This window comes from Gymnoscopelus braueri (genome assembly GCF_963280865.1).
Source record: "Gymnoscopelus braueri genome assembly, chromosome: 6".
NCBI lineage: Eukaryota > Metazoa > Chordata > Actinopteri > Myctophiformes > Myctophidae > Gymnoscopelus > Gymnoscopelus braueri.
Window position 1 is genome coordinate 34,693,487 of NC_137607.1, and position 264,145 is coordinate 34,957,631.

The 264,145-nt window shown below is 41.3% G+C and overlaps 17 protein-coding genes across 25 annotated transcripts; 8 read left to right on the plus strand and 9 right to left on the minus strand.

Annotated features, from left to right (window-relative positions):
• Positions 1-25,956: 25,956 nt before the first annotated feature.
• On the plus strand, positions 25,957-30,563 carry LOC308086598 (uncharacterized protein). Its single transcript, XM_080430210.1, has 6 exons — positions 25,957-26,091; positions 26,600-26,704; positions 27,589-27,717; positions 28,177-28,259; positions 28,798-28,998; positions 30,122-30,563. The coding sequence occupies exons 2-5, from the start codon at positions 26,665-26,667 to the stop codon at positions 28,978-28,980; spliced, it is 435 nt and encodes a 144-aa protein (XP_080286336.1). The 5' UTR covers positions 25,957-26,091; positions 26,600-26,664; the 3' UTR covers positions 28,981-28,998; positions 30,122-30,563.
• Positions 30,564-58,176: 27,613 nt separating this feature from the next.
• On the minus strand, positions 58,177-74,388 carry ttc39c (tetratricopeptide repeat domain 39C). The gene is made up of 14 exons (XM_080431137.1): positions 74,208-74,388; positions 72,222-72,270; positions 68,382-68,510; positions 67,062-67,176; positions 66,206-66,566; positions 64,306-64,474; positions 63,880-63,973; positions 62,550-62,657; positions 62,306-62,415; positions 61,168-61,291; positions 60,252-60,349; positions 60,047-60,151; positions 59,646-59,684; positions 58,177-59,235 (listed from the first exon to the last, which is right to left on the minus strand). The coding sequence occupies exons 1-14, from the start codon at positions 74,351-74,353 to the stop codon at positions 59,146-59,148; spliced, it is 1,737 nt and encodes a 578-aa protein (XP_080287263.1). The 5' UTR covers positions 74,354-74,388; the 3' UTR covers positions 58,177-59,145.
• Positions 74,389-77,768: 3,380 nt separating this feature from the next.
• Positions 77,769-104,614, minus strand: lama3 (laminin, alpha 3; the record flags this gene model as incomplete). The annotated part of the gene is made up of 33 exons (XM_080430538.1): positions 77,769-77,964; positions 78,368-78,490; positions 78,590-78,683; positions 78,791-78,918; positions 79,524-79,689; positions 79,854-80,003; positions 80,546-80,726; positions 81,176-81,303; positions 81,658-81,796; positions 82,100-82,225; positions 82,376-82,506; positions 82,740-82,880; positions 83,145-83,262; positions 83,375-83,520; positions 84,203-84,307; positions 84,700-84,850; positions 85,368-85,495; positions 86,084-86,246; positions 86,826-86,977; positions 87,375-87,581; positions 87,674-87,825; positions 89,607-89,694; positions 91,007-91,169; positions 91,414-91,568; positions 92,297-92,413; positions 92,736-92,932; positions 93,595-93,765; positions 94,784-94,895; positions 95,751-95,861; positions 98,587-98,738; positions 100,754-100,837; positions 101,589-101,701; positions 104,445-104,614. The coding sequence occupies 33 exons, from the start codon at positions 104,612-104,614 to the stop codon at positions 77,822-77,824; spliced, it is 4,605 nt and encodes a 1,534-aa protein (XP_080286664.1). The 3' UTR covers positions 77,769-77,821.
• A 448-nt stretch (positions 104,615-105,062) lies between these two features.
• On the minus strand, positions 105,063-114,240 carry cts12 (cathepsin 12). The gene is made up of 8 exons (XM_080430283.1): positions 114,109-114,240; positions 110,982-111,157; positions 110,313-110,435; positions 109,706-109,876; positions 109,011-109,232; positions 108,747-108,915; positions 107,641-107,746; positions 105,063-107,460 (listed from the first exon to the last, which is right to left on the minus strand). Exons 1-8 carry the CDS (start codon positions 114,185-114,187, stop codon positions 107,361-107,363), a joined length of 1,146 nt encoding a protein of 381 aa, XP_080286409.1. The 5' UTR covers positions 114,188-114,240; the 3' UTR covers positions 105,063-107,360.
• A 2,374-nt stretch (positions 114,241-116,614) lies between these two features.
• ankrd29 (ankyrin repeat domain 29) lies at positions 116,615-123,059 on the plus strand (the record flags this gene model as incomplete). The annotated part of the gene is made up of 9 exons (XM_080430539.1): positions 116,615-116,758; positions 117,768-117,866; positions 118,240-118,338; positions 118,820-118,918; positions 119,404-119,502; positions 121,009-121,107; positions 121,605-121,700; positions 122,043-122,141; positions 122,973-123,059. 9 exons carry the CDS (start codon positions 116,615-116,617, stop codon positions 123,057-123,059), a joined length of 921 nt encoding a protein of 306 aa, XP_080286665.1.
• Positions 123,060-124,089: 1,030 nt separating this feature from the next.
• On the minus strand, positions 124,090-129,797 carry plekhb2 (pleckstrin homology domain containing, family B (evectins) member 2). 3 transcript variants are annotated; one of them, XM_080430297.1, is made up of 8 exons: positions 129,655-129,797; positions 128,317-128,367; positions 127,874-128,026; positions 127,258-127,360; positions 127,058-127,097; positions 126,610-126,693; positions 126,324-126,426; positions 124,090-125,666 (listed from the first exon to the last, which is right to left on the minus strand). In XM_080430297.1, the coding sequence occupies exons 2-8, from the start codon at positions 128,351-128,353 to the stop codon at positions 125,530-125,532; spliced, it is 657 nt and encodes a 218-aa protein (XP_080286423.1). In that variant the 5' UTR covers positions 128,354-128,367; positions 129,655-129,797; the 3' UTR covers positions 124,090-125,529. The 3 variants fall into 3 exon arrangements, with proteins under 3 accessions (XP_080286423.1, XP_080286421.1, XP_080286422.1); XM_080430295.1 differs by having other exon boundaries at positions 126,324-126,438; XM_080430296.1 differs by lacking the exon at positions 129,655-129,797 and adding an exon at positions 128,614-128,705 and having other exon boundaries at positions 126,324-126,438.
• Positions 129,798-131,152: 1,355 nt separating this feature from the next.
• On the plus strand, positions 131,153-137,995 carry LOC308087814 (inhibitor of growth protein 5-like). The gene is made up of 8 exons (XM_080431997.1): positions 131,153-131,286; positions 133,885-133,956; positions 134,145-134,311; positions 134,620-134,731; positions 134,831-134,930; positions 135,906-136,044; positions 136,678-136,739; positions 136,839-137,995. The coding sequence occupies exons 1-8, from the start codon at positions 131,250-131,252 to the stop codon at positions 136,876-136,878; spliced, it is 729 nt and encodes a 242-aa protein (XP_080288123.1). The 5' UTR covers positions 131,153-131,249; the 3' UTR covers positions 136,879-137,995.
• Positions 137,996-138,147: 152 nt separating this feature from the next.
• On the minus strand, positions 138,148-140,027 carry cep19 (centrosomal protein 19). The gene is made up of 2 exons (XM_080431999.1): positions 139,712-140,027; positions 138,148-138,992 (listed from the first exon to the last, which is right to left on the minus strand). Exons 1-2 carry the CDS (start codon positions 139,839-139,841, stop codon positions 138,646-138,648), a joined length of 477 nt encoding a protein of 158 aa, XP_080288125.1. The 5' UTR covers positions 139,842-140,027; the 3' UTR covers positions 138,148-138,645.
• Positions 140,028-141,023: 996 nt separating this feature from the next.
• Positions 141,024-143,947, plus strand: pigx (phosphatidylinositol glycan anchor biosynthesis, class X). The gene is made up of 6 exons (XM_080429692.1): positions 141,024-141,159; positions 141,767-141,845; positions 142,156-142,291; positions 142,404-142,617; positions 143,459-143,559; positions 143,670-143,947. Exons 1-6 carry the CDS (start codon positions 141,102-141,104, stop codon positions 143,805-143,807), a joined length of 726 nt encoding a protein of 241 aa, XP_080285818.1. The 5' UTR covers positions 141,024-141,101; the 3' UTR covers positions 143,808-143,947.
• A 1,625-nt stretch (positions 143,948-145,572) lies between these two features.
• pak2b (p21 protein (Cdc42/Rac)-activated kinase 2b) lies at positions 145,573-158,605 on the plus strand. Of its 2 annotated transcripts, none has more exons than XM_080429808.1 (15): positions 145,573-145,852; positions 147,061-147,371; positions 147,631-147,737; positions 148,382-148,532; positions 149,114-149,145; positions 149,418-149,534; positions 150,310-150,445; positions 150,553-150,616; positions 151,483-151,531; positions 153,200-153,312; positions 153,711-153,828; positions 154,348-154,447; positions 154,558-154,754; positions 156,660-156,797; positions 157,611-158,605. In XM_080429808.1, the coding sequence occupies exons 2-15, from the start codon at positions 147,182-147,184 to the stop codon at positions 157,695-157,697; spliced, it is 1,599 nt and encodes a 532-aa protein (XP_080285934.1). In that variant the 5' UTR covers positions 145,573-145,852; positions 147,061-147,181; the 3' UTR covers positions 157,698-158,605. The 2 variants fall into 2 exon arrangements, with proteins under 2 accessions (XP_080285934.1, XP_080285933.1); XM_080429807.1 differs by having other exon boundaries at positions 145,574-145,852; positions 147,158-147,371.
• Positions 158,606-159,340: 735 nt separating this feature from the next.
• On the minus strand, positions 159,341-175,944 carry jade3 (jade family PHD finger 3). Of its 4 annotated transcripts, none has more exons than XM_080430796.1 (13): positions 175,769-175,944; positions 172,228-172,296; positions 171,598-171,657; positions 171,406-171,485; positions 170,149-170,306; positions 168,605-168,795; positions 167,184-167,395; positions 165,850-166,017; positions 165,499-165,615; positions 165,156-165,350; positions 164,677-164,943; positions 163,992-164,109; positions 159,341-163,389 (listed from the first exon to the last, which is right to left on the minus strand). In XM_080430796.1, the coding sequence occupies exons 3-13, from the start codon at positions 171,644-171,646 to the stop codon at positions 162,521-162,523; spliced, it is 2,424 nt and encodes an 807-aa protein (XP_080286922.1). In that variant the 5' UTR covers positions 171,647-171,657; positions 172,228-172,296; positions 175,769-175,944; the 3' UTR covers positions 159,341-162,520. The 4 variants fall into 4 exon arrangements, with proteins under 4 accessions (XP_080286922.1, XP_080286919.1, XP_080286921.1 ...); XM_080430793.1 differs by having other exon boundaries at positions 164,677-164,955; XM_080430795.1 differs by lacking the exon at positions 175,769-175,944 and adding an exon at positions 173,992-174,058 and having other exon boundaries at positions 164,677-164,955.
• Positions 175,945-177,695: 1,751 nt separating this feature from the next.
• Positions 177,696-186,566, minus strand: rp2 (RP2 activator of ARL3 GTPase). The gene is made up of 5 exons (XM_080429741.1): positions 186,258-186,566; positions 184,031-184,699; positions 179,329-179,443; positions 179,130-179,215; positions 177,696-179,030 (listed from the first exon to the last, which is right to left on the minus strand). The coding sequence occupies exons 1-5, from the start codon at positions 186,426-186,428 to the stop codon at positions 178,947-178,949; spliced, it is 1,125 nt and encodes a 374-aa protein (XP_080285867.1). The 5' UTR covers positions 186,429-186,566; the 3' UTR covers positions 177,696-178,946.
• A 2,972-nt stretch (positions 186,567-189,538) lies between these two features.
• slc9a7 (solute carrier family 9 member 7) lies at positions 189,539-228,869 on the plus strand. The gene is given in 18 exon segments (XM_080431724.1): positions 189,539-189,924; positions 193,030-193,232; positions 193,940-194,017; positions 199,322-199,398; positions 199,931-200,043; positions 201,026-201,131; positions 202,209-202,356; positions 202,358-202,360; positions 203,016-203,112; positions 204,619-204,707; positions 208,785-208,898; positions 209,356-209,467; positions 211,129-211,282; positions 215,725-215,790; positions 219,474-219,537; positions 221,312-221,394; positions 222,821-222,926; positions 226,414-228,869. Coding segments are annotated over 18 exon segments (2,163 nt in total). The 5' UTR covers positions 189,539-189,629; the 3' UTR covers positions 226,669-228,869.
• A 139-nt stretch (positions 228,870-229,008) lies between these two features.
• On the minus strand, positions 229,009-238,301 carry chst7 (carbohydrate (N-acetylglucosamine 6-O) sulfotransferase 7). 2 transcript variants are annotated; one of them, XR_013933360.1, is made up of 4 exons: positions 237,233-238,301; positions 236,535-236,875; positions 234,840-235,028; positions 229,009-234,519 (listed from the first exon to the last, which is right to left on the minus strand). XR_013933360.1 is itself a non-coding variant. In XM_080431723.1 (3 exons), exons 1-2 carry the CDS (start codon positions 238,181-238,183, stop codon positions 236,567-236,569), a joined length of 1,260 nt encoding a protein of 419 aa, XP_080287849.1. In that variant the 5' UTR covers positions 238,184-238,301; the 3' UTR covers positions 229,009-234,519; positions 236,535-236,566. The 2 variants fall into 2 exon arrangements, 1 of the variants encoding a protein (XP_080287849.1); XM_080431723.1 differs by lacking the exon at positions 234,840-235,028.
• A 1,168-nt stretch (positions 238,302-239,469) lies between these two features.
• tubgcp5 (tubulin gamma complex component 5) lies at positions 239,470-257,712 on the plus strand. Of its 2 annotated transcripts, none has more exons than XM_080431289.1 (23): positions 239,470-239,991; positions 240,933-240,986; positions 241,622-241,730; positions 242,129-242,225; positions 242,884-242,963; positions 243,914-244,049; positions 244,586-244,703; positions 245,330-245,419; positions 245,852-245,945; positions 247,210-247,456; positions 248,138-248,340; positions 248,813-248,928; positions 249,263-249,546; positions 251,340-251,538; positions 252,086-252,274; positions 252,392-252,574; positions 252,832-252,916; positions 253,364-253,484; positions 254,070-254,221; positions 254,710-254,835; positions 255,783-255,866; positions 256,731-256,831; positions 256,984-257,712. In XM_080431289.1, the coding sequence occupies exons 1-23, from the start codon at positions 239,858-239,860 to the stop codon at positions 257,018-257,020; spliced, it is 3,039 nt and encodes a 1,012-aa protein (XP_080287415.1). In that variant the 5' UTR covers positions 239,470-239,857; the 3' UTR covers positions 257,021-257,712. The 2 variants fall into 2 exon arrangements, with proteins under 2 accessions (XP_080287415.1, XP_080287414.1); XM_080431288.1 differs by having other exon boundaries at positions 239,473-239,991; positions 255,778-255,866.
• Positions 257,713-259,377: 1,665 nt separating this feature from the next.
• LOC308086898 (solute carrier family 25 member 32-like) lies at positions 259,378-260,334 on the minus strand (the record flags this gene model as incomplete). Its single annotated transcript, XM_080430540.1, has 1 exon — positions 259,378-260,334. One exon carries the CDS (start codon positions 260,332-260,334, stop codon positions 259,378-259,380), a length of 957 nt encoding a protein of 318 aa, XP_080286666.1.
• Positions 260,335-261,300: 966 nt separating this feature from the next.
• On the plus strand, positions 261,301-261,561 carry LOC308086479 (signal recognition particle 9 kDa protein-like; the record flags this gene model as incomplete). The annotated part of the gene is made up of 1 exon (XM_080430014.1): positions 261,301-261,561. The coding sequence occupies one exon, from the start codon at positions 261,301-261,303 to the stop codon at positions 261,559-261,561; it is 261 nt and encodes an 86-aa protein (XP_080286140.1).
• Between the last annotated feature and the right edge of the window lie 2,584 nt (positions 261,562-264,145).

Below are 264,145 nucleotides of genomic sequence, written 5' to 3' on the forward strand. Positions count from 1 at the left end.
GTAAAGTTGCTTGTAAATATTGGTACAGTAGTTGTGGATTTTGTTTTCTTTGGCTTGTTTCTAAAATGTATTTGCTTCCTAAATGTTGTTTAAACCAGTGGTTCTGTCAAGGACCCCAAATTAATATGTAATTGTCCGTGTATCCACATCTGAAAACATTCTGTGCCAGGGACCCCCATACCAGATTTGTGTTGTTTAAAAATGTTTAAAATTTATTTCAAATGTTTCACTTTTTTGGAAAATAGCAGATCTACAAGCTCACAAGCTTGTAGATCGGCTATTTTCAAATATCCGATGCATATTAGGTTTAAAGTGCTCATTTGTTAGTCGTTTTTCATAGACCTGGTTGCTTATTTCTCACTTCACTTCTATCACCGAAAATAGTCTGTCTACAAGTTTACAACACGTTGCAGCTTGTAGACAGCCTATTTGTGCTTATTAGTAATTTTAAGATAAAGAGTATATGAAGAGGTCAAACTAGCGATAGAATACATGTCCAATCTTCCAGAAAACCTTAATGATCTCGTATATTTCATAAAAACAAAGGTCAAAGCCTCAATCTGCAATTTCCTCATTTGGCTGGCTCTATGGCTACCAACAAATTATGATTATTTTACATATTTTGCTTGTTTATGAAAAACACAGTGCTAGTTTGAGGGGGGGGCTCCTTTCACGCTTTTTCACAAATCATCACAGATTAGAACGTGGCCAAACAACATGTTTCAGTCGTGAGATCTAATTTAGCTTTGATCCATGACCACATTGAGAGGGGATGTTAGCTGTGAGGACCTTCTATGATAAAAAAATATATATATATTTTTTGGGTCTTTTTTAAAGAAAAAAAATCTTAGGGGGGCCCACAGTGAATCTTTGTCCCCAGGGCCCAGAATTTGGTGCTACGCCCCTGGTTGCCATGTCGGCTTATTATGTGGATAACTCAGAGCAGTGGTTCTCAACCAGTGGTCCTTGAGGGGGTTCCAGAATCCAGGTGGTCCCCAGCTAAATGATGGAGAGTTGGTAACCAAATGGACCCTCATTAGGTAGATCTTTAACTCTTGAGGGCCTTATGGGGGTCCATTTGGTTTCATTTTACGCTCTCAAGAGTTCAATTATGGTTAAACATCTGCATTACTTAATCAACAATAAGTCTACACAATTGTAGGATGTAGAAGAATTGTTATTTTGATCAACGTTTGCCTGTCATCTCTCCTATGGTACCACATCAATACAGGAATTGTGGACAAAATCTTATTCTTATTCAACGAAATATGCTAAATTTTGGGTCTGAGAGGCTAAATCTCATCAAATGGTGGTCGGTGGCTCAAATACCGACTAAATAATGGACCTTGATATGAAAAGGGTTGAAAACCACTGAAATAGAGGAATGTGCAGTGTCAGCTCATGCACCAAATGGGGATGTAGCAGCTATTTTCAGGTATGACCACTGTTTGCTGCTACGGAGCATTGCCCTCTGCTGGTCATAGGGTTTAGTGCACCACATGGACTTAAAGGGGTAGTTCACCCAAAAAATTACTTATTTTATATCAATTACACACCCCATGACATGAAGCCTTGAATTCATGGATTTGTTTTTGTTTTTGTTGCATTCCTAAGCCAATAATTTGATTACCGGCGGAAAGATGCCAATGTATCCGGTAGGAGACACAAAGTACACTCTTTGTGTCTCCTAGCAGAAATACAGCGGTCGTCACATTATTGGCTTACAAAAACAAAAACTAATCCATGAATTCAAGGCTTCATGGGGTGTGTAATTGATAGAAAATAAGTATTTTTGGGGGTGAACTAATCCTTTAACTAAATTTGACCAAGAACACATGCTTATATATTCATAATTGAATTGTCTAAAAGTAACACAATATGAAATATTTACAGTATATGAATCATGATTTATATGTATGTATGTATGTATGTATGTATGTATGTATGTATGTATGTATGTATGTATGTATATATATACGCACGCACGCTCACACACACACACACACACACACACACACAACACACACACACACACACACACACACACACACACACACACACACACACACACACACACACACACACACACACACAATAATAATATTCCAAATATTTCTTTTTTTAAAATAGCAGATCAACAAGCTCACAACTTGTCACATTGTGATGGATTGTGAAGTTGTATATCTGTTATTTTCAATTAGCCGTGTGTGTAGGGTTAAAGTGGTGAAACTGATAACACTACCGTTCAAGACGAAGGCCTTGAACTTCACCAGTGGTGAGATCTGACGTTCATAGTGACAGAACACTGTCCCCCCCCCAATGGTTGCATAGTGTTCTGTCACTATGAACGTCAGATCTCACAAAAAAAAAAGAAAAAAAAAACTATTAAAATATGTGATGATATCCTAAGGCCTATCCGCGCACCTTTTAAGCTGTGGCGGCTCAGGGGTGGAGTTATGAAATTTTTCTACTGTACCATTCATCCTAAGATATCATAACGTCATAGAAAAGGTAAAAAAAATTTAGTCCAAAATTCTCCTTTAAGTAAAAGTATCAATACTGAAATGTAGAAAAACTAAAAGTCCGGAATAAAACATTTACTTGAGTAAAAGTAGGCCTACAAAAGTATTGACATCAAAATTGACATCAAGTACCAAAAGTAGAAAGTAGGCTACTCATCATGCAGAATGTCCCATTTTTCAAATGTATAAAAATCTTTATAAAATAGCCGATCTACAAGCTCAGTGAGCTTGTAGATCGGCTATTTTCAAATGGCCGAAATGTATATAGGGCAGAAGTTTTGTAATAATAATCAAAATCTACAGAGTAACTAGTAACTAAAGTTTTCAAATAATTGTAGTGGAGTAAAAAGTACGATATTTGCCTCTGAGATGAGGTGGAGTAAAAGTAAAAGTACTGAAAATTGGAAATACTTCAGTAAAGTAAAACAAAAATACCTCAAAATTGTACTTATAAGTACAGTACTTGAGTAAATGTACTTAGTTACTTAACACAACTGAACTTCAAACACAACTTCCCCATGCTGACTATAAACCTTTCTCGTCATGTGATCTAAATCGATAGATTATAACTCTATGATCTAAACCAATACACAACATCCCCATTAATTAAGTAGCTTGACAGCAGATCAGAACGGTTGCTTAATGGCTGTCTTGAATGTGCTCTGACACGTGATGTCACGTAAACTGTCAGTGGAGTAAAGTAACTAAGTACTTTACTCAAGTACGTACTTAAGTACAATTTTGAGGTATTTTTTACTTTACTGGAGTATTTCCAATTGTCAGTACTTTTACTTCTACTCCACTACATCTCAGAGGCAAATATTGTACTTTTTACTCCACTACATACAATTTTTTGAAAACTTGGTTTGTTACTTTGTAGATTTTGATTATTATTACAAAACATACACTAACCACTCTTCAGCCCTATATAAATTTTGGTCATTTGAAAATAGCAGATCTACAAGCACACAAGCTTGTAGATCAGCTATTTTCAAAAGATTTGTATACATTTTAGACATTTGAAAACATTCTGCATAATGAGTACTTTCTACTTTTGGTACTTTTACTCAAGTACATTTGTTATTCCGGGCTTTTACTTGTAACAGAGTATTTCTACATTGCCGTATTGATACTTTTACTTAGGTATGAAATGCGAGTACTTTTTCCATCACTGCACACAGGTGATGGAAATACGTGATATGTTGTTTTAGTTCAATGATTAATATTTTCTCCTCTAAACGTATATGTGTCACATAATGACCAGAAAGAGTCTTTTCTTTTCTTATTCGAAATCAAAACAAAAATAATAAAAAATAAACACACGTACGTAACCGATTTGTTACGTTACGCGATGATGTCATCATCACGACTACGCTAGCGTTTGAAGTTGTTTATCGACAGCTGACCAATCAGCGACGAGCGAGAGGCGGGCTCATGAGGGATGAAATCGTTAAGCAAGACGAGCAGCGTCAGATGTGTCTGAGATTTTCATAGTTTCAGTCGCATTTACCCAGAGCTTAACAGCCACTTAACCTGCTTTAACAGCCACTAACGGACGGAACCACCAACCAGAGGAACTTCTACAGATTGTTTTATCGACTTTTTTTCCAGCTTTTTCCTCTACAACTGGTGTTAGAAAGGCTCCCACCATATATAAGTTGATTATTATGTTCCACCTTAAGAGTAATGTGCGCCTGCCCACCTTAAGGACTCAGCTTAATGCACTGCAATGCATTCTGGGGCGTTTTCATTCATTCAGCAGCACCCAGCAGAGCGGTGAAATCCACGTTCACCTAACTACAAACTTTCTACAGTTGTGCAGCACTGCAGTGCTAATATGCGTCATTGATTACTGTAAGTTCATTATCTAGTTCAATGATGTCTGCAGTTGTCATCTACCATGATTATTGGAGTGACTGACGTTTTTGTCTGTTTATTTGGGCTTCTGTTCTGGTTTGAGTGACAGCTATTGATTGTATCATTCCTTTCATGTTGGTTCCCACATTGTGTGCTGTAAACTTTCCTTACGTTTATATAACATGTAATGTAAGAGAGTGTATTGGGTCTGGCGTGCACGTTTATATGTTTAAGCACTTTATAGCACGTCAGGTCTGGGAAATGTTTGGTCATGTCGATCTGACGAGCGCAGTCATTAGCGCAACGTCCCGCAGCTGCAGTTGGCCCAATTAAGCCTCTTTAGCCAAGCCACTTTAGCGCAGTCCAGGGCTGCGGTGATTATCACCATAATTGGTTGTTGATGTTAGCAGCTCATGGAAGGTGTATTGTTAGAGGTGTATGGTGAAGTTAATTCACTATTGTAGAGCAGTGACATTATGCATATCTGACCACATCTCATAACTATGCACTGTAAATGCATACTATATACTATTTTAGGATAGTATCATATATGATATGACTATGTGATATATTGGAGGCTTATGTATGGGTTTTGTATTCATTATTGTTATTTGTGTGTTTATTGCAGAACCATATTCAAATAAGTCGCACTCAGTGCTTGTACCATCCTTCATTCTGCAAACCCATGCCTGTATCACCTTGTGCCTACAACAACAGTAAAGCTGTCATAACTACCCATCAAATCTCCTTGTCCATATGTCCTGACCGACGCCCCGGGGGCGAATGAAACTTACTCTACAGACTCATTTCATATTATACAGTCCTTTATAAATCCTCTCAACATTTGTGGTCCTTTTCGAGCCGGAAGTTCCATTTACCCCCTGACAACATGGAGTCTGATAACCGCGGAGCACGGCCCAAGCGCCAGACACGCCCACCAACCCGCTTTGATGACTACCAGCTCAATTACGTTGGGCACAGGCAACAAGACAGGCATGGGTACGAGGAGGAGTGGCCTTCTCACGAGGAGGGAGCGGCCATGATGAACCCCCTCTACTCCACTCCCTACAACGATCACCACAGGCGGAATGCTGCCCTATACGAGGCGGACCTGTACTACCCAGAGCGGCAAAGGTACAGTCCGGAGGCCCAGCTAGCCCACCTGCGGTGTCCGGAGAGAGAGCCCAGGAAGGAGACTCAAGCCCCACTCCCTCATGCACTCCAGGAACGCACCCTGAGAGACGAGCTCAGGGAGATACAGAACGAGAGCGTCACGCTACAGCAGTCGCAGCAGGCCATGCAGGCCGATGTGGCTGGACTCCATGCAGTTCAGGCTGACATTAGAAGGCTGACCAACACAGTGATCAGCCTCCAGCAAGCTACAACACACTCCGACAGCCACAGTGAACCCCGTCCTGTCCACATCGAGGACGAAGAGGACTGGCCTGACCCTCCACCAGACACAGCGGACCTCGAAGAGCCGTCAGCTCAACCGATCATGGACCGATTAGATCAGCTGATGGGGGAGCTACAGCTGATAAAGAGCCAGACCATCGCAGCCAGCCGCCGCAAAGCTCCACCAGCCGGTCCTTCAGCAAAGGTCGGTGGTCAACCTCCGTACCCCCAACCCTGGCAGTTAAGCAAAGAGCCGTATCTCCCCTACATGGCTTCCACCTCCACCACTTCCTGGTGCCATCAAGAGGATCCTACCTCACAGCCTGCCTACACGGCACGCTATCTACCTCAGCAGCCTTCACACCACTTCCAGCCTGAGGTGCAGCCTCTACCCCTGAGGCATGCGTACTACGCCGCAGCGTCAAGGCCGCAGCAGCCTACATACCAGTACCAGCCAACGGCCCAGCCTCCACTCACCAGGGCTACACCCTACGCCGCTGCTTATGCAGCGCAGCAGCCCCTAAACTACCACCAGCCTGCATACGCACAATCTCTACCTCCCAGAGCCCTGTCCTATGCACCTCGCCAGCCTGGGCACTTTCCAGCCTCCATGCAACAAGCCCCATCGATGCAGAGACAGGGCCAGCAGAACCCTGTTCCACCGTACCATTACCCAGCAGCCATAGCCGAACAGACCTACAGGGGCCCACGCCCGACCATACCCAACTTCAGCCACCGCGACCCATGTGAATTTGCACGTTTGAAGATAGCTCTGGAGAACCTCTTACCTGTAGAGGGGACCGAACTGTTCAAGTACCAGATTCTGGTAGACCACCTGAAGTTTGAAGAGGCAAATTTGATTGCAGATTCCTACCTCAACTCCCCCACACCTTATACTGACACCATGTCAGCCCTCAATGAAAAATTCGGCCAGCCACACCAGATAGCCCTCAGGAAAATAGCCAGTGTCCTGGACTCACCAGATGTTCGCCGGGGAGACACCGCAGCCTTCGGGCGGTTCGCCCTCCATGTTCAGTCACTGGTTGGCCTGTTGGGGACCTTGGGCACTGATGGTGACGTGGAGCTTCGCTGTGGATCTCACGTGGTGAGACTGCTAAGCAAACTACCTCCGGAGCAACGAGCAGACTTCCGTCGATGCACCTTCAAGGAGCCAGGGGCTGTTCCCACTCTGCGCGATCTGGCACAGTGGCTACAGTACGAATCCTGGTGTCAGGACTTCGACGGCCAGACGTCATCGGGAGGGGTGAAAGAGAACCAAGTGTTCAGGTCAGAGGGTCGCCAGGGACGGCGCCCTGTTACTGTCCTCCATGGATCAAAGGACCCTGGGGGGGCCGATGCTCCTACAGGAGGCTCAGAAGAGAAGAAGGGGAGAGCCAAGCCCTACTGCCCTTTCTGCGAAAATGACGAACACTATCTCAGCCAGTGTGCTGAAGTCACAAAGCTGACCAAAGAGAGGCTCACAGAGTGGATAAAAGCCAACAAGAGGTGCTGGCGCTGTGCTAGGCCTCATCAAGCAGCCCAATGTGACCTCAAGAAGCCCTGCGGCCTGTGCCAAGGGAAACATCTACAGGTCCTTCATGATGTCAACGATCGACCATCAAGACCGACGGGCAAGGAGGAGAGCTGCCTGGTGAGCTCTGCCACTGAGGTGCTCTACGTCGACCGTCCACCAGAGCACAACAGGGTCTTACTGAAGGTCGTTCGAGTGCTTCTCTATCACGGCAATCGCACTATAACCACCTACGCCATCCTGGATGATGGGTCCGAAAGGACTATGCTCCTGTCGACAGCTTCCCGAGAGCTCGGCCTACAAGGCACACGTGAGGACCTGCCCCTGCGGACCATCAGACAGGACGTCCAGACCCTCCGTGGCTCGGCAGTATCCTTTCATATTTCTCCTGCTGATGAACCAAAGACCCGATTCCTAGTCTCCAAGGCCTTCACCTCAACCCGCCTTGGTCTCGCAGACCAGTCCTACCCGATGGACCGACTCCAGAAGAGGTACGCCCACCTGGTTGGTTTACCAATTAAGCCCTTTCAGAGTGTCAGACCCCTGGTGCTTATCGGCTCCGACCACCCATACCTGATCACCGCCATCGAGCCGATCAGATTGGGTCTCCCAGACGGGCCCGCCGCTGTCCGTACCAGACTTGGCTGGACCCTTCAGGGCCCGGCGAGGCTCGTCCAGCAGCCCCTACGGCCACAGCAGTGTCTGGTGACATCAGTTTCCCCACAAGCCTCAGAACTATTCAAGCATGTTAAAAAGCTTTGGCAGCTCGACACCCTTCCATACAGGAGTGAGAAGGTCGTAACCAGGTCGAGGCAAGACCACGCAGCGGTGGCCCTGCTGGAAGAGAAGACCCTCCGCGTGGAGGTAGCAGGGGTCCTTCGCTATGCCACACCCCTTCTGCGCAAGGCAGACATGCCCCTCCTTCGTGCCCCCAAAGAAGCCGTCATGTCAAGTCTGCGGAGCACAGAACGACGACTGGCTAAAGATCCTGAGCGTGCCAAAGCTTACAGCACAGAGATCCAGAAGCTTTTGGATGCAGGCTCTGTCACCAAGCTAAGCCCTGAAGAAGTCAGCCAAGTGGGAGAAGAGTGGTACATTCCTCACCACATGGTGAGTCATAACAACAAGAACCGAATCGTCTTCAATTGCTCCTACCAGTACAGAGGCCAGAGCCTGAACGATTCACTGCTGCCTGGACCCACCCTTGGAGCATCACTCCTGGGAGTGCTACTGCGCTTCCGGGAACACGCTGTTGCCCTAAGTGCAGACATTAAGGGGATGTTCCACCAAGTCCGCCTCCTCCCTGAAGACCGCCCCCTCTTGCGGTTCGTGTGGCGAGACTTTACTAGAGACGAACCTCCAGCAGTGTTCGAGTGGCAGGTTCTACCGTTCGGCACCACCTGCAGTCCCTGCTGCGCCACGTTCGCACTGCAGCGCCATGTAGCCGACCATAGCCAGCCCGGAGACGACGTGGGCTTCTCCATTGAGAGGTGTTTTTATGTAGACAACCTCCTGCAGAGCCTGCCTACAGCCGAAGATGCCAGACATCTGGTAGACGGACTTCGGGAGCTCCTGGCATCCGGAGGGTTTGACCTACGCCAGTGGGCCAGCAACGTGCCAGGCGTCGTCGAACACCTACCTAAGGAGGCCAGGTCTGACGGCCTTGAGCTCTGGCTCGCAGAAGATAGAGCAGACTCTCCCGAATCCACCTTAGGACTCAGCTGGTGCTGTCAAACCGACACCATAGGCTACAAGCACCGACCCATAGAGTATGGCGTCCCAACGATGCGGAACATCTACAGAGTCTTAGCCAGTCAGTATGACCCCTTGGGGTTCATCATACCCTACACCACGCGAGCCAAGATGCTGGTCAGACGCCTCTGGGAGAAACACAGGGATTGGGATGACCCTCTCCTGCCCCAAGACCTCCTACAAGCCTGGAAGGACTGGGAGGAAGAACTACAGTTCCTGCCTCAAGTCACCTTGCCACGAGCATACGTACCAGCCGAAGCGGACAAGTCAAGCATCACCCATGAAGTCCATGTGTTTTGTGACGCTTCTGAGCAAGCTTATGGCTCTGTGGCGTACTTGAGAACTGTCGACAGTCAAGGCCAAGTCCATCTATCCTTCCTCCTGGCCCGGTCCAGAGTTGCACCCAAGCGACTCCTCTCCATACCCAGACTTGAACTGTGTGGAGCGGTCACTGGAGCTCAACTGGTCAAGCTTCTGGAGAAAGAGCTCACGATGAAAATCGATCAGACCACCCTGTGGACGGACTCCACAACGGTGCTGACGTGGCTGCAGTCAGAGTCCTGCCGCTTCAAGGTCTTCGTCGGCACCAGAGTGGCAGAAATACAGGAACTCACCAGCCCCCATGCCTGGCGATACGTAGATTCAGCGAGGAACCCCGCCGACGATATCACCAGGGGCAAGACCCTACAAGACCTTGTTAAGCCCAACAGGTGGAGCCAAGGGCCTCCATTCCTCCTTCTAACCCCCGATGAGTGGCCTGTCAAGCCTAACGTCAAACCTGATGACGACGTCTCTGAGCTGCATAAGTCTACCTTCTGTGGTGTCACCTCGACCACGCCCAGTGCAGTAGACACAGAAGCTAAGCAGTATGACACCTGGAAGGAGCTGCTAGAAGCTACAGCGCAGGAGCTGCATGGGGCGGCAGACCCGAACAGCGGTTGTACTGCTGACGACTATCGCAATGCAGAGCTCCTCATAATCCAGCGAGCCCAGCGCGAGAGCTTCCCAGACGAGCTGCGGATCCTGAAGGCAGGCAAGCCTGTCTCATCCAGCAGCAGACTGCTTACCTTGTCACCTGAGATGGATGAAGAGGAGGTTCTCATTCGTGTTGGCGGCAGACTCCGTCGGGCTGAAGACATCGAGCAGACAGCAGTCCATCCTATCGTGCTGGACCCTGGCCACCCCTCTACCAGACTCCTCATTCAAGACTTCGACAGTCGTCTGCACCATCCTGGGCCAGAGAGGGTGTTTGCGGAGATGCGCCGCTCGTTCTGGATCCTGCGGGGTCGCGAAGCAATACGTCGCTACCAACACACCTGCACAGAGTGCCAGCGCTGGAAGGCCAGACCTGCTGTTCCCAAAATGGCAGACCTGCCGCCCGCACGCCTGCGCCTTTTCAAGCCGGCCTTCTTCTCTACGGGGATGGACTGCTTCGGGCCATTTCAAGTTAAAGTGGGAAGGCGCACAGAGAAGAGGTGGGGGATCATTTTTAAGTGTCTCACCACCAGAGGTGTACACTTAGATCTCCTGCACACCATCGACACCGACTCGTTCTTGATGGCCCTCAGGCGATTCATCGCCCGCCGAGGGACACCAGCCGAACTGTACTCAGACCAGGGAACAAACTTCCGGGGAGGAGAAAGGGAACTGCGAGAGGCGTTCGCTGCACTGTCACCAGAGCTGCAACAGCAGCTTGCCAAGCAAAAGATTAGCTTCCACTTCAACCCCCCTGCAGCACCCCACTTTGGAGGAGTGTGGGAAAGGGAAATCCGCTCAGTGAAGGCGGCCTTGTACACCACAGTGGGAGCCCAGCCGATCCCAGAGGAAGTACTACGGACCGTGCTGATTGAAGTGGAAGGAATACTCAATTCCAAGCCATTGGGGTACGTCTCGTCCAGCCTCACCGACCTCGATCCTGTGACACCCAATGTATTGCTGATGGGGCGGCCAGATGGATCCTTACCCCAGGTCGTGTACCCAGAGACCGAACTACTGAGCCGTCGTCGCTGGAGGCACTCCCAAGTTCTGGCAGATCGTTTCTGGTCCAGTTTCCTGCGGAACTATCTGCCCAGCCTGCAGACTCGCCAGAAGTGGCACTCTACACCAGCTGACCTCACAGAGGGCGCTGTCGTGATGCTGGTGGACCCCCAGCTTCCACGGGCTCTGTGGCCCATCGGTCACGTCACCAAGGTCCACCCCAGCGCCGATGGCCACGTTCGATCAGCAGATATGAGGATCGGAGATCGTGACTACACCAGGCCAGTAGCCAGACTGGTCGTCCTGCCAGCAGTCCCGACTGGCGAGGGGGACAGTACTACCGTCACCGCCACCCCCCCGTAAGACACTAGAGACTTTGTCACCTTTCTTTGGAGCGAATGTACACTGTACATTCGGGGGCGGCTGTTAGAAAGGCTCCCACCATATATAAGTTGATTATTATGTTCCACCTTAAGAGTAATGTGCGCCTGCCCACCTTAAGGACTCAGCTTAATGCACTGCAATGCATTCTGGGGCGTTTTCATTCATTCAGCAGCACCCAGCAGAGCGGTGAAATCCACGTTCACCTAACTACAAACTTTCTACAGTTGTGCAGCACTGCAGTGCTAATATGCGTCATTGATTACTGTAAGTTCATTATCTAGTTCAATGATGTCTGCAGTTGTCATCTACCATGATTATTGGAGTGACTGACGTTTTTGTCTGTTTATTTGGGCTTCTGTTCTGGTTTGAGTGACAGCTATTGATTGTATCATTCCTTTCATGTTGGTTCCCACATTGTGTGCTGTAAACTTTCCTTACGTTTATATAACATGTAATGTAAGAGAGTGTATTGGGTCTGGCGTGCACGTTTATATGTTTAAGCACTTTATAGCACGTCAGGTCTGGGAAATGTTTGGTCATGTCGATCTGACGAGCGCAGTCATTAGCGCAACGTCCCGCAGCTGCAGTTGGCCCAATTAAGCCTCTTTAGCCAAGCCACTTTAGTGCAGTCCAGGGCTGCGGTGATTATCACCATAATTGGTTGTTGATGTTAGCAGCTCATGGAAGGTGTATTGTTAGAGGTGTATGGTGAAGTTAATTCACTATTGTAGAGCAGTGACATTATGCATATCTGACCACATCTCATAACTATGCACTGTAAATGCATACTATATACTATTTTAGGATAGTATCATATATGATATGACTATGTGATATATTGGAGGCTTATGTATGGGTTTTGTATTCATTATTGTTATTTGTGTGTTTATTGCAGAACCATATTCAAATAAGTCGCACTCAGTGCTTGTACCATCCTTCATTCTGCAAACCCATGCCTGTATCACCTTGTGCCTACAACAACAGTAAAGCTGTCATAACTACCCATCAAATCTCCTTGTCCATATGTCCTGACCGACGCCCCGGGGGCGAATGAAACTTACTCTACAGACTCATTTCATATTATACAGTCCTTTATAAATCCTCTCCAACAACTGGTGAGTTTCATTTTTTTCATAATGCTCAGGCCGGGGGGTTAGGGGGAAACTGTCATTTTAATGCTATTTTATTGATTATGTTTGATTGTAGCATGATCTGTCAAAAGTTTAGAGGCTGTTAGTGGATGACTTTTCGGTTACTGCCGGTAACCGAAATAGTTAACTTGACAGCAACGGCTGTTGAAATAGCAGTTAACGCAACGCCAGATGAATTGTGATGCGTTGTGAGCTTGTAGATCTGCTTACTGTTTACCGTTAACGATCGTGCTTTCGTTGAAATGGCAGATCTACAAGCTCACAACACGTCGCGTCAATGGCCGTTGCTGTCATGATGTTAACTTATACGACGCCAGATACATCGCGATGCATTGTGAGCTTGTAGATCTGCTATTTCAACGGTCGATGCTGTCACGTCAACTAACGCGACGCCAGATGCATCGTGATGCGTTGTGAGCTTGTAGATCTGCTTACTGTTTACCGTTAACGGTCGTGCTGTCGTCGTTGCACGATCGTTTTCGAAATAACAGCTAGCTTGTTTAGCTGTGTAACGTACGTCTGTCTCTTATGTTGTGTTGTTGATTTTCAAAACGTTTCGAAACGCTCTTGGGATTAAGGTGGAAATGTCATTTTAATTGGTTGTACTGGGTGGAAATGAGTTGCATACATTCAAAACGTCTCATTGTAGCTTGTTTACATTTGATTCAAACAAGGGATTGGCGCTGTCGTTCAAAAGACGTTAAGCTAACAACCTGAATGGATTTGTGGGGCCGTTGTAGCTCTGGTCTATATCATTAGAAGGTTAAGGAGAACTCCTTCTAACGCTATGGACGGGATTGATTGATTGAATACTTTATTAACGGTTTGAAAAAAAAAAGGTACAGATTCATACAAAAGGATGCTAAAAGGATAAAGCCAATGGCTTGTTTCCATTGGGGTCCTGTGTACAGTGGTGTAAAGTACTCTTACTCAAGTACTGTACTTAAGTACAGTTTTGAGGTATTTTTTACTTTACTGGAGTATTTCCAATGTTCTGTACTTTTATTTCTACTCCACTACACCTCAGAGGCAAATATTGTATTTTTTACTCCACTACAGTTATTTGAAAACTGTAGTTACTTTGTAGATGTGTTGTTACAAAACGTACAGTAACCACTTCAGCCCTATTGAAAATAGCCGATCTACAAGCTCACAATGCGGTTTTTTAAAAACATTCTTTAGAACGAGTACTTTTACTTTTGGTACTTTAAGTACAATTTGATGCCAATACTGTTGTACTTTTACTCGTACATTTTGAATTCCGGACTTTTACTTGTAACAGATTATTTCTAGATTGCAGTATTGATACTTTTACTTAAGTAATTCACAGGAGGAGAGCAGTTATAGGCTCCCTCCACACAATGATATTTAATTCAATGGTGGTAGAAGCAAGCCTACTCGGATTATTTTATTTACTCAAGTAAAAGTAGTAATCTCAAAATGCAGAAGTATTCTGTTGCAAGTAAAATTACTTGAAGTAGCATACCAAAGTAACAGTACTCATTATGAAAGGGCATTTCACAATTGTTGGGGATATGTCAAAAATAGCAGATCTACAAGCTCACAATGTGTCGCATTGCAAGCTTGTAGATTTGTATTTTTGAATAGATGCAGTAACAAATAGGGCTTAATTGGTTAATGTATGTTTTGTAATGATCTAAATCTACACTGTAACTAATGTTTGTAATGAGATGTATACAATATTGAAAAATGGGAATACTCTATGTACAGTATTTCCATTTTTACTTCCATATTACTATAGTAGCCAACCTCAAATTTGTATGTGTAAATGTTTAGTTACTTTCCACCACTAACATAACAAACTGACATATCTTTCTGTTTCTCTCTCCCTTTCACAGCTGTCTCAGCTCTCTCTTTCTCAGCTCTCAACTCTCTCTTTCTCAACTCTCTCCCTCTCAGTGCTCAGCCTCTCTCTCGCTCGCTCGCTCCCTCTCTCTATTTCTCTCTCTCCCCCCCTCTCTCTCTCCACAGAGCAGGATGGAGCTGTATCGCATCCAGTTGATCAACAAGTCGGTTGCAGAGCGTGGCAGAAGGGCGGACAGGTTGATCAACGTTCACGTGGACAACCTTAGGAACCGCCCCCTGTCCGATGACGACATGGAGGTCATCACTGCGTGCATCCCTGAGCTGTACACTCGCATCGACCAGACGAGGGCCCTCTCCTCGCTCACACTGGTCGACAAGGAGCTGCTCAGGCCTCCAAAGGACTTCACAGTGGCGGTGCCGCTTCGTAAGCCAGAGCCCCTGTGGTATGGTAAGGTAAGTACATGGTATTACTGTCGTTTCAGCCACACCTGGAAGCAGCCCACCGTGAAGCCACCGGGGGTGATGCCCACTGCAGATACGGCTCTCTACCAGGTCTTCTCCGGGTCCCTGGTGACTCCGCCCCACCCCACCACCCTAACATCACCCTTCAATGGGTGGAGGCACGCCCGCAACCAGTACGACCTCGTGGAGGTCTCTGGTCAGCAGCTGCCCAGAGTCATCTCCTGTGTGGAGACGACATGGGAGAAGGGGGGACGGGTGCTCCATCGCCAGTTTAGGGTGACCGTGTATAGGACAGACGGACAGATGATGCTGTCTGTGTTCTGTAGCTTCCCCGGCGATAAGGTACGGAGGCGTTTTGTCTTCAGCGACGGGGCGCCTTCCCCTTCTACGCAGGGGAAGAGGGAGGCTGATGTCGATGAGACCATCGTCAGAAGCCCCCCTCGAAGCAAGCCACGTCTAAGACTGTAACGCAGACAGACGTGGGCTTGTTGAAACACCCATTCAAAGCTGGAGGGAAAACCACTTAGAAGTGGAGGCGCATGGGGCACCTGGAACCCCTGAAAGGGGCTGCTGGCACCACCTGAATGAGCGGAGGGGCAGGAGGAGCCGGGACTGGAGTAGATGCTGGTAGAGAACAGTATCCTCAGTGGACATCACCGCGCTGGGACTGGAGTAGATGCTGGTGGAAACCCTGTCGGGGAGGCACCACTTGAAGGAAAGGCGCAGTTTGTGAGTAGGTGAGTCTGCCTGTCACAATTATTACATGATCGCCTAATCGCAATTATTTGAGATAATCGCAGTTCTTTTTTGCATAATCATCATAATCGTAATAATCATTTCCATGTTAAAAATGTTCATATGTTTTTAAAAAAATGACAAAAATTGTGGACATTGCAGATCTACAAGCTCAAAACGCATCGCATCGTGACGCGTTTTGAGCTTGTACATCAGCTATTTCCATTATTAATGTTTTATTTTACCTAAGGAAATGCACCCCCCCCCCCCCAAAAAAAAAATGTCTGTCTATGTGATCTATGTAGCCTTGGCGTCTTGCGGGGTCAGGCTTTAGGTAGCGTCTTGCACCTGAGCCTTTAGCGTCTGTCTGTCTGTGTGTCTGTCTGTCTATCTATGGGGCGCCTGGGTGTGGTAGAGGTAAACGCACTCTCCCACCACCGCAGCAGAAAGCTGGGTTCAACACCCAGCAGTAACGGCGGTGCCTCCACCTTGGCCGGGCGCTCCATCAAACACAATTGGCCGTGTTTACGGGTGGGAACTTAATCTGGCTATGGATCAAGTGACCGTCCTTTTTGCTGCACGGCAGAAGTTACTGGCAAGTGTGTATGGGAGGATGCACACAGTAGCTTATACCTCTCTCCAGCTGTGGAGGTGGTTGTGGCGCCAGCAACAGGGACTTAAGGACACTTGGGGACAATTGGGAATTGACGATGACTAAATTGGGATCTCCTCTCATGGATTGACACCTTGACGTTGGTGGAGGAGCTTGCGTTATCCCAGTGACCCAGAGAGCTAAGCTCCTGGCAGGTGCCACCATGCTGGGCAGCTCAAAGGGTAAGGGATCAGACTAAGGACAATCCATAGCTAAAAAAAACATGTTACAGAAACCAAAGCATTCCAGGCAGGAGATACCAGCCACGACAACACCTGTGCAAGGTAGACGCCCCTCCTGGGAAGGTTTGGGCATGAAATGGAATCTCTTGGACCCAAAAGAAACCATCAGAGATGGAGCCTGGTATGTAAGAACTATTATATAAACTGTTGCATGACTCATTATGCCAATATTCCTTAGTATTGTTTAGGATGTGTTCAGAACAGAGCTCTGCTGTGAAGGAAACTGGGGTAACACTTTACTTAAAGGCTGGGTCTATAATGCATTCTTAATGCACTTCTAAGGCTTCATAACACACGTTATAAATATTTATAACTATGCATAAAAACTTATAACATTCATTTCAAGGACCCCCAAATTGATATATTTGGCAACAGACCCCCATCTGAAAATCTATTGTGCCAAGGACCCCCATACAAGATTTATGTTTAAAAAATCTGATCGGGCAGAGAGCTTGTAGATCGGTTATTTTCAAATGGCCAATGTTTGTGATGCTATATTAACTAATTTAGCTGGGGACCCCCCCGGAACTCCTTCAAGGATCCCTGGGGGTCCCCGGACCACAATTTGAGAACCACTGGCTTAGGGAACCCCAGACAGAGTCTTTGCTTGAATTGTCATGGTTTAGTTTCTGCACACCTTAACAGGAAGTAGATAAAATAATTAAATCAGAGGGGTGGTGTAAAGTAACTAAGTACATTTACTCAAGTACTGTACTACAATTTTGAAGTATTTTACTTTACTGGAATATTTCCAATTTTCAGTACTTTTACTTCTACTCCACTACATCTCAGAGGCAAATATTGTACTTTTTACTCCACTATTATTTGAAACCTTTGGTTACTTTGTAGATTTAGATTATTATTACAAAACATACATTAACCGCACTTAATAAAACGCTTAATACAAGCTCACATGATCGGCTATTTTCTAAAGATTTTTATACCTTTTTGAAAACTTAAACATAATTGCATTCTGAGTACTTTTTACTTTTAATACTTTAAGTACATTTTTATGCCAATACTTTTGTACTTTTACTCAAGTAACTTATGAGTACTTTTTCCACCACTGGTGGTGGGAGGGACATTAGGACTTGCATTGTAAACTGAGTGAGTAAATGTCCTGGTTTTCTGTTCACACTGCAGGCTAAAGGAGACAAAAAAGTAAGCAGTGTCTGCTCTGAGCTGACCTGCACCCAGGAGAAGCTGTAGCCTACAGCACCGCTGACCAGGTGAGGAGTGGTGCAGCCGCCCGTCGCTTTTAATACCGTAGATTTAACTGACGGGGTCGCAGAGGAGACAGGGGCAGTCAACCAGTGTAAAATTATCCTTAAGATTAGTAGGAGTTGCAGTATGTTATGAACACTACAGCAATTCTCTCTCTGTCCTCTGGGCCTAAAACGCTTGGTCTTGGAATGGAACAGCAGGCCTTTTACAGCTCATTTCTTTCTACAAACATGGAGTTGTCCCTTGATGACGACCATCGATTATAGCAGTGGTTCCTAAACTGTGCATTTGCATTTCTAAAGTGATAATTTAGGGACTTTTGAGACCTTTTTTAATACCAAATTGTCAAATATTATGTAAGAAAGAGGCAAACATTGTGAAAATAGCCGATTTGCTATTTTCACTATTTATCTGCGGAACAGAGTCAAACTAACTGCCTACAATTCCTAGTGCTTCAAGGTGGGGGTCCCCTGTTCAAATATGATTATTTTGGGGGGTTGCGGCCTGAAAAGTTTGGGAACCCTTGGATTATAGAATGGTTAATTTCACCTTTTTTACTTGGTTTATAGTTAGACAGACAATGGTTTAACCAATTTAGACCTGTCCTGGGGCCTTCTAAAACGCCTTCTAACTAACGTTTTCTGATTTGGAAAAAAAAAGTGATTATACTGTGTGTATATATGGCAACAACGAATGTGACACAGATGCTATTCCGGATTGAAAGGTATAAATGTATAGGTTTAACAGGTCTATTGCTTGGCTCAGTCTAAAAACTACAAAGATCTGGCCATTAAACCATCTCATGGTTTTGTGATCTCATTACATTTTCTAGCATGTAGAAAAGGCATGCTGGAAAACGTACCATCCTCCATGTGATGGTTTGTTCACGTATAGCCTGCCCTACACACATTTATTTTTGTGTAGGGCAATTTTCTTTACTACTGCGACATGTTGTGTTGCTATAAGCATTGAGACAAAAGTTAAAGCGTGCAGTTATGTTTCTGACTATGGGCCTTGACACAGCAGCAACGAGAAAGATAATCCCAGTCTGACTTTACCAGGAGCAACACTTTTCTCTAATCAGACCGTACAGGAGCGGGTGTGCAATCAATCTCTTTAAAAGTAGATTTATTAGAAATCACTCACTGTAGTAATTATTCTGCTGTAAATGATGCATCCTGCCCTGTGAGGAAGCTGAACTAAATTAGTCACATCACCCCAGTCCTCCACTCCACCACCTTAATGTGATGTTGTGTGTTTGTCCCCTCCAGCTGCTGAATACAGCCCATGTCAGTACCAGTGATGTGTCAGGACTCTACGCTAAGCTGGACAGGAAGAAAGGGGTGATACTCAATTTCTTTTTTTTCCAGATGGATTTCTTCATATTTTTGTTACTGTGGATTGAACAGAGTGCATTCTAGCTGATTTTATTTAGGTTGCAGTAAGACAATCCAGTAATCCATTTTCTTTTTTTTTTTTTAACTCCAGGTGGATCACCAGAATAGTCGGGTCCATCAGTGTCCATTCCTCAGTCATCTCCTCAGTCATCTCAAAACTTGACTACTGCAACTCCCTCCTTACTGACCTCCCGGCATGCATCACATAAGCCCCTCCAAATGATCCAGAATGCAGCAGCACGTCCGGTCTTCAACCAGCCAGTCTTCAACCAACCTGCTCCCAGCTGCTGCCCACACAGATGACAAAACACTGATGTTGGCCTACAAGGAAATATGGCACCCTCTACCTTCAAAGCCTGATCCAACCCTACAACCCCTCCTGCTCACTCAGATCAGCCAAGGCATGAAAGGTGAACATTCCCTAGCACACCTCGGGACAACGCTCCACACGACGACCTCACCCCCTAGCACTTCACTCTCCCTGTACCCCTTCCTGCCACCTTCTGCCTCCAAGATTTTGGTCATTCGTTCTCATGTTTTTGTTAGTTGTATTAGGCTTGTTTTTCTAGACCACAATATTAAGAATGTAATTTAGATTAGCAGTTTATTTAAACAGATGCTAGGTTCGTTTTTTTTTACCTGGTATCCTATAGTTTCAGTATACAGATTAATATTTTTGATATTGTTTAAGCTGATGCTAGGTTCTTGAGGCACTACTACACTGTCTCTCTACTACAATGCCTAAATTGTAATATTGAAGTGATTTATTATCTGCTCATGCACTTTTAAAGAGAAATCATTCCAATCCGTACAACTCAGACCACCAGAAGTGGGCTTGAGTCCTGTGGGGTGTACCTGAGTGAGGTATGTTGAAAAAACAAGACGGGTGCTTGGACCCCTAATAATTCAGGTCAATTCGGCCTAGAGTTAAATGAAGAAATGGAATGTCGTCATTGTGCAACTGATTGTGCCAGATTATATTTGAAGTTGAAATATTTTCTTATTTAAAATAAGTGTTAAATACTCTGTATTTTGTTATAGATGTCTGTTCAATAACAGGGGTCTCCCCCCATATCTCCAGTTCTTTAGAAAATTTAAAATACATTTTGAAGGATACCAATTGTTTTCCAATCAGGAGAGAGCATATGATGACACTGTTGGGCCAAAGTTCCAGTTGTCCAGAATATATCTCTAAATTCAAATGTGTGGAATGCAGGATGAACCCTACTGATTATAGTGACCCCATGGCCTTTCCTCTAGCAGTGGTTCTCAAACTTAAAAATGTCAAGGACCCCATAACTCTGAGAGTGTACAAATGGAACCTTTATTATTTAGTTCCATTTGTACACTCTGAGTTACAGTCCTGTAAGGGTCCGTTTGGACCCCCTCAAGGAACCCTGAGGCTTTTAGAACCACTGCTCTAGCACCTCCTTTGAATACACAATGTAAGCCCCCTTGTAGTGTGACTGTATACCAATCCTGTGAGGAAATACTGGTTTTAAATATATATATATATATATTCCATTTGGAACAAAGACTGAGGGTCTTCTAGCTGTAGATGTTACTATATTATGATAATTAATTTCTGAATTGCAAATGTTTTCAAATGCGGGTATATTTCTGAAGGGGGGAAAAAAAGGAGATTTCAGGGGCATTTCATGTATGTTTTGAAATGTGAAAGATGGCTACATGAAAGATTCAATTGGAGAAATTGTTTGGGAGGAGTGTGAAAAAGCATGTTATCCATAAGAAATAAACTCAGCCTTGTGGAAAATCTACTGTGATGGACTTGGAAAGTGGTGGACTTGACGTTTACAAAGCATGACATAATGCATAGTGGATAGAACTCTTCATTCCCTATAGTGTTAAAGCATCATAACATTATAGCGGCTGTGGGAGATTTCCATGGTAGGAGTCACAAGGTAGGAGTCACAAAGACTGCCTATACATTTTCTACAATGTTTCATGCTGCTATATATTTATAGAAACTGTCAAATGTTTGTATGCTACCAATAGTGTAGGCTAAGCTAATATACAGCAATGTTGATGTTGGGCAGATTAGAGGTCTCCTGTCAGAATTGACAATGAAAGGCTTTTATTCCTGAGGTGGGAAAACATGTTTTCTTGGAAGTTTTAAGAGGTAATATTATTTAAAACAAATGACATAATTGCATCCATCTCATGAAATGACATTATTAAATAGTTAAGTATTCTTCAACTCCAGTTCAGTGGCTTGGGAATCAATGCAATTTGCATTGTCACCAAACTTATTCCTAAGGCGTAGTGTGTACGACACCGCCACCTCCTGTCCATAATATTGAACTACAATAATAACTACTTCACTCTTGTACACGAATTTCCAACATTAAAACAGTAGCTGTTTGCCTATCTTATTACTTTAATTAGATTGGTGCAGCCTGAATTAAATCACGACACTAGGCTTCTGCGTTTTACACACTTAATTATTAGGGTTTTATTATTGAATTCTATTGCTAGAGTGATCTGGGTGCAGCTGTGCTCAGTTATATTATGGGGTGCTCCTCGGGGAACGTGCCAAAATATCGCGAGACTGTCCACCATTGCCAGTCTGACAACCAAATATCGCGATACTACATAGCCTGAAACAATACCTGCCCCCGTTTAGATGCCTCAATAAAATGATGTACTATGCACATCGAAAAACCAGTGATCACGAAACTACCTGTGACATGTCTTATTTTATATTCCTGAACCGATTGTATGACAAAGGTCGCAATCGTTCCGAAATAGTGTTTGTTCATAAGCTGGTCAAGCTGGCTCTCATTCACTGCCAGGTATTTAATCGAACTTCCGGTGCGAGTTTGCCATCAATGGGCAGCGTTGCCATGTCCGCTTTTTATAAGCGACTTTGGGCTTGTTTTTCTCTAAAGTTGATTATAAATATTGGTACAGTAGTTGCGGTTTGTGTTTTTTGGGGGGCTTGCTTCTAACTGTATAAGCAAGCCCCTAACTTTATAAGCAATATTCCATAATATTCCAAATATTCCACATTTTATTGCAAGTTTTTTTTAAATCCTCAAGATCTTCAAGCTCACGTTGTGAGATAGTAGATCGGCTATTTTCAATTAGCCGATGTTTAAAGTAGGCCTACTCATGAGTCATGTGGCTTCTTTTGGGCTTGTTTTCCTAGACCGGTTGCTTATTTCTCTCACAAGATGTGGCAACACTGATCCAAGTTCCTTGTCTATAATAGGAAAGGAGACACACACCCACACACACCCCCACACACACCCCCCCCCCCCCACACACACACACACACACACACACACACACACACACACACACACACACACACACACACACACACACACACACACACACACACACACACACACACACACACACACACACACACAATAATAATATTCCAAATATATATATTTTTTTAAATAGCAGATCAACAAGCTCACAACTTGTCACATTGTGATGGATTGTGAAGTTGTATATCTGTTATTTTCAATTAGCCGTGTGTGTAGGGTTAAAGTGGTGAAACTGATAACACATTTTGCCGTTCAAGACAGAAGGCATTGAACTTCACCAGTGGTGGAAAAATTAGCCTACTCACATTTTTTACTTAAGTAAAAGTATCAATACTGAAATGTAGAAAAACTAAAAGTCCGGAATAAAACATTTACTTGAGTAAAAGTAGGCCTACAAAAGTATTGACATCAAAATTGCCATCAAGTAGCCTACCAAAAGTAGAAAGTACTCATCATGCAGAATGTCCCATTTTTCAAATGTATAAAAATCTTTATAAAATAGCCGATCTACAAGCTCAGTGAGCTTGTAGATCGGCAACTAGTAACTAAAGTTTTAACTAGTAACTAGTAACTAAAGTTTTCAAATAATTGTAGTGGAGTAAAAAGTACGATATTTGCCTCTGAGATGAGGTGGAGTAAAAGTAAAAGTACTGAAAATTGGAAATACTGCAGTAAAGTAAAACAAAAATACCTCAAAATTGTACTTATAAGTACAGTACTTGAGTAAATGTACTTAGTTACTTAACACAACTGAACTTCACACACAACTTCCCCATGCTGACTGTAAACCTTTCTCGTCATGTGATCTAAATCGATAGATTATAACTCTATGATCTAAACCAATACACAACATCCCCATTAATTAAGTAGCTTGACAGCAGATCAGAACGGTTGCTTAATGGCTGTCTTGAATGTGCTCTGACACGTGATGTCACGTAAACTGTCAGTGGAGTAAAGTAACGAAGTACTTTATTCAAGTACGTACTTAAGTACAATTTTTTACTTTACTGGAGTATTTCCAATTGTCAGTACTGTTACTTATACTCCACTACATCTCAGAGGCAAATATTGTACTTTTTACTCCACTACAATTACTTGAAAACTTGTTTATTTGTTACTTTGTAGATTTTGATTATTATTACAAAACATACACTAACCACTTCAGCCCTATATACATTTTGGTCATTTGAAAATAGCAGATCTACAAGCTCACAAGCTTGTAGATCAGCTATTTTCAAAATATTTTTATACATTTTAGACATTTTAAAACATTCTGCATAATGAGTACTTTCTACTTTTGGTACTTTTACTCAAGTACATTTGTTATTCCGGACTTTTACTTGTAACAGACAAACAGAGTATTTTTACATTGCAGTATTTATACTTTTACTTAGGTATGAAATGCGAGTACTTTTTCCATCACCGCACACAGGTGATGGAAATACGTGATATGTTGTTTTAGTTCAATGATTAATATTTTCTCCTCTAAACGTATATGTGTCACATAATGACCAGAAAGAGTCTTTTCTTTTCTTATTCGAAATCAAAACAAAAATAATAAAAAATAAACACACGTACGTAACCGATTTGTTACGTTACGCGATGATGTCATCATCACGACTACGCTAGTGTTTGAAGTTGTTTATCGACAGCTGACCAATCAGCGACGAGCGAGACCCTGCTGAAAAAACCAGCACAAACCAGCTTATGGTGGTTGCTGGTTTTAGCTGGTTTTAGCTGGTATTAGCTGGTCTTAGCTGGTCTTAAGCTGGTTTAGATGGCATACCAGGCTGGACAAGCTGGTCAGGCTGGTCAGGCTGGTTTGCCAGTGTAGTTGGTTAGCTGGTCACTAAGCTGGATTCTGCTGGTCTTTGCTGGTCAGCCAGCTGGCTGGCTGGACTGACCAGCAAAGCCAAGCTGGTAGCTGGTCTTTGCTGGTCAAATGGGTGGACTGCCCAGCAAAGACCAGCTTACCAGCTAGACTTAGCTGGTCAGATGGCTGGACACTGGACAGACCAGCAAAGACCAGCTTAGCAGCTGGTCAAGTTTGGTTAGATCAGTGGTTCTCAACATGTGGATCGGGACTCCCAGGGGGGTCCCCACGTGATTTGGGGGTGGTCCCCAGATGACAGTGAAGTGATAATTTAAGGACCTTTAAGACCTTTTTAGTACCTAAAAAAACCACCATTACTGCATCAAAAGTAATCAACAAACTATACTATAAAAAATGTCAAACATTGGCCAAATTGTCTAACAATAATAATAATATAAGAAAACATTTTGAAAATAGCAGATCTACAAGCTCACAACACCTTCCTTGCGAGGCGTTGTGAGCTTGAAGATCTGCTATTTTCACAATAGAGTCAAACTAAACGTAATGCATCAACTCCTACATTCCAAGTGCTTTAAGGGTGGGGGGTCCCCAGTTCAAATATGATTATTTTGGGACGTCGCGGCCTGAAAGGGTTGAGGACCACTGGGTTAGATCACGTGTGTGTTTCCCAAAACAGTGGGTCGGGGCCCATTTGTGGGTCATGTACACATCACGAGGAAAGATCTTTTTTTTTTGTTTCCTACAAAAATATATTACTATATTATTTCAAAACATTTCCCACCCAAAAATCTAAAATCTTCATCAATAAAAAAACAAATAAATACAAAATCTAAGAAATTCCATCAATTAATAAAAAAAAGCATGCAGTGAAAATAGCAGATCTACAAGCGTTGTGAGCTTGCAGATCTGCTATTTTAACTAGTTTGGATCCCGGGGAGACATCATACCTGCCATTAGACTGTGAAGATTTTCTTCTGTTACAATTGCCCCCCCCCCCCCCCCCCAGTATATACAGTGTATTGTATTGTATTGTATTGTATTGTATTGTATTGTATTGCATTGTATTTTACTTTACATTTCTTGTCCTTTGCTTGTGATGTGACATAAATATTATATTTAATAATAATAATAATAATAATAATAATAATAATAATAATGTATTATTATTATCATGACAACATTCATCCAAACTTATTTACTTAATTTCGCAATTGGCAAATAATATGCTAGTTTGATTCTAAATAACACTTTTTTTTGCTATGGTTACCAAAATGAACAGATCTACAGATCTACATCTTGTCGCAATTTGACGTGTTGTGAGCTTGTACATCTGTTTTTACAGAGAAGTGGGCCCTTTATGGGCCCTGAGCAGTGTTGCCATATCTGCTTATTATAAGTGACTTTGGTCTTGTTTTTCTGTAAAGTTGCTTGTAAATATTAGTGAAATATTTCACTTATTATTTTTGAAAATAGCAGATCTACAAGCTCACAATGTGTTGCAAATGCGACGCACTGTGAGCTTGTAGATCGGCTATTTTCAAATAGGTTTAAAGTGCAAATGTCGCTTCTTTTGGGCTTAATTTTTTTCACAGACCTGGCTGCTTATTTCTCTCACAAAATCTGGCAACTGTCTCAGCAGGCTCGCGACCCTTGAACTCTATGCCCGCGACCGCTCGAGATGCGCGGGGAGAACGAATGCTGTCTGAGTCGAGCTGCCTCCCTGCAGGCTGGAGCTCTCACTTCAATAGAAAGTTAGATAAATTGCGTTGCTTTGGATTCATCAAAAATTATTATAAACCGGCTTCAGAGAAGATAAAAGAAAGAAGAAGAAGAAGCGGCGGACATTTTAGGTGAGTGTTGACACACAGAAATACTATTTATGTAGGCGTTTTAGGCTACTATTACTGTATTGAAGTGCGTAGGCTGCTGTGTTCGAAGTCAATCACAAGTGACTCATGTCATGACCCAACTCTACACATTTAGTTATTTAATTTGTCTTGATAAAGGGATTATGACAATAATTACAATAAATTATTGTGGGAATATACAATATAATTTATACTATAGGCCACTACTGCTTGCCTGTGTGCCGCTCAAAACTAAATTCAGAATATGACGTCTGTGTGTGTGTGTGTGTGTGTGTGTGTGTGTGTGTGGACACATGCTTTCAGTGATGAAGCTACAGAGTGTTTTAATATCCCGTGAACTCTGAACATTAATGATTCCCCTGTCTGTCTGTCTGTCTGTCTGTCTGTCTGTCTGTCTGTCTGTCTGTCTGTCTGTCTGTCTGTCTGTCTGTCTGTCTGTCTGTGTGTGTGTGTGTGTGTGTGTTATTATTACACATTTCTTTGGCTGCAGTGGCCAAAATGAATGGTTTGCAGCCCTACTAAAAGAGAAAAAGGAAGAGAGAACCATTATGTGTTATGCCCCCCCCTCCCACAAAGAGAAGAAAACAGTTTGAAGGTAAAGTGATATTGTTTTGTTAAATGTTAAAGTAATCATTGCTTGTTCAGTAACAGGGGTCTCCCAGACTCTCCACCTCTTTAGTAAGCCGAAAATGCATTTCCAGGAATACCAAATTTAACCAATCAGAACTCGTACAGGATACAGGATAAATAAGTTACAATTGGAAGTGATGATACAAAGAAGTGGGCATACAAAATTTGAACCCATTTAGACCAGGAACGCATCTGTGTAATTGTTTTGATTTCTTTGGCTAGACCTTTGGCTTCAAAAATAGCAGATCTACAAGCTCATAGCGCGACACCGAGTGGCGCGCTATGAGCATGTAGATCTGCTATTTTTGAAAATCTTTGAATATATATGTTTTAAAGTGAACATTTGTACCTCAAATCTTTTTCCTTTTATGTTCAAAAAACTTTTAGGATTTAGAGAGCATTTTTAGAATCGGCCCCAGGTCTTAATGGGTTAAAGCTGCACTATGTAACTTTCCTCTTCTACCCCGGATTTGAACCCGGTTTCCTGAGCAAGTGCTGTAACCTTTTACCATTGAGCTAATAGAGCCTGCCTGCTTGCTCAGGTGATACATTGAATCTTGACCATCAGATCAAAATTCATGTCAGATCCTGTGTCTAGGTGAGACATGACCTTTGACACTATCTAAATGTCTCAATAGAAGAGCAGGGAGACTAAATACAACCACCCCAATTATATAAGTTATATTGTATTATTTGTATTAACATACTCTAACATACAGATTGTATAAGTTATATTGTATTAATATACTCTACGATACAGGTTGCATAAAATTACATTTTATTCCACTTTAACTTTCTAACAAAAAACATCTTGTTTTATCCAAAATATATTACTTGCACTACCTTTAGACTCTGACTCGTCTGAATACGGTGGAGATGCTGTTGTTCCCCAAGCTATCCACGACGAAATGTCAAGTACAGTCATACCCAGAAGAAGGCCAAAGAGTTGGAGCTGGACCTACAGCATCTTAAAACTAAGTAAGCAATGACTAATGTTAACGAAACAGTTGCATGAGTTTGCTCTTCTCTTTTTGTATATATCGATATGTTGGTTATTTGTTCTCATGTTCTTTTTTTACTTAGATCTTGACCACAAATGTTAAAAAACATTATATAGAAAGCATGTTAAATGGAGTGGACAGATGCTAGGCTCATTATTAAACTGGTATCCTACTAAGGCATACATCAATTCAGTTTTTATTTTTTATTTTTCCGTACCCTGTTCATGCTTTAAGATTGCAAAACAGAAACTGGAGGAAGGGCCCCAATATAGCTCTGCAGCAAAGCCTGACATCCCTGCTGCAGATAAGCAAACCAGTGACAGCATAGGTGTGTTTAGACAGTGATACTGTTATACGGAAAATGGTGACAATGTGTACAATATAAGTACTGTGATACTGCCAAAAGGAGCTTAAATATGATTCTCTACATTTTCAGTTGCAACTTCCTCCGTTTCCTCTTCCCCCGAGTCAGACGATTTGGCATCGACACCTGGGATGTTTGACGGCAACGGTGACAAGGTATTGAAGAAACATACTGTGTAGGACAGTGGTTCTTAAAAGTGGGGTTCCACAGTGTCCCCAGCTAAATAAGAAACAGTTATCATTTCAAAAATAGGCAACGTGTCATGATGCATCGTGAGCTTGTAGATCAGCTATGTTTTGCTATTTTTGAACTATTTTTGAACAGTTTTGCCTATGGCATGAACAAAATAGGGATGCCGGGTGGAAAAGGTTAATTTCACTACTATTTTACCAGCTAGAATGTAATCCAATGACAATGTACTGTATAAGAATTACTTCAACTCTCCCCACCTACAGTATAGACAGTTGTAGAATTCTGTACTAAATGTAATCCAACAATTAACATCTTCTCTATTGGAGGTCCATGGCACCAACTCTTTTCTAAATGGGTCCACATTTGGGGGTCCTTGAAAATGTAATTTCTTTACAGTAAATTCTGTTTGAAGTGGGCCTGCTTTTGTCAAAAATGAGTCTGAAATGTCATGGTAAAATGTTTTTTAATTTCTAAAACATGTGTTGTTTTCTTCTGTTTCAGGTCCACATTGGCTCTGGTGTGTGGCTCGAAAAGGAGATCTGGAAGATGGTGGCAGCAAACACCAAGGACTCCCTGTTCATGAAGGAGCTTGCTGTTGCCATTTGGGGGACAACAACCCTGAAGACCATGCAGGAGCCTTACAAAGAATGCCCCACTAGCAAGGGGGAGGCCAAACCCCCCTGACCGCAGGACTCAGAAGAGGTATGTTGACTGAGGGGTGGGGGGGTTCATTATGACTTGATCTCATAATTCAATCTGCTCTGTGCATGACTGTAGTTCTCTTTTCCAGAAGGTGGAATTCCCGTTAGCGTTACCTGTTCAGTTTTTCATACCTTCATTTGGTTGTCTCAGCAGCATACTGTTTCAACCAGAAACACATATGGAGATGTTGGTTGTAGCCAATCAAATGAAGCTATGAAAAACTGATCGGGAAACGGGAATGTCACCTTCTGGAAAAGAGATTATATTAAGCTTATTAATCAATCATAAAAGAAAATACTCTATTGTAATAAAATCGATTTTATGGCTGAAAGAAATGCCGATCTACAAGCTTGCAACTCGTTGGACGTGTTGTGAGCTTGTAGATCAAAAAAGTAATCAATAGAATAATCGCAAGTAGAATAATTGGTAGTGGCAGCCCTACATGCATGTTTGGCAGGGGTAGCTTTTTCCCCCAAATTGTTGTTGTCCATTGTAGCCATCTGACTTATTGCCTGCCCACTGTCCACCCACCTTTTTCATTCAAATGCATGTTTTCTAACTGAACTGAAACACGGGGTTAAAAAAACACTTCACCCCATTTTCAACTCATCTTCATATAATTGGTCCTCACTAATACACATTTTAAGATGGCACCATTTATGTCTACTCACTCTGTGTTTCGTTGATAGGTCGTGGACAGTTTAGAAACCTGCCTACCTTTGACATCATCGGTAGGCAGGTTTGGTCATTTAGAACAACTTTATTTGTTCATTATTAATGCAAGAACAATGGCTTCTACTTCTGCATGCAAACTTTCCAGGTAGAGACACACTGTAGTTTCTATTAGCTTGGAATCTCCATTGGTGATGTCACTGGTAGGCAGGTTTCTGAACTGTCCACATTCCACCAATGAGTGGCAGAACGAGTAGACAGAAATGGTGCCATTGTATAATGAACATTAGCGAGGATCAGTTAGTTATATGAAGATAAGGTTGAAAATGGGTGAAGTTTAAGTTACTTTAAGTTTTTCTCAAAACATCACAATTCATTTAACTCACCCCATGCAGTATATTGCTAATTATATTTGTTTTATTGTTGGGGGTTCTTGTTTGTTTTCTTTCAGACTGTTTCCATTGGTGGCTGCAGGGGCAGAACATTCTCACAAAGAGGAAGGCCATGGACCATGGCCAGGACATCAATAGAAAGGACAAGAAATTGTGTGTCTGTGTAGGGGGGGGTTGATATGGGGGTAATGCTTTATAGCGCCACCAGCAGGCCGATTTTTGCAAGACACATTTTTGGCTGCAACTTTACAGATGTTTTCCAAACATCACACACATCGGTATACAGTATCTCCATAGTCATGTAATCAAGACGGATCTGTCCGATTTTTCATATTCTCTCACTCTTTTCCAGTCATTTGAACACTGTGTGTGTGTTAGTGTGTTCCTCAGGTTGAAGTTCATGTATTTATGTGTTTATTTATACATTTATTTGTTATTTAAATGTTGTTTTTGAGGGTTTTTTATAAGTGTTTAATAAATTATTGTTATGTATGAAATTGATACATGATTATTTATGACTTTGTGGATTTTGCTCACTTTTATATAGGCTACTGTAGGCTACTGTTTTTTAAATATACCACGTGCTGTGGGCACCTGGCTGAAATTCACCATGATCATGCATCCTCTCCAGCAAAGTTGGTCACTGCATATCCAGAATACACCTGAATACACATAAATACCAGATAGCAGCTTAAACCAGCTTAAACCAGCTACCAGCTAAACCATCATAAATACCAGCTACCAGCTTAAACCAGCTAAACCATCATAAATACCAGCTACCAGCTTAAACCAGCTAAACCATCACAAATACCAGCTACCAGCTTAAACCAGCTAAACCATCAAAAATACCAGCTACCAGCTTAAACCAGCTAAACCATCATAAATACCAGCTACCAGCTTAAACCAGCTAAACCATCAAAAATACCAGCTACCAGCTTAAACCAGCTACCAGTTTAAACCAGCAAAACCTACCACCTTAAGCTGGTCAACCACCAAGACCAGCTTAAGGTGTGTTTTGGACGTCCAAAACACACCTTAAGGTGGTCAACCACCAAGACCAGCTAAAACCAGCTGGTCCAGCTTAGGCTGGTCTAAGCTGGTTTTTTCAGCAGGGGAGGCGGGCTCATGAGGGATGAAATCGTTAAGCAAGACGAGCAGCGTCAGATGTGTCTGAGATTTTCATAGTTTCAGTCGCATTTACCCAGAGCTTAACAGCCACTTAACCTGCTTTAACAGCCACTAACGGACGGAACCACCAACCAGAGGAACTTCTACAGATTGTTTTATCGACTTTTTTCCAGCTTTTTCCTCTACAACTGGTGAGTTTCATTTTTTTCATAATGCTCAGGCCGGGGGGTTAGGGGGAAACTGTCATTTTAATGCTATTTTTTTGATTATGTTTGATTGTAGCATGATCTGTCAAAAGTTTAGAGGCTGTTAGTGGATGACTTTTCGGTTACTGCCGGTAACCGAAATAGTTAACTTGACAGCAACGGCTGTTGAAATAGCAGTTAACTAACGTAGCCCTAGAATGTCTGTGATCTTACATACATTTCAAGTATTCCAAATACACAGTCATAGATCTCTCTCGGTCCGCCACTGTGTAGTGCCCATCTGCGCGGCCATAAAAGTGCTCTAAACTCCGTCTGTACTCACCCAATAATTAATTCCTAAGACGTGGAGTCATATTTTGTCCTCTAGTTTCATATCCATGTGAAAGTTCTGCCAGAAAACGTGTGTTTAGTCAAATATCTCCACTTATTCACGAGCTGCACACGGACGAGTTCTGTGCGACGCGAGGGGCCAGGAATGATTGCAGCACTGAATATACGTAACTTCCATAAGGACGCACAAATGTTTGGGACACACAATTGGCAGGTGATGATTCATTACCCCGCACCAATCACAAGCACCTGTCAATTGTGTGTCCCAAACATTTGTGCGTCCTTATGGAAGTTACGTATATTCAGTGCTGCAATCATTCCTGGCCCCTCGCGTCGCACAGAACTCGTCCGTGTGCAGCTCGTGAATAAGTGGAGATATTTGACTAAACACACGTTTTCTGGCAGAACTTTCACATGGATATGAAACTAGAGGACAAAATATGACTCCACGTCTTAGGAATTAATTATTGGGTGAGTACAGACGGAGTTTAGAGCACTTTTATGGCCGCGCAGATGGGCACTACACAGTGGCGGACCGAGAGAGATCTATGACTGTGTATTTGGAATACTTGAAATGTATGTAAGATCACAGACATTCTAGGGCTATTAACTAACGCAACGCCAGATGAATTGTGATGCGTTGTGAGCTTGTAGATCTGCTTACTGTTTACCGTTAACGATCGTGCTGTCGTTGAAATGGCAGATCTACAAGCTCACAACACGTCGCGCGACACGTCAATGGCCGTTGCTGTCATGATGTTAACTTATACGACGCCAGATACATCGCGATGCATTGTGAGCTTGTAGATCTGCTATTTCAACGGTCGATGCTGTCACGTCAACTAACGCGACGTCAGATGCATCGTGATGCGTTGTGAGCTTGTAGATCTGCTTACTGTTTACCGTTAACGGTCGTGCTGTCGTCGTTGCACGATCGTTTTCGAAATAACAGCTAGCTTGTTTAGCTGTGTAACGTACGTCTGTCTCTTATGTTGTGTTGTTGATTTTCAAAACGTTTCGAAACGCTCTTGGGATTAAGGTGGAAATGTCATTTTAATTGGTTGTACTGGGTGGAAATGAGTTGCATACATTCAAAACGTCTCATTGTAGCTTGTTTACATTTGATTCAAACAAGGGATTGGCGCTGTCGTTCAAAAGACGTTAAGCTAACAACCTGAATGGATTTGTGGGGCCGTTGTAGCTCTGGTCTATATCATTAGAAGGTTAAGGAGAACTCCTTCTAACGCTATGGACGGGATTGATTGATTGAATACTTTATTAACGGTTTGAAAAAAAAAAAGGTACAGATTCATACAAAAGGATGCTAAAAGGATAAAGCCAATGGCTTGTTTCCATTGGGGTCCTGTGTACAGTGGTGTAAAGTACTCTTACTCAAGTACTGTACTTAAGTACAGTTTTGAGGTATTTTTTACTTTACTGGAGTATTTCCAATGTTCTGTACTTTTATTTCTACTCCACTACACCTCAGAGGCAAATATTGTATTTTTTACTCCACTACAGTTATTTGAAAACTGTAGTTACTTTGTAGATGTGTTGTTACAAAACGTACAGTAACCACTTCAGCCCTATTGAAAATAGCCGATCTACAAGCTCACAATGCGTTTTTTTAAAAACATTCTTTATAACGAGTACTTTTACTTTTGGTACTTTAAGTACAATTTGATGCCAATACTGTTGTACTTTTACTCGTACATTTTGAATTCCGGACTTTTACTTGTAACAGATTATTTCTAGATTGCAGTATTGATACTTTTACTTAAGTAATTCACAGGAGGAGAGCAGTTATAGGCTCCCTCCACACAATGATATTTAATTCAATGGTGGTAGAAGCAAGCCTTCTCGGATTATTTTATTTACTCAAGTAAAAGTAGTAATCTCAAAATGCAGAAGTATTCTGTTGCAAGTAAAATTACTTGAAGTAGCATACCAAAGTAACAGTACTCATTATGAAAGGGCATTTCACAATTGTTGGGGATATGTCAAAAATAGCAGATCTACAAGCTCACAATGTGTCGCATTGCAAGCTTGTAGATTTGTATTTTTGAATAGATGCAGTAACAAATAGGGCTTAATTGGTTAATGTATGTTTTGTAATGATCTAAATCTACACTGTAACTAATGTTTGTAATGAGATGTATACAATATTGAAAAATGGGAATACTCTATGTACAGTATTTCCATTTTTACTTCCATATTACTATAGTAGCCAACCTCAAATTTGTATGTGTAAATGTTTAGTTACTTTCCACCACTAACATAACAAACTGACATATCTTTCTGTTTCTCTCTCCCTTTCACAGCTGTCTCAGCTCTCTCTTTCTCAGCTCTCAACTCTCTCTTTCTCAACTCTCTCCCTCTCAGTGCTCAGCCTCTCTCTCGCTCGCTCCCTCTCTCTATTTCTCTCTCTCCCCCCCTCTCTCTCTCCACAGAGCAGGATGGAGCTGTATCGCATCCAGTTGATCAACAAGTCGGTTGCAGAGCGTGGCAGAAGGGCGGACAGGTTGATCAACGTTCACGTGGACAACCTTAGGAACCGCCCCCTGTCCGATGACGACATGGAGGTCATCACTGCGTGCATCCCTGAGCTGTACACTCGCATCGACCAGACGAGGGCCCTCTCCTCGCTCACACTGGTCGACAAGGAGCTGCTCAGGCCTCCAAAGGACTTCACAGTGGCGGTGCCGCTTCGTAAGCCAGAGCCCCTGTGGTATGGTAAGGTAAGTACATGGTATTACTGTCGTTTCAGCCACACCTGGAAGCAGCCCACCGTGAAGCCACCGGGGGTGATGCCCACTGCAGATACGGCTCTCTACCAGGTCTTCTCCGGGTCCCTGGTGACTCCGCCCCACCCCACCACCCTAACATCACCCTTCAATGGGTGGAGGCACGCCCGCAACCAGTACGACCTCGTGGAGGTCTCTGGTCAGCAGCTGCCCAGAGTCATCTCCTGTGTGGAGACGACATGGGAGAAGGGGGGACGGGTGCTCCATCGCCAGTTTAGGGTGACCGTGTATAGGACAGACGGACAGATGATGCTGTCTGTGTTCTGTAGCTTCCCCGGCGATAAGGTACGGAGGCGTTTTGTCTTCAGCGACGGGGCGCCTTCCCCTTCTACGCAGGGGAAGAGGGAGGCTGATGTCGATGAGACCATCGTCAGAAGCCCCCCTCGAAGCAAGCCACGTCTAAGACTGTAACGCAGACAGACGTGGGCTTGTTGAAACACCCATTCAAAGCTGGAGGGAAAACCACTTAGAAGTGGAGGCGCATGGGGCACCTGGAACCCCTGAAAGGGGCTGCTGGCACCACCTGAATGAGCGGAGGGGCAGGAGGAGCCGGGACTGGAGTAGATGCTGGTAGAGAACAGTATCCTCAGTGGACATCACCGCGCTGGGACTGGAGTAGATGCTGGTGGAAACCCTGTCGGGGAGGCACCACTTGAAGGAAAGGCGCAGTTTGTGAGTAGGTGAGTCTGCCTGTCACAATTATTACATGATCGCCTAATCGCAATTATTTGAGATAATCGCAGTTCTTTTTTGCATAATCATCATAATCGTAATAATCATTTCCATGTTAAAAATGTTCATATGTTTTTAAAAAAATGACAAAAATTGTGGACATTGCAGATCTACAAGCTCAAAACGCATCGCATCGTGACGCGTTTTGAGCTTGTACATCAGCTATTTCCATTATTAATGTTTTATTTTATGTGTTATGTTTGTCATATCTGCCCTGTGCAACTTTTGTTTACGGAGGCTAAAAGCCAACCAGAAATATAATTGTTATTCATAGTGTTCCAACAATGATGTCAGTGTGTCGTGATAGGATCAGGTTGGCTGATGCCAGGGTGTGTCCTTGCCTCTGGGGCACACTGTTGCTCCGATTGTATGTTGTTTGTTATAATGTTGTGATATTGATAGGTCGTTTAATGTTAAGTTGAGGTTAAATTAAGGGGTGGTTGACGACTTGATAGGGTTCTGACTTTTAATATCGGGTAGTAATAGTCGTATTAGAAATTCTGTTGGCTGACGACTTGATAAGGTTCTAACTTTCAATATCAAGTGGTAATAGTCGTATTAGAAATGCGTGTTGTTGTTCAGGAAATCCACCCCCCCCACCCCCCAAAAAAAACAAAAAACAAAAAAAAACATTTGTCTGTCTATCCATGTGATGTTCTCTAGCCCTGGCGTCTTGTGGGGTCAGGCTTTAGGTAGCGTCTTGCACCTGAGCTTTTCTGTTGACTAACAACTTTCTAGGGTTTTGACTCTTAACATCAAGTAGTAATTGTCGTATTAGAAATACGTGTTGTTGTTAAGGAAATGCACCCCCCCCCCCCCCAAAAAAAAATGTCTGTCTATGTGATCTATGTAGCCTTGGCGTCTTGCGGGGTCAGGCTTTAGGTAGCGTCTTGCACCTGAGCCTTTAGCGTCTGTCTGTCTGTGTGTCTGTCTGTCTATCTATGGGGCGCCTGGGTGTGGTAGAGGTAAACGCACTCTCCCACCACCGCAGCAGAAAGCTGGGTTCAACACCCAGCAGTAACGGCGGTGCCTCCACCTTGGCCGGGCGCTCCATCAAACACAATTGGCCGTGTTTACGGGTGGGAACTTAATCTGGCTATGGATCAAGTGACCGTCCTTTTTGCTGCACGGCAGAAGTTACTGGCAAGTGTGTATGGGAGGATGCACACAGTAGCTTATACCTCTCTCCAGCTGTGGAGGTGGTTGTGGCGCCAGCAACAGGGACTTAAGGACACTTGGGGACAATTGGGAATTGACGATGACTAAATTGGGATCTCCTCTCATGGATTGACACCTTGACGTTGGTGGAGGAGCTTGCGTTATCCCAGTGACCCAGAGAGCTAAGCTCCTGGCAGGTGCCACCATGCCGGGCAGCTCAAAGGGTAAGGGATCAGACTAAGGACAATCCATAGCTAAAAAAAACATGTTACAGAAACCAAAGCATTCCAGGCAGGAGATACCAGCCACGACAACACCTGTGCAAGGTAGACGCCCCTCCTGGGAAGGTTTGGGCATGAAATGGAATCTCTTGGACCCAAAAGAAACCATCAGAGATGGAGCCTGGTATGTAAGAACTATTATATAAACTGTTGCATGACTCATTATGCCAATATTCCTTAGTATTGTTTAGGATGTGTTCAGAACAGAGCTCTGCTGTGAAGGAAACTGGGGTAACACTTTACTTAAAGGCTGGGTCTATAATGCATTCTTAATGCACTTCTAAGGCTTCATAACACACGTTATAAATATTTATAACTATGCATAAAAACTTATAACATTCATTTCAAGGACCCCCAAATTGATATATTTGGCAACAGACCCCCATCTGAAAATCTATTGTGCCAAGGACCCCCATACAAGATTTATGTTTAAAAAATCTGATCGGGCAGAGAGCTTGTAGATCGGTTATTTTCAAATGGCCAATGTTTGTGATGCTATATTAACTAATTTAGCTGGGGACCCCCCCGGAACTCCTTCAAGGATCCCTGGGGGTCCCCGGACCACAATTTGAGAACCACTGGCTTAGGGAACCCCAGACAGAGTCTTTGCTTGAATTGTCATGGTTTAGTTTCTGCACACCTTAACAGGAAGTAGATAAAATAATTAAATCAGAGGGGTGGTGTAAAGTAACTAAGTACATTTACTCAAGTACTGTACTACAATTTTGAAGTATTTTACTTTACTGGAATATTTCCAATTTTCAGTACTTTTACTTCTACTCCACTACATCTCAGAGGCAAATATTGTACTTTTTACTCCACTATTATTTGAAACCTTTGGTTACTTTGTAGATTTAGATTATTATTACAAAACATACATTAACCACACTTAATAAAACGCTTAATACAAGCTCACATGATCGGCTATTTTCTAAAGATTTTTATACCTTTTTGAAAACTTAAACATAATTGCATTCTGAGTACTTTTTACTTTTAATACTTTAAGTACATTTTTATGCCAATACTTTTGTACTTTTACTCAAGTAACTTATGAGTACTTTTTCCACCACTGGTGGTGGGAGGGACATTAGGACTTGCATTGTAAACTGAGTGAGTAAATGTCCTGGTTTTCTGTTCACACTGCAGGCTAAAGGAGACAAAAAAGAAAGCAGTGTCTGCTCTGAGCTGACCTGCACCCAGGAGAAGCTGTAGCCTACAGCACCGCTGACCAGGTGAGGAGTGGTGCAGCCGCCCGTCGCTTTTAATACCGTAGATTTAACTGACGGGGTCGCAGAGGAGACAGGGGCAGTCAACCAGTGTAAAATTATCCTTAAGATTAGTAGGAGTTGCAGTATGTTATGAACACTACAGCAATTCTCTCTCTGTCCTCTGGGCCTAAAACGCTTGGTCTTGGAATGGAACAGCAGGCCTTTTACAGCTCATTTCTTTCTACAAACATGGAGTTGTCCCTTGATGACGACCATCGATTATAGCAGTGGTTCCTAAACTGTGCATTTGCATTTCTAAAGTGATAATTTAGGGACTTTTGAGACCTTTTTTAATACCAAATTGTCAAATATTATGTAAGAAAGAGGCAAACATTGTGAAAATAGCCGATTTGCTATTTTCACTATTTATCTGCGGAACAGAGTCAAACTAACTGCCTACAATTCCTAGTGCTTCAAGGTGGGGGTCCCCTGTTCAAATATGATTATTTTGGGGGGTTGCGGCCTGAAAAGTTTGGGAACCCTTGGATTATAGAATGGTTAATTTCACCTTTTTTACTTGGTTTATAGTTAGACAGACAATGGTTTAACCAATTTAGACCTGTCCTGGGGCCTTCTAAAACGCCTTCTAACTAACGTTTTCTGATTTGGAAAAAAAAAGTGATTATACTGTGTGTATATATGGCAACAACGAATGTGACACAGATGCTATTCCGGATTGAAAGGTATAAATGTATAGGTTTAACAGGTCTATTGCTTGGCTCAGTCTAAAAACTACAAAGATCTGGCCATTAAACCATCTCATGGTTTTGTGATCTCATTACATTTTCTAGCATGTAGAAAAGGCATGCTGGAAAACGTACCATCCTCCATGTGATGGTTTGTTCACGTATAGCCTGCCCTACACACATTTATTTTTGTGTAGGGCAATTTTCTTTACTACTGCGACATGTTGTGTTGCTATAAGCATTGAGACAAAAGTTAAAGCGTGCAGTTATGTTTCTGACTATGGGCCTTGACACAGCAGCAACGAGAAAGATAATCCCAGTCTGACTTTACCAGGAGCAACACTTTTCTCTAATCAGACCGTACAGGAGCGGGTGTGCAATCAATCTCTTTAAAAGTAGATTTATTAGAAATCACTCACTGTAGTAATTATTCTGCTGTAAATGATGCATCCTGCCCTGTGAGGAAGCTGAACTAAATTAGTCACATCACCCCAGTCCTCCACTCCACCACCTTAATGTGATGTTGTGTGTTTGTCCCCTCCAGCTGCTGAATACAGCCCATGTCAGTACCAGTGATGTGTCAGGACTCTACGCTAAGCTGGACAGGAAGAAAGGGGTGATACTCAATTTCTTTTTTTTCCAGATGGATTTCTTCACATTTTTGTTACTGTGGATTGAACAGAGTGCATTCTAGCTGATTTTATTTAGGTTGCAGTAAGACAATCCAGTAATCCATTTTTTTTTTTTTTTTTAACTCCAGGTGGATCACCAGAATAGTCGGGTCCATCAGTGTCCATTCCTCAGTCATCTCCTCAGTCATCTCAAAACTTGACTACTGCAACTCCCTCCTTACTGACCTCCCGGCATGCATCACATAAGCCCCTCCAAATGATCCAGAATGCAGCAGCACGTCCGGTCTTCAACCAGCCAGTCTTCAACCAACCTGCTCCCAGCTGCTGCCCACACAGATGACAAAACACTGATGTTGGCCTACAAGGAAATATGGCACCCTCTACCTTCAAAGCCTGATCCAACCCTACAACCCCTCCTGCTCACTCAGATCAGCCAAGGCATGAAAGGTGAACATTCCCTAGCACACCTCGGGACAACGCTCCACACGACGACCTCACCCCCTAGCACTTCACTCTCCCTGTACCCCTTCCTGCCACCTTCTGCCTCCAAGATTTTGGTCATTCGTTCTCATGTTTTTGTTAGTTGTATTAGGCTTGTTTTTCTAGACCACAATATTAAGAATGTAATTTAGATTAGCAGTTTATTTAAACAGATGCTAGGTTCGGTTTTTTTTACCTGGTATCCTATAGTTTCAGTATACAGATTAATATTTTTGATATTGTTTAAGCTGATGCTAGGTTCTTGAGGCACTACTACACTGTCTCTCTACTACAATGCCTAAATTGTAATATTGAAGTGATTTATTATCTGCTCATGCACTTTTAAAGAGAAATCATTCCAATCCGTACAACTCAGACCACCAGAAGTGGGCTTGAGTCCTGTGGGGTGTACCTGAGTGAGGTATGTTGAAAAAACAAGACGGGTGCTTGGACCCCTAATAATTCAGGTCAATTCGGCCTAGAGTTAAATGAAGAAATGGAATGTCGTCATTGTGCAACTGATTGTGCCAGATTATATTTGAAGTTGAAATATTTTCTTATTTAAAATAAGTGTTAAATACTCTGTATTTTGTTATAGATGTCTGTTCAATAACAGGGGTCTCCCCCCATATCTCCAGTTCTTTAGAAAATTTAAAATACATTTTGAAGGATACCAATTGTTTTCCAATCAGGAGAGAGCATATGATGACACTGTTGGGCCAAAGTTCCAGTTGTCCAGAATATATCTCTAAATTCAAATGTGTGGAATGCAGGATGAACCCTACTGATTATAGTGACCCCATGGCCTTTCCTCTAGCAGTGGTTCTCAAACTTAAAAATGTCAAGGACCCCATAACTCTGAGAGTGTACAAATGGAACCTTTATTATTTAGTTCCATTTGTACACTCTGAGTTACAGTCCTGTAAGGGTCCGTTTGGACCCCCTCAAGGAACCCTGAGGCTTTTAGAACCACTGCTCTAGCACCTCCTTTGAATACACAATGTAAGCCCCCTTGTAGTGTGACTGTATACCAATCCTGTGAGGAAATACTGGTTTTAAATATATATATATATATTCCATTTGGAACAAAGACTGAGGGTCTTCTAGCTGTAGATGTTACTATATTATGATAATTAATTTCTGAATTGCAAATGTTTTCAAATGCGGGTATATTTCTGAAGGGGGGAAAAAAAGGAGATTTCAGGGGCATTTCATGTATGTTTTGAAATGTGAAAGATGGCTACATGAAAGATTCAATTGGAGAAATTGTTTGGGAGGAGTGTGAAAAAGCATGTTATCCATAAGAAATAAACTCAGCCTTGTGGAAAATCTACTGTGATGGACTTGGAAAGTGGTGGACTTGACGTTTACAAAGCATGACATAATGCATAGTGGATAGAACTCTTCATTCCCTATAGTGTTAAAGCATCATAACATTATAGCGGCTGTGGGAGATTTCCATGGTAGGAGTCACAAGGTAGGAGTCACAAAGACTGCCTATACATTTTCTACAATGTTTCATGCTGCTATATATTTATAGAAACTGTCAAATGTTTGTATGCTACCAATAGTGTAGGCTAAGCTAATATACAGCAATGTTGATGTTGGGCAGATTAGATGTCTCCTGTCAGAATTGACAATGAAAGGCTTTTATTCCTGAGGTGGGAAAACATGTTTTCTTGGAAGTTTTAAGAGGTAATATTATTTAAAACAAATGACATAATTGCATCCATCTCATGAAATGACATTATTAAATAGTTAAGTATTCTTCAACTCCAGTTCAGTGGCTTGGGAATCAATGCAATTTGCATTGTCACCAAACTTATTCCTAAGGCGTAGTGTGTACGACACCGCCACCTCCTGTCCATAATATTGAACTACAATAATAACTACTTCACTCTTGTACACGAATTTCCAACATTAAAACAGTAGCTGTTTGCCTATCTTATTACTTTAATTAGATTGGTGCAGCCTGAATTAAATCACGACACTAGGCTTCTGCGTTTTACACACTTAATTATTAGGGTTTTATTATTGAATTCTATTGCTAGAGTGATCTGGGTGCAGCTGTGCTCAGTTATATTATGGGGTGCTCCTCGGGGAACGTGCCAAAATATCGCGAGACTGTCCACCATTGCCAGTCTGACAACCAAATATCGCGATACTACATAGCCTGAAACAATACCTGCCCCCGTTTAGATGCCTCAATAAAATGATGTACTATGCACATCGAAAAACCAGTGATCACGAAACTACCTGTGACATGTCTTATTTTATATTCCTGAACCGATTGTATGACAAAGGTCGCAATCGTTCCGAAATAGTGTTTGTTCATAAGCTGGTCAAGCTGGCTCTCATTGGGTGCAGCCACACATGATGGGATACCGTCCGTAACACGGGCGGAAGTCCCATACACACCCATGTTAAGTTTAAAACCGGAAGAACGGTCGCGATAACATGGGTGTGTATGGGACTTCCGCCCGTCTATCCCATCCCATCCCATCATGTGTGGATGCACCCATTCACTGCCAGGTATTTAATCGAACTTCCGGTGCGAGTTTGCCATCAATGGGCAGCGTTGCCATGTCCGCTTTTTATAAGCGACTTTGGGCTTGTTTTTCTCTAAAGTTGATTATAAATATTGGTACAGTAGTTGCGGTTTGTGTTTTTTGGGGGGCTTGCTTCTAACTGTATAAGCAAGCCCCTAACTTTATAAGCAAGCCCCCCCCCCAAACACAACCTGCAACCACCCTTAAGAATCTAAGTATAGTGTCTATAGTGACCCGAATTGAAACAAGCCTATGGCTTTCTTAGGTGTTTTATCCTATTAGCTGACCTTGTTTTGAACTGTACTTTTCATGTGCTTTGTTGTTCTGCAAACTTCTAATAAAGTATTCAATCAATCAATCAAAGTGTATTTGGGCTTGCTTCAGTTTAACCACTTTAACCCATATACATCAGATATTTGAAAACAGATGATCTACAACCTCACAACACGCCTAGGGGCGGCCTTGATACCGGAAGGTCCCAAGTTCGATTCCCCAATTCATCACATCAATCATGAATCACCGCTGAATAGCCCTTGAGCAAGGCTTCCATGCAGGGCCTGGCTGTAAATAAGTGTTAACTTAGTCCAACACCCTGGGTAAACAACAAACTTTGCTTACTTTGCTTTGCTTTGCTTTGCCTGCGTTGTGAGCTTGTAGATCTGCTATTTTCAAAAACAAAAGTAAAACATCTGGAACATCTTGTATAGGGGTCCCTGGCTCAAAATAGTTTCAGATGGGTGGTCTGTGGCCAAATATATGTTAATTTTAGGGTCCTTGACATGAAAATGTTTGAGAACCAGACTGAACCACTGATCTAAAACAACATTAGACATTTGACTTATTTTGGCCTTGTTTTCATAGACCGGGTTGCTTGTTTCTCTCGTAAAGTCTGGCAACACTGCCCATGAGCGTCATGGCGCATGCGCGGCATCCAGCGCGTCCCTTCCTTCTTATCTAAGTCAGTGTTGCCATGTCGGCTTATTATAAGCGACTTTGGGCTTATTTTTCTGTAAAGTTTCTTGTAAAAATTGTTAGTTGCGGGTTGCGTTTTTTTTGGGCTGGTTTCTAAAGTGTACTTGTTTATTTAGGCTTGCTTCAAAACAAATTAATTATTTAAACCCGTGGTTCTCAAATATTTTCATGAAAATGTTTTGTGTCACAGCATTAATTTGTGTTGTTAAAATGTTTTGAAAATATTCCAAATATTCCACATTTTATTGCAAGTTTTTTTTAAATCCTCAAGATCTTCAAGCTCACGTTGTGAGATAGTAGATCGGCTATTTTCAATTAGCCGATGTTTAAAGTAGGCCTACTCATGAGTCATGTGGCTTCTTTTGGGCTTGTTTTCCTAGACCGGTTGCTTATTTCTCTCACAAGATGTGGCAACACTGATCCAAGTTCCTTGTCTATAATAGGAAAGGAGACACACACCCACACACACCCCCCCACACACATCCCCCCCACACACACACACACACACACACACACACACACACACACACACACACACACACACACACACACACACACACACACACACACACACACACACACACACACACAATAATAATATTCCAAATATATATATTTTTTTAAATAGCAGATCAACAAGCTCACAACTTGTCACATTGTGATGGATTGTGAAGTTGTATATCTGTTATTTTCAATTAGCCGTGTGTGTAGGGTTAAAGTGGTGAAACTGATAACACATTTTGCCGTTCAAGACAGAAGGCATTGAACTTCACCAGTGGTGGAAAAATTAGCCTACTCACATTTTTTACTTAAGTAAAAGTATCAATACTGAAATGTAGAAAAACTAAAAGTCCGGAATAAAACATTTACTTGAGTAAAAGTAGGCCTACAAAAGTATTGACATCAAAATTGCCATCAAGTAGCCTACCAAAAGTAGAAAGTACTCATCATGCAGAATGTCCCATTTTTCAAATGTATAAAAATCTTTATAAAATAGCCGATCTACAAGCTCAGTGAGCTTGTAGATCGGCAACTAGTAACTAAAGTTTTAACTAGTAACTAGTAACTAAAGTTTTCAAATAATTGTAGTGGAGTAAAAAGTACGATATTTGCCTCTGAGATGAGGTGGAGTAAAAGTAAAAGTACTGAAAATTGGAAATACTGCAGTAAAGTAAAACAAAAATACCTCAAAATTGTACTTATAAGTACAGTACTTGAGTAAATGTACTTAGTTACTTAACACAACTGAACTTCACACACAACTTCCCCATGCTGACTGTAAACCTTTCTCGTCATGTGATCTAAATCGATAGATTATAACTCTATGATCTAAACCAATACACAACATCCCCATTAATTAAGTAGCTTGACAGCAGATCAGAACGGTTGCTTAATGGCTGTCTTGAATGTGCTCTGACACGTGATGTCACGTAAACTGTCAGTGGAGTAAAGTAACGAAGTACTTTATTCAAGTACGTACTTAAGTACAATTTTTTACTTTACTGGAGTATTTCCAATTGTCAGTACTGTTACTTATACTCCACTACATCTCAGAGGCAAATATTGTACTTTTTACTCCACTACAATTACTTGAAAACTTGTTTATTTGTTACTTTGTAGATTTTGATTATTATTACAAAACATACACTAACCACTTCAGCCCTATATACATTTTGGTCATTTGAAAATAGCAGATCTACAAGCTCACAAGCTTGTAGATCAGCTATTTTCAAAATATTTTTATACATTTTAGACATTTTAAAACATTCTGCATAATGAGTACTTTCTACTTTTGGTACTTTTACTCAAGTACATTTGTTATTCCGGACTTTTACTTGTAACAGACAAACAGAGTATTTTTACATTGCAGTATTTATACTTTTACTTAGGTATGAAATGCGAGTACTTTTTCCATCACCGCACACAGGTGATGGAAATACGTGATATGTTGTTTTAGTTCAATGATTAATATTTTCTCCTCTAAACGTATATGTGTCACATAATGACCAGAAAGAGTCTTTTCTTTTCTTATTCGAAATCAAAACAAAAATAATAAAAAATAAACACACGTACGTAACCGATTTGTTACGTTACGCGATGATGTCATCATCACGACTACGCTAGTGTTTGAAGTTGTTTATCGACAGCTGACCAATCAGCGACGAGCGAGAGGCGGGCTCATGAGGGATGAAATCGTTAAGCAAGACGAGCAGCGTCAGATGTGTCTGAGATTTTCATAGTTTCAGTCGCATTTACCCAGAGCTTAACAGCCACTTAACCTGCTTTAACAGCCACTAACGGACGGAACCACCAACCAGAGGAACTTCTACAGATTGTTTTATCGACTTTTTTCCAGCTTTTTCCTCTACAACTGGTGAGTTTCATTTTTTTCATAATGCTCAGGCCGGGGGGTTAGGGGGAAACTGTCATTTTAATGCTATTTTTTTGATTATGTTTGATTGTAGCATGATCTGTCAAAAGTTTAGAGGCTGTTAGTGGATGACTTTTCGGTTACTGCCGGTAACCGAAATAGTTAACTTGACAGCAACGGCTGTTGAAATAGCAGTTAACTAACGCAACGCCAGATGAATTGTGATGCGTTGTGAGCTTGTAGATCTGCTTACTGTTTACCGTTAACGATCGTGCTGTCGTTGAAATGGCAGATCTACAAGCTCACAACACGTCGCGCGACACGTCAATGGCCGTTGCTGTCATGATGTTAACTTATACGACGCCAGATACATCGCGATGCATTGTGAGCTTGTAGATCTGCTATTTCAACGGTCGATGCTGTCACGTCAACTAACGCGACGTCAGATGCATCGTGATGCGTTGTGAGCTTGTAGATCTGCTTACTATTTACCGTTAACGGTCGTGCTGTCGTCGTTGCACGATCGTTTTCGAAATAACAGCTAGCTTGTTTAGCTGTGTAACGTACGTCTGTCTCTTATGTTGTGTTGTTGATTTTCAAAACGTTTCGAAACGCTCTTGGGATTAAGGTGGAAATGTCATTTTAATTGGTTGTACTGGGTGGAAATGAGTTGCATACATTCAAAACGTCTCATTGTAGCTTGTTTACATTTGATTCAAACAAGGGATTGGCGCTGTCGTTCAAAAGACGTTAAGCTAACAACCTGAATGGATTTGTGGGGCCGTTGTAGCTCTGGTCTATATCATTAGAAGGTTAAGGAGAACTCCTTCTAACGCTATGGACGGGATTGATTGATTGAATACTTTATTAACGGTTTGAAAAAAAAAAAGGTACAGATTCATACAAAAGGATGCTAAAAGGATAAAGCCAATGGCTTGTTTCCATTGGGGTCCTGTGTACAGTGGTGTAAAGTACTCTTACTCAAGTACTGTACTTAAGTACAGTTTTGAGGTATTTTTTACTTTACTGGAGTATTTCCAATGTTCTGTACTTTTATTTCTACTCCACTACACCTCAGAGGCAAATATTGTATTTTTTACTCCACTACAGTTATTTGAAAACTGTAGTTACTTTGTAGATGTGTTGTTACAAAACGTACAGTAACCACTTCAGCCCTATTGAAAATAGCCGATCTACAAGCTCACAATGCGTTTTTTTAAAAACATTCTTTATAACGAGTACTTTTACTTTTGGTACTTTAAGTACAATTTGATGCCAATACTGTTGTACTTTTACTCGTACATTTTGAATTCCGGACTTTTACTTGTAACAGATTATTTCTAGATTGCAGTATTGATACTTTTACTTAAGTAATTCACAGGAGGAGAGCAGTTATAGGCTCCCTCCACACAATGATATTTAATTCAATGGTGGTAGAAGCAAGCCTTCTCGGATTATTTTATTTACTCAAGTAAAAGTAGTAATCTCAAAATGCAGAAGTATTCTGTTGCAAGTAAAATTACTTGAAGTAGCATACCAAAGTAACAGTACTCATTATGAAAGGGCATTTCACAATTGTTGGGGATATGTCAAAAATAGCAGATCTACAAGCTCACAATGTGTCGCATTGCAAGCTTGTAGATTTGTATTTTTGAATAGATGCAGTAACAAATAGGGCTTAATTGGTTAATGTATGTTTTGTAATGATCTAAATCTACACTGTAACTAATGTTTGTAATGAGATGTATACAATATTGAAAAATGGGAATACTCTATGTACAGTATTTCCATTTTTACTTCCATATTACTATAGTAGCCAACCTCAAATTTGTATGTGTAAATGTTTAGTTACTTTCCACCACTAACATAACAAACTGACATATCTTTCTGTTTCTCTCTCCCTTTCACAGCTGTCTCAGCTCTCTCTTTCTCAGCTCTCAACTCTCTCTTTCTCAACTCTCTCCCTCTCAGTGCTCAGCCTCTCTCTCGCTCGCTCCCTCTCTCTATTTCTCTCTCTCCCCCCCTCTCTCTCTCCACAGAGCAGGATGGAGCTGTATCGCATCCAGTTGATCAACAAGTCGGTTGCAGAGCGTGGCAGAAGGGCGGACAGGTTGATCAACGTTCACGTGGACAACCTTAGGAACCGCCCCCTGTCCGATGACGACATGGAGGTCATCACTGCGTGCATCCCTGAGCTGTACACTCGCATCGACCAGACGAGGGCCCTCTCCTCGCTCACACTGGTCGACAAGGAGCTGCTCAGGCCTCCAAAGGACTTCACAGTGGCGGTGCCGCTTCGTAAGCCAGAGCCCCTGTGGTATGGTAAGGTAAGTACATGGTATTACTGTCGTTTCAGCCACACCTGGAAGCAGCCCACCGTGAAGCCACCGGGGGTGATGCCCACTGCAGATACGGCTCTCTACCAGGTCTTCTCCGGGTCCCTGGTGACTCCGCCCCACCCCACCACCCTAACATCACCCTTCAATGGGTGGAGGCACGCCCGCAACCAGTACGACCTCGTGGAGGTCTCTGGTCAGCAGCTGCCCAGAGTCATCTCCTGTGTGGAGACGACATGGGAGAAGGGGGGACGGGTGCTCCATCGCCAGTTTAGGGTGACCGTGTATAGGACAGACGGACAGATGATGCTGTCTGTGTTCTGTAGCTTCCCCGGCGATAAGGTACGGAGGCGTTTTGTCTTCAGCGACGGGGCGCCTTCCCCTTCTACGCAGGGGAAGAGGGAGGCTGATGTCGATGAGACCATCGTCAGAAGCCCCCCTCGAAGCAAGCCACGTCTAAGACTGTAACGCAGACAGACGTGGGCTTGTTGAAACACCCATTCAAAGCTGGAGGGAAAACCACTTAGAAGTGGAGGCGCATGGGGCACCTGGAACCCCTGAAAGGGGCTGCTGGCACCACCTGAATGAGCGGAGGGGCAGGAGGAGCCGGGACTGGAGTAGATGCTGGTAGAGAACAGTATCCTCAGTGGACATCACCGCGCTGGGACTGGAGTAGATGCTGGTGGAAACCCTGTCGGGGAGGCACCACTTGAAGGAAAGGCGCAGTTTGTGAGTAGGTGAGTCTGCCTGTCACAATTATTACATGATCGCCTAATCGCAATTATTTGAGATAATCGCAGTTCTTTTTTGCATAATCATCATAATCGTAATAATCATTTCCATGTTAAAAATGTTCATATGTTTTTAAAAAAATGACAAAAATTGTGGACATTGCAGATCTACAAGCTCAAAACGCATCGCATCGTGACGCGTTTTGAGCTTGTACATCAGCTATTTCCATTATTAATGTTTTATTTTATGTGTTATGTTTGTCATATCTGCCCTGTGCAACTTTTGTTTACGGAGGCTAAAAGCCAACCAGAAATATAATTGTTATTCATAGTGTTCCAACAATGATGTCAGTGTGTCGTGATAGGATCAGGTTGGCTGATGCCAGGGTGTGTCCTTGCCTCTGGGGCACACTGTTGCTCCGATTGTATGTTGTTTGTTATAATGTTGTGATATTGATAGGTCGTTTAATGTTAAGTTGAGGTTAAATTAAGGGGTGGTTGACGACTTGATAGGGTTCTGACTTTTAATATCGGGTAGTAATAGTCGTATTAGAAATTCTGTTGGCTGACGACTTGATAAGGTTCTAACTTTCAATATCAAGTGGTAATAGTCGTATTAGAAATGCGTGTTGTTGTTCAGGAAATCCACCCCCCCCACCCCCCAAAAAAAACAAAAAACAAAAAAAAACATTTGTCTGTCTATCCATGTGATGTTCTCTAGCCCTGGCGTCTTGTGGGGTCAGGCTTTAGGTAGCGTCTTGCACCTGAGCTTTTCTGTTGACTAACAACTTTCTAGGGTTTTGACTTTTAACATCAAGTAGTAATTGTCGTATTAGAAATACGTGTTGTTGTTATGGAAATGCACCCCCCCCACCCCCCCCAAAAAAAAATGTCTGTCTATGTGATCTATGTAGCCTTGGCGTCTTGCGGGGTCAGGCTTTAGGTAGCGTCTTGCACCTGAGCCTTTAGCGTCTGTCTGTCTGTGTGTCTGTCTGTCTATCTATGGGGCGCCTGGGTGTGGTAGAGGTAAACGCACTCTCCCACCACCGCAGCAGAAAGCTGGGTTCAACACCCAGCAGTAACGGCGGTGCCTCCACCTTGGCCGGGCGCTCCATCAAACACAATTGGCCGTGTTTACGGGTGGGAACTTAATCTGGCTATGGATCAAGTGACCGTCCTTTTTGCTGCACGGCAGAAGTTACTGGCAAGTGTGTATGGGAGGATGCACACAGTAGCTTATACCTCTCTCCAGCTGTGGAGGTGGTTGTGGCGCCAGCAACAGGGACTTAAGGACACTTGGGGACAATTGGGAATTGACGATGACTAAATTGGGATCTCCTCTCATGGATTGACACCTTGACGTTGGTGGAGGAGCTTGCGTTATCCCAGTGACCCAGAGAGCTAAGCTCCTGGCAGGTGCCACCATGCCGGGCAGCTCAAAGGGTAAGGGATCAGACTAAGGACAATCCATAGCTAAAACAAACATGTTACAGAAACCAAAGCATTCCAGGCAGGAGATACCAGCCACGACAACACCTGTGCAAGGTAGACGCCCCTCCTGGGAAGGTTTGGCCATGAAATGGAATCTCTTGGACCCAAAAGAAACCATCAGAGATGGAGCCTGGTATGTAAGAACTATTATATAAACTGTTGCATGACTCATTATGCCAATATTCCTTAGTATTGTTTAGGATGTGTTCAGAACAGAGCTCTGCTGTGAAGGAACTGGGGTAACACTTTACTTAAAGGCTGGGTCTATAATGCATTCTTAATGCACTTCTAAGGCTTCATAACACACGTTATAAATATTTATAACTATGCATAACAACTTATAACATTCATTTCAAGGACCCCCAAATTGATATATTTGGCAACAGACCCCCATCTGAAAATCTATTGTGCCAAGGACCCCCATACAAGATTTATGTTTAAAAAATCTGATCGGGCAGAGAGCTTGTAGATCGGTTATTTTCAAATGGCCAATGTTTGTGATGCTATATTAACTAATTTAGCTGGGGACCCCCCCGGAACTCCTTCAAGGATCCCTGGGGGTCCCCGGACCACAATTTGAGAACCACTGGCTTAGGGAACCCATAAGACAGTCTTTGCTTGAATTGTCATGGTTTAGTTTCTGCACACCTTAACAGGAAGTAGATAAAATAATTAAATCAGAGGGGTGGTGTAAAGTAACTAAATTTACTCAAGTACTGTACTACAATTTTGAAGTATTTTACTTTACTGGAATATTTCCAATTGTCAGTACTTTTACTTCTACTCCACATACATCTCAGAGGCAAATCTTGTACTTTTTACTCCACTATTATTTGAAACCTTTGGTTACTTTGTAGATTTAGATTATTACAAAACATACATTAACCACACTTAATAAAACGCTTAATACAAGCTCACATGATCGGCTATTTTCTAAAGATTTTTATACCTTTTTGAAAACTTAAACATAATTGCATTCTGAGTACTTTTTACTTTTAATACTTTAAGTACATTTTTATGCCAATACTTTTGTACTTTTACTCAAGTAACTTATGAGTACTTTTTCCACCACTGGTGGTGGGAGGGACATTAGGACTTGCATTATAAACTGAGTGAGTAAATGTCCTGGTTTTCTGTTCACACTGCAGGCTAAAGGAGACAAAAAAGAAAGCAGTGTCTGCTCTGAGCTGACCTCCACCCAGGAGAAGCTGTAGCCTACAGCACCGCTGACCAGGTGAGGAGTGGTGCAGCCGCCCGTCGCTTTTAATACCGTAGATTTAACTGACGGGGTCGCAGAGGAGACAGGGGCAGTCAACCAGTGTAAAATTATCCTTAAGATTAGTAGGAGTTGCAGTATGTTATGAACACTACAGCAATTCTCTCTCTGTCCTCTGGGCCTAAAACGCTTGGTCTTGGAATGGAACAGCAGGCCTTTTACAGCTCATTTCTTTCTACAAACATGGAGTTGTCCCTTGATGACGACCATCGATTATAGCAGTGGTTCCTAAACTGTGCATTTGCATTTCTAAAGTGATAATTTAGGGACTTTTAAGACCTTTTTTTAATACCAAATTGTCAAATATTATGTAAGAAAGAGGCAAACATTGTGAAAATAGCCGATTTGCTATTTTCACTATTTATCTGCGGAACAGAGTCAAACTAACTGCCTACAATTCCTAGTGCTTCAAGGTGGGGGTCCCCTGTTCAAATATGATTATTTTGGGGGGTCGCAGCCTGGAAAGTTTGGGAACCCTTGGATTATAGAATGGTTCATTTCATTTTTTTTACTTGGTTTATAGTTAGACAGACAATGGTTTAACCAATTTAGACCTGTCCTGGGGCCTTCTAAAACGCCTTCTAACTAACGTTTTCTGATTTGAAAAAATAGTGATTATGTTGCTATATACTGTGTGTGTGTGTATATATAACGAATGTGACACAGATGCTGTTCCGGATTGAAAGGTATAAATGTATAGGTTTAACAGGTCTATTGCTTGGCTCAGTCTAAAAACTACAAGGAGCTGGCCATTAAACCATCTCATGGTTTTGTGATCTCATTACATTTTCAAGCATGTAGAAAAGGCATGCTGGAAAACGTACCATCCTCCATGTGATGGTTTGTTCACGTATAGCCTGCCCTACACACATTTATTTTTGTGTAGGGCAATTTTCTTTACTACTGCGACATGTTGTGTTGCTATAAGCATTGAGACAAAAAAGTTAAAGCGTGCAGTTATGTTTCTGACTATGCGCCTTGACACAGCAGCAACGAGAAAGATAATCCCAGTCTGACTTTACCAGGAGCAACACTTTTCTCTCATCAGACTGTACAGGAGCGGGTGTGCAATCAATCACTTTAAAAGTAGATTTATTAGAAATCACTCACTGTAGTAATTATTCTGTAAATGATGCATCCTGCCCTGTGAGGAAGCTGAACTAAATTAGTCACATCACCCCAGTCCTCCACTCCACCACCTTAATGTGATGTTGTGTGTTTGTCCCCTCCAGCTGCTGAATACAGCCCATGTCAGTACCAGTGATGTGTCAGGACTCTACGCTAAGCTGGACAGGAAGAAAGGGGTGATACTCAATTTCTTTTTTTTCCAGATGGATTTCTTCATATTTTTGTTACTGTGGATTGAACAGAGAGTGCATTCTAGCTGATTTTATTTAGGTTGCAGTAAGACAATCCAGTAATCCATTTTCTTTTTTTTTTTAAACTCCAGGTGGATCACCAGAATAGTCGGGTCCATCAGTGTCCATTCCTCAGTCATCTCCTCAGTCATCTCAAAACTTGACTACTGCAACTCCCTCCTTACTGACCTCCCGGCATGCATCACATAAGCCCCTCCAAATGATCCAGAATGCAGCAGCACGTCCGGTCTTCAACCAGCCAGTCTTCAACCAACCTGCTCCCAGCTGCTGCCCACACAGATGACAAAACACTGATGTTGGCCTACAAGGACATATGGCACCCTCTACCTTCAAAGCCTGATCCAACCCTACAACCCCTCCTGCTCACTCGGATCAGCCAAGGCATGAAAGGTGAACATTCCCTAGCACACCTCGGGACAACGCTCCACACGCCGACCTCACCCCCTAGCACTTCACTCTCCCTGTACCCCTTCCTGCCACCTTCTGCCTCCAAGATTTTGGTCATTCGTTCTCATGTTTTTGTTAGTTGTATTAGGCTTGTTTTTCTAGACCACAATATTAAGAATGTAATTTAGATTAGCAGTTTATTTAAACAGATGCTAGGTGCGTTTTTTTTACCTGGAATACCTGGTAGTTTCAGTATACAGATTAATATTTTTGATATTGTTTAAGCTGATGCTAGGTTCTTGATTAACGTTTCATCCTAGTTTCTTGAGGCACTACTACACTGTCTCTCTACTACAATGCCTAAATTGTAATATTGAAGTGATTTATTATCTGCTCATGCACTTTTAAAGAGAAATCATTCCAATCCGTATACAACTCAGACCACCAGAAGTGGGCTTGAGTCCTGTGGGGTGTACCTGAGTGAGGTATGTTGAAAAAACAAGACGGGTGCTTGGACCCCTAATAATTCAGGTCAATTCGGCCTAGAGTTAAATGAAGAAATGGAATGTCGTCATTGTGCAACTGATTGTGCCAGATTATATTTGAAGTTGAAATATTTTCTTATTTAAAATAAGTGTTAAATACTCTGTATTTTGTTATAGATGTCTGTTCAATAACAGGGGTCTCCCCCCATATCTCCAGTTCTTTAGAAAATTGAAAATACATTTAGAAGGATACCAATTGTTTTCCAATCAGGAGAGAGAACGCATATGATGACACTGTTGGGCCAAAGTTCCAGTTGTCCAGAATATATCTCTAAATTCAAATGTGTGGAATGCAGGATGAACCCTACTGATTATAGTGACCCCATGGCCTTTCCTCTAGCAGTGGTTCTCAAACTTAAAAATGTCAAGGACCCCATAACTCTGAGAGTGTACAAATGGAACCTTTATTATTTAGTTCCATTTGTACACTCTCAGAGTTACAGTCCTGTAAGGGTCCGTTTGGACCCCCTCAAGGAACCCTGAGGCTTTTAGAACCACTGCTCTAGCACCTCCTTTGAATACACAATGTAAGCCCCCCTTGTAGTGTGACTGTATACCAATCCTGTGAGGAAATACTGGTTTTAAATATATATATATATATATATATATATATATATATATATATATATATATATATATATATATATATATATATATATATATATATATATATATATATATATATATATATATATATTCATATTCCATTTGGAACAAAGACTGAGGGTCTTCTAGCTGTAGATGTTACTATATTATGATGATTAATTTCTGAATTGCAAATGTTTTCAAATGCGGGTATATTTCTGAAGGGGGGGGGGAAAAGGAGATTTCAGGGGCAATTTATGTATGTTTTGAAATATGAAAGATGGCTACATGAAAGATTCAATTGGAGAAATTGTTTGGGAGGAGTATGAACAAGCATGTTATCCATAAGAAATAAACTCAGCCTTGTGGAAAATCTACTGTGATGGACTTGGAAAGTGGTGGACTTGACGTTTACAAAGCATGACATAATGCATATGTGGATAGAACTCTTCTTCATTCCCTATAGTGTTAAAGCATCATAACATTATAGCGGCTGTGGGAGATTTCCATGGTAGGAGTCACAAAGACTGCCTATACATTTTCTACAATGTTTCATGCTGCTATATATTTATAGAAACTGTCAAATGTTTGTATGCTACCAATAGTGTAGGCTAAGCTAATATACAGCAATTTTGATGTTGGGCAGATTAGATGTCTCCTGTCAGAATTGACAATGAAAGGCTTTTATTCTTGAGGTGGGAAAACATGTTTTCTTGGAAGTTTTAAGAGGTAATATGTAAAAAAATAACATAATTGCTTCCATCTCATGGAATGACATTATGAAATAGTTAATTAAGTATTCAACTCCAGTTCAGTGTCTTGGGAATCAATGCAATTTGCATTAGTCACCAAACTTATTCCTAAGGCGTAGTGTGTACGACACCGCCACCTGCTGTCCATAATATTGAACTACAATAATTAACTACCTGACTCTTGTACACGAATTTCCAACATTAAAACAGTAGCTGTTTGCCTATCTTATTACTTTAATTAGATTGGTGCAGCCTGAATTAAATCACGACACTAGGCTTCTGCGTTTTACACACTTAATTATTAGGGTTTTATTATTGAATTCTATTGCTAGAGTGATCTGGGTGCAGCTGTGCTCAGTTATATTATGGGGTGCTCCTCGGGGAACGTGCCAAAATATCGCGAGACTGTCCAACATTGCCAGTCTGACAACCAAATATTGCGATACTACATAGCCTGAAACGATACCTGCCCCCGTTTAGATGCCTCAATAAAATGATGTACTATGCACATCGAAAAACCAGTGATCACAAAACTACCTGTGATATGTCTTCTTTTATATTCCTGAACCGATTGTATGACAAAGGTCGCAATCGTTCCGAAAGTGTTTGTTCATAAGCTGGTCAAGTTGGCTCTCATTCACTGCCAGGTATTTAATCGAACTTCCGGTGCGAGTTTGCCATCAATGGGCAGCGTTGCCATGTCCGCTTTTTATAAGCGACTTTGGGCTTGTTTTTCTCTAAAGTTGATTATAAATATTGGTACAGTAGTTGCGGTTTGTGTTTTTTGGGGGGCTTGCTTCTAACTTTATAAGCAAGCCCCTAACTTTATAAGCAAGCCCCCCCCCCCCCCCCCCCAAAAAAAAAAACACAACCTGCAACCACCCTTAAGAATCTAAGTATAAAAGGATAACACAAAAGCCTAAAGGGCTTATTTCCATTGTGGTCCTGTGTATTAAATTCATCGAGACATTTAAAGACAAGCAATAATATACAATAATATGCAAAAATATGTACAGTAAACAGTTGGGGGGGGGGGGGGTATTTCCACTGATGAGCTTAGACTTGTTACAGGGACCATGCAGTTACGAATTGCAGATACCTGTATGGTACTCCAATGAAATCAAATGCAACAGTATGGGCTTTCTTACATGTGTGCTGCTAGCCTATGGTGCTAACTTTCCAGGAAGCCCACCTCTTAGACACAAGACACAGAAATCATGCCATCTTATAATGAGCATTAGAGAGGATTCGGATCAACTAATAATAATAATTAATACCAATAATAGGTTATTATAGAACGTTCTGTGGTGTTTAGGGACATCAAAGAGTAACGTTACACATCTTACTTTATTTAGCTGTTATATTAACAGTTATCAGGCACCAAATGAAAAGTCATTCTTTAGGAGTCATACATTATGATTTATATGTTAACTCAACTTGTTTGTTAAACCAGTGGTTCTCAAACCTTTTCATATCAACACACACCCATTTGAAAATATTTTGTGCCAGGGACCCCCATACAAGATTTGTGTTGTTAAATTTTTTCAGAAATATTCAAAATGTTTAACCTTTTCTCTAGATTTTTTTTTTAAATAGCCGATGTATGTAGGGTTAAAGTGATTCAACCTATTTTGATGCTATTAACACATTTTGCTGAAGACCCCCTGGAACCTCTGCACGCACCCCTGGGGTCCCAGGACCCCACTTTGAGAACCACTGTTATAAACTGAGCTTGAGGCAAAACCTTAAAGAAAAGAGAAATCTGGATTAATTGACAACACTTTATTGTAGAGTTCAGTAGCACACTGGAAAGCCATCATCATCCTTTTACATGTACAGTAACCATATGCTTAATTTATACTCTGTCGTATTCCATGTGGATCTGCTATTTCCGCCACACACCGCCATACGACAAAGTATAAATCAGGTGTCGCTCTCAACGGGGCCCAAAGGCAATATGAACAAGGTGAAAACATAACATGTTATTTCAATGGCAAAAGTGGCTCAGTATTTTGGTAAAACAAGTGACAATCCTACTGTTTATTTCAACGTCACATCACTTGTACTGCCCTGACCACCGCTTCCTCCATCAGCCAACTCAACATTTACAACATTTACATCCATCACAATCACAGTAGCTGGGTCCAACAAAAACACAAGTTTCAACCTTGGTAGGGGAGGGGGGGGGGATACTGTGATAGTCATTTTTTTAAATTGCACTCAAAATTAAGATGCCCTCCCCTTGTTTGCTCATTATTGCTAGGTGACCATACCTCAGAGTACTTCTTACTAAAAGGCAGAAGGTGAAGGTAACCACTATAACCCTGTATACTATGTTGTGTGTCAAATAGCGAAAACATCCGATCTACAAGCTCACAATGCGTCATGTTGCAACACATTGTAAGCATGTAGATCTGCTCTTTTCGGCGAATTTTCGCCTATAGGGACGTTAGCGTTCCTATAGGGATGCTAGGGTTCATTTTGGTTAATACATTAGATTCTAAAGACCTACTTCAACAGAGTTCAAGAGGTTGGCTTAACCCACTCCTCTGGTAGAACTATTTAACCGATAAACAGCCTCTCCAATTAGCATGACCACTTGCATGCAGGCCACAAAGGGACTTGTGGGTTCGAGACCTAGTCCCCCCCACACTCCCAAAACAAAGCTGTAGTCATCACTAACATTAATGGTGCCTGTAAAATAGAATGTACATTGCGTTATGATATTAATTAACTCGTCACTGGCATGGCCGGATAGAAAAGCCTGGTTGCACTAAAAATACTATCAAAATAGGTTACTAGTATTATGCATTCGTAATGCTGACCTTAAGCAGCACCTTTTCATAGTAACTGTTACAGTACGGAATCCATGTTGATACCAAATGTACACCGAAAAATCCAGTGTGTTAATTGTACCGGTACTCTGAAAGTGTAAAAATGTACCCTTGCTGATCTAGTTTTACACTTTCCAAGTTAAGTCTGGAGTGTTAATTTAACTCTGTTAATTTTAATCTGGGGATAGGTGTATATATATACATTTCATAAAGTATTGTCTAAGTCACACCATGCACAGTGCACGGATCAATGCCCATCATTTTCAAATGAACAAAAACTATTTGGCTATATTGAAGTCTGTTGAAGGGCACAGGTATTTTATACAAGACACTACATGGAAGCGAGTAATACTACATAGCAATGTATTCATGTCTGTGGTGTGTTAAAATATACCACAAGCATAATCAACTTTATGCACTGCTATTTGCCCAAACCAATGGAATTTAATCAATTGTGCTATAATTACATGGTAATTTATTAAGAGCAATGTTTTGATATGCTCCCCAGGCATAAATATGAGTGGCCCATGTCCAATAACGAAGCCTCCTCATGCCGTGGGTCAATTCACCGGACTAAGACAAAACAAAACAAAGAGTTGGAAATTGCAAGTAAGAGTCACTATCTCTAAGAAACTGCCATTAAACTAGTCAGACAGTAGGATATTGTAACATACTGTAAGTAATATTGAGTAGAGTCAGGTATTAAAATTTAAAAATATTTCCCTAGTGGGTAGGGAAAGTGCACTTCAATGATTCCAATGTGGATTGCTAAAAAGATGTATTATCTTGTTATTTAATATGACCCTGGTGAATTACTGGCAATTAATTATATTTCATTATTATTAGGTTAATAGGATTACAGTTCAGCTTGTTCATTCTTTTTGTTTTCTATGTGAAAAACACAACCACCAGTTTTCCACTATTCAAGGTACAGTAAAGGAACCAATTTGTGAGATGATTTCATTTCAAGGCTTATTTTCTTCTGTACTGAATGGTTTACCGAAGGGAAGGGGGGTATGACTAAAATCCTCAAAAACGCAAGTCAATGAGAAGAACTGTTACCATTATGTGAAACTGTTAACTACGACATTTGGATGTGAACACTTTAAAATGGAAAGCCTGTCCATTAAAAGCATAGCTTGGGTCATATGGTAGATTCCTTTCCTGGGGTCACTGCGGCACCACTTCCTTCAATGAGGCCAGGGCTGAATGGATGCGCACATGGAGCCTGTTCTCAAAGTCGTAGCCGGTGTAATCGTCCTAAGAGCCAAAGAATAAAACACATACAGTATTGTAGACTCCAGTCAGAAGCATTTTTGAGAGATTGGATTTTTTTTAAAGTGAAAGTGAAAGAGGTCTAGTGTGTCTGTGGTTTTATAAATATTGAACCAATGGAAAGTATTAACAAGAGTTTGTGATTAAATAATAACTACATTAGAACACAGGTTATTTTTCCCATTTCAAGTAACGCTTTTGGACATATTATGTTTCCTCCCGACAGCGACGATATATACATATCATAGTTGTCAGGCAGAAACCCTGTGTATCTCCAGATTTCATATTTCTATTATTTTTTGGTTCATGAATGAATGCCCTATTTTATACTTTGTCATATGACAACGACAATATGCTAAATTGTGTAATGTCTGTGAATGCCATTTAAATGTTACCTTTGCTTGAAGAAGCAGTGATCTCCCCTTCCCCACAGTCTGGATTACAAGAGAAGCAATGAATTAGTAAGGTAAGCATTGACATCATTACTATTCAAATATAAAATTCTATTTTTTTCCTATACTGTAGGCCTAAGTCAATAAAATACACTATCATGAAAAACTAAATGCATATCCAAACAGCTAAAGAAGGTTGCTGTAAAATAATAATAATAATACCCAGCAAGCTTGAAGAAATACACGCACACCAAGGATATCTGAGGAAGGCCTTTGCTGGAATACTCACTACAGGTTCTGTATTAAATTCCATACTATTTGGCGAGCAGAACTTTCTCGAGTTGTGCTGTAACTCAGTAATCAGAAAACACCAAATGACACACAGTACTTGGAAGAGGCTTTACCTCAGGTTGGGCGAGGAGCACACATCCCAGCTCATAAACAGAATATGGCTGTACGTAGGAGTTGATCTGTCGTCCGTACTCGTCTCTAGCCGCCAGCTGAAATGACTGGAAGAGAGAGAGAGAGGAAGTGAATGTTGATACATAGTTAATATCCATAATATTAAAATCAATGTCGCTGATTATTTTTCCCAATGTGAACTCGTACCTGGACAGCATCTTTTATGTTTCCATGACATTTGTGAATAGCGCCGAGGAGGAGATGTTTCAGACCCCTGCATGACGCCTCGTCTAAACTCTGTAACACTGGAACAGACAGCCAGAGGACAATAACCACACTGTAACCAGTGGTGGAAAGTAGCTAAGTACATTTACTCAAGTACAATTTTTAGGTATTTTTTTTACTTTACTGGAGTGCTTCCAATTTTCAATACTTTTACTGACGCGTTGTAAGCTTGTAGATCTGTTATTTTCAAAAACATTTGAACATTTGTGAAATGGGACATTCTGCATAATGAGTACTTTTACTTTTGGTACTTTAAGTATATTTTGATGCCAATACTTTAGTACTTTTACTCAAGTAAACTTTGAATAAGGGACTTTGACTTGTAACAGAGTATTTCTACATTGTGGTATTGATACTTTTACTTAAGTAAAAAATGGGAGTACTTTTTCCACCACTGCCAATAACCACACTGTAACACTGGAACAGAGAGGCCAATAACCCAACACAACAACACAACAGCAAATCACAGCTGCTCAGAGTTCAAAAACTGTTCCAATACTTAGTCGAACGACCAAAAAATCAACTGATTAAACATAATTTTTGGTCGTACAACGCGGTAAAGTATACATTTGCCTTTCCAATGCCTGGTTCAGCACAGTAGTAGTTCTCAAACATTCAGGACACCTGAATTGATACATATTTGACCGCGGACCCCCAATCTGAAAAGATTTGTGTTCTAAATCGGATCATTTTTAATATCCGTAGTATAAAATAATAGAAAAAGTGGTTAAACTGATTGTGATGATGTATTAACAAATTTCGCTGGGGACCTATAACGCCTTCAAGGACCCCACTTTGAGAACCGCTACAGTACTGGATCTTTTACGGTGACACTTACCCTGATTCATCATCTGCAGTTTAGAGGAGGAGCAGTTCTGAAGAGCCTTCCACAGGTACAGCACCTCAATGACACCCAGGATGCACAGCTCTCTGGACAGGACTGTCTTCCTCAGCCTCTCAGCCTGGTGCAAGTCAAAGAAAGAAAAAAAAGAGAGGACCTCTAAGCTTTATGCTCTCATGTTTTAAATGGTTTGTGTTTAAATGTTTTAAATGTAATGGTGTGATGATTCTTTTTAATGCAATTGCCTATTGTAGCACTTTGAGATTTTCACAAATGCTGAGTGCATTATAAATAAAATCCATTATTATTATTATTATTATTAAATGTTTTTCATTTGGGTTTTTGTAATGATCACTTGTGGTGACAAATCTCAACCTAATGCTTAATTTACATGTTGTGAGCTTGTAGATCGGCTATTTTTGGCATGGGACACCTGTCAACTTCGTACAATGAAGTATAAATCAGGCTTAAAGGGCTATTTCACTTTAAAATCATTTCATGTCTACTCTGACTTTTGTGTGTACCCCAGACAGTTTTTAAGTTGCTCGATTTAATATTTCAATATTTGATTTTGATATTCATTTAATCAACCATGCCCCCTCCTATATAAGCCCTTTCAACTTCAAATTGGTGGACTATGGACAGTTCATAAACCTGCCTACCTGCCTGCTGGCTGTATAAAGAACCTTTCTAGACAACGCACCCGGTAAGACAATACTGGAATAAGTTTGACATTTTTATAATAAGTTATATATATATAGTTAAATATGTTTGACTCTACACATCTGAGAGAAAAAACTGCAAAGCAGAATGCCCGCAGCACTCAAAATTAAAACAAAAGTCTCAAGGTGCACGGCCCAACAATATCATAAGAACAAGAAAACAGCCAGCACTCAATGAATGTCCTTTTCACATAGATTTATTTTGCCTCACGCAGACAGAGCAACGGATGCGTTTCAACCTAATCGGACCAATTAGGGTTGAAACGCGTCCGTTGCTCTACGTGAAAAGACATTCATTACTCAATGGCTGGCTGTTTTCTTGTTCTCATGACTCTATACACCTGCCAATAAAGGTTTCTCATTTAGATCTCAAAGTAACACCAGCTAAAAAGCAACATGTAGATTAAGCTCACCCTCTTCAGGGCAAACTGCTCAATCTGGTTGTTCTTCCTCTTGAACAGTTTCTGTACGTCTTTGAAAACGCCGCTCGCGCCATCCAGATCACCTGCTGCACCCTGGCACACTGAAACCAAAACATAATATCAAATGACATACAGTTGTAATCAAAACAAATAGTTAATTAACTGACAATCGATCAGAAAGCAAACAACAGCATTATTTCATACAGCTTCAAACTTCCTGTCACATAGTTGTTACCTCCAGTCAGGTAGGCATAGTAGCACTGTGACCAGCGCGACTCATTCTTCAGCCTCTCAAATGACCTGAAGCCATCTTCAAAGCTCAACTCTATCATACTACACCACCCTGAAACAAAGGATAAAATTAAAATAAATGTACTTGTTTAATCACAAGAAGGCATGCAGTCAGCCACTAAGATTTATCCCCAAATAAGTCCTATTTGTGACAGATGTAACATTGCACATGTGTCACTAATTCATACTGTATGTTTTCTGTTTTGTCTATGCCCTAGATTAGAAGGATTTTGGAAAAGCATATTTTATAGCCCTCTCAATAGTACTGGCGATTACCATTGAACTGCATGCTCTTGTTTCCATCATTGGGACGGTTCTGCAGGGTATACAGTTACTGTACCCGTAGGGCGACATCATTCCTGTTGCCTCTCTTTTAGCACACCATGCAGTAATTTTAAGGTGGAAGGAAGCTGATCCACCCACATCCTCTCACTGGATCATCAGAGATATGATTTTAAACATGAACCTCCAAAAGATTCAAAGTGCTATTTGTGGCTCTGAGGCTAACATTTGATAAGACTAGGAATTAGTTCCTTTTCAATATCCTTCTTTCTTTTTTGTTTTTACTTTTACTTGTTTTACATACTTTCTTATTATTAGACATTTGTCCTTTACAAAGTTTAACATTTGTTTCCTTTTTTTTGCTCCATGCACATGCACCGTGCACCACAGATGTATAGACTGATAGACTGCTGGTTGGCCTAAGAACAAACTAGCCAATTGCAGCACAATCATCCCTCCAGACTATTGTGACGTGTCTGGAAATTATCCCTATTTCACATATACAGTAAAACAAAGACCATGCTGTGGCTCAATCTCGATTAATTTCACATCAACAATGGCTAGTTTGATAACAATATTCTCCATAGAGAAAACGGTTTCTATGTGGTTGTCACCCAATGACATTCAACAATCTGACTGACCTCTTCCCACAGTACACTGGCCAACTGTCACCACTTCCTGTATCAAGTCGTTTCAAATTCAAAGCAATCCAGCATTTCATAAGAACACTTATACACGATGGCATGTATCTGGGTTAGGCTTAACTAGCTTTTCTTACAGTAGTCTTGTTATTATTGCTCTGGGTGTGGATGTGTGCGTATACATGTTTGTATTTAAAGTTTGGGTGTGAGCTTTAAGATGGGAGCCTTAGACAAATTTAAACAGCCGTAACATATGTGTACACTTTTTGACCTGATCATTGCAATGACTTTCCAGTCTTTCGTAAAGACTGAAAACACAATAAAAATAACTTTGAAAGGGAAAGCATGTACCTATCTCATACAGACATACATGCTGAATCTCTCTTTGGTCGGATGCAAGTTCTAATGCATCGTGGAAGGAAGCCAGAGCACTGTTAATTTGGCACTGAGGATAAAGAAGACAGAGGACAGACACAAAAACAAACATGTCAAGATATTTAGTTAGTCCACTACCTCCATGAACACTTAGCCAAGGTAGATAGATAACTGAACATGATTTATCATGGCTGATAAATCAACTGTCAGGATTATCAATTACATAATACGAAATGCCAAACTACAATATCAAATTGTATTCTTAACTTATAGTATGTCTATGAAACTTAATGCAGTAAATGCAGGGATGTGATATAGCTTGAGACGAGCCTTGTTTGATCTTATAATTTGGATGATTAACATGTATTATATGTACATAACATAACTCCTCAGTGTGTATACCTCTAGCCTTTGAACCCGTCCTCTGAAGAACATGAAGAGGGATGAGTTGGGGTACACCACTGACTTTCTCAGTAGAATGGCTTTGGCCTCTAACAGGCCTGCGTGAGTGTCAGACCCATCCAGAGCAAAGAAAGGCAGCACTACAGTGTGGTACCACAGGAGAGCCAGCCTGAGAAAAAACACAGAGGAAATGCTTATTATATGACTGAATTCATTCATGAGCCCAGAATAGTTAAAATGTCTTCATATTATATGTATATAATACATGCTTAACCACTTAAAGTAAGCTCTATTTCAAAAAGGGAAAAGGGGGATAAAATAGCCAATCCACATGCGACGCGTTGTGACCTTGTTGTGGATCGGCTATTTTTTGCAATTATTTCTTTTTTTACTACATTTTTATCCCACAATTTTGCAACCCCATTTTTTTCACCCAGTGCCAATTGTCTAAGTAATCCTGGGCGCTACACTCCCTCTGCCAGCCTAGGGAGAGCCCAGAGCCGAGCTCATGCCTCCTTCAATGCATGAGAGCTAACAAGCCTTCTTATCACCTGACAGGGGGGAGTTTCCCCGGTAGGACGTAGCACGTGGAAGGAACACGTTATTCCAACCAGTTCCTTTCCCCTCCATCAGGCGCCCCGGCTGACCAGGTGGAGGCAGTATTTTTTTTGTTACTTTTTAATTGATTTCGTCCAAACTCCAGGTTGAACTCAATGATGCATGTTAGCTCTCAGTTAAACTGAGAATTCAAGTACAGTATTCATCATCATACTACATACACACATTTTGATGACTAGCTGTACATAACCACCAAACTGAAACAATGTATGTTAAGGCATTGTCTAATATTTTGCTTATTAGACAATGTGGTCACTCAAATACCTGTACTGTTAACAAACGTGTTAATAAATAATTCAATCAATCAATCAAATAACTTGCTTCTGTAGTCAACTTGTTTTTTGTTTAGTTTTTTTGTGCAAGGTCCCAAGGAATTCCAAAAATCTTTACTGTACTGTATATGCATGGACCAAACTCAGGATGACTCGGTTCTTTCATTATTAACATTTACATGTTCAATATGGTGTACAAACAACAGCCAAAGGTTTCAGCTCTGCTGCTTTCAGTAGCTTTGTCTGTAATATTGCCAAAATGGAAGCCCTCTCTACTTCAATACTTGGTGTTCATATGGGTCTATGTACATACAGTATAGTAGGTTTTCAGGGCCTTTTTTCCTGAAGTAAGTAACATACATTTCATATCACTGTCTGCTATCAGTAATTCAAACACTGTGAGAGAACAAATCAGGCAAGCTATATGTGAGAGGACATCCCCCAATACCATCTGTCAGTCAAGTGTGCGCGCAATATAGACAGCCTGTAGTGGTTTGGGCCACTGTGCTATGCTGTGCCATTAACTATGTTTACAATTGCCGAAAATCCGGTATCCTGAAAATGTCCTATTCCGTCAAGGACAGTGTATTCAAGAAGAGTAAGAAGGAGCGCAATCGATCAAGAAGTAGAACATGAGTAAACACTGGCATGGCCTATAAAACATGCTGAGAGCCGAGGGATTATAAACAATCGAAGACAGATGCTCAGTTTGTTCTCATTCTTCTAGGACAGGTAAAACCTGTTTTATACTTACGGTGCCAAGCACCCAAAATAGCAGATCTACAAGCTCACAATGCGTCGCAGGCTTAACAAGCATTGTTGTTTTTGCTACTTAAGATGTTGCAAGTTCCTCCTCGTGCTGGTATTTTTTTTTTTATGTAGCTATAAACTGCAACATTATACTATCACTCCCCTGTCTGTTGCACAGATCACAGTCAAACCTCTCGCTCTCCTGTCTTCTCTCTAATTTCCTCATGCTTCCTCTTGCTTCTGTTGGTCCGTCTACTCACGTGGCCAAGGGTGCCTTCATGTCCTTGCTCTCGCTGGCGTACATAAGAGAAGACAGGCCCTGGTGACGATCCCCGGGGAAGCCCAGCAGATTGATGATCTTGAGCAGGTGCGGAGGCACCATAGAGATGCACAGGTGGAAGAGGCCATAGCCGAAGCTGACGGAACCTTTGAGTCGGTCCAGGGCCTCCAACGTGACTGCGTTCTCCACCGGGGCGTTGTAGTTGGCGTTGTCCGGCGAGACGGCCTCCTGGTCAACGGAGGATCTCCTCTGACAGGATTCCTGGAGCTGGCTAATGTCACTGTGGCACTTGTTGTACATCTTCCAGGCCTTACGGAGGATCCAGCCTCCTTTGATGTATGCTGTCGATGAAAAAAGGCACTGTTACTGGGACTGAGATGTAAAAATCACTAATCATCACTGCCCTCAACAGCAAAGCACTGCAGAGGGTGGCATGGACAGTCCACCAGAGCATCAGTGGATGTGAGATTCTCTCCATCCAGGATGTATACAATGGATGATGTGTCAATAAAGCCTGTAGGATTATCTAAGATCCCACCCCAACCATGGACTGTTTTGGCAAGCGGTACTCCTGCCAGATGGACAGCAACCAGGACAGCTTTTTCCAACAGGCAATCAGGCTTATTATGGCCTATTGCCAGTCTGCCGGTTACACACACACACATGCACATGCACACGCACACACACGCACACGCACACGCACGCATGCGCACACACTCATATACCTGTATATGGGATGTAACAAATACAAATCTTGAATCTCTAATGTTGTAAATCAACACTAGAGATTCAGCACTTGTGCCCAGATATTTGCGGTTGCATCAGGTTCACTGTACCTGAGAGCTCCTGCTTGACAAAGGAGAGCACAGCCAGATAGACCTGACAGTCAGCGACGATGATCTGTCTCTGGAGGCGGTCCACCACCACCACCCCTGATCTCTGAGAGTCCATCTATGACACAGCCACACCAAAACACATAGATCTCTGAGAGTCCATCTATGACACAGACACACCAAAACTATACTCATCACCAGTACATGACTAACCATACATTAAGCCCTAATAGCGAATCTATCATAATAAACCTTTAATCCTCTTAAGTAGTCTACTATTTTCACATAAAGAGTAAATAGTCCATTTACATTTCAGTAACTGTAATGTTGTTACTGAAGTATTAGTACACTACTACTGTAGTAACCCCAAAATGTCGTTGTGTTACAGTAATGCGTTACTTAGTAACGCGTTAGTCCCAACACACACACACACACACACACACACACACACACACACACACACACACACACACACACACACACACACACACACACACACACACACACACACACACACACACACACACACACACACACACACACACACACACACACACACATTCAAGAGCATTATAAACACCCAGCCTGATAGAGATTTTCCCCAGGGGCCAAACGATCAGAGGCCTCCCTGGTAGTCCCTGAAAGGCACGTCTGTACCAGTAACTAGTCCCCTCTCGTCTCATCCTATCTCTTGATTACATTTCCAAGGGTCTTTTAATTCAATTTTAGGGTTTGTTTGGCATGATGTCACTGCTGTCAGCATCGTTAGGCCCGGAGGATGAGGGCCGTAAACAATGTTATCTGAATTGTGTTACAGCTGTGAATTATGGACCGACAGCCAGCGATGAGGCCATGGACACTATCCAGCAGTAATAGAAAAAAAGATACATGCAGTAACCCTGAATTTATACGTACAATGGTGTCATGAAAAAATAGTTAAAATAACCGTTCAAGCTCACAGTTATGGACAGACCGAGCTTGTAGATCTGCTAATTTTGAAAATGTTTAAGAAATTATACAAAATTGTGAGACATTTTGAGAATTTTGATTGAGAAAAAGATTGCCAGGTTGAAAGTGGTTAAAGAATATTCAAGTAAATATGTCCACTGAGCAGATCTGTATTAAAAGTATTCATTGGTTTCTTTTGTTTTATTTCAGTTTTTTAATTAAGTTGTGCGATCAATGACATGAGTAAACCCTGCTTTTTGAAAACAGAGTTGGAGGGGGACACACATCTGAGCATCTATCCTGTTGTGTTATCCTAGAACTTTTCAGCAAATGTAAACATTTTCTGGGTTCACTTCGGTTGGTTTCTGCACTTACGCTCTTCTTGATCTTGTTTCTGATTGTCTCGATGACGCCGGTGCTGTCGTTCTCACACAGCTTCTCAGTGGTCCTCAGGTCATCGCACGCCATCTGCATCTTCTCCTCCTCAAAGGTCATCATGGCATTCTGAGCAGTGATGGAAGAAGTACTCACATTTTTTATTTAAGTAAAAGTATCAACACCGCAATGTAGAAATAATCTAAAGTAAAAGTCCGGCATTCAGAGTTGAATAGAGTAAAAGTACAAACGTATTGGCATCAATCAAAACGGCTGAAGAATGTTTTGTAATCAAACTCTAATAAGTTACGAGTAACTATAGTTTTCAAATAATTGTAGTGACGTATAATATTTGCCTCTGAGATGTAGTGGAGTAGAAGTAAAAGTATTGACAATTGGGAATACTCCAGTAAAGTAAAAATTAATACCTCAAAATTGTACTCAAGTACAGTAAATGTAATTAGTTACTTTCTATCACTGATTCTGAGACACCAACACCACAAAGAGGAGAAAATTCTAGTTGTGCTTAGGGCTTAGGGCTTATTATATATTAGCCTAACTACATTTATAATGAATTCTTTATGTATTTAATTTTCTATATTAGTACTAATTTCCCAGTACAGTGGCATATTTTTTTAGTAATAGAATTGTTTGTTAAGGTTCTTTTGGCATTAGTAATTATAGTGGTAACGTGTTATATTTTTTGCATGGATATGAAAACAGGTTTCCCTTGAGATTTTGACTTGACCTTTGGTGTGCCTTTAGACACACCAAAGGACATTTGAAAACAATTGATCTAAACTGTGTAGAGAAGAAAGTAACCACAACCAAGCTATGAAAAACAAAAAAACCTACTGATGCGGCATCAGTATGATGTAAGAGTGTATTGCTATTATCATGTTGACTCATGTTTCACACACCAGGCTTAAGCCTGATTTATACTTTGTGGTATGACGGTGTTGCGACGAAGATAGCTCATTTACAAGCTCACAACATGTTGCATCCGCGACGTGTTGTGAGCTTGTAAACTGACAATTTTCGGCGCATGACACTGTCACACGACGGAGCATAAATTAGGCATTACAAATGCACTGTGCTGTGACTGAAGAGACGCAGCGTTATGTAACAACGATCAAGGCCAGGACAAATGGTCCATTCTCAGTAAGAATGAATGGCGGAACCCAGAGACATCTGTGATGCTTGTGTCTATGTCAATATGGAAATGTGTCAAAGCTACAATCTGGGACATCATTTTCATGAATAAAGGTGGTCGGATGGGTGGGCCGCGTGCATTTTCAGAGCATATTTATTTTAACGGTCAATCAATCGATGGTGTTCCACCTTGGATCAATGGAACTAGCGTAGTATACTTGAAGTACTTATTTATTGGAATCACTTTTGAATATTAATGCGGCCCACAGGTTGAGAACCACTGCAGTAGGTGACAGTGACAGCATAAGGTCATGTTCCCACTTTTTCTTTGGTCCTTGGTTTAAATTGCTTTCAATTAACTATATTTGTACAGCACTGTTTAAAAACAAAGTCACAATGGTTCAATGGCTGTTTAACGCTTGCAGCAAATTTCAAACTTGCTAAAGCATGAGCTTTGTGTTTGAGTTTGCATGAACTGTGCCCGTGAAACCCTGGCCTTCTCTCCACACACGTCTGCAGCGTTTCACTCTAATCACGCATGTACTCTATGACGCCCGACATCATGAACATACACACCCACCCCTCAACCCCCTCCGAGGCAAACTTCCATCTATGGACAGAGGATGACGTCAACTCTCGCTTCACAACACACCGGTGCCCTGACATGAGGGGCAGTGACAAGGGCCTGCTGCTCTGTCAACATGTTGTGGATGACCACCCCACCCCCCAGACTATTCATCTGCAACAAAATAAATATTCCTCAGAAGAAGATTTTGTTCATTACGGTAATTAACTAAAATTAACAAGGACAACAGCGGCGAGAATGATGTAATGATGGATTTGACAAATCGGATTATGACAGCTCATGACACCGCGATAAACCCACTCAAGGCAGTTGTCCACGATGATGTAATCCCATCTCCTTACAAAAAAAATTATCATGTTTTAAGGTGGAGGGTTTATGGTTCATTTATCTTGTTTTCAGGGTTTTACTATTATTATTTTATTTTGACTTCAGTCATTGGAATAAAACAACAGGATTCAGGGATTGTTATGTCTGTGAAAGCTCCAACCAAACACCCACAAAAGTTAAAATAACTTTGTATATTCTTTCTTTCTTGTCTTTCTCCTCTGCATTATCTGTAACATGAATGGTGGATCAGAAAAACCCAATGAGAAAAAAAAAGCCTCATTAAATCTCAAACTCAAAAACTCGTTAAAAACAAACTGGAAAACTCATTAAAAACTCAAATTCAAAAAGTCATTAAAAACTCAAACTCAAAAACGAATTAATCTGAGCCACTCAACTAAATAGACAGAGTTGTTTTTTATCAGTGGCGGATACAGAACATGCCTAATGACTGGGCCTGCACAAATCTGAGTCGTTTTTTAGGCTTAGATATTATAATGACTAATGGATGTTCATGTTGTCAATCTGACAATATGATTCAAATAGACCAGGCAAGAACCTCGCCGCATCTGGTGCGTGTCTGAAGCGTGTCTGGTGGAATTACAAGCATTCGTCTACACACTACAGCAGTCATTCTCAACCTGTGGGCTGGGGCCCACTGGTGGGCCACAAGGGTATTGCAAGTGGGCCCCCAAATAATTTGGCAAAACTCTACGATACCATTTTCAAGTGGGCCCTGATCCAGAAAAGGTTAATTGGGAACCAGTGGTCTATAGTGGTTGCGATCAGCATCGCGACCTGAAGGTGACGATACTGCGCCTGGTGCAATCCCAGGCGGTGAGATTATGTTTTCATGAATTGTGGTGCAAGCTGTCAATCTTGGTGGGCCTGGCCCACCCATAGATCTACCCCTGATTTTTGATGAAAAATATGTTCAGCAGTATTTGCTATAAAGTATTGAAAGAGATTGTAAAGAAAACTAAATGAGAATTTGGCACAACTGTTTGCTTCTTGCTAATTGCTTCTTAATGGCCTACAGTATACTGTGTTCATTACACTATGCTTGTTTGTAAGCAAGGTTTAGGTGTTTGCTGTTGAGATTGAGATCAAATGTGTTAAATATTCACAAGTGCAGACAAACAGTTGATTTTTAATGATTTAATTCATGTTGAAATTATCCCTCGCGTGTGTGCCAGGTTAAAGTAATACTAGGTAACGTTTTCAACAAAACTAAAGTTAAATTGTATATCTTTTGCGAGTGGCAAAAGTTTCACAACACCCACTCCGTGAATTTCACCCCCGGAAGCCTTTTATTTATATATTTTCTATTGAACGTGTACGGGGGGGACTTTCCCGGGAAAATGACGTTCCTGGCCAACGTCATGACGTCGTGGCCGACGTCCTCAGGAACTACCGCAACGGTTTCCTGTTTGGCCAGGAACTACCGCGCTATTAACAAAAAGGAACCCCACGCTGATTTTAAGATAATGTAGGATTAGAAGATCGAAAAAGAACAGAAAAAGAAAGCACAGCTCATGGTAACTAATGCTCCACTGGCTAAGAGAAACGATCCGTAGATAGTATAAAACAATTAAAAGATCGCTTTTTGAAACGCTTCCGGCTTCCGGTGAAAACGAATGGAATTCTGGGTAATCGAGGACTCCGGAAATTGTATGCAGTGACGGTAGTGACCAGCAGAGGTTGCTAAAAATCGTTAGTTGTGAATTTGCATTGTACAACTTTAAGATTAGATGCTGTAAAGTGTAGAGGTAACTTACCAGGAAACTCACAAAACTGGCCCCGAAGCTCATCAGTGGACTGTGAGTCCTAAACAGAGATTAGGAGAATATTTGAAAAATTTCATGGTCAGTTCATCTTATGCACAAGAAGGGCTGGGCGATACCATGATTTCAATTTAATATCACGATTATTTCAAACTTTTGTCCTAATTATGATTAATGAAAAGATACCGGTATATGATAATAAATAGCAGATCTACAAGCTTTTTTTTGCATATTTTTGTACACCATCATTGTACAACCAAGTATAATACAGGGTTAAGTGTTTTTCTATCTATTCACATCTTTTCATGTCAATTCATTGATTTATAATGGAAAACAACGTGCTTCTCGATTATACGTTTTAAGGTTTAAAGGTTATAAATCGCTTTTTGGTTCTAAATATCAGTTTCGATACATATATTTTTGGTTAATTGTCCAGCCCTATGTACAGTGTAGGCTAATGATAAAAAAAAATTGCATGGGTTGACTGCACAGAAACGGAGCTGTGACATGATGTCACCACAAAGCCGAGAGAGCACATTTCTACTTGACCGAGGCACTGTGTACCATCTGTCCAGTGGTCAGTCTCAGCATTGAGAAGGAGAATAACCGCTTGATTAACAGCAGAGCTAAAATTAGCTCTCTCTAAAGTGGCAATTTCTCCCAAAGGCACATTTAATAGACCTTGATGCCTGGGAGGGAGTGTTTCAAGAATTTCTATTTCCGTTCCCAGGCAGACGCTCCAACTGTTATGAGGAACGGTTGTGTGTCACAACAACACGAGTACAGTATACAATGACCTTGATATGCAGAGTTGACAAGGCTGCAGGTTAGCCACGTCTTCTTCACACAACATAAATGGCAACATTGTCCTAAGGGTCCAGGGAGCCCCAGGGGTACTTTATTGGGGGTTCAGCTGGTTCTCAGCTAAAAGATACAACAAGTCTTATGCGTTGTGAGCTTGTAGATCTGCTGTTTTCACTATTTAATTTTTCAAATAATTCGCTCATTACTTGTAAACGTGGCAGAAATAATCGTGATATTGATTTGAAGTCATCTCGCCCATGCAGGCCAACCGTATCAGGGGTCCCATCGTGCAATAACGCCAGCTTGCCAAGCGGACATATTGCATGGGACCCCCGATGAGTTTTCACAGACACACGTGACCATGGTGGATAGATGGATGGATGGGGCCAGTGTCCTCACAGACCAAACTCTCACCTCTGTGCTGTAAACTGATATTTGTGCTGTTCTCTGTCAAAGCCTGCATGGAGGATTGCCAGGAAAAGCTACGCTGAGGGCTGACATCTATACTGTAGGTCAGGATAACAGCCTCGCCATGCAGGAAGTAGCTATAATGGACTATAAAGTACAGCTACTAGTATATCCGGACATGATAGTCTTGAACAGACTTGAACAGATTAGTCTTGAACATGATAGACGAACAGATTTGTGCAGTTGTCATGAACACAGGAAACACCATCACTTTAATTGAAATAGCCTATGGAAACAATCCAGTTATACTTTTTTAATTATGTAGGTTCTATATGGACGGTGTAGTAGGCTACAGTAGGCCTGTGTGAAACTAGGCTCTATACTAGATCATCTTTTATTTAGCCTATTTCTGTAGTCCTCCCCAAGCTGTCTAATAGCCTAATGGCTAATTTAAAAAGGTAATAGGCTATTTTGATCTTCATGTGATTGTTGAATTTGATTAACAATCCTATTAAAAAAAAAATTAGCCTACATTTGTTATTCACCATTAACCCATTAAAACTGGGAACGCGTCTGTGTCATTTTACATTTTACATTTTACACAGTTTGTGTTGGCTATTCAAAATAGCAGATCTACAAGCTCACAGCACACTGTGAGCTTGTAGATCTGCTATTTTTGAAAATGGGTTTTAAGCCATGATGATATAGCAATCAATGTGAGATTAATATAGGCTACAATGAAAGAGGAAGGACATATTGTAGGCCTACCTGTATCTTCTGAACAGCTCGTCGCTCTCTTTAAAGCCGTTGTTGAGCAGCATGTTGATGCCCTGCAGGGCCAGCTCAGCATCATCTATGTGCTCTGCCTTCTCCTCCACCTGCTTCTGCTGCTGGGACTGTTCCGGCCCCGCCATTGTAATGTTTATACAGCTGATTGTGCTGTTTGATCAGACGAAACCAAGCACGACAGCGAACAGCATACAAATTAATAATTCTACAGAGGGATTCCTTTTCTAACGCAAACCCGCATTGGGTTATTACGCCGCCAGACAGACAGTGGAGAGACAGACAGAGACGCGCCCCGGGCCGGATCGGCAGAATATAGCTGTCAGACTCCCCGCAGGCTTCCAGGCGGTCTCAGTAGCAGGACAGGCCCCCGGTGGCCCTGGAGGAGAGCTTCAGGCTGCTGCACCCCGACACATTACAACTCTGCATCATTTTATTTGACCCCTGTCTATGCGTTCAGTAATGTTAATAATTCCGTCCTCTGTGGTGGTGGGTCATATGATAGATCCATTCGTTTTGGGGGGGTTTTGCGGCTGCCCCAGCTGCTGCTGCTGCTGCTCTGCTCTGGCTGCGTGCGATATGTGCGTCCGTTCGATGCATTACATAAGCAGCAGAACGGCTGCTCCCCTCCAATCCGGCGCGTCGTCACAACGCACAGCGCTGCTCAGACAAGCTCCAAGCAGAAGCAGGGCTCCGTCCGTCCGTCCAAATGAGCATCAGCGTCCTATCATGGAGCGGACGCCGGACAGCTGATGCTCTGCGGCGTTTACGTTACCCCGTGCCAACATCAAAGTTATAGCCTAAGAACTGAACACCCCATTCATCTAGCCATGGATGATCAAGAAAGACTATCATAGATGTATTTTATCAAGTCTGACTTTTACTTTTGTATCTACGATAGTCTTGGCTTGCACCAGAGTGCGTCCTGCACTTTCACCAGTAAAGCCCGTACTTCTCCGTACACGAACAACAAAATAAGGTGCGTGCTTACCCGGTTGCCTCAAGTGTTAACTCGCGCTCCGGAGTCTTTGTGCAATGTATTAGTCCGTATTTTTCAATACAGAAGTGTTTTAATCCCGTCTGTGGAGGATTCTGTCGGAAGTTCCCTGTATTCCTCAATGGCGGTAGTGACGGGGCGCATCCGGTGAAAGACAGAATTACACTCAATGTAAACAGGACGTAAACGAGGAGGGGAAATGGCGTTCGGCCACAGGCGGGATTAAAACACATATTTATTGACAAATATGGACTAATACATTGCACAAAGACTCCGAAGCGTGAGTTAACATTTGAGTCAACCGGGTAAGTATCTTATATATATGTTTTGTACATGTACGGAGAAATACAGGTTTTACTAGTGAAAGTGCAGGACTCACTGGGGGGTGCAAGCCAAGACTATCGTAGATACGAAATTAAAAGTCAGACTCGATAAAATACATCTATGATAGTCTTGATCCAAGGCTACCATTCATCCATCCATCATGAGGCATTCTAATGAGCCTGCTCGGCTTTCTTTTTATATAGTTCACATAACAAAAAATATGGGCCTATATAAATTATTTAGGCTAATACAATTAAAATAAAATAAACAAATATATAAAAAGACAGCTGTGCATATAAAAGACCAAGTACACCTAATTGATTGTAGCCTAATGATTTCTTATTTTTTACATCAAAGCTTGTAATAAAATGACAAAATCTGTTCGAAAAACAGACAATTTGGACTTGTGTATAGGCTATATGAAATGTGCCAAGCATCATGAGATTTAACATAAATGTCACAGAATTTTCCTTATTTAAAAAAATATATAATAATAAAAAAACTTATTCGAGATCAATTTTGATACAGTGACCAGACTATTTCCAATTCCAAATCTGTCCAGTAATAAAAAAAACTTCCATAGCTACCACCCATGCCATCATCAGGTTGTAATATCCCATCCAGATTTATTAATCTGCACAAACTTAAATTGGATCATGACGCATTCTATTAAGCACTTAAACCCCAGAATCCATATTGTGGGGAAAGATTTTACTGAAAATAGCAGATCGATAAGCTTAAGCTTGTCGATCGGCTATTTTCAGCAAAAGCTTTCCCCACAATAACAGAAAACAGAAAAGACTCTAGCCTAGAGCCCTGAGGGACTCCGCTCAACCATATGGGGTTTAAGTGGTTAAGCCTGCTGGACACCGATGTCTCCTCATGTCACATTGGGTTTCACGCCATGCACATGCAATAGTTGTGTGTACTTGGTCATCTCTCAAAGCTATCCTTTGGGGGGGGGGGGTGCCCAGGCGGTCCCCAGCAAAATGGGAAAACCGTTTGGAAATTCAATTTTTGGCCTAGATCCAGATTGGAATCAGATTGGTGTGAACAGAAAAAAACAAACAAAAAAACACATGGAAACTGATTTTTGTTAATCACATTTGAGCCACATTCCCAGGTGGTTTGAACCTCACTCCCGGAGTCAAACTCCGGCCCACAGGTTGGGAATCGTTGCTGTAGTCTAAATTAGATCAATTAGATAGACACTCTGCTGCACTCCACCTTGCACAGTGTAGGCCTATATGAGAGAAATAAGGCCACATATGCATTAGCCACACATTACTGCATGCTGTGCAACTGTGCACACACTATGAATAAATGATAGATTGGTTGATCCCGCCTTTGTGAGTCTCATATAATGGCACACGAGGGAGGCAGCACAGCCAGTGTACACCATGAGAATAGCCAACACAGTGAATTATGGTTCTCCAGGGTTCCAGTATAGATTAGTTCATGGATTCTCAACATTTAGGTGACTCTTCACCATATCATTTAGAGGATCCCCATTCCCAGTGATATGTTAAGGCCACAGACCCCCCATTTGATGTTCTATAACTGGGACCCCCATCTAGACTGTAAAATCATCAGTGTTAATTTGACTCTGAGAGTGTGCAAATGGAACCAAATGGACCCTTACCCAGGTGGTCCCTGGACCTGATGTGGAGAACCAGAACCAGAACCAGAACCAGAGTCTCAGTCTACACACTGCTACAATTGCTCACATTTTGAGGTTTGCTTTTTGTTTATTGTCGTTTTTCTTATTATCACTGATATATATCTAGTCTTTTTTTGTGTGTACATAATGTTACTGAATGTATTCATACAGTATTGTACCACTAAAACAATCACAATAAACAAAGTAAATAAAGAAATAAAAACTATCAGACCCAATTTGGAAGTTATTAGTTTTAATCTGCTTAAGGGGTTGCCACGGGTGATAGAGCATTTTTGGTAATCCTAAAAGATTACAATAACTCTGCAGAATGCACATGCAGTCAGGCAGTCAGGCTGATGAAGTATACGTTCAGAGAAGGAGATCATTTGGAGTGCCACTCATTGATTACACCCATTTAAGCGTAACACATGTTCCTTCCAAAGTTTTTGGAAAGGGAGGTGAACCAGGTGATATAATCAGAACTTCTGATGGGCGGTCTCAGAACTTTGTATCAGAACGCATGCACCCGCAGATGTCCTGACTGTCCGAAATAGTTCCGAAAGCCTGTCTGTGCTGGACATTTTGTCCGACGTCGGAAGGAACATGTATTGGCCTTTAGTCCGCAGGGCATTTATTGATGTGGACAGGCCCTGTCACTCTGGAAGTTTCAAATGCAGCTGGCTTCGCATTCAGCTTCACGTTGCGCAGGCAGCCAACAAAGGAAGTGGACACCGGAGCCCTGTTTCTCTGCCCTTTACCTGCAGGGGAAGAAAGTGGAGGAATAAGTATCTATCAAGCTGTGATTGTAAACCAGTGGTGGTTTACTTAAGTAGCAAAACCACGATATAACAATAAGCTGTTACAGGTACAGCTTGCATGTTGCATCGTAACACGTAACATGAGCTTGTAGAACAGCTCTATTTTGAAATAGCCTAAGATAGGGATTCATTGGTTAATGTATGTTTTGTAACAATAATCTAAATCTGCCGAGTAGAAACAATATGTAATATTATGTCAAATAATTGAGGTGGAGTACTACTCCAGATGTAGTGGAGTAGGAGTATAAAGTACTTAAGTAGAGTACTTGAGTAAATGTACTTTCCACTACTGTTCCACCACCAAACACGTGAAAGCGTTTACTTGGAAGTTTGACAGATTTACCCGATACGCCTCCGATGTAAAGGGAATCCAGTGCTGCTGAATACGAGCGAGAGCGAGAGAACCCTTCGATCTGCTCCCTCACAGAATCCACCTCGAGCTTAAGAACCTCATTCTGTTTGGACACTTAGGAATAAAGAAGACCAGCCGTAATGAGAATATGTTCTAAAATCATAAGCACCTAAGTTTATAAAGTGCGAGAGCTAGTGTGAGACTTTTTTTTACCAGCAACCAGATGAAATTTCCCATCACACAGGTTCTGCTGCGGGGTCAACAAGAGGCTGAGGACGTCGTTGCCATCGTTCACTTCCACCCCGACCTGCCGTAAAGAGTAGCATGATGAATCTTTGTCTTGACTGAGATGGTGCTTAACGCAGCACCACAGGAACACCTTTAAACTACACACCATAAGACCCGGGGTCTCACCTTGTTGTCCCTCAAGTAAACATCCAGGCTGGTCTTGCGGCCGCTAACGTGGAAGAGAAGGCCTGTCAGAAGTCGCGGACGCAGCTCAAAGGTCAGCTCAAAATGAGAGCCCACGTTGAAGGACTTGTCTGAAAGACAAACATACTTTATGAAAGGTCTAACCTTTAATATTCAGTCAGTTTGCACAATGATCAGTGTTGCCAAATGTTTTATTATCGTTCCGGAGGCTTAAAATGATCATATTTGAAAGAAAACTAAACAACCAAAAAATATATATCCCAGGTGTAAATTTGTAATTCATTCATTTTTTTATTTATTTTTTTATTGTAAAAAAAACACCTTGTTTGAGACTCCTATACGCGACAAAAACGCATCACATATGCTGCGTGGAAACAGGCAACTTCCTGGACCTTACACAAATAAAAGCTTGGAACTGGACTAGAAAGACGTGACAGGTGTTTTTAATGCCTCCAAATACAGATCTAGGGTCAGATTTACTGATTTACAGACTTATTTTGAAAAGCTAAACCGGATCCCAAATCAGCAGCCAGGGAATTTAGTAAATTCAAAAACCTTTTTGTGTTGTGTGTTGAGGCATTTCTAGAATTATTGATCGTACATCGTACAGAGGGTAAAATGATTGTACAAATGCAATAATTCTGGCAACACTGAGATAATGTTTAAAAGGAAGGAATGTAATGCACGAAATCTTAATTCATATCATCATCCAAACCTAAAACAACATGACCACCGTTGCCCCCAAAGTATGCGCCCGATTCTGAGAGCACATCAGAGCAGGGGAGCGATCCATGGCTGGACACAGGTTCCCCGACTAATATCTCATTCAGTCTGAAATCACGCACACAGCCGATAACACTGCCCTTGGGAATGAAGTGGCTCTGAGAAATGCATTCCAGAAGGAAATAAGTGTAAGTAACAAACAGAGTTTGACACAAAGTTATTTAGACAAGATCAATGCAATACATAAAATGGAGCAGAAACAGGTGAGTTAGACATGGCAGGATATATGTTGCGTTATCTAAAGATGTCCTTTTGTTCATACCTTTGAAGTTTTGTGTCTTGGATAACCTCCTAAATATACAGGATTCTTCAGGTTTAAGGAAGAGCCCTCGCCATTGGACAGGAGACCGTCAGTTACACGGACACCATCCACAAGTAGATGGAAGGTGTTCTTCTCTACACTGAAGACAACCTGTACAATTAAAATATACATGTAGGGTCTGTCAGGACAAGCAATGTGATTAGCTGCATCCTCTCCTGGAAGCCTTTATCTAGTATCTAATCTTATGTCTGTGTTTCTACAGTAGGCTATATGGTTAGGGAGACAAAAATCAACATGTTAAATACAATTATTTCTGGCATATAAGGCAGTGGTTCTCAAACTTTTTCAAGTGAACGACCCCAGATTAATAAACATTTGTCCGCAGAGTTTTTTGGCCAGGGACCCCAATACAAGATTTGTCTTTCCAAAATATTCAGCTCAAAATATATATATATTTTAAATAGAAGATCTGCTGATAGATGCTATGTTATAACATTTTGCTGGTGACCCCCTGGTTCCCCTCAAGGACCCCTGGGGGTAAAAAAGAGAATAGAGCTATTCTCTTTTATGATACTTTTACTTGTTTTGCACCTGGGCCGCGGATGTGCATGCACTACCTTCCTCATTGAAAAGATAACAGCAACAAGCAAGCAAAACTCATTCTTTCTGTATGAGAACACAGTTATAATTACTCTATGCCAGTTTCCATCGTTGCTCTTCTTGTTAGACTGGATGATTCTGTTTGGACCAAGGGAAAGCTTGATCTTGCCATTGGCTATGAACAGAGCCACCAGGGGAACGACTCCTTTCCCTGCTACGTAGAGCAGCAGTCCTTTGGATGACCTGGTTCTGACTTCAAGTGAGAAATGAGGCCTAAAGTGGACAAGAAGGATGAAAGGGCACAGAACAGATTTCTTGGGGGGATTTGAATGAGGAAAATACAAATATGATAAATAATATATATTTATTTTTAAAACAGTGATTCTCAAACTTTTGAATAATAAGGACCCCAAGTTTAGTACCCATTAAGGCCACAAAGTAAACGCCCCATAACCTTGAGTGTACAGATTGAACCAAATGGACCCGAAATGGTCTCACTCTCAGAGTTACAGACCTGTAAGGGTCGATTTGGTTCCTAACTATCAACAATTTAGCTGGGGCCCCCCTGAAACCCCCTCAAGGACCCCCGACTTTGAGAACTATAGGTTACAAATGTAACCCCGGTTATTTGAGTATTACAAGCGAGATGTCTCTCCCATAAGCAAGACTTTGTGTGAGTAATATGAAAAATAACCACTGTTTTATATGACAGAAGCAATGACCTGTAATTGAGGTCCTCAGGGGAGGTGTTGTAACTCAGCCAGCTGTTACGCTCTGAGAGCTGGTACCCTCCATAATGTGCAGAAGGTCGTCTACACTGGACGGCAGTAGTATCTGTCTGGGACTGCATCTGACACACAGAATAATACTGTTACAGGTTGTTACAATTTAATATCCGAAGTATAATTCTTTTGACAGAACTGATCACAAAAACAGTTGATTATAATATGAAATTCAATTAACCACTTAAAGTTTAATAGGGTTTAAGTCTTAAAATTCCTTCAACGTATGGATATTGCTGATCTACAAGCTCGGGATGCTTGTATATCGGCTATTTTTGCTATTTTTGAACATTTGAATTGTGGAAAATGTGTTTGGACATTTTGGGAAATGTTTTTCACTATGCCCAAAATAAAATAGGAAGCCGCGGTTAATGTGGTTAATTTTTAACACATAGTAAGTAACATGACAGTCCTGTACGCACCATTTTGTATCTGTGGGGTTTTTGCAGAAGGGCGGCTGGTAAAAGCGTGGCGTGTGGAGAGAGGTTGCATGTACCCAGCACTACATCCCCCTTTGCTGAAGATGAGCTCAAGTCAGCAGGCATAAAACTCATGGGATTCCTGTGTTAGATTCAACACTTCTATTACACAACAGATTTATTCATGTGTAAGAAAAAAAGAAACTATTTTTAGACCATCAGCTATTTTCAGACAAAACACACCATCAAGCCTGATTTATAATTTGTGTATAACACCGTGTCACGTGCCAGGAATAGATCGTTTACAAGCTTCACAGTGTGTCGTGAATTGTGAACATGGAAATCTTCTACAAAGTTGCATGACTGACTCAAGAGCTTAAATTAGGCAATACAGTACTGTACATCTATGCCAATCAGAAACAAGGAAAAGTAACTTTAACCAAACCTTGTGTAAAGGTTAGCCATGCAGCCCTTGAAGGTCTCTCCTGCCAAAGTTAGCTCATGTGTTCTGGGCTTGACTTTGTGCGGTTGCTGCTGACCCATATCTACATTATCCACTCTCAACTCCAGCCTGAGAAAATCACAGCGACATTTGGTCAAGTACAGAGTGTATTGTGTGTCAAAGAGCAGTGGGATTCACTCATTATATAACAGCAATGGGTTTTGTTTTGTTTAAAAAGGTACAAATGTTGACAACATCGGGAGGAGACATTTCACTTACCCTGTGTCATATTTCCCTGCAGACAAGAAGTGCCACCTTCCATCATTGTACATTTTGCGTGATTTCAAGGCCTGGCTATCATAATTAAATACTACGTAGCCATCTGTCAATGACAGCTGAAAGTCAGAATCCTAGGAAAGGATAAAAACAAGAAAGGTAATGATAATAAATGAAATGATGTCATATCACACTACAGATTATAGTTGAGTGGCTCTCAAAGTCGGATCAGGGTTTCATGGGGGAGGGGTGTTCCATATGGACCCTTACAGTAACTGTTTGTAACTGTCACTGTAACTCTGACAGTGTACAAAATGGAACCAAATGGACTCCTAAGGGTCCTGAGGATGGATGTGGCAGCTTTCACCTGATACGTGGTCCTGAGAAGAGCACCATGTTTCTCTGTGCTCCTGAACCCCAGGGAGACCATGGCTGGACGCTGGCTTGAGAGACCCGTGGAATTCAGAGAGAGGGAGCCACCAGATTTAAAGGCCGATTCATGAACTCCCTGCAATATACAATCAACACACTCAACACACTGGACATCTAATATTTACACAACAGTGAAATCCAAACACATACAAGCATCACTAGTGCGAGCATTTAGAATTGGTCTGAATACTATTAACCACATGCAACCTAGTGTCTCTATTCTGGGCATATCTTAATAGGCAAACATAGAAAGATCTACAATCTTGTAGCAAATGTCCAGTCTAAAATGCACAAATGACTATAATCATGAATCATGGTACATTTCCTAGAGGTAGTTTACCAGCAGTGCAACTGGACATCCCACGCTGACTCCAATGGTCCTGTTATACTCCACATAGAGGCCGTCTACCCTCCACCGATCAACACATCCCCTCAGTGCCGGAGCAGTGATGTTATCCCTACAAGAATCACACAGATAAATACATATATAGATCAAGTAGGAAAGCCCCCGTGTAAATCTTTGCTTACTGTAATCAGAATCAGAATCTGTATGAGTTCATGTTGAATTACCTCTCCCTGAGCTGTGTTGGTAGGCCACCGACATAGTAATTTCTGTAGCGCGATGCAACGTAGTTTGTGGATATGTTTTCTTCACGTCCATATTCTCCATAATATATAGTAAACCTTTTATCCATCTCAATTATAAAAGTACTGCCCTGGGAAAGGAGATTCGGTAAATATCCAGTAAAGTTTGATATTAATTTCTAACACCATAAGGATCATTTAAGGTTAGAAGGTATAAAACGTTCCTGATATTCCTATCCTTAAGCCTGATATATAATCTGTCGTACAGTGGTGTCACTCGCTGAAAAGATCTGATTTACAGTCACAACATGTCGCATTTTGAGCAACACCATCGTGCAATAGAGTATTTATAAGCAATATAGTTAACAAATATTACAGAACCCCAAAACAGTGAAGGCACTGAGATTTTGGCTGGTTACTTTATGGTAGACTGTGGCACACCACATTAACTATGCATACTGTCGACCAATCAGATTAACTATGCACACCAATTAAATAAACTATGCAATGCATAGTGTTGACCAATCAGAGCATTCATTTAAACCTGGGGGAAAATGACATAATTTATACCAGGAAGTAGATAGGATTTCTAAATATGTTAGATTCTTTTGACAACCAAACAATGACAATCAAAGGGTGTTTCCACAATGATGACAGTTGTAATAATTTGGGTAGCTTCCCATGAACAGAAATGCAACACATTTTTAACACTTACAGTTTATAAATGGAACAGCTAAATACGTAAATGTAAATAGTTTTCACATGAAAATACGTGGGTTGATTCAACATGAAAAAACTGTTCTATGTTCTTACATAAAGTGACACACTTCCACTGCTCTGAGCCTTGAGTGCTCGGCCTGCTTGTCTTCCTTGCAGAACGAGGTGGCCTTTCTCCACTAGGACGCAGAAGTATGAATCCTGTGAAAGATGGAAACATAAATAAGTAGATAATAGATATTAATGGTGAAACTTGATATGCCTGACCATAAAAGTACTGATCAATTAATGTTGACTAAAATAGGCCACAGCGGTCGGTCACCATTTGGTAAAATCTATATATTGTCATAAATTAATAGCCTTTGAATGTTGCTTCGTTGAGTGTTTGGTCATACCCATTTAAAACATCATACATGGTTTAAGGATTTCTAATGTATAAACAGAAGTCTTTATAGTTTTGTTTTATATACTTATTATTATTATTATTATTATTATTTTTATTATATTTTTATGTTTCAAACTCATCTTTTTATATGCATATATTACTAAAGTTTAGAAAAATAGAAATAGTAACTGTTGGAGAAACATCATACATCATTTCCAATGTAGAATAACAAGGCATTTGACTCCCGGCTCTTTATGGTGAACTTGAACAGTCTTCTCTTTATCTTGTCTGGGTTACTTGTGAGCGCCATGCGGTAACCAGTCCCTTCATAGTAATCGGATACCTCTGACTGGGTAAGCCTGTGCAAAAAGGATGGAAATGTCAGCAGTGGTGGAAGAAGTTCTCAGGTTCTTTTTACTGAATTAAAAGTAGTACTTACTCAGTCCTATATAAAATGTTACCTGAGTAAAAGTGCAGTATTGGCATCAAAATATACTGAGTATCAAAAGTAAAAGTACTCCTTGTGCAGAATGTCCCTGTTTCACATTGGTTAATTGGTTAATGTGTGTTTTGTATTAACAATGTAAATCAACAAAGGAACTAGTAACTAAAGTTTTCAAATAATTGTAGTGGAGTAAAAAGTACAATATTTGCCTCTGAGAAATGTAGTGCAGCAGAAGTATACTGGAGTACTGGAAAAATAGAAATACTTAAGTAAAATAAAAGTGTACTTAGTACATGTAGTTACTGTCCACCACTGAATGCCAGTCATTCAACTCAACATAAAAGTGTGTCACACTATGTACAGTACAGTATGTGTCGCATTCCACCACAATTAGCATTATACACTCGATACCATTTTCAGAGTTAACTTACTTGACATAAGGCTGGTCATCAGTGAGGTTGACCACACTCTTATAGTTGAACAGGCAAAGGCGATGATCATTCACAGAGGACAGTTTCATGGCTCCACGGTACTTGGGGTAACGCAGCTCCACCGGAGGCTGGAGACAAGACACAGCAAAATATGTAAGATGGGTTAAAACCATCTTCCAACCTATTTTGGGCATGTCCTTATAGTGTACAGTAGGTGCAAATTTTCCAAAATGTTTCCAAAGAATTCTAACATTTTCCAAAACCAGGGTTTCCAAACCCCCTACGTTTTCAAAAAGATAAAGAAATAGCAGATCAAGCAGATCGTTGTGAGCTTATAAAGGTAGATGACCTGTTTTCACTATTTATCGTACAATGATTAAACTGTGGTTAATCAACTTAAAGGCATAGTTCACTCCCAAAATGACTTTTTTTCTATCAATTAGTCACCCCATGGAGACTTGAATTCATGGATATATTTTAGTTTTTGTCGCATTCCTAAGCCAATCATTTGATGACCGGCAGCGGTTCCGGTAGGAGACACAAAGAGTCTCCTACCGGAACCGCTGCCTACCGGTCCACTGGTCATCAAATTAAATAAGAGACAAAGTACATCTTCATTTTAGCTCATATAGAAAGCACGGTGGCAGAGTGCAGAGACATGACAGGCATGGTCAAAAAGCAGTTGAAACATTGTAATAGTGATTATGAAAGATTACAGTGAAGTCGTCCGGATGACCGCCCACGTAGAAGACCACATTGTCCGGGTTCAGATCCAGAACAGCAATGGCCGTGTTTGGAAGGTTCTTCTTGAGAGGTAGATGGATGGGTTTTGGTGATGTGAAGTTCTGAGTCATATTAACTTCTGCGTCTTGGTAAACCCTAAGGGAAATGTTGCCACACAAAAAGGATTACGTTCTACATAAAGGAGCACCTATTTTCAACATTATCTTCTCCTCACAATTGTTCATTATAAGATGGGACCATTTCTATGTGTCGTAGAGGTGGGATATAGTTCAGAAACCTTACTCTAATGATATCATCAGTTTCCTCCAATGACATCATCGGTGGTCATTTCAAACAAGATTTCACACAAAAAAATATACATAATTTGATGCCAGTACAATGTCTTCTACAGTATTTCAGCATGCCAACTTTCCAGGAATAGAAAGGCTGTAGTTTCTATTAGCTTGGAATCCCCATCAATGATGTCATTGGTAAGCAGGTTTCTGAACTGTCCACAGCCCACCTCTGAGACACAGAGTGAGTTGACAGAAATGGTGCCATCTTACATTGAACATTAGTTCATTTCTTACATTGAACATTAGTTCATTATAAGATTAGCTAAGGTTAGATAAGGTTGAAAATGGATGAAGTGCTCCTTTAAAGACTCACTTAATCAAAGGCACTGATAGATGTGTGCGCACTCAGCCCAAATTGACCATGAATGACACAGCTCACCTCCTAAAGACAACTCTGTCAAAATCTGTTGAGTTCACACTGTTGGTCGTGATGATTTTGCTGGCTTCCACCTTATGGACAATTCCTCCCAGTTTGTAGACACACACCAGTATGTTGTTTCTGATCGCCATTCCAATGTAGTCTCCAGCAGACTGAAAGACAAGGACAGAAACAAGCCACACCCAATGATCAGATCATTAATCCTTCTGTCTACCATGGGTTCTCGACGTAGGGTCGGAGGGCCCCCGGGGGTCCTTGAGGGGTTTCCAGGGGGACCACATTGAAATGATTGATAGGTACGAGACGATAGATACAAATGCGAGTGTACAAATGGAACCAAATGGACCTGTTGGCCCATTTGTATTGTATACTCTTCAGAGTTGAACTAGTTATAAGGATTTTACAGAGTAAACCTACTCCATCAGCTGTGTAGCCTGTGCTCGATATTGGCCGAATTACATTTCTATGGAAATAAAAAAGTTGAGAATCACTGATTCTTTATCTTGTTATCTTTAAGATAAGAGACAGACTCTGATGACAGCCACTCACATCCTTGTTGCCCAGGTAGAAAACAAAGGCGTTAGAATCGTGGCGCCTGTCTTGCCGTCGCCGCCGCCTGCCCTCAGCCTTGGAAGGATCTTTCGGGTGGCGATTGAGAAGTAAGTCAACAGCTGTGAACGCCTTCACGTCCTCGATGTTGCTCGGAGGACGAAGTTCAACATGGCCCTTTCCATTGAATGTGGTGGCAAGAGAAAGCTGAAGGAGGGCAGTAAAGTGGTCAGTCAAAATGCGTATGACTATGAAATATCAAAGTCAGGTGGCTAAACAAGTTAGAGATGATATATCACCCTGTTGACAAAGGTTCTTGTCTCTTGTATGATGTCTTTGATTCTTCTGATGCTTTCTGTCAGATTGGCAGCAGGGGGCGCCTGGTTACTAAGATCCTGAGTCTGTGCAAACGTTTTGTTCAAGGTAGGGAGTGTTTCACTCAAGCTCTTCACTAAAAAGTCAAAACGTCAAGACAAAATATAAGACTATGACACGTACGTGAGATAATTAAAACAGGACAGCAGCAAGCTTTAAATTTCCAGACTTGAATACTCACATGCATGATCTGCATCACTCAGAATGCCATCTACATTTGAACTGGCATCAGGAAGACTTATTTTTCCAACTTCTTGAGTGATTGTCCTCAGTCTGACTGTCACTGAATTGATAGTGGCATTAGAAGCAGAGACAGCTGCCTTGGCAGCGTCTAGTAGGCTCCCAGTATCATCTGCGATCAAAAGATCTGATATATTATGGACATGAGCTAGCCCAGGGATGGGAAACCACTTAATTGGGCAAGTCACCCAGAACACTGTTTAATTTCCATTTTAATTCACAGCAGACATAAACACAGCTAAATAAATAACATTAGTTCTGACTTGGTAATTGTTCCATTGAGGTGTTTCTGAGTGCCCGTATTAACTGTTCATGCCTTTTAGGGCCTCTTGTATTTGGCAGTGGTGGAAGAAGTACTCAGATTTTGGACAAAGGTAGGGCAAGTGATATTAGTTTTTTGTTAAAATAAGAAAACAATATAATTTGCCCTACCTTTAAGCAAAAGTAGCAATAGCACAGTGTAAAAAAATACTCTGTTACATGAAAAAGTCCTGCATTCAAAATCTTTTTATTATTATGATATTGGACTATTTATTGATCATTAATCACTAAATTAATGATCTTATAGCACATCTTATAATTAGGCTATTCAAAAAATATTACATACTACAAAGTAACTAGTAAGCTACGTAATCTGAAAAATACATGTAGTGGAGTGAAAAGTATTGCCCCTGAGATGTAGTGGAGTAGAAGTATAAAGTATTGAAAAATGGACATACTCAAGTAAAGCTAAAGTACCTAAAAATTGTACTTATGTACAGTACTTGAGTAAATCTAGTTAGTTACTTTCCACCACTGCGTTTAGGTTGCTATTTTACTGTTAACACCCAAATGAAACACACCCTGACTTTCAGATGTGCTTATTCTTCTACCACAAGTCAAAACGGCAGCTGTAAAAAGGTGTAATTTCAAATACTGTGATGCTAATCTAATTCACTAACCTCTTTTGATCTTATTCAGATCATCACTGACATGTTGGATGTCGTTTCTCAGCAGTCGTCCTTTCTCCTTTCTCTGATCAATGTTGTTTGTGTGGGAGGTAACTTGATCTGATATCACTATGTGTAGTGTAAAAAAAAAGTGAAATCAATGTAAATCTTCCTCTTTTCGTGACTTCAGATAACATGAAAGATATTCTGAATGTCAATAGACCAGTGGTTCTCAAACATTTCAATTTCTAGTGTACAAATAGGCAATCGCTCATTCAAGTGTACAAATGTACACTTTGTACACTCTCACTGTTACAGACCTGTAAGAGTCTATTTGGAACCCCTTCAAGGAACCCTGAGGGTCCCTGGACCCCACTTTGAGAACCACTGCAATGACCTGCTTTATGCAGTGTTCGATTTGTAAAAAAAAAACTGAATAGGGAACATTTCTGAACCACTATACACTTATCATGCAACAATTAGCAAAGGAAAATTAGTACAAAGGAAATGCATGTATTTAATTCATTCAGACCAGAAGCAGGGATAAAACATCCCCTCTGGCCATAAAAATGAATGAGCAGAGGGGCGGATACCAAAAGCAGAGACATAAATGCCCCCTACCCCCATAGAGTTATAGCAAATGGAACCCTGACTTTATGTGATTAAGTTCATTTACTTTGAAGGTTACCCGGTGTGTTCTGGACTTCTGTGAGCATGCGGTGTGCATCGTCTTTCAGTTCCTTGGCCCGCTTGACCACACCTCCCTGCGCCGTATCCTGATGCATGGCAACGACACAGACATAAAACAAATGATATTATTCTGCTGTAGCGCAATGGTCCCCAAATGATGTTGTGGGGTCCCCAGATGATTAGCTTAAAGTGCAACATTGTTTTCTCACTCAACAGTAAACAAACCAACTTACGGTAAGTGTATACAGGGTATCTGCACATTTCTAAACTGACAATTTAAGGACTTTTAAGACCTTTTTAATACCTCTAAAATAAAAATACACTAATAAGACCATTACTACGTCAAAAGTAACCAACAAGCTATACTATAACAATGGTCAAACATTGGCCAAATTGTCAAATATTACCTAAGAAATAATGCAAATATTGTGAAAATAGCCGATCTACACCGATCTAGATATAGCAAGGCAATGTTATAGATAATCTATTTTATGATATCGCTGCTGTCGGGCAGAAACTTTGTATCTCCATATTGCATCTGTTTATGTTTGTTAAATTGTTTATACTTTATCGGATGACAGTGTCTTGCCGACTCTTGTGGAAATAGACGATCTACAAGCTCACCTTGTAGCTTAGATACAGCATGTAGATCGGCCATTTTCACAATATTTATCTGTGGAACCGAGTCCAAAGAATGTAATGCCTTAATTCCTACAATTCCAAGTACTTGTAAGGGTGCGGGGTCCCCAGTTAAAATATGATTAATTTCGGGGGTCACGGCCTGAAAAGTTTGCTCTAGTGCACGGGTTATATGATGCTGTAGTGCACGGGTTATATGATGCTGTAGTGCACGGGCTATATGCTGCTGTAGTGCCCTGGTTCCCAAAACCTTTTCAGCTCCAGACCCAAAAGAGAATCTGATGTCTCCCTGGTAGGATGCAAACTTACAAAAATAGCCTACATTATGAATTAATCACTAAGGGTGCAGTCACACCGAACTTTGATTTTGCCTTTGTGGCGGGTTCTGCCAATGCTTTTCAATGGGAACGGAGCGGTTTGTTACCATTTGTGGATTTCCGAAAATAACCCGCTTCGTTCCCATTGGAAAGCACTGGCAGAATCCGCTGCATAGGCGTGACCGTACTCTATTTCTGCTAGTTGAAAATGTTGTATTTATGGGAAAAAATATGTTTCAAAACATTATTTAACATTTTTTTTTATGTTTGAAACAATTAAGAAAAAAATAAAACTTTTCTCAATTTTTTTTTTTACAAAATCACAACCTGAAAAAGGTCATCGACCCAAAAACATAACACTGCTCTAGTGCATACTAGTTAACAACCAACAGAGAGGATTAGTCCGTTTTGGTGATTGATGGAAAGGCGGATCTCACGTCACCTGAGGGAATGCAATCACCTTAAAAGCCTCCTCAGCAGCCACTCTGGATTGATTTGCTGCCATGCCCGCCTCCTCTATGGCACTTATAATGCTGCTGTGAGCTCCCTTGCTCACTACAGCATTAAGCAGGTCCGAGGAACTGTTGGTCACTTTCTGGAGTCCTCTGTAGATAACAGATCAAGATCAATCAAGTGAACACAAAAAAGGGCTGAAATGTTTGTATATAATTTCAAGGACCCCCATTTTCATATAGTCTTTTAAAAACATAAGTAGTGACAATAGCCGATCTACAAGCTACACATCGAATCGCGTTGTGAGCTTGACATTTTGAATATTTTTTAAACATTTTAACAACATAAATCTTGTATGGGAGAAAATGTTTGAGAACCACACTATTCTATACGCACAATTGGAGTTCTCTTGCAAGTCTGTCCAGTTCCTCTGCATGGTCTTCTGCCTTGATGACCAGGTCCACTTTTGCCAGAACTTGGGAGATTCTGTTCAACTTCTTAGTGAGGTTCATCTCAGCACCGTCCTGCTGAGCTGCAAGATGCTCCGCTTCCTGCCAGATATATATAAACACAGTTTAATTGTTTTCAAGCCAGAAGCCATTCTCAAAATGTTTGCTTGATCGCTTAAACCAGTGGTTCTCAACCTTTTCAGACCGTGACCCCCCAAAATAATCATAATGTGAACTGGGGACCCCCCACCCTGACAAGCACTTGGAATGTATAGGAGTTGAGGCATAACATTTAGTTTGACTCGGTTCCACAGATAAATAGTGAAAATAGCAGATCCACAAGCTCACAACACCTCACATTGCCAGGCATTGTGAGTTTGTAGATCGGCTATTTTCAAAATGTTTGCCTCTTTCTATATATTAATTGACAGTTTTTTGTTTTGTTTTTAAGATGTGTTTTGGAGCTTTTTAGCCTTTATTTATAGTTGCGAGAGTTTTAATATTATAGTTTGTTGATTACTTTTGATGCAGTAATGGTATTTATTTATATATATATAAATAAATAAAAATTGACATTTCACTGTATTCTGACCCCCCTAGGGACCCCCCTGAGGATCCCGACCCACAGGTTGAGAAGGAACCAATGGCTTAAAGCATTGTTTTCCCAAACGTTTTACCTTGAGGAGAGACATTTTGTGTCTTTGGTGTCTTAAGTCCTTAATAGCAAAAATAGCTGATCTACAAGCTCACAACTCGTTGCTGTAGTGCACTGTGAGCTTGTTGATCCGCTATTTTGCTATTTCCTTTTATTAGAAGGAGGAGTAGTTTACCTTTTTGCTTTCTTTAAGCATTCCATAGAGCTCAGTAGTGTTCCTTAATTTATCTTTAGTCAATCCAACCATTGGAGGGATCTTTTCTCGTTCCTTCCTCAGCTGAGCCCGGCGTTTCTGTCAGATGACAGAGCAAAGAAGGTGTCACTATATTGTTTTGTGCATCACAAGATTATTGCACTGCACTATTAGAGACAGTTGTTTTGTGTCACCGTTTAGTTCATTTTAGGGCAGCAACTATCGATTATCTTCTTGCAGATTAAAACATTTGAATGGATTTTTTAAATAATGTAATTAATTGATTAGTCTGATTAACCACTTAATCAATATTTTGAAGAAAGAAAAAACACAATCAATAATTTTTTATTAAATTCAATACTTTTTCATAATAGATTAAATCAATTAGTTCGATTAAGTGTTGCAACCCCAGTCCATTTACCAGCAGGTCATGTAGGATAGTGTCGCTGTTCAAGTTGAGCCCCAGGCTCCTGTCCACTGTGAGCTGTGCATTTGACAGCATGTCTGCCAGGTCCCTCAGAGAAGAACCAGCAGACATCAGAGAGGCTGCGGTCCCATTGGCTGAAGGCTGGTTCATGTCCGCAAGAGCTGTCATGTTGTTCCTGATTTGTTGCAACACTGAAGTGAATAAGATAACATAACATATAAGACCTTTAATGACAGTTATGGACAGTAACGACTAACGACAGTAACACAGTACTCAAGTACTATACTTAAAGGAGTAGTTCACCCAAAAAAATAATAATAATAAATACACGCCCCATGAAGCCTTGAATTCATGGCGTTTGTTTTGTTTTTGTCGCATTCCTGAGCCAATAATTTGATGACCGGGTTTGATGACTCCGCCAGTCATCAAATAATTGGCTTAGTAATGCGACAAAAACGGCTTCATGTGGTGTGTAATTGATAGATCATAAGACATTTTTAAGGGGAACTACTCCTTTAAGTCTTTAAGTATATGTTTTGAGATGGTACACTGGATTGGACACTAGATGCACTGCCATCTCTATTATAGCTCAGACGTCGTTGCATTCACCTGTCTCCATCACGAGATGGAGGCAGCAGACATAAAACTTACGGATTCTCCTCTGGGGGTCCCCCCTGCCACAAAACCTTTTCAGATGGGGTTCTGCGGCCAATTACAAATCAATTTGGGGGGTCCTTGACATGAAAATGTTTGAGATGCACTGAGCAAGACCATTATTTTGCCATCATACATAATATATCACCCAGAGAGTGAATGCCAGTTTGCCAGACCATTAAGAAGCCATATCTCTTACGTTTGCGTGCCATCTCTCGCTCGTTGGCAGCGGTTCCTGTGTGAGTGGTGCAGTCATTGGCTCTCATTTCCTCCAGCATTTTCTGAACCTCCGTCAGCATTCTGGATGCATCCTCTGCATCAACAGCACTGGAATCCCCAGGTTTCAACTCACTCAGTTGTTTCAGGAGAGCTGTAAACACAGAAATAATGGTTCTTAAATGGTTCTGTGGTTCCAGAGCCATCACCTACATTTTATTTTGTGAATGGTTCTTCATTTTCCTCATATGGTTCAACATTTTTTTGTGTGTCAAAGAACCAATTTGTGATTGTTCTTTGAGGCCCCTTTAACCACTTAAAGCGATCTTAGTATATGTGAACATTCACCGAAAATAACAGATCTACAGCATCTATCTATTATCAATTTTTAATTTGGTGTATAAGGAAAAAAAGGAGAGGACCAAGTATAGATCCCTGGGACATCGGTCGATGAAGCATATTATAATGTAGGGATTAAGTGGTTGAGGGTTCTATAAAGAGCTGTTTATAAGAACATAAATGATTCTTTAAACAACCTTGGTCTGAAAGGTTCTTTCTGGAACTAAAAATGGTTCTCCTATATGGTATTACTGTGTGTAATGGAATAAACATAATTACAGTGGTGACAATATCTTTGCCACAAAGGCATATTTCAACACAACTATATTACAAGGGATAGCAAGTGATTACTTTCTTGTGTCACATGAAGGTCGTATAACAAAATTATCTGACTTCATTGGTCTAAAATATTCCACAATGGCTTAAGCCAGTTAACTCTTTCAGTGCCATGCTTATTTATGGAATTTTGGTTCCGAGTGCCACAGCAAAATTCATTGTAAAAAAAAAAGTGCTTAGGAGCCGAGATACAGCCTTTTTCAGTAAGTAGTTAAACAAAGAGTGAATGGAGCAGAAAAAAAATTGAGTTTTTTTTTTTTTTTTTTTTCATGACGTCTTTGACGTCTTGTGGCACACAGGGCGTCAGGCCTCATGACGTCTTTGACGTCTTGTGGCACTGACAGTAAAATGCGGTCCTGAGGTCACTCATCACACTGACTGATGATCACTGTGTAATTGACAATGTGGAGACACTGCTGTTTTCTAGATTTCAATGTGTTACTGTACATACATACATTCTGTACTTTGTATTAGAATGGAGATTGTGCTGTACATACTTTGTATTGGAATGGAGAGAGACTGAACTTCAGAGACAAGATCGCCTGCTTTCACCTTGGTCCTGTTCACTTTCTTCACCAGCTTATCAGATCCTGGTACAGTTTTCTGAATCTGTTCAGGAGATAATACCAATATTACCAAATAAAAACAATGTCTTATCAAGTATTGTGTTATCAGGTGAGCATATGACCTCTCTCTAAAGTCCATACTGAAAAGAAAGCCTTTGTATCGTTGCTGTCGGGTGGAAACCAGTGTCCAAAACCGTTTTCAGGAAAAGGAAAAAAGAACCTGTTCCAATGGATCCAATGTGGTTATTATTCAGTCATAGGTGCTTGTTAATAGGAATACTTTTCATTGGTTACATATGTATAAAACCCACAGATAGACTTAACCACTTTCAACATGGTCTTTCTATTTTGGGCATTCAATTTCAGGCTAAAAGTTCTGAGCGAACATAACCGATCTACAAGCCCACAACACGTTTTGTGAGCTTGTAGATCGGCTATTTCCGCAAGACACTGTCATCTGATAAAGTATAAACAAACATAAACGGATGAAATATGGAGATACAAGGTTTCTACCCGACAGCAGCGATATCATAAAATTGATTACCTCAACAACAACAAAAAAATATTCTGTCCTGAGAGCTCCTACTGTACATCCTGGACAGCATATTGGACAGGGAGGCCATCTAGAGGCTGAAAAGTGGCTTGATGCGTTCCACCACTGAGTTCCCAGTGGTGGAAGAAGTAAAATCCCTGTATAAATTTTTTTAAGTATTGGCTACCTTCAAAAGATTTTGACTGTATCTGTATCCTTTCTTTTCAGATGGGGTCTGTAGCCAAATACATACAATTTGCGGGTTCTTAACATTAAAATGTTTTTTTGAGAACCACTGTTGAATTTTGTAATTCTCCTCTGTTCTTCATTTTGTGACTGTGGAAAACATGGCTCCAGGTAGGCTACCTTGTCTGTGAGCTGAGTCAGGTCGTCGCTGACCAGGTCCACGTCTGCTTCCAGCTGTTCAGTTTTTGGCAGCAGAGCGTTCACAGCACTGATGTACTTCCCAACCACAACCTGCAACATGCAAGAACACGCAGCATCAAGCAGAGATCTAGGGGCCCTATCTTGCGACTTGCGTGGCCTAAACTTATTAGCCATATTTTACTATTTTGAAAAACATTTAAAAGTAGTTCAACTAGCCGATCTGCATTGACATGTTGTGAGCTTGTAGATCGGCTATTTGAACTATTTATGCTTTTTAAAATAGTAAAAAATGGCAAAAAAAAAGTTTAGGGATAATGGGTAAGGCACCGGCGAAAATAGGGCCCTAGCTATTATCCAACCTATTAAAGTGGGTGTATGTGATATGTCTTTCTTTATATTACAATATTGATCATTGCTATAGAGTGTTTTTTCAGTAGCTGGCTCTCCAGCTCTTTTGTAAACAGAAGATAAAGTTTTACATGGAATATCAATTGTATCCAATCAGGAGACAATTTAAATTGTACAATGTATTACATACTGTAGGTAAACCAAGAACCAATCAGTCTAAACATTATAATATCAAAAAAATAATTATATGTATGTAGTCCTGGCTAAAACTCATTCCATAATTAATTTAGACTACTGGCTCAAATTGATGCAATAAATAAATAGGTTTATACATTTAAAACATTATTCTAAAAAGACTGAATTCATTAAATCGGGTTAAAATAGGGTAAATACAGTATATATGGAAGGATGCCATCTGCCATGCATTAAAAAACAAGACACAAATAGAGTTAAAACCTATAATCAGTGCAGAAGGGCATAGTTGGTTTGAAATGTGCATAGCCCAGCACATGAGTGTGTAGGCTCACACTAATCTTGTCTTTCTTTTGTTTTGGGTGGGTTCTCAAAGCCTGCTAGGGAACAGGTGTTCCTAATCAGATAATCAGTCATTCTCACATACAAGAGTAGACAGACAGAGTGAGAAGTCACATCTTTTTAAGTCAGTGTATCCTGTGTGGAGAAATAAGAGTTTGTAACCTTGGTTGACGACCAGTTATCCTGTGGTGTGAACTTTGTTTATTGATCTGCAAGAGGTAAATAGATGCCTGTGTATGGTATCTGTGCTGTATAACTGTTGGGGTGATAGTTAATGTGTATGCTAATCGCGATTAGCAATTTGCACCTTCACAACATCGAATAGCTTTGTATTGTGTTGTTAATGCCATAGCTTGGCATTCTAAGTGATTGGTTAAGCTACCACTATCTCTTCATGGAGTAGTTAGTATATGCACTTGTTGATTAGCTGATGTATTTTCTTCAGGATACTGGCAAGTGTGAGCATCACGACAGTTCCATTGGAACAGTTTGCCCTGCTGGAGAGTGCTGTCCCTACTGTTTCTTCTTCTGGAGTGTTTCATCGTTTTGTGTCATCACTGCTGTTCCCTTTGCTGCATTCCTCCCATCACGCAGCTACCCCTCACCTTTCCACTTCTAACATATCCCTGGACGTGAGTACTTGTTTCTGCTTGTGTGAACAAGTGAAGCGGCCACTACAGTTTGTAGGCCTCAACGCACCCAAGCCACGACTCAGGCCTGCAACATGTGTTCAGTTATGGTCACTTTGAGTTGCAGTCAGGTGTGTGTGTGTGTGTGTGTGTGTGTGTGTGTGTGTGTGTGTGTGTGTGTGTGTGTGTGTGTGTGTGTGTGTGTGTGTGTGTGTGTGTGTGTGTGTGTGTGTGTGTGTGTGGGGCCCATTTTTGTGTGTGACCTGTTGTTCATATTTTGTGTTTATTCACATTCTGAATCCTTTTGATTTTATTCTTTATTTTATACTGCATTGAGACTAGTTTTTTTGTGCTAAATAAATATCCCTACCTATGTTAGGTAGTTAAAGTAACCCTGTCATGTTGGGTCCACAGGTAGTCGCGCCATTTCATTATAACGAACCCAGGCCCCACCCAGAGTACTACTAGTCTACTACACAAGAATCCTCATAGCTACCTGGGATGGGACGGGTGTTACACGTACATTGAAACTATTCAAACTATACTACTATAGTACACCAGGTCAACAAATGAACCTGGCATCTGTCTAAATAACATGCTAACTAAATTGCATATTAACCTTTGCATAAAACTGCATGGTCATCAAGGCTAGGGCAAGTGCTACGAAGTACTACGAGCTCAATTGGAGTCAGAAGAGGTGAGTCAGGGCCCGGACGGCTGGCGTAGCGGTCCGAGCGCCTGGGCTTTCGGTGTGGCCTGGCAGCGCATTGCGGGTTCGAGTCCCGTTCCCGACGAGCTTTGCTGCATGTCTCTCCCCATCTCTCTCCCCTCCTGTTTCCTGTCTGTCTATACTGTACAACTATAAATAGAGGCAAAAAAAGCCCCCAAAGATATCTTAAAAAAAAAAGAAGAGGTGAGTCAGAGGTGAGTCATCGACTACGGCAGAAAATTGAGAGCTAGTCTGCAGTTCTAACTGCAATGGGGAGTTTATTCCACAGTTTGGGAGGCAGAAGGGAGAAGAGTCTGTGACGTGTGGAGTGTGTGGAAACCGAAACAAGCTAAGCAAAATTGTTAGTGTTTAAAATAAAGGAGCAAAAATAAAGGAACTGGAACACAAAAATGTAACACTGTAAAATTAAAACTGATAATTGATCACTGTGAGGTTCTCTCTCCTAATTAGATAAAATTGGTATCCTGACTTACTTCCTCTTTACTAAAGAGAAGAAAAGCTAAAGACCACTATGGATGTATCATTTATGTCAAGGTTGGCTGCATTGCACATGTCCATGGATGAATGGGCTTACCTTGGTTTCAGATATGTTAGCCTGCAGCCTGTTAAGCATCGTTAGAGAGACAGCGCTTTGGCTGATATTCTGCAGCTGTTTCTTCAGCCAAGCCATTTCATCATCCATGCCCTCCAGGTCTTCCAACAAGGCAAGGCTGCAGTTATCACAATCTATCCATCCACAAAGAGAAGTTTAACCCATTCAATCCGGGAAAGCATCTGTTTCATTTTAGATTTTAGCTATCTGTATATATGAGCGTCGTTTTCCAAAATAGCAGATATGCAATCTCATAGCTCAGAGCTTGTAGATCTGCTATTTATTTTTAATTGTGAAAATTAGTGAAAATCTTTGAATATACATATATATTTTTTTAAAGCAAACATTTTTTACTCAAATCTTTGCTACTTATTTTGAGACGGGGGTCTGCGGCCAAATACATATAATTTTGGGGGTCCATGGCATGAAAAGGTTTGAGCACCACTGATATAGCGTCATGGATTAGAATACCTGATGACAAAAAGAAGGCTTAAAGAGATTGAGAACAGGTCTAAACCAGCTTTAGGGTTTGTTTTTTCAATCTCAGGCAGGGAGGTGAAATGATGTGAGTGTAGTGTAGACAAATGCAGAAAGCAGACAAACCATGGAGGCAGTGGTCACCAGAGCCATTGGCACCAGATGTTATGCACTCTATCAAAAACAAAACATGACAGGAATCAGAATAGTCACTATCACTGATCTACATAGAGCGAATGGATAACATAATGATAGAAAGGAAAGGGAGACCTTTGTAGTGGCGGTGGAATTTCAGTTTCAACTTCGCCCTACTGATGGGTCTTGCTTAGAAACATTTCGACACAAAGCCGCGGACCGGGAGGCAAACTGGGGACCTACTGTTTCCCCGACGGCCTCTCAATCCATTCAGTTACGGCCACTCGCTACATCGTCATCTATGATAGGTCTATAACGTTGGCTATAACGCTACTTGACTGCCATATTGGTATGTCTTGACCACAAGGGAAAATACTGTTATTTTGGCATATTTGTCATACGATAAAGTATTGCTTGTTTTTTTTCCTAATAAAAGTATTCCCATTATTAAATAGACTGAAATACATGGTTGTGTGACAATATTTATGAAATGTATTTCATAAAACATTAAACAATGACAGCAACATTAGAAGAAAATGTGATCTAATTAAATGCATCACTGTGTGGTATTTAGGATGGTAATCTGTTAATGACAGCAGGTGTTGCCATCTAAGTGATTCATCTGTACAGTAGGTACAGGCCTAAACAACCAACGTTAGCTAGCACACTAACAGCTGTATGGTGTTTAGCTAATCTAACGTATTATTTGGATCAAATACTTTACAAACGATGCCAAACAGATCAGTACGGTACACAGTAGCTTACCACATAAGTTTACCCAAGTATATAAAAACTAGATACTTATTATACTTTCTATCCTTGTGAGAGAAGTATGTACTTACTGCCTGTCAGAGTATCACAGATGTTAGAGGTCCCATCACTGCAGTGGCAAGGCTGGCAGTTGCCTCCATATGCCTTTGGATTACCATGGTAACCAGAAGCACACCTAACAGACAATGGAGAAAGAAAAAAAACAAAATGCTTGCTATGGAACTGAGATACATTCAGTGATAGGGATATGACACACATGTTTTGACAATAGCTCGACCAATATTAAAAGGCAGTGGTTCTCAACCTGTGGATCGGGTCCTGACCCAGATGACAGTGAAGATGACAGTGAAGTGACATTTAAGACCTTTTAATACCTCAAAAACATTCAAGAAAAGAAAAAAAAAAACATTACTGCATCAAAAGTATATCAAACTATACTATAAAAACTGGTTAAACATTGACCAAATTGTCAAATAATATCTACAAGCTCACAACGCCTCGTGTTGCGAGGCGTTGTGAGCTTTTAGATCAGCTATTTTCACAAAAATTTAATTGAATGCCTCAACTCCTACAATTCCAAGTGTTAGGGTGGGGGGGTCCCCAGTTCAAATATGATTATTTTGGGGGGTCACAGTCTGAAAAGGTTGAGAACCACTGTTATAAGGGACTGCAAAATTAAAAAAATTATGATCTACTGACCATGGTGAAATGTTACATGCTATTTGTGTTAAGTTGTGAGTGAGTTGCTATAAAATGACAAACACACCTGTCACATGTGGCTCCGTGATAACCTCGTTTACACAAGCATTCCACCACACCAGAACCCACATCCAGACAGGCCAACGCAAAACTAGACACAAAACAAGAACTCATAAGCTTCAGCAATAACGTTTTGTTTGTTGCCATTTTATATTACAACACTTCATGAACTCGTTGTTTTTAATCATGAGGAATCATAACTTCCTGCAACATACACAGTGAATTCCAGAGTGTTAATGTAATCACTTAAACCCTATGTAGGCCCTATAGTTTACCGGGGTCCCTCGGGGCTATGTACTTGTTGCGATGGAGTGTAAGCTTGTATATCTGCTATTTAAAAGTCTCTCTTGACTCTAGGACTGCTAAATATCCAACATACTGTGTCTATTATTTTAAGGTTTGTGTATATCTTTTCTGTGCCTACATGTCAACTATGTTCCACTCACAACTACAGTACTGGTGAGTGAACATGGTGAATAACCCATTCAAATGTCTTTTTTGATTTTAGCTATATATGAGTGTGTGTATCACAATTTAAAATAAATAGCAGATATACAAGCTTGTAGTACGTCACTTTGTGCTGCACTATGAGTTTGTAGATTTATTTTAAATCGTAAACATATGTGCAAATCTGAATATATATGTATATATATTTAAAGCAAACATTTTCAACTAACTCTTGACATGAAAAAGTTTGAGAACCACTGATCTTCAATAAAAATGTAATAACAAAAAAAGAGAACCACTGATCTAACAAAATTGACAAATACATTTGTAGAATTGGCCTCAGGTCTTAGAATGTGAATCAAATGGATTAGATTGACAGGTGAATATTAACTGACTTGTTCCATGTGGTGGGGCAGGGACAGGGCCGACAGGTCCTCCCAGCCGCGCTCCCGTGGTATCCTCCTTTACATCGCTCACATCGATCTCCAGCAGTATTAAACCGACACTTCTGGAAGCCAACCAGACCAGACACACAATGTTTATGTTCAGTTTAGCGACATCTACAAGTTCACAACTAGTCGGATTGCGACGAGTTGTGAGTAGGCTATAAGTTCTGAGTTCTGGGTTCCCATAACTCAGGGTTATTAGCACCTCCTGAGCAGGGCCCAAATTAGGTTCTGAGAACCTTATCTGAAACCAAACCGTAGCGTGAAATATGTACGGTATGGCACATCACAGTTTGCATAGTTATTGATGTCGAAAAATGCTAGACTGTTTTCTACATAAACAGTTGTATATCGTTGCTGTCGGGCAGAAACATCCTGTCTCCATATTCTAACTTTTTGTGTTTTTTCGTAAATTAATGCCCTACTTGATGATCATAGTCTACTCCAGCGTCACACAAAAGTATCGGAAAAGTAATAGTTTTGGAAATATGAGGTTTCTACCCACGACAGAGTGATGGTGTACTGTATATGATATGCCGTGCATATAGCCTACTGTACATTGTGCAAATGCTGACCAATTTTATAATCTTATTAGTATTGGAATACTGACTCTTTTTTTGCCCTTTTTTCTTTATTTTCTCTTTTTTTCTTTGCTATTAACACGACCTACAGTGTGCTGTACATTGTCTGATGGAAGCAGAACGATGTACCTGTCTGTGCACAAGATGTAATAATAAGGAACAACCTTGAACCTTGAACAACACACAGCCAGCCTATGTGCCCACATACTGTAAATGTACCGCAAATGAACTGTTCATCTGATTGTTGTTTGTGCTGGTGTGTGTATGCGTGCATGTGTATGTGCGAAGGGTTGGGCTAATATATTGTGATATGAAACTAGATATCGTCTGGGGTTTTGATATCGTAAAAATCGTGATATGGCATAAGTGTTGTCTTTTCCTGGTTGTAATCACTTAAGCCTTATATTATACATACAAAAATCTTAAAAAATATATAAATTAGATAAGAAAAAGCTCACTTCAAGCTTGCTAATCTATCCTGTGAGCTTGTAGATCTGCTATTTTTTCCTTTTTTGGGGCGGGGGACAGACATCCTCACAATAACATTTAATCGTTACAATATCGATATCGAGGTATTTGGTAAAAAATATATTAGATTTTGTCCACCCAGCCCTACGTGTGTGTGTGTGTGTGTGTGTGTGTGTGTGTGTGTGTGTGTGTGTGTGTGTGTGTGTGTGTGTGTGTGTGTGTGTGTGTGTGTGTGTGTGTGTGTGTGTGTGTGTGTGTGTGTGTGTGTGTGTGTGTGTGTGTGTGTGTGCAGTGTGTGTGTGTGTGTGTGTGTGTGTGTGTGTGTGTGTGTGTGTGTGTGTGTCGACCCACCATACAGTTCCCTGTATGTTCATCACATTCCTTGGACAGGCCATTACAGCTACAAGGCACACACTGACCCTTATGAGGACCGCTCCACTCTCTGTAGAGCCCAACACCACACCTCTGTATGGACACACACACAAGGTTGATCAGACTCAGCGGTGAACAAAGTACTCAACCCCAGTACGTGAGTCAAAGAATGGATACTCCGGGTCAAATATGAATCCGCTACAAGTGAAAGCTTGTAGCGGGATATGCTTGAGTTAAATTACTGTAGTACTCACTTTTGAAAATACTTTTCAGTATTCAAAAGTACAAATCAATGCACAGCTGCATTGAACAATTCAAAGATTTTCCAGTCGTTTTCAGAGAATATGAATGATACTGAAAATAGCAGATTGTAGATCTGTTATTTTCACTACATTTAAATTGGGCCTTCGGAGTGGTTACTTCAATATGTACTTTTACCTTCCTATAAATATAGTGTCAAAAGTACAATATTTGTCTTTGTCTGAATTTCAAGAACATACATTATTGGCCACGGACCCCCATTTGATACTTTCTTTGGTATGTATTTGTATCTCTGGGACCCCAATCTACACTATAAAATCCTCAGTGTTAACTCTATAGTGCACAAATGGAACCAAATGGCACGGGACCATTTGGTTCCATAGGTGCATTCCTTAGGGTTACAAATCCTAGAGTGTATTTGGTGGTCCCCGGACCCGACGTTGAGAACTAGTGAACTAAGATTCATCTGCTCAGTGGCGGCCTCTTCCAGCTAAATATATTCAGTGGTCAGAAACATGACTTGTTTTTGTTGTCATGAAAGTACACTGTGCTTGAATTCATAAGATGTGAATTAGGGTGTGGCTATCAACAGTCGAATGGAGAGTGGCAGGGAACACTTTGGGGACTCATGCTTGGAAGGTAGTGTGGCCCAGAATAATTGACAATTTAAAGGTAGTGTAAGTGTTATTTTCTTTGGTTAAACGAAAGGTTTATTGTTAAAATGTTAAAGCGCTGTATTCTGATAGAAATCATTGCAATATAGAGTGTTTGTTCAGTAACAGGGGTCTCCCGGTCTCTAATAAACAGAAAATACATTTTCAGGTGGGTTGCAAAATTCCATCCAATCAGGACAGAGTACCCATTTTTCAGCTTCAATTTGATAGCATTCCAGTTTGTATTTTGTTTGCTCATTTCTTTGTCATCACTTGCAATTTCACTTGTTTATCCTGTGTCTGTTTGAGTTCTCTCTCCTGATTGGATGAAATTGTATAATATAGTAATATATAGTGTAATATAGTAAATGACAATAGCCTAAAGGTCTATTTTTACACTCTCTCAAAGTGAAAGCCAGCAGAGGTGCAGAAAAGCCTGGGGGGGGGTACATTCTGAAGACCTGCATTACCTGAGTGATGTCGCCTGCTGTGTGATTGTTGACTGAAGGATCGCAGTATGTTTTATGGATGTGTGGTTTCTGGTGCCAGGGACTGCTGCCTCTCTCATGGTTCCGTGGGAGATGATAACCATGCCAAGATCTGGAGGGTTTCTGCGGCGAGCTTTGCCCAGTAACGCCATGGCAAAACAAAGCCCAGTAGAGCAGAAACCACCACTGCACTCCCCAGGACCAGGTCATAATATTCCTCTGCATTGTCAGCCTCTTAGTGAGCTCGCAGCTCAGTTCACCCCTCATCTCCCTGTAAGCCGTGTGGCAGAGGGTGTGTTCTGTTTCCTATTCACTGACAGACATCCAGACTGACCGACTGGGCGGTGAGAAGTGAAAGGTATGCACAAAGTTCACTAATGCTTAACTTATACTACCGGAAATAGAGGATCTACAAGCTCACCATGTATCACAGTGCAACGCTTTGTGAGCTTGTAGGTCGGCTATTTTCAGTGCGCGACACCTGAAGTAGGCTATAAATCAAGGCGCGGTTGTACATGCATCATTGATAGTGTGAACTGTGTACCACAATGAAGTGAGAGGCTGTAAACCTGGACTTGTTACAAACGTGACACACACATGTAGGCCTAAAACAATACCTTTATTAGTTTTATTTCCCACTTCAGAGTCTGGAAAGGCAGACAATAATCCAGAGTGACTTACAAAGTGCAAGATCAGAGTAAATGGCATGAACCCTCTGCAACATATGATATGAAGTATATGAAGTAAATGGTCACATAAAGAAGTGTAAAGAATCAATTACAGTTTAAGCAGTATCTTTTTAATGGAATGTGTCTGCAATAATGTCTCCCAGACAAAACAACTGTAATATGTAATTGCATTGACTTTACACAGCCCTGTCCCACTTCAGAGTATTTCCAGTTGACAAGACCCGGAAAAAATACATTTATTCCCCAGCCTGTGCTAATGTTTTAAATGCATTAAGAAGATTCTCATTGTGATAAAGTGGCTATTACATACAGATAGTCATTATAAAATAATAATAATAATCAAATATGGACGGTGTCTTGTGTAAAATGCTGTAGAACATTTTCTTCAAGAGTAAAGAAATACAGTTCTTTAGTGTTTTTAGGTACAAAATAAATGATGTTGAATATTACACCTGAAATCTTGAAATAATCCTATACCTTCTTCCCTCTTTGAAAGGAACTTTCCAAATATTAACCTTTCATCCACTCCATATACAAACGTTCCATATTTCCATAATTATCCAACTGTATAGTGATACTTTGCTTTAATATAAAAAAATATGTGAAATGTTAAGGTTTTACCCATGCCATATGCGTTCATAAATAGACACATACCGATTTTGGGAACTCCTGGCATTTGCATTGTCACTGATTTGGTTAAACAATTTAAAAAAATCATAGCCTACATTATCTATGACAATAATCTAATAATCTATAATAATACAATCCAGAATTATTACTGTAATAAAACGAGACATTATCTTTCACAGCCTTGAAATATTTTAGATACTGTATCATGAAATGAAATGATAAGAAATTATCTTTCATTGACAATGATGAATTTGTTAAAAGTTTAAATTAACAGAAGGGAAACACTGAACGCCATGCTTGGCATTTACTCATAAATCAAAGGTGGATTATTTTGATAATTTCTGTATACAGTGAAAAGAAACAAATCTCTGAAAGTGCTTTGCGGTTTAAACGTTTTGGGGCATTTTCTTATAGCAAAGAATGGCATAACATAGTTGTTATTCTTCAAATCCCGGGGTGTGGACTTTGTTCCTGCAGAACACAATTTTTCAACATTCTTTACAAAAGTTCATAAAAACTAAAAAGAGAGAAAACATAGTATGAGGGATGTCCTTTCTGGTGACCTGTTAACCACTTTCAACCTTGCTCCCCTATTTTGGGCATGTCATTATATAAAACATTTCATACATTAAAGCTGCACTATGTAACTTTCCTCTTCTACCCCGGTTTCCTGTGCAAGTTCTGACATTTTTACCATTGTGCTAAGAGCCTGCCTGCTTGCTCAGGAGATACATTTAATCTTGACCTTCAGGTCAAAATTCGTGTCAGATCCTGTCTAGGTGAGTCATGACCTTTGACACAATCTAAATGTCTCAATAGAAGAGCAGAGAGACACAATACAACCACCCCAATTGTATAAATTATATTGTATTAACATACTCTACCATATGATTGGACAAAATAACATTGTTTTGAAGAGGTGGTGCCATGGTTTTGCACTTTTTCTGTTTTTCATGTGTCTATGAGGTTGATAGAACTTCATTAAGCCCCCTGGTGGTGTTTTTATGGTGTTTTATGTCTTCTCTGACTATTTTGAGTTTCTACCTGGAGGCTGAAACCTTGAGGGTCAAACGTGCCAATAGAAAAACAGCCCTTTAGTGACATAGTAAAAATATACCCTCCCCCTCATTATCATAACACAACAGGTGTGGGCATGAGGAGGAGGAGGGACTAGGACAGGTGGGTGGTGCTAAGGTGGTGGAGGAGGTGCTAAGGTGAGAACCAGGTATAGTTAATGAACTGGAGGCCTGTCCACATAAAACATAATTTTAACTCTTTCTGTACACTTTTTTGAAAAAATAATCTTCTTCCTAGTATAAACATAATACCTGCTGATTATGTTTTAGGGGGGGGGGGGAATCACTGAAAATCGCGGCACCCCGTCTTTAATAAAAAAAAGTTACATAGTGCCGCTTTAGACAAAATAGTGTGAAACGCTGATCTGCAAGCTCACAATGCATCTCATTGCAATTTGTTGTAGATCAGCTATTTTAGATATGTTTTTAAATAGGGCTAAAAGTGGTTACAAAAAATCACGACTGGCCCAAGCACAACTTGATTGTAATGAATGTGGTCAGGCTCACAGAATGGGGTATATAGCGTAGCTTGCGATGCCACAGTGGTTGCTTCCATCCCGGATCATTCTCATGTAGCCAGCCTCACCCCAGCCAGAACCCCAACTATGGAGGGGGAAAAAACACATGCATGGGAAAATGGTAATAATACAAAAAAAAAACATACACGCACTTCCATAATTTAAAATGTTGTTATGTTCTCTAGGAGCTAACTCATACTTTGTTGCAAGAAAAAAAAATCTGTGCAACCATAAAATAGCGTGGTTGTCTTGACCCCTACTGTACCTGTTCTTAATGAGCCAGTAGTCCTGGCCTCCCTCAGAGCCGTAGCCAACCAGCAAGACTGCATGACTTAAATTGTTGGGGTTACAGGTGGGTTCCTCATATATTCCTGTTAAAGAATGGTACAGTATATTAAAAACTAATTGTTTCCGCCAGCCCGAAAAGCATGGCCGAGACTATGTTTTGCACCCTGTCCGTGTGTGTGTGTGTGTGGTTCTGTCTGTGAACAGCTAATCTCCGGCACCGTTGGCTTGATCGCAGAGAAACTGTTCACACACACTCCCTCAATGCCAGAGCTGAACCTCTGCCCAAAATGTTTCACATGGGCCTGTTATAGCGCCACCAGGAGGCCAATTTTTGCTAAACACATTTTTGACAGTACTCCTACAGATTTTGTCCAAACATCATGCAAATTTGTGGTACACAGTATTTCTATAGTCATTAAATTAAACTGGTCTTTCAGATTTTTCATATTCCATCCGATTAAATCAGCCTCATGGTGGCGCTATAACAGGCCGATTTGCATTTTTACCTATAACTGCACCGATCTGCGTAAAACGTTGTATGTGCACTCCCTAGAGGCCAAGGAAAAATCTTTGCACTGCATTTTTCACATCTGCCTTTTATAGCGCCACCAAGAGACTGACTTATGTAAAACACATTTTTACATTATCCAAATTTCACGCAAATCGGTACACATGATCTCTATAGTCATGTGATCAAGACGGATCTGTTTAATTTGTCATATTGCCGCACATTTTTTTTTAAAGATATGCGGAAACTTTTTTTTTAAAAGATATGTTTAGGTGCTTTACTGCCTTTTTTCGATAGTACAGTGAAGAGAGACTATACGGGGAGAGAGTCAAGGAGTGACATGCAGCAGATCCGCCACTGGGCTCAGGGATCGAACCCGGAACATGCTGTACACGCTTTAACCACTCGGCCATCAGCCCCTAGTATTGTAGGTGCAACATTTTGGTTACTAGACCTTCATAAAGCAATTTTTGTCTCTTGAAGGTCTTGCGACCGAAAGAGTACAAGTGAAGACAACGTGCGTGTATTTGTTTTTGTGTATGTGTGTGTGTGTGTGTGGGGGGGGGGGAATAAACCTGAGCTGTAGAACAGGAAGCTGGAATGATCTGCGTCTACAGCCACTGTGATTGGACCGATGGTGGCCACGGCGTCGGCCAGCGCCTGCTCGTCTCCCTTGGGGATGAACCTGTAGTCTGAGATGTGAGCCACTGACATCCTGTTGTCATAGAAACATGGCTGGGTGTCCTGTAGAGACAAATACAGAGTATACCTTTAACCACTCGAACCCCAGCATGCCTATTCTTGTGGGAACATACCCCAACATTTTTATTTTTTCTTACCAGAGAGGTGTAGGGGTAGGTGAGCGTGGACTGCAGGCCGTTACTGATCACGTAGTCGTAGGCATTGGCCATCCAGGCGCCACTGCAGCCGTAGGTACCGTATGATCTGGAACAGTCCACCAGGTTCTGCTCGCTCAAAGACACCAACTCTCCCGTCATCTTGAACATCTGGGCCTCGATGGCTCCTGTAGTGCTGAAGGCCCAGCACGAGCCACAATAGCCCTTTGAGAAAAGACAATCAATCAATCAATCAAACAAACAATCAATCAGTCAATAAATAAATGAGTTCAGTAATTAATTCAATGCATGCTTGAGGAATCGGGATGACTACAACAGGAATGTTCACTGTTTTTCATGGCATGGCGCCTTAGGGGGAGAGCTGTCTAAAAGAGTGTTTTTGTGTCTGTCTGTCCGTCCATCCTCTCCTCCATATTGGGCCAATATTCCCTTCCCTTCCCTTCCCTTCCCTTCCCTTCCCTTCCCTTCCCTTCCCTTCCCTTCCCTTCCCTTCCCTTCCCTTCCCTTCCCTTCCCTTCCCTTCCCTCCTTCCCCTAACCACTTGACCGCTAGCATCCCCATTCTGGGGGGTAACATTTGCCGACAATAGCCAATCTACAAGCTCACAACACATCGCAAGAGATGTGGTGTAGAGGGAAAAACGAGTGTAGATGGTTTAAGTGGTTGAAGGTCCTTACCTGGTCTTTGACCTCAGTGACGTAGCCCATAGCCCTGTAGTCCACAGTCATGCCTCCCATGCCGGTCCTCTGAGCGTTGTAGCGCAGTTTGCGCGCTGACACATTTTTCCCTCTCTTTACAAATTTTGCATCTATTGCAGCTCCTTGTAAAACCTGGTACTCTTGTCTTGTCTGAATATTGAGAAAAGAAAGAGAGTATGTCAGACATTTATATCCGTACATTATTCGCTGTACAGTTTAGAATTTAGAAAACCTGAATTGTGCCCAGCGTTTATTGATCAAATTTACTTGTTTAATTTATTTCAGCCAACTAATTTAGCTGCTAGAAACCCTCCCTACTCACATTATTTAGCAGAATAACTTGAACATTTACACAAATAAACAAACCACAGTTTAAGCAACTTTATACCGTAAAAGACAGACAATTAGACCCTTAGAGGGCTGTAACTCTGATTGTGTACATATGGAATCAAAATGCTTCCATTAGTACACTCTCAGAGTTATGAGTGTCTTTGAAATTAAAAGGTTTGAGAACCACTGATTTAGAATTATTTAGATTTAGTTTCAGATTATTATCAACTCAATAACAGTTGCAAATCATTCTTACCAAGTCTCCGTATTTATTCATGGCCATGGAGAACATCTTTGTTCCAGTGTAAAAGCCTGCATTGTTCTGTTCGATCTCCTGCTTGTTCTGCTGCCAGACGACTCTCCTGTGCATGTCGCTGCGCTGTGTGAACCAACACATCAGACAGCCTGCTTGGTCATCAATGTAAAAGTGGCATAATAATGATAACATTACAAAGTGCCAAATAATAATGCAACTGCTGCCGTAACAATATCATAGTCATAAATGTGCTATATAAATACATTTGATTTGATTTGATCTAATTGATAAACATTAAACAAAACAAAACAACAGTATATCATGTATTTAAAAAAAGGTTAGGCCTAATAATAGTTGAGTTAATTAAAGCTGCACTATGTAACTTTCCTCTTCTACCCTGGATTTGAACCTGGTTTTCCTGGTTTCCATTTTTACCATTGAGCTAATAGAGCCTGCCTGCCGGCTCAGGGGAAAATTTGTAATCTTGACCACCAGGTCAACATTTGTGTCCGATCCTGTGTCTATGTGAGACATGACCTTTGACAGGATCTAAACGTCTCTGCAGCATACAACTGTGTTCAACTGTGTTCGTATAGACGCCCGGCCAAGCCGGATGCACTGTGGTGTTGGATACAAACCCCTAGATGCAGGAGAAGGTATAAATCTAACCTGATCATCGTAGTTGACCCCATTGGAGATCTTCCACATGTCCCAGTCTGACAGCACTCCTCCTCCACGTCCTGCGGCCGCCGCCTCCTCTTCCTCCTCAGTCTCTGTGGCGTGCAGCGGTCCCCACAGCAGAGCGCAGAGGAGCGCTGCTCGCACCATACCTCTGGTCCACTGGACTGGAAGCACAGTGGTGGGAAAAGTACTCAAATGTTTTTACTTAAGTAAAAGTATCGATACTGCAATGTAAAAATACTCTGTACAAAAGTATTGCTATCAAAATGTACTTAAAGTACCCAAAGTAGAAAGTTCTCATGCAGAATGTCCCCATTTCACACGTTTTCAAATGTATTAATGTATAAAAATCTTTTGAAAATAGCAGACCTACAAGCTCACAATACGACGCATTGTGAGCTTGTAGAACGGCTAATTTCAAATGGCCAACATGTATATAAGGCTGAAGTCGTTTGTGTACGTTTTTTTAATAATAATCGGGTGGCACAGTGGTAAAGTCTCTGTCCACCACCACAGAGGTTGTGGGTTCGAATCCACCGGCTTTGTCGAGCGTCTACTATGCGAACATAATTGGCCCGTGTTTGGGGAGGGAGACCGGGCAGGGAGGGACCGGAGGGTGATATTGGTCATTGCACATACTCCTACGGGCTGGGGCGGCACCTGACAGTGGGGAGTGTAGGGCGGGAGGAGTAGGATGAAGGCTCTACGTCCTCCTAGTGGGGGCTCCTCACTGGCAGGTGAGTCAGTAGGATACAACAGCAGTGACAACACAGAAATGTGTGTGGGGAGAAATCTCCCCAAAACGACTAAATTGGGGAGAAAAGGGGGTAAAAAATTATAATTGGCTACTCTAAATTTAAAGAAGAAAAAAAATGAAAACAAATAATCAAAATCTACAATGTGTGTAGTAGGCCATTGATAATGTTTTACCAGTCTGTTGTAGCCAGCATTCTGTTCTATGCAGTGGTATGCTGGGGAGGGGGCATCAAGGCCGGGGAACTGAACAAGCTCAATAAAATCATAAAGAAGGCCAGCTCTGTGGTTGGCCTCCGAATGGAAGGGCTGCAGTCGCAGAGAGGAGGATTAGGGACAAATTTTACTCCATCCTGGTTGGGTTAACCCCTCCCATCCACTCATGATGAGCTGTAGGATAGGGTGAGCACCTTCAACCAAAGGCTCACTCTCCCCCCGAACATGCATACGGAGCAGTAGGCTACAGACTCTCTTTCATGCCAACTGCCAATAGACTGTATTATGCATAAGAACTCGCTCCCTCAATGTATATGGTCCTGTGTCGGCCCTGGTCTTGTGTGATTATGTCCATCTGTGTCCGATGTGTTTCTGTTTGTCTGGTAGATTATTTATTTATTTGTCACATTGTGCTGCTGTAACGCCTCAATTCCCCTTCGGGGATTAATAAAGTATATCTCATCTCATCTCATCTCATCTCATACAAAGTAACTAGTAACTAAAGTTTTCAAATAATTGTAGTGGAGTAAAAGTACAATATTTTCCTCTGAGATGTAGTGGAGTAAAAGTACTGAAATTGGAAATACTCCAGTAAAGTAAATATACCTCAACATTTTTACAGTACTTGAGTAAATGTACTTAGTTACTTTACGCCACTGAGGCACATGAGGACACTGTCAAATCCTCAGTGTTCATTTAACATTTAACTCAGAGGGTGTAAAAATGGAACCAAATGGACCTGTAAGGACAGGTCCATTTGGGCCCTCAAAAGGGTCCATTTGGTCAAATTAACACTCAGGATTTTACAGCGTAGGTTTATCAGTAACAGAGGAGAAAACAACGTTTGAACTTCTGCATGAAATGTGTAAGACTACTTTTTGCTTAATGTGATAAAAACAGAATTTCTGAAAAGGAAAATTTAAGACAAAAGGATGCTATTCGTTGTGATGTTATTGCTGGCTTCTGACGGTTCAAACTTATCAATGAAATGGTACTTGCAGCACCTATAGTGTCCTCATTTTCCATCAACATAAAATGAACAGTTGTTCTCTTACATGTTATAATAATAATAATATACAATAACAACATCAAATTTGTGACACAAACATTACTGCAGAACGATGCCAAGAAAAACAATTTCAATATAAACAGCGAATGTTAATTAAGCTATAGTTTGGAGTAAATGCTAAAGTGTGGAATAAATATCCAATATACTGTATATCCAAGCTGTAAACTTTAATAGAAAACATGGCATGGCAAAACTCAATGCATCTGGTAGGTTGCTTCAATGTCAGATTGCACCTGGGTGCATGGGTTCCATGTAGTTCAATTTCTTTTTTTTAAACATTATGTGAAGCTATTACTGAAATGACCCAGCATATGGTAAATATGTTGGTGGGAGAGGAAGGGTTTGGGGTTGTGGCTTGGTTATTGAATATTAAATTAGTTATTTAGCACACACAGTAAGCAATGTGTTGCAGAATTGCAAATTAAATCTCAGTAAAGCCTAGTGAAAAATCTGAGGGAATATTATTATTATTGATAGCTATAGCTACAGTCTAGGCTAGTTTTTTTAATTTTGCAAAACGTCTTTAGCATAATAAGATGCATTAATTCATGAAAAATAACTGATAGATGTAGGCTACCTCCTTTGATCAGAAATGCAAATTTAATTAGAAGGAAAAAAATGAAAATAGATCACACATCACATTTCCCATGCAGACTCTAATTAACTAATCTAACTGTAGTTTAAATGTAAATGTGTAGTTACAGTTATCCTTGCCAAATTTAAGAAACAACTAAAAAATATATCTAATTTCTTCCTCACTGTATAGTTCATAGGATTTAGTTCTGATGTATACTTTTTAATACTGTCTTTTTCTTCTTTTGTGCAGTTTCTGTGTTTTTATTTCTTTATTGCACAGCTGGTCCCCTTGTAAACTTGTATTCTTTTGTACTGTTCTTATTGAACTTTTAATGTATGCTATTTGATGACCTCTTCCATTAAGGAAAGGATTCCAAATAAGCCTGCTGGCTTCTTTCTTTACTTGCACAAAAACTTGTTTTCTTTTGATATGTATTGTTTCTATTTTATTTTACAATGTGCTAATAAACTAAACTAAACCAGACTAAACAGTTAACTTACCCGCCTGGCTGTGAAGTAGATTGGTTCCCATGTTGTCCTGAGTGACTCTGTACTGTGATGCAGCCATGCCACTGTACATTTTCTTATATAGATTCGCTACAAGTGCATGTTTCCACTATACTTTTCCTAATCCCTGCGCCAACAATTATGACATAGCACCTGAGAGGAACATTTAGTCAACAAAAATAAGACACTTTCCTCTGCTCCTCCCAGGTAATACCTCTATGATTATTGACAGCATGCCCATAGAACTGCTATGTCTCAAATCCCTCAATTACCATAACTGTGCATAATGATACCTGACACCAACTCAGTTCCCATCCACAGGTTCCAGACATACATATGATGTCATCTAACCTAGTGGCTCTCAACGCTGCAAGTCGGTCGGGGACCCCTGTCTTTTTCCAGTTTGCTGAAAAGTCTATCAAAATCAATACTACATCTTGTGTTTTCAAAATACAGTATGTATAACATACATACATACATAATAATATAATGTATAGTAAAGATTTAAGAATTAACAATAAAAATATCAAAATAAATCAATAAACTTAATTATAAAGGTAATTCACCCTGCCTCCTTAGTATAACTTGCCTGTTAGTCAAGCTGTGGTTACAACACAAAGATTTATAAAAACAAAAACTGCAAACAAACAAACACATAAATAACTTCAGGACACTTGGCGGATGCTTTTAAAATGCATGTGTTTTTATTTTTATTTACAAAATATAAACATTACAAATGACAAAATAACAGAACAAACAGCTGTTACAATCAATACTAGAAAGATATAAAACTTAAAATTGGAAAAAGAAAAGAAAGACATTTTTAAATGAATAAGCTCGAAATATATTGAAGAGCGCCGTTCAGTGGTCAGTTGTATGTATTGCATGCAGTGCTGCAGAGGACTCAGCTCAGCTGACCGTGTGTGTGTGTGTGTGTGTGCGTGTGTGTGCGTGTGTTTTGTCATTATGTCGGCGGGCAGACGCCGCCAACACCCAAATACACAGTGCGGCAAAATAGACGAGTGGCGCTCATCAGTCATCAGCTGCGTGTGGCCCCTATCATCTTCATCTCTAATGAATGACTACGCAAGAAGAAACATGAGTCACTGAATGAAGTCTGCACAATGTCTTTCAAGGTAAATGACCATATTGCTTTTTCCTCTGCAAACAACATCGCAGGGCTAAATCAGATCACCCTCTGTCTCTGTCTGTAAGTGGACACTATACTTTCCAAAAATATGTCTGTTGTTTTCATAACATGGTGGATCTATATTTAAATCTCTGTGAGGATATGAGTATAAACTGGAATTAGATGGCTGCATGCCCTTCATTGACATCATCATACAGTAGCAAGTCCTACTATGAGTAGTTGTGATGCGCCTGTGTGTGTGTGTGTGTGTGTGTGTGTGTGTGTGTGTGTGTGTGTGTGTGTGTGTGTGTGTGTGTGTGTGTGTGTGTGTGTGTCCTAGGGGTAGATTGGGTCTATCAGTGGCCCATGGTCCCACTCACACTCAGATGGCAGGTGTTTACATGTGCACATGTGACATGTAGACCATGTGGGCGAAACCGATAAACACAGCTCTCTCTCTCTCTCTCTCTCTGTGTGTGTGTGTGTGTGTGTGTGTGTGTGTGTGTGTGTGTGTGTGTGTGTGTGTGTGTGTGTGTGTGTGTGTGTGTGTGTGTGTGTTTTATCATCTTTGTGGGGGACCAACATTTTAGAGTCAACAAGTATATAAATCCAAGATTTTTTTTTTTTTATTGATTGATTGATTGATTTAATACTTTAGACAGAAATGCAAACATCAAGTACAGTCATACACTTTGTCTAAAAGAATAACACAAAAAAGTCCTTGGGACCACAACTTGTGGTCCTAGGTTTTCAATTCATCAAAATAGCTTAAAAATAACACCGAAATACAATATCATCAACAAATATAAAACTATAATGAACAAAGTAGAAAAAGGGAAAATAGAAAAAATGACAGCAGTGAATGCCATCTCCTTTCTATGGGCTAAGTGAGTTTACCTCCCCTTGTGATCTCCTAAAAGATGGATCTTCAAGGCCTGTCTGGCTAAGAGAGAGATTTTGGCATAGGATTGATAAATTCAGGTTGTGGTTAGGGACAAGGCATTTATGGGTTATGTTCACGGTTGAGGTGAGAGGTTAATGTTAGGGTTAGGGGTAGGCTGGGCCAACAGATTATAATAAAAAATATTTTTTATTTTTTTAATGAAAAAATGCTTTTGGCACCCCCACAATGATAGTAAGACAAACATGTTTGTGCGTGTGTGCGTGCACTTGTGTATTTGGCAGGATCTATCGATGATTATTTGACCAACCAGAGTCAGTGATGTTTCCTGCAGCCTCCAGTTATTAGCTGACAATGCCATTTATGCCATAATTCCAAAATGACGTTGAGGTCAGGGCCCTGCTGTTGTTTGCGCACGTACTGGTGTAAATGCTGCCTGTAATGCTTTATAATACCGGCGCCGCGGGCCCATGGCTGTTGTTGCTGTGTATTTACCCCAACAGAAGGAAACGCCTCTGGCTAACGCTGTGTTCTGGGCCGCTGGGAAGGGGAACCTGGCTCTGCTTCAGCTGCTCCTCAACAGTGGGCGCGTGGACGCAGACTGCAGAGACAGTGTACGAACACACTGCATGCCCACCCGGCTCCTCCGCTGCACGCTTTAAGCACTTTAAAAACACTCTATACTTAGTCAAACGGACCTGAGTTGCAACTGTACTTGGTACGATCTGCTTTTTTTCCACTCTACACCAAATCTCTCTTCACCACAAATTGCAAAGCACTTAACACATTGTGTGCTTGTAGATCAGCATTTTTTGGCTAATATTCCCCCCAGAATAGATGCTGGGTTTCAAATGTTTAACCATAAAACACCTGTGGTAGAATAGGAAGACAGCTTCAATCCCATTGCTTGTCTTTGCATGCATGTGTGTGTGTGTGTGTGTGTGTGTGTGTGTGTGTGTGTGTGTGTGTGCGTGTGCGTGTGCGTGTGCGTGTGCGTGTGCGTGTGTGTGTGTGTGTGCGTGTGTGTGTGTGTGTGTTTCATTTATTAGACCTTTAGGGAAATCCCATTGAGATGCAAAATCTCTTTCTCAAGGGAGCCCTATACAAGAAGTTTCAACAACATAAAAAACTAATATTAGCAGCAACAATTTACATTGTAGAAGTAAATAACATTAAAAAAACATTAAAAGCACCTAAAAACATACAATATGTTGTGGAAGCAGTTGCAATTTCCAATAGAATCTGCCTTCAAACCAGTCATTGTGTGTGCAAACACAATCACAAAACAGGTGTGCTTTGTTTTTTTTCTCTCCACTCATAATAAAGTGTGAGAGCATATGAATAGTATAATTTCTGTGTAATTTAAGCGTGTTGGTTGAACTGAAGTCACCATCATTTCATGGGAGATTTGCTAAATACTGTGGCGTCTCATCATCGCGGTAATGTGCAGTAAAACTGTCATTATCAAGGATCCAGCTGGACAAAGCATGGGTTGTCAACCTTCAAATGAAAAACGTGATTCAATGTGTCACGTTTTTAATCTGAAGATATGTTTTATCTTGTTGAGTGACAAGTGTAAATTAAGCTTTATTGTTTATGCTTTATTGTCGTTGTTTTTTTCAGTATGGAACCACGGCATTGATGGTGGCTTCGTACAATGGCCACTGTGAATGTGTTAAGGAGCTGATCATGCAAGGAGCAGACATCAACTACCAGAGAGAGGTAGGAATGTTACCAAACAATTCACAGCAGCAACGCAGGACATTGCATATTTCTGTCCTTTTCTGGATAACAAACGGAAGGTTCGCAGCAGACACTGAATGTGTCTTTAAAAAGGCAACGGCATCATTTGTATTGATGCCGTGTATTGATGCTGTTGCCTTTTTAAAACGTTCTTGAAATAAATATTTGACACGCAAAATCCCTTGTTACTATTGGCTACTTGGTTACTATTGGAATATGTTGACAAAGATCTTGAAAATGGCCACTATACATACGTGTGTGAATGTATGTATGTGTATGCGTGTGCGTGTGCGTGTGTGTGTACAGTATTATATAATATGCAGTATATGAGTGTTGTACTCTGTTTCCTCAGACAGGCTCCACTGCCCTGTTCTTCGCCTCCCAGCAGGGTCACAGTGACATTGTGAGGCTCCTTTTTGAATTTGGTGCCTCGACTGAATTCCACACAAAGGTACTGATGGGAAACAACGAGGACCTCTAGTATTTAGACTGTGGGTCTGAATAACAATATTTCTGTATGCCCTATATTCCTTATCATATATCAGTGGTTCTCAAACTTTTTAAACCCCCCATAACTCTAAGAGTGTCCAAATGGAACTAAATGGACCTCTAATGGTCCATTTGGTTCCATTTGTACACTCTCAGAATTACAGCCCTATAATGGTCCATTTGGTTCCTAACTATCAATCATTTTGCTGGGGATCCCCTGGAACCCCCATAAGGACCCCACTTTGAGAACCACTGTCATATATTGTGTCTGTCATATATATCTTTGTGATCGTTCTAAATTGCATAACGGACAGAAGCTAAAATTAGGAGCAACTCTGCAGATAAATGTGTTATATAACAAGTGTGAGCAGAATCGGGAGCTCTTCCCTGTAATGCTACTATTAGATACACTGTCACATAAAACCTTAACGTGTTTTTGGCAGGACGGTGGCACGGCTCTCACCGTTGCTTGCCAGCACGGCCACTCCAAAGTGGTGGACACTCTGTTGAAGAACGGGGCCAATGTACATGACCAGCTGCATGTGAGCCCCTTATGCATCTACACACCCTCACACGTAATGTTAGAGTCACGTTTGTCTTTACTCTGCCTCTATGCGTATGTCTCTGCAAGCGTGACAGTTGGTGAATATGGCAGTCAGTTGTACATGCAGTCCCAAAATGGCTAGAATTCAACCACTCAGGTTTCTTTCACCTGCTGAGTCAGACAACGATGACATTTTTGCAATGCCAGAGTGTCCGTAGCAGTACACAGACATGACAGGACAGTGACATGCAGTTTATTATTAAAAATCAATTCTGATGTCAGGGACAAAGTCTTGCTTTCTCAGATTGTGCTCCCGTAGCTTTTACTTTTCTGTTAAGCATAGGGAGGCTATGATTGACTTAAATACAAGCTGAAGCTGGGCTGACAAAGATGGTTTCATTGTATTGAGCCACCCGCTCAACATCACCTACACCGGATGCCAGCACTGCTTTGCAGAAGTGAGATTCTCGTGTTCTGTTTCAGGATGGTGCTACCCCTCTCTTTCTTGCGGCCCAGGAGGGCCATGTGAATGTCATACGTCAACTGTTGTCATCCGGTGCAAAAGTGAATCAACAAAGGGAGGTGAGGTCTTTAGCAAATGAACGTATATGATTATCAACAGCTTTTTACCTTGGACCCAATGTTTATCCACTCCATGATGTCACCACTGTTAGATGAACTCATGTTTACATGTATAAGTTAGTCATTGTCCATAAATCCACACTGAATCATATGGGGCATCAGCTGTCAATGAGTGCATTGGGGCTTCCAACCCAGGCAGGCATTGACGTACCAGCTGGGCCGAGTTTGCACTTTATTTCAAATGGGACCCGACCTGCCTGCTCTGAATCCATGGCCTTCTGAATCAAAAAGAAACAACTCGCAAATCAACCTCGCCGCCATCATTATGTAATGTATTACTATCTAAGGAAGATAAAGTGTTTTGGTATCAACACAACACATCATAGGGCTAGGGTCATAACTACATGTCTGGCATTTTTAACAAACCAAACCGCTTGAAGGTTCAGCGAGTTATGATGATTTTAATTGTGGAGAGACCTTCTGCTTCAATAGACAGACATGTATTATGAGACGCAGCTTGCCCTGACCAACAGCAGTGTGTTGGAACATCGCTCCAATGAACAGCAGTGGCCAATGTATATATACTAGAAGTTCTGCCCGCTACGCGGGCAGAATTCTAGTACCCCCCCCCCAACCCCCCCAAAGAAAATTTTGTTTGGGGGTACAAAAGCATGGGATAAAAAAAATAATAAAAATACCCAGAGGGTTGGGCCCCCCCAACCCCCCCCCCTTAGGGGTCCCTGGAGACCCTGGGGTCTCCAGGCCGTGACCTACAGACACGGCGAAGGAAAACTGTAAAGCCACAGCCACACATGCAAGATGTTGCACATGAACTCTGCAGCCGCACTGAGGCGCTCCAACACAAACACTCTGACATTAAGCTGCACACAACAAACATCAGCAGCACACACAACATTCACCACAATGACAAACAAATTACGTCCGCGCAAAAATAAGCGAGGGCTCGCGTATTTTGGGGGTCAAAAATCGTGGGATAAAAAAAGTTTTTTAATAATTTTACTCCCAGGGGGAGTCTTGGGACCGCGATACATTCTATCCAAACGATATGTTATAAGTGAATTCCATGCCTCATAGAAGAAGTTTGAGAGCGTTTAATAAGCTAAAATAAGAGGTGAAGGCACTCGCACCCTGACCATAGACCCTGACTCGCACAACCAACAATGGCTGCCGTTCGTCTTTTTTCAGGCTGCGAACTCGCCACCTGATTGGCCAACTTTTGCTGTCAATCACAGAACGATGAGCGACGTTGCCATGTCCAGGTTTTGTAAGCGTGAAGTGGGTGTAAATTGGTTAGAGAAAGTGCGTCCACGCATGCGCAGTGCGCAGCTTTGTGTTTTTTCATGAAGCTGGTTGCTTGTTGCTCGCGCACGATCTGGCAACAGCGGTGCATACGCATGCGCAGTGGCGAGTTTTTGACAAACACATGATCAGCGACACAATCCGATTGTAAGGTAGATATCTCTTCCCCTTCTCTTTACTGTCCAGGATGGCACTGCCCCCCTGTGGATGGCAGCCCAGATGGGCCACGGTGACGTAGTCAAGGTCCTGCTTTTACGCGGTGCAGATCGGGATGCTGACAGACAAGTATGTAGTTCTTTAGCACTTTATATATTTACGACGAATAGCGAAAATAGTTGATCTACAAGCTCACAACACGCCTGACACCATGTGAGATTGTACTGTAGATCTGCTATCTGCATTATTTTTTAAACATTTAGATTTTGTTTTTTACAACTTTCTCCTATAATGACATGCCCAAAATATAGGGACGCCACGTTGAAAGTGATTAATGACTATCTATGTCTTTGTTGAAAGCGTTGCAGGGTCAGAGTCAGTTGTGAAGAGCAGCGATGGCATCAAATTAGGGAGCCACCATCTTTGTTTATCTGGCCAATCCTTAGTCACATTAAGAGTAATTTCTGAGGAACAAGTTAGACTGGAAGCATTATCGACAGGCAAAGCACACTAACAGCATTATTGGCAGCTTCTTGCTTCTAGTTGTGCTGTTATCAGGTATCAGGAACTAATGTGATCATTTGGAAGGTCTGTAGACTATGTGTTAAGCTGCTGTCTCTTCGTAGGATGGATCAACAGCATTATTCAAGGCAGCCTTCAAGGGCCACAATGACGTCATTGAGGAACTCCTCAAGTTTTCTCCCACTTTGGGCCTTCTCAAGGTAGAAAGATGCTACCCTATGTGTTGGCTTTCAATTCCTTCAATACTGTAAGGTTCATATCGTTGCTCCATATTTCAAAATGTTTCGTTTTTTGTAAATTAATGCCCTACTCCATCACACAGGAGTGTCGCAAAAAAAGTAGTTAAAATAGCAGATCTGCAAGTTCGCAACGCCTCGCAATGCAAGGTACTGTATTGTGAGCTTGTAGATCGGCTATTTTCACTATTTTCCACTTTCTTTTTAAAATAATAATTAAAAAGGAACGGTTTGGGAATCACAAGGTTTTTACCTGACAGCGACGATATGTCTTCTTTTTTTTATGGTCATTTTTGCTGTCTCCAGAATGGCTCTACTGCGCTCCATGCTGCTGTTATGGGTGGAAATCTTCAAAGTGTTTCATTGCTGCTTGGGGCCAATGCAGACCCCACGCTTCCCAACCAGGTACTGTAGATCAGGGGTTCTCAACCTTTTCAGGCTGTGACCCCCCCCCCCAAAATAATCATATTTGAACTGAGAACCCCCCACCCTGGCAAGCACTTGGTCTTAAAAGTCCTTAAATTGTCACTTCACTGTCATCTGGGGACCCCCCAAAAAATCATGTGGGGACCCCTCTGGGGATCCCGACCCACAGGTTGAGAACCACTGCTATCACTTTGGCTATGTTCAGATTGGCAGCACAAATCAGATTTTTGGCCTATCCAGATTGTAACAAGATTGTTTTTTATCAAGTCTGAATAGCAAAAATCCACATGGAAACGGATTTTTGCTAACTAGATTTGAACCACATTCCTAGGTGCTTTGAAAAGCCATTCAAATCTGATCTAAAGATGTGTCTCAGTCTGGACTCGAAAACTGAAGCCTCATTTATACTTTATAAAACATGTTATAAACGTAAAATGGTGTCTTATAAACCCATGAGGGTTGGGCACTTTGTGTGCAGGACACAGAAATAAAAATTATCTATCTATCTATCTATCTATCTATCTATACTTTGTTGTACATGGTGTTGCACGTTGACAATGGCCAATCTACTAACTCTTGTTGTAAGCTTGTAGATTGGCAATTTTCAGCTATGTCTGAATACATAAATCCGATCTGATCAACACAGTGTGGGCAGTCAGTCCTAAACATCGTATTTGAGAAACAAATCAGATTTGACTGCAGTCTGAACAAAGCCTTATAGATTTGAAGTAGGGCATGTTACATAGCGCAGATGCAACACTCAGTTATGAGATGCATTAACTGGTGTTTTGTTGTATCTTTTTTTTACAGAGCAATGAACTGCCTGCAGAGCTTACAAAGAGCGGTCGCATCCTACAGGCTCTACATCCAAAAATCTGGAATGCAAATAGTTTATGACAACCCCAGACTTCCGCTGTTTGGCTGCGCTTTTACTGTGGAGAAATAAGCTGAAGACTACAGACAGCAACTAAACATTTCAAACCTGTTCAAAGATCTATACGTGGTGCTTGCTTTTGATTGCCGCTGAGATGCAGTTGGATGTGGAGGTGAACCCGAGAGAAAGGCGTTTGTTCGTTAGATGTGTCAATTTGTCCATCATTTTCTTTGTCCTTTGATATGCATTTATTTTTATTTAAATATTTTACCCCAGGTGTTGTAACATTTCTAAATATTTTGCAACATTTTATTTGCCTTTTTAATGAGTGTAATAAACTGTACATTTTGTTAATTAATGTGGACATTTTAACATTTTTTGTCTGGTCCCCTGAGAATTTATTTACTCCGAAATAGGTAAAGCACTGACCAGTAGAGGTCACTATTTGGCTGTGTTTTCCCAAAAGTCTCTATATATTTCTGTGAGTCATTTTGCATTCTTAAAAAATAATACATATTATTTGTTATTATGCACACACCTTATACCAAGGTGCCCAGTGTGAGCTTGTAGATCTATTTTCGTACGACGCGTTGTGAGCTTGTCGATCTGCTATTTTCAGCGAAAGCTTTCTCCACAATTCGGATGCTGGGGTTTAAGTGGTTAACGGAGCACTTTACCCATTTTCAACCTTATCTTCATATAATTGGTCCTCACTAATGCTCATTATATAAGATGGCACCATTTCTGTCTACTCCCTCTGCATTGGTGGGCTATGGACAATTCAGAAACCAGGATTGACGTTTTTTTTTTCTTGCAAAGTCAATTCCCTTTTGGTTGATCGCTTCTGAATTATTTATAAAAAAGATTTATCGCTTTTGGTTTTATCAAATATATTTTACCGTAATGGTTTCTGTTTGCAACATAAACATGCTCTGGGAATATTGGGAATTAACATGAATTTGTAGATACAGTAGTATAGTATGTACTTCTGTTATAACATACATGTGTTCTGTGTGGGTTTGTTGAAAACAATACAGGACTCACTTGTGACTTTGGGAACATAATTTAGTAGTTAAAATACAAGTCTTTGCTAATTGTCAGTCATTTTTTATGTCAAATACAGGGTCAATTCATAATTTGATTAGTACATGAGCAGATAAATATAATGGCTTTTAAATTCACTTAATATATTAATATTTTCGCACAACTCATAAGACCTATGGGAAATTACTTATTTTGCAGAACAATTTGTTTCAAAGAAAACCTTGTGCAAGAAGTGGAGCTGAAAACCTTATCTTAATTGTCATTAATGGAAATTAATTCGCTTAAAAAGCACACTTTGTCCTCTATGTCTTTTCTACAGAGCAGAACATGTCCAATTTGGTGAACATTTAATCTCAGAATAATGATAAAAATATAAATATTCAAGTTACTGGGAGTGTGCATACCACTTCTGTAAACCATAAACCCTTATCAATCCATATGTAAGTGAAATGATTTAAGAGGAATGATTCAACAGCTGCCAGTGGAAAGATGAAAAAGGCAAAGAAATACAGTATGGCATGTAAATATTATGGTTTGTAGAGGCAAGTCCCTTTTTGACGTTCAGACATTCTGAACTGTACATAGCAGCGTTTCCCCATTCAGACTTAGTTGTGGTGACAATATGACACAAGGCCCAAAGAATGCTGACATAACTTTAAAGTGATCGTTGTGTTCCATGTGCACACTTCCATACAGTAAACTGCATGTCTCTGGTCCCATCACCACCTCACATAAACCAAGAGCATTGGGAAACGCTACATACTGGATGTTCACAGTCAACAGTAGAGCCACAAGCAACAATTTGGGACGTGTGGAGTTCATAATTGTTTTCAAAAATAGCCTTTCTACAAGCTCACAATGTGTCGCGGCGCATTGTAAGCTTGTAGATCAGCTGTTTTCATAAAACAGGGCTTAAGTGGTTAACAAAGGACAAAAAGGCAGAACATGTGGAAGCAATGAAAGAATTGTGCAAAACAAATGAATTCCACAAACAATGAAGGATGAATGTGCTGGAAACAACATACTCAGTCTTGACTGACACGCATCACTTACCCTTAAAAAGTATATAAATAAATAATCAATAGGACAGACCTGAAATGTGCTTAACCTGAAACAAGTAACCCTTTTCTTGCACTTATAATATGACTTTGTGTTTCTTCATAAGTACATTCATATTCATACAAAACAACGGGAGAGGAGAACTGCAACAACCGAGGGTGGGGGGGGGATTAGAAAGTGCTAACAGTGTTAATAGAAGCCTTTGGTAAAGACACAAGGATTAACTCACTGGTACAACACAGCCGTGCTTCACAGGTGACGATAGCCGGACCTACTGTATAGCGCTAACCTCGCATTCCCATTTCTGCTGAGATAAAGCTACAATGCCGTGAAATATGGTGTTCCGCTAGATGTGCATTAAAGCAAGTTATGGCTCCTACTACGGAGACACTAGAAGACAGAGAAGAGAGAGCCCAGAGCCAATCCTGTCGCAGCTCCGGCGAGCATGCCCAGAGCCACGTCTCCGCCGTCCTCACGCTGGCGCTCTCGGACGATGACGTGGTTCACGCCCGGAGGAGGGTATGCTCCTGGAACACAATCATCAATTCCTTCAAATCTGCTCAAGTCAGTCCCCAAGACTATGAGACAACAGCTTTAACTTAACTTAAACTTGAAAGGGAGTTACTGCGCTTCAACTTTGTGTAAAGATTAACTCTGGATAAGAGCGTCTGCTAAATGCCTAAATTGTAATTGGCCCAGGGCTCTCAAAATAGGACTACTGTAGCAAGGAGAGTAGTTCCGAGGACAGATCTTCCTTATAAATGTTACAGTACAACACTGCTGTATGGAAACATTTAGATGGAAACATTTATCCTAGGGTCCATAGTCCATATTATGGGCATATAACGCAAACATTCGGCAAAAATAGGTGAACATTCTGCAAACATTGTCACTTTGTTAGCTTGTAGATCTGTTATTTCCACACAGAGTTTGTGTTGAGGAAAGAAAGAGAGGACCAAGTATCTATAATACCGGAACTCCGGTCAACAAAGTATATAGGGTTCAAGTGGTTAAATTATTTGACATACAGCCTATATACTGTATACACTGCACAAAATAATTAAGGGAACACTTTGATCCCTTAATTCTTTTGAGCAGTAACTGCTCAAAAGAAATAAGGTCACATCATGTCATGTAAGATTCCTGGTTGTCTGTTGTAAAAAAAAAAACTTGCTAGTCCATACCTTGGTACTGATATGGGTAAGCTACGGCATAGGGCTGCCCGTCAGCTGCGTACACAATCTGGGTTCCATGTGGCTGGGGGGCAACATAGTTTCCATATTGGTCCTGTGCATAAAGCTAATGAAAAATAAATCAAAGATCAAAAAGTAACAACAGGTAAAAACATGCAGTTCTGTGTTTCAGCAAGTAGCTGCAGTTACAGTACTACGCTTTAATATTGATGTTTCGAACGTCGTTAGAACATAATGCCTTGCATGTATGAAAGTATAAGTTGTAAGCGTGCTTCACCTGAGGTTGGGGGGCATATTCTGTGTAGGGAGGAGGAGCGGATGCAATCACCTCCTGTGCAAATCCAATCTGATGAGTGCCCATCTGGAAAAAGATCATTAAAAGAGGTTAACTTACCTGAAAATAGTGAATGATTGTCAGAACAGTGGAGTTCGTATTTTTTCTACATTGAGAGAGGACCATTTGAAGCCATATATCAACATTTGCAATTTCTTGATTTGAGTGGGTTTTAAGGATGGCTATGTCGGTCGGTCTGTCCATACAATACTTTCCTTTCAAACTAAATATCTCAAAATCAATAGTGTACAGTATAATAAATTAATAAATGTGTGTCCTGGAACTGGTTCAAAGAAATCCATATCAGGCTCATACAAATAGAGAAACACTTAATTAACAAGAATTTTGACCTCTTATTCTGGTGTCCCACAAGCAAAGAAAAATAACTCACTGTGTTAAGTCTAGCATCTTGAAGAGCCATGGTCCATGCCCTGAAATAAAGGATGCAAAATAAGGTAACTGGTCTTTGAAGCCATCTTTACTATTAATTTCATAGACAGCAAAGAATACAAATGAAGGTGCCAGTATCCTTGATCTGACTGACACTATGGGTGAATAAGAACATTAAAGAGAACTAGTAAGGTCTCTTACAGAGCATCATCTGCACCGTCGGCACAGAGGCTGATGACCCGTCCGTCTCGGCAAACAATCTGAAGCAAGGCATCGCGACTCTTTCCCTCTGGTGGGTTCAGCTCTGGGGAGGAGCACAGCACAGCACCGGTGACAGAGCACAGCACAGGACACCAAGGTGAGTAGAGCATAAAGCAGAGGTAAAAGTAGCTGTTTAACCATCCCATATTCTTTGTTGTCCGGGGTTCCCCAGGGGTCTATACTTGGTCCCCTCCTTTTTTTTCCTCCCACCGCGGGCCCTATTTTCGCCTTACCCATTATCCCTAAACTTCTTTGACATTTTTTACTATTTAAAAAAATATATCAAATAGTTCAACTAGCCGATCTACGTCGACACGTGGTGGACTAAACAAATAGTAAAAAATTGTAAAGAAGTTTAGGGATAATGGGTAAGGCACTGGCGAAAATAGGGCCCTACATCTCCTTGCCAACATTAGCAGATCTACAAGATCACAACTCGTCTCGTTGCGACATGTTGCGAGCGTGTAGATCTGTTATTTTCACTGAATGTTCGCCAATTGTGACCAGGGTTCATAACCTCTACACTCGAGGAGTAGAGGTAACCATGACAAAGTACCTTGACATGCAGCAGAACTGCGGATGTTAATGCAGTCCACCTTCATGTGGATGTCGTCCTCCATGTCTCGCCGCTGTTGGTCATCATAGAACACCAGTCGTCCGTCAGCCCACAAGTCAAACCAGTTTTTCTTCCAACGACGTAATATTGTGCCTTGGACAGCCAAATTGAATTATAACAGAAATTAATTAAATATATATGCCCCCTTATACTATGCATTAGTATGCATTATGCAATACATTATATTACAGTATGCCCATACAGATGATAATGCACCATCATACGTTGAACACTGATATTTGACACATGGGCCTAGATCAACTTTTCTTCTACGTTTGCTGTATGTCTTGCCGCAAAATGCCATGCTGCCGATATAAATATAAATATATATTCTAGAAAATAGATATGGAAACTGCTGGGGCCCGAGTATTGGAATTACTCACTCTGTCTGTGAAGCCAACTGCTTTTCACAATGGACATCCTGGAGGAAACACCTGCAAGAACACAGATTTTATTTTGACCACAGCAAACACTGTACTTTAAACCATCAACAGTGTGATGGCCAGAATGAGAATAGTTTACCATCACGTCTGTCGAAACTTTTTACACGCAGTATAGTCAGCACTACCACATCCCTTCCTTGTTAAACACTTTCAGTTCCCTATTTTTGGCATGTCAATAAAGGCGAAAACGTTTTTAAAATGTCAAAAATGTTGGGGCACCGCTGGCAGGGCACATACCATAGGCTCTAATGCAGCCTGACAGCGAGTTGTGGGTTCGATTCCTGAGCCTGACAACCTTTGCTGCGTGTCACTCCCCATCTCTCTCTCCCCGTTTCCTGTCTCTCTCTACTGTGTCTACAAGCTCAAGCCCAAGAAGGAGCAGGTTTACAAAACCTACATGGCATGGTTATAAGAGAGGTATGGACACATGAATACAGCGATCAAGCCTAATTAAAAGCAAAATAGCCTACTAGATGTTCACACATGTTCACTGTGCAAGACCCTGCTATTTTACTTATATTTGAATATTTGCTATCTCATGTTTTTATTGTTTCTGATAACATGGGAGTACAAGCCCATTATAAGGCAGATACAGTAGGTATGCTCTCTAGGGAGGATCTATAAAAGAGAAAGACTAAGTCCACGTCAACCTGTATGTTTACCCACTGTAGTGTAGACACTGTAGGGTGTAGGCCTTTCTTAGTTATTGGTCATATCATATTGCATCTTTTCATACAGATATTCTGTCTGGGTCAGGAGGAGTTAAACCTTTGATCAACTTGTTGCTAAAATAACTGATCATAATCAACAACCTTTGATAATAAGACCAAGGGGGGTCCCACATGATTTTTTTGGGGGGGGGTCCCCAGATTACAGTGAAGTGACAATTTAAGGACTTTTAAGACCTTTTTGTATTTTTTAAAAAGACCATTACTGCATCAAAAGTTATCAACAAACTATACTACAAAAGCTGGTCAAACATTGGCCAAATTGTCAAATAATATAAGAAAGAGGCAAATAATTGTGATAATAGCCAATCTAGCGCACAACGCCTAGCTGTGAGCTTGTAGATCTGCTATTTTCACAATGGGTTGTGAATGATGTCAAGCCGGACAGCTGCTGGGCCTTTATAGTTTACACACTTGTTCAACTCGAAAGATCAAAAATATCAGCAGCTACAGTTAGTAACTTAATACCACAAACCAACCTTTCTAACCGAGACAATAAGAACAACCTCGGTAGACAGATTGATAAACGCCTTCATATGCGTTCACTTACTTGGTTATTAATGGAGTGGATTTTAATATAATGATTAAGAAGCGGTCCTGTGCTGTGGGATGATGGTGTAGGTCGCTGTAAACAAGACGAGAGTGCAAACAGGGATATGAAATGAGATGAGAGAGAAGCGAGATCAAGATGTCACTGGCCCCGAAAACAGAACAAATCTACAAGCTTGTAGATCTGTTGATTTTCGACAAGGTTGACGATCTTCACAAAGCTCAACTATCTTTGGCAAGAGTCGGCTGACTGACTGTCAATGACGTCACGACGCATCAGCTGACTGTGGAAAGTGCTGTCAGCTGTCTGGTCGATGTCACGTGGTCTGTTATGTTAATTTAAGATTTAAAAAAAAAGAAATACAACGAGGGAATGGAAAAATCAACTTCACAACGAAAATAACAATACAATGAAATAAAAGTGTATGAAAAAATATGTATTTCAATTATGCATTACAAGAGCAACTCTTAGCAGCACCCCCCTCAGGGATACTATTTCAAACACCTTCGAAATAGTAGTGGGGACAGAAAATAGCTATTTTGTACTGCAAAATTCTGAAATAAATGCTGCTATTGGTTTCAAAAGCTACCCTTAAAATCCAGAATTAAAAATGTACTTGAGTAAAAGTACCAAAACATTGCAATGTTTTGGTACTTTTACTATAGTATATTTTGATACCATGGTATCAAAATATACTATAGTAAAAGTACCCATAATGCAGAATGTCCCATTTCAGGATTCAAATGTATAAAATGTATGAAAATAGCCAAAGTTTAAATAGGGCTTAAGTGGTTAATGAATGTTTCGTAATAATAATTAAAAAAAAGTAACTAGTAACTAAAGTTTCCAAATAATTGTAGTGGAGTAAAAGTACAATATTTGCCTCTGAGATGAAGTGGAGTAGAAGTAAAAGTACTGAAAATTGGGAAATACTCCAGTAAAGTAAAAACACCTCAACATTGTACTTAAGTAGTACAGTACTTGAATACATGTACTTAGTAACTTTACACCACTGCACATTAGTTGATTGTTTTTATTTTGATACACTTGATTTGGCCATGTGTAAAGCATTGGTTCTCAAAGTGGGGTCCAGGGACCCCAGGGGTCCTTGGCGGGGGGGTTCCAGGGGGTCCCCAGCAAAATGTGTTAATATACTTTGGCTATTCAAAAATAGCAGCTCAACAAACTCATAGCACGGCACCGAGTGCCGCGCTATAAGCTTGTATCTGCTATTTTTTTTAAATCTTGAACATTTGTGCAAACTTTTATATTTTTTAAGCGAACATTTTTAACTCAAATATTTGCTTCCGGGGGGGGGGGTCACTGGAACAAAATGTTTGAGATGGGGGTCCGCGGCCAAATACATATCATTTAGGGGGTCCTTGACATGAAAAAGTTTGAGAACCACTGGTGTAAAGCATGTCTTCTCATGCCAAAAGCTCATTTGAATTGACTTTGTGCGTCTATAACAAACTGGACCGCCCCGGGTCTGCTGGTCATAAAACGAGCGCTCCCTCTACACTGCTATCGCCTACCAGCCAACTTGTGGGAAAATAACGCATTAGCAACACAGTTAGCAACACGGCTAACCTGAAATGGCGACGGCGATATACTTGGAACATTACCTTGACAGTAAGTTTGTGCTTCCTAAATGTATTGTTAAATAGTTTGAGTTAAACTTATATCCACATACTGTGGCCTTTATGAAGCCGCCGATACTCCCAGCAAAGTAACAACTTTATGCGGTAATATATAATGATAATAATAAGTGTCAGTGTGTCACAGCCATATTAACGCTATAGCTGGGTTAAAAACCTTATAACGGGACTGGGATGTGTTCGCTTATTAAAGGTCATAAGTGAGTTTTGTAACAGACACACACGAATCATTAAAACGAGTGTAACCCGTTACTCCAGGACGACTCAAGTACACAGTAGGCTATGGTGGAAGAACTTACTCAGATATTTTACTTAAGTAAAAGTATCAATACAGCAATGTAGAAATACTTCTACATTGCAGTATTGATACTTTTTTTCCTTCAAGTAAAAGGCCTGTGTTCAAAATGTTACTTGAGTAAAAGTACAAAAGTATTGGCATCAAAATGTTCTTAGAAAGTACCAAAAGTAGAAAGTACTCATTATGCAGAAGACTGTCCCATTTCACAAGTTTTCAAATATATAAATCTTTTGAAAGGTATATAGGACTGAGGTGGTTCATGTATGTTTTGTAATAATAATCATAATCTAACTAGTAACTGCATTTTTTTTGTTGTAAAAGTACAATATTTGCCTCTGAGATGTAGTGGAGTAAAAGTACTGAAAACTGGAAATACTCCAGTAAAGTAAAAACACCTCAAAATTGTGCTTATGTACAGTACTTGAGTACATGTACTTTAGTTACTTTACACCACTGGCAAACGTTTGCCAGTTGCTATAACGTTACGTTACCCTCTTACCAAACTACTGGTGTGGTGACTTAATGACTTTGTATAATTGTTGAGTAGCACTAGAGAGTTGTTGTTTTTAACGTGTTACGTCAGCATTAACAACATTATTAAAACACGTATATCTTAATCTTGGCCGTCATTTCCCGGCCCTGGGCCATAGACCTGGGCGGGATGTTTGATTGTTGCTCAAAGTGCGTCATGTTTAGCACGATACGACTGACACAGGTGTGCGTTGGTTTTACATGAAGGGGACGCCCCGCGTGGGCGGAGCATTTCTGACAATGTCTTGTTCTGTGGCGTTATTGTGCATGCACTCACTTACTATACTTAAGTACAAATACAATATTTCCAATTTGCAATACTTTTACTTCTACTCCACCTCAGAGGCAAATTCTATACTTTTACTCCTCTACAATTATTTGAAAACTTTAGTCACTAGTTACTTTTTAGATTTGTATTATTATTACTAAACATACATTAACCACTTCAGCCCTATTTAAACTTTGGCTATTTTCAAAAGATTGTAATGCATTTTATACCTTGTGAAACGGGACATTCTGCATAATGAGTACTTTTACTTTTGGTACTTTAAGTATATTTGGATGCTAATACTTTTGTACTTTTAGGCAAGTAAATACCTGACTTTTACTTGTAACAGAGTATTTTTAGATTGTGGTATTGATACTTTTACTTAAAGTTGTACAATGCAGAATCACAAATAACGATTTTTAGCAACCTCTGCTGGTCACTACCGTCACTGCATACAATTTCCCTAGTCCTCGATTACCCAGAATTCCATTCGTTTTCACCGGAAGCCGGAAGCGTTTCAAAAAGCGATCTTTTAATTGTTTTATACTATCTACGGATCGTTTCTCTTAGCCAGTGGAGCATTAGTTACCATGAGCTGTGCTTTCTTTTTCTGTTCTTTTTCGATCTTCCAATCCTACATTATCTTAAAATCAGCGTGAGGTTCCTTTTTGTTAATAGCAGGGTAGTTCCTGGCCAAACAGGAAACCGTTGCGGTAGTTCCTGAGGACGTCGGCCACGACGTCATGACGTTGGCCAGGAACGTCATTTTCCCGGGAAAGTCCCCCCCGTACACGTTCAATAGAAAATATATAAATAAAAGGCTTCCGGGGGTGAAATTCACGGAGTGGGTGTTGTGAAACTTTTGCCACTCGCAAAAGATATACAATTTAACTTTAGTTTTGTTGAAAACGTTACCTAGTATTACTTTAATTAAAAAATGTCAGTGCTTTTTCCACCACTACCCAGATACTATACTGTGATTGTGATGATATTGTTTAGCGTAGTCTATTTTCTGTGTACACACTTTACAGTATATTGTTTGTTTGTTTCAAAACTCACTATTGGGGAAACTCGCATTGATTTGAGATTGATTGAACTTGATATTATGTGACCACAAAATCTAAATCTGTTTCATCCTTTGTAAATAGCCACGCTCAAGGATATACACTAGACTACAAATAGTGACCTCAGTTTTCTTTTTTTCCCCACCTAAAAACAAAACAAAAAGAAAATTCACTAAACACATCACTTCAGACCTCTTCCTGGCGGGGGTCGCCCTGCACTTCATTTATGAATATTCTAAGAACATTAGTCATTTATTATAATGTCTGGCTACTGTTGCTTGGCTCATTGCACTGCTTATATTACCATTGCCTCCTTGTAAAGCTGATTACATAATAAACTGTATGCACTGTCGTTATACTATGTACTTAGCTATGTAGCTTTAATTTACGCTTAGTTATTCTCTTGTTCAGGTATTGAGAATCTACCATGTGAGCTGCAGAGGAACTTTACTTTAATGCGGGACCTGGACAATCGAACCGAAGGTGATGCATCTATTCAGAACTTTTGACTACACTGGAATATTGATATTGTATAACTCGTCTATGTGTGCTGCAAATTTAAACTCGCTGTGTTTTTGGATAATACAAATTACAGCAATCATCACGAAAAAAAAACACTTGTTTCTAGCATTGTGCATTTTTCTCCTTTTTTTTGTTTTGACTTCGTGCAGAGAAAAAAAGTGAGATTGACAAGCTGGCTCAGGAATACATCGCCAATGTGAAAAACCTGGCTTCAGAACAGAGGGTGGAACACCTACAGAAGATCCAGAATGCTTACAGCAAATGTAAAGAGTTCAGTGACGACAAAGTGCAGCTTGCCATGCAGACCTATGAAATGGTCAGTGCATTTATCCCATTGTAATACATTTACCACAAATTGGGTCACTTTTCCTTGTCTGTTTGTTTTTGGTTCATTACCAGACTTGCATGTCATCTACCTTTTTCCAATTAGAATTTCTTTAGACACTTGCACCCCATTTCATACTTAGTTGTGTGGCAGAAATGTCCAATCTACATGCTCACTGGTCTTGAGCTTATAGAATGTCTATAAGCTGTCAAAATGGGGGACGCCTGGTTGAAAGTGGTTAAGATTTTGGCTTGTTATTTAAAAAACGTGTTTGTTCTCACACAATCTGTGTGCTGCAGGTGGACAAGCACATTCGCAGGCTGGATGCTGACTTGGCGCGGTTTGAGAATGAACTGAAGGAGAAGCTGGCGGTGAGCGGCTACGAAAGTCCAGATGGAAGAGCGCTGAAAAGTAAGTTTGGTCACCGAAAGGCTAATTCAGAGAGCACTTTCTCCAAATCATAACAGATGTGTGCTGCTCATGCATATCCAATGCCTTGTTTTTGCTCAGAGGCTGAATCCAGAAGCCTGAGAGAGAAGCGCGGGTCTAAGGCAAGAGGAAAGAAAGGCTCTGATGAAGACTCTCCCAGGAAGAAGAAGCTTAAAAACAGGTACTTTTCTGTGGGACCACTGTTTTTCTCTGTAGCTGGATGAATATTGAGATGTGGCGATGCCTTCTTTACAGGATAAAGCTGCACATTTTCCACATGCCTTTAGCCCAATGACTTGGACTCAGTATGCCAATTTGTATACCAATTTTATCCAGTCAGGAGAGAGAATCCCTCAAAGATCATCTATTATCTTCCAACATTATTGTGTTCCAGATCCAATATGTCTGCTAATTTGTTTTTGTTTCATCACTTCCAATTTCACTTGTTTACCCTGTATGAGTTCTCTTTCCTGATGAGATAAGATTGGTATCCTGGCCTGAATATTTATTTTCTGTTTACTAAAGCGATGGGGAGACCCCTGTTACTGAACATGCCAACCCTTTTAACACTAGCAATGATTGCTATCGGAATATAGAGCTAACACTTATTTTAACAAAAATAATAATGTTTTATGTGATGCTGGAGATGCTCTGTTCATGCTCTGCTATTTTATAACCCCCAAACATCCTGTGTTACCACTGCTAAAGCTTAACCTGTTCTTTTTTGTGCTCAGCTGTGAAATCAAGATAAGATATGCTGTTGTATGTGTATTGTGTATATCTTGGATGTGACATGAAGTTTCCTAACAGATCTAAATAAATCAATATAATGGCATAATATGAATACCTGACTTATTATACTGTGCCTTACTGTACTGACTTTACATGTGATTCACAATGAGGTAGTTGCTTAGGTGTCTAGATTATGTCATTATCTTCTGAACATAAATTCAACCTTCTGATCTTATTCCTTTTGAGATAATTGACTTTGAAAGCATGCATAATTATTAAATATACTAATGAAATGTATACATTAAATGCATTTCCCCTAAATTTCAACACTTTACAGATTTAAAGCGGCCGTTTTTTAACTATTGCCAGGCAGTGGCTGTATTGTCTTATATAATTCTGTCCATTTGTTCTGTTGTAACCCTAGCCCAGACCTGCTGAGTGATACTCTCCTGCAAATGCAGCCGTCAGATGTTTTGGACATGCCAGTTGATCCCAATGAGCCCACGTACTGCCTGTGCCATCAGGTGTCATATGGAGAGATGATTGGTTGTGATAACTCTGATGTAAGTTTTAACAACCTTAATTAACCTTATTTTGGGCAAAAGTTACAGATCTAGATCCTCATGAGCTAGTAGATCCACAAGCTTGTAGATTAGGTATTTGTCGTATAGATGGGTTTCCGCGCGACGTCATCACAGAGCAGAGTGTGCAATCTGCGCATGCGGGAGGTAGAACGACCCGGAAGTGCCATTCACTCTATTGTTATTTTCGGGATTTAGATAGGCATAATGCTGCTATTATAGGCATAATAGGCATAATGCTGCTATTATATACAGACAGATCCAACTTCCGACAAATCATTTTTATTGAGTAAAGAAGATATTACAAACTGCATCATTTAATCTACTTTCATTAAACCCGGTGAAGACCATTTATTTTATCAATGTACAATGGCCAGAGCTGCTGCGGGTAATAGCGCCCTCTACAGGCTCTTCCCTCCACTGCGCGCGCATCATCCTCTCATGTTTACAAACGGGAAACCCATCTATAGCTAAGTATATAGGGCTTTTAAGAGCCTCTGTCCAATTTGTTACCAATGGTGTGGATGATGGTAAAGCATGTGAGAATTTGTATTTTGATCTCTTGTTTATGATTACAAATTGTACAGTAAAATATTTTTTCATGTACATTTTCAGTGTCCAATTGAGTGGTTTCACTTCGCTTGTGTTGATCTTGCTACAAAGCCCAAGGGAAAATGGTAAGTTTTTAACATACATTTTTGGTGGGGCTGCATTTCTGCCCATGCAGTGGAAATCCTTTAGTTTGTATAGATTTATTTATTGTGTTCATCTTTCAGGTTTTGCCCTAGATGTACCCAAGATAAGAAGAAGAAATGAGATTTCATATATTACTTTTCTAATGTATTTTGTTGACCTAGTTGAATTGTGTAATATATACATTTCCTTTTTTATAATACATAACTTTCCATATAAATGGAGGGTCAGAAAAAAAGCTTTTTTTAAAGGCCCAATCCAGAATTGGAGTATAGCTGCTCTGACACCATTCCCCATTTTTAGCTTCGCTATTTATTTTCATTTGTAAAGCTCTTGATTCAAGTTCAAAATGATAACGGCCAATAGTAATCAGGTAAGAAACATATGCTGATGTAATTTGGGGAAATTGGCCTGTACTTGTTGGTGGATCAGATAGTTAAAGAGATTACTCTGTCATCAGCAAGTCCTGTCCTAGAGTCTGTGTATATGCTCATAATTGATATACTAAAAAATCCTGGATTGTGGCTTAACATACTTGAAATTATAATTTTTATAAAGGAGAACTATTTTTCATATTAATAGCCTGCTGATATTTTTAATCTAAGACCCCTAAATCCTTACTAAAATCATGTTGATAAAAGGAATTCCATGTGAGTTCAGTTTCCTACCTCCTTGGCATGCACAAGCACTGCATAAATGACTGCAATTGATACCTGTGTAAACTATGTGTTATGATTAGCTTAAGCCTTAAACCAAACAAACCTAAAACTTATTCTGTCCTGTTTTGATTCGCAGAAACAAAACAAAAAATGACATTTTTGAATGTATTGTGGTACTAATGATCAGTCAGTCAGTGTCTTTTGTCAGTTGAAAGAGGCATTGAAGCACTTTGAATGAAAATAGCCCCTGAAGAGGTTTTAATACTGCAGGCTTGTTTTTATGTAACATTTAAAACTTAGCCATAGTACATCACATCAAACAATATGAAAAATATATTTTATATATGATACAATATTTTGTGGACATTTATTTTCCAAAGATATATATTTGTTGTATTGTAATCCTTATTGAGTTTTCATTTTAAATGGTTTATTCAATAGGATTCTCAGCATCCATTTGCCTGTTCAGCTGTGAATATCAATCATGTCTATGTGTAATGTTAGTCTAAGCTTGGTGTAAAGGAGCCAAAGTCTTTGTATTTTGTAAAATTCAGTATTTTATATTAAATAAATATTCAAAACTATTCATGTATTCATTCATTGTACATTGTGAGCTAGAAGTATTTAACATGGTGACAAGGAATTTAGTCAGATACAGTATCTTGCAAATGTCCTGACAAATGGAATGCATCTGTCTTTCTGCCTGCTCCCAGTGAGTATCTAAGCACTAAACCTTTTGCATCTTTAAAAAAATAGAACAATTTAAAGGGCCCTTTTGGGACATTCTGCTGCCTGAGCCTGCAGAAATTAATAGTTGCAAGTAACATGGTCAAACTAATTTGAGTACATATTAGTTTTGTTTTCCTAGTACAGAGAACAGAGCAAGCAGGTGGACAAGCTTGCGCTTTTGAAATATGTGGAAAGGACAGCATGCTGAAATTAAACAGCATAGCTCCTGCAGTCAACCTGAGTTACGTTATATTTTTTTTGTAATAAACTCCATTTAAAGTGGATATCTGGTTTGTGGTTCACTGAGTGTAACAGGAGCAGGAAGGTAACTGCCAACATTGGGGATGGCCATAACTGAATGGCTAGGAAGAGAGGCTGTCTGGGAAACGGAAGGTCCCAGGTTCAAACCCTGGTCCCGGGTATGTGTCAAAAGTGTCCCTGTGCAAGACACTTGACCCCGCTTTCTCCCGCGGGACTAACGAAGGTTTCTGTTTCACATGTTTTAAAATGCATTATCAGAGTCTTCATCCCAGCTGCACCTTTCTTTAGGTGCCGGAGTAAATTCCACTTCCAAGTCATAAACAAATTCTGGGTCATCCTTGCGCCTGCGATTGCGCTCGAAGAGCTCATCCATTTGTCCCTTCTTGCGAGCCAGTTCCTCGTCATCTAGCTTGTTGAGGTCTTCATCAGGGTCCACGTGAAAAGAGTTGAGACTCTGCTGTAGACTGTGGCCGTGCATGTGATCTCGTAGCAGTATGTGAAGCCTTTCTAACTGGCTTTGTGACACTCCCTCCAAGTATGCCTTGTGCCTAGAGTTGTTCTTCAGTCTTTCAGCAGCCATGCCACAATCTAAGGGGGAGGTAGAATGGACATTGTGACACGAATTTGTATAGGTAATTCAAATAGCCAGTAGGAACACAAAATAAACTGTAAACAGCCTCCACTGATTTTGTTGCATAAATACACTGCCAACAAGAGTACAGTAAAGCTAGATAAGGTTTTAGATTTCAAATGGGCAGTTCTAATCAGAGGGTGATCTTAGGTGTAAAGAAGGCATTGTGAACACATGTAAATGGTTTAATTGATCAAATAAAATAAAATACTTTAACAGCTGGACTTGAATTGATAAACAAAATCTCATGCCAAATAAAAGCAACACATTAGATTCTACACAATTCACCACCCAACCATTCTGGGCCAAATTTATTTATAAAATGTCAATGTTGATAGAAGGTACTTTTTATGACAGAATAATTTAACTTTAGTTTATTTTATAGCTATAAATATGGCATTGGATATTGCAATAAGTTTTCAATTCTAACCAATTATACAACCCTTTTTATGTTGCATATCGTTTATAACCTTGTTTTTCTCACTTACTGTATATTGATTATATTGCTTGATCTTTTTTTTTAAGTTACACTTTTTTAATAAACATTCTTTATATTTTTAAGGGATACTGTATGAAATGTATTCAATAAAATTACACTGAATGTTGAAACAAACCAGTTATAGATGTGTAATAAGTGTGTGTGTGTGTGTGTGTGTGTGTGTGTGTGTGACCCTACCTGAACACTTCGAGAAGTTCCTCACAGGTATGATTCTTTTGCGTATGTTGTGAGTTTCTTTGTGTTCATAGATCACAATGATAGAAGGAGGGCTGAAATGCACTCCACACCGTTTGGCCTCAAAAGACATCTTTATGTCAGGAAGATAGTTCTTTTCTCCACGTTCTCTCAGCTATGCGATTATCACCAGCTAGCTACCTTTGATTCAAACTAAAACATAACCAATAATAATAATACTAAGTTTTCATTTAATAAACGTTGCCTACTTGCCATAAACTCTATGTCCGAAACCTTGGCTAGTAGAGTCGAACTTGTTTCTAAGGTTTGTTTGCATGCAGTGTTGCCAGATCTTGTGAGAGAAATAAGCAGGAAGCAGGAAAACAAGCCCAAAAGAAGCAACTAGGCAGTAGGCCACATGAGCACTTTAGTCGGCTATTTGTCTTGTTTTCTTTTTTTGAAGGTATAAAATGTAGAATCAAATAAGCAACTACACTTTAGAAACAAGCCCCAAAAACCGCAACCCACAGCTACCAATTTTTACAAGCAACTTTACAGAAAAAGAAGCCCAAAGTCTCTTATAATAAGCGGACATGGCAACACTGGTCAGCGGTGACAAACGTTCGGCTCGCTAAACTGAGGGCGACTGTGTATTATGCCCATCATTTAATATAAATAAATGTATAATATATTACAATCTTCACCACTGCGGGTATTTATTCTCATTTGAGTGTGTTAATAGTTACATTCCTTATATATTTGACTGCTAAAATGTACCACGAGTTGTTAGAGTTTGGCATATTTTTATACTTTCAATCAGGCATCCCTGTAGACAGCTTCCACCTTACTAAAAAGGGTCCTTCTTTGTGTTGCCATGTCGGCTTATTATAAGCGACTTTGGGCTTCTTTTTCTGTAACGTTGCTTGTAAATATTGGTGCGGGTTGCGTTTTTTTGGGCTTGTTTCTAAAGTGTATTTGCTTATTTAGGCTTGCTTCCAAATGTTTTAATTATTATTTAAACCAGTGGTTCTCAAATATTTTCATGAAAATGTTTTGTGCCAGGGAACATTTGTATCGTTAAAATGTGTCAAAAAAAAATCCAAATATATATATATTTGTTTAATTGAAAATAGCAGATATACAAGCTCACAATGCGTCCCATCCCGACGCGTTGTGACTGAGCTTGTAGATCGGCTATTTTAAAATAGCCACTGTGAAGTGGTCGTGTGCTTCTTTTGGACTTGTTTTCCTAGACCTGGTTGCTTATTTCTCTCACAAAACTTGGCAACACTGGTCCTTCTGATTTCACTTCCGTAAACAATGGAAGGAAGAGGAACACTGTCAGTTATTCATTTGTAAACTATTTAATAATAACTATTAGAACGAATCGATCATGTATTTTTTACTCTTAACTACATTGACCTATTTTGTGACATGTTCAGCTGTAAAGGGTAAGTTGTTATATGCTAATTATGATAACATGATCTTAATAATAACTATGTCAATCTTATAAGTATTGTTGTCAGTGGTGTAAAGTAACTACATTTACTCAAGTACTGTACGTAAGTACAATTTTGGTTGGTATTTTGACTTTACTGGAGTATTTCAATTTTTTTGTACTTTTACTTCTACTCCACTACTACTTTAGTTACTATAGTTACTTAATTGTAGATTTTGATTATTATTATTATTACTACAAAACAAAACATACATTAACCAGTTCAGCCCTATATACTTTTTGGCCATTTGAAAATAGCCGATACAAGCTCTACAAGCTCATAGATCTGCTATTTTCAAAAGATTTTAATACATTTTATACATTTGATTTGATAACGTGTTAAACGGGACATACTGCATAATGCGTATTTTAACTTTTTGTACTTTAGTGTATTTTGGTGCTTTTGTATACTTTTGTACCTTTACTCAAGTAAATTTAGATTTCCGGACATTTATTTGTAATAGTGTTTCTGCATTGCAGTATTGAAGTACTTTTCCCACCACTGATTATTATATTACACTAACGTCTGTTCTGACATGTTTACATTAAACACTTTTCAGATGACATGTGTGGTATTCTTAAGCCGTGGCTTTTGTCAACATCGATTTCAATGGAGATTAATAAAAAAGGGTTTCACAGGTAATGTCAGTGATTTTATACGTTTTTGTTTTTTTCAACTATAGTGTTGATGGTCTTGTACATTATTGTAGTATGTATTTGAATTTAATTTAATTGATGAATTGAATACACAGGACCACAATGGAAACAAGCCCGTAGGGCCTTTTGTGTTATCCTTTTAGCACCATTATATAATCGTACCATATACCATTTGCAAACTGTTAATAAGTATTCAATCAATCAATCAACATTTATTTTCTAAGGCAAGAAACAAACAAACAAAAAACCAAATCTGTTTGTAAATCTATGATAATAATGTCATGTGTTTTAGGGAGCTGGTAACCACTGTTAAGTTTGGTCCTGATGTTCCTAATGGCCTCAAAGTTCTGCTGATTCATAGATGGCCGAGAGGCGTTTATGTTGATCCATATGAACTGGCATCACTGAGGCATCATAGTGACTTGGAGGTATTGCTATTTGAATATATGTTTCCATATGACCCCAATGTTGTGCACATTCATTTTCCATTTGTAGATCCAAATGTCAAAATTATAATCATTCTTCATCCGACTCTAAAAGGTACTCCTGGATTCAACCATTGACCTGGAGGCACCTGCTCACAAGTCTGTGGGGTTTGTTGCATTTGTGTATCCCTCCCTGGAAGAACAGAATCCGACGCTTGTTGAAGCAGTCGTTCCAATCCATGGCCGCTACCATGAACCCTCTTATGACGGTGAACAGTTTGTTCTAGTCCATTTGGAACTCCCAGAGCTGCTGCTGCGTACGGACACATGTGAGTTGAAAATGTTTTTCCTTCTGAGTAACCTACATCTTGGCTTTCAGATGTGTCTAGAAAAAGGTTTTGGGAATTGATAATGCTCATCCTACTTTATGTGGGGATGCCATATTCTATGTTCTGTATTTAACACCAAGTAAATATTAATAGACTTTTGGATAACCTGGGAGAAAATTTGGTTTCTAATGTGTTAATATAAGATATGATGGCACATGCAAAATCATTCTGCTCCATAAGCAGAAAAGTTAAAATACCTTGCACAGTTCTCTGGAAAAATAACTCAAATGTATGCTCAAGCTGAAACAAAGTTAATTTTGTTATTTTATATTAAAGGAAGGTGGAACCCCAAAACATATGCTTATAGTTTATTGAAAAGTAAATTGTAGCAACTTAGAACTTATAGTTTAGCGAAGGTGCATAGTAATGGAAGGAACACAGCACCAAATGGAAAATGTAGCCAGTTTCTGGATTCTTTAACCACATTAACACTGGCATCCCTACATTTTCAAATTCCTTCACATTCTTTCCTTTTTTTAAACAATTTAAACATTTTCAAATCTGCAAGTTCATAACATGTTACGATGCAATTTGCGAGCTTGTAATTCAGCTATATTGACAATTGTTGTACAACATATTGTACAACAATGTTGGTATAAGGTATAAGTGGTTAAAAATGACCACACACACACACACACACACACACACACACACACACACACACACACACACACACACACACACACACACACACACACACACACACACACACACACACACACACACACACACACACACACACACAAATGAAGTTACTCAACTGAAAGTCCTCTCCATACAGGTCCACAGCTCAGCCACTTCTCACCACCCCATGCTGTTGTGGAAGCCCCGTGCACTGCTGACAACTCCAGCTTATGTCAGTGGGTCAAGATCCAACATCAGGTGTTTGTTTACCAATGAATCTTTACAAATTATGTGATTTCTATCAATGAAAACCATGGTACTCCCATTCTTTATGTCTGCTTTAACTCCAAAATGTTTGTGTCGTGTAGGAGCAAGCCCAGGCAAGCTTCCAGATTCCGGTTGGTGACGGGTCTTTGATGACATCTGTATGCGCTGGAACCCTTGTAGTTACGCTGATGTGCTGTGTGGCACTCTCAAAATCCATCTGGAAGCATGGCATTTTTTAAACAGATAACCATGCATTTAACGGCTGTATGTTAGATGTAAATGCATATATTGTATATTTTTGTAAGTTGTTGAATTCTTGAGATTTTGCACTGCACTTTGTTATGAAGGATTTGTGGATGAATTAAAATACTTAAATACATATTTTATACATTATTGTATACATTAAATGTTGGTCACAGAGTTATGGCCATTTGAAATGTTCGACACTGCTGTAACACTGCTGTAGTAGTGCAAGGAGCAACGGTGTGCCTGTGGCCCCCGGGGGGGTCCTAATGTGGCCCCTGGTGTGACTGTTGTTATGGCAGACCCCTGAACAGTGTCTGTGCCAAGTTTGGTGCAGATTAGAGCAATGGTGCACCTTTGGCACCCAGGGGGCCCTGATGTGGCCCTTGGGGGGCACACATGGCCCTTGGCCCCCTATTCTGATGGCAGACCCCTGAACAGTGTTTGTGCCAAGTTTAGTGAGGATTGGAGCAACAGTGCACCTGTGGCACCCAGGGTCCCCCGGGGGGCCCTGATGTGGCTCCTGGGATGTAACTATTGTCATGGCAGACCCCTGACCAGTGTTTGTGCCAAGTTTGGTGCGGATCAGAGCAACTCTGCATATTATGTTAATGACATCCACCATCTCTAGGCCATTTTAATGTAGGAGGATATATGAACTGGAATTCTTTTTGAAAAGCAAGTTGTAAGTTACAACTTGCTTTTACAATCATCATGGGGCCCCTAAGATGATCCAGGATGCTCTTACAGTCCAGTCCACAAACTGCTCTGTCAAGCCAGCTGGTACACAAGCTGTCTAATAAATGTTTAGAATGTTTCTCAGATTTTGTATGAACTCCCCCTGCTGTCTTCTTTTGGTACCACATATTTGAGAACCGCTGAAAGAGGTATGGCTTTTCACAAAAAATACCTCCTAACATAAGGTCATTGAGGTAACCTTGTCAGGTTTGCAGTTTACATGGATATCATTTGTGCATTCAGCCAAACTGAAGATAAAACGCTAACATAATTTACATTCAAGTCTTCTAATCTGGGCTGACCTTATATTCTACAAGTAGAACTCTTTTTGAATTGAAACATTTTGGAATCACCAGAGACTAAATATCAAACTGTAAAGAATTACATTTTATGAATCTGCTCTTGACTTGCTAAATACTGTAGCATACCACATTCACAGCAGCACATTAAGAAAATATTTTGTAATCAACTTGTAAGATATCTCATATTTAGATAACTATTATCATCCCCAAAGCTGTGAAAATTGTTTTATATTTATACTATCTTTGTACTGTTTATTTGTTTATTCTGCCTGTAGTCTTGCTTGACATCATTGTATTGTCAAGCCACATTTATTTATAAACTGTAGCACGCTTTTTTATATTATTTGACAATTTGGTCAATGTTTGACCAGTTTTTACTACATTATAGTTTGTTGACTACTTTTGACGCAGCAATGGTCTTTTCTTCTTTCTTTCTTTTGTTGAAAAAGGTCTTAAAATGCCTTAAATTGTCTGGGCCCCCAAAAAAATCATGTGGGGGCCCCTCTGGGACTATTATGAGCAAAACAATACGTTCTCACGGTTGCCTTCCCAACCACAAAACAATGTGATACTACATCTCTCTGTGTGTGTGTGTGTATGTGAGTGAAAGAAATGTGTGGTGTGTACAGTCGAGCAGTGGGGCCCCCTAGTACTAGACACACACGGGACAGATTCCATCCATTGGATCCAGTGGTCGGTAGTCTCACTGTAGGGCTGGGTCGGTAGTTCCGCTTCCCCTGCCTTCCCTACATTCTCCCAGCCAGTCAGCCTGGGCCGGACGGGACGGGACGGACAACACAGAAGAAAAGTTCCACTGTGTAAATAGTTTCTTTTCCCCCACTAAAGATCATCTGGATCGTCCCCCCCCCCCGCGGCCCCCCCGTGAAATCAGTACACTTTAAAGGAGTTTAACAAACGCCTGTGTTTTGCCGTCGAGGAGAAGGAGTTGGAAGTATAAAGTTGGGATCAAGTGGTGCTGGTTGTGGTGGAGTGTCTCTCCGGTGAGTTGTTGGACAAATAAAGCTCTGCTCCGGTCAATACATTACACACTAGTTAGCAAGTTGAATAGAAATGTCCTCCTCCCTCCTCATCCTCCTCCTCCTCCCCTGGGGGTAAACCTATATATCAGTGGTGATCTTCGATCACCCGGCTTGTGATCGATAATAACGGTGATCTCTTGATCCGATCTGATCGCATCTCACACAGATTTAACAGAGCTAACGGTATTGTAGCCTGCCATGCTAATGTTAGCATGGTAGCTATAGCACACTTGTTGGCTAGTAGTATGAAGTAATGCTAACGTCAGCTTTGCTAAAGAAAACTCTCAGAGCCCCTGAATGGATGGAAGGGTTCTTCTGCTGCTGTTCACCACCGTTAAATCACTGGAATGGCCCTCCGTATGATATATAATAATATAGAAACAAACTAGTAATTAGGGATTTGGTTTATTCATGATTAAGTGAAAGTGGTCCTTATCTTTGCTCATCCACAGAAAGAGTAGATGCCTATGTCTGTCTCATCTGGCTAGTTCTGTGGTTCTCTTAACTTTTTCAAGTCAATTAAATGGGGTGATTGTCAGATAGTTTGATAATCACCCCCATTATTATTAATTTATTGTGAATAATAAAATACCTGTGAAATATGAACCTGCTCCCCAATTAGCTGGGGATCCTCTCAAGGAGGACCCCACTTTGAGAATCCCTTTAGCAAGTTGAATAGAAATGTTGGGACATGGATTATAGGACACCATTTGTTTATTTGAGAGTCTCCTTTTAAGCTATCTCAAGCCTGTGATCTTTTATTTGCAATTCACTGCAAACTGCCATGGTTGTAAACTTGCGTATTCAGTGTTGGTATTCTTTGCTACGTAATGTTTAAAAACTATTTTAACCTGATGTCCCAATCTGGGCATATCATTATAGGCAAAAACTGTCAAACAAAAAAATCAAATGGCAGATCTACAAGCTCACTACAACTGTGAGCATGTAGATCAGGTATTTGTCGTACTGCAATGAACAAAGTCTATAGGGCTTAAGTGGATAATAGGTGTGAGCTTTTGAGTGAGTAGCAGTGGTCCTCTCATGTGTAAACAATAAGATGTCCACTGGCGCTTCCTTTCTCTTCATCTTTTCTGTCCTCGTCCTCTGCACATCTCCTCCCTCTCCCCCCCCCCACCCCCACCCCCCACCCCCCTCCCCCCTCCCTGTAGACTTGTCGTATCTCTCGTCGATGTGAGCGCCAGCCCCACTGCTCTGTCGCCCTGTTAACTCCCCCACTGTGCGTCCCCCTCCTGTCCCCGAATCAAGCCCTCCTCGCGACATCCCGGAGCCATGTGTGACAACGGAGATGCCGAGGACAAACCCCCCGCTCCTCCGGTCCGGATGAGCAGCACCATTTTCAGCACTGGTTCCGGCAAAGACTCCTTGTCGGCCAACCACAGCTCTAAGCCCCTGCCCTCTGTCCCCGAGGAGAGGAAACCTCGCAACAAGATCATCTCAATCTTTTCCGGGGCTGAGAAAGGTGAGTGAGGGGTCCACAAAGACCTGAGGCAGATTCTACAAAATGCTTTCTGAATCAGTAGTTCTCACTCTTTCAAGATTTTTCAAAAATAGTAGATGTACAAGCTCACAGCGCGGCACGAAGTGGCGCGCTGTGAGCTTGTGTATCTGCTATTTTTGAAGAGCCAACATCGACACAGATGCTTTCCGGGTTATAATGGGTTAATAATAACAATTTTGATTTCTTAAATGTTCAAATTTCTTCGCTTTTCATCTTCCAGGCGGTCGTAAGAAAGATCGGGACAAAGAAAGGCCAGAGATCTCGCCGCCTTCCGATTTTGAGCACACCATCCACGTTGGTTTCGATGCTGTCACTGGCGAGTTCACTGTGAGTTTTTCCACATTTTTGGTGTCTACCCAGATGCGTCTTGATATAAAAAAAAAACAGCTTAAATTAAAGCATGTTGGTGTTGTGCTAAAGTTTAAAATACATATTATACATAACACTCTGTATTATGAGTGTGAAAAATATGCTTCGAATGTGTGTTACTGTCAGGAGAGCCTTTTTTCCATTTGAAACAATTGCAAAAATATGAAGGCCACAGTGTAATGAAACACATCTGGAGATCTGAAAGGCTTGCTCGTTATTGTCATATATTTTGTTCATTGTCACTCACACCTGTGACAGACAGCTTCATTTTCTATCTCCCCCAGCCACTGTGTGTATAAAATCTGACACCACTCATCCAAAAACACACAGGACGTCACATTAAAGATGCCCCAAAATCAGCTGTAAACACATTCACAACATGCATCCTTCTGTGTTTAAAGCAGGGGTTCTCAAACTTTTTTATACCACAACCAAAACAAATGTTTTGGCACCTTCCCGCGACCCCACTTTGGGTCGCGACCCATGGTTTGAGAACCGCTGGGTTAAAGATACCCCAACATCAGTTGTAAACACATTCACAGCATGCATCCTTCTGTGTTTAATCTTGGCTACATTTAGAAACGTTCCTCTTCTATACACAGGGTATGCCAGAGCAGTGGGCCCGGCTCCTGCAGACCTCAAACATCACCAAGTCGGAGCAGAAGAAAAACCCACAGGCTGTCCTTGACGTTCTCAAATTCTATGATTCTACGGGCAACGGCCGTCAAAAGTACCTCAGCTTCTCTTCTTCTGGTGAGGTCCTACAATGTTAAAAAATGCCGCACTGGGTGCTTTTGCATGTCTACAACACGTTATGGCCTCATTGGCCTGGTGTGTCAGTCAGCAATATTCCAAGTTTGAATAATGACATCCATATCTAGCTGACAAATAAATATTGTCATCCCATTTCCTCTTTATTTGGAGAACCACATGGTTGGACAAGGCACACAGACCAATGATAAAATGTAGAATGAATTAGTTGCCGGTGTTCTTGTGTTGGCTTGTTCCTATTCATTAGTAAACTTACAAACCCATCAATTGCGCTGCCAATGAACGTTAACGTTACTGCCCTGAAATCAAGTTAGTTAAAGTCTCTGTCAGCCATCGGGGGGGACTGATAAGAGCATCTATGATGAATGATTGGGGTTTTGCTTCAAAGAAAAACCTGTTCTCTTTCATTTACTAGCCTTACTGTATAATGAGCACACAGGTCACTGTAGCTCTGAAGAGACCACGTGTATATATTTATGTGCCTGTTTTTACATATTATTCAAACATTGTTTGTTTGTTTTCTCTCTCTCTCCCTCTCTCCCCTTCCTTTCATTTATTCACAGAAAAAGATGCATTCACTCCAGGACCTCAGTCAGTAAGTATGACAAGGTCTTTTAACCGTCACGTTAATGTGTGCTGTGAGTTCAGCTGTAGGGTTGGACAACTGAGATTGCCAATATTTCCAAGATAGCCTATTTTCGATAGTTGGACTAGACATGCGAATGAACCATACAGTAAATGCACCAATGATCTTGTCTCAGAGACCCTTAATGCATGATGTCATCGTCAATTGGCACAACCGTATTCAGCTACCTATTTTCTTTATTCTTCTCTCTCACTCTCTCTTTCTCTCTCTGTATTCCACAGCCTGTCAAAAAGGGCGCTGAGCCTTCGTCACCCAATATCAAGAACATTGATGATGATGACGATGAAGATGAAACCCCCCCCCCCATCGTGGCACCGCGACCGGAATACACAAAGAGTGTAATTAACCCCATTGGCTCGCTACATGCAACTTCATTGTCATGTTCACTATTTATACATTTTTAGGCATTTCGTTTTTGTTGTAATGTCCCATAACTGAACCACCATCTGTATCCAACTGGGATTTAACTTTAAAATAAGAGTCTCCTACTGAGACTCCTATTGACCGATGAGCGGTCATCAAATTATTGGCTTAGGAATGCGACAAAAACAAAATAATCTTCAATTTTGCGCCAACATTCTATATCATCAATATTGTAAAGCAGCCCATTCTGTGCCTGACAGGTGGTAATCACAAGTTTATCATTATTTCTTATTGTACGTAATTTTTTTATTTACTTTTATGTACTCTAATTGGCCTGTGCAGTCACAATTATTACATAATTGCCCGATTGCAATTATTTGAGATAATTGCAATTATCTGGCATAATCGTCATAATAATTTCTTCAAACATTTTCCAAAGAATTGCAGAAATTGCAGTGCTACGTCACGTAGTTATTTAAAAACTTGAACGTTATTAAATAATTCAGTCATTTCTTTGTATATATAAGTTATTTGTCATATCTGCCCTGTGCAACTTTTGTTTATGAAGTCTAAAAGCCAAACAAAATGTATTCTTTATTTTATTTTTATTTATATGATCCAATGTTCAGTGCCAAAAACACAATTAAATTGTTCTTCGCAGTTATGTGACAATTAATCATCAAGTAACATGTAAAGACTGTGACAGCCCTAATTGACTTTGTTACTCTAATTGGCCTGTGCATCCTGTAGGTATATACTCGCTCTGTCATCGACCCCATACCTGCTCCAGCTACATTTCCAGACGGAGACACTGCCGCCAAGGGAGGCTTGGACCGGCAAAAGAAGAAGGGCAAGATGACTGATGAAGAGATCATGGACAAACTGAGTAAAGATCGTCCCATATCTGTTGGAACCAATTTGACATTTTGGATTATCTTGTCAGCTTATGAGTCACCGTTTCTCTGACATGTGTGATTGCATTTTGGCTTACAGGAACTATAGTCAGCATTGGAGACCCCAAAAAGAAGTACACAAGATATGAGAAAATTGGCCAGGGGTAAGTGCAGATTAATCCATGGTTGACTTAGCGTCTTTGTGAGCTGCCAGTGCCTGTCTGCCATGCATTTCTATGGTAAAGACACGCTGGTGTGCTCCTCTTCCCAGCACCCGAGGATCCCGCTTCAGTGCTATCGGCATCTGGCGAAGTGCCAAACAATATTCTTCTCTAAAAAAAAAAAACGCCTCCTGTGGATATGGACCCTTATGCTGTTTTTCAGTTCCTTTCATTCTTTTTTTAGGAAAAGAAATAAACAACAAAATATAAACGTCTCAATCACAGAACCGTCCAATAGCCACTCACAGGACATGCACTCTAATTCAACTCTAGTAGGTGTGACCAATTGGCTGCCAGTTAATATCAACAGATAAACATAAAAATGAATATGAAATGAGTGATCAGCATATTTTGATTTACTAGTTTGAATTAGCAAAGTAGAAAATATGCATCGTTTGCGCAATCTGTTATTCACCAAGCAGTGTTATATACTATATACTATTTTCGTATTTATAAATTATATTAAATAAATTACAGGGGCAGCGTACCCGTGAACACAGGATATTACAGCATTAATCTGATTTGTGTTGGTCTGATCGTGCCTGATTATGCATTATCAGTGTGTGTGTGTGTGTGTGTGTGTGTGTGTGTGTGTGTGTGTGTGTGTGTGTGTGTGTGTGTGTGTGTGTGTGTGTGTGTGTGTGTGTGTGTGTGTGTGTGTGTGTGTGTGTGTGTGTGTGTGTGTGTGTGTGTGTGTGTGTGTGTGTGTGTGTGTGTGTGTGTGTGTGCATAGATACCAATGTGCTTGCTTGTTTCTGTAAATGTGCGTAAGAGTAATTACTAACCTATAACATGACTTCCTCACACAGGGCCTCAGGAACAGTATTTACAGCCATTGACGTCGCCACAGGATCAGAGGTAAAGGTTGCCTAAATTTATATTTAGTCAGTGTCCTGCAACTAAATATATATCAGGCCTAATGTGACAGGAGGTGTACGGCCGACCATGGAGATAATGAGTTGTAATAGAAATGATCATTGTATTTAATTGTAGTCACACGTTAATGACCCCAGGGGGGTCCCCACATGATTTTGGGGTGGTCCCCACATGATTTTATGGTGGTCCCAAGATGACAGTGAAGTGACAATTTAAGGACGTTTAAGGCATTGTTAATACCTCAAAGAAAAGGAAAAAGACCATTACTGCTTCAAAAGTAATCAACAAACTATACTATAAAAACTGGTCAAACATTGGTGAAATTTGTCACATGATATAAGAAAGAGGCAAACATTTTGAAAATAGCCGAATGCTAGGCGCTGTGAGCTTGTAGATCTGCTATTTTCAAACTAAATGTAATGCCTCAACTCCTACTTTCCATGTGCTTATCAGGGTGGGGGGTCCCCAGTTCAAATATGATTAATTTTGGGGGTTCGCGGCCCGAAAAGGTTGAGAACCACTGGCGTATACATAGTATATTTAAAGGAGAATTTTGGACTAAAGTTTTCTTACCTTTTCTATGACGTTATGATATCTTAGGATGAATGGTACAGTAGAAACATTTCATAACTCCACCCCTGAGCCGCCACAGCTTAAAAGGTGCGCGGATAGGCCTTAGGTTAGATCACATATTTTAATAGCTTTTTTTTTTTTTTTTTTGTGAGATCTGACGTTCATAGTGACAGAACACTATGCAACCAAAAAAAAAAAAAAAAAAAAAAAACAGAAGTCTCGCTAGACGAGATTGAAATCTCGAGATTTCAATCTCGTCTTTTTTTTTTTTGGGGGGGGACGACAGTGTTCTGTCACTATGAACGTCAGATCTCACCCAAAAAAAAAAAAAAAAAGCTATTAAAATATGTGATCTAACCTAAGGCCTATCCGCACACCTTTTAACACATTCCATGCCAGAGTTTAATCTCATAATGTACTCACCAGTGCCAGCGTTTTATTGTTGTTTTTTTGTTTTTTTCATGTCGCCACAGACCTCGCTAAATAAGTTAAAAGTGCGCGTTCATTTGGTTCTAAACACACAGCGGATCCGTGAGAAACGGCCAGCGAAAACAGTTTCCAAATGCGAGCCGCCATCTTGAAGATACAGCCGATCAACGCTAAACAGTGATCAGCGAGGAGAAAAACAACAACCGAGAAAATCGAGTTTTAAACAGGATCCCAGACAGGAAGCGGATACGATCGAAAAAACCGGAACCCGAATAATTCTGTTTCCGACCGGAAACGGAAATGGATCAAAAAAATTCGGAAAGTGCACCTGGGGCAATTTCAATGGGAATCGGCGGTTCGCGTAGATCTACGCGACTGGCACGCTGCGGCTTTAAATAGGTTCGCGTAGATCTACGCGACTGGCATTCAATGTGTTAAGCTGTGGCGGCTCAGGGGTGGAGTTATGAAATTTTTCTACTGTACCATTCATCCTAAGATATCATAACGTCATAGAAAAGGTAAGAAAACTTTAGTCCAAAATTCTCCTTTAACATAATGTCCTAAATGAGGCAGGAACGGTCAAATTATACCTTTAACTCTCAGGATTTTGCTGTGTAATAATAACTGATGTGATTCTTCTGATCACAGGTGGCCATTAAACAGATCAACCTCCAGAAGCAGCCAAAGAAGGAACTGATCATTAATGAGATTCTAGTCATGAAGGAGATGAAGAATCCTAATATTGTCAACTTTGTAGACAGGTAACTGAAGTGTAATAACTCTTGTGGTTACACGCACATCTTAGCCACTTAAACCCTCCATTCTTAGTGAAACGGACCTGAGTTGCAACTGTACTTGGACCACTTTTCCCATCTACACAAAAACATTAAAAAGATATATGCTCCAGTCACTTCATTCTACTGCCATATTTGTACTGATCATCTGAACCCATTCAATCTGGGGACGCATCTCTGTCATTTTAGATTTCTTTGGCTATTCAAAAATAGCAGATATACAAGCTCGAGCTTGTAGATCTGCAATTTTTTTTAAACGCATTAGACGCATTCCCGGATTGACATTTTTAGAGCGTGACATTTATTTTCTGACAGAAAGCCTTGAAGGGAGACTTTGACCAACTGCACTTGTTGTGTGTCCCCAGCTTCCTGATGGGGGAGGAGCTGTTTGTGGTGATGGAGTACCTGGCTGGTGGCTCCCTCACAGACGTGGTGACAGAGACCTGTATGGACGAGGCCCAGATCGCTGCAGTCTGCAGAGAGGTGCAACAGTTAAAATCTTAAAAAAATCTAAATGATCATCTACAAGATCACAATGTGTCGCATCGTGGTGTGTTTTCACTATTTTTGTAGTAGTGTGACAAAGTATAAAATCGGACTTAAAGGAGTAGTTCACCCAAAACAATTACATCTTTTCTATCAATTACATACCCCAGGGTCATCAAATTATTGTTTCAGGAATGCGACCAAAACTAAAAGCTCTCCATGAATTCAAGGCTTTGTGGAGTGTTTAAGTGATAGATAATGAATAATTCTTTGGGTGAACTACGCCTGTAAGTGGTTAATTGATTTGTTGATATTCATACAAAACGTTTATTTTTATAGATAAAAACACACTTCTCGGTTATTCTATTCATCAAAAAAATATTCGATAGAACAACCGCTAGAGAAAGTAATGGATAGTTACAGCCCTACACTGCATGTCAACTCCCCCTGCATGTTGAAGTGCGTATACCTTCCCTATGTGTCTCATGTATTCTCTACCCACCCCTGTGTCTGCAGTGTTTACAAGCCCTGGAGTTCCTGCACGCAAACCAGGTCATCCATAGAGACATCAAAAGTGACAACGTCTTACTGGGAATGGATGGCTCTGTCAAGCTCAGTAAGTCATTGTTATTGGCCTCAATGTGGATTGAGCACAGCGAGGAGATCGTCGTGTGATGTAGTATAAATCCAGGCTTAACTCTGAACACGTCTGTCTTCGTCCTGTAGCGGACTTTGGCTTCTGCGCCCAGATCACCCCGGAGCAGAGCAAGCGCAGCACCATGGTGGGCACTCCTTACTGGATGGCTCCTGAAGTTGTGACCAGGAAGGCCTATGGGCCTAAAGTGGACATCTGGTCCCTGGGTATCATGGCCATCGAGATGGTTGAAGGAGAGCCTCCATATCTGAATGAGAACCCGCTAAGAGTAAGTAAAGAGCTGGGAAGGTTCCAACTTCTCTCATGTGAAGAAGTTGGTGTTATATTATGTGCATTGTGCAGTGGAGATCTGGTGTAGAGTTTGTATCAATGCTAGCCAAAAGGTTCAGGGCTACCATCTTGATATATGGTATTCAAAGAGCTGTGGTGAAACGGGGAAAATAAATAAATTGTTTAATTAATTAATGAAATACTTTGAATATTAATTATGTCACATGGCAAGCTAAACTGTGGTAAAATAAATAGATCAGGTAAACACATTACTGGGGTTAGCACAAGTTAGGCTGCACCTTAGAAAACGGTCCTTTGCTCGTCTTTCTCACTGGTGCGGCAGTCAAGGCAAAAAGTCACATAAGAGCAGGAAAGGATTCACACACAGGAGTAAAGAGATCAGACTATAGGTCTTGGTTGCATATAAAAAATCTTCTATAAAATATCCAGGGCTGAACACAATCAAGAAGACTTGATAGAACACACCTGAACACATCTGTGATGTGTAGTGCTCTTGTATGTAGATAAATAATGCCAATGATACATTTTGTATTATTCTATTATAGATGTATATCTTGTGTATGTCTATATACAGGAATGTGTTCAGTTGATCTGTTGGCTATCACAGATGTGTTCAGGTGTGGTCTATCAAGTCTTCTAGATTGATTGCACCCTGATTAGAGTAGATATACGGTAACTGCTGTGCTCATATGGGCCGCTCATGCACTGAAGATAGTCCCTGTGTGGACTGAAATGTGTACCTCAGTCTGTTCAGTCCTATATCTTTTAAAGAAAATGTGTATATGCAACCAAACCCTATAGTCTGATCTCTTGTGTGTGAGTCCTTTCCTGTTCTTATGAAACACCTTACTAGGAAACAAGCCCCAGAGCTGCTCAGTATCAATCAGATGCACCCACAAGTACAGTCTGAGAAGGTTGCTTTTTGTTGTATTTCCAGGCAGGGCATTCAGTTTGGTGCAGGGGTAAAGTTCCTGCCCCCCACCGTGGATACTGGTATTTGATTCCTCAGCTTTCCCTCCGGCTTAGCCGGGCGCACCAACCAACACAATTTGCAATGTTCATGGGTGGGGAACCTGCATGGGAGGGGCGATCTCCGTCTCGGCACTAGCAACTCCTACAAGTTGGCCAGGGTGCCTGTTCAGCAGGGAGTAGAACTGGAAGGGATTGCATGTTCCCCTTGTGAGCTTGTTGGTACCTCACTTTGAAGTGGTTCAAAGTGAGGCACCAACTTAGATCTGATTTGTTTTATGAAGTCTTAACAGAAAAAAGTCACTCACATTCAGAGGTGGTTTCAAATGCGATTCAAATCTGATTCCTAAAGATGTGTCTCAGTCTGAATGCTCTAACCTGCTCTAACCACCCAGGTCGCATATCTAACTGTCCAAAACATCACTTGCAGCGCGACCCAAGCGCCACTGTCATCATTAGGGAGAGTGAGAATTTGATCTACGAGTGCGAGGGGTAATCGTAATAAACGAAACAATAGCAGTATTATTTTACGGAAGAAATGGCGAGTTGAGATATGCCATTTTCCACCGTTTTTATGCATGTACTTGTCTTTGTGTCTTTTGTTGTTGTCGCTTGTGTATTATGTTGCGTTTCTTGAACGTACGCAATCGACTAGCGCCTACGTCATGACGTTACGTCATTACCACAGCAACCAAAGCAAATAGGTTGCGCTGGGCGGCTCTGGTTGACGTCGTTTAAATCAGTCTGAACACACAGATCCGATCTGATCACTTGCAAATAACAGTGTGTGAACAGTCAGTCCTAAAGATCGGATTTGAGAAATAAATCGGATTTGACTGCAGTCTAAACAGGGCCTATGTTGCCTGAACAGAGATTTGTCCACCCTTTTGATTCAGCTGTCCTCTTTCACCAGGCTCTCTACCTGATCGCAACCAACGGCACCCCTGAGCTTCAGAATCCAGAGAAGCTTTCTCCTATTTTCAGAGACTTCCTGAACCGTTGCCTTGAAATGGATGTGGAGAAGAGAGGCGGAGGCAAGGAGCTGCTGGCGGTGAGCATACTTCCTATTAATGGCTTTCATTTACTTTCAACCTGCATCTCACTTTTTAAAAAATTCTCACAGAATTTCTAAACTCTAAAAAATTGCAGAAATAGCAGATCTACAAGCTCGCAATGCAACACGTTGTGAGCTTATTGATCGGCTACGTTCGCTATACATTTCATATTTCTGTAATGGTGTGTTTGATGTGCATACGATGTGCTTCGATTACCCAAATTCTGTAGAATAGGATATTGAATATACCGGTAATTCTTCTGAGGATTGAAACCACACCATGGGACATGTGGACAGGGACTTTAATGTTTAATTCATGCTCTGTCGTATGACGGTGTTGTGCGCCAAAAATGTGTTGCATCCGCAACACATTGTGAGCTAATGGATTGGTTATTTTTCCTCATGCGACACCGACCTATGATGAAGTATAAATAAGTCTTAAAGGAGTAGTTCACCCAAAAGATTACAATTTTTTTTATCAATTACACACCCCATGAAGCCTGGAATTCATGGCGATTCTTTTCTTTTTGTCACATTCCTTAGCCAATCATTTGATGGCCGGCCGAGTCTACTCAAAGAGTTCCCTACTGAGGCTCCTATTGACGATGACCAAATTATTGGCTTAGGAATGCAAAAAAAAAAAAAAAACTCCATGAATTCAAGGCTTCATGGGGTGTGTAATTGATATAAAATACGTTTTTTTGGGGGGTGAACTACTCCTTTTAAGTGGTAAATTTGTGATGACTCTGTTTGCCACGGTATCACCTTCATTTGGATGTAGTATTTAACACCAGATTCCTTCTCGTCCAGCACCCCTTCCTGAAGCTGGCCAAGCCTCTCTCCAGCCTCACACCACTCATCCTGGCGGCCAAGGAGGCCATGAAGGGCAATCGTTAGTCGAACCAGCAGCCTATACCCTGCCTTCCCCATGCTGTGCACACATCTGTGCCAACTTGTTTAGGTTTTGTGCCAGACAATAGGCTGAGAGTGACCCTCCGCTCTCCATGCACCAGCCTTATAAGCCCTGACAAGCCTCACTGTGAACAAGACCAAAAAAACAAACAAAAACAAATCCTAGAGCACAACCACAACGCTGTCCACATGAACTGTTGTTCTCTCTCAGATGTCAGAAGACAAGTCAAACAAAAGAAAAGTGCTTAGTTTCAGAGTCAGGCGTAGTTATTTTGTACAACAAACCTTTTTTTTGTGTTAGGGCTAGGCTTGTATTTAACTTGGAATGAAGATGATGCCTAGTTCTATTTAGTGTATTTGTTGTTTTTTAATCGACTGCCTTAAACAAATGCAAAATGTTGCCTAATGTATTGTTGATTGTGTCAATGTTTCTTTCCCATGATTTTTACATGTATGGTGATCGTGTATGGTGTACGGTGTGGTATTGTACATGTACCACACCATACACATGTATGGTGATCGTGATTATGTTTTTGACAAACCTACTGTACCAGTGTTGTTCCCTGTATCATTAGCCTCTTGATAGCAGAGGTGCACCTTACAGGCAAATTAAATGTTAGATGACAGGGTTTATACATTCACCTTTATTGTTCTTATTAAAAATGACTGGTATGTTGAATACTGTCCTTTTGTGTTCTTCCGAATTGTAGCTAAACAAATGCGCTTTTCCCATGTGTATATTGTGTACTTTAAAATTAGTTGGAAATGATGGCTGTACCATTGATTAGCCATCAAAGGCTGTAGGTAGAGGCGATGTATATTGACTGTTTCTTTATGTTTTTGGATGACTAACAACTGTGTCTGCAAACTCAAATAAATGCAGCTGTCTTTGACTCGTGACTTGGGTGTCAAAATGATTGTTTGAATGTGATATGTTCTGTAGTTTAATATTGGGGGAGATATTCTGGTGAGGCTCATCTACTCAACCTTGTCTAGCAACTTGTTTCTGCTGCTTCAGTTTCTTAGTGTTTGCATTCTAGATGCTCCTAGGAAAAGCATCCAGTTGTTGGGGCTACAGGTTGAAATGGAAAAGGACAGGTGTTGTTGCCGTTGTCAAGGGATTCCATGAAGGTCTAATGCAGTGAGGGGTTGAAGTTTACAAGGCCTGGTTGCTGCCCGTCTCTGTAATTGCTGAGGTAAGAAGAGGCAATCTCAGGAGTTGAACATTTGTGATTATTCTCGATTCATGATTTTGTCTGAATGGTGCTACATATCACTACTATTCTGTTGTTACATATTTACTCATTTGAGCCCACGGTACGATTTCATGCTAAAAATCACTTAATCGCGTTGGAGAAAAAGCAAACTATTTTCTCAAATGTATGTGTGTAAATGGGATTAAAACCCAGGAAAGTAAGTCATATCGTTGGTGCCAGTGGGTTTAGTCGGTGTGGAAATACTGCTATCTACTGGACCTTCACATTAGATTTCTAGCTAGCTAAATGTCATGAATACTCTCAAATTTAATTCCCAGAACCAGTAACTTGTGTACAACACAACACTATAATATTAACTGATAAGGTTTGCCATTGCATTAAAACTCGATTCAAGTTAAGACCACAACAAGCAATACAGCATTTTCAATTTATTTAAAAATGCACTTTCCAGAAAAACATAACATGTGAAAATACATAGGTTCTTGAACTGTTTTATTGTAAAATATGGGTTCCTAAAAGGTGCTGCTCTAAAAGTATGCACCTTTCTGCCGTTTATAATCCACATACATACAGTGTTTGTCATTGGCTGCTGGCAGAATCGCACAACAAAAATAACAAAAAATAACATAAAAACATTTCTGTTTTGGAGATTCTTGGTACAAAAATGGACAGCATTAACTTTATGCTGCACAGAAAACCAGTGCAACCAACAGGCCATGGAGAACAGAACATACACAACCAGGAGAGACGGAGGAATAGTGTTAAGCAATTAATCCTAATCGGCAATCGAGATCTACTCCACTACAGTGGTTCTCTCAGACTTTTTAATTGCAAGGACCCCCATAACTCAAGAGTTGCAGACCCATAAGGGTCTATTTGGAACCCAGAGGGTCCCTGGACCCCACTTTGAGAACCACTGGTCCACTACACCAGATGACAGTGAAGTGACATTTTAAGGACTTTTAAGACCTTTTTAATACCTAAAAAAAAAACTGGTGAAACATTGGTCAAATTGTCAAAAAATATAAGAGGCAAGAGCCTCTAGCTGCACGCTCTATAAGAGCCGATCTACAAGCTCACAAAGTGTCATGAGCTTGTAGATCGGCTATTTTCACAATATTTATCTATGGAACCGAGTCAAACCAAATGGAATGCATCAACTCCTACAATTCCAAGTGCTTGTCAGGGTGGGGGGTCCCCAGTTCAAATATGATTCATTTAGGGGGGGTCGCTGCCTAAAAAAGGTTGAGAACCACTGGTGCACTACACTGTTATAGTAGCATGTTTGTTAAAATGATTCACTGCTCTCAGTCAGGTCAGCACTTAAAAGTGCCATGTCACTTTGGCATGAGTGTGATTCTTCTTTTTTTTTTTACAGCATGTATGCTTTAGTAGTGTTCCGAGTCAGAAACCAATGACCGCTACAGCAGATGATAGCCAAAAGTTTGTGTCAGTCAAGTTTTGCATCAAACGCAAACTGAAATTAAGGCTACAGCTCGCATGTCTTCTGTCTCTGTCATATTTCACGTGTGTCTGCGATTAGGGCCTGCACAGTAAAATCTTCAGTAATAAGTCATCCATTTGTAACTCAGAGTGTGTACAAATGTAACCAAATGGATTTGGTTATGTTTGTAAATTAGCTTAGAATTTAAAAGAATCGGGGTGAGGGATTAAAAATGTAAAAAGTGAAGTGGCAGTAGACATCCAGCCTCAGAGGCTGCCTGCTGTGAAAGTGGCCGTTGTGTGCGGTAGTGAATGTAAAGTGAAACACCACTTGAAAACCTCTCACTTCAGCTACAGAAGCACTGGCGTTGGTCGACAGAGTAGACACTCCACCAGCTGTCACGACACCTCAACAAAAACAACTGACTCAAGATAGAGCGAAGGTGTCGTGAAATGAAAGTTATAACAGTTTTTTTGTTTTGTCTGTCAAGTAGTGTCTGCGACTAACAGCGAATGTACGTACAATACATCTTAAATATGTCCACGGGAGCAGTCTCCATATACGGGCCTCACTAGTTCCACTATCGGACAGTGCCATTTCTGTCTACATGCTGTGTGTCTCAAGAGGTGGAGTGTGGATGGTTTGAAAATGAGTCATAAGTGTGTAATTTCAAACAATATTTCAAAGTTGTTTTTTTACTGATACAAGAACAATGGCTTTTATTTAGCATGCCAACTTTCCAGTAAGAGAAAGACTGTAGTTTGCATTAGCTTGGAATCCCCATTTCTGAACTGTCCACAGCCCATCTCTGAGACATAAAGTGAGTAGACTGAAATGGTGCCATCTTATATGAGCATTTGTGAGGGCCAATTATATGAAGATCAGGTTGAAAATGGGTGTTCTTTTCATTTAAAACAAAATGCCCATAGAATCTAAATCTGTGTGCATAATGAAGGACTATCCCTGACTGATTTGAGAACAGTTTCTCTAAAGTCATATTGACTTCGATATAATTTGAGGACTGGCTCAGATATTCTAGATCAGTACTTAATGTCTGAAGCTGTACACATCCAGTCAGTCAGTCAATGGCTAAAATCACACACCAGTGAGTTATACGTTCTAATAACAAGCCACTTCCAGCCATTGAGAGGCAACACCTTGAATGCATTCAACAATTCTGGAAATAGTAGGAATAATGTAAACTTGGATTCCCTACATATAAAACATTTGGTTAAAAACTAAAAAATGAATCCCGTACTTTGACAAATGGCAGAACAGCAAAAGAACATGTGACAGAAGATGTCAGCCTCATCCAAAACTAGGGAACGCATGCTAGTTGTAACACGGAAATAAGAGAGCGAGAGAGAGGACGAGAATGACAGGCTCAGAAGACGCTAAGGCCTGATTTATGCTTAGCTGCACGCCAGTGTTGTGCACCGAAAATAACCGATCTAGAAGTTCAAAAGAATGTGAGCTTGCCATTTTCAGTGCGCGACCAAGTATAGATCAGGCATAATAACCTTCACTACAAGGGTTTTCCATTTGACGTGGCACAGTTTGATTTACAGAAACGCACCCAGTCAAGCTGTACGAGGGTGACAGTGTTTTGAGTGCCATTTCCTTTCCCCCGAAATATCAATAGAATTTAGGCTCTGCGACCAAGCTACGCAAATCATTTACATCCCAATTTGTACATCATATAAGAGCATATGAACAACTATACTCATCCAAGGTAAGTTTAACCTATGTGTAGGACATGAGGATTGTTTGATACAAATTCAAGATGTGCAGAGTACAAAAGAACTGCTAGCCAGGAAAGACGAGCCAAACTTGTGAATGTCAGAAGCCGGTATAAGAGGTGGCTGCTCTGGAACCGAGCGAAAGCTTAGACAATGGCATCTCCGTGTCTCCCCCTGGGTGACGATCCGGTCTACGGCGCCCCACCGCATATTTGCTGCTGTGCTCCTGTGACTTACACCCCTGGATAGAAGACCATCAGTCTTTGGGCTTGGCTCCGGTCCCTGAAATCGTGCCCCCCACGACGGACGGGCCACCCCCCAACAGAGAGCTGTGTTCAGAGGTACGGCCTGGCACTTAGGAGAACCGCTGTAGTGCCACGGCGGCGGCTTGAAGTGCAGAAGCGGCCGTCACCTCTGGACCGGGTTCCTGGAGCCCAGGGACTGCTTTCCGCGACTCGCCCCCTTTCCGTAGCCTCCCACTGGGCCATCCGACGGCGACGCCCTCACCTGTCTATAGGGCCTCCCCTTGGCCTCTGGCTCCGAGTCACTAAGTTCCAGGTCGGGGCAGTAGCCGTCGCTCTCCTGGTAAGACTGAGCGCCGGCCTGCTGGTGCTCGGACACCGGCTTGGCCCAGAGCCTGTCTTTGCCCAAGCCTTTACGGGACAACTTGTCGGAGACACGCATGTCCTCCGTGGTCCGTATCAGGCTCACAGTGGCCTCTTTGAAGGACCTGCTGAAGTGCTCCATGGTGGACTTGCGGAAACCGCTCGCCGCGTTTCCCTTTCCCAGTCCCTCCGTCGAGGAGTCCTGTTCACTGGGGGTCTGGCAAGATCTGTCCTTCTGACACACAAAGCTCTCCATGAGGCCGTTGGATTTGCCCGACCGCGCCCGCTCCTGGTCCAATTTGCCGTTACCGTTGGACGAGTGACCGTGGAGGGCGGCGTGTAGAGCTAAGGGTTTTCCCGTCGGCTTGACGGGAAACGCGGGGCTGCTCGCCAAGCCTCCGTCTCTGTGGGAGTGGCTTGAGGACGACAGGAGTCCGTTGGAACGCTCGTCTCGCCGGCCAAACCCGTGGAGCTGAGGCTTCCCCAGGCCCAGGCCCCCCGCACTGTGTTCATGAACATTCACACTGTTGTCCGGACACAGGGGCCCGTTGCCAGACTTGGAGCTGGTCTTTCCATTTCCCAGACTCAAGACTTTGGGCATCTTCAGCTTGAGGGTTATCCTGGGAGGAGGTCGGAACAGCATACTCTCCACGGGAAACGACACAGGAAGACCTGGAAGAAACACAGCACGATTCAGGATTCTGTGAGGATACTTCAACTAGGGGTACAACTGTTCCGAACAAATCGATTTAATTGATTATAACAAAATAATAGATAATTTAATAAAATAATCGATTAATAATTGATCCCTATTTTGGGCATGTCATATAGGTGAAAATTATCACATTTCAAAAACATCCTAAAATAGTAAAATAGCAGATCAAACTTGGCGCAAACACTGTTCAGGGGTCTGCCACGAGACACCAGGACCACGTGAGGCCACAGGCGCACCGATGCTCACAATCTGCACCAAACTTGGCATAAACACTGTTCAGGGTTCTGCCATGAGAATAGTCACACCAAAAAAACTGAATTGCACACATATGGGGCACAGTGTTACTGCAGTGTTTAACACTTCAAATGGACAGAACTCAGTGACGATTGCTCTGATAAACGCAATAAAATAAAACACTTCTCGATTATTCGATGAATCAAAGAAGTAATGGATAGAATAAATCACTAAGAAGATAATGTATAGATGCAACTGATTCAACGGACACAAGCAAAATGCAACGTGGCCGTTGTAATAGGAAAGAGAAAAACAGATGACTCACCAGCAGCGAGCTCCTGGTTGAGTAGCTTGACTTGCAGGTTGAACATCTGCTCATGGGCTTTACTCTGCGAAAGCTTCAACTTCTCCCTGCGACTCACCATGTAGCACAAGTTCCTCACCTGTAAAAAGAGTTAAATATGTTTTAAGTTGATCTCATGGAAAGGGTTTTGCCTGCCTTACCAACTAAGCCATTTTCCCCTCATTCTAATCTACATGCAGGAAAAAAAAATTTATTAGGTTCAAAACTTTCGCTCCAAATCATTTACAATCCATCACGTATGCTTTGGGGTGATCTAGAGCACCATTTCTAAAACACTGGGTCAGGACCCATTTTTATGAGTCGCGAGTAAATATCCCTTTTGTTTCCTACATTTTGTTTTTAATTATTGTTATTTCAGAAGATATTTTTTTTTTTAATCCATTCATTAGAGGGAAAAATATACTTTAAAGAAGTACGTAGTGAAAATAGCAGATCTACAAGCTGCGATGTGTTGCGAGCTTGTAGATCAGCTATTTTCCCATGGTTTGGGTCCCGGGGACACATCAAAATGATCTTTTGGGTCTCGAGCTAAAAATGTTTGAGAACCACTGATCTAGAGCAACAAGCTGTGATTGACAGCAAGCCAGTCCAGTGTCCTCTACAGAGAAAAGTGACATTTGAACAAAAGGAGCGCAGCAGGCCTTACCCTCTCCAGGTCTTGTCTGAGGTGCATGAACATGCGCATGCGCGTGTGGATGCTGTCCTCCTGGGGCTCCAGCAGCAGGTTGTCCTCCCCCTCTTTGATGGGCAGCAGGGCCTTGTTGAAGTTGCTCCTGCGCTTCAGCTTCCAGTACTGGTAGATGAAGTCCAGCAGGCTGTGGGACAGACCCAGGCTGTGGGCCAGCTCCTCGGGCTGGATCAGCGTGTAGAAGTCCTCCTCCAGCTCCTTTAGCCTCTGGGCTCTTTGGCCCACCTGCAGGGGGTGCTGCAACAGTTCATCAAACTTAATCCATGTAAATCGTGATACTGTTGTTGAAGTATTAAATAGGGGTTAATCAGATTAATCAATTTAGTTGATTATAAAAATAAAACAAAATAAAATGCTTCTAGATTATTTGACTAGTCAAAGAATGAATCAATAGAACAATCGCTGAGAAGATAAGGGATAGTTGCAGCTCTACCCACCTTCTCGGTCTCAGTGGGGGGCGGCTTGGGGCGCGCTGGGCTCAGGCCCGCTTCGCCGTCCTTGGACTTGCTATGTTTGAGGCAGTAGGACTTGAACTTGACCTCATCGCCCTCGTCCAGGATGGTCTTCATCTCCAGGGTGTGCTCGAAGGCGCACGTCACGTGGAATGGGATGGTGCAGTTCTTTACGGAGCACTGGGACAGAGGGGATGGGATTTTAAATCGACTATTTACTTAAGGGTGCCCTGGATTAGAGAAATTCTTTACAGAGGTGCCCTGAGCCCAAAAGGTTTTAGAACCACTGCTGTACATGCACCCCACACTGACACACACACACACACACCTGGATGCAGGCACCCGTTTTCAGTTTGCACAGACTGCAAATGAGCGACCAGCGGCTGGGTGGAATGTGGGATACTTTGGTGATGGGCTCCATCCTCTCTGGACACGCTATGCTCACCTACAATATGTCAAGACAAGTTTAGTTATAATACATTTCATACAAAGTCAACTCAATGTGCTTCAGGAAAAAAAAGAGTAGGGTAATCCCTACCATATACACAAAGAAAGCATTTGAAAAACTCCATTCATACAACACGCATATACTACACCCAATGTGTACAGAAGGATGAATGGCTATTGAAAAGAAGAAGAACAAAAAACATTTATAGAGAACAACAATGGAAGTATTTACCTCTGGTATCCACAGAGCACAGCTCACATGTGCCCACTTGATGCCCGCTCGTGTGGCTTTCATGGCACCCCCCTTCTTGGGACACAGAAGGCACTGTGGGTCTATGCCCAGAACACAGGTCCTGCACAGCCAGTTTCCAACAGGCACTTTGACGATGCCATAGCAGGCCTGGAGGAGAAGAGCAGCATGTTCTGGTCATATACTGGGACAACAGGCCACCTACATTTAAAACCACTTTCAAACTGGTGGCCCCATTTTGGGCAAAACTCTCTTTTTCAGAAATTTCTGGAAAAAAAACAGTACATCTACAACCTCACAATGTGGATATTTGCCAATACAGATTAAAAAGGGTGGAAAAAAGACTGGCACTCCAGACAAAGTTTAAGGATAACTCCTTAGACAGAGACTAAAAATATAACTTTTTTGTGCTCAAGTGTCAACATCACCGGTGCCTTAGTCTGGGAGGCATTGCGTCGGAGCTTGGACAGCAGGGGCGCGGCCACTGCGTTGTGATTCAAATCAACAGCCAATGAAGAAAAGGGGGCGGGATCCACATGCACTGGGTGTTGCATCTAAATAGGATCGACGGGAAGCAATTTCCCCTTGAGAAATTGCGGCCGCCATTGTTGTGTACTGCTGTTTGCCTCTTGTTGGACTTTTTAGACGAGTTGCACAGCTCTCAGACCGGTAAGAGGCGTGTCCGCTCAGATTCTGAGCGTAAGTTACATCCCGCCCACAAATACCAGGGCTCTGGCCCAGAAGTTCCTCGCCGAGCTGGCGAAAACTTCTGGGAACTCAGATTACCGGTGCCTGGTTGCATGACCAAAACACTTGATGCACTTTTTCCTCATGCTATCAACCTTGAACTAAGGACAAAGAACAGTGCAATAGTCTACCCTGGCCAACATATTAAACCATCTCTAGCAATGATGCTTCACCCTTGAAACAAGAGATCCTAGACCATTGGTTCTCAAAGTGGGGACTGGGAACCCCCAGGGGTCCTTGGGGGGGTTCCAGGGGGTCCACCAGCAAAAGTAGCTAACACAGCATCACAATCATTTTAACCACTTTATCCATTTACACGTTGGCTATTCAAAAACAGCAGATCTACGAGCTTGTTTGTACCTGTGCTATTTTTGAAAAATGTCTGGACAATTTTAATAAATTTGAATTATTTTAACACAAATCATCTCTTCTGGGGGTCCCTGGCATGAAACATTTCCAGAAGTATAATATAATATAAATATCAATTTGGGGGTCTTTGCCACGAATACGTTTGAGAACTAACTGCCCTAGACTTTATCACCATCTGCCGACAAGGTCAAAGGAGTTACCTGGTGTACACATATGTTGCACTTGTCACAGAACACCATGTCGTTGCCCTCCTCGCTGTCGGGGGAACGGCACACGTCGCAGATGACGTCCTCGTCGTACTCGATGCCAAGGCCCTCCACCGTCTCGATGGCGTGGTTCATGTTGTCATGGCACTGCCTCTCCAGGGCCTCCATGGCTCGCTCCATCATTAGCTCGTTAACTGGCTCCTCCCCTGAGAGAGGAAGGCCAATTAAATAACAATTTATAAAACCACAAGGAAGACACGTCGAGAACAACGCCAGCGGAAACTGTGACGACTTCAACTTTTAGAGCAGTTTAGTTTGCAGTTGTACTGCTCCCAGTAAAACACAGAATAGATTTCAACTTCCCCAAAAAACAAACAAAGCAAGCACCTGGGTTGACAGGGCTTTTTCAGTTGCAGCCCCCTCCCTTTGGAACCCACTCCCACCTCACACACACCCTTGAAGTGTTCAAAGCCTCCCTCAAAACACACCTTTTCAGACTTGCTTTCCCCGCCTAGCTCAAACCAAATCTCCCTTTCTGCTTTTAAGACTTGGCTTAATGTTTTTAGCCTTTTAACTTTTTTCCCTCCTAATAAAGTTGTTTATTTGGATTTGTTCTGTAAAGCAACTTTGGGTACTAAGAAAAACGCTATATAAGTATTAACACATCGACCGCCAGAGGTTAATCTCATAATGTACTCACCAGTGCCAAGGTGTTTTTGTTGTTTTTTTGTTTTTTTCATGTCGCCATAGATCTTGTTAAAATCCTTAAGATTGAGCCGTACACGGTCTGTTTACATCCGCGACATCTCAACGTATCTCCCAGTGAAAATCACGTGTCAAACGGGGCATCCATGTTGTAGTTAGAGCGGATTACGTTAAACAGTGAAATGCGAGGAGAAAAAACTACAGGAAGAGAATTGAGTTTCAGTTTCGTCTGTAGAATGGGAGCGGACGTGATCGTCAAAACCGGATCCCAAATAGCGCGAAAAGACCGTGGACCGTAGGGCTACGGTCTCGGCGCTTAACAGTTGGATTTAACGGACCGTAGGACTACGTTCTTGGCGGTTAATGTGTTAACGTCTGATCGAATGGATATCAAAAATCTAAATACTGAATCAAGCAACTTAAAAGCTGTCTGGGGTGCACAATAAAGACCGAGTAGACGTGAAAATGACCCCAGAAGTGTGTTAAAGTAAAATAACCCTCTAAGACAGTGGTTCTCAAAGTGTGGTCCAGGCGGGACCCTCGGGCTTCCTTGAGGGGGTTTCAAATGGACCCTTAAGAGATCTGTAACTCTGAGAGTGTACAACTCCCGATTTGTACACTCTCGGTGTTATGGGGGGGGGGGGGGGGGGGCTTTGAAATGAAATAGTTCGAGAGCCACTGCTTCAAGTGGTTATGGTCCTGTGTCTTACCCATGACGTCCAGCTCTGTGTTCAGCACGTGCAGCCAGTAGAGGTCCATGTCGTCCAGGTCGTAGCGACACATACCCTCAGCCAGCTCTTTGATGTTGACGTAGCCCGTCTCTGTGGCGTCCTGGCTCCAGCACTGGATGTACTTCCTCTGCCTGCAGTACAGAACCTCCTTGGGCTTCTCTGCAATGACTCTGGGGTAGGGATGGGACCATAAGAAAATTACATGTCATGATTATTGTGGCAAAACATTATTGTGATTAACGATGTTATCACGATAATCAAAATATTATGCTTAAAACCTAAAATGCCACTTTTATTAACCACTTGAACCCCCAGCATCCCTATTCTGGGGATGCGTTGCGAGCTTGTAGATCGTCTATTTTTGGCAAATCAATTTGTGTAGAGTGAAATAAGAGCGTACCAAATGCGCTCTTTACAGGTCCGTTTTATCAAGTACAGAGGGTTTAAGTGGTACTGAATTTGCATCTCAACAAAAGCAAATTCATCCTAGCATATGACATAAAAATATAGCATAAAATCTCCGCGATACGATTATGGTTTGTGTTTTTTTATCACGATAAACGATAATGATTATTGTCCCATCCCTACTCTGGAGACAGCGGTGGACAAAGTATTATATAACTCAAGTTAATACTCAAGTATTCAAAAGTGCAAATTACAAGTAAATTTTCCTTTTTAATATCAATGCCATTGCTGTATTGAAATTTATAAAGTTTACCCAAAAAAAGAAAGAAAACAGGCTTTGTAAACAAAAACTACACATGGCAGATATTAGGACAAATAACTTAAAATATACAAAGAAATGACTGACAATGACTGGTACCCATTAGCCTGACCAGAACAGGCCATGCATTTAATAATTGAATACCTTCAAAACTTTTCAATAAATAGCGGAAATAGCCGATCTACACGCTGTTGCTATTTTTCCAACAGATAAATGAACACATATGAATGGAAACGATTCTGACAATAATTGCGATTACCTAAAATAATTTCGATTAAGTGATTATGTAATAATTGTGACAGGCCTAAAAATGTGGGCAACTGTCATCTCCGGGGACCCCCAGGGGTCCTTGGAGGGATTCCAGGAGGTCCCCAGCTAAATGAGTTCATACAGCATCACTATCATTTTAACCACGTATACGTTGACTATTCAAAAATAGCAGATATACAAGCTCACAGTGCGTCACTTCGTGCCGCACTGCGAGCTTGTAGATCGGCTAATTTTGAAAGGAATTGGGGAAATCATTTTTTTTGGGGGGGGGATTTTGAATCATTTAGAATTTTTTAACACTAATCTTCTCTTCTGCGAGTCCCTGGCAAAAAAAACAATTTCAGATGGGGGTCCGCGGCCAAATACAATCAATTTAGTAACGTTTGAGAACCACTGGTCTGAACAACAGGCTCTCTGGGCCGTGTGCAACAAGCGTTTAATTAGTAAGAGGAATACAAGTGAAGGAAAGGGTCTATAAATATAAGCGGGTCTCCTGGTGTGTAAGTCTGCAGGGAAGGAGCAGCTTTACCTGACTGAAGGCTGTGGGATGGTGTCTGGACTGGCAGGCACCTGGACCCCCTTCTCCCACTCCTGCCTCCATGTGTCTGCCAGCAGGTAGTAGTCCTCTGGAGAGACATGGTGCGTGTCAGGCAGCTTCATAGCACTGATCAGGTCTTTTCTGAACACCTACAAAAGGAGAGAGGGGGAGAGATGAAGAGAGAAAGAGGGAGGGGTCAGAAGCCTGCCATGTATTAACCCATTAAGGCCTAGCCTGGGATCAATACCATTTTCGGGTTTCTGATCCGGTCGGAGCGAAAATAACTTTACGTCATCATTACGTCATCAGGTGGCCGGAACCAGTGACCGGAACCACCGGCGCCGTGGATCTATAAAATGATTCCCCTAGTTTAAAACTTGTTTAGTTTGGTAAAATAGTTTAGTTTCTTTTGGTATAATAATCGTTTGGTATGTCCATCTTTTATTCTAACTCGTAGCGTGACTAGCGAGACTAAACAAATTGATCGTATTATGTGGGGAACAAAAACAATGCTACGCCAAACCACCGGAACCACAATTCTTTTTTTCCTTTTTTCTAAACCAGATCACATGGCTAGTTTTAGAACAAATACCAGACTTTCCTCCGAGGTGGAAAGTCTGGTGACGCAAGGTTAATTAAGACCTGAGATCTATTCTACAAATGTCTTCTAAATCGGAAGTTCTCACACTTTCAAGATTTTCCAAAAATAGCAGACATACAAGCTTGTATATGTGCTATTTTTGAATAGCAAACGCAAAAAACTAAAATGACACAGATGCTTTCCCGGATTGAATGGGTTAAAATTGTGTCTCATCTCTCTTTGGGGCTAAAATAGGGTCACCAGACGTCCCGGTTTGGCCGTGATTGTCCCGATTTCAAGCTGCGTGCCCGAGTCCCCGACAAATATCTCTGAAACACCAATATGTCCCGGTTTTCAACATTCACTACAAAATTGTCCTGTTTTTTTCCAGAATAAAAATAATAAAAATAGTTGTTTTAAGTGGTTGAATAGTTCTTTTCATGTAAACATAACCTAACCCATCAGAAAACATGAACAAATGCATTGCGTATCTGAATTCAATGCTGAGGCTGATGTTTGTCAGTATGCAACACCTATGGTGCGTATATGTGGGCGTGTGCGTGCATGAATGGGCACGTGCGTGCATAACGAACGTGAGCATTGATTTAAGGGTCCCGGTTTGAGGGGCTGAATATATGGTCCCCCTCGGCTGAGAAGACCTAGATTACCTCTGCCGGTTTCTTGTGGTTGGAGGCGGGGGTTCCAGGTTTACTTCCATACTTGTTGGAGCAGAAGGAGGTTGAGGGACCTGAATAAAAGATGGGGTGTCAGTTGAAAAAAGTAAACTACAACATGAGGTTAAATGCCATGGAATCCTCCGGTATCTTATGTTTTGTTTTTTTTACAGGCAGGTCTCTTACTCTCATTGTCAGAACTGTCACTGCTGCTGGAAGACCGATGGCGTTTCATCCTGTAGCATCCTGCGGGACAGGAGAAAACACGGATCAGGGAGAGAAACTAGTATGAGATTACAAACAAAATACAGCCTTAGGGTATGTTCAGCTGAAAATGGAAGATCATCCTGATCCACCCCCCGAGAACGGTACGGGGCAAATCACAACGTTGTCAAAGAGCTCCACCTGGATGAAGCTCATTTTAAAGCTTACTTTAGGCTAAGCAATGGGCAATTTGAAGAGGGCTGAGCCAGAAATCACAAGACTTTATTGTGATTGGTAAGCAGATAGAAAGTGAGCCACATCATATAAAAAAAACCTTTTGAAACCACTCCACTCTGACACAAAAAAAATACCTTTTGGTCATTTATCAAAGACTTACCGGTACATTTTAAAAGGGCACAGCCTATTTTTTTGTAGGACAGTGTGAAAACCTAAAGGCTAAAAACCGCAAACAGTCACCCCTTTCAAAATAATTAATTCAAACACCATGTTAAAAGGTAATGTAGGGGGTTGGCTCTGCCTGGCCCACCTTAGGGGAAAGAGACAGAGCTGACAGACCTCAGCATGCTCAGAACATTAGACACTCTCACTCACCATATATTTCAAATCCATAAGCACGCTATTGGATTCCTCTGATAAACCCCAAACAACCTTTTCTCATCTCTGCAAATAAAAAAAAGAAATGTCCGTCAGTCTATAAGGCGGCTTGATACACAGTTACACACAACAACAGGTAGGTGCAGATAACAGTTAAAAGGCTGCATACTGTACAGTACACTGTCCATGCATCTGGGAATGTGTCCATTGTGTCACAGTGATTTGTTAAGCCTCGGTGGCTGGACAGGCCTCTCTTTGATGAAAGCTGGTTTGTTTTATGCCGTTTAGGGGTCGAAGCTTAAAGTATTAACGATGCACAACTAGCAAGGGTGACTCACCGGCCTTAAGAGAGATCAGAGTGGTTGTTGGGATCAACTTTAAGGCCCCTTATAATTCTCTTTCACACACACAGAGGGACTCAGACCCCCAGAAGCCCCGGATACAGTACGCTGTTTCAACAGACAGGACGTGCCATACATTCCCCATGAGGGCAGGAGGGGTCGGGTGGGGAAAACAAGCATGGAGCCCATTTCATGCTACTGCATACTCCCATATGAGCGGAACATAAACCCAGAGGCTAAAGAAAGTTGTATAAGCAACAAGTTAGTTAACAACACTGATCAGATTAGCCTTACAGACATATTCTCATCCATGACCACAGATCACCACTTAAGCCACACTAATCAGCGTGTGCGTGCGTGTGTGTGTGTGTGTGTGTGTGTGTGTACTGGTGAGGGCCAAATGTTAACTATAGTAGAATTTGAGAAATGGCATGTTTTTCTGGTCGCCACAAGATAAATGGTTGTTTTATGTTTAAAAGGGTTGGGGCTAGGGTTAGGATTAGGCATTTAGAGGTTAGGTTTACGGGTTAGGGTCAGAGTTATGCCGATTCATAATTAGTTGCACGCTGGTGTCGTGAACCGGAAATACCAAATCTACAAGCTTGTCTGGTCACGCTGCAACGTGTTGTGAGCTTGTAGATCTGCTATTTTTGGCTTCAGGGTTAGGGTTACATTTTGAAAAATGCCATTCATAAAATTGCCGTCTTAAGTATAGTAATACGTGTGTGTGTGTGTGTGTGTGTGTGTGTGTGTGTGTGTGTGTGTGTGTGTGTGTGTGTGTGTGTGTGTGTGTGTGTGTGTGTGTGTGTGTGTGTGTGTGTGTGTGTGTGTGTGTGTGTGTGTGTAAAAGCACTAAAACACACCAGAGGCAGACAGTCCTGTCCCTGCCATCTGTAAATGTCCACAACTGCATCTTGCTGTCAGTCAGTGAAAAGCCCCCTCACTCCCTTTTACAGAGCTGCTTCTGTACACTCAAAATACAAAATGTTCAGAAATATTCAGTGCTTGGATCTAATTGGACTTGCGTACAAAACCAAAAGCTAAGTTCCTTTGCTTTCGCTTCATCCAAGTCAGTTCTTTGCATTTGGCAACAATGAGTGTTGTTGAATAGCACTGCATCCAGCCATGCATACAGAAACACCCTTGGCAGAGCTTTGAATTTGCCACTACTATGTTGCCTTAGAAATCAACTGTATTAAGTTCCAAAGAAGCAGGAAAAAAATCACTAACACTGCAAAACAGAATGACACGCACACAGTATCGAACAATGGGGCAATCTTCAGAGCATGTGTGACAGGAAAAGGGCGTGTTAGTGTTAGTTCAGGACTCACACACACAGGCTGCATCTGCAATGGACGCAAAAATGTTTGCATTCCTTAATGCAGAACATTGCATTAACTGGTGCGTTCCTCAGACTTACATCCAATGTCTGAATTAAACAGACACGATGCATCATGATGAGGTTCACCCAGAGACAAAGTGAGCTGCAAAACACAAATTCCATCCCATCATATTCCTTATATTCATATACGTTAATTAGGGGAGACCCAGGAACTATAGATGATCCATACTGTAGTTATTTGGTCTCTCCTCGCCCCATCAATTGTGCTTTTTGCAGAAATCAAAATGCACATGTATAGAAATACAATTTGTATGCCCCTGGGCTGGGTCCCTCGTTTTTTCTCAGTCGTCCTGTTTGTTGTTGCATGGGGGGGGGAAATCATCATGACCTCCGAGGTTATGCATAACCAAACATGCATCAATGTGGTCTGGTGTTCATATGGAATTGAGGGTGGGTTTAGTGGTATTGCACTGTAGGCCTATATAAAACGCCACTATCCACTTCCCTAACTTCCCTGGGTCTTTGAGGGAGTTTCAGGGGGTCCCCCAGGTAAATGACTGACAGTTTAGGAGCCAACTGGACATGGACCCTTACATCTCTATAACTCATAGTACAAAATGGAATTCCATGTGTAGTACTACACACTCTCAATGGGTCATGGCGGTCCATGGCCTAATGTATTCCAAACTGGGGGTCCTTGAAATGTAAAAGTTTGACAATCACTGCCCTCGATCAGTAGCTCTCAAAGTGGGGTCCGGGGACCCCCATGGGCCTTTGAGGGGTTTCCCAGGTAAATTATTGATAGTTTAGGAATCAAATGGACCCTTACATGTCTATAACTCATAATAGTGTGCAAATGGCTCCATTTGTACACTCTATTATGAATCATGGGGGTCCAGCCATGGCCTAAAGCAGGGGTCTTCAACAAGGGGTCCGGGACCCCTAGGGGGTCCTCAGAGATACTGCGGTGGGGCCACCAAATCTTTGTGTTTATTATTTTATTTTTACATTAACCTCTTGAACCCTCGTATCCCTATTCTGGGGACAACATTAGCCAAAAATAGCAGATCTACAGCTTGTAGAGTAGATCGGCTATTTTCGGCGAAGAGGTTGGTTTGGTGTACAACACTACAGGGAAAAAAGATTGGAACAAGTACCGAACCATCCAAAAGGTCAAGTTTACATCATGGGTTCAAGTCGTTAAATGTCTGAAAACACACATTTAACATGAATTCAATATGTAGTGGGGGGGTCCCTGCTTCATCTCTCTCTCAGCTAAGGGGTCCTTTGGCCTGAAAAACGTTGAAGACCCCTGGCCTAACTAAAAGCATACCAAACTGGAGGTCCTTGTAATTAAAAAGTTTGACAATCACTGCCCTAAGATGACACAACAACAACCCGACAATTAAAAACAAAGCCACACATTTCGCGGCGGTGCCTTGGCGCCAAAGCACAGCGCGCTGCCGTGCTGCGGGAGCCGGGGAGGACCAGGCAGTGTGTGCGGGGGAAGGAGAATCAAACATGGGCGCCGAGGAGGACATACAAAGATGTCACTTCCTCGATCCGATCGGGGCCTTCTCTTCTTTTTCTATGTGCGATCAGACCCCATTCACAGCGCGCGCGCGCACACACACACACACAGAGTGAACCGTTTGATAAACCCAACGCACGATCCCGTTGAAATTGTGTCGGGTCTCGTTCACACACCGTTATCAACCGTTATGATGATGTGAAGTATATATGAGTGTGGTAAGTCATAAAGGGAACAAGGCCCTGTGTGGCCTCTATTCACACACCGAGTGCCACTGAAACACACACGGGGCATATTGTTCACGTTCTTTGGACCCTTTCTTACCTTGAATACCTTGGGAGTTCGTGGCCGCCGAGGTGTCGTTGCAAGCCGGTCTCGAGTACGTAACGTATAAGACAGAGATCCTGGTGATCTGCGTTCATGAAATGGTTGTTTTTGTTGAAATATTTCCACCACAGCAGCAGGGATTTCCAATGCAATCTCTCTCTTCCTTCCACCACCACCACCACGGCACAACAGCTCTATTGTACCGCGCGTCGCGCCGGGTCCTAAACTCCACCGCGTTCATCGTGTTGTTGGGAGTTTAGGTGGGTTCGATTTCTTTTACGTGATCGGCGACTTGCAGTGGTGGAAAAAAGTACTCAATTACTTAAGTAAAAGTATCAATACTGCAATGTTTAGAAATAGCACAAGTAAAAGTCCGGAATTCAAAATTTACTTGAGTAAAAGTACAAAAGTATTGACATCAAAATATACTTAAAGTACCAAAAGTGAAAGTACTCGTTATGCAGAATGTCCCATTTCACAGGTTTCAAATGTATACAAATCTTTAGAAAATAGCAGATCTACAAGCTCACAGCTGTCGCGATGCAACGCGTTTTGAGCTTGTAGATCTGCTATCAAATGGCCGAAATGTACACAAAGCTGAAGTGGTATGTTTTGTAATAATAATCCAAATCTATAAAGTAACAAAGTTGTCAAATAATTGTAGTGGAGTAAAAGTACAAGTATTGAAAACTGGAAATACTCCAGTAAAGTAAAAAATACCTCAAGTACAGTACTTTAGTAAATGTACTTAGTTACTTTACACCACTGCTTTTACATGATCGGCGACTTGGAATTCGCTAAATAAATACATGATAATTTAAAAAAGTTAAACTCCAGATCCAAACAGCACAACCTGGAATTAGCCTACTTTGTAATATAAATATTATAGAAATACAACTTGCCTGTTACTTTATCTCTCACACACACACACACACACACACACACACACACACACACACACACACACACACACACACACACACACACACACACACACACACACACACACACACACACACACACACACACACACACACACACACACACACACACACACACACACGTTTTTCCTGTATATTGTCAATGTTAAATAACTTTGTATAAACAATTCGTATTAATAAATACAATTTAATTCTGACTAGGTGTCATCACAGCACTGGCTTTCAAGTTGAATTGAAAGTGATAACTCCATCTGTTTGACTGGCAGTCTGCATGTGCTTAGTACAACAGTGGTTCTCAAAGTGGGGTCCAGGGATCGCCAGGGGCCCATGAGGGGGTTCCAGGGGGTCCCTAAATGACTGGTAACTCTGAGTGTACAAATGGAAGTCCATTTGTACACTCTCAAGAGTTATGAGGGCCCGTGGCCTAGCCCTAATGCATAGTAAACTGTGGGTCCTTGAAATGAAAGTTTGGGAAACATTGGCTTACAACATACAGTACACACCCTCATCTACCACTATGATGCAAACACAAGTGATTGGTTATGAGGATGCTTCAAGAAGGTTGAATATTTCTATAGATACTGTAGGTGTGTCAATCAGCCTACATGAATGACATTGATTTATCAGTATGACAAATAGCCCATCTAGTAATCTAGTAGATACTTGCTGGTAACAAGGGCTTCTTGACAAACTCGTATTGTATATGTTATGCATGCTACAGTGATGAAAACTTGAACTTGCCATGGTATTTTAGTTTGTGTTAATAGCTTGCTGATGCACTTCACACATCACCATGGTACCCATAATCATAATATAGAGGAAGCTCAAATAATGTGCCATGAAGCTGACTTGCATTTGAAAACCCCTCTCGCTCATGTTAATTATTAATTACTGGGATTGGTAAACATACAGAAGCTTGGAGAATACACATGGGCAATAAATGGAGTGTTTGAAGAATAAGAACAGAAAGAATGAAGTCACATGGACACTTTTACTACAAATTATTTTTAGAACACATGTGATTGTTTCCTATACAAAACCAGTTCAGTTGAGTATAAAACAAAGCATATTACAAAATAAAACTCTGATTACATTAATTACCCTACATTATAATCCCAGCCATATTCATATTTAATAAGTACAATACTAGGTAAACGTGAACAAACAAAGGTACCGTGGAACATATCAACTTTTTACAATCAAATGTTTGTCCAATTGTTCAAACAGCTACTGAATTAACAAATATGTAATGATCAACTGCAGAATAATTGAAAACGACATAAATTCACAGAATTACAATTATCTAAACCAGACATCCAATAAATCCTGGGAGGAAGAAATAAAGATGTGTAATTAAATATTCTTGTGCTCGGAAGTTTTCAATACAGGACATTTTTTCAAATAGCAAAGAAAGAAAACAAAGCTTTTGAGTTAACAATAACTACATTTACAGCAAATGTCTACATTCATATGATAAAAGCAATAGAATTATCAAATCCATTCATAGCAAATATAAATATTCACACTTCACAGCACTGATCATAACTACCATGTGTACAGTGGTTTACAGCAAAATAGTATTCTTTGTGTCAAAGGTCTATACTTGTCACTATGTGTCATTATCTATTCTACAGTATATACAATTCCGGCCCCATATTTCACATAAATCTATACTTTTCCCTAAAATTTTTTTTTTACATCTCTTGCATGTTTAAGCTTGCTCAAAATTCATTGAGTGGATGTTGGCTGAAATTCACGCTTTCACGCAAGATAAATGTTTTGTTAGAAATGCAGCACTTAAAAGAACACATTTTTCCAACATTTTCAACATGAATGGCAGTGAATGGCATTTCGTGAGGAGCAAATGTAAAACATAACGAGATAATTAAAAAAATGACAGCAATTGAGTGTAATATCATGTAAATGGACAATGACACATAATGACACCACTATGGCCCTTTAAGAGGAAAGAGGAACTTATTTTTACACTAATCTTTGTAAACGGACAGCTAACCTCAGCATTTCAATTGTTATCAAAACCCTTTTAAAAAGGCATTGTTTAAGAAGGTCATTATTTATTTCCTTCCAACAGATTTCAAGAAGGGGGAGAAAGGAGGGAAGTAATCAAACACAGCTGATATTCAATCCAAACTGAGTGGCTGGATTTTCCAAAATCTGATCTACAATCTGATGTGCAATTTAATTTTGATGCGCTTGGCTCATGGGCTTGTGAATTACAAGCCCATCTGCATGTCAGCAAAGTTGAAGAAGTTGTCCACATCTCGAGAGGATGTATTTTTGTTCAAGGAAACAAAAACCTGCCAAGAAATACAGAACATTTGCTCAGTCCAACAGAGCAACTATCAAGAGCAAAGTTATCCAAGAGATATCAAAACTACTACAGTATAGTGTATTACCTTGGTTCCACTGAACACTTCATTGGCAATGTTCTTACAGGCATCTACAACTCCATCTCCACTCAACTCTAGGGCAATGACTGGGCCTTTGACAATGAGACATTTATTTAATAATCAAAAAGGTTACACATACACATTATCCTGCATTCACACTCACATGGAGAAGGAAAGAAGAACAAAACGGACAATCAATAAATACCTTTAGAGGCCCATTCCACAAGATCTTCTGCGGTGCCCTGGAACACTCTCTTCACATCTTCGGGTCGCATGGAGACCTCCTTTGTCTGGATCAACACCAAACCCTTTGGAACTACCTGTGTAAAATAAACCAGAAATCAATGCAAATCTTCAACACACATACATACGCACATGTGTCTCACACAGACACACACACACACACAGCATTTTGTGAGCAAGAACTTGTGTATCGGCCCAATACAGTAGCAACAAGAGTAAGACTTGCAACAGGACTCCAACAGTACTTCTTCTAATGCGAGTAATAATGCACATCTTGTCAACTGAAACATAACTGGAATGTTTTCATGACAGCACAGCCAAGTAGTGGTATGTTTAATAACACTAAAACCAGCTTACTTGGCATTGATGCAGCATCCTTCCACTTTTCAGGGTGAGCCAAAGAAAATGAAACTAGGAATTCCTGGCTGACTCACATTTGGCTATTTGAAAGCACATGATCAGCAGAAACTAAGAGCAACCAAATACCAGTTAACTACCAAAGTATTTCCCTATTCACTGGTATGTTTAGGTAGACAGGATTTGTGATTGCATGTGATGAAGTTAAATTGGACTAGACTACTGACAGAATATTGTGACTACATTATGTACTGTAGCTAATTCCATCAGCCATACATGTGAACAGAGCTTTTTCTAGAGCTTGTTAATCCTCATTGAACAAAACGGAAGTTATATGCAATCTCTTACGGTGAATTTCATATCAAGGAAGTAAATCATAGGCTACTGTTTGACATTTCACTTTAGAGCCAAACGTGCCAGTTTTCAAAGCACTAATATTGCATGGGTTTTAAACACTGGTTCTTGAAATATTTCAGTAATTCTAACTAACTAGATTATGTGATTAATCACAGTTCATCAAATACAATTTTAGCCCTGCTATCAAAAGTGCGGGCTGTAAAGCTTAAAATACAAAAAAATCAATGGTTGGCTGAAAACAGCGAGGGTATCGGAGGTAGTCCTCTTGGTGTGTGTGTGTATTTTCAGCTGTAGTTGGACCTCCCAGAAGAAGCCAGGAGCCCAATTCAAAAATGTATTGGTGCTTGGACATTGCCTGTAATCTGTCAGGTATGAGCCAATCTGTGTACAGTTGAGTAGGAGAAGGGGCAGGGAGCAGCAGCATTTTCCTCACAGAAAACGTACTGTTCATCTGGTTGATGTTGTGCAAATGAGGAGATGACCATCGCACAGTGACGGCACTTCATTTGTCTATTTTGGTTGGCAATGTCAGTCAGGCATCAGGGGTTCAGACTACTTTGATCTGGTTGGGTGTACGGAGCAGCCGTGCTTCTCTGTACACCCTACCAACTTGTTTGTTCTACAAGCTCACATAGCTGAGCTGTAGATCAGTTATTTCCGCTGTCTGTGTATGATGAAATATATAGGGCTTAATTGGCCAGTGGGGCTTTTAAATTCTTAAGTTTGAGGGTTGTAAACGTCAATGTATTCAGCAAAGTAATTGATGGACCCTAAAAAGATGGGTCCACAAGAACACTGTTTTTTATTGTAATTTATTTCACCAGCTCAGCTTGAGTGCCCTGTGGCACAAATAACGGGAAGAGGGACATAATATTTGTTTGCTGAATGGCTGCCATGAGTGCATTAATCAAACTTGCACATAGTCAGAGGAATACTGCTGACACCCACACCAGGAACATCACACCCATGGCTGCGGTGTTCCTGCTGATGGGATATTTTGTTAGCTCTTGTGTGGAATTCGGAGAAAACACTGCACTGGGTAGTTATTGGCCAAGTGCACCAGTTTATCGCCTCAAACTTAAAGGCCTCATTCCTGATTTACACTTGTTTGCACAGTGTTGCGCACCGAAAATATCCAATCTACAAGCTCATAAGATAAGGCGTTACACTGCGACACATTATGAGCTATAAATACTCTTTTTGGTGTGCGACATCCACAAGCAGCCGAGTACAAATCAAGCCTTATAGTCTTCTTAGATTAATCATGAAAAAATATAGCATCTTTCGCCGCAGGCTGAAAACCCACCTCTTCAGGAAACACTACCCATCCTCTCTGCCTGGCCTACTTGTTGTTAACTAGTTGTACGAACGCTTGTTTTATTGTTGTACTGTTTTATTGGATCTTGTTTAGTCGATACACTTATTTGTTTTAGCTCCTGCTCATTTGATTTTGCTATTTTTGTCTCATCTGTTTAAGGAAATAGGTAGCTGATATAATGCACTTTTACCTTAGCGCTAGGTATACTCTTGGTTGCTTGCTTTTGCAGAAAATGCACTTAAAGGTATCATGACATTCATTTTCACTTTTTTTATTTTCAATGTTTTATTTGGGGTTTTATGACCTCAATTACACCCAAAAAACCTGAACTTAAAACATTCAGTGGATTTTCTGTGGTCTGGGGTTTTCTGAATAATTAGGCTGAAAAGTAATCTGAGCTTGGCCCTTCGACAGTGAGGTCACTGTCAAATAATCCCGCCCACTCTCCTCCTCGCCCCTCCCCTCCCCTATCCTTTCCTTTGGGGGGGGCGGAGCAGAGGCGATGATTGACAGGCAAAATCCCTCACCAGCGACACCCGCAGGCAAAGATTTCTTTTTTCATTGCAGTTGAAAAGGCTTTAGAAATGTGAGAGAAAAACACCTGCCATTGATCACTGGAATGGAATTTTCACTTAAAACTTTTTGTACACTTTTGAAGGACCAGGACAAAGACTTTGAATGTGGTGTAAAAGTGAATGTCATTAAACCTTTAAGACTTCTGGTGATTTAGTAGTTTTCGTTCCCTACCTATGTTGAATGCACTTATTGTAAGTCGCTTTGGATGAAAGCGTCTGTTAAATGACTGTAATGTAATGTAATGTAATAGCATTCAACTTCCACAACAGTTTTGGAAAGGCAGAAGGAGGAGGGTGGCCTAGCGTTACCCAATTATTTGTATTACTATTGGGCAGCTAATATCCATATGCTGATGTTTTGGGTCTTTGATATGCCTGAGGATGAATCCCCAGCCTGGTTGGCAATGAAGCAACATGCGAGTAGCCCAGTATCACTTGGATCTTTGATTTGTGCCCCACTACCGTTAAGCAAACGTCATAGGACAAATAGCCCAGTTATTCAGGGTTCCTTGAGGATATGGTCACAGTTCAGAATTCACTTTAAACTTAAAAAGGCCCTTCTCTCACAGATCCATCCTATCAGCTTTGGTATGGGAGGGGAATTACGTGTGTGAAGGACCTCTTTAAAGAGGGACACTTCATTTCTTTTGAGCAGTTGAAGAAGGATTTTGATATTCCACAATCAAGCTTCTTTAAATATCTACAAGTACGTAGTTTTATCATAAGACACTTTTCCCTGGCAACTCCACAGGGTACCTGGGTGGACGAGTGCTTGAGCTGGGACCCGGGAGGCAGGGGCATAGTTTCTAGGGTATATGACAGCATCCAGAGGGTAGCTTCCCCGTCACTTAATCATGTAGCAAGGGCTTGGGAGGAAGAGCTAGGGATTGATCTGCCCGTCTCAATTTGGCAGCCGGCAGTTTCACTGGTACATTCATCTTCAATTTGCATAAGGCATGGGTTGATACAATTCAAGGTTTTACACAGGTTGCATCTATCTCCAAGTAGACTAGCTCCTTTCTATCCCAATTTAGATCCAGCTTGTGTTAGGTGTAATCAGGGCCCAGCTACCCTTAGCCACATGTTTTGGTCGTGCCCTAGACTGACTACATTCTGGACGGAGGTATTTAATACCTTTTCATATATGTGTAAATCAACTATAGACCCCAATCCAGTGACTGCATTGTTTGGTGTTCTCCCACAGGGAACACTTATATTAAAGTGTAAGTCATTATAAATAAGTTATGACACCTCCGTTTTCATCTATGACCAACAACTTCTACATTTCTATTATGCTTGATTCTCTGATGTTTTCTTGTTTGATTTAAATTTGACAGACACCTGGACAGGAGAAACCCCACAGTGAAAAGCATACAGTATTATGCTGACCACAAAGGAAAGAAGTCACAGAGCACACAGGAAGGTGACTCACCCACTCAGGCCCAAAGGAGGTACGTGTAGGCAGTGTTTACTCATACAAACACACTGAGCGTGTTGCTCATGTTGATCTGATGATTGTGTGTCACCTAGTTCAGTGACTCTCAAACATTTTCATGTCAAGGACATGCAAATTCATTATGTATTTGTACACAAACCCCCATCTTCAAAGATTTTGTGCCAAGGACCTACATTTGTTCACGATTTTTCAATAAACATTCTGAGATAGCAGATCTACATCCTGACAACGTGTGTGGTTGTCAGCTTGTAGATCGGCTATTTTTGAATAGCCAAAGTATAAAATAGGGTTAAAGTGGTTAAAATTATTTTGATGCTCAATTTGCTGAGAACCCCCTGGAACCCCTTCAAGGACCCCTGGGGGTCCCCGGACCTCACTTTGAGAACCACAGACCTAGTTAAATGAAGATAAACTTGCTCTGTTTTTACACTCAAAAAAGGTAGATATCATAGGCCATAGTCTAATGAATAAAATAATAAATCCCTGTCTGCTATTCTTCCATAATTCAACCAAAGGTCAAAAGCAGCAACCCTGCATCGATTAAGGTCTCAGCGTCTCACTGCTAGTCTCCCCTCCTCCTCCTCCTCCTCCTCCTCCTCACCTCATCAATCAGTTTGCGAGCGTTTGCAGTCGTGTAGTCCCCAGAAAAGAATACGAACAAACAGGACTCTTCACTGTCTTTGCGCCTCCCTCCCTTCGTCAAAGGCACGATGCTGCGTGCAGCATCAGCTGCGATTCGCACAGACTTGAATTCCGACTCTGGGTCTGGGGCCGGCACATGTTCCAGAACCACGGCCGACTCTGGCAGCAGACTCCAGTTAGTCTCCCCAGAGACGGGGGTGAAGTCGTGAATGTTGCTCCAGTTATTGTTGAATATGCTGAGCCCGGCGTCCTTGAAGTGGAACGCCAGCTCAGGGTAGTAGTACTGAAAGCAGCCAAACTTCATGCCAGTAGACGACTCAATGATCGGCTGAGTGGCACAGCACAGGAACACCTCCATCTTCTTACAGTCCCGCGTGCGAAACTGCTGACAGGCCACCACGCACTTGATGTCCTTGCAGTCCCTGAAAAACACGCTGCCCTTCGCGGGTCCCAAAACGATGCGGCAGTTGACACAGTCGTCGATCGTAATCGTGGCGGAGTGGTCGAGCACGAAGATGTTACAATTCTCACAGTCTTGGATGACAAACTGTTGCCCGTTGAGTTTGCCAGGCAAGCGACCCACAGTAGCATCTTTGAGACCTGTCAGCATGTAGTCCTTCGGATCCACCTGAACAGAGACAGAAAATGTATTTATTTATTATTATTTATTTGGGTTTTATTTATTGCATGTATACATTATGGCCTATGAATAGGAAACAGAACATTTGAAATCACTACCGTTACTCTGAACAATCAGCAGCAGAAGCCTTGTGATTTGAGGTTGTCAGGAGAACTGAGGTCCTATTTCAGACGTTCACTTGTCCCTATCTGTTCCGTGAACCGTAACATTCACTCGACTGATTATTAAGACCACTTGAACGCCCGATATTCTGGGAGGAACATTCGCCAAACATAGCCGATCTACAAGCTCACAAGCTTGTCACATTGTGAGCTTGTAGATCTGCTATTTCTGGTTTGGTATTAGAAGGAAACAATAGCAGACCAAGTACAGTTGTTGCAACTTAGGTCTGTTTGACTAAATATAGAGCGTTTAAGTGAGCTTGGATTCAGGTCTGTCTGCCTTTCTGGTTTCAACTTTGCAATGACGAATTAGGAATTCATAGAATGCGTTGAGCACTCGAACAAGCCCAGAAGAGCATGCGGGGTTGTCGTGTAGGGGCGTTAATCCTATAATGAGCTCTATCCATGGACAGAGCAAAGGGGGCAACGCTGTCCACTGTGACAAAGGGGGGAAGTGAACCTTTAAGTGTACATGCATGGGTGGTCCTTCCAATCGATCGAACAACACGTCTGATGTCTGAAACATGTTTGCTCACATTATTCTTGCACCTTAAATCTCTGGTTTGTGAACCACCTCCTGAACAGAGCACCACAAAGAGTTACTCTGCTACACATTTGCTGGCCTTTTTCCAGTCAATATTCATGTAACGCTGATGTTAATATAGCCACATGTCTGGTTAGATCAGTGGTTCTCCATGTGGGGTTCGGGGACCCCCAGGGGTCCTTGGGTAGGTTTGAGGGGGCCCCCAGCTAAATTATTGATAGTTCCGAACTAAAGGGAACCTACAGATCTGTAACTCTTGAAAGTATTCAAATGGAACCAAAATTTGGTGTACACATTTAATATGTACACTACACTACACTCTCGGAATGAAATTTACTAGATTGGGGTCCCAGAAATATCAAATGGGGGTCCATGGTCTAATGCATATCAAACTGAGGAGTGCTTGAAAATAAAAAGGTGGAGAATCACTGGGTTAGATGCTATTACTGTCCACACCTACAGTATAGATGAACCAGATCACACAGTAAAACTTCAAAAGCGGAAGCACTGGATGTCATAAGAATGATGTAATGTTAAACCCTCTAGACTTAGTGAAACTGACCTGAGTTAACACCAAGTCACACTATACTTGGTCTGTTTTCCGTCTACACTACACCATCTCTCTTCACCACAAATATAGCAGATGTACAAGGCGAGCTCACAGTAGTAGATCTGCTATTTCTGGGGAATGCTCCCCTCAGAACATGGATGCTGGGGTTCAAGTGGTTAATAATGGCAGATCCCTTTCAAGTCGATGTTTGATCACCTTTAGCTTAAATACCTACCCCTCCATCCATCGCCTCAAGCGCCACCGTTCGTACTACATTAGGCGTGTATTTACCTTCTCTCGCTTATCCCAGCTGTACTGTTTGGGTGGCTCCTCGGTGGTGTTATTGCCCAGGGGAACAGTGTTTGGAGTATCACCAGCAACAGTCGTTGTTGTGGGAGTAGTGATGGGATCCTCCTTTTCGTCCAATTTCCTCCTGGATTTCTTTGAGAAGAAGCAGCCCATTGTCACCTCTTATTTGTCTCAGATGTGGCGAAAAAAAACGACTATGTCAGATTTAAATGTGGAGATCAATCGAGAGACAGTTTCAGTGTTTGCTCTTTTAATTTACAAGGCTTCTTGGTTCCTCTCTCGGCTCTCTGCCCTGCCCCTCAAGCTGTCGTAGATACGCGCACGCACAGCACGCACGCAGCAGAGCCGTGCACGCGGAGCTTCCCGTTTCCTGGCCAATCGATACCTCGTAGCTCTGTGCGATTGGCCAATCAGAGCAGCGCGACGCTGATCAAGAGGCGTGGACCTGTGGTGCGTTCAGGGTGACGCTCGGATATTTGTACGACCCGTCTAATTAAGCTTTTATTACACTCGATGGTGTGCGTTATCGTGGTTATTGGCAGTTTGGCACGCCAGTGATGCGGTCAGGAACAAGGCAGCCGAGTTCCGAAAGCATCACTGTTAATGCCAAATAATCACGATAACGCACACCCTCAAATGTAATATTGCGATTATACAACGGTTACCTACCATCAAAATAAAACATGTATTCATATTGCGGGACATTTCCCTCTCAAAATAACCTTTCTGCGAGTGTGTTATCTCTGTTATCCTAGAAATACATGGGGTCTGTTTGACAGAGACAGACAGAGTCCTTGTTTACTCAGCCACGCTAGACAACTCAGCTGATTTTTATATTTTGATTAGGAGTGCTGTGACTGCTGTCATGCTCGTTTGAAGCGCGGGTAGATACAGTAGCTATTTCAACCAATCAGATTGCTTTGTCGGAACTACCTGTTGTATAATTGAGTTTTACGTTAGGATGCTCAGTGTAACTGAATACAATTGCAAATTTACCAGTTTACTAAAACGGATTCAACCTTTCACTTGCATTCTCTGTGGGTGTTGTCCTGTCAAAACTGTGGTTACTTGCAGTTGCAGAAGTAGACACAAATAGAATAGCTTATTTTTTACTGCATGTTTTGATTGTGCATGTCAGCACTTAATGATGACATGTTTTACAATATTATTGCCTATGCTTCCAACTCTACTTATAAAGGCACATCACATCCCTGTCTAGATACAGTTGGAATTATTTTAAACTTATGCACACCAAACCAGAAATACCATATAACCATGGCAAACAAGACATCAGATTAGCTAACAACTTCAGACACTACTAGGTCATGCTAAAAATAGGTAGGCTAATCCTCAGTTGTCCATTTATGCCCTGTGAGAATTGGGTGGCCTGAGCTGGCCTCACCATTCACATATTTTTTCTAAATGAGGAAATACACCACTGGAAAGCACCTAAACAATCTGATCGAGAAATTACCTACCCTGCTCTCCTAGGGGATTTTCCATCAAAAAGGAAACAGTTACTCAATATGCCCATTATAATAACTTGCTGCTGGCACCATCACTATGCATTAACTTACTGTAAGTTAATGCATAGTGATGGTGCCAGCAGATATTACTTACATATCTGCTGCTAATTGTTGTCTCTACTTGCACAAGAGACTTTCATATTCTGCCTATTTTTTTATTTTCCATGCACCTTCTGTATATTTGACATAGTGTCCTGTTCTCTGTTCTCTATTCCTAGACTATTTTTTGAAACCGCAAACACATTTATTTCACCAATTATTTTACACCAGTAATCTTGTGATAGTAAACCTGAAGTTTAATAGTAATAATAATGATAATAATAATAACCACCACCACAGCTTTTTCTGAAGCTCTATTATGAAATTTTTGTGTGTGAATAAAAATTTATTTTGTCCAATCTTTATGCTAGAGTATGTTAATACAATATAACTTTTGGGGTGGTTCACTGCCATATTCGCTCTGGGCCTGGGTGGTTATATTTGGTCTCCCTGCTCTAAATGCTCTTCTATTGAGACATTTAGATCCCGTGTCTAGGTTAGGTTGGACACGACCTTTGACACGATCCTGTTCCTGGTTTGACACAAATTATGACCTGAAGGTCAAAATCAATTTGTCCCCAGAGCAAGCAGGCAGGATGATCTATTAGCCCAGTGGTAAAGATTTCAGCACTTGTGCAGGAGACCTGGGTTCAAATCCAGGGTAGAACAGGAAAGTTACATTGTGCAGCTTTTTCTGACAGCTTTCCTGCGAAAATGATGACTTTGCATCAAGGGAGCCTTGTTTTGACAGGAGGGAGCAGTCTTTTGAACGTTGGAGACTATTCTTATTTTTGTTTGGATACTTTCACTCCACTACATTAGACAGGCATTAGGCTATTGTAGTTTTGACTCCACTACATTTCAAGGGAACAAATACCTTATTAATTAACCACTTCTTAACCACACTAAGAAATAGCAGATCTACAATCAACGTATTGCAATGCACTGTGAGCTTGTAGATCTATTATTTTCACCAGGCTATTAATTATATTTTCGAAAAGTTATGAAAATATAAAAAATCACACCCTGTGTGAAGTGGGCGGTGTCTTGCTAGCTAATCACAATACTGAATGGAGTCGATCAATCATGTACAAAGGATAAATACATTTATTGAAACACTCTTTATGATGGACAAAACCATAACTTGAAAAAAACCAAGATTTGGTTTTTTTCAAGTTATGGTTGCTTATATAGGGCTATGCACATGTGTCATGTGACACTGGCCAATCACAGTCCTGAATAGGCTGTGATTGGCCAATCACAGCGCAGGATAATTCTACTAATTTCCTGGGCCCAGATCACAGCACAGGAGTTAGTACATTTTTCCAAATCTCACTTATAGGGGCGGTTTCACCGCCCAGAAATGTAATAGGCCAACAGCAATACAGCATTGATATTAAAAAGAAAATGTAGTCTACTTTTTAGTTTGAATACTTAGGTGTTTTTTTTTTTAAAGCAAGCACAAATTTGACTGAGCAACATTCACTATGGTCAAATTTAGTAATATTTGACCATAATACAGTACTTAACTCACTGGGGTAGAATAGACTACCTGTGATGGTGTCATACGGTTCCTTCCAGACAGGGGGGCAGTGCAAGCACACAGTGACGCGCGTCCTCATGCACTAGAGCGCACTGTGCCTTTAAGAGGTTGAACTACACGGTCTTCTACGATTTAGTGTTGGCGAATTGTTTTGCAGTCATCTGTCTACCTTGCGCAGTGACATGGCATAGAGAGTAAAGAGAGAGGACCAGCAGCCCAGGCGACTGTCTATCAGCATCCTGCACCATGGACGCTTTCGATCGGCGGGGGGTCCGCGGACTGGTCCGCGCCGCCGCTGTGGACAAGAACAAGATGTTGCCCTTTCTGATCGTGCTGCTGAACGCGGTCTCCACCATGAACGCACAGGACGACGGAATGGGGGAACTGGCCACCGAGAAAGAAGCGGAGGAAAGTCACCGCCAGGACAGCGTCAATCTACTGACATTCATCTTATTGCTGACCTTAACGATCCTCACTATATGGCTCTTCAAACACAGACGGGTCCGTTTCCTACACGAGACCGGACTGGCAATGATCTATGGTGAGATCTGTTGTAGTGAGACGAGGGCTTATCGTTATCACATCCCCCACTATCAGCAGCACACTATCGTAGGCTACAGCACGGTGTTATTATGCATGCGTGATTCATTCTTTCAAGTGGCTCTTGAGTCTTCTGTATAGAGAGCAGTGGTTCTCAACCTTTTCAGGCCGCGAACTGTGGACCCCCCCCCAAAAATAATAAAAATAATAATCAGTTCATATTTGAACTGTGGACCCCCCTCCCAAAAAAATAAAAATAATAATCAGTTCATATTTGAACTGGGGACAACCCCAAAATAATCATATTTGAACTGGGGACCCCCCCACCCCGACAAGCACTTGGGATGTAGGCAGTTGAGGCATTACATTTTCGGTTCCACAGATATTGTGAAAATAGCCGATCTATTTTCACAATTTTTGCCTCTTTCTTATATTAATTGACAATATGGCCAATGTCTGACCAGTTTTTACAGTATAGTTTGTGGATTACTTTTGATACAATAATGGTCTTTTTCATATTTCTTTTTGAGGTATTAAAAAGGTCTTAAAAGGCCTTAAATTGTCACTTCACTGTCACCTGGGACCCTCCCCCCCCAAATTTTTTTTTATCATTTGGAGACCCCCCACGGGGGTCCCGATCCACAGGTTGAGAACCACTGCATAGGCCAACAATGTTTCGTCACATTGAAATCCATCCATTTAAATAGCTGGCACACAATGTCAAACGTGCGTTTTGGAAATGCACTAGTCTGTTGACTACTGTATATACTAATTCTATCTATCTATCTATCTATCTATCTATCTATCTATCTATCTATCTATCTATCTATCTATCTATCTATCTATCTATCTATCTATCTATCTATCTATCTATCTATCTATCTCCTTGTGCGTGGTCTGCAGTAAGACTGAGGCCCACCACCCACACAAAGAACAGCAAATAGTACATTATCACTTGTCTAATAGTCTTATTCTTTGGTTAGAGGCCTAATTCTCTCAAGTAGTGTCAGGTCTAAAGAATACAATTCATCAGACCCAAGCTGTGCCAACACCATAAATCAATCAACACACTGGGGCCATTGCTATGATCTGTCATATCCAGTCACCTGTGAGCACAGACGAACCCAACCTAAACAGTGCTACAGTATTGCATAAGATAAGGCGCTAAGAGTTCTGCTTTAGCCAAATGGATGAAGAATTCAGCCATACTACATCTGATTGTTATTTCTCTAATACATATTTTCACAATTTATAAGCATCATTCCATTCCTCCCCATCAGTGTCACACTTAGTGACTTGGGAATTCTGATGGCAGGCTTTGCTTTCCTTTTCACAAGGTTTCCTTCCTGGAATAAAACGGGACAGGTTTCAGGCAAAAGCTGTTTTTGGTACCCACAGAGGGCATGCTCCTTAGTGCATGAAATAGTTCAGCTTTTATATAATTCACTTTATTATTATTGTTATTATAATGTAGTCAGTAATTATGAACAAGTTTTCTTTTGCTGCCTTCGTTTAATGTTTGCTCATCTTGTGGTCATATTCTTATTATTATGTTTTGTATATTTTCTTATCATACACACATCTGTTACATTTGACATGAGTTATCTCCAAATGTATTTGATGATCAAAACCTTTTCAGAGATGTCAACAGTACATTGAGTTTAAGGTGAAAGAACTTTGAACCTGTGTTGTGGTCAGTCCCACTGTTTGCCTTGATTTGTCGAGCTGCGTCACTGCCTGCCTGGTGCGAACGTTCTGGCAAGTGGAAACCACCTTGCCACAGGATTAATTTGGTGTGCGTAACACACTCTCTGCAGACACTCATCCCCAGTGTGTGTGTGTGTGTGTGTGTGTGTGTGTGTGTGTGTGTGTGTGTGTGTGTGTGTGTGTGTGTGTGTGTGTGTGTGTGTGTGTGTGTGTGTGTGTGTGTGTGTGTGTGTGTGTGTGTGTGTGTGTGTGTGTGTGTGTGTGTGTGTGTGTGTGTGTGTGTGTGTGTGTGTGTGTGTGTGTGTGTGTGTGTGTTCTCTGCAGTTAACCTAGTGGTACTAACGCGAATGCATTGCTGGCAGCTTTTCCCCATCTCTCATGCTGATGACAACTGTCTTACCAGAGGATTTATGTGCTGGAACTGCCTGCATCATCTCTCTCCCTGGCTCTAGCTCCTGCACAAGCTTCCTCTTACAATTTCCCAATTTCTCTACCTTATGCTAACATTCTCTGTGCTTGACTGCCTGCTTGGAATCTCGGGATGTACCCATTAATCGGCTGAACTTCCGGATCGGGATCGGCCCATATTCGCCTTGCAATTTCACTGCCATCAATGTGTCGGCAAATAAGATGATTTTCACCCATGCCAGTGGCTGATGTTAATCTGTTGTTTTATGAATCTATATGATTGAATTTGTGCTTATTAATAGATAGTTTGATGAAGGGCTGAAACACTTTAAAACGGTTATTTTTTATAATGAAGGTTTATTGGTTTCCCTGGCACAACAGGGGGAATGAATAACAACAATAACAACAAAAACAATGAACAAAAAGACTTGTTTTTGGATTCGGCTATTGGCCAAATTTATATTTGAAACATTGATATGAGTGCATCCCTACTGGAATCTATTGTTTTGGACGGCAAACTGATCTGGAAAACACTGCCACACTCAGTTTAATTTAGTTGAATTTGTGAGATTCTTCCTTCAATTTGATGCACATTGCAGTTCAGAGTTCAGAGAACAAGTATGCCATGTGTAGGAGACTGAGAGTAGTAAAATAAAGTAGATTAGTAGTCAAATCAAATAAGGCATTCTTCAAGAGCAACAGAGTCTATATGGGTTTAGATATCTGAACTGAAAAGGACTGAGAAATTGACAAAATGCAGAATTCCATAAATGTACAAATGATGCGTACTACTGTGCCATTTCAATGCTCTTTGAGCATTAACCACTCTCTCAACTTGATGTCCCAGGACAATAGCGGATCTAAAGGCAACATAAAAGAACATAATTTCTTTGCTGTTCGTCATACAAGAAGGTGTATATAGGGCTTAAGTTATTGATGTGGGCCTTGTTTACTTGCTGCCGTCATGACCCCTGTCCTCTCCCTTCCTCAGGTTTGTTAGTAGGTGTGATTCTGCGGTACGGCATACCAGCCACCAGCTACCACCACAAGACCCCCCCGAGCTGCGCTCTGAAGGGAGGTCCGACCAGCACCCTGCTGCTCAATGTCAGCGGCAAGTTCTTTGAGTACACACTCAAAGGAGAGATCAACTCTCGTGAGATCCACAATGTGGAACAGAATGACATGCTGCGAAAGGTGAACAGGGATTTTTTTTTTTTTAGGATTATACCTATGTAAACATGTGGTTAGCAGTTAGCACCTTCCCTTGCACCTAACCCGTTCCACAGGTTGGCCTATTGAACTGCACCTTAAAAGGATAGTTCACCCCCAAAATGACTTTTTTTTCACCCCATGGAGACTTGAATGGATATTCTTTTGTTTTTGTCACATACCTAAGCCAATAATTTGATGACCGGCAGGCAGTTCCGGTAGGAGACATACCAGAACGGATGCCTACCGGTCCGTTTGGGTGAACTATCCCTTTAAGAACGCTGTATCTGCTGCTACTTTCTTTAATATCGCCTCAGGGCGGCATGTTATGTATACACCTGCATATGATGCTAATGATCAACGCTCGGGTAATTCGGATGCACCGCGGTGGATTCGATCCCCTAGACTCCGTGGTGGTGGACAGGTGGTTTACCTGCACCATCTGAACGCCCCTATTGAGCTTTTCGTTTAACCACTTAAAGTTGCAATCCATAACTTTTCTCAGTGAATAAAACATTTTAATGTAAGGAGTATGTTAATATATAAAATATGCAATACGACACGCTTTGAGCTTGTAGATCTGCTATTTTTGCTTTTTATATTTTGTTCTTATCCTGAAAAGTAACAGTCTTGTATGAGGTTTCCACCTGACAGCAACATATATGCATTATCTTTCTTTCTTTTCCCCACAGGTTACATTTGACCCCGAGGTCTTCTTCAACATATTGCTGCCTCCCATCATCTTCCATGCTGGATACAGTCTGAAAAAGGTGAAGCATAACATGAAATGTTATAGGGCAACTATCAATTGATTATTCTATCGATTACTTTTTAGATTAATCGAATATTCGAGAAGCACACTCAATATTCAGATTATTTTTAAATAGATTTCTGTAAACGGTAATCGATATAAGTGAGTATAAGCCCTATTTTTTTATTTTGTCGCTCAAAAATAGTGAATATAGCAGACCTACAAGCTCACAACATGTCGCCAACGCGTTGTGTGCTTGTAGATCTGCTATAAAAAAGGTTTTTGGAAAAAAAAGCGATTTACATTTCCCTGCTAAATTGATTATTTTGTTCAAATCGATGAAATCGTTAAGTTCGATTTACTGTTGTTATGTTACCTAGTACTATTTGCATTTTGAAATTTGAAAGAGTAATCCATTCTACGGAGTACATTTATTTGATAACAAGGGGTTAATGGAATGCATGGTAATTTGAGCATGGCAGTGCATAGGAGGATATATCTGCTGCCACAAACTGCTGTTTCATTGGACAGATGGTCTGCTTAGGAGAGCTCTCATTGGCCAGGCCGTGGGGACATTCAGTGTTTACTGAAAATAAATAGCCCCTTTGAGATGAAGTCTAGACCAGATGTCTTTCGCTTCCTCTCTGAGGCAGGCACATAAAAACGTCTGACTCTGACATGTCCAGTTTCTTCTGGGTGGTTGTTAATTGAGCCACGTGAAGCAATTGATAAAGGATTGTAATGAGGCTCTATGTACTGTATGTACAGTATATACATGTACGTTGTATGTCACTCTGTCCGCAGTCACTCAATAGACTGTTTTAGGGCTGCAACTATCAATTATTTCCTTAGTGATTATTCTATCGATTACTTTATCGATTAATCAAATCATTGCTAAGTGTTTTTTTTATAATCTTTTAAATGTTTTATGTATCAATGAATCAACGTGAAGAAGTTCTCATAGTTTTTTATAATCGACTAAATCGATTCATCTGATTAACCACTTGACCCATATTTTATACTTGGTCGTACAACAGTGTACAGGTACAACAGGGTTTGCATAACCGATTGGGACATCATTGCATCCCCAACTTGCATCGTTCCCGACTTGCATCGTTGCCGACTTGCGTGGTTCTGCGGTCTAGTTTTATTAAAATAGATTGTTTTGATGTATTGATTAAATGTATCAGTTCGATTAACTGTTGCATCCCTATACTGTATCATCATGAATTCACAACACAAGGCCATGAAACTTTATTAGATTCTGATTCTAAAATGCATGGTTGAGCAGTGCTGCTCATTTCATACAGTACCCTTAGGACCAGGCTAATAATACATTACTAATTCAAATTATGAGGTTGCACTGTTTTGCACATACTCCTACAGGCTGGGGTGGCACCTGTCAGCAGGGAGTGTTGGGCGGAAAGAGTAGGACGAGCTGCTACGTCGTTCTGGTGGGGGCTCCTCACTGGCTTAGTAGTCACTGGCTTAGTAGTCAATGTTGGAAAAGTTACTAAAAAACAGTAACATATTTATTTAAAAAGTAAATTTATTACTTTACAAATTGCTCCCTGCCAAAAGTAACTAGTTACTTATTACTTTATTGTACTTTTTGTTTCTCGCCCCCAGTAATTACATCCTTTCTCCTCAAAAGTCTTACTTTACATTTTCAACATTAGCAGTTGTTTTGTTTTCCCTTTTCTGCAGCCTACATTGTAAAATCCTCATTGTTGATTTAACTCCGAAAAGTGTACTGTACACATGACATGATGGTTCCATTTGTACACTCATTTGAATTAAATTAACACTTTACTGAGTATAAATTCATAACTTAATGAAAATTGGCCTAAATGAAAACCACACCTGGGCTCAAACTGATATTGAGACACAATCTTTGAACAACTTCTGTTGTTTATTAAAGCAGTTAAGCTCCAAACAAAGTGCTAGGCCATATGAGGCCAACATGTGCCAGTGCATTTCAATGCAATCCAAAATATGTAGCATAACAAGTTTGTCACAGGCAGTCACAATTTCACAAATACTGTAGCCCTACAATACTAACCTGAGTGATATAAAAAAAGCATTATGTATGGCTGGATATTTAGTGCATCATTATAAATCTGGTATAACTTGCCAAACAAAACCTGGGTCAGGCTTGACACATGTAAATAATCCACTGAGCATTACACATAACAAGCCTACAAGATATGTAGATTTTATAAAGTGCTTCAGTTCAACTACAATATAATAATTCTGGAAAAAGGCTCCCTCAGCAACACATGGTTTCTGACAGAATGTGGGAACAATTTGTTTTTTAGGCTATAACAAAATTACATTTCAAATAGCCTATTAATATTGTTCAAAACGGTATAAATTTGACATTTATCCATTTGACCATTATATCAACGGACCAAAAACGACACACGATCACGGAATGAAAATAAACAAAGTTTAGACACTCAAGCCCACAGTACCACCAAGGCTCGTGAAAATAGTAACTTGTTACTTTTGGAAAATAGTAACTAATATTTATTACCGTACTCAAAACGTGAAAGTACTGTAATTAGTTATATTACTAGTTAGTTACTGGAAAAAGGTAATAATAGAACTTTTTTTCGTTAAGTTACTTTAGTTACTTTCCAACACTGTCTTAGTAGGTTAGCCAGTAGGGTACAACAGCAGTGACAACACACAGAAGTGTGCGGGGAGGAATTCATTGGCATAACGACTAAATTGGGGAGAAAAGGGACTAAAAATTACTAGCTACTCTAAATGGAAAAGAAAAAAAGGTTATTCCATTTTTTGTTCTGTGACTGCTTCAGAATTGTGCATTGTGAACCCTCTTACTGTACATCTGTGGTCTTGAGCTACTTGTTTCTGAAATAATGGAAAATTAGATGCGTTACAGCCCCCATGTGACATCTAATGTCATGGTTTGGTGAGTAAGCAATTCTGAAGCTTCTTTATTATGCAGTAATAGATGGAGTCACAGTGCAGTGTGGTATGAATGAGGGCAAAGGTACAGTGCTCTGCCTCTGCTGCACCACAGGCTTATTAAAGGTTGTTTATATTTCCAATAGTCAAGTGGTTGACACTGGTTGTAGGCTATTTGATCAGAATCATGTCATGTGGTGTCAGGTGTCATGTCATGACACCTGCTGGAACTCATCTCAGTGGCTGCAGTCTACTGTACATATAATTCAACTTATGCAAAGGATGTTTACAGCTAATGCTATACACTGTATTTTACAAAAGAAAGCGTCAAGTGGAACAGTATTTTAATAAGATGAATAATTAAACAAAAGTGCCTGGGAGCAGACTTATCAATGGCCCTGAAAATTAAAACCTGAACCGAACCAACCTGAGTGATTTTAAGCCTGTGTCCGAACCAAGCCTGATCATCACATACAATATTGAGCCCGAAAGTCGGTTATTGCGAGAAAATTTTGCGTAATTTATGTAGGCGGCAGCTCAAATAGCATGGCACAACAGGGTGTGAGAGAGAGAGAGAGAGAGAGAGCAACATTGAGAATAGTTAGTCATATCCATTTTTAGCAGCAGTTAATCAACTAATCGATTTAATCGCTTATAAAATATTGATTTTAATCAAAAACTATTTTCTTCTACAAGCTTAAACATGTTATAAAATGGGGCTAAAAGATCTATTCGGATTTTCTTGTGTCGTTGATAGTTTGTATAAAAAATAAAACAAATGATGAATCGAAAAAGTCATCGATATAATTATTGCTAGGAAAATAATCAACTCGACTGATGAGTTCCCCCCCCCCAAAAAAAAAAAACGTACGGTGCTTTCCTTGTAATTTGCTGAGTCAAAACACAAGGCCTCAGGAAACGAGAATCAGGAAATGGGGAAGTGTGCTCTGCTTGAAAGAGTCCCTCGATTGTTTTTTTTTTATAAAGTGAGAGAGTCAGCATATGCTAACTTTGATTAAATGCAGCTGTCCTGTCCATGGCTCCAAACCTTGTTTGGGCTGTATGAACCTCAAGTGACCATTACACAAAGCGACAAAGGTTAATGATGTGTCAAAAGCTGGTATCCGTTTTGGAAGATGCAGCTTTGATTGATTGATTGAATACTTTATTAACAGTTTGCAAATAGTACAGTGGTACGATTATACAATGATGCTAAAAGGATAACACAAAAAGCCCTAAGGTCTTATTTCCATTGTGGTCCTGCCAAAGAACTAAACCACATTAACCATAGCGTCCCTATTTTGGAGAAACATTCGGCGAAAAATAGCCGATCTGAGCTTGTAGATTGTCTGTTTTCGTTGAAGAGATTTGGTGTAGAGGCTAAAAAAGGAGGGGACCAAGTATAGACCCCTGGGGGACCCCGGTCAGCTACGTATATACTGTAGGGTTGAAGTGGTTTGAAGAGTAGTTTTAACTGTTGTTTTTGTCTTGATGTTTCCCCAATGTACCCAGACATACACTGACAACACTGTCAGAGTGAGTTCTGTGGACAGTCACAGTAGTTCTTGTCAGGAAGTTGATTGTTTGCTCTGTAAAAGAGGCACATTTCCCATGGAAAACAAGATAAGCGTTTCTGTCTGTTTGGGAGAATCCAATACCTAAAGAGAGGAGGAGGAATTCAGCAACTGAGTTGATCAGAAGAGTGTTTGGGCGTTGGCATTAATGAATCCTTGTTTGTTTTACAACCAGCAACAAGCTGCCTGAGGATTAATATGTTTGATTCTTTAAGCCTGTTTTTGAGAGCTCAACAATCACTCAGGAGAGAAGTACAGTTTACGGTGTGTGTCTGAGAGGTGAAGAATTATTTAAACCATTAAGACCTGAGGCTGATTCTACAAATGTCTTCTAAATCCTAACAGTTTTCTGAAAAACGTTTGTTGGTTCTCAAATGTTTTAATGTCAAGGACATCATTTGACCACGGACCGCCATCTCAAAATATGTTGTTCTAGGAACCCCCAGAAGCAAAATATTAGTTAAAAATGTTTTGCACACATTTTCATGATTTTTAAAAAATATATACAAGTTCATAGCGCGGCACGAAGTGACGTGCTATGAACTTGTATATCAAAGCTCAAACTAAATTGAATGCCTCAACTTCCACATTCCAAGTGCTTGTCAGGGTGGGGGGTCCCCAGTTCAAATATGATTATTTTGGGGGGTCACGGCCTGAAAAGGTCTAGAACCACTGCTGTAGTACAGTGGTTTCACAATCTCTCTGTGGCTCAACTAATAAGTCTATAACAAATTTGGAATTACAACTCAATTTGATTGTCATTACAGATAATGTGGCATATTTAATACATACCCGCTCTCTGCTTCTCATTCCAGAGACACTTCTTCAGGAATCTGGGCTCCATCATAACGTATGCTTTCCTTGGGACTTGCATCTCATGTTTTGTTATTGGGTGAGTCAGTGTTACTACTTGACACTTGTTCTCAAAATGGGGTCTGGGGACCCCCAGTGGTCCTTGAGGGGGTTCCAGGGGGGGAACTGTTTGATTTCTTTAATCCTATTTTATATTTCAGCTAGTTTTGAAAAATCTTGAAAAACTGTGAAAATGTGGAATCCTTTTGAAAATATAAATATAAACCATTTTTTTTCTTATGGGGGTTCATGACACAAAATATTTTCAGAAAAGAAAAAGAAAAGATCTAATAATTTTTAAAAGTATAACATCATTAAATATAATGCCTGTTTTGTCCATAGTATATTATTTATTTTGATTTATATTGGTACCAGTCATTGTCAGTCATTTCTTGACTTTGTATATTGAAGTTATTTGTTATATCTGCCATGGGAAATGTTTGTTTAAAAAGCCTAAAACACAAGGATAATCACGATTATTTGTATGACAATTGATCATCAAGTAAAATGTCATGATCGGATTTGTGACGATCCTAACCTTACAATCTCATTATTCTCAACTCTGTTCTCAGAAACCTGATGTATGGCGTGGTCAAGCTCATGCAGCTGGTAGGGCAGCTGAATGATAAGTTCTACTACACCGATTGCCTCTTCTTTGGCGCAGTCATCTCTGCCACAGACCCAGGTGTGGTACACATATAGTCGCTGTCGGACAGAAACCTTGTGTATCCATATTTCAACTTTTTATGACACTGATGCACAAAATTGCGAAAATAGTTGATCTACAAGCTCATAATGTGTTGTGACGCGTCATAAGATTGTAGATGGGCCATTTTCGAAAACATTTATACTATTGAATTATTTTGAAAATGTTCGCCTCTGTGGTCTTAAGTGTCAACCATATCATTGCTGTAGTAGTAGAAGTAGTAGTAAATCTTTATTTCGGTCCATTAAAAAAAAAAAAAAATACATACATACATTAGAGTCCACTTATACAAGTGGCACCGAAAAGGTGTAGGCTGAAGCCGAAGCTTATTTTGCCTACCCTTTTTGAAAAAGAAAACATTGGTTTCGAAGATAAAATAAAAAGTAGTAACACATTGTTTTGACTAAGCTAAGTTCATCAGGTAAATTGAAAAAAAGAAAATAAATCTAGGCAAACATTGGTTTTAACAAAACTAAAGGAAATCTAAGCTGTCTGGCAGAAACCTTGCGTCTTCATATTTGTTATACTTTTTTCATAAATGAATGCCCTGTTTTATACTTTGTCGTATGACCGTGTCATGCAAAAGTAATGAAATGCTCACAACGCATGCGACACATGAGGTTACAACCTGCTATCAGCTATTTTCGTTGTTTTGTAAGATTTTTGTAAGACATTTCGGGATACCAGGTTGAAACTGGTTAAATGTGTCTGGGTTTTATAAATATATAACCAATGAAAAGTATTAACAAGAGCTTGTGACTAAATAATAACTATATTGGATCCAGTGGAACACATGTCATTCTTTCCATTTCGTGTAAAGCAACGGTTTTGGACATGCAAGGCTTCTGCCTGCTTAAAATCAAGCTAGAGAACACATCTTTGCTAACATGAATGATTCGTATGTGTCCAGCAGCTACACGTAAATGTCCTGCACATCCATGTGTGTACTGTGTGTTTGTAGTGACGGTGCTGGCCATCTTCAATGAACTCCATGCTGACGTGGACCTGTACGCTCTGCTGTTTGGAGAGAGCGTTCTGAACGATGCCGTCGCCATTGTGCTCTCCTCGTAAGTCCCAGCTCTGCTTTATCATTCATTCATACACACACTAGTTTAGTCGCCGTCGGACAAAAACGTTGTATCCGCGCTCGGGTGGTGCAGGCGAAAAGCACATGCCCACCAATGATGAAAGTATACTACACAAGTCACAGGTTGCATGCTGCCATGCATTTAACGTAGCATGTCGTACATGTATAATTGAGCATGTGACAAATAATAATACACTTGAACTTGTACTATTGGCGCACACACAACCATAAAGTCTCTACGTTCATAAAGAGAAACCTCTGTGTCTTTGGGAGTATTTCCATGTATCTCTCACATCTCTTTCCCCTGTGATGCTCAAATTCTGCACCCAGGTGTGAGACAGAGCGGAGCAGTGAGTTACAAAGTTACAAAGTACATTTACTCAAGTACTGTACTTAAGTACAACTGCGAGGTACGCTTACTAATTACTCATTATTATTACAAAACATTCATTAACCACTTGAGCACTATTTTATACTTTAGCTATTCAAAAATGGCAAGCTAACTTGTCGCGATTCAACACATTGTGAGCTTGTAGATCTGCTATTTTTGGAAAGGTTTGACACTTTTTTTTAAAAATGTGAGCACTTTTACTTTGTACTTTAAGTAAATAATCCAGTTGAGTTCCATCACTGGCAGGCAGCAATCTATCACAAAAGTTTCCCATCTGGGTCTTGTGAAAAATAGTATTCTGGCACCCCCTACTGGACATTTGTTAGTAGTTCACAAATCAAGTATATTTCATATTTTATTGACACTTGTGGTATTGACAGTGGTGGACGCTCAACCCCAGTACTTGAGTCAAAGTAAAAATGGGGGCTTAAGTGATGAATTCATAATTTACCCAGGAATGTAGTGGAGATAAAAGTACTGTCTTGTCTTTGAAATCTAGTGGACTGAAAGCCATGTATCCAAAAATACAAATACTCAAGTAAATTACAGATATAAAAAAATAAAGTACTTAAGTACAGGGCTCACGTAAATGTACTTTTGTTACTCTCCCCCATGGATATTTATTTATTGAGTATTGAGTGCTTTTTGTTTGTTTGTATGATTCAGGTCTATCATGGCGTACCAGCCCAGTGGCTCCAACACACACACGTTTGACGCTGCTGCTTTTTTCAAATCCGTGGGTATTTTCCTGGGCATTTTCAGCGGCTCCTTCGCCATGGGTGCCGTCACCGGCGTTGTCACCGCTCTCATATCCTTCTGTGAACCATGCTTTTACATGAAATCACTGGTTTCTAAATCATTTGTGAAGTTGAACGTGAACTTAGGTTTTTGTCATGTTTTCTTCCCCCTGTATTTAGGGACAGGACTAGTACAATAATAGTTATTAGCAAAGATCCAGACAGCGTTGTAGGGCTGAAAACGTACAATTTTGTGTAATATCTAGTCACACTGCTATGTCAATGGCATTGACCCGTGATGTCAATTATTTTAAGTAGTTGATACGAATGCATTTATCTTTGTAATTCAGTGTAACTGTACTGTTGTTCTGTACCTTGTGTAGACCTTTAGCCAAGAAAATGTATTTACTAGACTTATAGTGTTCAAGTAAACACTATTGACGTATATACCTATACATTTAGATGTAAGCTATGACTATGCTGAGGATAGGCTTTACTTAATTTAATTGGTCTGTCAGATTATGTGTTGGCATTGGCAATGATTTGCCAATGCCAACTCTCTGAGTTATGGGGGTCCGTGGCCTAACCCCATACCCCTTTGTCATGCTGGAACACAGCCACATAAAATAGCAGGTGCGTTCCAAGATCAATAGCAACTGCTCGCCCCCCAGATACTGTACATTTCTGACTATCGGAAGACTTCTTTGTTCTTTAACTTCTCTCCCACGTGACCAAGTTCACCAAGTTGCACTGCTTCCCCCTGCTGGAGACGGCTCTCTTTTTCCTCATGTCCTGGAGCACCTTCCTGCTGGCGGAGGCCTGCGGTTTCACAGGTCAGTTTAGCAGCTAAACCAGAGCTAGTGAGAGAGAGCATGGGTTAAAGTTCTCAGTCACCACGACTGATTTCACTCCTTCTTTTTTTTTATATAAAGACTATTAGGATGGGTCAAACTAAACTAGCAATAGAATACATGTTCAGACGCAACTTCCATGAAACTCTCGGATAATGGTCTCGGATGTTTCATTAACATAAAGGTTAAAGCCTCAATCTGTAATTTCTTGGTGGCAGGAACATAGGTTTATATTGTGCTGATTGTTTAGGAAGCAGTGCTAGTGTGGGGCGAGTGCTTTCACTTGGCTTAACAAAAATGTTCAGTCGTGACTCTTGAGATTAGTTTCACTTTAATCCCTGAGGGAGAGAGTTACTTAACACTCCCATAGACTTCCATTGTAAATGAAGAATATTACTCATTTATCGCCCAAACCAGTTGACTTGGAATTTGTGTCAGTGTGCTCAGAGATGACAACAAGAACAAGAAGAAAGCGGAAGTAACACTCGCCATCGGGCAACCAATATTTCCAAACACTACTGTATAGTAATCCTTGATGAAGCATGCGCCATATATGAACCTCGTGATCGCATCATGGCGAGATCAGAGAGTGTTGTAGCTGGACCATATGAGCCGCATACTCAGGCTATAAGCTACCTTTAGGGCAGTTGTAGACAGTGCTGTTATTAAACGACAATAAACTGTCAAATTAATAACTTTTAACCACTTAAGCCTGACACCATTGAAAATTGTCAATCTACAAGCGTACGACGTGTTTAAATGAAGCATATACTGTAAGCCTCGGCTATTTTTGAGAAGTTGTGTCTACTCTAGTCTATAACGGCCCAAAAATATAGACGCCAGGGTTCACGTGGTCAAAGCAACCAGCAGTATGTGAATATATCATGACCGGGACTTGAATGCAAAGTGTTCCAGATGTGCAGCGGAGAACACGCAACAATAACGTAATGTGAGGATTAACAAGTTAAAGGAGAGCTAAACCGTTGGCCACGTTTGTGCCACTTGAGTTTGCTACCATTTAAATGTTACAAATAATGGTACCTCCCTGCATGGCATCAAGAGTTGGTTTGGGGGTAAGTCCCTGGGACATTCTAGCGTCGTGATCAGGGGATGTATTTGTAGAGTCACGCTTTGGAAACAGGAGATAGGCTTCTGACCGATGGGCCACATGGCTCAGGAACTGTTGGTTTCCACAACTCTAACACGCACATTATTATGTGATTATCTGCAGCTGTCTTGCTTACATAACAGTGCACCAAGGCCAGCCTAGACTTTTAGAATTTTTTTTTAACCATTAGATTGCAGCAAAGTCACAAAATTGGTTTAGCGTTTAGATTCTCCCATTTTATCTTCAGTTGCGCTGTGTCACATCAGCAGGTCATGTAAAGTTGTGTCAGCAGGTCATGTAAAGTTGTGTCAGTGTTTTGAACATTATAATGGGTGACATTGTACTCCATCTGTTGCAACCTTTTGTATTGTTTCTTGCAGGTGTGGTGGCGGTTCTGTTCTGTGGGATCACACAGGCTCACTACACCTACAACAATCTCTCTGAAGAGTCCACCAAACGCACCAAGCAGGTAAGACTATCGTCTACCCGTTTTCTCCACTGCACCCCTTAGCCCAAGTCTTGGAACAGTTTTCGGAGCTGTTCAATCCAATCCACTTTATTTATTTCCACATTTATTTATATACCACATTTATTTATTTACAACATATATCAAACACACCAAAGTGCTGCACAATGAATACACAAATTTACAATAAGCTAAGAAACATAAACCAAACCAAAAATTATAAAAACATACTAAAAGAAACATAAATTACTATAGAATACAAAACAAGGGTCACCAGCCATTGAATCTAGGCAGAGGGGGTCATTTTGATTTGGCAGTGGTAGCTCATTCCACAATTTGGGGGCTACTGATGAAAAGGCTCGGTCACCTCTGGTTTTTAAACGTGTCTTTGGGACTGCAAGTTTCAGCTTACAAACATGTAAAAGGTCATAGAGGTACTGAGGCGCCAAACCATTCAGTGATTTAAAGACCAACAATAAAATCTTTAAATCAATACTGAAGCGACCAGGGAGCCAGCAGCCAGAATCTGCCAGAATAGGCAGATGGTTCAATAATCAGCCTGATGTGACCTCAGTCAGAGCTGTACTATGTGGACGACATCCATACAGTTGGGACTTGTTTGTTTAACCAAAGAAGGCGCTCAGATAACCCACAGACAGCCTGCTGCACGAGATATGGGTGGTACCCATTACCGATGCACACGTTTAACAGACACAAGTTTCACAAGTTCAAATGGAAGTGTAGATCATTGGTGGCTGGTGTATCCTGGAAGGCACTAGGGGCTCTATTCAGAGCCAGATTTGAACAAACCACTAATTAGGGATTTCGGACTAGGCAAGAGGCGTTTCCCCGCAAAATTCTGTATTCTATGGCACCCCCCTCACCCGCCAAACACCTGAGCTACCCGTTACATTATGCATAGGTGTGGTTTGGGCGTTACAATGATAAAACCAATCACCGTGCCAGAAGCCATTGCCTTTAAGAGAAGACTGCGCTAGCCGTCATCCCGATCCAATATATGCTCTAGCCTATCTACCTGTCTGCACTGTTGCCTGGTCTGATTATTATAAGCCACATTGGGCTTGTTTTCCTTCTTTTTTTTTTTTTTATCCAAATACATTTTTATATTAATTTGTAGCCTATTGTGTTCACAATAAGCTTGTCATATTAGTCAGATCCGGAATAGTATATGAAAGCCATTTAAAATATGTATACTATTGGTACACACTGGCTGCTCCCAAATAATTAATTACATCATGTTGCGACAACGCTCCTACGTGGTACACAGACAAACAGTAGCACATGGGTATAATAAATTGGACAGTTTTAGGAAAGGTCTATAGCCTATGTACTCACGTTGGCTGTTATCGTTCTATTTCCACCGTTCTAATGGATTCCAGGGGTGTGTAAACATCTCTGAAGTTGCTCCATAGTTTCCTCTGAAGTGACGCAAAGTTAACTTACATCCATATTGTCCCGTTATCTTTCATCATCCACCTTTGTTCAGTAATCCCGAACAGAGCTAAACTTTAAGTTTACATCAATCAAAGCCTCTCAAACCCAGACACATTGCTGCGATGCGTATGTGCGTCGCCTACCCAAAATAACAGACATACAAGCTATCAACGGCGCTGCGTCATGTCGACAGTTACAGATCTGTTATTTTGGGCAGCATACAATGAGGCGCGCGCGCGCCACGGAGTAGCCTATCACTAAACCAAAAACATTACATTACGTGGTCAACAACATACTAGACATGTAACTTGCTTGGAGCTTTTAATGCAGTGGTTCTCAACCTGTGGGTCGAGACCACAATGGAGCACCCAACGCCTGGCGAGCTTGTAGATCTGCTATTTTCACAATATTTATCTGTGGAACCGAGTCAAACAAAATGGGGGGGTCCCCAGTTCAAATATGGTTATTTTGGGGGGTCATGAACGTAGCGTTTGCATGGGAGGCGTTGTGAGCTTGTAGATCTGCTATTTTCAAATAGCTGATGTATATGTTAGAGTGCTCATGTGGCCCATAGTCGCTTGACTCGCTTCTTTTGGGCTGGTTTTCCTAGACCTGGTTGCTTGTTAGTTGTTTTTCCTCACAACACTGGCACTGATGATAACTAGACGGCAGCCGTCATAGAATCAAAATGACCCCGCTGGGAGTGGTGGTGGCGTTTGTGGTAGAGTGACCATGGGTTTGTATGAAGAGAGATAGCGCATTTGCGGTAGAGTGAGCATCGGTTTATATGAAGAGAGAGAGCACATTTGCGGTAGAGTGAGCATGGGGTTGTATAGAGAGAGATAGCGCATATGCGGTAGAGTGAGCATGGGGTTGTATAGAGAGAGATAGCGCATATGCGGTAGAGTGAGCATCGGTTTATATGAAGAGAGAGAGCACATTTGCGGTAGAGTGAGCATGGGGTTGTACAAAGAGAGAGAGGCATTTGCGGTAGAGTGAGCGAGCATGGGTTTGTATAAAGAAAGAGCGCATTTCACACACAGATCATTCATATATTACCAAGATTTAATGAGAAATAAGGCTTCTTTAGAAAAATGACTGACGGGCTGGGCTGGGTCTAATTTGTCAATTATTAGTCGAGCCGGGCTGAAATATTTAGGGGATATGAAAGCTCTAGTTAGTAGTTTGAAGTGCTCATGTGGCCTTAGAGTTGCTTCTTTTTGTTTTCATAGACCTGCGGACTGCGTTGCTTATTTCTCTCCAAGGCTGGCAACACGGCTCATGGTCCAACGCACAAAGCCATTGTAGTGTCTGTGTGCACTTGACGGGTGATTTTATAAACCAGCGGGTGCTTCTAGAATCCACTATCCCCCGTCCCCAAGCCGTACCCATGTGTGTCTGTAGAATTGCAATGTGGGGGATATAGCAACAACACGCCCACGGGCACACCTCCACGCGCAAATAACGGCGTCGGCATAATGGTGACGGGTAGAGCAGGTGCTAGAATAACCTATTGGGGCGGCGCAGGTCCATTATCCCGATTTAACGGGGAATTTTTGGCCTGAGAATGGGGCCCTAGTTGTCTGTCAGTGGTGGTGGAAGAAGTACTCAGATTTTCTTTACTTAAGTAAAAGTATCAATACCATTAATATGAAAATACTCTGTTACACGTAAAAGGCCTGTATTTAAAGGTTCGGTAATTTTGAACAGACAAAGTATAAAATAAGGTTTAAATTGTTAATGTATGTTTTATAATAGCTCAGTTGTAGCCGTAGTAAAAAGTACAATAATTGCCTCTGAGATGTAGTGGAGTAGAAGTATCAAGTAAAGTAAAAGTACCTTTAAATTGTTCTTAAGTACAGTACTTGGTTACTAAATGTACATGGTTAATTTTTACACCACTGTCTGTCAGCCCTTTGAAAGCAACATTGTGTGTGTGTGTGTGTGTGTGTGTGTGTGTGTGTGTGTGTGTGTGTGTGTCGAACATTTTTAACTCAAATCTTTGCTTCTGGGGGGGTCCTGGAACAAAATATTTTCAGATGGGGGGTCGGCGGCCAAAAATACATTTTGGAGGTCCTTGACATGAAAAAAAGTTTGAGAACCACTGATATAGTAAACATAAGTTTTTCAGAAAACTGTTAGAAGACATTTTGTAGAATCGGAACCTTAGGCCTTAATGGGTTAAAAAAAGGAGAAGCAAGACTTTGTGTTTCTGTTCCTATCTGTGAGCGTCAGTAATGATTTTCCAGGGAGCCTAACAGCCAGAGGAAAGAAAAACAAATCAACACTGAAGCCTTTTTTTTTAAAGCTTCTGAGAGAATGGATGAGGAGTCAGGCAATGGTTTTATTTAGAGATGCAATATGAACTAGTAACTCTGTCTGCAATCCCCACACTTGAAAGGGAAGTGAGCAAACAATTCCCTGGTTGATTTTTGCATCAATTAATTTTCAAACGTTGGCCCTCTAGACAACACTGAACAAAAATATACTTGGAACACTCGTCTCTCTCTGGAGGGTTTAGTTTATTTGTCTGATTGTACACCACACATTGCACAACACATTTGAAATGCTCAGAAACATCATGGTGTATTATCTGTTTAATCTTTACTTCTGTTTGATCTGCAGCTGTTTGAGGTCCTGCACTTCCTGGCTGAGAATTTCATCTTCTCCTACATGGGCTTGGCGCTGTTTACCTTTCAGAATCACATCTTCAGCCCCATCTTCATCTTGGGGGCTTTTGTATCCTTTTAATGCACTAGAACACATCCTGTTTTTGATTTGAACCATATTCAACCAATGGAAATACTGGCATTAGTTTTTTCCCCTTAGTGGTCATATAGTTGATACATGAATCCTTGCTCTTTGTGACTCTATAGATATAGACGAATCCACAGACGCGCTGCCTGTAGCTGCCTGTAGGCGGCCATTGCTGCGGTGTCGCGGTGCGGAGCGTTGACACCGCAGCTATGGCTGCCTACAGGCAGCGCGTCTGTGGATTCGTCTATAGTCAGGCTGGGAAATTTACCGAAATGGTATCAAAACCGATATTTAGAACCAATAACCGATTTAATGGCTCATTTAGGGTAATCAAATATCGATGAAACGGTGTAAATAAAAATAAAGGCTCTTGCGCACATAAACCCCATAATGCTCCATGATGACGCATTCCTATCCTTGACTAGGTGCTGCCTGACAGATTGCCATCTTTATTGGGAGAGCGTGCAACATCTACCCCCTGTCCTTCCTCCTCAACCTGGGCCGCAGGAACAAGATCAAAGGCAATTTCCAACACATGATGATGTTTGCAGGTATGAGGACAGAAATATCCAATTATTTATGTACTGTATGAAAAGTTACTCTCGTCTGCTGTGTATATTTGTCTTGTTCTTTATCCTTGCTAGCAGTTGGGTTCTAACCCCTGATTTATACTTTGTAGCACCGAAAATGGCTGTTCTACAAGCTCACAACACTTCCCGCTGTGAGCTTGTAGATCGGCTATTTTTGGTGCATGACACTGGCCTGGTAAACCCTCCCAGTTGCGGAATCCAATTTCATTTTCATTCGGTCTGCAATGAAAATGAAATTGAATTCCGCGACCGGGAGGGTTTACCAAGCTACATGACACAGCGTTCAAATAAATATGTTTAAATCACCCTTCTTAAGTAATAGCTGTGTCGTTTGGCTGATCGATTGGTCCGCCCATCCATCCATCCACCCCTTTGGTCCCAAATATCTTCAAACTACCAACAACAACAAAAACCTAGGAGCTGTATTGCCAACTAATTGTCTTTGTATCTTCATGAACCCCAGAGGATGTCCCCTATTGATTTTGACATCCCAATGGCCTTTCCTGTAGCAAACATAGAAACCCAAAAAATCTACTCCTCAAATAACTGCTGTTAAAAGCATTTCTCATTTGCAAAAGTGATAATGTCTCAAACCACACAGGTTCTTCCTCACACTTTTTTCCACTAGCGCCACCATTAGGCCAACATTCTAATTGAATGGGCCCATTGCCATGAAACTTACTGAGCCCAATGTCCAGTTGGGTCTAAGTAGCAGCACAGAGGGGTTGCTAGCTGGACTTTTTTACTCTGGTGCTGCCTTCAGAATGGCAGCTACAAAGCTGCAGGCATTTTCAATGGAAGCCAGGGCAGGGACATGAAGATAAAAAGCTACGTCCGCCGTTTGTTGTTGCTGCAAAATCTACAAGGCTACAATCCAAGTTGAGCTGGCTTCAACTGCAGCTACAAAGCTACACAAAAGCTACAAAACGACTAATTGTTGTTTAACCATTTCCACTCACCACCTCTCTCCACACAATTCCTGCTTGTTATTGGGGGGGGGACTAATTATATCCCTCAGCCAGTTCCGTGTTCTTTTTAACCCCAGGCTTTATATTTTCTCGCTCGTTGGACACTCGCTTGACATCGATGAGCGTGCTCATCAACACTTCAACAGCAACTCAGCAATAGATATGCTGCTTCGCTTTGTATACTTTTATAGCTGCCAGTGTGTCTTGTTTCTTCTATGTGACAGCAGCAATGCACCAAGTCACATTCCTTTTATGTGCACATAACTGACAATATATCGTTGCTGTCGGGCAGAAACATCTTCTCTCCATATTTTAACTTTTTGTGTTTTTTGGTGAATTAATGACCTACTTGATCATACTAAAGCATCACACAAAAGCATCAGAAGTAGCAGATCCACAAGCTCTCGAAACGCGACGCGAAGCGACACGTTTTTGAATTTGAATCCTGAAAAGTAACAGTTTTGGACATGGTTTCCACCCGACAGGTTTCGACCCGAGGTTTTCCACCCGACAGACAATATAATGACTTTTGCTTTTTACTTGACTTGAGTGATATTGTAGTGCATGTACAATGACACACTTTCTGTGTCATTCTAAATACAATACAAGTATCATGTTAATATTGAATGTATAAGTGTATCTGACCTTGTGCAGGGCTTCGTGGGGCGATGGCATTCGCCCTGTCTATCCGGGACACGGCGACCTACGCCCGTCAGATGATGTTCACCACCACACTGCTCATCGTCTTCTCCACGGTCTGGGTGTTTGGGGGAGGAACCACACCCATGTTGTCATGGCTACACATCAGGTGACCTGTCCTAAAAATGTGTTTCCTACTTTGCTCTGAGCACCGGCGAATATGCGAATATACGCAAAATTCTGACTCGTTCCGAATAATTAAAAGACGATTTTTCGCTTCGCTTTTTCGCTCCATGTAAGCTTGCATTGACTTTATAAGGTTTTTAAAAAAAAACGTATTATTCGCATGAAAAAATCGCCCGGTGTGTAAGGACCTTTAGGGTTGGGTTAGTCTCGCGTAGCCAGACAACTATTATAAATATATATATATATATTCCACAATCTCAGAATGTTATATAGAGTCTGGAACCACACCTCCCGAAATCCAAGGTAGGAAGCTGGCATCTGTTCGTCATTTCCGTTCACGAAAATATATTTAAAAATTATTATTATTATTATTTTAGGAGCATTTTATTTTACTTTATTTGACAGCAGAGATAGGACAGGAAGGGGATGGCACAGAACCCAGATCACGTCTTTGTCACGGTCCTATAGCCTGGCTGGATGGAGGGTGGAAATGCACCTAGTGTAGTTATGCTCTTCTTAGAATGAATTCGATTTCTGGTATCTGGCGTCCAGGAGATGGGGCAAGAGATCTCCTCTGCTGTTTTCCACAGTATCCAATTATATTTGCTAATTGGCTCCCTCCATCTGTCACTATGGGAACTGCTGTGCCTCCTCCAGTCAGCATTGCATACATGGCAGCACTTGAAACCGAGATCATTACTTGAGCCAGAGGTGATACTCCAGTTCATAGGCAAGTCAACGCTGCTGCAGTAGTTGTTTGTAGGCAACGAGATCATGTCCCTTTTGGGTGGAAACAAAAGCCATTCTGATTATAATTACCATGTGTATTTATCACTATTAATATAACTCATTAAAATAGGTATGTACCTGCATGGAGAGTAGCCTCAACATAAAGCGGATTAGGGGCTCATAATGTGTATGACAGCCAGCATGCTAAAGAGCTCAGTTTACTATCCTTGCTGTCTGGTGGAAACCTTGTATGTCCTAAACAGACATACGTAACCACTTTAACTTTCACATAAAAATAGCAGATCTACAAGCCCACAACCTGTCTCATCACAGCACGTGAGCTTTTAGATCGGTTATTTTGGCTACTTTTGTGTGACACTATAGCATGATGAAGTAGGGCATGGGTCTTCAACAGGAAGTCCGGGACCCCTAGGGGGTCCTCAGCTACTACAGGGGAGCGGCCAAATATTTGTGTGATGGGAACATTTTTTTTCTCAAATCTGTCAAATTACAGGAAAGGCTTTCTCAAAAGACAAAGAAACAAAAAAGTTTAATATGCAGCACAATTGCATGCAGTATATGTAGTGGGGGTCCCTGCATTGTCTCTCTCTCAGCTAAGGGGTCCTTAGCCTGAACATTTTTGGAAGACCTCTGAAGTAGGGCATTACATTTACGAAAAACCATAAAGAAGTTGGAACAATTTGGTGATACAAGGTTTGTGCCCGACAACAACGATATGAGTAATGCTACCTCAGAGTGAACAGTGTCTGCAGTTTTAGAGGATTGCCAATCTCCCTGTGAGCTCGTAGTCATGGCAATGAGACTGTGTGGGGCGTGGCGCTTAGATGTCAGACGTGTTCATCAGTGATGCTGATGAGATCCTTGGTGTGCATTGCAATGTCATAATTTATGACATTCTATGTCCATGTGTGAGCAATAGTACGTCTCCGGATCCTTGCATACTATGAAGAGAGACCAGTCTACAGTCAGGGGTTCTCACGGTGGGGTCTAGAGATGCAGGTGGAGACCCCCAGGGGTCCTTGAGTGGGTTCCAGGGGGACCCCAGCTAAATTAGTTAACGTATGCTTCGACTAACTTGATTTACAGTAGGACAAATTTGCGTCACTGCGAACTGACTAAACAGAAGTGGGGCGGAGCAGGATACCCTCTTTACGCCCGGATAGTTTTCAGCGCTTCCTTTGCACAGACTGTATGATGGAAGCAAAAAAAGCAGGTGCGCTTCCTCTGGATGCCTTTTTTATTTAGGCTGTTGGTGCTCAGCTATAAATATAACTTGAATCAAATAACACCGAAGTGGAAAAAGCAGCACTAAAGGATGCGAGACTGGCTCAGATACACATTCTCATTTGTTGGGAACGATTACGCGTTTCAGCCGCAGCTTTCCTCAGAGCAGATTTTAATCTGCTCTGAGGAAATTGTGTGAGTCAACAGTCTGGCTCGAGACTACTGTACTACACACAATACACCACAATAGTTGATATTAGTAGTGCACATCTATGTCTTTTATTTTCTGAAAGCAGACTTCTGAATAATGTAGTTTATAGGGGAAGAGAGAGATATAGAGAGATTTAGGGGAATTCATTTCTTTACGTTGTCTCTAGAGATGCAGTGAAAATACACTGTTTCAATATTTTGTTTTTGGCATTTGAAAGGTTTTTACTTTAGGTAGTTCAGTGTAGAGACAGGAAACCAAGAGCTCTCTGCCCTTGGTTTCCAAGAGAGAGAGACATGTGAGACACATGGGAGGCAAGACAGGGGTCATTGAACCCGGGTCCTCACGCTCACTTGGGACATTATGGTCTGGTCTCTGTGTACTAACTGGCTGAGCCACCGGGCACCCATGAGTTCTTCATATCATTGATTATGAATTTTCTAGTCATTAAAGTTTATCATATTGAAGAAGTCTATACATTGCCAAAATCTGTCGCTTTATAGTATATGTCTACTTACAGTAATTATTGTATTACTGTATAAGTTAAATTTGATATGAAGTGATGTGATTGTCTTCACCATCAAAAAGGAACCCATGGCTTTGTGAGGGGACGCTAAAATGATTAGAGGGGGATCTGAGTGGATGGGAGCATAGCAAATGTGCATGTGATTTGCAGGCGCTGCTGTTCTGTTTATAAATATTGAACCAATGAAGTATTAACAGTGTTATTATAGTCTCTAGTCGGGAGGCAGGCCTGTGCTTCGTCCTCATGTCTTGTCAGCCCAGGGACACCGACGGCCCTGCGTCTGTTAGCCCACAGACACAGACGGCCCTGCGTCTGTCAGCCCGGGGACACAGACGGCCCTGCGTCTGTCAGCCCGGGGACACAGACGGCGCTGCGTCTGTCAGCCCAGGTAAACGGTCAGCTCTGCCCGCCGGTTCATGCTGCGCTACAGCAGGCCATCACACTGCTGCAGGGAAGAGCTTGCTAATCCCCATAAGACCCAAATCCTCCCAAATTTGTGATGGGGACGGGGGGGATTCTGCAGGGGGGTAGGACAAAGCCATAAAAAGATTAAATTCCAAGCTTTGTGTCCTCATTTTTCCCCACAATAGTTTGTGTGTATGAGTAAATATATGGAGACTTCTGTATCTGCATTGGATAAGGAAACCCTTCTGCTGTACAGTTGGACAGCAGCCCTATGGAACGTTTTAAGACTCAGTGCCACAGTCCTCCAGCTGGTCCAACTCATCCCAGAACATCTGCAGAGTGTCCGTGCTAGAGCCAAGGCTCAGTGCACGTCCCCTAAACAGAGGGTCTTACGTGGGCGAGGCCGGTAACAATTACTGCTTTAACAGTGGAGTGGCCTTCCTGAACCGCTTAATCTGGTAACCCTGTTCACTCCACCATTAAATCTACCCTTTAACCTCTCCCTACAATGGGGATATGCATCCCTTTGCTTGGTGTGAACGGCCTACGAAGGCTTTGCTTGGTCCATAACCATTTCTGTTGGACAAATCTGTCTGATCGTTCATTCGAAATGTATCTCACATGAGTTGGGTTAAAAGGAGAGATGTTTGGCTTTGTTACTATTTGGTAAAAATAAATATGAATTTGGCACTTAGGGCTGCCTTGTGAAAGTCGTGTTATCTCCCTCTGCATCCTGTCATGGATGACAGTTGAGCATGGACAGTCAAAGCTCTGTTTTGCATGGCGACGCACACACATTTTATTGTAACAACTGCTGTCTGTAATGAGAAGCTAGTTCTAGTGAGGGTGAAATGCATTGCGGTTTTGTAGTCATCAGCCACTGTGTAAGCTAGTGTAGACCTTAACCCATTTGGACCTGTTGTAACTGTGAGTTATACCTTTTTAAGACCGGGAGTACTTCTGTGTCATTCTACCTATAATGCCTCTGCTGTTTTGATTGATCAAATTGATTGATTAACCCATTAAGACCTGAGGCCGATTCTGCAAATGCCTTCTAAATCAGTAGTTCTCACACTTTCAAGATTTTGAAAATTATTAAAAAACAATAGCCAACGCTAAAATCTAAAATGACCCGGATGCTGCATTAACAAGATTGTTAACAGTACGGTAGTACAGTAAAAAAAAAGCTATGCTAAAAGGATCAAACAAAAAGCCCCGGGAGGCTTGTTTCCATTGTGGTCCATTGTACTCAATTCATCAATTCATCCACTTGTGCTGTATCCACTGAGAGTACTTCTTTGTCACATGACAGCGTTGGGGACGACGTGGCAGCACTGCAGGATCGGCACAGGCGGCGTAAAAAGTGGCCGTACATCAGGTGCTGTATGTGAATGTGGGCACAAGTCTTGTCTGCTGTGTGTGTGTGTGTGTGTGTGTGGTGGCGGGGAAGAATGTGGTTGCTGTGTGGTGTCACTCTCACTGCTTCTCAGCTGGCCTGCATGGCTACGTCTCTGGTGTTGGAAAATGGTGCAGTTTGAGCTCATTAGGGATATGGGAGAAGGAGGTTTCCGGTGGTTTCAGCAAAGTATGTATTTTATGAAAAATGCTGTGGGACTAAATGCAATGTGGTATTTCCCAAACTGTCTGTCTACGGAATCTCTGTGTGCAAAAACGTCCGATCTACGGTTGTAAATCAGCTTTTTAGTGACCATTAATGCAGAAATATCCCACACACTGCTCTTGCTCAGCAGCATCAAATGTATTCAAACACTGACGTTTCGGTCCCTCTGGACCTTCATCAAAAGTTTCTGAGGAAATCTCACCCACACTACACAATCCACTCATGCATACACACATTACACTACTGACTTGACTGATTTCCACACCTCATCTGATTATTGAATAAATTCCACTTTCTTTGTAAACTGCGTCTCCCCTGTATTTTTGTTATGTTCCCTGGCACCCCTAGGCCAGGGTCATAACACCCTGTGTGTGGGATTTTTCTTCATTAATGGTCATTTGATACTGTCCAACGCACCTGCATCTGAGCTAAGTGGATGTGCGAATGTTTCCTTTGCAAAGACTTCTTTCTTTTTTTTAAGTGAAAGTCTGAAAGTGTCTATGGGTTTTATAAATATTGAACCAATGAAAAGTATTAACAAGAGCATGTGAGTAAATAATAACATTGGAATCCATTGAAAATTTCCATTTCCCGAAACGTAACGGTTTTGGACATAACAAGGTTTACGTCTGACATTGACGATATTATATGAATATTCTTTGTTTACAACAGGCTTATAACTCAAAGTTGCAACTCTCTCTCTCTCTCAATAGCTCTGGTTCTGGCCAGGTACAGTAGAAGTGTGTGGACTAGTTAGCATAACGCATTAAAGTTCTCCCTGGTGACCGAGTGGGGGCCAGTGTGGACGATTGGTGTGACAGCCCAGGCCCGCTTTCCTTTTGTGTTTGTTAGGGGGGGGACTGTCGTTCTGGTTTTCACACAGTGGTGCGAGGAACAAATCTCACACTGTGTGCTGTGGAGGCGTGCTCAACACAGCAGTGTGAAGGAACACGGTTGAAAATCACAGGCAGGAGCGTGAGGTGATATTAAGCATGCGCAAGAAAAGAAAAAAAACAAGAAAGAATCCTTGAGCTCATTCATGATACTTTCTTTTTGTTATGTTCCCTGGCACCCCTAGGCCAGGGTCATAACACCCTGTGTGTGGGATATAAGGGTATAAGGGTAAGTATGTGGGATATAAGGGCTCCCACATATCTTTTAACAACTGTATCCCGATTGTTATTTTAACTCTTGAGAGGGTAAATATTTACCCGTAACGGTCCATGTTTTGCACTCTTGCACTGGTTGAGCTAACACTCTGTGCACAACATACACTTAGGCTACTCTCTTGTGGGATCTATAAACCCAGTGCTTTTCAGTGGGGTCCGAGGACCCCCAGGGGTCCTTGAAGGGGCTCCAGGAGGTTCCCAGCATGTGTCTATGTCAGTGGTTCTCTTACAGTGCGTTGACTGCTTGTAGATCTTCTATTTTTGAAGATATTTGAAAAATCTTTGAAGATTTTTTGAAGAGTTTTGAACGTTTTTTGGGCCTATAATGACCCAAATACGGACCCCTGGGTTGAAAGTGGTTAATAATACAGTGTATTTTATATGTGAGTAAACTTAGCGCTGCCTCCCACCCCAGCCTTCCAATCAGTGACGTGACTCTCTCCCTGTAGTCTGTCGTGCCTTGAGCCTTAAATCTTGGCTCGTTCCTTCAAGATCCTTCCTGAGCACATCCCCCAGCATGCTTTGCAACGTCTTTGTTTTCCCAGGTCGCTGACCTCCCGAGCTACACAACCCCCCTGAGGTTCTGTGAAGGGGGCCCCACACTTCCCTTTCTCTCCCCTCTTCTGTAACCTCTGCGAGGCATGCAGAATCCGTTGGTGGAGGCCCTCTGGCTCCTCAGTGTCTCTAATAAGCAGTGGTGGAAAGTACATTTACTCAAGTACTGTACTTAAGTACAACTTTGAGGTTCTTTTACTTTACTTGACTGTAATTTTCTGTACTTTTATACCTTCTATTCCGCTACATCTCAGAGGCCAATGTTGTAATGTTTACCCCACTACAATCTTTGAAACCTTTAGTTACTAGTTTGCAGGTTTAGATTACCATTAGAAAACGTACATTGACCTCTTAAGCCTCATTTTGTCTCATTGTCTTTTATTCAAGTACTTTTACTATATACTGTGTGTATATTTTGATGCCAATACTTTGTACTTTTACTCAAGTAAAAGTAAAAAAGTATTGGCATCAAAATTTACTTAAGTACATTTTCTAATACAGGACTTTTACTTGTATTCTTACATTGTGGAATTACTACTTTTACTTAAGTAAACTGTGTGTGTGTGTGTGTGTGTGTGTGTGTGTGGTCGTGTGTGTGTGTGGTCATCTTCTGTAGTAAAAAGAGGAGGAAGAATCTCTCTCTCTGGGTTTTTTGTGGCTTATCCATGCAGAAGTGATAGTTTGAATGTCGTACCAGATAACACAGGTTGGGCAACATTTTTGGGTCATGAGTAAATATCCCTTTTTAAATTTCCTACAAATGTATTCAAATATATATATTTTTCAAACATTTAGAATAGTCAAATATTTTTCAAAAGAACTTCCGAAATTTATTTTTGTACGTTTAGGTCCCGGGGAGATACCACATTTTACTTTTGTGTCTCGAGCTGAAAGGTTTGGGAACCCCTGATTTAAATCATCCACAGTGCCAATTTTGGCTTCAGGTTTCAAATAAAATCACGGTAGATAATAACACATTACTTTGGCTTGTGTCCAGGCAGACTTGTTTCAACGTTAGACTCCACTTACTATTGCTCAGAATGAACCATTCAAGAACTTGTCATTGCTGTCGGGCAGAAACATCTCCATATTCTCTTTTTTTCGTAAATGAATGCCCTACGTGATCCTGCTAGAGCATCACACAAAAGTATCAAAAGCAACCGATATACCAGCTGGAAAGCTATGCGTTTTGTGCTTGTATATCTGCTTTTGCTATTTTTTTTATTTGAATCCTGAAAAGTAACAGTTTTCACCCGAGAGAGGCGTTATGAGGATTGAAAGTGTTGTGTGACCATTTAAAGCAGATTATGTTCATTTTAATCCACCTGTAAGGAAAAAGACACCAAGAGTGAAGTCTGTCAATGGAAATGGTTGTCTCTGTAACTACATTTTAAGCCCATGTGTTAGTCTTAGCTTCTTGTACTTTTTTAGCATGAACAGCTGCTATGTTGTAGACACGTAAACACATTGTTCCAAAGTGAAATTACATGAGTGAGTGACGGAAACGCTTATGCAATTTCCATAATAATGCGTAATGCGTGGCTTTGATTTAGTTATTACATGTAATATTTTTGAACATCCTGCTTTTTTCAAAGCTGGCACTTTTACTCTTTCTACTGTCTTTGCCCTCTGATGCACAAATCAAAAAGGGGAAGCACAACTCTCCCTCTTTCTCTCACTACTCGGACCCACTTATCGCTCTTCTCTCTGTCACAGGGTTGGAGTTGACCCAGATCAAGACCTGCATCAGTCTGGAGACAACTTCCAGGTCCTGCAATCGGTGAGGACTTCCCCACACATACTTAAACCCTATACTTTAGTTGACCAGATTCCCATGGGCTCTACACTAGGCCCCCCTCCTCGTTTCGCCATACAATAAATATCTTAGCCGAAAATAGTCGATCTACAAGCTCGCAACGCTTTGTGAGCTTGTAGATCTTCTATTTCCGCTGAATGTTAGCCCCAGATGCTACTGGTAAAGTGATTAATCCAAGCCACTGTGACTCTGGTCAGTGGGACACAGCCAGTAAGGCTAGACTGACGTACATGGTAGCCCAGTGCGTCGTGAAAAGTGGAAGTGAATCGGCTGAGTCAGATTGCTAGAAGCAGAACAGCTTCAAACTCTACTCTTCTATAAACTATAATTATCCTCCTGCCTAGCAATTCTTTCAATTACAGTCATCTAATAGGATATACATGAGGGTTGCTATGTTCCACAGAAATACCGGAATTCTTTAGTACGCCGTGGCTCTTTTGAGACGAGCCGTCTAGAAGAGGGTCTGTGTGTGTGTGTGTGTGTGTGTGTGTCTCTGTCTGTGTGTCCGGACCATTCAGTGCCAAATTTCTGCCAGTACCTCCACTCTGGCTTTTTCTCACCTATATTCTATACTTTTTGAAATATAAAATGTTATAGTGAAAGTCAAAGGGGCTCTGATTGGGCTGAAACCATGTCCAGATCTGGAGTCATACATCATAGATGCGTCACAGATAGATGACTGATTTCACCCGTTGGCCACATGAAGTCTGAGTTCCACTTTGGGGCCACGCTGTTCCAATGTATGATTCAAAATGTTTTATGATGTTTGCATGTCGAGTACAGTTGACCCTGCTGAGTTCTGTGTGACACTCTTTCCGCCATGGTGTTCTTGGCCTAGCCTGGCATGGCCAGACTAATATCACTGTGTATAGATATTAGTCTGGAATCTCTGTGTGGAAACTGCATTTCGAAGGGGCTGATTTAAAAGAAAATAAACTGGTAATAAACCCGCCCCATATTTGCACACTGGGCCCTGATTGCTGCCCAACAACTTAGGGGGCAGTGAAATCCAATCACAACCGAGCGGGGCCAGACCAAAACTGCCGAGGGCAATTTTCTTTTGCACTGGCAGATTCGCCTGCTTTCCAGGCTATCCTTGGCCCAGTGTACAGATTCCCAACCTGCGGGCTGCAAAACACTTAAATGATAACATTAATATTTTAAAAAAAAAAGTTTTCTTGAACCTGAAAAAGTACTTTTTATTATACGTTGGTTCCATTGGTCCAAGGCGGATCACAATCGATTGGTTGATCATTGAAATAAAACATGTACTGAAAACTTAGAGAAGGCTTTTGAGATTTTCCAATGGGCCCTGATTCAGGAAAGGTTGGGAACCACTGCCATGGCCCACTGTAGCTGGCTGCTTCACTGAAAGCCACTACGAATTAAAGCCGGGTTCAGACGTCACTGCTGCAGGGAGGAAGGGAGTGGGGGGTATAAGCTACTGTAGAGGCCTTAATAACTGTTGTTTAGGGCTTTGTTGAGGGCTCTACTCTTGCCAGCACCTTGTCTTATCATTCCCCCCCTGCCCTGTTATATTTACCCGCCGGAAAGTCGTTAGCCGTGACGCCTGCGACGCTGGGTGGTCCATTAACTCAACAGGGGTCATTGTACTGCAAAACACTGTTTGCTTCCTCTGGCTTCCATCTGGGTCAAATACTGTTTTGATGTAGACACAACTGTTTGAATTGACATTGATATAATGACTTAATACGTCTCTGTGTGTTTATTTGTTCAGGATGGGCCGCAGGCTGAGGGCCAAAGTAAAACCAAGCAGGAGAGTGCCTGGCTGTTCAGGTTGTGGTACACCTTCGATCACAAGTATCCTTCTTCTGGCTCGTTTACGGCAGCGGTTCTCAAATTGTATTAATTTCAAGGTCCCCTGGTTTGGTATGCACAGGCCCCCATAACTGAGAGCGTGTACAAATGGACCCTTACTGGTCCATTTGTATACAGAGACGGTATACCGAGTATACCGTCCAAGGTGCAGAACGTACTCTATAGCAGCCATTCTCAAGCTTCTCATTCTGAGCTTGTAGATCTGCTATTTTCAAAACAAATCTTGAAAGAAATGTGAACAATTTGGAAAAACAAAACACAAATCTTGTATGGGGGTCAGTGGCCAAATACATATTAATTTGGGGGTCCTTGACATGGAAAAGTTTGAGAATCCCTGGACTCTATAGCACATGTTAAATCCAGCTGTGTTTTGGTTGACACAGAGGGCAAGTCACATGTACTGTAACCTGCGGTCCGTCCGCCCACTTCCTCTGTGCTGCTTTCAACACAGCTGAACTACAGTATTGCATCCCCAGGTGCTGATTTGTCTGGCTGATTTAAGGAGGACAGCTGTGCTTCACCATGGGGACTTTTCTCCATGGTGAGGTGTGGGTGGCTTATCCACTGAGGTGTGGGATGGGTTTACTTTGTCCCTAATCTCTCAAGACAGATTCAGCAGCCAGCAACTGAATTCAAAGGAAAATAAAAATGAATTCCCCCCTTTTTTTTGCCAGATTGCTTAATCTTAGGCAGCCTCAAAAAGAGTGAAGTGATAGCAGTTGCTTTTTATGCCTTTGTGTTGAGTTTCGCTGCTGCTGCTATTTTGGTTTCACTTTGAACATTATACTTTTGACGTTCCTTCCTACGTAATGGTCCCAGTAACCTGGTCATTTCTATTAGGCTTTCTAATAGACTGACTGACTGTCTGTAATGTATTGAGGCCAAAATCAACTTGTTGATGCCAAAATCAAAACAAATAAATTGGGACCAAAATCAAAGTTGCGTTTTTAGACTAGTTGGCAGTTTAGTTGGCTGCTTTTGTGAGTTCCCAGCTAATTGTGATGATCCTGTACTGTATATTCTTAGTGTTTCCCCACGCAAGCCTCCCAGCCCTCTGCTTTAGGGGACTTAAGACTCATTTATGCATTGTTGAATGACAAACGTGATGTATTTTCAACTGAAAAAAGTATCAACACAAAACACAGTTGAACAACAGAAATTATGTAATTTAACTAAGTTTGGATATGACTTTTAGAGGCAGTTTCCTTCTCATAATGTGTATACAGCTAGTCGGGTCATGTTATGGGCTAACTCGCTCTCATCCCTCTATTTTATGAACAACAACAATGAACAACATTGGTCAATTAAATGTACAAATGTAGCTACTTTTACCTCGTCTTTCCTGTATCCTGGTTGTTTGAGTACACTGTACATTAATGGGGTAGTAGTCTCCTTAACATTCACCAAGCTACCTGATGCCCATCCTGACGCACAGCGGTCCACCTCTCACCACCACCCTGCCTGCCTGCTGTGGACCACTGGCCCGCTGTCTGACCAGCCCCCAGGCCTATGAGGTCAGTACTGTAAACACACACACACACACACACTATTGCTGTACTTGCGAACAAATAGGATGCCGATTTTATGAATGACATTTTTACAAATTCTTGAATTTTTTTAACATAACCCAAAGCCAATAATAACAAGCTCACAACGCTGTGACACATTGTGAGCTTGAAGATCTGCTCTTTTCGGTACATGACACTGGCACGCAACTAATAATAAATCAACCATAACTCCAACCCTAACCCCTAAACCTAACCTTTAAATGCCTCATCCTAATCCTAACCCCAACCAGAATCTTTTCCTAACTGTAAGCCTTTTCATTTTCAAACAACATCAAACAACTTTCAAAATTTCTCTTGTGTGGACCAGGAAAAGTAATGGCCTAACAATGTCCGTTTCTCAAATTCTGCCATATTTGCGGGGACATTTGGATCTCACAATTATAGTAATACAAGTATACACACTTGAATGTGAATAAAGGGTTAAAGAAGGTGCATAATACTATGCACATGAAGCTCTTCCTGCATGAAGTCTGCATGCACCTTGTCCTCCTGAGCTAGTTACGTTTTGGTTTTTCCCCCGTAGAGAATGGCCTTTGACCGACCTGACTGCCAAGAAGTGTGTGTCAGAAGTTTTTGTTCAGCGGAAGCCACTAACAAAAATGGGACAAAAGTAGAGAAAAGTAGAATTTAGAATTGCGTTGCCCTAGTTTAGCAACACAACCAAGCGTGGAGATTTTTTTTTGCCTCGGCTGAAGACACAGAGATGAATTTGGAGTCACAAGTAATGAATGATTGGTCACATTGTATGTTTTTCCAAGCTACAGTGCAGCTGAGGTTAGATCAAGATAGTGGGAAATTATTAGAAAATTGCCTCTTTCTTTTACCATAACAGTACATTGTACTGTCTGACACATAATTAAGCTGTGCTTCCCCTGGAAGTGGTTTCAGCCTCAAGCCCACATCTACATAATTGCAAATCGTCGCTGTCGGGTGGAAACCTTGTATGTTCAAAACCGTTACATTTCAAGAAATTGAAAAAAAGAACCTGTGTTCCAATGGATCCAATGTAGTTATTATTTAGTCACAAGCTCTTGTTAAGACTTTTCTTTGGTTAAATATTTATAAAACCCACAGACAGACGTAACCAATTAAGAAAAAAAACATGAAATGTTGAAATATGGAGATACAAGGTTTCTGCCCGACGGCAACAGAATGGCCTTTAACATAACAATTTTAGTCAGTAGAGTTGTAACATAATGATAGTATGTTCAAGTCTGCTGATGAATGAATGTACAAAGGGACCACAGCATTTTTTTTAATATTTTTTTATCTAGACGGTACAAAAGACTCATTCAACCTCACCGCAATGATGACCGGTTGGAAGAAAAAAAACCTGTAGTGTCCTAAAGTCTTCGACACAGAAAACACCCATTGACTGGAAGGTCACACATGGATTCTCGCTGGCAGATTTTCTTATTCAATTTGAAACTCAACTTCATCATCTCACTTTTAGCTGGCATGCTGGCCTTTCACAAAATGACTATGAGAGCATAGCATTCCTTAACCACATGAACCCTAGCATCCCTATTCTGTGAATGTCATAATGGGCAAACGTTCAGCTATTTTGGGCGAAGAGATTTTTTGTTGATCCCGGTCAACTGGAGTATTTAAGGTTTTAAGTGGTTAATGCTGACAGCAACATTTATAATGTGAAACATCAAATTTTCATACATTTGGCAAGTCTTCTCAATGCAATAAGACCTGTCTCTGTTTTCTGCCCGCATTTTGTGCTCATCTGTCACTACAATTGTGTGGGCCACTATTTGACTATCAACATAGGACTGTTATCCGGGAAAGCCACGAATTTAGTCGATTGTTCATGTAATCGGGACAATCCAATGTTCTGTGTCACCAATTGGAGAGACTTGAGAGAATGGGACAGATTGAAATTTGTGGACGGTGATAAATCTTTTTTTAGTCTCAACATTTGTCTCGACCAGAATTAGTTCAGAGAGATGCTTAATATAGGCAACATCATGAATAATTCCCATGCTTAGTTGCGTAACACATTAAAACGGTTCAGTCTCTGCATCCATTATCGTAAAAAAAAAAGAAAAAGCCTTTTCATCTCATTATAAGGCCTGATGGATTTATGTAGAATTTACAGTTTTTTTCTTTGGGATAAATGTTGGGGTGGCTTATGTAATCAGGATTATTCCATTTGATCCGTTAGTCAGAGTAATAATCCTGCTGTTGACCCAGCACAAACTCATCCAGTCAACTCATCTATTTCCCCGAGGGCACGAGCTGCCTATAGTATCGATTCCCCCGCTGTTCAAACTTAATTAGAGCTGTGAAAGCCTGTTCGGCTGTCAAACTGTTTATCCCATGTGCACATACTCAAATTGAGTATCTTTTCATTCTCTGGGTGACTGTGCGTAAATCCCTTTCATTGCCACAGTCTTGGGAGAGGTTTCGTGCTTCTGCTGTGCATGGCTCATTTATATGTGTGAATGTACGTTGACTGCAGCTTTGCGGTGCTAATCCTACAGTCTTAATAGTGCATCATACTGTATGTTTCACTCACACACTTAAACAGGAGTCTCCCACATTCCCTCTTATTTCTATAAACCAATAGTGGATGAACCCTAAGGCAGTGGTTCTCAAAGTGGGGTCCAGGGACCCCCAGGGGTCCTTGAGGGGGTTCCAGGGGGTCCCCAGCCAAATAAGTTGTTAAAGCATCAAAATCTGCTTAACCACTTTAAACCTATATACATCAGTGAGCTTGAAAATAGCTGATCTACAAGCTCACTCTCTTGTCTTAGTATGGGGTCCCTGGCACAAAATATTTTCAGATGGGCGTCCGTGGCCAAATATTAATTTGGGGGTCCTTCACATGACAATGTTTGAGAACCACTACCCATTCAAGATGGTCATGCAAGACTTCACGGATTGGCATTAAAGGAGCACTTCTCACATTTTCAAACTTATCTTCATATAATCGGTCCTCACTCATGCTCATAAGATGTCACCATTTCTGTCTACTCACTCTGTGTCTCAGAAGTGCACTAGTATGGATGGTTCAGAAACCTGCCTACCAATGACATCATTGATGGGGATTCCAAGATGATGGAAACGTCAGCCTTACTGGAAAGTTAGTTTCCTGAAATATAAGCCATTGTTTTTGCATAAAATTAACACAAATTTAAATCCCGTTTCCATTGATAGGCAGGTTTCTGAACTGTCCACAGTTCACCTCTGAGACACAGAGTGAGTTGACAAAATGGTGGCATCTAATAATGAGCATTAGTGAGGACCAATTATATGAAGACAAGGTTGAAAATGGGTGAAGTGCTCCTTTAATGTCAAGTCTTGCATGACCATGTGTGTGTATGTGGCATGCAGAATGTATGTATGTGTCTGTATGTATGTAGGGTGCAAGCTGTACCCTTCCCTTTTTCATGTTCCGCCTGCCATGTGTCGTGTCTTCCAGAACCACGAGCAGTTGCAGGACCACGACGACTCTGACCTGATCCTCAGCGATGGCGACCTGACGCTGACGTACGGCGACACGGCCATCACGGCCAACGGGGCTGACGCGGCCGGGGGGGGCTCGGCCTGGAACGCCAATGGGAAGAGGAGCGCCAGCACCTCGGAGGAGGCGCTGGAGCGTGAGCTCGACTCCCGCGAGCAGGAGCTGCTAAGCCGCGGCACGCGCCTCGTCTTCCCCATCGAGGACCACATCTGACCATGCACCCCCCCAGCCCAGTACACCCCCCCCCCTCCCTCCTCCCCCTCACTCATGCGCCATTGCCATCACTAACCCCCCCCCAGATCCGAACCGAAACAAACCGCCTCCTCGCCTTGGACCCTGCGCACACCTCACTCCTGCGGGCAGAGAGTATGGTCCTTTCGTGGAGAGCGGAGACGGGAACGAGACGAGACGGGAGGGGACGGGACGGGACGAGTGCTGGAGGGTTCGGGTCGACTCCGCGCTTTTGGGGCCCGAGAAGCGGAAGGAGCATTTCATGACCATCACCCTTGGAGCTGGAGCCGAGGATCCAGGAGACATGGGTCGCCCACAGCCCCCTCCATGAAGGGGGTAAGGGTGATTTATACTTAAGTTGCGCATCTGTGTCGCGCACTCAAAATAGCCGGTCTACAAGCGCATGTGAGCTTGTAGATCGCCCATTTTGGGTGCACGATACGGCGCGCAAACAAAGTACAAATCAGGCAGAAGACTCCATGCTGTTATACTGTGATTTTACCGATGTTTGTTTACTTTTTTCTCCTCCCCCCTTTATATAAACGGGAGGGGGAGTCGTTATGCAGGATTTAGGGACAATCTACCTTTCACGGGACATGCAATCGCTGCACTTTTGAATATGCCATATTTTGTGTGCTGGAATTGTCCGAAAGATTGCAATGTGAGACTTTGTGCGGTTCAGTGTGCTTTTCACTGTGTGTGATGATTCTGTCATCACAGCGTATGGGGTGACCGCTGAGGTGACACGGTGAGGTCTCCTCGCTGGCTAATAATTTTCAAGCTCATTAGAAAGCCCTTGCAAATCATACCCCAGTGTAAGAACCTTGCAATCTCTTCATACTAGAGCCCGACTGATGCCAGATTTTGTAGAGTCCTAGACCACCGATTACAGATGTTTTGACTGATATTTTGTCAAAGAAAAAAGTACAAAATCTTGAAATCAATTTGAAAAACTTTTTTATTAAGTTTTATTAAAGTTTCTATTTGAGAACATTGAAGTCCTAAGTAAACAAATACATTTAAGTGAACACAAAGTTTTGGGATTTTTTTTAAGTCTTTGCCTGATACGGATGTCATCAAAAAAGTAAAATTATGGCCAATATATGGGTCGGGCTCTAGTCCATACACATGGTCTGTGTGAAGAACATGAATAAGTCATCTTGTACCACACGCCTTAAGGAAGCAGGCTGACCAAGGCTGGGTGGATGTTGTGCTGAAGACTCTGTTGCATTCAAACAAAAGCATGTGTGTAGTGGAGAATCTGAGGGCGTGCAGAGGGAAGGGGGTGGCTGGTGAATGCTTGGCCATCTAATTACCATCACAATCTGTAATGAATGAATGAATGGCTGAATGTGGGTTAAGAATGCAAGCATGTAAATACAATGCACACTTTTGTTTTAGTAAGATTTAGAATCGCCTGCGTTCATCTCAACAATTACAAATAACGTTCATGTTACGGGACACCCGTCTCTAGCCTTTATTGCATGTCTTTGATTTATGCTATGAAACTAACCTTCTCGTGCAATAATGTGACATGGCCACCTGTGCTGATGACAAAAAATCGGCATAACTCTCAGCCAGTTATCTCCAGTGCTGTGACCATTTAACGGCAATTCAAATTTCTTGTAAACAGCCAAAAATGTATGCATGTCCTTATTCATGAGAGGTGCATACTGCATAGATACATACATACAAATTAAAGGCCACTAAACCATTCAATTAAAGGTCTAAATGGTTGAATGTGAATTTGAAACCCAGTGCAATATCCCACTCTGAAAGTATATTTAACAGATGAATGCATGCATTGAGTCTAAAGTTGGCACGACCACATGCTTTCACCAGTTGGATTGCTTTGAGGGCCTTGCGTGTAAACGGCACAGTGTAGAGGTGCACACAAAACCAATCACCAATCCAAACCCAACAGCGAATATGGTTTCACCTGACAAGCTCATGATTAAAACTTCACATTGAATAAAAACAGACTTCTAACATCACGTATGGGAATTCAGACATGCTTCCCTGCCTGTTGTAGCCAACAACAGCTCCAGTACAGATGTTGTTTTAAGTTCCATTCCTTGGGTAAATTGCCTATTAGGTAGACACAGTACAGGGCTTGTTGAAGCTGTCTCAGTTATAAGTAATTGGCAAATTACCCGCTTAAAACTAAATGACTTCCAAATCGATGTCTAATGCGTACTGTTGTATTTGCTAGTGCTTAAAATATAACTGTGATTTGGGGAGTCTTTTACATTCGCACATATGTTTGTGTTTGCATATAATCCACATATATATTCAACTACACTATCTCCTGGGTGTACAGTGATATCTAAGAAAATAAATCCCACTTTGGAAAACTTTTACACCTAGTTAAAAGCAAGTGTAAAACAGAACCATGTCAATGGTTTTATACTTATTATGGCTAATTGTGTAGACTCAATTTTCATTGCAACTTTTAAGGAAACGGTACATACCACAATGGTTGTTGTTTTTGTGTACATCTGTCTTTAGAGGAAAAGGTGAATTCATTTAATTAAGGCCACTGTGGCCTCAGGGCATGCCATTTTTTTTGAGGGGCACAAGGCCAAACTGAGGGGCAACGACAGCCATGGCCTTCGTGGCCTCCCTGAAATTCCTGCCCTGCCAGTCACTGCATACAAATTGCACTGAAGCAACTTCCCCATAGCCTTGATACAAGTAACCCAAACACTTCCTCTAAAATTGCTCTTCGGTAGTTAATAAGGGGAACATGTAATCTTCCTAATGGCACAAATGGCAATTGACATACTGCTTCTAAAAACAAAAAAGAAGAAAAAACGGTATGCAACTCCCAAGATATAGCCTTTTTTTCTGAATTACTACATGTTTAGAGTGATTTATACTTGGTTGCACACTGAAAATATCCGATCTACAAGCTCTCACACGTTGCAGCGCGACATGTTGTGAGCTTGTAGATTTGCTGTTTTCGGTGTGCACCATGGAACTCAAATCTGTAAATCTGGCATTATGGTCTACATGTTACATAGCTCCTGCTTATATAATCAAAGATGGCATGTACACGATAGAGGGACTACCAAAATCAAAGTTTTTTTTTCACCCACGCTTTAAGTAAGAAAAAACTTGTTACTGTCAGGCAGAAAACGTGTATCTCCATATTTCATTTTTTTTCCCCCCTGTAAATTAATGCCCTACTTGATTATACAAGAGTTGCACAAAAAAAGTAGTGAAAATGGCAGATCTACAAGCTCACCACGCAGCTTGTAGATCGGCTAATTGGGGTATTTTATGCTAAATGTTTATAAAATGATGATAAAAAAGGAACGGTTTTGGACATACAAGGTTTCCACCCGACAGCAGCGAAATGCCAGTCACTGCACTAGTTTCCATCCCGACACTTTCCACAACAGTGTGCTGCTGAGGTCAGTTATTTTCCAACCCATTGATTTACACCGCTCCACAGGTTGCTGTGAGCTATAGAAAGCTGCGGTTATTGAATTTGAGCTGACCTCCCGACGGTTTCCTCACTCTGTGTGGCACATCCTTAGACAATGCTCACAGGGGACATGATCGTATATCATCGCTGTCGGGTGGAAATCTTGTATGTCTAAAATGGTAACTAAAAAGACCACTTTCACTTAAAACAAATTTGTTTTACTTTTATGTGACACTAGTATGATGAAGTAGGGCTTTAATTTAGGAAAAAACAAGTTGACATATGGAGATACAAGGTTTCTGCCTGACGGCAACAATATACAGCCCTGGCCCAAAGAAATTGCAGTTTATCTGGTTTGCTTATACGTGTGTTTGAGTGAAAACATTGATTTTTTTGTCTATAAACTATACTGACATTTCTCCCAAATTCAAGTAAGAATATTGCAATTTAAAGCATTTATTTGCAAAACACGACAACAGCTCAAAATAACAAGTGTTTTCATTCAGACCTCGAATAATCAAGAAGTTCATATGAATTTAAAACGACACAATACTAATGTTTTAACTTAGGGAAAGTTCAGAAATCAATATTTGGTCGAATGACCTGATTTCTTTAAGGTATAAGGTAGAACTAGCTGTGTATTTTTTTCCATCCAGCTGGTTCTATTGCAATAGGATGGTGATAACCACAGCATTGGTTTTTATACTGGTCACCCTAATCAGTACCTGATTAAAGGAGCCATTTTCAACCTTATCTCCATGTAAGTCCTCACTAATTCTCATTATAAAATGACACAATTTCCATCTACTCTCTCTGTGTCTCGTTGGTGGGCAGTTCAGAAACCAGAAACCTCCCTACCAATGACATAATTCACTGAGACACCAGGTGAGTAGACAGAAATGGTACAGTGCCATCGTATAATGAGCATTAGTGAGGACCAATTATATGCAGACCGGTTGAAAATAGGTTAAGTGGTCGTTTAAATAGAACGATGTGTGCTTATGTTGGAATTCAATAGGTACAGGAATGGAATGTCTGCCATACATGGAGAGATGCTGATTTAAGAACATTTTTGTCTCTTAATTTCTTCCAGAGCTGGTATCTTTCTTACTTTTTTTCTCTTGTTCCCTTGAGCTCCTGTTCAACTGTAAATTGTAGCTGGCGATTTGGCGCTCATGTTGGCCTTTCCTGGGACCTGTATAATATCTGTTCCAGCTGTGCACTATAGGAGAGGAATGCAAGCACTTTAGCACAGCTGAGCTGTCTGTGGATTTAAGGGAAAGGGGATTTCTGATTTAAAAGAAAATGAACCACTTATTCCAATTGAACTGGAGCAGTGGTTCTGAAGTTGGGGGGCTCCTTGAGGGGGTTCCAGGCATAGGTTCCAGGGGGGGGGGGGCAGCAAAATGAGTCAAACATAGCATCAAAATCAGTTTAACCACTTTAACCATATACATTGGCTATTTGAAATTAGCCGATCTACAAGCTCACAACGCATTGCGATGCGACACATTGTGAGCTTGTAGATATGCTATTTTCAAAATAATCTTTATATTCTTTTGAAAAAACAGTTGAAACATTTAGATTTTATTTTTTAACATATTAACACAAATCTTGTATGGGGGGTCCCTGGAACAAAATATTCTCAATGGGGGGTCCACGGCCAAAAACGTAATTCATTTAGGGGTCTGTGACATGAAAAAGTTTGAGAACCACTGAACTGGACAATGTGTTACGTTGGATTTTCTCCTTGGAACATTCTGTACAGTACTAAAGGCTCCCAGGGAAGGAAACCTACATATAAGTCAGTACGTTAAGATCAAGTGTGAACTGCGGCGTTGCAGGGTTGGGTGAAAGGCCCAATTGTCTGGCTTGAACATGAGACGGACACACAAGAGAGAAGTGTTAGAAGTCAACAGGGATTTCAGTAGTGAAATCCATCTAGTTATGCAAGCCCCAGCCAGTTCTATGGACTCTGGGTCATTTACACATATACTCTAGTAAGAAAAGGGGGGACACAACATTCTGCATTGCACTCTGTCACAAAATCTGTTTCCACAATCTGATGTAGACGAAAGCCTGTGTCTGGAACCTACTCATTTACAAATTTGTCTCAAAGAGCCATTGTTGTGTGTCCAGAAACCCGTATTTGGACATGTGCCCAGATCACTGCCCAGTCATGCTAATACTATCATGTCTCCCTCTGTGATGCTCATACCAGCTATTCTGTGCTATATGGCTCATTTTGGTGTAGCTTAAAAATAAAGTTCCCCATATAACTGACAGCAGATATTTGCAGTACCTCCTGGCTGTGAAATACTGTACATATTGGAAACTGTGAAAATGTCCATGGGGCAATTGTCTGTCGACGGTCTTGACTACCATTTGCCTGTGTTTTATTAACTAACATAAGAAAAAAATACTAGCAGGGCTCGCATCTGTTTATGTCTAAGATGTATTGGGAAAAAAAACTAAATCTAAGTGTTACTATTAAAGACATGGGAGCAATTTATGACGGCAACGTTGTGGACATGTCAAATAGTGGCTACAGGACAAGGGAGCAGTATCTGGCACTTTAGATTCAAGTTGAGGAGGCTCATGCAAGGAGTCTGGGGCCCCAGGGCTTAAAGGAAAGTGTTGCTGTTTTTAACATCATCTCCATATATGGGTCTTCAATAATGCTCACTATGAGACGGTACCATTTCTGTCTACACGCTCTGTGTCTCAGAGGTGGACTGTGGATTGTTTGAAAATGTGCCTACCGACAATTTTATTATTCACTGATACCAGAACAATGGCTTCTATTTCAGCGTGCTAACTTTCCAGGAAAAGAAAGGATGTAGTTTCCATTAGATTAGAATCTCCTCCGACGATGTCATTGATAGGCAGGTTTTGGAATAGTCCACAGCCAGCCTCTGAGACAGCACAAATAGACAAAAATGGTGGCATCTTATGAGCATTAATGGGGACCAATTATATGAAGACCAGGTTGAAAATGGGTGAAGTGTTCCTTTAAGCTTGATTTATAATTCCTTGTACAGCGGAGTTATAAATGAAGCATATACTACAACCTTAATGTGCACTCTCTCTCAAGACTGTTGCGCTCTCTCTTGGTCTGTAGGTCTTGCTGCTGGCTGTCTGTCTTTCTATGCCGTCTGTACTTGAGAAATATGAGATGTAGCTAATTGTAAATAATAATGTACACCTGTTGTTTCTAGTTGCAACAACCAGCTGCCGACTTTTACCTGCAATATTTTGCATGTGAATGTGTTAATTAAAATAGTTTCAAATGAAGAGCCATCCAAGATGTCTTTCCTTTTGTTTTAGCCAGAGATGTCATCATAGACCAGTTTAAATTATTTTAGACATAACAGACATAATCCATAACCCACAGTATTTACAAATTTTACTTTATTGAAGTTCATTTAAGTTGTTCTTCCTTTCCTTGTCAAGACAATGGCTTCTTTTTAGATATCCATTCCAGAGCAATGAACACCAAACATCTAAAAACAGATAAAATGTTACCCTCCAACGCAACCGTGACCGGTGGCCCATAATCAGCGCAACATTTTAGAAAATAATCCATTCTCTTTACTGTGAGACTGCTACAGTACATACAATTTGTCAGTATCACCGTCATGTGACAGCTTGCACAAAGCTAGTTGGCCAAGGAGACAAGGCAGCTCTTGCAGGCACGTCCATGGGATATTAGAAAATGTCACACCAATGTGAGCGTTTCGTCAGTAACAGCGGAGAGCCGGCAGCTGTCTGGATTCCTGAGGAGGGCTGGGGGGGTAGTACAGTAGCTCCCCAGTCAGCTCTCTTCCCACCATAACAGTTTCTTCTTTCAAAGCTCTCTAAATTAGCATTGTTAGTGAGCCAGCTACAGGTAAGTATCAGTATTGCTCAAGATTACTGCCACGCTTAGTCACTGGCTGGCCACATGAGGTCTGCACAGAGGTCACAGGTGAGGCTAAACACGAAGTGGCCCAGTGCGTGCTCCAATCCGGATCTTGGCAGTACGGTAGTTTCCAAGGCAGGACCAGTCTCAGGCTTATTCTGGCCCTGGCCTGCCAGGGGATTGAGAAGGGATTAGTGCAGATGAAAGGACAGAGGGATAGGGCCTGGCCAGTGGAGCAGCAGCCTTCTTCTTGGTGAGGTTTGTCTCTGTAGCCGAGCGAGGGTCTTGGTTAACAGGCAATTCTACAGCTGTTGATGGCAGCCTGTCGCAAATACATCTCTTGTCTCTTCAAGTGGCACCTCTTCGCCCTCGACTGTCTCCCCGGAGCAACAAATGGGCCTTCTTGGGGGGGCCAACATTTGTGCTTGTGAATTCCCCTGAGGACCAGATTCCAACTCGTCCCATTGTTATTTCACCCTGTTTCAGCCTGAATGCCTGGCCCCTGTAAGACAGAGAAATGCATTTAGTTTAAAGTGATTCAGCCATGGCTGTGAGCAGTTCATGCCATGACTGGATAATGAGACAACCGATAATGTACACTTTAGCTTACAACTTTCAATGATTTACAATGAGGGTGAGCACTGCAGTGATTTAGTGCTTAACTCAAGGACACATAGAGGACAACTATTGGCAGAATGGGATTGACCTCAGTCAGGACCTCTGTATAACTCAACAAAATAGGGCTTAGCAATCGTTACACTTTCTGAACACCATCACTGGATGGACCCAAAGGTCCCCACTGCATCCATACTGTGTCTGCACCATGTGGACAGCTTGCAGGCAGCCTGGTTGTAAAGGGTTCGCTTGTCGAGGGCTGGCGGTGACAGGCGTAACCCTGGGAGCTCGAGCCCTTCATGGACAGGAATATACAATGATCCCCTTTTTCACAGCATGGTCCAAGGCCCAGTGACTCGGTGCCAGCCCCCAGTTATCCATGAGAAGAGCCCAACGCTGCCAGAAAGGAGCAAACAATGAGCCCTCTATTGAACACCGGATTGGTCAGGGAGAAACGTTTCCCTGACATTTTCTGTCAGAAGCTCCAGCTCCAAAATATTGGGCATCAGAGGTCCCTACAAAGTTTCTTATAGAAGTACAGCATAGTTCCACTACACAGGTCGACACACACTCACACACACGCGCGCGCACACACACACACGGACACTCGCACGCACGAACACCTTTGTACAGCAATACTTGCAATACATATACACCATCACATGCCTTAACATTAGACAATTCTAATTTTAACCCTAAAGATCACTACAACTTCTGATCTTTCGATCATTATGAATACATCTGGTTCTCACAAAGACACACACACACACACACACACACACACACACACACACACACACACACACACACACACACACACACACACACACACACACACACACACACACACACACACACACACACACGGTATATAACTGATAAGAATTAGCAATATCTGATATGCACTGACACTTTTGACCCTAACTCTGTGTCACTGTCATGTACCATTTTTCCTCTGCTGGTACCTTGACTTGTTGCACACTTTATATGACTGTAGATACAACTTCACACATTTTATGTATACTGGTAGGCTTATTTGATTTGTTGTTTTAGTTTTTTTTTGCTAAATAAGATGGCGGAACACCATATTAAAAAGTTACATAGAGAAGCTTTAATATCACTTTCATCGTGTATATGGTATTCACCTTTGTGCTTTATTCATATTTTTTGTACTCTTTTTAAACTCTTATTCTTAAATGCAATTAATGCACAAAATAATTGAACCCACTGCTTTATACCTGGTGGAAACTTGTGATGTGACAATACATTTGAAGTTGAAGAACCTCTTGCTTGTGTGGGTGTATTTGAGAGGGAAATGCAACAGGGGAGCCTACTGATAGCATAGGTCAGTAATTGTCTGTTATGATAGATTATGTGGGCTCTGGCAGATCTGTTATCTATAAGGAAGGAACAGAGTCCACTAACATTGTTAAATTCATAACAGGGAAATCTAAACTGAACTGGATCACGACCATAATGAAAAAGATCAAGCTCATTCAACAGGTGTATTGGACCAAATACACTGAATAGCATTGTAGCATAGTTAAAACAGGCTTGGTAAGAATAAGCAAATGTCTGGACCCTTGTAGGGTATAGTTTTGGTTCTGAAAGTGGGATACGGGGACACCTAAGGGTCCTTGAAGGGGTTCCAGGGGGTCCACAGTCAAATGAGCTAACTAAGTATCACAATTAGTTTGACCACTTTAACCCTGAACACATTATAAGCTATTTGAAAATAGCAGATCTAAAAGCTCACAACGAATCACAATGCAACGCGTTTGTGAGCTTGGAGCTCGTATATTTTCAAAGAAAGGGCTGGGGTTACATTGTGCCATGGATGATATAGCAAAGATGATGACGACGACAACAATGACTTAGCAATCATCAGTGGCCTCATCTTACCTTCATCCTTTGAATCACAAGAGATATCATGCTTATGTTTTATCCACGCCGTTCTTCTGATAACCCAGCTGTCTCATTACTTCACTACAGTATGCTTCCACTTGATTGATCTGTTCCACGTTGAGTCTCTCTCTCCAGGCATAGATGGCCTCCTTGGCGTCCCTGGACGATATGAGGAAGGGTCTGTCGGAGGAATAGCCCTGGCCGTGGGTCATGTTCAGGACAAACTTATCCATGGCCGGAAAGCTGGAGAGGTTGGAGAAGCGGTAGAGCCTCTGCAGTTCCTCCATGGGGGTCAGCACCAGGTCCTCATAGCGGATCCGCATGTAATTCCTTCTCACCTGTGGGTGGACAAAGTATACACACTCAAGTAAATAAATAATCTACTCAAGTATTCAAAAAGTTCAGATTACAATATTAAAGTTAAATAAAGTTCCAAGTTACAAATTACAATACAGCTGTATTGAAATAGAAAATGTCCCCAAAACAAATTTCAAACTAAATTCTGGAATTTTCCAAAAAAATCTAAAATTGTGAAAAAATAGCAGATCTACAAGTTCACAATGCATCATGTGATCTACAATTTCTTTACACTTGAAATTCCCCCCAAAAAAGCTAAATCTAAGGTAAAAAATACATTACAGTAAATGTAGCCAGGCTACTTGTACTGTCCACCACTGCTTGCTTCTCAAACTCACCCAAGGAGGTGCGTTCATCACCAGCAGCATGTCACTGAGCCAGTTGTCGCAGATCAGCTCCATGGCGCTGGAGACATAGTTCTCCGCGCGGTTCACCCGGTTGTTTGGCACCAGCAGACGCTTGTATTTGTCGCTCTGCTTCTTGCTCCTCAGCACCTGGATGCTCTCCTTGACCAGAGCCTGTTTGGACTTCAGACGCGAGTTGTGCACGGCCCGGGGGTCCCTGAAGAGCTGGACGATCTGGAGGTTGATCGCGGGGTCCTTCATCAGGGGGACCAGGACGCTCAGGTCCAAGACGCGCACGCCTTTGATGACCATGACGGGATACTTCTTGCACTCCCTCTCCAGCTCCCTGATGTCTCGTCTCTGGCACTTCCCGCACTGCTCCTCCTTCACCAGTCCGATCTCGTGCCTCCGGTGCGCGTTGCACAGCGGCTCCGAGCAGATGACTTTGTTCATCTTCCAGCCGAAGATGAACGCCGTGGTGAGGTTCTGCGTGCCCGCGTAGAGCTTCAGCACGGAGAAGTCGCAGCGGTACAGCGCGTTCATCATGTCCCGCACGGCGCCCTGGAGGCTCGCCGCGTCCCCGGGGTACAGGGCCTGCCAGATGTGCCACATGGGCTCGTACAGGTAGAAGACGTCGGGGTGCTGGTTGAAGAGCTCGCCTAGGAACGAGGAGCCGGTCCTCCAGGTGGCGTGCAGGTAGATGTTGATCCGGGACTGGTTCCCCCTCCGGCGGACCAGGGAGTCCTGGTCCGCCGAGCCGGAGCCGTTGTTGAACTTGTTGCTGCTCCAGAGCAGAGCCACCGTGTTCTCCAGGTCAGGGCACCGCTGCTGCTGTCCAACATAGTCGGGTTTATTCCGGTAATCCAGCGCATAGGGGATGAAAAGGAGCAAACCGGTGTAGCCCAGGATTAAAACCAAGTATTTCTTCTGCAGCCTCCTCTTCATCTCCTTCCACAGAAAAAGGGGGACACCGGGGCTTTCTCTTCTCTCTCACTCTCTTCTTCTCGGGGAGGTTTTGGCTGCAAGCAAGGCGCCGCTCTGAGCAGCAGTGTTGTGTACTGGTCACTAGCAGCCGCAAAGATGTGAGTCAGAGAGAGAGAGCGAGAGAGCGAGAGAGAGAGAGAGAGAGAGAGAGAGAGAGAGAGAGAGAGCGCGCGTGTGCGTGTATGTGTGTGAGAGAGAGAGAGAGAGAGAGAGAGAGAGAGAGAGAGAGAGAGAGAGAGAGAGAGAGAGAGAGAGAGAGAGAGAGAGAGAGAGAGCGTGTGTCTGTGTGTGTGAGAGAGAGCGAGAGAGAGAGACACAAACACACACACGCACGCACGCACGCACGCACACGCGCGCGCACACACACACACACACACACACACACACACACACACACACACAGAGGGAGAGAGACCTTACCACGCCCCGTCAACATACGACAACATAACATCAATTTCTTCTCCCTCAATCAATCAACAAGGCACAAGCTATTAAAAAAGAAACACATTGGGTAATTAATTATAGGAAGGGATGCTGTCGTATTGATTTGATTTTCTTAAATACAAAAAAATAAAATAAGTGTTGGAGTTTGGAAGCACGCGTTGCACATCAGATCAGATCACTCAACGGTCCTGCTTTCGAAATTGCACATAATGTAGTAGGAGGCAGCAGGACGTTGCACGAGCGCTTCCAAACTCCAACACTTGCACGGAATTTCTTGACAGAAAGTAGCTTATTATAACATGTCTATAGTGGATTTGTATGAAACAAAAACTTGCCACATTGATTTATTATCAGCCCACATTCTGGACCACCAGAGCCAAGCTCTCGCGCATGCGCACCTGCCAACCCGGAAGTTTACGTTTCGCGTTGCTTGCCGCTGTCCAAAAAGAACAGATCTACAAGCTAACAACGCGCGCGATAAGACGCGTTGTTAGCTTGTAGATCTGTTCTTTTTTTTGTTTGGAACGCTACAACCGTGCCAGTGTTCCCATGTCCGCTTATTATAAGCGACGGTGGGCTTGTTTTTCTGTAAATTTGCTTGTAAATATTGGTGGTTGCGGTTTTTGGGGCTGGTTTCGAAAGTGTAGTTGCGTATTTGGGCTTGTTTCATAATGTTGTTTAAACCGGTGGTTCTAAAACATTTTTATGTCAAGGACCCTCAAATTAATATATATTTGTATTTTGACCCCAAACAAAATTTGTGTTGTTAAAATGTTTAAAAAAAATCAACAACAAAAAAAAATCCCCCCAATATTTGTTTTCTCTTTTTTGTTGTTGTTGAAAAATCTACAAGCTCCCAAGTGAGCTGAGATCTGCCTAGACTGTGACTAGACAGACTAGAAGCCTAGTCGCTTCTTTTGGGCTTGTTTTCATAGACCTGCTTGCTTACTTCTCTCGCAGAATCTGGCAACACTAACCCGCGCTTGACAGTTGTGATCATCAAATCTCTGATCTATTCTGCTGCAATGGATGCAGAATTGCAGATGCTGGCCTTACATAATAACGCATCATTGTCTTGTCTGTGGTTTACCGACGCGGTGGTTTTAATATTCCTCAACATAAATATTGTAATACTCAGTATTAGGCTAGCTTGCAGCTGGTGAAGCTAAAGCTAAGTCAGCTAACAACAACATGGCACACTGGACCAAATTTGAAAAGGAGACGGAGAAAGAGATTAAAAAACTGGTCAAATGCATCTCTGGGGTGGAAGATGAAGAGGAGGCCAACTTCCAAGCGGCGATGAAATATGCTTCGTCCAATTTCAGGTAATTTATTACAGTGGTTCTCAAACTTTTTCATTAAGGACCCCCAAAATGACATTTGGCTGCGGACCCCCATCTCAACATATTTTGTTCCAGGGACCCCCAGAAGCAAAGATTTGAGTTACAAATGTTCGCTTTAAAAATGTATATATTCAAAAGGTTTGGAAAAATAGCAGATCTACAAGCTCATAGCGCCAAGATGAGCTTGTATATCTGCTATTTTTGAATAGCCCAAAGTATAAAAGGTTAAAGTGGTTAAAATTATTGTGATGCTACATTTAACACATTTTGCTGGGGACCCCCTGGAACCCCCCCCAAGGACCCCTGGGGGTCCTTCCTTGGACCCCACTTTGAGAATCAGTGATTTATTAGAGACCTACACACAAGGTGGGCTTGGGTGAGCAGTGGTGGATGAAGTACTCAGATTTAACTTTAAGTAAAAGTAGCAATACCACAATATTAAAGTACTCCGTTACAGGTAAAAGGCATGTGTTCAAAATGTTACTTGAGTAAAAGTACAAAAGTATTGGCATCAAAATGTACTTAAAGTCAAGTACCAAAAGTAAAAGCACTAAAATGTTTGAAAATAGAGGATCTACACGCTCATGTTGTGAGCTTGTAGATCGGCTATTTTCAAATAGCCTAACAGGGCTAAAGTGGTTAATGTATGTTTTATAATATAATAATTATATCTGCAAACTAACTAATAACTAAAGTTTTCAAATAATTGTAGTGGAGTAAAAGTAAAATATTTTCCTCTGAGATGTAGTGGAGTAGAAGTAAAAGTATTGAAAATTGGAAACACTCCAGTAAAGTAAAAAATCCTCAAAAGTGTACTTAAGTACAGTACTTGAGTAAATGTACTTACTTACTTTACACCACTGATAACGTTAATACAACGTTATTGAAAATAAACGTTGTTTATATTATTGTGTTGTTGTCAGGTTCCATCATTTCCTGGACGTGGACAGTCATAAGGTTCAACGCAGCATTAGTGGGTGAGTTGTTGAATCTGTTTGCATGACATCCTCATACAGTATGTACATATAAATAGAGACTAAAGCTTTTTTTACACCTCCTCCGGTGTAAATGCTCTTTTGCATTCACACCGGACGAGGAAAAAAACGAGGTGTGAAAATTGCAAAAGAGCTGCATTTCCTCCCATTTCAACAATGCATTGGTGACAAAGTAATTAACTCCAGTACTTGAGCCAAAGTGTGTAGGCCTGGTCAAATATTACTCAACTACAAATGAAAGTAGCTTTCCTTTCCTAGAAATGTACTGTAGTCAAAAGCACAACATATTTGTCTTTGCAATGTAGTAGAGTGAAAGTCATAAGCTAAAGCATCCAAAAATACTTAAGTTAAATACAGATAAATACAGATAAAATCTACATTGCATCACATCGCATACAAAAGAATATACTTAAGTACGGTACTCAAGGAAGTGTACTTTGTTACTGTTATTACAAATCAGATTTGACATCAGGGAAACAGAACTTTGACTAAAAAAGACCAAACATTAAGCAGCAGCCAGCATCAATTTTTATTATATCACAGTTCAACTGCAGTATGCACAATAGCATTTGTTCAATACTGTGCTGCCCTCATTCTGATTTGCTACATCCCTATAGGATACATGAAAAGCTAATGGTTCACTCCGATCTAAATAAAGCTGAGAGCTGGATGAGACTGACTGAAGAGTTCCTGAACTCACCTCTACCTAATACAGATGGAGATACGGTACTGGATGGCAATTTATAGAACGTATGCAACTATGACATGGCACTAATACATTCATTCTAGGGACAGAGAAGTATTTAATATACTGTTCTAAACATGGTGTCACGTTTCCCCATATACTCCATTCTATTGAATGATGCATTGCATTCATTGTAAGTTGCTCTGGGAAAGAGCATCAGCTAAAATGAACAAATAATAAACAATAAAACTAATAGCTAGCATATTATGCTAATATTATGCACTCTTCATTGAATGATGCATTCAAGTTGCTCTGGAAAAGAGCATCAGCTAAAATGTGCAAATAATAAACAAGAAAACTAATAGCTAGCATATTATGCTAATATTATGGGCTCTGCATCTCTGTCTGTTTTTTAGTATTTTTGTCTTTTTTTTTCCAGACGGATGTACATCACAGTATACTGTCACTGTTGCTGCTCTTATCTGAGTCGCCCTCAAACACCACCTTCACAGAGAGACCCAGGCTAAAGGAGGCCGGTGAGTGATCCAATCCAATCCACTTTATTTATAGAGCACATTGAACCAAAGGACTGTGCACTCGGTAACAAAGTTATATTGCTATAGGGTGCGTTCGGAAATTGCGAACCGGAGCGCACTCGCCTATTAGTTTGTATTGGCCAGTGCGCTCAGTGCTGTATTTCCGAACGCACCCATAGTGATAGTGAGATAGTGATGTCGTAACAAAGTTAGAGTGATATAGTAACAGTGATATAGTGATGTCAGTAACAAAGTTATAGTGATATAGTGATGTAGTAACAGTTATAGTGAGTCTACCAGACCAGTGGTTCTCAAAGTGGGGTCCTTGAGGATGTTCCAGGGCCCGAGCCAAATTGTCATGAAATTAACCACTTGTCCGTAAACCTAATAAAAAATATCCGATGAACAAGCTCACAACTCTTCTTGAGCTTGTATGCTATTTATTTTTGGCCATTTTTAAGTTTTGTGTATAATTGTGAACATTTTAAAACAACACAAATCTTGCATGGGGGTCCCTGGCACAAACCCTTATCAATTTGGGGGGTCGTTGACATAAAAAGGTTAGAGAACCACTGTACTAGACCAATGGTTCATTCACCCTGGAACAGTGTCAAGTTCTTTCATTTAACCACAATCATCTAAACGTTTGCCTGTGCAGAAATAGAAGATAACTTTGACTGGGCTAAGTATTTGATGGAGGGCGAGGATGATGATATCGGACCGTATCCAGACACCCCTGTGAGTAAAATCCTATTCCTAATTATGCTACAGTGTTGAGCTTTTTGATGTCAAAAGTTAGATGGTGTTCAGCGCTGCACTCCCTGAAAAAAGCCAGTCCACCAGCACGTTCTATGAAGTGTTACCATTAATAATTCATTATAAACTTACCTATAATGCATTATAATCTGCTTATAATACTGTATCATTACAGTTAAAGTACTCATAATGTTTTAGAACAATTATCATAACAACATTGTAAAGCATTTTATATCAATTCAAGTATAAATGCATTATAATCTGCTTATAACATAGTACTGTATGATTCCAGTTATAAGTGCTTGTACAGTAAGTTCTCATAATGCAATCATCAACACATTGTAAAGCCTTTTATAATGACTTATACGGTCAAGTATCATAAACAATCATATTTGCTGGTCACTCAGACTTTCGTTCACCTGGATCATAGTGTATTATCATTTTCATAGTTGTAATACTTATATAAATAACTGGATAATTCTTTATAATATGTTGTGTTAGTAAGCATAAGGAACGGAGCGGGAGACCAAAAAGGGGAGGGGGGATGGGGGGTTTGTCCGTCGATTATGTCATCCGTCAGGTTGAGCTCTGAGCTCAACCTGACGTACCTGACGTACGTTCACTGCTTCCCTCTGGAGGATGAATAGCCTCTTGGCCTTAATCACGCATAAGAAACGTGTCAAACTATGAATGCACTGAATGCACTGACGTAAAGAACGTACCAGTTCCTCACCCCCGACGTACGTCAATCCCCATCTCCGTCTAGTATGTACGCCACTTAAGAGTTAAGGGTCTTACGTCGAGTATGAATAGGCCTTTAGAGTGCAGACATCTGTACACTCTCAGAGTTACAGACCTGCAAGGGTCCAGTTGGACCCCCTGGTGGTCCCCGGACCTGACGTTGAGAACCGGTGTTCTTTACGTCTCTTTAGGAGTGGTCAGAGGAGGAGAGTGAGGACGAAGACAGTCAGCAGCCAATCAGCAGGGAGGATTCTGGCATCCAAGTGGACAGGACGCCTTTGGAGGACCAGGACAACACCAACAAGACCGTCCCAGTCACCTGGACAGGTGCTGACCAGAGCCAGTGGTGGACACAGTACTTGAGTCAAAGTATAGATACTCCTGGTCAAAATGTATACTGTATAACTACAAGTAAAAGTTGCCCATTTTAATAGCAATGCATTGCTGTACTGACATTTTTATTGTTATCAAAAATTTATATTCTCAAAAAATAGCAGATCTACAAGCGTGTGAGCTTTTAGATATGCTATTTTCACTATATTTGAAATGGGGCTTAAGTGGGTAATTCAATACTTTCCCCCTTCCTAGTAGTGGAGTCAAAAGTACAATATACTGTATGTCTTTGTAATGCATTGGAGTGAAAGTGGAAGTATCCAAAAGAACAAGTATGCAAGTAAAGTACAGATTCTCAAAAAAAATATTGACGTAAATGTACGTACTATCCACCACTGCCTATAACAATGATACAGGAGAGAGGGGTGTGTCTTTCTGTTCTGTGTTTTGGTGGTTGTGTGTGTGTGTGTCGGCACTGAAGCTGTATTTTGGGAGCGTGTCAATAATTCCAGTGGTTGTTGTGCTTGCAGTGGGTGAACCAGATGCCCGGGCCTGGCTTGAACAGCACGTGGTGACGCCATACTGGGTGGCTCATTCTCCCCGCTTCCCCCACAGTCTCCATCTACACTCCAATTTGCTCAACGTTTGGTAAACCTAACAAGCACCTTCCCCCATCAGAGTGGTTCTCACCAGTGGTTCTCAAAGTGGGGTCTGGGGACCCCCAGGGGTCCTTGATGGGTTTCAAGGGTGTCCCCAGAAAAATGGGTTAATACAGCATAAAAATCTGTTTAACCACTTGAACCCTATTTTATACATCCGCTATTAGAAAATAGAGCTAAGATGTCTCAAAACATCTTATACAAATGTGATTTAAAAAAAAAAACATTTTAACAACACAAATCTTGTATCGGAAACATATTTTCCGATGGGGGTCTGCGGCAAAATACAATGTGGGAGTCCTTGACATGAAAAGGTTGAGAACCACTGGCTGTCTTAAACCACTTAGTTGACCGGAGTCTTAAGGGTCTGTACTAGGCCCCCTCCTTTTTTCCCTCCACACTAAATATCTAGAAAAATAGCCGATCTACACGCTGACCTTCACCAAACGTTCACCCCAGAATTAATAGGAACACTTGGACGACATCCAAGTATTTAAAACAAATGTAGAACGGCGTGACGCACTATGATCTTTGAATGGAATCGGTTGAAATGCCATCGCTGAATGGGGGAACTTTTCTATCGCCTTGATTTCTTTCCTTTCTGTTTTTCCTCAGGGACCAACACTTGTACAACACTGACCCATTGTATTTGCCAGAAGAAAAGGCCTTTGTCACGGAGACCCAAGTGATTAGAGAGACACTGTGGTAAGAGGGGGTGATGTACTAGCAAGTGATCGTAGAAATGTGCATAATGATCAAAGGAACATTGTCTTCACTGTCTCTTAAGAAATAATGATTTGGAGTTGTTTGTATAATACAGAATCTGTGTATCCGTGGTCCTGATATAAGTAGGATGATGCAGTTTGTGTCTATCCCATTCCTGACTATGTGTAAAAGACAACAACAACAAGAAATTTCTAAAATATTCAAAAGGTAGCACATCCCAAACTTCAAGTCAATAGAGGACAAAATACTCACATTTCCTTATTTTATTTGGCACACACCAATACACTTCAACGCGTTTTGTACAAGGTGATGAAGGCTCTTGGCCGAAATGCTTAAGCAATTCAACCTCTTTTTGTAACTCGACAACAAGAAATTGTTGGTCATGTATGTGTAAATATGCATTGATTGCAGGCTTCTCTCTGGCGTGAAGAAACACTTCATATTTCAGCATCACGACGGACAAGTGTCAGTCAGGAACAATGTGGTGGTAACTCATCTGACGAGTGTAAGTTTCAAGTTATCGTTAACTTTTGTCATGATGTAGTAACCATGTTAATCCTGCAATCTATAGCTAATTGTAGTGATTAAAACATGATTTTAACCAATCTGCATGATAACTAACACAACTGCAGTGGCTGTAGTTGGTCTACCTGCACTTCTATTGAGAAATGTATATCCTGTGGTTGGGTAGGACACCTACTGGTTGTCAAGTGTTATTGCATGAAGCTCCAAACAAAATAAACATATCCTCTGTCCAAATGGGCTTTATGTATTAGCTCGACAGTAGACATTTGAACCCGCTTGCACGGGGTACCCATGTTCGAATCCCGGGTATGACATATGGATTGCAGTTTTAACCACTTAAGCCCCATTTTATACATAGTCGCACGATAGTGTCGTGAGAAAATAGACGATCTACAAGCTCACAACGCGCCGCAGTGAGACACGTTGGAAGCTTTTTTTGCTATTTTAGAACATTCTTAAGAAAAGTTGAAAATATTAATAGTTGACAATAGTGACATGCCCAAAATAGGGATGCCAGGTTGAAAGTGTCTAATCCATTCATCTGTTCGAACACTGGTTCTCAATGTGGGGTTAGATCCAGGGACCCCCATGGGTCCTTCCTTGAGGGGGTTCCAGGGGTCCCCACCTAAATGATCAATAGTTAGAAAGCAAATATCTACAAATGGAATCAAATGGACTCTTACGGATCCATTTGGTCACATTTGTACACTCAAACAAAATGAACACATTTACAATGTCTGTGGGCTAATATTCATCAGACTGGGGGTCCTTGAAATGTAAAAGTTTGAAAATAACGTACGCCTAATTTATGCTCCGTCGCACAACGGTGTCGCGCACCGAAAATAGACGCGCGACGCCCTCGTGCAACAAAGTATGAATCCGGCTTTAGAACAGTGGTTTTCAACCCTTTTCATATCAAGATCCATTATTATTCGGCATTTGAGCCACGGGTTAGGTAATGAAGTAGTAGTAAAAGAAGTAGTAAATGAAGTAATTCAGATGTTAAAACAATAATTTAACTCTTGAGAGCGTAAAATGAAACCAAATGGACCTGTTTAATTTTATGCTCTCAAGAGTAAAAAATCTAATAAGGGTCCATTTGGTTACCAACTCTCCATTTAGCTGGGGACCACCTGGAACCCCCTCAAGGACCACTGGTGGTCCCCGGACCACTGGTTGAGAACCACTGCTTTAGAAGATGACTATGTCTGACCAGGACCCCTGCTTCTCTCTGTGTGCTGCAGAGCTGTCTGCACTCTGTGCTGGAGCATATAGCTGTGTACGGCCAGGCCGTGTTCCGGCTGCAGAGGTTCATAGACGAGGTGACTGGGTACAGCTGTGAGCCGTGTCCTCCGGGCTCCGCTTCCACCTCCAAGAAGGGTTCAGAGCCTCCCTTCAGGACCTACCAGGCCTTCGTGTGGGCGCTCTATAAATACTTTGCCAGCTTCAAAGAGGAGCTGACCACAATAGAGAAAGAAATCGTATGTAAAGGCAAGTTGTCATTTTGCTATGTTTCTGGACCAGCTGTCAAGAGAATCTTTAGTCAACGTTTGAAATGTAAAAGTAAATCAATAAAAATTGATGGGGCGGCCATAGCTGAGTGGTTAGTGAGCCCGCCTAGGGAGCCAGAGGCCCTGGTTGCCCCAGGTACGATTCCAGGCCAGGCCAGCAAATGTGTCGATGAAATGAAATATGTCCCTGAGCAAGACTCTTAACCCCTAATTGCTCACAGGCCCTCATTGGAAACAAGACCGCAAGGACTTTCATGAACGGACCTGTTAAAGGAATTATAAATGTTAATATTTATAGACTTAAGAGACTTAAGTTAAAGACTAGCCAGACAAAGAAATAAAATAAACTAGTAATTCGTAATTCAATAATATTATTATATTACAAGATCAGTGTGGAAAACATTGCTACTTAATTATTTATTCAAGAAATGTGTTTCCACTGTTCCTTATCACATCATTATTTTCATCTGCAAGAAATCCTTTCCATCTTGTTCTAAATACTGAGGAAATATTTTTTTTTTTTTTACATGATAGCCATAATTTGATCATTATTTAGATGATTTGCTAAAAAATGGGACAGAAAACCAGCTATCGATTTGTATGTGGTACATTGTGATACATTGCAATGTATTTATAGTTTCTGATCTGACCTCTTCCGTAGATGAGACGGTAACACTGTCTGCCGTTCTGGAGCGCCTCAGCCCTCACCTGGCACAGATCAAAGTGCTGCACAAAGTGTTCTGCACGGGGGTCGCTGAGGTCCCCCCCGAGACCCCCAACGTCGTGCGGGCCTCCCACCTGCTCAACACCCTCTATAAGGCTATCATTGAGTATGACAGTGTCGGAGAGGCGTCGGAGCAGTCTGTGAGTTTGAGCTGACAATTCATGGATGCATCATATTGTAGATCGAGAAGCAATTTATTTTTATACTGTGTATATACAGTATGTTGTCGTTGTCGGGCAGAAACCTCTTATCTCCATATTCTAACTTTTTTCGTAAATTGACGCCCTACTTGATCATACTACAGCATCACACAAAAGCATCAAAAGTAGCAGATCTGCAAGCTCGAAACGCAGCTCAAAGTGACACGTTTTTAGCTTGTTGATCTGTTACCTTTGCTATTTTTTTATTTGAATCCTGAAAAGTAACAGTTTTGTCGCTGTCGGTTTCCATCCGACAAGAGACGATTGATATTCTTTTCTTATCCGAGGCAAAGGTTTGAAATAATGGTGATATTGATTTGAAGTCATATCGCCCAACCCTAGATTCACGGATCTTCACAGGGAAGATCTGATTCCCTACACAATGAATTCTGACGGCATCTCTCTTTTTTAGGTGGCTTTGTTGTTTTCTTTATGGACAGAGACAGTCCGGCCGTACCTGGAGATTGTGGACGAATGGATCGTCCATGGTCACCTATTTGACCCTGCCAAAGAGTTTATCATTCAGAGGTACAGTGAACGGAGTGTTTATCATAAACATGTTTGCCAAATGTTTGCCTTGTTTTTCCAAATGTTCTTCTACTTTTTGTCTATTTTTGCCTGCCCAGAATAGGGACGCTAGGGTTCATGTGGTTGAATACAAAACCTAGAGCAGGTAGTCTTCAACGTTTTTCAGGCCAAGGGACCCCCCTTAGCTGAGAGAGACTATCATCATTGTTGTGTAAATAGTTTTTTTACACATAATCCTTTCTACTAATATGTTGGATTCGTGTTAATGTATATTTTATTTTATTTAACCGCTTAACCCTCAGTACTTATTAAACTTGATCTTTGGCTGCCTCAGGAACAAGGACGTGGCGGTGAACCACCGGGACTTCTGGCACGCCACCTACACGCTGTACAGCGTGTCTGAGACGGTGGAGAACGAGGACAAGCTGAACGACGCGGCCAGCGGCAGCTCCGGAGGCGACCAGGGCTCCAGCAGCAGCGGCAGCAGGAAGCAGCTCACCATGGTGTCCTTCCTCAAGCCTGTCCTCAAGCAGATCATCATGGCCGGCAAGTCCATGCAGCTGCTCAAGAACCTGGACCGCAAGGACGTCGAACAGTCGGAGACCGGCTCCTCCAGAGGTCAGTGTTCGCCACACACACGTTTGTATTACTATACTCGTGAGGACATAAAAATGTAGGACTGCATTGGTCTCTCAAGGCAGACTGTTGATTCACAGTCAGATTTCAGGAGGCGTAGTTAGAGACTATGTAGCATTAGTCAGGCTTGAGAGACTAGTGTTCACCTGACATGTTTTTTTGTTTCTCATACAATTTAAACTGGGACAGTGTATGCTGTTCTGTATGGAACAGGAGGGTGCATATATCTCGCTGCTTGGCGACAAATGGAATGTTTGCTTTGGGTTTTGGATAAATTGAGAAAAAAAGCTCTGTAGCAAACAAAGGCTTATGATAGTAACACGCTTTGTTCTAATCTCAACAAATCCACACAATTTGTAGGATTGTTGAACCCCATGCAATTAATATATCATGGAAAAAGGAACATATCAGTTTCAAAATTCACGGTTGAGATATTCATGTAATTAATACAATGGAATGGAATAAAATGTGAAACTCGAGAAAATATAGGACACAGAAACAAAAGCAAGATAACATGGCAAGAAGGAGCTTAATCTAACTAGAGCTAATAGCAATCTAATCTGTTTTCAACACCATAATAGCAGTAGGGACAAAGGAGTCTTTAAGTCCCTTTGTTTTGGCCCCAGGCTCCCTTTATCATAAACCTAATTGCAGAAGCTCAAATTCCTTCCTAAGAGGATGGTCAGTACGGTCTGAGGACTAGTTAGTGCTATAGGAGAGCTGTGCCTGGCTCCCAGTGATTTCGCTTGCCATTATGGCCAGGCTATTCAACCTATCTTTTATTATTAGTTTTTCTTAAGCCATTTTTTTCTTTTTATGCTTTATTTCAGTGTACAGTTTTGTAGACAGACAAGAAACCAGGGGGGGGGGGGGTAGGAGCGACGCGTCATTGGCAGCCATCCATATATGGCAAAGATGCTGTTACTTATACCCATAGTCAAGTACTGAGTGATATGCTTATTGTATCATGAAGACATACAGTATGCCATGATTTTATGAATGTATGTGTAATGAACTTGTTTCCTTGTATGCTCTCCCTTTATTTGGACAATTGTTAAAGTGTGTGTGTGTGTGTGTGTGTGTGTGTGAGTGAGTGAGAAACACAGAGAGAGAGAGTCACAGTCACGTTTAATGGCAATGTTGCAGACAAATAAACTACAGGAGTGTATTCAACAACTTATTTCTTCTCACACAGATGCAGAACAGTTTTTCAACACTGATGTCTCCTAACTAACCTGACATACTGTACTCTGTAATAGTAAGAAGAACAAACCAGCTTGGTGTGTAGTACAAGACTTTAAACTACTTTAACCACCTTATATTCTGCATGAATCGAAAATCCTAAGTAAGTAGGTCAGAGTGGCTTATTGTCAATATCGACCGAGAACGATGGTGTCTATCCAGTTTTCAATGTGCTAGACCCCTGGGAGATAGATTGCTGAGGTGGAGCGCCGCAACACTTACCATCAGTTACCCAAGCCGTGCTACTCATACGCTGAGTTGGCGGTGCCCGGGACCTTGCCAGTGCTCTACCGCCTGAGCTAAACAGGCACAATAGAAACCGGACACGAATCAAAGCCCTATGGGAAGAAGCCATTGGAAATCGGGCTTTGTTAACTCCTTTCTGTGTGTTAGGACTACCAACTAACATTACTGGCAACATGGTTACCTGATATTTTAAAACCTTTTCACGCCATACGTAGCATTACAATTTACATACCTCAAGGAATCAGCTGGCATTGGTAAAGGATGCATGTATGCTACATATGTTGCAGATGCAGAGAGAAAGAGCTTGTACACAATGTTCCTGGAATCAGTGCAGTCACGCCTCTGTCATGGTGAGGAATCCCCCGCGGACACAGTGACTGAGCAACAGGCCACCAGGAGAAGCCTCATAAAGATGCAGTCCATCGTGGTGCAGCATTTGCAAATGGATGACATCCATGATCCACTGCTGGCCATTAACTTTGCCAGGTGAACACTGTACACAGAGCACATTGAAAGATCCAATTTTAGAAATAGATGTTGCCAAATTGAGGCTTGACAATTGCAATATTTAAATGTCCTAAACGTTTTAGAAAATGAAAATATGATTTATAAAATCCTAATTTCTATATTCTGTATATTTACAGTCAAAAGAAAATGTAATTAAAATAGTTTTTTTTTAAATCAAATATATATATTCTTTAATGTTTTGACTCTAGAAACCACAGAAATCTTGTAAATCTTCTGTCATCCCTGTATGTAGGGTGGTATTTCTAGGTAGAATTTCTATGGATACCAACTCAATATAAGGCGTCCAGAACATTAGCTATGTCTAGTTTGTCAACCTGTGTGGAGTTTTGGAACGAAGTAATATATTTCTAATCTAATAGTCAATAACAATATCATAAGTGTCCTGTTCTTCCAGATATAAGGTTAATGAATAATACTGCTCCAATGCGACACTGCCAGTGTTATCTACCCGGAAATACCTTATTGGTTGTGGTGATGTCATGATTATTTGGTCTGTCAATCTCAGGCTGTACCTGGAACAGAGCGACTTCCATGAGAGGTTCTCTGGAGGGGACTTCATCGTGGACCGCTCGTCCCAGTCGGTGACCTGCCAGACGTTTGAGCTGACCCTGCGATCCTGTCTCTACCCACACATCCAGAGGAGATACATCGAGTGCTGCGGGAACCTCATGAAGACTCTGAAGAAAGACTATAAGTAAGCCTATTATAGCCCTAACGTCAGTAGAGATTTGTCTCATGGAACGGTATGATTATTATTTTTTTGCAGTTGACCTGACATAGGGATCGCTGTTCATTGGTTTTCCCCACGCAGGTTGCTGGAATATCTCCAAGCCATGAGGAACTATTTTCTCCTGGAGGCAGGAGACACCATGTACGACTTCTACACGGCCATCTTCGACAAGGTGCTGGAGAAGGAGAGCTGGCAACAACTGTCTCTTCTAAACGTCCAACTGCAGGAGGCTGTGGGACAGCGCTGCCCAGAGGACAGTAGCCGGTAATGCATGTTACTATTACAGCCTTTTCCTTTTTAACCACACGAACCCTAGCATCCCAATTCTGGGCATGTCGTAATAGGCGAACATTTGGTGATAATAGAAAAACATTCTGCTATTTGACAACAAAGAATATACGGTTTAAGTAGTTAATAATTAGTAGTGATATTGTATGTGTTTTAACCATTGCTTCAGGAAGGTTTGATCTATGAAAGAAACAAAGAAAACGTCTTATAAACAATGTCATATTTTTTTATAGGTTATCAATCTTCTTGGAGACTATTGATCCTGCCAGGAAAAAGCAGCCTGTGAATAATCTAGATGTGCTCACTCTTAGTTACAAGGTAAGCCAGATCAATGTGTTTGTGTAGACTTTTCAGTGTCCAGTGGTGGAAGAAGTACTCATATTTCTTACTTAAGTAAATGTAGCAGTACCACAATATAAAAAAATGCTCGGTTAGATGTCAAAGGCCTGTATTCCAAAGGTATTGGCATCAAAATATATTTACAGCACCAAATAGCTCATCTACAAGTTCACAACGGGTTGCGATGCGTTGTGAGCTTGTAGATCGGCTATTTTTGAATAGCCAAAATAAGATAAGATTTAAGTGGTTAACCTACGTTTTGTAATAACAATCTACATCTGCAGCTAACCCTAACTTGTTTTCAAATGATTGTTGGTGAGTAAAAAGTACAATACCTTTGAGATGTAGTGTAGTAGAAGTATAAAGTATTGAAAAATGGAAATACTCAAGTAAAGAAAATACTGTACTTTACTTTTTGCCCACCAGGTACCCTGGCCCGTGGACATTGTAATCAGCTCAGAGTGTCAGAGGATCTACAATCAAATCTTCCTCCTCCTGTTGCAGATCAAATGGGCCAAATATAGTCTGGACACCCTGCGATTCAGCGGTATAGTACCTGTGATAAAGCTACAATACTGAAATGCTTTAATTGAATACATAATTATTTTAATGGTGCTGTTAGTGATATTTTAGGAATAGAAAATTCATTTTCAGGTGGGTCACCACTTTTATCCAATCAAGAGCGAGAACCCATTTATCAGCTTAAATTTATTTTAATTTAGAGCTAATCAATACTTATTTTAACAAAATATATAACTTACACCCCCTTTAACTAATCAGCATGGTGGAGTTAGCATATTAATACCTAGCACAAATACCATGTCCTTGTCATATCTAGCACATCTGCAGTGGTTGGAGCTAGTCTCCCTACTAAGACCCTGGTGTGGGATAGGACACCTACTGGTTGACCATGTCAATAAAGTTATTTGAAGCTGACAGCACACCGGAATGGATACTACTTGCACTGCTGCCATTTTTATTGTTCTGTGGTTTGTTGGTAGTAGTTATTGTAGTTCTCCATCGGGCGAGGAAGCCAATGGAAATAAAAAGTACAGATTGTAGCTTTAACCTGGTACTGTTTCTGTTAAATTGATTTAAAACACTGTGATTTATTAATGATTGTCTCCCATAGATTTGACCGTGGCCACAAAGAAATCGGAAGGAAATGCACCTGAGGAGTTGGCCCCCAAAGAACCCATAAAACAGCAGATCCACAGGATGTGTCTTCTACGGGTCAAACTGATGCACTTTGTCAACAGTCTGCACAACTACATCATGACCAGGGTGAGCATGACATGAGTCATTGTTAATATGAAACGATTTGACTTAGTTTTCAAATCTTTTCTTGTTATTTTACCGTTTTCGATTTCCAATTGTGTCTGCTCTTTTTCTTCTGTTTCATCGATTCCAATTTCACTTGTTTATTCTGTAGGCCTATCCTTTATGAGTTCTCTCTCCTGATTACATATAATTGGTGTCCCGACCTGAAAATGTATTTACTGTTTAGTGTTTACTAAAGAGCTGGAGAGACAGAGAGACCCCTGTTACTGAACAAACACTCAATGATTGCTATAGTAACATAAAGCTATTTAATACTTACTTTAACAAGTAACTTTTTTTCCCTTTTACTTTACTCACTAACAGTTTTCATGCTACTGTATATAGTACAGCAGCCATATGTAGTATGTTCATCATCTGCCACTTCTGTGAATAGGTGAGTCAAATGTTATCTTATGTTTTGCACATGGTCTGTGTCCACACTGTCTTGGCAGATTCTTCACAGTACAGGCTTAGAGTTTCAGCACCAAGTCCAGGAAGCTAAGGACCTGGACCAGCTGATAAAGATCCACTACAGATACCTGTCGACCATTCATGACCGCTGCCTTCTGCGAGAGAAGGTAGGCCTTCACCTACAGAGAACAGCTTAACCACTTTCATCCTGGCATCCCTATTTTGGGCACGTTATTACATCCAAACATATTTAAACAAATAGCCGATCTACAAGCTCACATGCTCAGCACCGGCTATTTCCGCACAACACTGTCGTACAACAAAGTATAAAATATGTCTCTAGTGGTTAAATTACACACATGCATATGGAATGAAGAAGACTCATTATTTATTTTTGCTTCTTTGTATTGTACATTTTCATGCAAAGCCAAAGTGCTAGTGTTTCTCAAGAGAGATTTTTTTTTAGGGGTGTACCGATACACTAATTTCACGAAACGATACGATATTGGGCTCACAACTTCGATACGATTTCGATACGCACTTTTTTATTATGAAAATATATGGGGGGGAAAAAAAGCTAATGCAAACAATTGCATTATTCAGACATGCAAACTTGTAGCTTTTCAGCTACAATAGCCGTTTTGAATCCAAATAGGGCAATAGTGTGACACCTGACCCGAAAAAAACCTTTTCACCTCGGGGCTGTTTGCATGCCTGATTATTATTATTATTGTAAAAAATAAAAAATAATAAAAACGATATTTTTTTCCCCCAAAACGATACATATCGTCACGAAAACGTTTCGCGATATATCGCGGGACGATATATCGGCACACCCCTAGCAAACAAGCTACAGATAAAATCGCGCATATTTTTCCATCATGCTGTCGGCAGGTGAAAGTGTACAGCTTAATTTGTGCTCCGTTGCACGGTGCACGCCGATAAATAGCAGACCTACAAGCTCACAAGATACGATGCGTTATTAGATTGTAGGTTGGCTATTTTCGACACTCAACACCGTCGTGTGACTAGACTCATTTTAGACATTTATTTTAGTTCATTTATATTATCCGCTGAGCTGCTACCTGCTTCTGCTACCTGTTCCCCAGGTCAGTTTTGTGAAGGAGGCGATAATGAAGGTTCTCAATCTAGTCCTCATCTTCTCCGACCGATGGCAGGCTGGCTTTGGAGCGTGGAGGTGCGTTGTTTCTCTTTACAGACTGCCAGGAGAAAATATGAGTCTCTCCGGCTCATATATTGCTTTTTAAAAAAGCCCTTGAAAATGAGACCTGAGGCTGATTCTAAAAAATGTTTTCTGAAAAATGTATATTGCTATAGTGGTGTTCAAAAAAGATTTTATGTCAAGGACCCCCAAAATTATATGCATTTGGTCGTGGACCCCCATCTCAAAATATTTTGTTCCAGGGACCCCGAGAAGCAAAGATTTGAGTTTAAAAAAAATCTAATCGAGATCTTCACGACTTTTCAAAAATAGCAGATCTACAAGCTCATAGCGCTGCAGGAAGTGACGCGCTATGAGCTTGTATATCTGCTATTTTTTAATAGCCAAAGTATAAAATATGACTAAAATCTAAAATGACACAGATGCTTTCCCGATTTTAATGGATTAATCGGGATGCACTGATTTATTGGCCGAACATCGGTATCAGCAGATACTCGCCTTGTTGACTGATATGGCATCGGTGTATCTGCAAATTAGATGACATTCACTGATGCCAGTGGCCGTTAATCTGTTGTTTCATAAATCTTTATGATTGAATTTGTGATTATTAAAAGATAGTGTGATGAAGGGCTGAATTATTTTTGAAGTACATTTTTATAGTTACGATTAATTGTGTTTCCCTGACACAAAAGGCGGAATGAATAACAACAAAAACACGACAAACATACAAACAAAAATCAGGTCTGTATCGGCCCAGAATTTCCCAATCGTTAGCATCCCTGCTTTTTAATGATCCAGTTTAAGACAGTAATACATCTGGTCCAAACAAAGGCTGTAACAATCCTTTTAATGTAATTATTTTTTACATTTCCATTCCAGGATCGAGTCCATCGATCAGATGGAATCGGACTTCAAAAATTGCCACATGTTCCTCGTGACCATCCTGAACAAGGCTGTGTGCCGTGGCTCATTCCCTCACTGTAAGTGCGACACCGAGTACCTGTTGAAGTTATATTGTATTGCAGCTTTAAGCTCTATTTCAAAATGTTAGCTTCTAATGACATACCCAAAATAGGGACACCAGGTTGAAATTGGTTAACCATATTCTCTCTCGTCCTCTTGTCATTCGCAGTGGAGTCGTTGGCTCTGTCTCTCATGGCAGGTTTTGAGCAGTGCTGACCTTAGGCTCAAGTATACAAGGAAGGTGTGGTCTGGTGACTCAGCTGTGCAGCGCTGCTCCGTCTCATCCCTGTTGCTGTGACTCATATTGTTGTTGTATCCCTGGCAGCTTGACCCATAAACATGACTGATCATGATGTCACTGACATGGAAAGCATGGTGGTGGAGAATGCTCTGTCTTTTGAAGGCCTAACTCATCTGTGGCCCCTTGTGGCCATTCAGAGCATTGCACAATGAATGGCTTGCAGCTTTTGCAATGTTGCTACTACTTGTAAATTAGTTTTTCTACCATGATGTCATGTTGATTGTCATGATGTGTACATAGTAAGCACAATAAATCTTGCACAATGCTGAGGGCCTATGCTATTTTTCAGTGTTAAATTCAAGGTTCAAGGTTATTCTTTATTGTTACATCTTGTGTACAGGTACATGCTACAGTAAAAGTAAAACTATTTTCGTTTGGCTTCCTAAAGACAATGATAGTACTTAAGTAGTCCGATCATACTGTATTACTGTTATTATTTTGCAACGCAACAGTTGATAGTAGACAGTTTAAACAGGAGAGTATCTGCTGTAGATGAATAGAAGTGACTGTCATCTTTGATAGGACTGAAAAAAAGTGAATAGGGATCCTGCTACCAAATATTGTAAAGGATTAAAAGATTAAAGGTACACTATGTAACTTTTGTGTCGTACCCAGGTCTCCCACGCAAGTACTGAAAGTTTTACCACTGAGCTAATAAAGTGTGCCTGTTTGCTCAGAGGGAGAGGATATATGAAATTTTGAACTTCAGGAAGTAACCAGGAACTAGTAGCGGTCAAACAGGATATGCGTACATTTCTCAATATAAGATAAGGAAGAATAAAAATGTATTTACACACAAAGTTACAGCTTTAAATATATTAATGTGTGATGAATAGCAGCTGTGCTTATGGAAATAGTCGTTATTATTTAACATGACCAAATACAATAGAATAAAGCTTTCTTAATCAACACCATGAAAACATGTTTCACATGACATTACCAAAAATATATACAGAGAAAAGCTATATACACTGCTGCGACAGTATCCCCGCATGTCATTGTCTTGTTTTATTAAGTAGATTAATTTCAGTGACAAATGACCTTTTGTACAAGATTTATCACACACTGCAACTGACTGCACACTGCAATTGATTGAATGATTTATTGATTGAATATTTTATTAGTCAAAGTCAAAGATGTAAACAACACGGAAGTACAGTAACACTTGGCTAAAAGGATAACACAGTCTTGGGGACTTGTTTCCATTGTGGTCCAGCATCAATGTGTAAAATGGATCTTTAAACCAACACTTTGGATTGTGCAGTACAGACTACAGACATACACTACATCTACACTAGTGCAGCACCCGGCATTCACAGGCAATGGAACTTTTGTTAAGGCACAGTACATTTTATTGTGCCCTAATTGTAAATACAAGAAGTTCAAACTTTATTTATGCTCTGTGGTCTTATTCTTAGTATATTACTGCTCCTTTGAAAATAGTAACTAATATTGAAGTTAACTGTCAATAACTACAGTGTTGGTGTTTTGGTGATATTATATAGAATTGAGCAAGCCTGGCATGGCCAGATTATATCACTACGTCTGGTTTCCAAGTTAGAATTGAGCCCCTTCAAACTGTCACTCGAAAGGCAGTACCAATAGGTTGTTGACCACATTGTGTGGAGTGGAAATGACAAAACATGGTGCTATTTTAATAAACTAGAGGTTTGGGCCGCACACCTACGTCGCACCGCCGATCCGACCGATATGTCCAGTGTTGGGGGCTTTGTCAGAGTACCCATTGTGCCCGTCTGTCCCTTTTGTGCCCATATATGGAGATCCCTGATGTCATCAGTATATGCCCATATATGGGCATCTCAGTTGGATTGGCGGTTCTGGACAACTGGATATCTATATATGCCTATATATGGACATATCGGTCGGCTCGGCAGTTATGGCCAACCACATATCGGAAACTACTCGACGGCGGGCACCGCACTCCCTGGAGTCCTTGCTGATGTGTGCACCGAGTTCGAAGTCGGTCAGTCCCATATATGCACATCAGCACATGACCATATATGGTCATAGTGTCGGATCTGTCGCTCTTAACAACCGGATCTCCATATATGCTATATGGGAGTATCGGGTTTGTTTTTGGTTATGTCTGAGTCAGAATGACATGGCCGTGGTCCACTGTCCGGCCGGCTGGACGGCCTCCACCCCCAAGAAGCCCGCTGATGCTTTACATCTTGAGTTGCCCCGAGATAGTCATAACCCACAGCACCCCGGTTTGGCGCAAGGAACAAGCTGTCTTTGTCCTCATTTGGACTGGCCCAGCAGGAAGTGTGTTACCTTCTCATATACTATGAATATGATACAACAGGCTGGAGTGACAGAGATAATGCTTGGGATTACACCTTTGTAGAACCCTCTAGCGCCCTCGTTCCTCCATGTCCTTCTGATGACATCGATAACCCCATTGTATTTATTGTGCTGGTCCTGTAGACGAACTTGCACCACCTGGTATGGGTATGTTGTAGCCACAGCAAAGATTTTGGATGATGCGGCCATTGTGATATATTCCAATGGACTCAACTGCCTATCTGAAGGCATTTTGTAGTATGTGTTGTATTCTCTCTTTAGCTCCTCATAGGCCATTAACTGCAGTGCTCCTTGAAAGGTTCCAAACAGAGCAGGGACATATCCCCTGTATAGACCTGGCACTCCCTCTTGGCGGTAAATCTTTACCAGAGCATCAACCATGCCCTTGTACTGTTTACTGGATGGGTCACAATTGTACTGAAGCACCAACCGAGTCTTGGTTACATAGATTGGGTTGGTTAAGGTAGCAGTCACCATACCTGCTTCAGCTGCAGACACTAGGTGATCTGTGGCACTCAGCTCTGTTTGACGTCCTTCTTGTGTGTATGCTTTGATTGCATTATAAAATAAAAAGTAGAGTCCCCACGATGTCCCAGCAGCACACACGCTCGGGGTCACTCCTTGGTAGAGTCCTCTCAGTCCCTGCTGTTTCCAGACACTCTTCAAACAGTGCAAAATGCTGTTGTATTTGGGTCTTAATTCCAGCCCGTCGCTTACAGCAAATCTGAGTTTGGCCAAATCCAGAGGATGTAACATCATTGTTGACACCACTCCTCCACTGAGACCTGCGGCCAGGTTCTCCAACCTCACATGGTTCAGCATTGTACGAACAGGACCTGCTGGGAAGAGCTTGGACTCCTGGGAACCTGAAGGTCCTGTAGGAGCAGAGTTCATGTTCAGCTGATAAGTTAGCTAGCTGAGAGGTTAGCTGTGGGGAAACCCAGTAGACTAGTGAACAATCTTATTCAGCAGCACACACATGGTAAAATGCCGTTAGAACATTGCCATGGGAAAGTCAGCTACACCGTTGCAGCAAACAGCTCAAAATGAGCCCTTTGCATGTTCGGTGGGCAGTGATCTATGACGTCAATATTATGTCAGCTAGTCAACTCCATATTTGGGCAAAGAATGATATGACTCAGTCATCTCCCTATACGCAAATCAGGGTGGACAGTGGACATCCATATATGGGCATAAAGACACACACACATCCGCATGCAGACATTCAGTGGAACTGTGATGTCAGTACCCAGAGTACTTAGTGCAGTACCTGTACAAGATTATTAGGAGGCAGGTCTCTATGACGTCATATGACGCACCAACTTTGGAGAGTTCGGAGATCTCCGTATATGGGCATAAAGGGGCACAGGCACACATAAGAGTCAGTAACTGTTGTCAGAGTACTTGGAGGCCAGTTTAATGTCAGTGATGCACCAAAATAAAAGGGATTGTGATTGATGGATATTATATGATACAACTATGGATGCAGTAAAAGCATTAAAGAGCTGGTAAATGAAATACAATGGGTAACAGATAAATCATGGAAAGAGTAGAGCATAAAAGAAATTCACAATAATAAAACAAATAATAAAACTAGAGAGGTTCATGCACACAGGAGTGCATACTGTATCTCCACCAGGAAGTGTATGATGTCAGTCATCCCATGACATACAGTATCTGACGTATGACTCCATATTTGGGCAATGTTTCAGCATCCGACTACCATTGACATTATAAAGTTTAAGTTAAATAGGCTCACACTGCTGCTGATGTGGTGTTCTGACATTAGTGATCCTGAGTAACAGATTGAAACAGAGTTTTAAAACAGTATATCAAATATATTTCTGTTTAATTGAGACCATGCCTTGCTATCAGACCTGGGAGGAGTTCTCTCATGTAGCTGAAAAACTATATTTGGCAGATCCCATGAAGGTCAGAGTGGTTATGAAGTACAGACACTGCGACGGAAACCTATGCCTCAAAGTAACCGACGATGCTGTGTGTTTACAGTATAAGACAGACCAGGCACAAGATGTAAAGAAGATCGAGAAACTCCACGGCAAACTTATGAGGCTCATGGTGTCCAAGGAGACACACCAAGGTGACATGGAGACGGACTGAAAGGTTCTGGGATTCTGGTCTTCTACAACACCTGGACTGAGATTGAAAGCTGCATGTTGAGACACAAAACGTTGGATTGGAGATGAGGGTCAGAGAGACAAGGTATCGGGATACAATTTTGGATGGGAATATTGTGGATGGGAGAACACTCAGCAACAAATGCTGATTAATTTAGGGATGTGATTTTTGTGTTTGTTTTGGGGGGCAAATGACATTTTGCAAATGACATTTTGCCCCCCAAAATGCAATTTGTTTTCGTGACACATGATTATTCATTTTCAATGAACACTCACATTCTTTTACCCCTTTCTGACATTTTCATTACATCCCTACCTATAAATAAAAAAACATCACGTGGATGCACCTGGGACTTAATCATCAGTGTTGTAGCCTGGGGTCATCGGGTGTTTCGGGTCTCGCAACATACACCCTCGCCCAGGTGACCCAGCCGGGGTTGATCAAGCCCCGACTTACGTCCCAGTAGCTACCCACGGTCAGTCCTCCTAGGGAAAGACAGGGCCCCTCAGTCCGCCTCTCCGGAACTACTCTGCCGGGACCGGGGGAGGCTCTGGCACAGGGAGGGACTAGGCTCTGTGGATGGCCTCCTGTCCGGGCCCCTCCTTCGTCTCACCAGGTCCAGGACCTGAGCGTTGCACCAGACTCCCCCGCTCCAAACATTTCACTCCGGCATGATGGTGTCTTGGGCCGTGGTGGTACTACAGGCTCCACTTGAGGCTTGCCTGAAAGACCCTCCTTAAAGGCCTCACCGTGGGTTTGTTGGGCTTCTTCCTCACGGAAGACACAGGCTGGGGCGCCAACCCGTACTACTCCCGGGTGCCCTCTACATTCCGGCTGTCAACCGTCTCTCCGGTGGTCACCAAACTTTTCCTGGTTGTCAACGTAGTCTATTCCTATGACCCACACAAATAGAATAGGAATAGGTATAAATAGAATAGGTACTAATACCTGTATTAGTAGCAACATCAGTGTGGCAAGTAGAACATTTGGGGATAGGCCGCTATGGATGGAGAAGTGTAAGAGGTCCAAGGAATCTTGGGTGCAATGCGTAGCTGCTTCCTTATATACAGACTGAACTCCTTCAATCCTTTATAAGAGCTTGCTTTTATTTTCAGTTTTAAGGTGGGCTTTAACCCCCAAAAAAGACAGACCCTCATTTCCCACATTTGGAGTCATTCGTCATAGATACTGTACCTCATAGCTGACTGACGTCACAGAATGAAGTCTGAGTAGTTTTCTGTATTTTCCCATCGATCACAGTTTGATGACTTTAGGTTGACAAGCACTCGTAGAGAGCTTGTAGATCAGCTATTTTCAAAAATTTTGGAAAGTATAAAATAGAGCTTTAATGTTTTGGGCTATTGTGCTACGAGTTGTATACAGGGGCTCTTGGCGCGATCAACAGCATCATGGATTCTGCCAAGTATCAGGATAGCCAAAAATGTCACTGCCTCTGCCAGGAAACTTGCCTGCAGGTGGACCTTTCAGCAACACGGAAATAAATGGTTTCTTGAACACAGAGTAAAGGTTCTGCAAAGGCCATCGCTGTTTCCACTCTATGGTCCTAAACCAAATAGAAAACATATGGTCTGAATTGAAAAGGGCAGTTCATAAACAGAAACAAAGGATATCGAGGATCTTGAATGATTCTCTCAGGCAGGATGGTCCAAGATCCCTCAAACAGTGAGCTCTGATTTGATCAAACATTACAAGAATAAACTCCATGCTGCCAGAGTCATCGTCATGCTCAAAACAAAGCGACTTGGACAGTCCTGTGCCATCAGGACCCACAACTAAACCTGACTTCCCTATGTTCTGTTGTCCTTAATGGCTACTGCTTAAAGGACCACTTCACCCATTTTGATCTTCATATAATTGATCCTCCTCACTAATGCTCATTTAAGATGGTACCAGTGCTGTCTACTTCACAGTTCAGAAACCTGCCTACTAATGACAACATTATTAGGCAGGTTTTGTCATTTTAAACAAGACAAGATTTCGAAACGCGGTAGTTTCTATTATCTTGGAATCCCCATCCCCATCGATGATGTCATTGGTAGGCTGGTTTCTGGACTGCCCATAGTCCACCAATGAGATGCAGAGTGAGTCTAAATTGTGCCATCCTATAATGAGCATTATTAAGGACCAATTATATGAAGATAAGGTTGAAATTGGTACTCCATTATGTTCCGTATGGCTGACACTGATCATATATCTGCCTCATAGTCATATCTAGTGTTGATGTACACTATTCATGCATATATTCACTGGTGATAGAATATACATTTATACTTATATTTTTTTATTGAATATACATATATACAGTATGTTTAGTCAGACCAAGTGCAGATGTCCAGACTCTAAGTCTGTTTATTTGATTTTTCCTCTTACCTGTCCTGTACCTATCCTGGGTTTCATTCCTACTGCTGTTGTTGCTATGACACCTGCATTTCTCTACAGGGATCAGTGAAGGAAGTAAATAAATAGATCACTTTTGTACAATGATGAGGTACTTCTATTTACAGTATTTCCATTTTGTGATACTTTGATTTGATTTATTTAGCAC

Coding starts and splice junctions, on each gene's coding strand:
- LOC308086598 (XM_080430210.1), top strand. CDS start 26,665: ATGCCCCCCCCTCCCACAAAGAGAAGAAAACAGTTTGAAG. Junction 26,705..27,588: donor GAGAAGAAAACAGTTTGAAG/GTAAAGTGATAT, acceptor CACTACCTTTAG/ACTCTGACTCGTCTGAATAC. Junction 28,260..28,797: donor TTGACGGCAACGGTGACAAG/GTATTGAAGAAA, acceptor CTTCTGTTTCAG/GTCCACATTGGCTCTGGTGT.
- ttc39c (XM_080431137.1), bottom strand. CDS start 74,353: ATGGCGGGGCCGGAACAGTCCCAGCAGCAGAAGCAGGTGGAGGAGAAG. Junction 67,177..68,381: donor GAAACAAGATCAAGAAGAGC/GTAAGTGCAGAA, acceptor GCTGTGTCATAG/ATGGACTCTCAGAGATCAGG. Junction 59,685..60,046: donor TGCTCCTCGCCCAACCTGAG/GTAAAGCCTCTT, acceptor CTTGTAATCCAG/ACTGTGGGGAAGGGGAGATC.
- cts12 (XM_080430283.1), bottom strand. CDS start 114,187: ATGTACAGTGGCATGGCTGCATCACAGTACAGAGTCACTCAGGACAAC. Junction 111,158..114,108: donor TCTACTTCACAGCCAGGCGG/GTAAGTTAACTG, acceptor CTGTGCTTCCAG/TCCAGTGGACCAGAGGTATG. Junction 108,916..109,010: donor CCTACCCCTACACCTCTCTG/GTAAGAAAAAAT, acceptor TTGTCTCTACAG/GACACCCAGCCATGTTTCTA.
- plekhb2 (XM_080430295.1), bottom strand. CDS start 128,353: ATGTCCATTGTGAAAAGCAGTTGGCTTCACAGACAGA. Junction 127,098..127,257: donor GACGGTGCAGATGATGCTCT/GTAAGAGACCTT, acceptor CCTTTATTTCAG/GGCATGGACCATGGCTCTTC. Junction 125,667..126,323: donor TTACCCATATCAGTACCAAG/GTATGGACTAGC, acceptor ATTGTGTTCCAG/GAGCATACCCTCCTCCGGGC.
- LOC308087814 (XM_080431997.1), top strand. CDS start 131,250: ATGGCGACGGCGATATACTTGGAACATTACCTTGACA. Junction 133,957..134,144: donor CCTGGACAATCGAACCGAAG/GTGATGCATCTA, acceptor GACTTCGTGCAG/AGAAAAAAAGTGAGATTGAC. Junction 134,312..134,619: donor CCATGCAGACCTATGAAATG/GTCAGTGCATTT, acceptor TGTGTGCTGCAG/GTGGACAAGCACATTCGCAG.
- cep19 (XM_080431999.1), bottom strand. CDS start 139,841: ATGTCTTTTGAGGCCAAACGGTGTGGAGTGCATTTCAGCCCTCCTTCT. Junction 138,993..139,711: donor GAACTTCTCGAAGTGTTCAG/GTAGGGTCACAC, acceptor CCTCCCCCTTAG/ATTGTGGCATGGCTGCTGAA.
- pigx (XM_080429692.1), top strand. CDS start 141,102: ATGTATTTTTTACTCTTAACTACATTGACCTATTTTGTGACATGTTCA. Junction 141,160..141,766: donor GACATGTTCAGCTGTAAAGG/GTAAGTTGTTAT, acceptor AACACTTTTCAG/ATGACATGTGTGGTATTCTT. Junction 143,560..143,669: donor GGGTCAAGATCCAACATCAG/GTGTTTGTTTAC, acceptor TGTGTCGTGTAG/GAGCAAGCCCAGGCAAGCTT.
- pak2b (XM_080429808.1), top strand. CDS start 147,182: ATGTGTGACAACGGAGATGCCGAGGACAAACCCCCCGCTCCTCCGGTC. Junction 149,535..150,309: donor GACCGGAATACACAAAGAGT/GTAATTAACCCC, acceptor TGCATCCTGTAG/GTATATACTCGCTCTGTCAT. Junction 150,446..150,552: donor AGAGATCATGGACAAACTGA/GTAAAGATCGTC, acceptor TTTGGCTTACAG/GAACTATAGTCAGCATTGGA.
- jade3 (XM_080430793.1), bottom strand. CDS start 171,646: ATGAAACGCCATCGGTCTTCCAGCAGCAGTGACAGTTCTGACAATGAG. Junction 170,307..171,405: donor ACCACAAGAAACCGGCAGAG/GTAATCTAGGTC, acceptor CTCCTTTTGTAG/GTGTTCAGAAAAGACCTGAT. Junction 164,956..165,155: donor CCCCCACTGAGACCGAGAAG/GTGGGTAGAGCT, acceptor GAACTGTTGCAG/CACCCCCTGCAGGTGGGCCA.
- rp2 (XM_080429741.1), bottom strand. CDS start 186,428: ATGGGCTGCTTCTTCTCAAAGAAATCCAGGAGGAAATTGGACGAAAAG. Junction 179,444..184,030: donor CTCGCAAACTGATTGATGAG/GTGAGGAGGAGG, acceptor TATTTTACACAG/GTAGTTCCAAAGGGTTTGGT. Junction 179,031..179,129: donor AAGTGTTCAGTGGAACCAAG/GTAATACACTAT, acceptor ATTTCTTGGCAG/GTTTTTGTTTCCTTGAACAA.
- chst7 (XM_080431723.1), bottom strand. CDS start 238,183: ATGAAGAGGAGGCTGCAGAAGAAATACTTGGTTTTAATCCTGGGCTAC. Junction 236,876..237,232: donor TGATGAACGCACCTCCTTGG/GTGAGTTTGAGA, acceptor GTCCACCCACAG/GTGAGAAGGAATTACATGCG.
- tubgcp5 (XM_080431288.1), top strand. CDS start 239,858: ATGGCACACTGGACCAAATTTGAAAAGGAGACGGAGAAAGAGATTAAA. Junction 245,420..245,851: donor GTGATTAGAGAGACACTGTG/GTAAGAGGGGGT, acceptor CATTGATTGCAG/GCTTCTCTCTGGCGTGAAGA. Junction 255,867..256,730: donor GCTGGCTTTGGAGCGTGGAG/GTGCGTTGTTTC, acceptor TTTCCATTCCAG/GATCGAGTCCATCGATCAGA.